This window comes from Lissotriton helveticus, chromosome 6 (genome assembly GCF_964261635.1).
Source record: "Lissotriton helveticus chromosome 6, aLisHel1.1, whole genome shotgun sequence".
Lineage (NCBI taxonomy): Eukaryota > Metazoa > Chordata > Amphibia > Caudata > Salamandridae > Lissotriton > Lissotriton helveticus.
Window position 1 is genome coordinate 282,073,646 of NC_136067.1, and position 288,358 is coordinate 282,362,003.

General features: G+C 43.8%; 1 long non-coding RNA gene across 1 annotated transcript; it reads right to left on the reverse strand.

Moving 5' to 3' along the window:
* Positions 1-30,774: 30,774 nt before the first annotated feature.
* Positions 30,775-216,875, reverse strand: LOC144761334 (uncharacterized). The gene is made up of 4 exons (XR_013595674.1): positions 216,835-216,875; positions 169,117-169,204; positions 66,964-67,151; positions 30,775-33,449 (listed from the first exon to the last, which is right to left on the reverse strand). It is a non-coding gene; the product is annotated as an uncharacterized LOC144761334 (long non-coding RNA).
* Positions 216,876-288,358: the final 71,483 nt, after the last annotated feature.

The window sequence follows — 288,358 nt, forward strand, 5'->3', positions numbered from 1 at the left end:
CAATGAGGTTGCTAGAAGTTTTTTTGTTTTTAAGGGTCACCCTAGGCCAGAGATAAAACTGTCCAAGGCCCTCCCCGTGTGGAGGGCGGGGCCGAACTGGGCAAGATGGCGGGCCAGCTGGTGATGCCTTTGTTGGTCCTGTCCCGTTTTCATTCCTTTTGGGTTATCTCTGACTCTTTCGCTTCCCTCTTCCACCCCTCATCCATCCATCCACCCCCTCCCCCTCCCTCCCATGACCACAGACTTCAGCCACCGGTGATACTGCAGCTTCAAGAAGCTGCTGCAGGTGGGGGATTTCTTTTTTCCTCACCCACCAATCTTAGGGTTTTGCAGAGTTTGAAGAGCAAATCGTTGGTCTTATTATGTTGGTTGTCACGTTTTTCTGTTGCAGGTGACAAATGCCACTCCATGTTTTATGCCCTTTGCCATGATTGGCAGTGACACCTTCGCCTCTCACAAAGAATAAAGCACAGAGAATAACAATTTCACGTGGTCCTAAAAAGGAGTATTTGCACAATTGTTAACCCTTTCCGTGCGCCCGTCAGGCAACGGCCGTTCCAAGCACTACCTCCGTAGTGCTGAGCACGTCCGTTGGCCGACGAGGCCCCGCCCACTCAATGGAACACACCGCGGCGGAATTTTCGCCGCGGCGGAATTTTCAAGGCGTTAAAGAATCTGCCTTATGCGAGGGTTTGGTCAGGCGCTTGGGCGGCTCTTACCCACTTTTCCACCTGAGCACTTTGCACTTTGCTTTTGGGTTGGTGGCCCTTTGCAGCAGCGGGACAAAGTTATGGCATGATAGCACAAAATACCTCTCTGGCGGGTAAGAGTTGAATAGAAGGTGGGTTTCTCTGGGGTGAGGGGCTCTTGGGTGAAGAGAGCATGGATATGCATAAGAGCAAAGTTCCTTTTTGATCTGTATGGGGCCCATAGTGGCCCCAAAAGGTCTGATGGAAGGGAAAATCACAAGCCCAATTCACAAAGGTAAACTGAGACTAAATTCTAACTTTGGGACTTTGGGTTTTCACAAAGGACATTCACGAATAGTAAAGTTGGACTTTTATCTCAGTTTATATTTAGTTTTGGTCTTAAGTTTAACTGAGACCAAAGCTTAAGTTAAATTGAGACAATAATTCTAACTTTGGTACTCGTAAATGCACTTTGTGATTAACAAAAGTCATGAAGTTAGACTTTCTCCTTGGTTTACCTTTGTGAAACGGGCCATGAGTTTAAAAAAATGCTTGATGCACAGGGAGGGATTGGGGGTGTAGACAACACGATGTCTAGTTGACTATGTATGTGGAAAAATAATTCTGTGCAACAACCTTGTAAATAGGTGTGCTCGCAGTGTTATAAATTGACTGGGTTATGATTATATGAATAATGATGGCCTGATATGGTGTTCTCTCCAACCGTATGAGAACCATGGGTCTTCAAGCTGTCGTTGAGGTGGTGGGTTTAAGTAGAACCAGAAAAAATGTTTTGAGACTGTGGTCATCAATATGTACCCTCAGTATGGTGGGGCCACAAGCAAAGGGCACTTGTAAAGAGTGGATCCATTGTCCTGTGTGTGTGTATATGTATCACTGTGGGGGCTGTTACTGTGTAGTAATCGTTAGGCCATAATTTCAATAGGAAAGGTATTTTTTGTTTCTTTATTAACTTTGGTTCATTTAGCAAAGGTTTTTTGCTGATCCATCAAGTGGGGAGGGGCCAAGAAAAAGTGCAATTTCTCACACCAGTTCCAATAGGAAAGTATAGTATCCAATACAGAGAAAAAACCAGCTAAATTAACTTCACTCATAAGGCATGCTTTTTGTTTTTTGGTGTAAATCCATTCAGCTTTTTTCGAGAAAACAGAATTTATAAAGGTGCTAGGGGAGGGCATGGAGGGGTTAACCCTGGCAAAAAGTTAGAGATATCTGGACTGTTGGCATCCAAATATAATCCAATTGGCCAATTCAAAGTGGATGTGCAGATGCTGATGACTGACCACAACATTGAGAATCTGTTGTGGTAGCCATTGGAGGATTCAGGGACTTGGGGGCAAAGGGGACTCTCTCTTAACCCCTTCGCTGTGGGGCGTTTTCACCTGCAGTGCGGGGGGGGGGGAGCTCGTGCACAGCGCAGCTGTGCATGTGACGAGCTCGGCTCGTCATGAGGCACAGTGGAGCTGCACTCATGACGAGCTCCCACACCCGTTTTGGAACATTCAGCACAGCGGGGAAATTATCCCCGCGTGTGAACGTTCCAACGGTCATGACGAGCTCAGGTAGTCATGAGCACAGCTCAACCGTGCCTCATGACGAGCTGAGCTTGTCATGAGCATAGAAAGTGTTAATTTAAAAAAATAACAATTGGGATGCAGGCACTATGGTACCAATGCCTGATATTGCGGTACTCGCAGTAGCATCCCTGTGGTTCTGCATTACTGTAGTCTGGCCAGAGACCAAGCTCAGTGGCAAACCCCCGCTCTACACAGCTAAAGTCATGTGCAGCTGTAACTAGGTGTCCCTGGGTGGATGAGTGAAGGTCATGGCTGAAGACTGGGCTCCAGTAGGGGATTACAGACCTGGAGGGGCTGTTGCACAAGACCTGGGAGGTTAGGATCCTGTGATCGAACCCTGCTACACACAGCCAAAGGCCAAACACAGCCAGGAGATTGGCCACAGTTTGCCCAAATGGGCTGGGCATAAGCTCAGCACTGAATATGATTAAAAAAACACAAACATGCACACACAAAAAAGTACAGGTAAAAATGACATTGTGGTTAAGTATGGTAATACGATCTTACCATACATAAAAAATGTCCCAGAAATGTTTTGGAAAAAAAACAAGGTTTAATGTGACATTAAAGTTAGGTGTTGAAATGAGATAAGAAATAACATTTAAACTGAAAAACTACTGAAATACACTTGTTAAAGTTTAGTAAATTAACTGTAACTTTCGCCCCAATCATGCATTGCTCATGACAATATTATGATATCACTCATGACATCTCAAATTACATCATTGATAAAATCACTGATGACTTCTTAATTGACATATTCATTGATACTGCTATTGACATTACTTTACAACACCATACATAATTTTAAAAAAGAAAGCTTTTAGTAGAGGACCTATACGCAGCTTAGGGTTACTCTGTTTAAATGTGTGAGCGCAAACAGTAGAATTATCATAAGCCCTGGAGGCAAGTGCAGTTGTATTAGTTGAACTTTACATGATGCACTATTTGAAAAACCATTACAATTTGGAGTGCACCTAGCACGCAATGGTAAACACGTTAAAGGCTGAGTGCATCTAATATGAGCTGTAGAAGCATGTTTCAAAGTAGGCTGTGGCTTAAAGCTAAAGTCTGTACCAAAACATCCGTGCGAAAAGCCAAAATTTCCATTCCTTGACAATAGATTATTTGGCAGTGTAAGTTTGGGAATGTGCCCACATTAAATAGTTGTAATACAGAGCTATACACACATTCTATATAACAAGGACGTTTATAAGGTGTGGATATTTATTTCCAAAACTGCGCTGGAGAAATGTAGGCATTTCAGAAAGTTGAATAATGTAGAATGCAGGAGTCACCCACTTAGAGGTGGTTAACTTACATTGGTATTGTAAGGATGGCTCTATGGTTGTATGCAATTGTGATCATTGCAGGAATGAGTGTGGTTTGTTTTATCAAACTACGGGTGATCGCCATTGGGCATGGTAGAATGTTTCTTAACTGCGGCAAATGCATACCTGTCAACCTCTTGATTTAAATCTGTAGGGTCATGCGAAGTCTCTAAGAAGGCAATTTTGTTAAGGTGAATAGGGTACAAACTCTTTTTTGGATAGTGTCCAAGGTTTAAAAAGGGTGTGACCCAATTAAAGTCTGTGGAGGCGTATTGTTTGTTTGGAGGGTGACTACTGGTAAACAGAGGGTAGCATTCACCAAATGTAGGTCACTTGTCAGATGCTCTTTCCAGTATTTGGTCAAAGGTTATGTCCATTGTCGCTTAATTAGTGTTCGAAACTTGGGCATAGGTGTAGCTTGTTGAATTACCTCAAGTCCACAAAGCCTTTAAGACACTGTCACAATGACTGGATAATGCCATCAATCAATCAAACAGGATTTGTAGAGCACCGCAAAAATTACCTGTGAGGGTATTCAGACACTTAGAACACTGCTTCCAGGGAGGGTCAGTTGAACAGCAAGGACTTGAATCGTTTCCTGAATTGTAGCAAAGAGAATAAGGTCAAGCGGTGAAGAGGGAGGTTGCTGCAGGACTTTGGTGGGAGGCAGGAGAAGGAGCATCCTCCACTGTTGTCTTGGCAGATGAAGCGGGTGTGGGTGAGGCAGAGAGAAGAGTAGCACAGTTGTCTGGAGGGAGGAGGGAAGGTGGAAGTTCAGGCAGTGGTTGATGTATGCTGGTACTTGGTTGTGTAGCACTTTGAAGTTGTGGATCAGAATCTTGGACTGACATGTCTTCTGAATGGGAAGCAAATGGAGCTTCTTGAGGTGGGGTGGTGCAGGTCCACTATGGGAGGTCCATATGTTATGTCCTGAGTCTGCCCCCTGAGCTCCGTATGGTCGGAAATTTTTTAAGGAGGTGCAAAGTGATTCTCACGTGGAGTGCATTGTCATAGACAAGTCGGCTGGTGACGAGGGCTTGGGTGATGGTCTGTTTGGTCTCGATGGGGAGTCAATGATGTCATCAATGATGTCACTTGAGATATCATTAGTGATGCTAATCATGATGTCATTTACCATATCATGAATGATGCAACATGTGAGGTCATCATTAATGCATGACTGGGGCGCAAGTTATAGTTAGTTCACTACACTATAAGGGGTGAATTTCAGAGTGTTTTTTTCTATTTTTAGATGTTAGTTGTCTTCTCATTTCATCACGTAACTATACCACCACTTTAACCCTTGTTTTTTTCAGTGTATATTAATTGACAAATGGATAGATAGATAGTTAGATCGATAGATAGATAGACAGACAGACAGACAGACAGACAGACAGATAGATAGATAGATAAAAGGAGACTGCAATCGCTGCACAAACACCCATCTCTAATTTCCTTATTAAAGGTGACTTGCAGTATGTCTAGTGGTCTGTAATCACGCCGTACAGTTGAGTTGTGACATCATAATGCTTCTTGCCAGAGTCAGCAGCCAGGGTGAAAGGCAGGTCATAGACCATATTTCCTGCTTCAGTTTACCCAATGCAATTGAAACAAAAACAGTTTTTTATTTTTGTGATCTGTGTTTTTTCAAGCAAACATTGATTACCAGAAATGAGATATTCATAGCAACATGATTATGTTTTGCACACAAAAGGTCATTACAGGAAAAATGTGATCTATCTGCCTTTTTCTGCACATTCTGAGGCGCAGACCTTTTTTTCTAATGTCTTTTTGCAACAAACTACTATCTGTTTTTTTTATCTGTTTATTTACACTAAATCCCATCTTTATTCTGCATATTTACAACCATACACTCTCTTTCATGTAAAAGAGCAAGATATCAAGAATTTAGGTGGCTTGTAGGACAGATGAGGGTGTGACCATGTATTTTTAAGGCATGATGGAGTTCCATGAGTTTCTATATATAAATATTCACTAGAAACACCAAAGGTTAAAGTAACATTATAAGTGGCTTGGGAATTTCAGTGACAACGTAACGTTTAAAACGTACAAACCCACTGGAATTCACCAGTCATAGTTAGCAGTAGTAACTATAAATTATTTCCTAAGATAACTATAATTCACACCCCCGTAATGCACAGTTTTCTTATCAATAATTTTATTGGAAGTGTTGCAGTGATATTATCAATGATATTATAGAAGATGTCATGAGCGATGTAATATGTGCGGTAATTAGCAGTGCATGGCGATAACACAAGTTATAGTAAGCCCAGGGCATAAGTTATAGTGACCAGTGCTAACTATAACTGGTGAATTTCACTACTTTTATGCATTTAAAATGTTACGTTGTTCTGAAATTCTCACGTAACCTTAATTTTACTTTAACCTTTGGGTGTTTTCAGTGAACTACTAGTTTTCTTAAAATGTAAATTAATATTTTGTTACTGCATGTAAAGTAAACTCCCTACCACAAACAGCCTTCTGCTGTGTGTATGGAGTTTCACCAGAGGGTTTGGCCACTGGCACCCCCCCTGCAGGCTGGCAACCTCAGACCATTCACGGCATGGGATTGGCCACAGAGCCGGGTTTTTGCAGCTAGGCCCTGCTTCGAGCCCTAAAATGCCACCAACCAAATCTGTGCACACCATTTGGCAATGCCCAGTGTGGAGATGGCCATAAGGATTGGCCTGTGGCCAACCACCCACAGGCAGCCAACCCCACGCTGTACACAGCCTTCAGCCGTGCACAGTGGAGAGTTGGCCACAAGGCCTGACAGCCAACACTATGCTTCCCATGGCCATCAGCCATGCGCAGCAGAGGGTTGGCCGCAGGGTCTGCATCAAACCTGTGAGGCAACCAACCCCACAGTGCACACAGCCTTCAGCCGTCCGCATCAGGGAATTGTCAACAGGGCTAGGCCCTGTGGTCAACCACCCCCATAGACAGCCAACCTTCATCAAACCAATAGTGGCGCTGAGGGCATCATTCCCCAGGACCACTTTACAGTAAAATGGGGACGGGGCAGCGCAGCACCCCCTACATGAGCCGTATAAGGCCCCGGGGATCCCATCCCCCAAGGCCACATCTCATTATGAGGTGGAGTTGGGCCCATGGCACCCCTTCTTGAGCATTATTTGGTCCCAGGGACTGGGCCTCATTCCCTGGGGCAAAACCCCATAATAAAAGGGGAGGGGACCATGCTGCCCCCATCCCAAGCCTTATTAGGCCTTGAGGCCCCCTTTCCTGGGGGCTGCATGTCATTATAAAGGGGAGGGGTACAGCATGGCGCAAAGCCTTATTAGTCCCTGGGGACACCAGCCCTGGGGCCCCATGTCATTATAAAGCGGAGGGGGCTGCATGGCCCTCCTCAGCCCCCCTCCCTGAGTCTTATTAGGCCCAGGGCCATATGACACCAAAAATGGGATGGGAGCCACACGCCTTTGGCTTTGCTTTCTTCTTTCTCCTCTTTGACTCCTTCATCACCCCTGCTGCTTTGATCCCCCGCAGCCCCGCCGCCCTCCAGTGACTCTTCCCGCATTTTCCCACCTCGCAGCTGTCCAGCCCTACTTCATGGTGGCTGCTGTGTGGCTGTGTGCCTGGTGCATCTAAGGCATGCCACAGGCAACCCCATCTGCGCCCATTCATCCCTGGACTGCGCCCAGCACCAGGGACCCTGGTTCTCAGAACTTTCCCCGCTACGATGCCAGCACACCTCCTCGCCCTCAACTGAGAACCTAGGATCGCTGAAGGAGACTCATGGACTCTACGCCTGCCAGAACTGCAGCCACGCCATCACCCACGCCAACTCAACAGCTCCTTTTGATGACCAGCTGACCACGAATGCACCCGCCTGGCTGAAATGCATCCTCCTCAATGTGCAATCCCTCCACAAACATGCCACAGAAATATGGGACCTCCTTGACGCCACCTCTTCCCACAACAACTTCTACACCAAAACTTGGATCCACCCCAATTCTGGACCGGACATCGCTATCACGATCACCAGACCGACCAACCAGGTGGAGGCATTGCCATCATCCACAAGAATACACTCCAACTGACCAAGCCAAGCAGTCAAATGACTCAACGACAATCATGGAACACCTCCACTTCCAGACCCAGACCAACCACAAAACCTCCTTTCGTGTCACCCTTGTCTACAGGCATCCCGGCCCCTGCCTGCCCTTCACCGACTCCACCATAGACCTCATTGCACCCCAGGCTCTTGGATCCACGGAGTGCATTCTACTTGGAGACCTCAACTTCCACCTTAACAACCCCAGTGACTAGAACACCAGCTCCCTACTAGAGAACCCCACCAACATCGGACTCAAGCAGCTAGTGACCGTACCAACCCACACAGCTGGACACACGCTCAACCCGGTGTTCTCCACAAGTGGGAACATCACTTACTGCCACACCACCAAACTCCTCTGGACCAACCATCACTGCGTACATCTCACCTTTGCCACGCCCCGTAGACCACTGCCCTCATTGCCCCCCATTGCAGCTGGAACAAGGCCACATAGAACATCTTGTTGACTTCCTCAGCACAACCACTCCACCAACACCAACAGATGCCAATATCGCAGCTAGCAAACTTCACCAATGGATCTCCAGCTGTGCCGACACTCTGGCACCACTCAAACAGACACCAAGAAAGCAACACTCAAAGAAAGCCAGCAGGTTCACTTCCACCTTCCATAAGTCCAGATGCACCTACCGATGACTCGAGAAGAGATGGAGGAACAACAAAACCCCAGAAACCCCTGCACCCTTCAAATCCGCTGTCAATGCACACCACCTTCTCCTCAAAAGCACAAAGAAAATAGCCTTCCAGGACAGAAAAAACACCAACACACACAAACTCAAAGAACTCTTCGCCATTGTCAAGGAGTTCGCCAAACCCAACAGTGAGACCACAGACGTCACACACTCCAAAGACCTTTGCAATAAACTCAGCACCTTTTTCCACCACAAGATCAGGCAGATCTATGACCAGGGACGGACTGGAAACCAAAACGGGCCCTGGCAAAGTGGGTGCCGCCGAGCTCTTTGCCAGGGCCGGTTTTCGTCCGATTTTGTTACAGGGCCGTCCCTGTAACAAAAACAGCCCCCAGCAGCCCCAAACCAGCCCCCCACCTGTGCGGCGCACCGGGGGATTGCCCGGTGCCCGCTACGGCTGTCCGGCCCTGTCTATGACAGCTTCAATACCCAAGACTGCGCCACTACTCACACCACCCCCGCACACAACCACGCCATAGCCCAACCGATCATGCTCAACTGGACCCTGCTCACCACAAAGGACAAACTCAAGACCAGGAGCTCCATCAGATCCTCGCCCGTACCACATCTTCCATAGAGCAGCTACCTCCATCCCCCAGCTTAGCAGCCCCATCAACTGCTCCACCGAAGGGTGGGGTTGCCTGGAAGCTAACAATGGCGGACGTGTGAGCCTGCAGCTCCATGTCGCCCCAGCTATTATCCTGGCTTATCTAGCAGCAGCGTGGGTAATGAAACACGGATAACCTGTACGCCGCACCAAGGAGCCTTTTCCTGTGATCGGGAAAGACCAAACTAGAAGCTCTGTCGAGATCGGCACAATATACTGGAGAGGAGCGGGGAACCGTACCCGCTAAAATGGCGGACCTGGGCAGAAGACTCTCATTAGCCTAAAGTGCAGATAGGCTTGCTGACCCAACAAACCAGTGTGGTCGAGGAGAGGTGGCAAATAGGCAGTCCTGGGGGTCCTTAGAAACAGCAACCCTCAGTTCTGTAGCTGGGCCCCAAGGCCAGCCTGACGCCCACAACTGCCGGAGCCGCTGCAGCATATAGAGGATTGGTCATTACAGACTTAACTGAATGGCTGCCACAATACTCAAGCAGGCAAAACTGCAAGAGAGGCCGTGGTCTGCCTGCCACTTGCTGCTCCAGCCCTGAGATCAGCCAGCGGCCTGCAGCGATGTCCCTTCGGCAGCACCCATCTTCTCGAGTGGCCATGTTCCAGATTCATGCAGTGAGTACCGGTCTGGCTGCTGGGACTCGGGATGGTTGGGAGGTAGAAACTGGACCTCTGTCTCTTGGTTGAATGCCGAGAGGCCAGGGTGAAAAGGCATGGTGGTGAGTGCTTCCCCACCTCACCCACCACGCCTAACAGGATGCCCGCTCCGCTAGCTGCGATTGCACGGCTCCACCTTTGCGGCCCAAGGGAGCCAGATTGAAACTCACAGGACCCAGATTATCTGCTGCCACCCCGCTGCACCCTAATGGCCCACAGGAACTGGACCAACCCTCGTCGAGTCCCCTTGAGTGGAGGTGCATGAATACACCAGCCCTGGAGGAGACATATGACTGGGGATTATTCACCTCCTGTTAAAGCAGCCTGCAACGCGGCCTGAAGACTGCACAGGGGCCATGGCACAATGGGGCCTAGTCCGGGGCCCTGTTAGGACACTGCGGTTCAGTCCAGCAATCGGAGCGATCCGTTCTCCGAACTACAAATCCCGCGACGCCCTCCACAAGAACTACATTACCCAGGAGGGCACCGCGCGTGACGGAAGCTGACGCCGCCTTAAAACAAACAGCGGTGGCGGGACTCGGCATTGGATATTTCGAGTTTCCAGAGGCAGAACCCTTCCCCGAGACGTCCAGAGGGAGAGCACCAACGACGACCCAAGGATACTGACAGCAAGCCGCCAGTACGGGTAAGCCGTGAAGCATCCGCCGCTGTCCCTGGAGTCTCCCGTCCCAGCTCGAGAGAGCGTGAGCCACAAAACGCTCCACCTTCCTTGTTTCCTTGCCCCAGTCCCCGGTCGAGGGTTATCGAGCAGAAAGGAAGCCAAGTGCTTCTGAGACTCTTGTTACTGTCCCCGCTCGAGGGTTTATCGAGCGAGCGAGACGCCCAGGCTGCCCAGACATTTCCGCTGTTCCCGCTCGAGGGTGTATCGAGCGTGAGAGACGCTCAGGCAGCCAAGACATTTCCGCTGTCCCCGCTCGAGGGTGTATCGAGCGTGAGAGACGCTCAGGCAGCCAAGACATTTCCGCTGTCCCCGCTCGAGGGTTTATCGAGCGTGAGAGACGCTAAGGCTGCTAAAGACATTGACGCTGTCCCCGCTCGAGGGTTTATCGAGCGTGAGAGACGCTAAGGCTGCTAAGACATTGCCGCTGTCCCCGCTCAAGGGTTTTGAGCGTGAGGACAAGGGTACCTCAAGAAGCCCTTCACCCAAGTGTGCTTGCCCTCCATTGGGGAGTGTCGGGACCGACACTCATGCGGAGGACGATCTGTGGAAATATACCATCAGATTGAACTCGAGTGGCATTGTCGGCCACTGCTTAGCACTGGGTCCTCTGTTGGAGAATGTCGGGACCGGCATTCATGCAGAGGACGGTTGGAATCTAAGACCTTGCTAGGGCAGTGGTTTCGCCTTACTAGTTTGAGTATTCTTACGCGTGTGTAGCCACTTCTTGCTCAATAAAGCTACTTACGACAACATACCTATCTGTCTTCTGTTGTGGGCACAGAAAAGGGTGAAGCCTAAGAGCTGCCCCAATCCTGAGGAAACCAGGGGATTACATAATATCCGACCTGACATAACAATCATCCTCCCGGTTGGGTGAGGTGTCATGGCCTCAATGGAAGACGTGCTGGCCGCCTTGTTGGACGTACAGAACGAACTCGCCGCATCACGCCAAGAAACGGCTGACCTGCGTGCCAGGATGGATACCCAACAGAGGAATCTGTTTAACGCCGGAACATCACATACAGGACAACCAGCGGCCGTAGTCATGGAAATGCCTGTGGCTATTCCACTGGCCACACCAGAACGGTACAGTGGGGATCCCAATACCGTCCAGGTCTTCATAACCCAGGTAGCCCTACACTTCTCTTGCAAGCCAAAATCGTTTCCCACGAACCAGGCCAGAGTGGCATTCATGATATCATACTTAGCAGGGAACGCCGCTCAATGGGCTTTGCCTTTGGTTAGCAGGGACGATCCGCTGTTGTATGATTGGGACTCATTCCAAGAGGAATTCGTAAAGGTGTTTGACCGGAGAGCGGACTCATACACAGCCGATAGAGAACTACTCGCACTCAAACAAGGCAAAGCGGGGCTAGTCCACTACTTGAATGCTTTTCGGCGCCTTGTGGCGGAAACCAAGTGGCCCCCCGCGAAACAAACCGCGCTCTTCCACCAGGGATTGAGCGAAGAACTGAAGGACGTCATCGCACAGATCGACCCCCAGCCAGTCCAGTGTGAGGACTTGATCAGTCTGGCGCTTAGGTTGGATCATAGGTTGAGCGAACGTCGTGGGGGAGGACCTAAGAAAGACAAGGCACCACTCGCAGCCGGCCAACCGATTACACCAGACTCGACACCGGCGCATCGAGCTGAATCCATGGACATAGGAGCGGTTAGAGCCAGCCTTACCGCCACCGAAAAAGAGTCTCGAAGGAAGCAAGGGCTATGTTTATACTGCGGGAAGAAAGGGCATTACGTCCGAGAGTGCCCCGCGAAACCGAGATCCGGACGACCTCGCCCCAACCGCTTGTCCGCTGCTTCAGGGAGAAAGGGGTGGAAAACTAGAGGACTCCCGGAACAGGGAAGGGGATTCCCGGAGTCATGGTTCCATCCCTTCAGCACAGATACATGCCACATCCAGTCCCAAACACATGTTCATACCCCTGCACCTGAAAGTGCGAAACAAGTGGGTTTCGGTCTCTGCTATGATTGACTCAGGAGCCACGGGGGTGTTCATGGATGAGAAAGAGGCTCAACGACTTGGGGTGACACTACTGCGGTATGAAGTTCCAGAAGAAGTTTTCGCGGTGGACGGGCGACGTTTATTATCTGGTCCCATCAGTCAACATACCGGGGATTTGGAGGTGGTATACGAACAAAGACACCAGGAGGTATTAGACTTTAACGTCATCTGTGCGCCTCAGTATGGTGTCATCCTAGGACTGCCATGGCTTAAGAAACACAACCCCTCCATCGATTGGGAATCCCTTGTACTGAGTATGGACTCCTCGTATTGTGCCCGCTTCTGTGGTGGGTCCTCAGGCCCTCCGGCCAAGACCTTGAGACCAGGACAAGAGGTGGCCACAGCAGCAGAAAAGGAAGTGTGCCTCCCCAACGCGTACCAGGAATACAGGGACGTGTTTGATGACAAACAAGCAGAAACGCTTCCACCACATAGGATCTACGACTGTCAGATAGATCTGGTTCCTGGCGCTAGTATACCGGGTGGGAGGCTGTATGCCCTGTCTGAGCCCGAAAACATCCATCTGCGCTCCTATCTGGATACCATGTTACGTCTAGGGTTTATTCGGCCGTCCAAGTCACCGGCGGCCTCGCCACTGTTCTTTATCCCGAAAGCAAACGGAGAGCTCCGCGCTTGTGTGGACTTCAGGGCGCTCAATGCCATCACGATCAAAAACCGGTATCCGCTACCCCTTATCAACGTGCTCCTGGAACAAGTCAAGAAGGCACGCATATACACCAAGCTCGATCTGAAGGGAGCGTACCACCTTGTCCGCATGCGCTGCGGAGACGAGTGGAAAACCGCCTTCAAGACGAGGTTCGGACTATTCGAGTATAAAGTGATGCCGTTCGGGCTTTGCAACGCTCCTGCGGCGTTTCAGTTCTTCCTGAACGACGTGCTGCGTGACATCTTGGACGTCTACGTCGTCGTATACATAGACGACATCCTGGTCTAGTCGGACTGTTTGGAAGACCACGAGAGGCACGTGGCGACGGTGCTAAGAATCCTGCGGGAAAACTCGCTCTACTGCAAGCTCAGCAAATGTGACTTCCACGTATCAACGGTGGAATTCTTGGGGGTTATGCTGAGCCCAGAAGGACAGACAATGGCGGAAAGGAAGGTCAAGGCGGTGGTGGACTGGCCTGCCCCTAAGAGCATTAAGGAGGTAGAGAGCTTTCTTGGCTTTGCCAACTTTTATAGGAGGTTCATCGAGGGGTTTTCTGGACTGGTAGCCCCCATCACGCATCTCCTGAGGAAATCGTCCGTGTTTCTTTGGTCAACCGAGGCGGAGGGTGCGTTCGAGGCATTGAAGCTCGCCTTTGTGTCGGCGACTGTGCTTGCTCATCCAGACCCTGAGCAGCAGTACATCGTGGAGGCGGACGCATCAGACCTGGCGGTAGGGGCCATCCTCTCTCAGAGGAACGGGGTGTCTGGAATGCTTCACCCTGTGGCGTTTATGTCAAGGAAACTGAACCCTGCGGAAATCAACTACCACGTCGCCGAAAAGGAGTTGTTAGCCATAAAAGACGCTTTCACCGAATGGAGACACCTGCTGATGGGGGCCAGACAAGTGGTTCAGGTGTACACAGACCATAGGAACCTCCAGTTCATGACGGCTGCCAGGCAACTATCACCGCGTCAACTACGATGGATGCTGTTCTTTTCTGGCTTTCATTTTACCATCACCTTCAGGCCGGGCTCTGAAAACCGGAAAGCGGATGCTCTGTCGAGACAGTCCACGGACGATGGCCCTCCCTCACCGACCATCAAGTCCATCATAAACCCGAGGGTGGTGGTTGGAGCAATACAACCCGGGGCCTTCCTTCGTGGTATCCAAAGCGGCATCAACTCGTTCAAATGGAGGACCTGGCTTCAAAGACACGTGGAGTGGCAGGTCAAGGATGGTATCCCTGTGAAAGGCCACTGTGTTCTGGTACCAACAGAAAGACTGAGGAAACAGGCATACCGGTGGTGTCACGAATCGCCTTGTGCGGGTCATTTTGGACTGAGAAAGACGGTGGACTGCGTAGTACGGCAATTCTGGTGGCCATCAGTGAGGGCTGATATCCGTCGGTGGATCGCCTCATGTACAGTCTGCGCATCCATGAAGTCAGACCACGGCCGTCCTCAGGGACTCCTACAACCTCTTCCAACCCCCACGAGACCGTGGGATAACATCTCCTTGGATTTCATTGTGGGGCTGCCCAAGGACCGGGGTGTACCGCCATCCTCGTGGTCATCAACTACCTCACAAAGATGGGTAGGTTCATCGCCTGCAAAGGAGTGCCAACAGCAGGCCAATTGGCCATCACGCTTCTGAAAGAAGTGGTAAGGGTCCATGGTCTTCCCAGTGTGATCGTGTTGGACCGTGGATCGCAGTTCACGGTGCGATTTTGGAAAACCTGGTGTTCTTCTTTACATGTCACTTCCGCCTTGTCAACCAGCTATCACCCCCAGACGGACGGCCAAACCGAGCGCCTCAACCAGACGCTCAAACAATACCTTCGCTGTTTCGTCGATATGGGCACGGAAGAATGGGTTGACAAACTATGGCTAGCTGAAATCGCATACAACAATGCCACTCACAGTTCAACGAGAGTGTCGCCGTTTTACAGCAACTACGGACACCATCCCAGGTTCCTTCCTCTGGTGCACCCAGCCCCTACGGTGGGCATTCCCGAAACCAACAGACGGGTCGCCCACATCAAGGAAACGATCGGGGCGCTAAGAGGTGTTTGGAGAATGCCAAGAAAGCCTACAAGACCTCGGCGGACAGGCGTCGGAGGCCAGGCCCTCTGTACAAGGTGGGGGATTACGTTTGGGTGTCCTCAAAGAACCTAAGGTTTCGGAAACAGAGCGTGTTCCGCCCACGGTTCATCGGGCCGTATCGCATCAAGGAGTGTCTTAGCCCTGTGAACGTGCAAGTGGACCTGTCGGGCTGCATGCGAATCCACCCGGTGTTCCACGTTTCCCTCCTCAAACCCTCCGTCGTGGCAAGGGGAGCCAGGCCTGCGCCGGTGGCTGTAGATGCTGATCTCGACTACGAGGTGGAGTGCATCAGGGATTCCAAGTGGAGCAGGGGCCGTCTCTGGTACCTTGTTGCGTGGAAAGGTTATGGGCCGGAGGAACAGTCGTGGGAGCCTGTCTCAGGGATCAGTGCGCCTCGATTGGTCTCCGCCTTTCACAAGAAACATCCAGACAAGCCTGGTCCGGCGGTGGGGCCCTGAAGGAAGAGGGATGTGCTGTTAGGACACTGCGGTTCAGTCCAGCAATCGGAGCGATCCGTTCTCCGAACTACAAATCCCGCGACGCCCTCCACAAGAACTACATTACCCAGGAGGGCACCGCGCGCGACGGAAGCTGACGCCGCCTTAAAGCAAACAGCGGTGGCGGGACTCGGCGTCGGATATTTTGAGTTTCCAGAGGCAGAACCCTTCCCCGAGACGTCCAGAGGGAGAGCACCAACGACGACCCAAGGATACTGACAGCAAGCCGCCAGTACGGGTAAGCCGTGAAGCATCCGCCGCTGTCCCTGGAGTCTCCCGTCCCAGCTCGAGAGAGCGTGAGCCACAAAACGCTCTACCTTCCTTGTTTCCTTGCCCCAGTCCCCGCTCGAGGGTTATTGAGCAGAAAGGAAGCCGAGTGCTTCTGAGACTCTTGTTACTGTCCCCGCTCGAGGGTTTATCGAGCGAGCGAGACGCCCAGGCTGCCCAGACATTTCCGCTGTCCCCGCTCAAGGGTGTATCGAGCGTGAGAGACGCTCAGGCAGCCAAGACATTTCCGCTGTCCCCGCTCGAGGGTGTATCGAGCGTGAGAGACGCTCAGGCAGCCCAGACATTTCCGCTGTCCCCGCTTGAGGGTTTATCGAGCGTGAGAGATGCTAAGGCTGCTAAGACATTGCCGCTGTCCCCGCTCAAGGGTTTATCAAGCGTGAGAGACGCTAAGGCTGCTAAAGACATTGACGCTGTCCCCGCTCGAGGGTTTATCGAGCGTGAGAGACGCTAAGGCTGCTAAGACATTGCCGCTGTCCCCGCTCAAGGGTTTTGAGCGTGAGGACAAGGGTACCTCAAGAAGCCCTTCACCCAAGTGTGCTTGCCCTCCGTTGGGGAGTGTCGGGACCGACACTCATGCGGAGGACGATCTGTGGAAATACACCATCAGTTTGAACTCGAGTGGCATTGTCGGCCACTGCTTAGCACTGGGTCCTCTGTTGGAGAATGTCGAAGCCGGCATTCATGCAGAGGACGGTTGGAATCTAAGACCTTGCTAGGGCAGTGGTTTCGCCTTACTAGTTTGACTATTCTTACGCGTGTGTAGCCACTTCTTGCTCAATAAAGCTACTTACGACAACATACCTATCTGTCTTCTGTTGTGGGCACAGAAAAGGGTGAAGCCTAAGAGCTGCCCCAATCCTGAGGAAACCAGGGGATTACAGGCCCAGAGGGAATTGGTGAGCTGCCCCACAGATGGAGGGGACGGAGTGATCTCCCCCTTGGTGCTCTTTTTCTTCTTCTTTGGCTAGACTTGAGATCTCGGTTGGACCCGAGGACGGTTGAGACCTAAAGGGAGCTGAAAGCCGTGAATTTCTTCTGATGGACTGTACCCCAACACTCCTTGGTGTGACACGTCTTCACTCTCCCCCTGGAAACATTCTGCAGATCCGTCGGGGACTCTGGCTTGGACCCTCCTCATTGAGGCATAGTGAGGACCCTGGACTTGGATAGAACCCCTGGAACCGCTGAAACATATCTCCCTACCTGCACCTTTCCACAACCTAACGGCAGGGCCCACATCCTTGCTGACCAACAGGGTTGTACTGTTGTGCTATCACCTGAACTTGCAAGAGGAATCTAGAACCAATTGGCTTCTGAGCATACGCCTACAGGAACACACCACAATACCTATATACGTCACTTTGGTGAAAATGGGTAGACCCAGGGCAAGGACAGCTGGTGCCACAATGGACCATGGAGATGATGCAACTACCCATCAATCAGGGACCCCGGTGGAATTGGACCCGGTCCAACAGCAATTGGCCAAGATTTTAGATGCCATAGCAGACATAAAGTCTACCCTCCACCAGGACATTAGCAAGGTATCAGTTGGCCTTGGACTGCTGCGTGCAGGATACCGTAAACTTGTGAAGAGGGTGGGGACAGTAGAGACCTCCATTGCAAAACTTCATTCAGCTCAACAATCATGGACTACAACAGTGGAAGAACTTGTGGACAGTGTTCACACCCCAGATTTTAGGGCAGAAGATGCTGAAGGGCGCAGGCGTTTGAACAACATCTGTTTGGTTGGGCTACCAGAGGGAGCGGAAGGCACTGACATGATGCCATTCTTGGAACACTGGCTCCCCACATCAGTGGCCCGGAGGGTCTTTCTGCCTTCTGCACCCTTGAAAGAGCCCACAGGGTCCCTGCCTGTCCACCTACTCCAGGACGCCCGCCGCTGCCGGTAGTGACGCGACTCTTACACTTCAGGGACAGAGATACCTTCCTGCAGAAGGCACAATCTAACAGCCCCTTTGTGATAGATAACAGCAAGGTATCCATCTTCCTAGATTACACCCCAGACGTACAGCAGGCCTCATTCATGGAAGTAAAGAAGATGTTGTTTGAGAAGGGCCGGAAATAATACTTGTTGTTTCCTGCTAGACTTCGTGTAATACTTGATGGAAGACCCACTTTTGTGACGATCCTGGGAAACAGTGGGAGTGGTTAGAAACCTATAAGTTAGGAGGTCTGCCTCCGAAATCAAGCCAAGTGACCGGGAACCAAGTCTCCCTGCCCGGGAATAGGACTCGAAGGAGACTCAAAAGAAGAACGTCTACACCCTTGAACTCTTCTTAAACAGAGAAAGAGAGGGAAGCTGCTTTCCAGGCAGTAGCTGAAATTATGACTCCAGAAAGATAGACACTCACCTTCAGTAAAAGTGACAGGAGATTAGGACTCGATTCATCCTGTGCAGAAAGATGCCAGAAATCATTGATTGGCAGATGACCTTGGACCACGTTGCCCTGGTGACTGGTGTGTTGTACGCCTGTGAATTTAAATGCTTTGCTGTCAGCATGAGTAGTATGATCTGAACGCGTCACTCAGTGGCTGACGTGGGCTGTCACAGCAGCTGTGACACACAAAGAAGAGCCCATTCAGAAGTCCACTTCCGTGGCTGGCAGTGTCCTTCTTCCAAGACTGATGCACAGTTTGTAGTTTGGGCAGCTGGCTGTTGCCAGACTGCTCTGGGGAAATGGAGTTCGGCATTGCCAGGGGGTTTACTTGTTCATAGTTGGGGGAAGTAGCCATGGACTTGTTAACAAGATTTGAGCGAGTCTCGGACTACGGGTTAATAAGGGTTAGACATACCTGTTTAAGCTGATACCGGCCAGTCCCCACCCTGCTGACCTTCCCTTGGACATTAACTGGGCTGCCTCCACCTTTAAATTCCAGGGAATGCTCATCTTTCACTCACTAGATGATATGAGAGAGGAGAACCTTGGTCGCGCTTTGAGATCTCTCAGAACCTGCATCCCTTTCTGGTGCTCCCTGCTCCTTCCGATCATGGCAAGAATCTAACTGTTAAAAATGGTTATGCTACCACATCTGTTATACTTTTTTGTTATCCTGCCAATAGTAGTGCACCTGGTTCAGACTATTAGTCGCCCTACTTCGAGATCTTATATGGGACAAGGGCCACGGCAGGGTTTTCTTGACAATACTGCAATGTCCTGTGGCGGAAGGTGAGCTGGGAGTACTGAATTTTGAACGCTATTTCTTGGCCTCACAAATGCAGTGTTTGGCACAGTGGCTGGGGGGTTTAGGCCCTGAAGGTACAAATTTGAAACACTCAGGAGAACATACAATCCTATTATTGACTAAAATGTTAGACCCAGCTGTGGTGATCTCCCATCAGTCCATGTTACAAACCACAGCATTGCAGTGTTGGAAACGCTGTGTAGCCATACGAGCGGTGACCCCTTTGTATGCACTGGCCCTACCCCTTATAGGCCTACCACATGGTAACCGTAGGAGGATTTTCCCTCCCGACCAACTTACATACTGGACAGGGGTGGGGTTGGAGACAGCTGGAGACTGCTACCAACAGTCTGTCCTCGTCCCCCTGTCGGACATGGTGGTAAGCAATGGACTTCAAACAGGGCAATTACTTCAATATGAAGCTCTGACATGCACATTTAGAGTACTGTGGGACAGAGAGCAGGATAAACATGAGACACATGTAATGTTACAATCTATACTCACTTTAGGTGGGGCACAGCATCAGGTGAAGTGTTTTTACGCTGCACTGCTGCAACTATCTCACACACCTCTCCAAACACTATGCAATAGATGGGTGTCCGCACTGAACAGGGAAATCCCGGACAGGGACAGGAAAAGACTCGTAGCGTACCTAAAAATGGTCTCCCGGAACACCAGGATGAAATATATACAATTTAATTATATGCATATGACGTACATGACACCTCACAGAATCTGGGTTACATACGGCCAGGAGATAAGCAACTGCCAAAGGTGCAACCATAGTGATGCTGGCTTTATCCACATGATCTGGGGCTGTACCATTGTGAATCAATTTTGGGGTGAAGTTGTGGAACTGACCGGGGCAGCCGTGGGGCACGTGCTTGAATCTACAATAGAGACCTGTATACTTACTCCTAGATGTAGGTAATTCTATTTTACCGACTCATAAATACCGAATTTTACCGATTCGGTATTTATGAATCGGTAAAATAGAAGTACCGAGATTTAGGTAAATCCAGATGTTGATTTACCGAATCGGTAAAAGTCGGTATTTACCGATTCGGTAAATACCGACCGGTAATGCCCATTCATTCCTATGGGCTTTGAAGCCCATAGGAATGAATGGGCATTACCGAATCGGTATTTACCGAATCGGTAAATACCGATTTTCACAAGGGTGTGCATGCACACATGTGCATGCACACCGGAATCGGTATTTTACCATCAAATAGAATTTGATGGTAAAATACCGATTTTGTAATGCTTGTGGGACTCAGAAGAGTCCCACCTACATATCAATTTTACCGAATCGGTAAAAATACCGATTCGGTATTTTACAGAATCGGTAAATTTACCGATCGGTAAATTTACCGATTCTGTAAAATACAGGGCCCTACATCTCAAATTGCATTTACCGGTCGGTAACGGCCGATATCGGGCGTTACCGACCGGTAAATGCCTACCTACATCTGGCCCCTGGACTTTCCTCGTGATCCCCAAAGTGGAAAGTAGATACTAGGTTTGTAGATTTGGCCTTAGTTTTGACCAAAAGGAGAATAGCGTTAACATGGAAATCGACAAACGGACCAGCAATCACTGACTGGAAACGGGACGTGTCAAACTGGGCAGGGCAGAAGAAAGAGCCCTGACCAGGGAGGATGCCTGGGGGTACCGAGAAACCCCATGGCCGGCCCCTGGAGGGACATCTTAGAAAATTGGAATCACCCTGAAATATATCACTCTACAGCAGAGGAAGCCGACACTAACTCCCACTCTGACTGCACCAGCTACACAAACGCAAAGAGCAGTGGTGTAAACCTCACTTAACCCTCCCCCAACAGTAGCATTGCCCCCCTGCTTTGAATAACTTTGGAAACTACAACCCTCATGATGAGCTGTCGAGCTGCCATATATGTCCGAGAGTCTAGCCCCCCCGGCCTGATTTTCCCCCACTTACGACACTCCTGACATGAACATGTGCTGACACACCAGCCTGCATAGTTATTTAGTCTATACTTATCTTTCTTTTTTCCACTCTTACCATCCCTTTGAGCTACATCATGAGAAAATTACTCCTATTTGCAGCGACTCCCATTCTTCTACCAGACTGTATTCATCAACTGACGATAAGCAGCAAACGGGCCTAGGACACCCCCTAGCCTAGTGTATACAGATAATTCCACATGAAGGACCATACTCCTAAGGCGGTACTACTATTGAACTGAACGAGAAACTGATCTAGTAACAACTCAATGCTATATTTTGGGATTGATGCATGGTTGGGTTACTGGCAGGCGCTCACAGTTGTAATACATGTCAAAATATGAGCTACCAAATGTGATGATTTTGTGCTCAAATGTTAATAAAGATATGTTTGAAGAAAAAAACTGCACCATTGAAACCGCCACCTTCCCCCACGACTGGAAACACGCTGGGATCAACCCCCTGATGATGTAACCGTCCATCGACCCGACAGACCTCAAAAACTTCAGACCCATCTCCCTACTCCCCTTCCCAACCAAGGTCATCGAGAAGGCCATCAACATCCAACTATCCGAGTTCATCAAAGAGAACCATGTCCTGGATACTTTTCAATACGGCTTCCGAAGCAACCACAGCACCAAGACGCACTTCTTGTCGCCGCCAATGACACCTGCTCCCTCATTGACTGGGGCAAAACCGCAGCTCTCATCCTACTGCACTTCTCAGCCACCTTTGACACCATCTCCCATCGCACCCTAATCACGAAACTCCATGACGCCGGCATCCGCGACATGGCACTGGACTGGATCCACTCCTTGGTGACCGGCCAAACACAGCGAGTCCGATTACCCCGTTCCTCTCTGGACCTATTGAGATCAGCTGTTCAGTGCCCCAAAGCTCCTCCCTGAACCCCATCCTTTTTAACATCTACATGGCTCCTCTAGCAACCATCATCAGAAGCCATGGACTCAACATCGTCTCCTATGTCGACGACACCCAGCTGATCATCTTCCTCACGAATGAACCCACAGTCATCTGAATTATTTTTATAATGGAATGAAGGCAGTTGCTACCTTGATGTAAGACAGCTTCCTCAAGCTCAACTCGGACAAGACTGGAGTACTCATCCAGGGACCCACCCCCCAGCTTGGGATGACTCCTGGTGGCCCGCCACACTAGGAACCCCTCCTACCCCTATTGACCACACACACAACTTCGGCATCATACTGGACTCTTTACTCTCAATGAACTGCCAAATCAACGCAGTATCCTCATTCTGTTGCTACATGCTCCACCTGCTTCGAAAGACATTCAGATGACTCCCCAAAGAATCCAGAAAGACAGTCACCCACACATCCATCACCAGCACACTTGACTACGGCAACATACTGTATGCAGATCACCCAGAAACAGCTCAGGGAGCTACAAAACATCCAGAATGCCATAGCCAGACTGGTCCTCGACATACCCCACCACAGCCACATGACACATCACCTCTGACAACTCCACTGGCTCCCTATCAACAAGAAAATCACCTGAAGCTCCTTACTCATGCCACAAGGCCCTCCACGACACAGGACCAGAATATATGAACTACTGCCTTGCTTTTCACACATCCGCCAGGCAACTCAGCTACACCCACCTTGCCCTGGCATCCATCCCACAGATCCACAAGACCAGAACTGGAGGAAGATCCTTCACCTACCTTGCCGCCAAGACCTCAGGCAATCTGCGTCGTTGACCCAGTTCAGGAAGGACTTCAAGACCTGTCTCTTCGACTGAACCTCCACAACAGATGAATTAGCAACCCTCCCTCATTACCTTGAGACCCTCATGAGTGAGTAGATGTGCTTTACAAACCCCTGATTGATTGGTTGGTATATACAATTTTAAAGTTTTGAGGAAAGTATAGCGCCTAAAAGCACAAGCATAATTCACGGATATCTCGTCATGCAAGGCCTGGTGATAGTTCAGGACGATCGTGATGGACCACAGGCCGGATACTGAGACTAGTTACTGCAGCTGAAAACATTAGTTTCTAAAGTACAGGACAGGGAGTTCTTTTCCCAGTGGAGGAAGTTGCCAAGAGCAAGGAAAGCGTTGCAGTTGGCCGTTGCTGTAGTGCGAAGAGCAGGTCAGGCATCAGCCTGCTGTAGTATGATAATCTGAAGCAGATTTTTTTTTTTTGGAGCTTGCACAATTTACGGCTGCTAACCAGTGCTAAAGTGCTTGTGCTCTCTCTTTTAAACATGATAAAATTGGCTTACACCCAATTGACACATTTAATTTACATATGAGTCCCTAATACAGTGAAACTACAGGTGCCCAGGGCCTGTAAATTAAATGCTACTAGTAGGCTTGCAGCACTGATTGTGCCACCCATTTAAGTATTCCTTCAAAACATGTCAGCCTCCGAGTGCAGTTTTAAACTGCCATTTCACCTGGCTCAGTAAACCTTTTGCCAGTTCTAAACCTTCCTTTTTAATATATATATATATATATATATATATATATATATATATATATATATATATATATATATATATATATATATATATATATATATATATATATATATATATATGTGTAACCCTTACGGTAGGCCCTATTAGATTACTTTATTACATTTAATAAGTGATATGTTTTGATTAGGAGCAGATAGAAAGGTCATATTTGGTGTCTGAGGAATCATGATTTAAAGAAGTATTTTATATTAATAGTCACAATTCTGAAAATGTCACTTTTAGAAAGTTGCAGCATTTGTGAATTCATAGGTGTGAATGACTGAGTGAATTCGTGTGCATCTGTGGCCCACTTGCCACCCCTTTCCCTGCCAAAATTACCAGCCCCCACTGTGTAAATCCTCTGTGTCCGGGACAGTGAGCGAGTTGAGTGATTCTGAAAACAGAGACAAGCAGTGCAGTCATGGTTTCCATAGTTGGAGTTCTACCAAAGTGTCTTACACATTGCCAATGGGTTAGGCAGTATGTTCTCCCTTGTGGGGATTGCACTGCCCCCCAATGCCAGAACTTAGACTAAACATCTCTGAGGCTGTGGAAGCTAAGCTGCAAGCAGGTGACTCTAGGCCAGTGGTCTGCAACCTCTTCTGTAATAAGAGCTACTTATGTTCAATGTTGCAGTAGCAACTACTCAGACAAATTACATAAATTGTCACCATGTACAAGATTACCAGCAGTGTTCACCTCAATTCATCAGGCATAGTTTCCAGAGGTAATATAAAAAGGGCTTTGTCACTGTAGAATGCCTTTTCATGTGTGATAAATAACATCCATAGCTACAATGACTGGTATTAAAGTAATACTATTAATAATAAGTCTCCCCAGCGTTGCATGATTTATCATTCAATTAGTAGCTTTACATACATTTTGGAAACTCAACCATTTTCTTAAAATAGCAGCTTATGTGTTCTGAAAATGCACACATTTTCAAATTGAATACAGGATTTGTCAATGTTGGTATACATTTAATGATTCATCCAAGAAACAGCTTCTAATTTAGCAGGTTAAGCTGCACATACGAGAGCTAACTTAAGGTATTTGGAGAGCTACCAGTAGCTCAGAACTACTTGTTGGAGACCCCTGCTCTTGATCAATGCTGCAGGACAGCGAATGCATTTTGTAAGATCATTAAGAGCGGGACTGTATGTCAGACCAAGAATTAATCTTCCTGCACCTGGCTCAAAGTTGCACATTATGCTGTGATAAGGAACCAGGAGCGCAATGTAACACAGTCTTTTGAAATTGGAATTCCTGTGATTCACTAATCCATAGGCTTTGAGGCAGAAACAAAAAAAAGTGTGTTGCAATGACAGTAAGACTTTCCTAGTGTGTTTTATGACTCATCCCCAATCCCAAAGAGGCGCAGGCAAGAAAGGGGTGTGCCCCTCCTCACTACAAGGCTGAATGAGAGGTATCAATGCATTATATAGGAATTTGACTTCTCAGACCAATGGCAGGTGGCTGACACCCAACATGTGAGGGTGTTACATATTTGCCAAGTGGAAGGTATCCAGTTGGACTGCTTCCACCTTATTGGTGGTGGCATTCAGCCTTGGCAGAGCGGGCAGTGGTCAAGTGGACTACAGCATATTCCTTCCCACAAAATCAGCCTATTTGCCTTTAAGGGACTGAGTCTGCTTTTTAAAAAAAAATCATAGGCATTCAGGCCCTCTTCCTCATACCTAATATTAAAACAGGAGGCTTTGTATTACAAAATGAAGACGAGGTCGCAAATCTGTTGCAGTGTAAAAACCGCTGCTTTGCCATACCATCTTTGTACATCAGGCCCTAAGCATGGGGAGTAATCCGCAAATAGTACATTGTGGAACTAAATTCTAATTCCAACTGCAGGAATAATTCTTCCTCCCAACCCATCCCATCAACCAGTTCCCAATTAAAAAGATGATTAAGACACGCTCAGGTTAGATCGTATTTTGACTGAGAAAGATATTGGGCCCGATTCACAAAGGGCCTCTGCACTCCTGGTGGTGGCAATGCAGTGGTGTCAGAGGGCCCATACTCATGGCGGAACCAGAAGAGTAGCTTCGGGAGGATAGGGTATTTCGGGTGTCAGTCCTCCTAGTAAACCTGTTTTTGGTAAATAGTTGGGTACAGGTGCTTTCAGTCGGGTATGGTGATGAGTCTTTCAGATTTCACCAGAAAGTTTGACATGCACACAGACAAAAAAAAAAAGCACACACTCGCTCCCTGTTTTCAGAAATTTTGTTTATTTTACGAAATATGTTTTTTCCATCATTAGTACCCCTACCAATCTGCCTGACATAGTAGCCCTTTGGCCGCCCGTGGCGGTCTCTGCGTTTTCAGAGCGGGGCATGCTGGCGGGATTCTGCTGATTGCTGCCCACCCAATGGCCGCAGGGCGGGCGGGTTGATTGCTGCCCCAAGACAGGGGCGTAACACGGCCCCCGCAGCCCACGCCATGCGGGGGGGGGCCCAAAGCTCCAGGTGGCCCCCTCGGCACTGTACTCTGTCCGGAGAGCTCCTAATTGAGCCCGGAGGGGTCCCTCTACATACCTTGCAGGGAGGCCCCCTCAATTTTTGGAACGCCAGTGCCCCAAGACAGTAGGTAAGAGCATGGATCATTTGGGAATTCGTGGGCATTTTGAATAGTCCCCTGACAAAGTGCCCATTGAGCCTGAAATGCATTGGGACTGACCAATTGGGGCCCCAACTTTTATGTTAACCAATGCGAAGCTTTCTGTTTTGTGGAACTAACACGAAGTAAACTTGTCTAACATTGAAAAAAGAATTTATGAAGAGGAAATAATAAATTCCATTGACTGAACATATATGGTTTAAAGCGTTTTTTAATGGGATTATTCCACTCACCCGGAGAATAGAGCTATGCACTGAGGGGATGTCGCTTTCAAGATATATTAGGACCAGTGAGTGCTACCCGATCTGCACGCAGAACATTTTAATGGCTTTGAACTCAACCTTCACTTTTGGAACATTGGTGCGCATGTGCCACCCTTGATAGTTAAGAGAAGGAGGAGGCCACGCCGCCCTCAAACTCGTGCCACGTGGGGCAGACCGCCCCTACGCCCCCTTGCTGCGCCACTGGTAGTCACACGCATATACATTTATTTAGGTGGCTTTATAGTCTTCCTAAAGTACATGGTTCTTGGGTGAATAGCTGCGGCAGCCATCTGTAACTGACTGTGGTGGCGCCGTGAACGAAGCCACTTGTGGAATTCAGAGGACAGTAGGTTTGGGGCACAGGTAGAGCGGAAGGAATTACAAGGTAGGTGCAGTATGTTTTGTTGGAGGCAGTTTGCACCCTAAGAACTAAAGTGTTTTGTAGTTTCAGAGCGTGTGACTCATAAAATCCTAGGCTTTCCAACTCCCAAACACAAAGAGGTCACTTTGCTAACATGTGCACGGATGATTGTGTGGTGCAATGCTGTTTGGCACGGAGCGGAGTGGCCTTCAGAATGGATCAATGGTTTACAACCACAATTACGTTGCATACTATTAATCACTCCAGTCAGAGCAGGTGTTTGCCACATGCAAGGTAGCAGCTGTCCGTCACGGACATCTGAGGCTCTGTGAATACTAGCTCAGGAAATCCGGGAGAGAACAGAGAGGGCCCTGGAACAACTGGGCACTGTCCCCAATGCTCCCACGTGGCCTCCATCTCTGCATCCCCTGCTTTTGGTAGAATCTGCGTAACAGAATCCCACCTCGTGCAAATCTCATCAAAGACAAAGTTTGCGCTGCAACAGATTGCGCCAGATGGAGGTGGAATACTCAAAAAGCAATGAAAGCAAAAAACTCCTTCTTCTGAGTTTGGCAGTTGATAAATAGTGCTAAATGCCCAAGAGGGCATTTGCATCATTTGCTTTCATTATATTGTTGACCCAATCCTTTTCCTGTCAAAAGAGTAGCTCCCTCTCTAACATTAATACTCAAAAAGCAAACAGGGTATTGAGAGAATGTTCTCTGTCTGGCAATACTCGGTTGCTGTGCCCCTTGGTATTAGCCAGTGGTCAAGGGCTTCCATCAACATCTAGGTTTGGAACCATTTTAGGAAAAGCAGGTGGATTGGCTGTGTACTCAACGATGAACCTGGGGCTTTTCAGGGCATTCTATAAGCATGCTCTGGTGGGTTTCTTGTCACATGTACTTTGTTAACAGAGTGACTCAAAGTTGATGGGCAATTTTTTTTTAGCAAATTTATATACCGTGAATTCAACTCTAAGTTACTGGAGCGGCTTGCATGAGCACCAGTTACATAACACAAGGTGACACTGTCTTTTTTTTCTTTTTAGGATCACAGGATGATTTGACCGGAGACTTGAATTATGGGGCATATTATCAAGCATGGCGATAGGCAATTATCGCCGCATAAGCGGCCTTTTTCGGCCGCTAAGTGGCGATAAATTTATCACCCTATTAGAAAGCTGTCGCTAACTGATGTTAGCAACAGCTTTTAGGCGATAGCGAGCGATTTGGGGCCCGCTTTGCATGTCAGCGATGTTTATCGCTAATGACATGCAAAGTGGGCGTACCCAACCAGTTAGCGCCTATTAGCAAGGCAGGCGTAGCAATGGAAATATTTGCGCTAGGCGCGAATATCTCCAAATACTAACACCTGCCCAGACCAGTTCTTAGCCATGTTATCCAATGGGAGGTGGATAACATGGCTAAGAGCATTTCGTCGCTAATGCATGAATATCGCTGTATTCTCAGTGATATTCACGCATTTCGCCGCTATCGCTGGATATTTTAGCACAATGGAGAAAAACGTTGCTAATAGCATGTTTTCTCTGCTAACATTTCCAGCGATAGGTAGCGATTAAAAAAAATGCGATAAGCGCATTTTGCGATAAATATCGCTATTCCTTGGTAATATGCCCCCTGCTGGTTCCCCAGTTACGTAATTGCCACTCTGGATTTAACGTTACATCCTCTCCCACCTCTCTTCCTGGATGGTAGCTCTTTAGAGTTCCATCTTCTGCAGGTACCGTGGTGTTCAATCGTAGGGGCTTTGTTCACGATGCAGAATATTTGTAATATAAAGCCCATGTTTGCTCTCACCTTTTCGTGCTCATGGGTTGTTTGGGGGTATTTGTGAGACTGCCATTGATTTATGGGAGTTCCTAATTCTTGTATGAAAGCTGACGTTGTAAGATGCGCTATGAAACAATGTCTTTGTCTGGACTAGCACAAATGGGTCAAAATTGAAGATTTCGACCAGGGATTCAAACCCTCCAACAGGTTCGAACTCTCACAGAGTACAGAGGAAAATATTATGTCATTTACAGCTGTCGATTCAAATATTGCCTGATTTTGTATTAACTTCAGGCTGCTATATTCCGGTAGAATAATAGCACTGTGTATAACAGTTGTGTCTATTGCCTGTCTGACTGACGGCCATTTTATTGACCATGAATAGCACGCATAGATGTGAGGCAAATTTGGTCTTGCCAGGCTACTGCTATGTGACCCACAGATTGCATAATGATTTCAGCAGAGTATACCTTAAATCAGTAAATGGTTTAACCAGTAGCTGAATCTTCTACTTACATCCTTATTGAGAAGAACTGTAGCTAGCATATGCTGCCATGAGAGATGTCAGGTTGGTGCATTTCATCATACTGACTCCTATCCAATCCATTGGTTGAAAGGAGTGCCAAATAGATTTTTAACAGTCCAATAGGATAAAGGACTGAAAGGAAGGGGAACTCTAAATGGCATGCGACATATCACATAATATTAACATCACAGCCACTAAATCGGCCTGTCAATACATTGAAAAGTAAATAAATAGTTACTTTTCTTAATTCCACTTATTCTTAGATCTCAAGGTATGTATGAGTGGAGTTAAGACTAATACATTTGTTCTTACCTTACAATGAAGTAGTAGCTGGTCGATGCATTTATTGGACGTGATATCAATGGGCGCTATCAACAATCTAGATATAGCGCCATGAAACCGTTAGACAAAAGCACATCACCAAATCAAAGACAGCAGGCTTGATGTAGGAGGAATTAGAAAGTGTATGAATTCTTGTTAGCTGAAGTCCAGGGCTCAGCAATGCTTCACTGCCGGCCTCTAAGGACACAATCCAACATTGTACCTATATGTCTGGCTCGCAGATTGCAGCAGGCCCGAGGAGTGATCAAAGGCCGCGAGAAGAGCCGGGGGGAGAAGCCTTTTAACTGTGGGCATCGTCTGGCTGCCCTCTCTCCCAGGACACTCAGAGTCAACATGCTGGAATGCACTGTGGTGCACGCGGCAGCCATGGAGCTCCCCAGCCGTGGCGCGCGCTGCACGAACATCTGCCTGGCAGAGTGCTGACAGGTGTCTCAGGCTGCTCTTATGAGCCAGATGTGCAGGGCATCACCCAAAGACTCCTGCAGAGAGAGTGGGGAAGAAATAAATAAATGGAGGAAGATGGCGAGAGAGGCAGAAGCACAGACACGCCTGGAGAGCTTGGAGCTATGGTTGTGTTTGTTGAACTTTCATTAGGCAGGTGCTCTGTATAAAGACAGGCATGTCTTTCTCTAAAAACAAAGTTCTAGTCTATTTCGTTCTTACTCATACCACTTTCACGATGCTTAGCCGCCCTCGTACTAGTAAAGTTGTCTGCATGACCGAGGAGCACTTTCATTGGGGGTTTACTTTCTACATAATACTCCTAGAGTCTGTGGTGTGGCTTAGCTGTGCAGAGGATGCTGGAAAGACGCTAAGAAATTGTCCATATACTATTATTTATGATGATTATTATTGTTGTTGATGTTCTTTTTCTTCTTCTTCGATTTATTAATATTAATATAATTATTAGGATTGTTGTTATTATTATTGCAAGACATTTGGTTAGTGGTTGGGGGTAAAACCCTACTCAAGCAGCAAACACAATCCTTGTCATGGTGAGGCACAAGCAAACCCCAAATTAACCTGTGCTCAACTCTCTTGTAGCTTGGCACAGAGCAGTGGGGCGTAACTTAGAGGCAATGTGTAAAGTATGTATGCAACCCTTCAAACAGTAATAAAGTGAAAACACACCACAAGAAAAATCCCACACCAATTTAGAAAAATAGAAAAAAAAAACAAGACCAAAAAAAAAATCCATTCAGTAGAACTAGAGAGATGCAATTTTAATGATTTAAGAGGAACAAAGCACCAACTCTGGTTATCTGGTCACACCCGACGGGACAAAGTCACAAGTTTAGTCTGATCACGAACCGGCTACAAGGCCCCAGTTAGACTCAATGAAAAAAAGTTCCTTTTTAGAGGATTTGCGTCATATGGCGTCAGTTCCGATGAAGCTGTGCGGCAGCGCTTTGCAGGTCTTTTTTAGTTTTCATGTCGCTTTTCATCAGTTCTGGTGAGCTGAGTGGCATAGCTGGAGGGGCTTTGCATCAGTTCTGATATTGCTGGCAGCTGTCCAGGGAGGCTTTTGCACCACTCAGTGAGGCTGGTAGTGTGCAGCGAGGCTTTGCAGGGCTTCGCGTTGCTTTGCTTGGGTTCCAATGAGGACCACAGCTGAGCTTAGCAGAGCACCTTCTGGCCCACTTCCAAGAGTCCAGTAGTCAGGTGACACTACTTGGGAGGGCAGGACTCACATATGGCAGAGTCTAGGTGATAAATTCAAGGTTGTTGGTAGCCTCCTATTTTCCGTGAGGCTTCTGATCAGGAGGCCAGCCAACAAGCCCTTGGGGTCACTCTGGGGTCCTGGGTTCAGAGTTGCAAGTCCAGTCCTTCACACCCAGGCAAGAGGGCAGCTGTCTGCAGATCAGCATACAAGGCAGCAGTCCTTCAGAGCAGCAGTAGAGCAGTGTGGGAGTCCTTTCAGCATCACAGCAGTCCTTCTTCCCTGTGGAGTATCTGCAGGTCTACAAATGTACTGAAGAGTTGGTGTCTGAAGTCCAATATTTATACCTCGGCTTCCTTTGAAGTGGGAGTAGCTTTTAGGCCTTTCCCTTTGAAGTTCACAGGCATCATGCCTACCTTATCGAGAGTAAGTATAGAGGGTATGCAGCCCTTTGTTTGGAGGCAGGATCCAGCATATTTAAGTGTAAGTGTGGCTGTGCCCAGCTCCACCCTTCCATCCTGCCAGTGATGGCCCATCCAGGCACACCTCAGCTCCCTATTATGTATCGCTGTCTAGGAGGAATACACAAAGGCCAACTGTCAGCTGCACCCAATCATGTGACTCAGAGACAGGCTGCAAGTACTAAATAGCTAAGGCAGGAAAATTACAAGTTTTTAAATGTGGAATTTTCTAAATCGTAATTTAGAATCTGACTTTACCACGAGAGAGGATTTTTCATTACAATTCCAAAGACACCAACAATTAATTGATTACCTGCTCTCATTTGGAAATTACAGCTTATTAAATTAAAAAATAAGCTGTAATTTTCCCCTGCAAGTAGTGTATGTTTTTCTGAGACCTCTCTTATATCATTTATGTGCATGTTTTGTTACTTCAGTGTGTATTTTTTAATTAGGTGTTGAAAAACGCTTTTTAGTTTTATTTCACTTTAGTTCTTCTAAACCTACCTGCACTGCATCTCATCTTTCCGGCCCGCAGCAGTTTTCAGAAACTGTTTGATGCTGAGAAAGCCTACTTGACTCACTTCTGGCAGAGCCGTTAGTGCTTCAGTGCATTTGGCTATAAAAGCTGATGCTAGACCAGACATGCATGTGTATGTTTTTCTGAGACATCAATTCCCGCTAATATAGAATTTATGTGCATGTTTTGTTACTTCAGTGTGTAGTTTTTAATTAGGCTTTGGAAACCGTTTTTTAACTTTCCTTCTTCTAAACCAGAGGTCTTCAAATTTTTTGGTGCCTGGACCCTCTTGTCAAATTATTTTGGGCGTAAGGACCCCCTTCTGACAACATTTTCTAGAAAACAAACGCCCCAAATTCCCACAGAAAATAATTTTTACGGTGGGCAAATAATATTAAACAGTGTTTAGCAAACTAAAGGTCAGTGAGCGTGGGAATGTAGTCAAAGGTGTAGCTTAAAAACAAAGGACCTCATTTATGAGGAATTGACATAAGGCAGCACTGTAATTCTTCTTTCTGCGCTGCCCTATGTCAATGTGAAAGGGCCGGAATGCACCGTATTTATGAAATAAATACCCTTGCGCTGGCGCACAAATTGCTGCGTAGCACCACCATATGGAGGATTGTTTTTGTACGGGACCTTCCTTCACAAAAACAATTCCAACAGGCGTTTTCCTCTTGCTATGTGAGCTGCAGAATGCAGTACACATGGAAAGAGGAAAGAACAAGGAAAAATGAAAACATTTCTCCTTGTGACGCCTCCGCAGGGGAGGTGACCATTTTTAGATCTGCCCCAGGTTTACTTGATTTTGTAAATATGGGGCAGCATCAAAATCCATGGGTGTTGCGTGGGAAGCCCATGAAAAGATTAGTATCGCAGTGCACTCTTTTCCTCTGTGTTTTTCCTTTTACTTTTAAATATAATTTGATAGTGTGCTACTCCATTAATGGTGCTGGGTCTGTCAGCGTTGAGAAACTTGCAGTATCCAGCGTGCCAGGTTTAGGAAACCAATCCCTGGCTGATGGAAGCACTTAGCATTGATACTTTATTGTTTCTCTTCCAGTTAAATGTATATCTTCCAATTTCACAAAAGACTTAAATCTCATTCCATGTATTTAAATCTCGAATTTAACACATCTTTTTTATGTTGCATGTTTGCATCACACAGATTGTGTTATTAAATGAAATCTTTCATCGTGCCCAATGCATCTCGGGTCGAGTATGATCCTTCATCAGGCGTCTCTGAAAATGAAATAAAGAAAGACTTCAGTTCAGTCCTGACTATTTCATACAGTGTGCTGTAAAGTCAAAATCCTTCTATATTATTGAAAAGGTGGATCTCTTACCACAATGATGAATTGACTTACACGCCAGATCGTGAAAGCCAAAGTGCCACAACTCCTAAAGTCACCATACCTTTGCGTGTGAAACATTTGTGCACAAAACTCAAACCATCGTGCCGCAGCATGTGAAACATTCAGGGCTTAAAATTTATGCAAAGCGAGAACAGTGAACTTGCTCAATTATTCAAAAGCGACACAGACTCTAAGTGTTAAACTCATCTAATATAAAAGATACACGTGTCGATAACATAACCAGTGGTGGAAAAACCTCCTATCAAAACACCCCTCAATGTGTGCAATGTGCTGTTACACTAAATGTGCATACTTAAACGGCACCTGAAAGTGATACAAAACAAAACTTTAAAAAGCCGTCTGTTCACCTGTGGTACAATAGAACTCCGTGTTCTGTGAGCCGAAGTCTGTGAGTTACGTGAATCTGGCGTGCAAAGTTAACGTAAATGAACGCGACGACGTGATGCAAGTTTACCGCCTGCTTAAAGTGAAAGCTGCCACTTAAACTAATGTGAATAGCACACAGATGTAAAATAAAGTTACTAGATTTGAATTGAAAAGAATCACAGCAAAACAAGTATTACTCAGAGAGTTTACTATGCATTAAAAGGTTAAAACATTCTGTTAAAACGTAGAATGATGCGCAGGCATGTCTTGTAGGTAAAGGTAGAAGATTTGCCCCACCAGGAGCAGCCTCCTTGCTGCTCAGCCCTTCCACACCAACTGATTCTCCCTTCCATACAAACCCACTGAACATTCTATATGACCTCATCATAGGCAGAGCAGCAAGGCAGAGAGCCACAGTAGGGAGAGTACATTGGGTAATTAGTACATTACAACACATCTCCCCCTTATAATGATTGAAAACATTCAAAAGGACTGAAGGTGGTAAGATACACATGTCAGCAAAGGAGGATGCATTAACAACAAAACATTATAACACATCTTTCCCCCTGATAATGATCATAGATAACAAAGAATGCAAGATAAAAAGATACATTCTTAAAAAAAAACAGTGGATGCTATCCACCATAACTCACACTCCACACTGCGGGTACAAATCCAACTCACCACACGGAGTACCCATTGCGCCACAACTAAGGCACAAGACTGCAGCAAAACAGGGATCTACAACCCTCAACTGCACATACTAATGGCAGGACAGGTCTACCTCAAAGAAGAGGAATAAGACTCCACCCATACCAAGACAGGATCATTATAATCCCAAAACACTCTAAAAACTAATGTGGGTATCTATAAACCCAAAGTAAATCCAGGGTAACTTTAAACCCGAAACACACCCACTGAACATTCTCTATGACCTCATCATAGTCTGAGCAGCAAGGCAGAGAACCACTGTAGGGAGAGTGCATTGGGTAATTAGTACATTTCACATGCTTTGCTGTAAGTAACTCTACACATAATCTCAGAGAATTGAGCAAATGCATACAAATGACGAGGATGTCACACAGTAAACTCCTCGGTTACCTAACTGTTCTTCATGCCCTAAAACACCAATGTTAGCAGATCTGTCCCATTATAGAAAACATGTTAATTCTATTCGGTTATTCAATCCTTGCGGCTGCATCTTATTTAATTTTTTGATCCAGAAGAACTCAGATCTAAGCAATTGTTTCTGTGAATCCACATCACTTTGTTATCTCACTGCTTTCAAGATTGTAAAACGTAGTTGAGAGCTGTTGTGCCCTGTTTGTTGCCAGTGCATTGGTTCTGTGGACTTAACATTTTTTGTTCTGATATTGTTTTTATGTTCGGTGATCCGAATTGTCACCTTATGTTCTGTCCTGCCTACATATAATTTGCTGCATGAGTATTTCAAAGCATAAATCACTTTGGCCGTGTCACACATACTGGAATGTTGTAACATAGTCATTGTTCCATTTGTGGGGTGAGCAAACTGATTAACAGTCATTACGTTACAATGTGATCAATTTGCACATTTTTGCACGCCTTTAAATTGGTTGCTGTGAAAACTTTTCTTTTTGCTTGATAATAGTTCTTTGATATTTTTTGAACACTGGAATGCAAAGATGGGTGTGCGATTGAACAATTGTTGCAAGTCTGGTTCTGTTTGAATCATAGTCCAATGTTTTTTAATGATTACTTTAATTTGGTTGGCTTTTGTAGAATCCTTTAAAATGCAAACTTTAGGTTTCTCTTTCACCACTTTTTTTTTTTTAACAACCCTTGCCTATCAAGAGCTGTTACTTGCTTGAAAGATTCCTGAAGTATATTGTTGGGATAGCCTCATTGTTTGAATCTCATGGCATATTGATTGATTGTATAGGTTGCTTAAACTGGATCTGATGTGATTCTTTTTTGCCTTATAAACTGAAACGTCAAATAGCGTTTTAGTGACTCTTGTTGGAAACTCTTATAGTGTAAACAGTTATTCCGATCTGTGGGTAGAGACGGGTTTTAGTAATCAGGAAGTATTGGCGCTCAAGCAATAATGACGTAATATCTGTATTGACTTAAAACATTCGGAATGGTGCTGACAGGAAGGGGGGACCCTCACAAACCCCTTAATCTGTATAGGAAACCATACAATTGCAATTTAACAAGAATCCTGCGCACACACATATATAATCATAAATCCGATAGATGAATTTGTTGAGAAAAATAGGACAATCCAAGCGGTGGAATCTTTGTTCTTATCTTGTCTTTTTTAATCGTGTATTAGGTACAGTTTTACAGCCAGCCGACACGTGTTTCGTTGTAGAAAGCAGTATTCTACAACTCTTCAGGGCTGGGAAACAGAGAAAGATAATCTCAGAACAGGACACTAACACTCCATGTCCTCAAAAGAAACAATCACTTGTAGACTTCACAAAATATAAATGTAATCCCCGCATTTCGTGTCAAGTAAAAAATACCAACACCCAGCACGCGTGGAGACCAACAGAGAACTGCCATATTGTAGGATACCATAAGGGAAAATCAATCACGAATATACAACAGTGGTCCTCAATTTAATGCTACTAATATTATAACCGCATTGTGGGTCAATCTAAATGAAATACAAAGCCAGACGTTACTAAAAGTGAAATGAAAAAAGTTTAAAAATTAATAAGCACAAAAATATAGTGATAGTAAGTGGAAGACTAAACCACCTATACAAGAGACCTCATTGTCCCCATTTATAAAACATCTATTTCTTAGACGGATCCCTCAATGGCTGAATCCAAGATTGGAGAGCTAAAAGAGCGGAGAGAGAAAGGAAAGTAACAGAGAAAAAAGGTTATACTACAACCTCCTAGATAGGTAAGGCTAAGGGTTCAAAGTTAAGTGTAGTGTGTATCACCAAACATACACTTACCCCACATCAGTTTGTACCAGGACATCAAAAAACGCAATCTTTTTCTTTTCAACTTGATGTGTAAATTTAATATGTTCATGACACTAATTTAACTCCATGATGTTATCCAGTGGTTGTTTGAGTTCCCCTTTCCAAATGATGAAAATATCATCAATATATCTTTTGTGAGTCACCAAATGTTCACTCCAAGTTGCCTTTAGAAGAATGTGATCGCTTTCAAATTTAGCCATAAAAATATTAGCATACGATGGGGCTCATGCGAAGCCCATCAAAGTCCCATTACATTGTGAAAAAACTTTTTCTTACCACTGAAAAGAGCTGTGAAATAAATCACAATGGAGTAGCTCCAGTAAAAAAAAAAACCTTGTTTGCTCCTACTGATTCATTTTGCAACAGAGCCCACTCTACTGCTTCAATTCCTTCTCTGTGCGGAATGGAGGTGTATAAAGCGGTCACATCCACAGTACACAACCACCATGATTCAATCCCTTCTTGTTGCAATGATGATAACATGTTTAAGAATGCAGTTGTGTCTTTTATATGTGTGTTCCATTGTTGTCCGATTGACTGCAGGAAAAAATCCAAATATTGACCAATGGGTTTAGATATGGATCCACAAGCGGATACTATTGGTCTAAATGGTGGATTCATGAGATTTTTATGTACCTTAGGTAACATGTAAAATTGTGGTTGACTTGGGTATTCTGTTTACAAAAAGTTGTACATTTTTCCGTGATCCGTTCCATTTTTAATGCATTTTCCAAGATTTGTTTTAAGATCCTTTGAAATTCTTTGGTCGGATCATGTTTAAGCCGCAAGTAGATGTTGATATCTTTACGCTAGTAGTCACATTCGTTTCATAAAATTCTGTGTTCCTTACCACAAGTTCTCCTCCTTTGTCTGCTTTCTGGAACATCAACTGGTTGTTGTTGGGCAAGTTCGATAAAGTACTTCATTCCTTTGTTGAAAAATGTTGATTTTTCATGTCAGTTTCTTTGGCTCCTCCGGGTCTTTCGGTGTTTGGTTGATTGTTTGCTGCAGGACTGATGGACAAAAAAGGTTGCCTTTGATGGTTTAGGGCCTGCCACGCTTGTCCATGGCTGAACCGATGCTCCCATGGTGCTAGCTAGAGGCGGTCTATTTTGAGCTACATCAGAATCTGAAACTACCACTCTCTTGTGATGAACATATGTTAGACTTTTGTTGTCATTTACGTTGGTTGTATACTTCTGCCCAAGTACACACCTCATTCATCTTATCGTCTATTGTATCTCTACAGGTTTCTTAATTTTCCGATCATGAATTTCCTTCACTTATTTGTCTAATCTTTCATTGATGTCTTCCAGTAGATTGCTCAAATTCTCATCTGTATGTTTTACAAGTTCATTTTTAATCATTGTGATTCCTTCGTCCAGTGTCTTTAGGATGTTTGACAATTCCTTGATAATTAATAGGATTAAATCCAAGGAACACTTATTTAATATCTGATACCATCTTTCCATAAAAGTTTTATTTGTTCTGCATAACATTGGTTTTAGAGCAATTCGAAGACCTCGTGGAATCCTTTCCGCTTTATGATAGGGTATTGGGTTAGTGGCATTTAGCTGCTGGTTAATCTCTTTTTTGCTCACAAACTCCAATTGTTTTAATAGTTGTGTTACATCGAAATCCATGGGTGTTGTGAGGGAACCCCACAAAAAACCCATGTAACACCTCCTTGATGCAGAGTAAGGCAAAGCAGTGACTTGCGCTGCAGTGTCTTACTCCAAATCTATGAGGCCATGCAAAGCCATGCAGGGTGATTTTGCACAGCTTCATAGGTATGGTTGAGATGCTTGCACCGATGGAGCATCAAAAAAAGTTATGCTCTGGTGATACTAGCCTCTCATAACTAAGCCACAAAATATTCCTTACTTTTTTAGGTCTTTCACCATCAGGTATCTACATATAAAATAATGGGCAGTGTAATGAAAAATACATTTTAAAAGTTGTTACTCAGTGGGAAATGCGCTGCAGTACATTATGAAACATCTATTAGTTATTACAATGCAGAGGTCTATGTGTAACCAGAGAGCCTCATAATTAAATCTTGATTGGTACAGTGGAGAATAGTGACCTGTATTTTTAGTGCTAAGAGGTCACAGCCTATCATAGAAAGCACTGTGATTATGTAAGTCCTAATTGTATACTTGCATTACACACAGTGTAAGCTAGAGTGCTGCAAAATGTGCATATAGTTTTACAATAAAATAGTGCTTCCAAAATGTAGATTTTAACATAACTGCCTCTTAAACAGCACTTGAGGGGTACTACGGGCTGTGTAAATGCAGTTAAAATTAAAAGCAAGCACTTCACAGCCCAGTTGTTAACTCTTTGCACTACCACTCAAAATCCACATCTTTGTCATCAGAAAGCTTGGAGTGATTTGATCAATTAAAGCCAGAACCGGCTCTCAAGCACGCTTTACACTTGCAGATTAACTGATAGGCGCATTTGTGTTTCATTCAGGAATGCAGGCATCCTGGCATGAAAGCTTTTCACAGCACTAGAGACTCAATTGATAAAACCTCAACTGATTAGCCATACCAGGATGGCTGTCTTTTTCCAAAATGAAAGCAAATGTTTTGGATTACAGGCACACATGAAGCTGGGGAATGTGCAACCCCCTTTCCAGGACTCCACGCCCCCCCTAGGGTTGCACACCTCAGATTGAAGACCTCTGTTCTAAACCTACCTGCACTCTTTCTCAGATTCCTGGTCCATCGCAGTTTACAGAAACTGTTTGATGCAGAGAAAGCCTACCTGACTCACTTCCAGCAGAGCTGTTAGCGCTCCAGTGCATTTGGCTATAAAAACTGAAGCCGGATCAGACGTGCAGCCCCTGCAAGTATTGTACATTTTTGTGAGACCTCTATTCTGGCTTTTATATAATTTATGTGCATGTTTTGGTACTTCAGTGTGTACTTTTTATTTAGGCTCTGAAAACTGCTTTTCAACTTTTTAACTTTCCTTCTTCTAAACCTATCTGCACAGTATCTCAGCTTTCTGGTCCACCACAGTTTTCAGAAACTGTTTGATATGGAGAAAGCCTACCTGACTCTCTTCTGGCAGAGCCGTTAGCGCTACAGTGCGTTTGGCTATAGAAGCCAATGCCGGACCGGACACGCTCCGGATGTGCAAAGAGCACACTGCTAGCAAGCCCGTCTGAGCCCATCCGTGCCAGGATGCGCCAAGAGCCAGGACCTCTGGCTTGTCCTGTGAAAAAGGAAATAGACTCCCCTGTATTCACTACTTTCCAACTGGATCAATGACAATTATGTCCAACTAAATGCAGACGGGGATCGTTCTGTTCAGCAAGACCTCCTCTGTCTGGTCAGATGAGTGGTGGCCTTCCCAACTGGGGTCTATCCCTATTCCTAAACAATCTATTAAGAATCTTGAAATGAAAATTGACCAGGCTCTCACAATTAAAGATCACATTCTGACAACTTCTGGAAGATGTTATCAGAACATGCGTCTCCACCTCCCTACATCCACCAGAAGAGCGTTAGTTCAAGCCCTAGTAGTAGGCTGATTAGACTAAGGCAATGCTCTTTTGGCATAGTAACACACTACAGTAGGATATCCATAGACCCAGTTGAGACCTGGGTAGAATAGTATACAGCACAGAACAATGTCTCAACAGGTATTATTTAAATTGACAGTTTAAAAGAGGTTATGCACATGACATGTTGCTTGAAGAGAAGGGGGTGGAGGGAAGACAAGAAGACGAAAACATTAAATGCAAAAATTCTTTTACATATTATTGATCGGAGGCTCAAAGCAAAATGCACTTTTTTACATTAAATGTCATGTAACATGTAAAACCACACAAGTGCTTTTGGAAAGGTGAACATCACAAGTGACAAATGAAGGGATATATATAACGGGGAAAATGGCGCAAGGAAGCAAAATGATATACAGTGAACTCTAATGGTACCCATACAATACATCAATGGACAGAGATAGTTTGTGGGACCATGGGAGTGGCGGAGGATGCAAGGATTGCTGGGCTGTTCCTAATCGTTATTCAGGAAGGTACGTGTCACTGTAGTGTGTAGGATGTTGTAGGGTCTCAGAGAGTCCTACCGTTGGGCATCCATTTTGTTGGATGTAATGCCCTCACACACCCTTTCAGGTGTCATGCTTCATCATCTGGGCTGCTCCTCGTTGGGTCGGCGGTGCAATACCCAACGGGCGACACCTCAAAGAGGGGCTCTTTGGCGGAGATCTTCTATCCAACTGCCGTTAAGATGAAGTGTGGGTGTGGGGCCAGGAGAGCGTAGACGTGTAGGTGTGAGTTTAAAATAAAGCTAGTGGTGCCATGAAAGAATATATTCTGGGGGTCCCCTGCTCTAATTAAAATAAGCCTGAAAGGTACTCGCTGGAAAATTATGGTTCCAGAGGCGAATTCCATCCCAGTTGGTGTTTTTTACTCGGTCGACATGTTTCTCGCTTGTGTCAATATAACTAGCGATTCTTCAGGACCAAAAGTTTACATAAAGCAAATATCTAGAGTATTGACTGTCTACGTGAAAGTGTTCTCACTAGTGTCTATGTCAAATGTACAGACTGGTGAAATTTCTAACAGAAAAAAGTATTCCCTGTAATTATACCTGCATTGAGCTGCATCTACCTAATCAGTCTAGTCTACAGGCAACAACAGTATCCAGCGGGTGACGCATCAGGTTAAGTTATCCAACAATTGGTTGTGTCTTCCTGTGCTTCCTCCTATGGCACCTACCCCTCGCCGCCGGATCCGGCGGCGAGGGGTTGTAGGGTCTCTGAGACCCCACAACATCCTACACACTACAGTGACATGTACCTTCCTGAATAATAATTAAGAACAGCCCAGCAATCCTTGTATCGACTGTCTTGTTGAGGGCACCGCTGTGGCTGGACCTACTACTCAGTAGGAGTGGTGATTGCCCTTACCTTAATAACCCTCCCTTCTGTTGTAAAATATACCATGAGAGTGGTGCCTTGAATTGCGCTGCAAAGTCAATGGCGTTTCAGCCTATATAGACTTTAGGCCATTATCAGGACCAAGTTACAATATTTACACAATTGCTGCATAGAAAAAGGGGATAATTCAAGTCAAGATTGCACCTTCAACTATTTTCATTATAAAGGTACATTCTACTTGCAGATCAAGGAAGTTTCTATGGGAGCATGTTTCGCCCTTAACTTTGCCATCCTGTATGTATACAAACTAGAAAAAAAAATCCTGACTCCTGAAAATCCTTTTATGGAAAAAATGACTTTCTGGCGTCACTTCATCGATGACATCTTGTAATACTGGAAGGGTAACTCTGAAACCTCACAATACTTTCTGGAATGACTGCATACCCGTTAATCACATCTCAAATACACAACAGACCCCAAGGAAAACAATCTCCCTTTTCAGGACCTGACACTTCAGGTGAGGATAACAAATTAGGTACCTCTCTCTTCCTTAAACCCACTAAGCGCAATGCACTCTTACTATAATTGTCTTCCCCCCCACCCATTCTCTTCAAGCAACATGTCATGTGCATACCATCTTTTAAATTGTAAATTTAAATAATACCTTTTGAGACATTGTTGTCTGCTGTATGATGCTCTTTTGGCAGCAGCAAAGGAGACACTGGTAGCCAAATTACAGGTAGTCCAAAACACGACTGCCAGGTTAATCTTTACCTCCCTCCCGGTACCTCCTTCGCCCCATTGTTAAAGGAGCTGCACTGGCTGACAGTGAAAAAAAAGGTGCATTTTAAAGCTCTGCTCTCTTACTTATAACGTGTCAAGAGGCAAAGGACCCAGATATCTTCAACCACAAATCAAATCGTACATACTTAGCAGAAGCTGGCGATCATGTGATAAGGCTCTGTTGTGTGACCCTGGCACTCGCTAAGCGAGATGTGGGGATAGAGATTTTTCTTTTCTTGCACGGTTTTATTGGAATAAGCTTCCGATACACATTCGCACTTGTGCTAACTACTGCAAGTTTAGGAAATTGTTGAAAGCTTACCTATTCAAACTCCTATTCCCTTCTTCCTACTGATACCTGTTCAAGTGCCCACAGCTCCGAGATGCCCAATGCTTGAGTCATGCGCTATATTAAATTTAAATAACATAACATACAGTAACTCAAATGTGTTCCTATGGGAGAGGTAGGCTTTGCAGTAGTGAAAAACAAGATTTTTTTCACTACTCGGGCATATAAAACTTGAAAGTACACGTCCCAATTAAATGTCCTGCACACTACCCTCTGGACTGTCTGGGCCTAAACTAGGAGTGATTTATATGTATTAAAAAGGAACGTTTTTGGCCTGACTAAATGTTTGTTTTCCCATGTCGACGTGGCAGTTTGAACTGCACACACAGGTTCTGCAGTGGAAGGCCTGAACATGTTTAAAGGGCTACTTAAGTAGGTGGCGTGACCCAATCAGTGCTGCAGTCCCACTAGTAGCATTTAGGTATAAGCCAATCCTACCAAGTACTTTAGCACTGGTTAACAGTGGTAAAGTGTGAAGACTCCTAAAAGTCAACAATAATGGGTTCAGAAAACAGGAAGGTGAAGGCAAAAAGTTTCGGGATGTCCCTGCAGAAAGGGACAAGTCCAACAATGATAATAATAATAAGTACTACTACTATCATTTTTATTAATATTATTATTGTTGTTAGTGCGTTGGTGAAGGGTTTAGATTTATATACAGGAATTAATGGTGCTCTGGCTTGTGCGTAAATGGGATGTACTTGTGATAGAAGGGTGTATGGTGCAAACAGGTCAGGGGAAAACAAACTCAAGTGAAACTACCCCTGCAAATGTGTGGATTTGGGTCCACATGTACAATAGAAACAAAAACTCCTGTGCACACGTTCCTATGTAATAGGTTCTGATGTCGTTGCTAGTTCCGTTGTATCCGTATACAACGGAACGAGCAACGAGACGTGCTGCAGTCAGCACAGCTTGAGTACAGTGAGGGACGGACCCGTCTTTCATTATTTTCGCCTTACCAAACACGCTTGCGATGGCCATCTATACAACGCCAGACTTATTTTAGACCTCCACCATTCGACATACTTACGCTTTCCGATATTTTCGCTATACACTACATACAGCCCTGAAGAGTCACAATTGTAACACGTTGTGACGAAACACGAGTCGGGTGGTAGAATGTACTCTGTACTGATCTGGATTGATTTATAAATCCATTCTGTTGAAACTTCCAAGTTCTCAACCTTCATTATTTGTACTATTTTATGTTGTTAGAAAATTGATTTTGACATCAGAACCTATTACATAGAAATGTGTGCACAGGACTTTTTGTTTCTATTATTATTATTGTTGTTGTTGTTGTTGTTATTATTATTAATATTATCACTACCACTACTGATACTACTACTACTAATTAGAATAATAATACTACTACTAGTGAGAATATTATTATTGTTGTAATAATAATAATCATAGTAATAATAATAAAAGTGTACTAACAAGGGTATTGTTATGATTATTTTCTTAAGAACTCATGCATCTTCAAGGACTACTTCGTAGCACATGCAAAAGAAATCCATTCAAATTCCTGCTCAGTACTTCAGGGAGCTGGCAGCATGCTTGTAATCTGCAGTAAACTGGGCTGCTTGCAAACGCCCCACTTTTCGGCCCATTTGAACTGCTAAATTCTGTGGTATTTGATATGAGAATATGCTGGGTCCTGCTAGCCAGGCATAGCACCAGTGCTCTTTCCCCTAAACTGTAAATGTGAATTGGTACACCAAATTGGCAAGTACTTTTACACCCTTGTAAGGCCCTAGAATATGGTACCAGTGATACCCAAGGCAGGGATGTAAACTGGGTACCAGGACTGCAGCATTTATTGTGTTTCCCTGAGTGACCCGAGTAGAAACAAAGTCTGCAGGCCTGCCATATCAGCCCTGCACCAGCAGCTTGCCTGCTTGAGGTCGACCCTGCACACACGATGTGTGACAGGGTCAGCTCACTGCATTTAATATATGTCAGTTACCTCCAAGGTAGGCCTCCTATTGCCCAGGAGGCAGGGTGCATATGTGTGGAAATATATGTGCAAGCATATGTTGCCCTATGGTGGCATTCCAAACGTAATTCTACTGCAAGTGATTAACGGGCCATCGGATAACATGGGTTGGAATATGGACATTCCCTATATGCCCAACTATCTGATGGCCCAGCCAAATTCTTTCATCTTTGGTGTCAAACACAGTGCTCTTTAACCTCCGACATGATGGTGGTGTCGAGATTTAACCAGCATCTACCTAGGTGGCACTTTAGACAGTGTCCCACAAGATAGCACAGTGTTCTTGTGCCTTGGTGGGCTTTTTCAAAGGTTTGCCAGCAAGACAAAAGTCTGACCTAATGCTGAGGAGTGAGAAACCAGAGGTCAGAAAGAAAAGACCTGTGTGAGCAGGAGATGACACCTGCTCCCACACAGGATGGATAGTGATTACACTGGTGTCCCGGTGAGTCTCAAAGGCTTCTGTAACGGAGGGGGGCCGCACTCCCCACAGAACAAGGGTTTCAAGGCCCTGCCGGGGAACTTACAAACCCCCACCCTCTTTTCTGCCTTTCACAGAACGAGCTACCATCAGCGGAATACAGTATCAAGACATCGGACGAGGATGATAACCCCTGGCCCTTTAACTCACAGTCTCAAGAGGAGTGGGCGGGACTACTGGAAGACCCTCCGACGTCAAATACGGAAGCAGAGAGAGACACGGTGTGCTTGTTTACCCGGGGTGTTAGGAGAGGCGAGGTTGAAGAGGAGCGGAGCACAGGAAGGAGAACCCGATCGGAGAAAGAGGAGAGTGGAAGAGGACCGGAGGAAGTGGAGTCGAGAAGAGAAGCGGCACCTGTGACGGAGAATACGCCAGGAGGCCAACGTCCCCACGAGCCGCCCCGCCACACACCCGGGGGAGGTGTGTGGCTTACACAGGTATGGGGCAGAATTGCGGGTTGGGTTGGGAGAAAGGGCGGGTCGACAGCGTGATCTGGTTCCCCTCGTCCCGGTGTACCCTTATCCCCAAGCACATACACCCTTCACCGTACGAAAGCCCCGAGTGTAGCCCACGGGTTACTTCCTCACTCCCTTCCCCTAACACCTGTAAATATCCTGGACAACACCCCTGACACTTCTCCCTGTTTGTTTTCCCCACCGAGAGGAACCACGCACCTGGACGAGACCCCGTCCCGGAGGAGCCCCGACAGGAGTAGGAGGAGCAAGGCCACCAAGACAAAGACCCGTAGGACCAGCCGAAGCAGATCCCCACGCCCGGCAACCCATTTACAAAAGACCTGTACTGACTTTCTGTTCGCCTCAATAAAGCCCTCTCTAACTAAGAATACTGCCTATTCATCACACGCCCATTACAGCTTCACTAGTGACACTGGATAAAGGAACTTTCTCCCACTCAAGGACAAGGGCTCCCCAGGCACTGTTTTTCATGGGCAGGCAGGAAATTGGATATACAGGACACTTTCACCTCCCCACGGCTGAACACTCCTCTAGGGGCTGGCAGCTGAGGTGTACGACCAAGGATGGTTTTGGCCATTTTGAATTTAGCCTCAAAATCAGGTTCTGACTTGTTTTAGACATACAACCACAGAATGCTGTCAGTAATGGGGTAGATTAGCCACAGGACTAGATGCCCATTGTATACTAGTCCTCACACCCACTAACATCCCCAGGATTTAAGGGGCAAAACAGACACAGAACCTCAGATTCGACATGATATCAAGAAGTGACCCATGACCACGACAAGGCAGGACTCCAAGGAGATAGGCACTAAGCTCTGAACCTGTGGTAGCCACCGTGCACTCACTTGATTGCAACTCGACTAAGGCAAAAGACTGGTTCCAAAAGGAAGGCAAACCCCCATGCAAACTCCAGACTTCACAAAAACTCCCTTGGGCTAGAGGAACTACTCTCCAGCAGTTGACAGGAACAAACTGCAAAATCCACGACCTCGAAGTCCTGGTCCCCAAGCCGTCCGGCATGGTCGTTCAAAGTACTTGGGCAGCTGGCTTCTGGAAACTGCAGACCTGACCCTCCGTGAGGCTCAACTTGCTATATTGTTCCCCTTGTCCTCTGGATAAAGATTTCTTCCACCGGAATAGTTGCAGGTACCAAGGCTTGTTGGTGGTCAGTCCGACTACAAACTGCTTTACTGCTTCAAGAGAAGAGAATCATTTTCACAAATGACCAACCACTTCCGTGGCTCTATCATGAAGATTTTGCAGCTGTTTTCACCCCCTCTTAGCACACTTGCCAGCTCCACTGGCCGAGGAACCAGATCAGCACCATGGATAGCCAAGAGCACCTCAGCCCACGAGTCCCCCCTGAGCCAGGTAGATTGGATCTACCTGGGGACCCCTGGTCAGGGCCAGCTCTTTGTTTTCTTTCCAAAGCATTTACTCAACTCACCCTGCAAGTACCTTTTTGCTAAGGTAACTTTTCCAACACACTGAGTCTGATTGACAGCTCTGTTTCTCAGCAAAAGTGCACCTCTGCACCGCGCTCCCCACAGTCTGACTAAATTGTGCTAGCTGTCGTGAACTGGTATAGGGACTCACAAAACCTTAACTCTAAGTGAGGTCCATTGAACTCACTCTCTAATTAACCGATTGCATATATGTTTTTTTCCCATAGACGCAACGTTAATATTTTCACCTTTTAAGGTACTGATTTACTTAATGCTTTAAAATTCATAACTTATACTTTATGCATTGATTTTGTGTTGGTGTCTAAAAATATAGAAAATTCAGAGCTTTTTTTATAAATTGGTGTCAGATATCTCTTGCACCGTGTCAATTATTTATCTTCCATTTTGGTGATGTGACATGCTTAAAACATGTTCCTATAATTATCCTGTCTGCTCTTTGCCACTCTACCAGGACTGAAAGAAGGTGTAGTGAGAGAATACATGTGTCCATCTTTGTGTACTGTGCTAGTATTACATAGTAGGAATAGATAATAGTACCACCCTGGATGATGTAAAGGTATGCCGAGGGAACGCTGACAGAGCGACAATGTTCTTGCTTTCCAGATCGGAGGTTTTGAATACTCTTACCATGCATTGCAGCCTCGCACCGCTTGGGCGTAGCACTAATCTTCATATCAAGACTATTGAGTCAGGACTTTAGGGGGTTCATAGTCCTTACCGTCCCGGTTGTGGTTCAAACCCCAAATTGATCTTTATGTTACAACGGAGGTAACCGTATTTGAAGCACACTGTGTCATCATCACAGTTGCTGCGCTTTTAGTCTTTCCATTGTCCTGATGAGGCCCAAAGGAGAAAAGGGACAAAACGGGTTGACACCGCCAGTAGAAGAGTCTTCTGGAAATTGAAAAGTATCTATAAATAAAGTTTGTGTCAAATCAAAAAATGCAGGGACTCACTGGTCCTCAATGAATGTTGACTTAAGAAAGACTACCTCCTAATCATGGATTGTAGCCAAATCCTTTTTAATACAGAAACACAATCTCCAATTAAATGGACTAAAGTTCAATGGTTATTGCCTATTCACAAACGCACAATAAAAATACTTTTTTGTATTTCTATATGTGTTATTGTTATTTATGTGTCACTGTGTATGGATGTGAATGTGTTTATATATGTAAGTATTCTCAGGTATGCGTACTGGAAGTACCAGTTATTCAGTGTGCCTTTGCCAATACATTGTTTCTTCATTGGGTAGAACTGTGATGCTATTATCTGTTCCTACTCTATACCATTTTTCGTCTTAATATGGGTTCATTTGCCCGAGTACAGTAGGATCATTTGAGTACACACACCTTTTTTCTCTATTTTATTTATTTATTATTTTTTGACGGTTTTGTATAGCACGAACAAGACTCTTGCAGGTATCAGAGTGCTTTACAGTGTTCATACAGGTGAATGACATACACATATAAATACAAAGAGTTATGCAAATACATTACTGGTAACTAATAGAGACTAGCACATATCTACATGAGTGTATAGATAGTTCAGGTGAATTTGGGCAAGAGAATCGATTTCACTTCTTTTTTGAAGAAAGCAGCGGACGGATGAAGTCTCGTTTCTGGGGGCAAGGTATTCCAAATCCTCGGGGACCATTCCTGAGAATGTCCGATTGTATGTTTTTTTCTTGGAGAAACATTGTGGTTTCAGTAGAAGATTATCAGTACTCCTAGTAGATCTGTTACCACCCTATAGTATACACAAGGTATCTTGGGGTTTTGTGGTGCAATGCCTTATGTGCGTTAAAGGCAATTTTCAAATGGATTCTGGCTTCAAAAGGTAAGCAGTTGAGGGAACAAAGGTCAGGGGAAATGTGGCAGTGTCTTGTGGAACCTGTGCTGAGTCTAGCTGCTGTATTGATTGAGGCTCTTAGTGGAGCGGTTGTTGATCTGGGAAGGCCACAGAGAGCGACACTCCCATAGTCCACACTGAGAATTACTAGAGTTTGAACTGCCTGTTTAAAGTCCTTTGCGGGGGTGAAGGGTTTCAGTTTTCTCAGGGTGTTCATCTGAAAATGTGCTCCTTTGGTTGCAGCTCTGATGTGTTTCTGCATATTTAGCTTATTGTCCAGGGTTATTCCGAGAGACTTAGCGGAATCAATGATGAGAGGTTGACAGTCGATTGCAGTTAGGTGCTTCATCCACTCGCGGATGATGGTTGTTTGGTTGGGGGGAGCGATTAAGAGGAATTCTTTTTTTACTGTGTTTAGTTTTAAATGGTTCTTTGCCAGCAGGTCTGTGTTTTTTGGAGCGTTGAGTTAAGGTACTTAATGTCTTCAAAAGAGTGGACCTTCATGTAGAGTTGTGTGTCGTCGGCGTACATGTGATATTGGATGTTTGAGGAGTTGAGAAGCTCAATGAGTGGTTCCATAAACAGATTGAAGAGTGTTGGGGAGAGGGAAGATCCCTGGGGTACTTCCAAGGTGACTGGGGTGGGGTTAGATAAAGATTGGTTGATCTTGAATCATTGTGTTCTGTTTTGGAGGAAGGAAGTGAACCAGTTTAACACTGTTCCCAATAAACCCATTCTATGTTTCAAGAGGTCTATTAGGTTGTCGTGTTTGACTCTGTCGAAGGCGGAGGATTAGTCCAGTAGGATTAACAAACAGGCTTGGTTTTGATCCAGTTTTTGTAGTGCGTCATCTATTATGTTGGTTATGGCTGATTCGGTACTGTGCCTTAATCGATAGCCAGATTCGAATTGATCGAGCTGGATGAAGTGGTCAATGTGGTTACTAAGCTGCATGTGGACACATTTTTTGAGTAGTTTGGCCAGGGTCAAGATTTTGGATATTGGGCAATAGTTATTCAGGTCTGACAGGTCTGCTTATACTTTCTTTAGGATGGGTGATACCTGACCAGCTTTAAGGATGTCTGAGATGGTTCCTTGCAGAAGAGAGGTACTTATAATCCTGGTCAATAGGGGCACTAGCAGTGGAATGAAGGTCTTTAAGTGGGTTGCTGGGAGAGGGTCAGTGAAATGATTGGAGGTGTTGTTCTTGCAGAGCAGTTAAGCGGGGTCGCTGGTGTGGTCAGTGAGGAGTTCATGTGTGGGTAGGTATGGGGTAATAGGTTGTTAAGTAGGTCTGTCTTTAAGTTTTCAGTCTTTGTTGTGAAAAAGGAGGTAGTTCCTCGCAATTGGGGAGTGTTTCCAGATTAGCGTGGGGGGAGTGGGAGACAAACAAAGATTGAGCTTTGATTATTTTGAATAGTTTTTTGGGGCGATTCTTAGCTTCGTCTAATCTCTCTGTAACAGGAGTTTCTGGTGCTTCTTAGTAATTTGAGGTGGGCAGCGTATGGAGCGGCTCTCCATTGTCTTTCAATTGCTCTCAGTGATCTTCTTTCTCCATTTAGCCTACCATCATACCAGGGGTTTGAGTCTTTTGTGGTGACTCTTTTCAATTGTAGGGGAGTTAGGCTGTCAAGTACCCTGTTCATAGAGTGGAAGTAGTGATTGGTCAGATCATGTACATCCTTTAATCCATCCTGTGGGGGCGTGAGGATGTGGCTAGCAGTTGCGAGTGCGGCAGGATTTAGGTTTTCTAGGTTCCTCTTCCAGATCTTCGTTCTTTTAGGTTGGACAGAAAGTAGTTTAACTACTTGCTTGATATGGTAAGTGATTATGTGACGGTCAGACCAGTCGCAAGGGAGAATCGATTCCAGCTGGGTAGAGTCTGCTTTGGAAATTACTATATCAAGGGTTGAGCCTTTTTCGTGGGTGGGGCTAACATCAGATTTGGGACTAGTTGAGGTCGGACAGGAAAGCTTTGAGGCTATTGACCTCTGGGTCGTCGAGATCAGTCCAGTGGAGGTTGAAGCTCCCCAGGAAGATCTGAGTATTCTGTTGTCCAACATTTTTGGCTAGAATATCCATTATGTGTTCGATGAAGGTAACATTGTTACTAGGAGGATGGTAGAATGGTAGAATGCATGAAGTGAGCATATTGGCTTGTTATTGCTGGTGATGTCTATAGTATTACATAGTAAGGCACCCTTGCCATACCACATAATACTTCCACATTGCAACACACTTTCTTAGACTTGGTCTGTGCATGTAGGACAGTGACTACTCATCTCAACCTCTGACTGCCTGATGTGCAAGTAACATCTCTCTGATGTATATGGAGTCAACATGCATGAGTGATCTGTAAGCCTTTGCAAGTATCTTATCTTTGCTGCCACTGGGATTCAGTGATAGCAGGTGATTTCCTAAGTGACATGCTCCTGGGAACCAATGTTACATATCGTAAGCACTAATTTCAGAGCAGGTGTGTAATACCCAAAGCAGAACAGTAAGCCTATAGAACATTTTTGTAGTTGATCCTTGATAAATCTACTGCACTATTTAGAGCTAAACGCTTTCCAAAAAACAGAAAAAGAATAATGTTTTTGGTAAATGAACAATTTACACACTTTCACCACTTATCAAATGTGCTTTTTATAAGAGAGGTTGTAGTTTAGTCTAAAGTCTAGATTTGGCACACTCAAAGACAGGTTGGGTTGAATTCCGGCAATAGAGGCCACAGGAAAGGTAAAACCATCTACACCATTCCCAATGAACATAATTCTTATATGCAAGTATGTGTTGATATTTGTACAGAGTGAACCTAGGTAAGGAGTCATACAGCACTAAAGTGAGCACAGCCTCTGAGAAGATACTGTTAGTGGGGGAAGTTCTAGGGCAGATTGTCGGGGTCAGGGGTCGTGCTCCTTGAAGAGATATGTATTTAGTTTTTTTCTGAATTGTAGTAGAGTTGATGCAGATCCGGATTCGGTATGTATACTGTTTCGGATCATGGGAGCATGAAGAGAGAAGACTTGTCTTCGACACATTCAGGGCCAGTATGGTGTGCTACATTCTGTGTCTAGCACTGTTCCTTAACAAAGAAATCTTAAATTGCACATGAGGACTTCCTCTCAATCATACCCAAGCCATTGACTTAGAAGACAGATGCTACAGAATGTTGTGAAAAAGGTTGAACCCTAGGAAATGTCATGCTTCACATTCTTGAGGGTCACAGAATGTTTGATCAAGTGGACCAGCTCCTTTGTACCTCTCAGAAAGAATTCAATCTGGCCAGTGGCTTTGCTTGCTTCAATTCCATTATCTCCAGTATTTCAGTCAACAGCAAGTGGTACACCTTAACTAAGGCAGCCAACAGGTACAGTAAAAGGACCACTGCAACTGTCGCCCATCCTAAGACCAGTGGAGTTGGAAAGTTATGTTCACCAATGCTGACACAGTACCAGATGCTGACTTAAAGATATACTGGCTTGTATTCTAAAGCTGGTGAGCTTCACGCTTCCCTTGAAGTTGCTTATAAGCTCCTGCTTCCATACTTTATCCTAAATGTGCGGTTTAAGATAGGCCAGTAAGTATAGGGCTTGAAAGGCAAAAGATTAACCCCTTGCAAACAATGGCCCACTTCAGCCAGTTGAAGAATAGCCAGGACTTCTCATGACTCAAAGAAGTGAATGACCAAAAACACAACCACATCTGTCAATAAATGTATAACGGATGCTGTTCAAGGGTACAGTAAGAGCATTAGAAATTCTTAAGTAGGCATGCCACCATTTTGCTGGCCATTACCCCTTAGGCTATAAGGCTATTGAGAAGATGACCTGGGTTAAGTTTCCACTCAAGGTTCACTCTTCTTGGCCACCATAGATTCTTTGATGCTGTTGATTATGTCCTCAAAAACATTGTTAGTCTGACCTCTAATGAGACACTGGCTAAAATGTCAGATCATTGAAGAGCTTATAATGGGTAGGGTGAATATTATCTGCTTCAGTGACAACCCTACCATAAGTACTCTTGTCTTGATTCAAAAATAATATCACCCAAGTTGTGGTACATAAATGCTTGTCTGACAAATACCCAGACTTATCCACTTGCTCTCAAACAATCTCTGAATCTCCTATGGTTCTTCCATGATCCAGCTCGCCCTCTTCTGACTGAATAATCTTGCGCTGTACCCGGGAGCTAAACATTAATAGTTGGAGATAATGATGTAATAAATCTGTGGAGCAAAAAAGGAATGGATCACCCACTACAAATTGATGCCAGACTTGGGTGAATTTAATAGAGGCAACCTTTAGACACTTGCAGAAGACACCATTTTCTCTACTAACATTTGGAGGATTTGGAGTGCAAGTGGTGCTTGATGAAAGGATGTCATAATCTGAGTGTATTAAACCTAAATGAGATGGGCTTGATGTGCTACGAAGACAGGTGTGCAAGTGTGCACCAGGTTTAAAAATAAACTGTAAATGCTGGCAGTAGCAGCAAAGGAATTGCTCATGGAGCAACAATGTCTGCACTTCTTGAAGTCAAGTATTGTCCACTTGTAACTTGGTTACGCTGTACACAGGTGAACTGTATTCTGCTCCCAACTTGGCTAAAGTAGCTCATCTCCCGAGTGCCTGTTTCCATAGTGCTGAAACTTTTCCATGGGATAACATCAATACGAAGAATGTGTGTAGAGTTTTTACCTTGGTGTTGTTGAAGTGACTAAGTTCTCTAAATGATGTGTAGAGTCACTGCACATTTCTTTGTTACACTATATATATATTGCCTACCTTGGTGGAAACACTAAAGGGTGAAAGAAAAAATATCACTAGCAAGGTCCAAACCTGTAACTATCAGGTTGACTAGGCCCACAAAAAACAACACACTAGGAAACCTACTAAAATGAACAGCTTTTGAAGAGAACATATTTTAATTTTTAAAAGCATATGGGTGTCGTAAACCGTATTGAATTATATCCTGCCCTCATAGGCATGGATTATTAATGCTCAGCTTAGAGCATGAAAGGCCTGATTACAAAAAAAAATACAAGTGCATATTTATTCACATGTATATTTACTACTACATCTAACCTATTCACTATTTCCGAATCTAGATTTACACCTAGGTGTAGACTTACATGTTTCCACCCCCTAGTGAAGTATATATTCCCAATCAATTGACGACTTGCTGGCTCTTAAACATTTTATGAATCATTGGCAATTGTAGGGTATTCTTTGAAATGATAAGAAATTGTGTTTTGGGATTGTTTGTCTGTGTTACGCTCGCTTGGTGTGCTCAACTCTATTTGAATTAAAATTGTCGGACTTGTAGTCAGCTTTTTGATAGTTGAATGCTTTCCCAAAAGGTGCGGTTTTCAGCTCTGTCTCAAATCTGTTTTTCATTTGATTTGAGAGAATTCCCTCATGAGCTATATAATATAATTCCTTAGGTTCCCAGTGTTCTCTCACCATCGTTTGCCTCACAGAGTGGGAAATTAGCGAAGATTTGCTACACCATAGAGCTCTGATTGAGACATTGTGGGGTAACACATTCTGTAGGTGGCTGGGCCCATTTGCCCTAGTTGGTCTTGTGTAAATGCATTTGTTTAACACATTTCCACTAGAATATAATTCCTCATCAATCATCCTTTGTAAGATTATAAAGCTGAGTCTTGTTGGCTCACCATGTATTTTCTAGTGTGTTTTTAGGTTTCGCCTCGCCGAAAGCTACGCAGCAGACTTTCGCGCAGGGCGAAAACTTTTGAGAATAATATGTGGCTTGTGTCCCGCCTCTGTCTTCCATTGGCTAGCTCCATAAATGGAGGCTATCCATTGGAAAACAGAGGCGTCCGTCATTCTGCGAGGCGACTCGTGGGCGTTCCTGCAATGTTTTTCTCCTGCCTCTTTTAGGACGTCAGTGCGGCGGTGGGCGGGGTTTATTTTTTTGGTCGTCCATGTTTCTTTTGATCATTCCGCGGCCGACCGTCGCCGGAGGAAGTCCAGGTCCAGGTGAGTGCTTTTGATTGTGGCCGTTCCCGCCGCCCCCCCCTCCCGCTGTCCGTGTGCTCGTTCCCGCCGCCCCCTCCCGCTGTCCGTGTGCCCGTTCCGCCGCCCCCCCTCCCGCTGTCCGTGCCTTTCTCGCCTCCCTCCCGCTGTCCGTGCCTTTCCTGCCCTCCCTCCCGCTGTCCGTGCCTTTCCTTGTTTCATAGTTCTATTCCAGTTTAGCTCTTTGGACCATACGTACTTCTCGTCAAGGAACTCTCCTTTACCATCCATGTGATCCCTCGACCCCTTTCTTGAACCACCTCATTTATTTCCCTTCTTCAAATGGCATGTGGTGATTGCCTCCTTACCACCATATGCCATGCGTCCACCCAGATTAAATGTCGGGCACACGTTCCTTCATTTTCTTTGCCTCGGTGCCCCTCATGCATGCCACCCTCCGTTCACGTGAGCGGCGTCATCGCTTGAGCCCTCCTCCTCTTCCTCGTGTGTGTGATCGGCCTCTGGACCGAGCAGGCCTTGAATGGAGCTGTAAGGTGCAGGCGCCCGCTATCCCCGTGGACCCGTTGTATTGAAAAGTGCTGGGTCCCTCCTGTCAAAATTAGCGCACGCACCCCATTGAGAGGTGCAGCTACTTTCCCTTTTAGATGAAAGTACCTGGCCACTTACAGCGCCGTGACCCACCCAAAGCCCGTGAAGCGCCTCGCTTCCTACCGCCCTTGCCTCCTCTACACCCTGTGTCTTCTGACGCGTTGTCTGGGTGGTTACCCCTGCTTTGTTCCTGCACCCAGTGTCTGTCTGCTTCTGCGAGGGAGTGTCTGCACCCGCAGTCCCTGCCTGTAGGCTTTGCCGGGCTTAGCACTGCCAGTCTGCTTCTGTGACTCCCTCTTTGCTGCGAACCCCAATACTGCCAGTCTGCTCCTGTGACTCCCTCATTGCTGCCCATCCCAATACTGCCTGTCTGCTCCTGTGACTCCCTCGTTGCTGCGCACCCCGGTACTGTCTGCAGGCTGTGCCGGGGTGTCATACCGCCTGTCTGCTCCAGTGGCTCCCTCCATGCTGCGCACCCCAATACTGCCTGTCTGCTCCTGTGACTCCCTCGTTGCTGTGCACCCCTGGTCCCTGTCTGCAGGCTGTGCCGGGCGTCACTCTGCCTGCTCCAGTGGCTCCCTCCATGCTGCGCACCTAGTACTGCCTGTCTGCTTCAGTGACTCCCTCGTTGCTGTGCACCCCTGGTCCCTGTCTGCAGGCTGGGCCGGGTGTCACACTGCCTGCCTGCTCCAGTGGCTCCTTCAGTGCTGCGCACCATGGTACTGCCTGCCTGCTCCAGTGACTGCATGTCTCCTCCTGTGATTACCTCGTTGCTCCTCAGCTGCAGATCCCCTATACCAGGAGACTGAAGCGGTGTAGAATTAAATGCCGTTTGACAGGCCCCATTGGGCGTACGTTTCAGTGATTTGTGCAGGACACACACACACAGTACTATTAATTGCAACTCCGGATTCGGTGATGAAGCCGAAGGCTGACGCTGTCCCGATGCCAGCTGGGAAGTCACATCCGCCGCTTGAGGCACTGTGACTGCACACTGCCGGCTTAGGACGCGTCGCTGTGCCACTCGTGAATGCCGTCTGCAAAGCAGTGCCTTGTGTCTGCTTCGGTGTCTAGTGACACGTTGCTGTCGCTCATGCCCCCTCCTCCTCCGATGGATTAAAATGCATGTTATACCTGGGTCCCCTGGTTAATGGAGTCACCCAAGGGAGTCTGTGAACTTTTTATTACACCAGGGAGCTGCCGATGATTAGACTTCACTTGCCTGGAGCTTTCCCCAGTCTTTGACCCTATATATTTTAGCTCTGCTCCCACCAATTTGGCGTTTTGACTCACTAACTTTTTGTACACAGGTGCACATCTTATCTTCTTGGCTGAATTTACAATCGTGAGGTATACATACATTAAAGTACATTTATCAGTGGGTGGACTCCTAGAATATATACTTGTTCAAGGAGGCGAGGGCACCCCGTTTGGTGCCAAGGACCGACATGACATATTACTGCATCCATCTCATTATTTCAGAGCTCTATTAATCAAACTCATTAATAGTTATAATTCGGTAGGAAGTCGTAATTTCAGGTTTGGAAAGCAACGCGAGCCTCTGCATACCTAGAAACGCTCTCCGTCTCCCCCCCTGACCGCCCCTCCCCCTATCTGTCCCCCCCCACCCGCTGTCCGTGTCTCTGTTTAGGCATACCCAGGCGCTCCTGGCTGTTCCCATCCCATTTTACAAGAGCCCAGCCCCATTAGCCCATTGCTAATGGCAATGTAAATGACAATGCCATTTATTTATCTGTTTTCAAACCAACACATAAATACAAATTTTGTCATTTACAATGCCAATAGCTCTAACTTTTCCAAAGGCGAAACCATTGCATTGTAAATGCTTGTTAATGTCTGCTGACAGTGAGAGTATGACAGGGGCTCAGGGCACGGAGCACGGCTGATGTTTTAGGCAGTCATTTCATAGTCAATAAGACTTGAAATGCAATCCTTTTAGGGCTCAGGGGGTCGTTTGGTAGTGGCTTGTTTGTAAAATCAGTGTCAGATCAGATATGGAATTCTTGCTAACAAATACTTATTGTTTAATAGAAGATCATGCAACCAGAAATCATTGCATTATTCTGTGTAGCCATCCCCTTGCATCCTTCTCTTTCTAACTAACCACCCATCTACTCACCTACCATCATATGTAGGCCTGGGCAGGATTGTTATACATTTTTCACAAGATCGTTTTGCTCAAGGGAAAGTATGTCGAGCAGAAAATGTCTTGCAGGCAGCAGATTTTTCTCAAGGAGGTCTACTGCCAGAATCTTACATGACTTCAGGATGCAAGGTATGCCCTCGGATTAAACTTTCTAGAGAGAGGCTGACAAGAAAAGTTTGCAACATTTGCATAATTGTAAGGACATTTTGTATAATTGGCAATTTTGCACACCACTATTCACCCTGCCCTCCACCACCCATGTAGTCACAGCTGTACATTCATTCACTCATCTGGTCATCCGACCATTCACAAACCGGTATCCGACCCTCCACACAAATCTAGCCATATTTATGCATCCTCTGCAATCTCACCCATGCATTTATTCATCAATTCATAACCAAGTATTCAGCCTTGCACCCACACTTGTATCCATCCAGCTGTGCAACAACAGCCATCGAAACATTAGACAATATAGTAAAAAAAACACAAAGTCATCAATCCATCCAAGCATTTAACCAATATCGACCTGTGCTTTTATACATCCTTATAAGTAGCGTCTTACCAAATGTGTGGTGTGTGTGTGCGCGCACGTGCGCGCACGTAGCGGGTAATGACTGTACATTTGGGTTGCCTGTACATGCGCTTTCTGATTTGACATCCAAACATGATGCCACGGCATGCAGTAACATACAGCCACTACAAACAAAGCAAGCCTGAATTATTGGTTGTGCCAATTCTTCTTTAAAAAGTATCAATGTTACTGCTTAGACGCAAACGACCCACATTATTCACTACTTAGATTAACATGGAAGTCTATCCCACCAACGTTAGGCCCTCACTCTGACTCAGACAATGGACGCATGCACGAAGATATACAGAATGGAATTACCATACCATACCATTTTCAAGCCCAGGGATCGGCTGTCTTCTTATTCGTTAAGTGAAGTACGTGTATTGTCTAGAAAGGATTCACAAAATCAAGTCGTGCCTTAATTAGAAAAAAGAAACTCCTTTAAAGTATGCCTTAAAATGTAGGATTTTCATTAAACATTTAATTTCCGGAGCTCGTAAAAAACTTTCCAATAGCTGTGGTTATGGTTGCCCATAAAAAAGGAGGTAAACACTTCTGCTAAGAAGACACAATTATGCCAGTATAAATATATTGAAATTCAAAACTTAAAACAAAAAGCACTTTCTGTGAGCTATAAATCTCTCTGAAATACAAAGGGCTTATGAGAATCTTAGACAACATTGTATTTTACTTAATTTACACAAGCATTTTTGGGGGGTTCTCGAATTTAGTGCATTTTGCCTGCTTGTTAAACCTCTGTTTTGTACGGGGCTTTTAAATTGACAACCTCAAGTCTACAGTGTGTGTGAGATGGCTAACCTTCCCCTCCTGCAGAGCCCTCTGTTACCATGGGTGAGGCCTGGCACTTGAGATGTCAGTAGACCTACGGCTGGGAGGTTAATTTCTCTTAATCGTGTTTTTGTCTTCATGTACACAGAGAGAGTATAGCTCTCCTTTTACCAAAACGCAAACATCTTACTGTTGATGCGTATTCCTATCCCTAATTAAGAGACCCTGTGTGGGCCTTTTTTAATAAAATTTGGTGCCAAATAGAAGTGGTACCCAGCCGGCAGCGGCCTTACATAGATTCACGAAAGAGTCTTCCTGTAAACTTTAACAGCCGTGGCGGCCGCCGCCCTCCGCCACCACCAGCAAATAAAAATAATAATAAGACAACAGGTTTTAAACCCATTTTATTATTGTTTTATTTTAATCCCCTGGACCCGCTCATCAGACTCTGATGAGTCTTGGGGGCGGGTCCAGGGGATGATACTGCTGGTGGAGGCGTGGTGGGAACTCCCTTCACTGTGCATGAGGTCTTTGGTCGGTCGTATCAGGCCGGCCAAACCCTGATGTGCAGTGAAGCTCTGTCCAGCCCCAGCTGCGTAGCTGGGGCTGGAGAGAGCAGGCACAGGCTCCAAGTCTGCCTTGGAGCACACGTTGCCGGCACTAAGGCTAACCCTGAAGCTGCTCTCATGCAAGAGCAGCTTCAGGATTGGCCACAGGGCAGTGGGAGACGGCGGTGGCAGTGTTAAGGTAAGGATTTTTTTTGTATTTATTTTTTTTGCCCCCGAACTCTGACCCCTCCTATTCTGACTCCTCCGGCCGGTCCACCCCCTCCCCCCACTTTGCCAGGGGACAGGCCACTACTGAACACTACTACATAAAGTGTGAAACATTTCTCATCAGGCCCTGCCTGGTGTCTTTTCAAGCATGTGCTCTAAATTATCCACCTGCCATTTACCCAGAAAGATATATAAAATAAATAAAATAACATCTTATCATATAGAAATTGTATGCAGTTCCAAGAGTAACATTCGGATTCCTGCGTGAAATCGCCAAATCTGAAAACAGATTTTGAATAACGGATTTGTTAATATCGTTTTTGAGAGTCGCATGATTTTATAGGTTTTAACCAGTTACTGGATTACATAATCTAGTGGAATTTGTAGCTAGAATCCTCTTATTAAGGTAGATTTTCCAGACTGCGAGCACTCTGCCCTGTCCTTCATTTGACCAAAGGGATGAATCAGCTGTTGACCTCTTTGGTGGGATTGTACATTACACTTGGGTTCTGCTCAGCTCCCTGTAATCATGGCCAGTGAGAGGCACTGTCTGTTTTCTTCTACTGTGGTGTCAACATTCTTTAAAGTGGAAGGATAGGGGTGATGATGCGTTTGCTGGGGTTATAATTTGCATTCAATAGACCTTTGTGGCTGACTGAGCAGTGAAGGGAGTTAGCATTCAACCAATCACAATTATAACAGCGTAACCCATTTGTTCACACAATAAGGACCAGGATTTAGTGATCAAAGATAAGGTGGATTATGAAACATGAAGGGGGTCATTATGATATCGGAGACTGTCTCGGTCATGGGACCGATCCACACCCGGTCGGTGGTCCTGACTGCCTCATTAGGATGCGACGGAACACTATTCGGTCGCATTTCTATATTTCACTATGGGAGCAAGCATTATGGCTGTTAACCAGCCATAATACATGCTCCCATATTGAAATTGAAAGTGCAATTTATCCCTGCACCCCATGGCAGGCACCTCAAGGTGCCTGCCACAAGGTGCAGAGATAAACAGGGGGCCCTCCAATCAGAGGTCGTGCACCAAAGGGGGCCATGCTGGGGGCCCCTAAACACGCTCTCCGACATGGTTTCCATGTTGGTCAGACCGGCATAGAAACCATGTTGGAAACAGTGATCGGAAGCTCAAGTGTGGAAAGACCCACCCTGTAGTGTAGTTCCTATATTCCCAATAGGCTCTGCGCATTGGAATAATATATCCTATAGATGTGACGTAGGACTTAAGTCTACTATGTCTCTATCGAATATATTAGACTTAATTGTGAGTACCAGCTAGCTCAGAGGTCACTAGAAACTTTCTCGAATACACAAGAAGGGATTAGTTTCTGACAACCGCATAAACATGACAACTTTGTTTCCCCAAGATAAAAACGTATCTTCAGAGTCGTGGAATCAATAGATAGGTATTTTACTCAGTCATTCGTGCATGCTTCGTTTCACCTGAGGTGCAGAGAAATAGAGAGACAAGCGTTTTCAATAAAGTATTTATTGAACAGTCTTCTTTCTCATGCAGAAGAAATGAACTGCTATAATCGTAATACTGGCTGTAAAGTATAATGCATACAGCAAGCAGAGTATTATAAAATAATACTGTAAACGCATGGTATGGTTTCTAAGCCATAAAATACATACATAAATAAATAAAACTAAAAGTACTCAACTGGTGCTTCTAAAATACACCTACCCCGAAGTACCTAACCTAAGTCTAGTTCGAGGGAAGAAGTAAGTGTGGTGTAGCATAAGTTTAGTAATCTTTTGCCAAGAATCTATCCAAGATTTCTCTTAGGGTCTAATCAGCTCCGTACCTTGGTTTAGAATGAAGGAGGTCTGGTATCTCTTTGTCTCCGGACTCGATTTCCCAACACCCCGCAAGGGGAGCTTGGAAACACTGGAGCTGAATTTCTCGGCAAGAGAAAAGACAGCGTCTCTCTCAGTGCGTCAGCTGGAGGGTCGGCTTCCTTCTGCACTTGCTGCAGCGAGATGCGTCGGGCAAGTAGATAGTCGAACTGCTCAAAACCACCGTGTGTTTGCTAGGGCAAGTGTGGGCATATTTATACCTTGAAGGTGCCGAGTTTGACGTAAAGGTGGACATAATAACGTCATCAAAGAGTCGCAGTTCTTTGAAAACTCCATGAGTTCTTGGACAAATCAATTTTCAAGCAAGGGGAAGTCCCTAACTGCTGAAGCTGAGTTTTCCAAGAATTCGTTGTGGCTTGTCGGAACTAGTGGAAGTATCCATGCGTGTATTTGGACTGCATGGGCTAGTCTAAATATGGTTATGATTTCTATGCCTATATAAGGACAAAGTGATTTATACCTATATAAGGGCATGAAACTGGAAAATTACACTAGGGCCCTAAAATGCTATACAATAACCCTTGAGATTAGTTGCCGGCTTCCAACTGGCGGCCAGGCTCTCTGAGCCTGTCGAAAGCCAGCCGGAATGACGGTCAGGTTTACTTTCTGAGCAATTCCAACATAATGAGGCAGTCGGAAAGTAAACCGACCAGCCCATTACGATGTGGCCCTTAAGGCTCAGACTTTACGGGTCGTATCGTCATCGGCCCCTAAGAATCAAACCACCACCAAGCAAGCAAAACAGAAAAGTGTTATGTACATGAAGGATTACAATAAATATATTAAGACATCAGATATGAGTTCAGGCTTAAAAGCACAAGTCTAATTCATATTGAAAGTCAGAATAATCCAAGTACAAAAGAAAATAATTTGGTGCCACTCTAAGAAGCTCTATTTCTCCTCTCTAAACATGAATAATTCAATAGTAATTTAACTTAAATTTGTATCTACCTATAGAGGAGTTATGTAAGGATGGGCAGTGGGAAATTTAAGAATGCAGGAAGGTGTAAGCATTTCAAGGATTTCAATAGAAAACCTCTAAAGGAATAAGTGTTTAGCAAATAGCCATACACTTGCAAGCAATGGGGCAAGCAGAGAGGTCTGTACCTCTTTAAGTCCGAGAAGATTTAGCCTACTGTCTAACAGCATGCACATTAATCAAAGCATTCCGATAATGTCTAATCGCCACACCACCTTTCGTTGGACCAATGGTTGCAAATCGTTCATTATTTTAGCAACATATGCGTTTTCTCCCATCTCACGAAACCTAGGCACTCCCACGTCCTTGAGCACCTCAGCTGTTACAACAAATAAGCAGCTTCTTCACAGCATTAGCTTCTCCACACTTTCTGCCGAGATTTACTTCTCAGGCCTCTCTATCTCAAATACATAGCACTCTTTTCTCTAAGTAGACGAGAGTACATGCAAAGCAAGCAAGGAAATGCAATTCAAAGTTCAGGACTGCTACAGTCAAGCTGAACAAGCCTCAGAGTGCACTTCAGTTACATGAGTATAGCTGCACATACTATTTAAAAATAAATGTTAGATGAATACTAAAATCACTGTTACACGTGTGATGCACTTTTAATTTGCGTGCAACATAACTTGAAACATATGTGTAAAACATACAAAACTATATTTCTTCACCATTAGGCTAAAACATGAATATGCACACGTTTATGAATCTCTAATTTCTACAGTGTATGCACTTCAGTTTTACATTCAAGTGCACCACTTTACATTATTAACATTAGAACACATACATTATATGGTGCTAAGAGCACATATATATTGCATAGTTGTGACGTGTAAGGATGGAGCTAAAATTGTGCTGCTCCAAAGGACACATGGGAAGGCGGAAAACGCTCGCACGTAGCTGTCAACCCTTGCCATTTAGGTATTAGTAAAAGGGATTAGTAAAAAAAAAAAAATAGATGTCCCCAGTAATACCCATGGGGCCATTAACTGGATAAGGAGATACAATATCTCACCTGAAACTTTGATAATGTGGAGAAACGCAACTTCCAAATATTATTCCAAAGATTATAATCAGGTGTTGCCTGGGCAGAGCACATACCCGGCAGAAATCCACCCAACTCAGAAGAGAGTTCTACGTGACTCAAACATCAGAAAAGCTAATTTGACACGGTTCTATAACATCATGCTGTACAACAACAGTATAGATCAGTTTAACACTTATTAAGTGGAAGGCTTTAGGCTTAGATGTTGCACCAATACAATTTGAGTTTTTCCATAAACATGTGTGAGGTACTCCTTGATGCTGTCATTGGGCAAGGCAGGTACCTGATTCACCAGCCAAGAAGACAAGATCTATTCCCCCTTACTGGTGCTCTTGCTGCATTGATGCCAAAGTTTAAACAGCTGGATCTTTACAAACATGCTGTTGAGAACCAAGGTGCAAGGAGTCTTTTGTACCTATCTGGTAGATGTTGTGGTCTTGTAAACACAAGACAGTGGCTGCAATAGCTCCTTGAAATATTGTGTTCACTCAGTTCGATACCTGCACTCTGTAAAAAGTGTCTTTGGAGCTAACTTTGACTGTGATTACTGCTCAGAACCTATGTTCGTGAAATCCTGAAAATCTTAGAGACATTATTTGAGTTATACTGCTCTTGCTAACCAAGTTATACTAATTGGTAATGTTTCAAAAGAGGTACAATTTGATGACATTTTGAGAACAATTAGAGAACTAGAGTAATATGCAAGCACAACCTCCTTGGACTAAAGAAGGACTTTGTACCACTCAGAGTTAATTCAAGTTTTTACAGCACAATCTCTAGGAACCACAAATTGATTCCTTAAAGTGTTGTTTGACTTCGTCCGATTGGCATCCACATGTGCCAGGTCGATCCACGAGAATTACCCAGAGAAGGAATAACTGAAAGAAGTTTCAATCTTCATCTGCCTTCTTAATCAAAAGGACAAAATTAAATCCTCTACAAATTCATCAAGAGAGACCTTTCAAATAATGAAAAAACTTTTAAAAGTCCCCGACCCCCCCTGTCCGATAGCCCCCTCGGTCAATCGTTGCAATGAGCTTGCCGCGTTCTTCGATCAGAAGATCCAAAAAATCTTGAAGCATCTCCCCGCTGATAACCCGACTGATTTATTGGAGCTTTCCTCATCAGTAACACAGCAAGTTGAGCATAGATTAGATAGGTTTGGTCCCATCACAACCGAAACCCTTTCTCCTATCTTTCAGTCAATCAAAAGCGGCTCCCCGCTTGACCCTGCCCCACTACATATTCTAAAATCAGTTGCACCTTATATTTTGGCCCCCATAGCAAACTTGATTAACATCTCTCTGTCACAGGGGATCGTACCCCTGAGTTGGAAGATGGCAGTAGTCAAGGCCCTCCCAAAAAAAACCAATCTCGACCCTACGGAGATGAATAATTTTCGGCCTATCTTTCTTCTGCCAGGTATTAGCAAAATGGCTGAGAAAATTCATCAATCGCCAACTATCGGGCTACCTAGAAGCAAGCGACCTACTTAAACCTTCACAAACGGGATTCCGACCTGGACACAGTATGGAGACGGCGATGATGGCGGTGGTTGAAGAGGCTAGGAAGATCATTGACGCAGGGGGGTCAGTGGCAGTGATCCTCCTGGACCTGAGCGCAGCCTTCGACACCGTGAATCACCTTACGCTGCTTCAGCGATTGAGAGACCTGGGCATTTCAGGACTTGCTTTATCTTGGCTTAAGTCCTTTCTGTATAATCGGTCATTCCAGGTAGCTGAGGGCAATTTTAGCTCCAACACAACCCCACTTCTTTGTGGTGTCCCCCAGGGCTCCTCCCTGAGCCCTACACTTTTTAATGTGTACATGTCCCCACTTGAAAAAATCGTCACCCCCTACGGTATTAAGCTCCTGACATATGCTGATGATACCCAGCTTGTGGTATCACTAAGCCAACAAGAACATCCCCCCCATCGATCTGCACTCCTGTCTGAAGGATATAACCAGCTGGATGGGCAGGTCCAATCTTAAGCTCAAAAGCGATAAGACGGAGATCCTGGTTATGGGCAACCAGTCACATTTCCGTCCTGAGACACTGTGGCCGCCATGTATGGGCCCATCCCCAACCCCAAAGTCCGACATCAAAAGCCTTGGGATCTGGCTGGATCAAGGCCTAACACTTAACACTCAAGCCAGGAAGACAGCCGGGGCCTGCTTCGGCCTCCTTCGCACCGCGCGAAAAATTCTCCCACTGCTGCCTTCACAGTCCAGAAAGCTCCTAATTCAGGGCCTTATACTGTCCAGACTGGACAACGGAAATGCACTTTATCTTGGCGCCCCAAAGAAAGTGACAGCCAAACTGCAGGTTGTACAAAATACTGCCGCGCGGATTCTTACGGGCACCAACAACCGCTGCTCAGCGAAGCCGGCTCTCAGGTCACTGCACTGGTTGCCAATCCTCGAAAGGATACACTTCAAGGCCTTGTGTATCACCCATAAAATCTTGCATGGCAAAGCCCCTCCTATCCTAAAAGACTTCATCACCCCACATAAAACTAGTAGAACCCTTCGCTCAACACATCTTCACTTGACGACAACACCCAGGATCAAGAAGTCCCGATCAGGAGGACGCCTGTTTTCGTACAACGCCTCCAGACTTTGGAATGCACTTCCACTGGACATTCGGTCCCAGCCCAATCTTCTTTCCTTTCGCAGGCTCCTGAAGACCTGGCTGTTCCCTTAAATCCACTCATCTGTTTCCACCTACTCTATCATTAGCGCTGGGACGCTCACGGGCAGCCATGCGCTCTAGAAATCCGCAAATACAATACAATACGCAATATTAACAGTATAGTGTCCTATCTGTATTTATTTATCTTTAACTATTCATCTTCACTGCACTATGGAGCACTGTAAGACAATAAACCAAAGTAACTTAAAAAGCCTACCACATTTGATTGTCATGCTACGCGGCCGGCCCTGCTTGGGTTGTAGGCGACTTGCTGTGTAATCCAATTTCCATGCATAGCCTCACAATGCCACACCCTTGCTCACTGCTTGTTTACCTCATCACGCGGCCGGCCCGCCAAAGGGTTGTAGGCGAGATGCTGTGTACATGTTGATTCTTCTTCTTTTCCTTAATAAAACAGATTTATATCAAAAAGCCTTTATATATGTGTAGATATAACAATGATGCCACAGATAGATCACACAAATAGTTCATATTCTTTTGTAGAATGAGTTGCCATTTAGTTTATACACAAGCCTCTATTTCCATGTTCAGGAGTATAAACCCTCCTACATCACTGTACAGGTTCACTATCAGGTATACACCCGTTAGTACATGACTTTTAGTTCGTATTCCAAGCCACATTTCCCATTTCTTAAAATGTTTGTAAATACATTAGAGGAGCATTGCTTGTACTGGATCAGATGATATACACTTTTGGTTGGCATAGACCTTTTAGCCTTTTCTTGTTCCTAAAGAGCCATTATTCTTGTTTCCAGTTCACCCAGGTTCCAGTCGCAGCTGCCACAATAAAGAGGTGTTGGGGTGGGTGGAGGGTGCGCGGGAGGGGGCGCTCAGGGTGTTATAATGAAAAATGTATGTAAAGTGAAAACCTACCTGGAGCTGCCTATCATGTCGCGCTCGGTCTCTTTCATTCCTGGTCCCAGCAAGCACAAGGGCCGAGTCATAGACTCCCTGCAATTCCCGTGCTGCTCTCACGTAAGAGCAGCATGGGGATTGGTCTGAGCAGGCAGGAAAGATGCCCTGCTCAAACCACGGACTCTGTGGGGTTTCTCCAGCCCAGCTGCTCAAATGAGCTGGGCTGCAGAATACCTAAGTGCACATGTGTGTTTTGGTCGGACTAAGATGGCCGGCAAAAACACATATGTCCACTTTGGGAGTGGAGTGCACGTCGCACTCCTCATGCCAATGCCCTTTCCCTCCCATCGCAAGCTGGCTAAGAGGCGCAACATGAAAAATAAAATGAGGATAGCTCTCTTTAAACATAGAGTGAACATGATTAAGGACACACATGGATATCAAACTAGAGATATTCACAAACAAGGAAGTTGATAGTAAGAAAAGACACACTGAATAAATGTAATCCTGTAAAAACTTAAAAATACCTATATCGGGCTTAAAACAAATAAAAGCATTCCAATGTTAAGAAAAAGCAGGCAGTCCATTACATGAGGAAAGTAAGGACTGAAGAACGTAAACAAATGGTAAAAACGGAACCTGTGTTTTGGTTGGTGAATTGCGATAAATTCACCCTGTTGATGAGCGTAGTGAGTGGCAGTAAAACCAAGCTTACAGTAAAAGAGTAATGTCCATAAGCAGTGGAAATAGGAATACTAAAGGTCTAAAGCAGAGATGGAGTGCAAATACCGCAGCAAAAAAATCCACCGCAGAATCAATTTGTCTCATGCACCAATAGAGAATGATTACGAGCAGGAAGCAGGCATAGGATAAAAAATAAATATAGCAGAAATATTTACACAAACCAAAACCATGCGTTCAAACCTTACTTGCATATAAAGAAATAACTTCTGTCATAAGTGATGAAATGTAGGCTTGAAATAGAGATTTTCATAGTTAGCACAAAGAAAATCAATGAAAACAAGCAAGAAACAAATGAATTATAAAGGAAGAACATGACTCCGCAATAGAAGGATCATCTAGATGAAGCGCAGTAGGATTCCAGCAAACAAAGGTCCAGCAAATCAGGCGAACACATGTCAATGAAGCTGGAGAGTGGGAGAGAGGATGGAGGTTAAAGAATAGTGCCAGCAGAGTCTCAGGAAGTCAGAAGAAATGTTTGTTAGAGGAAGCAAACTACAAACATTAAAAAGTGAATTGCCAACCCAAATTTCCCTTGAAAAAGGCATGTACTTGTCATGGACAATGATGTCTGGTATGATATCCACCTCCCTATCTGTATTAAAATCTTGATTTCGTCTGCCCAAGCAGGGAAAATGTCTATTCTACTGTAAGACGTAGAAATCCCCAACAACAGGCTCAGGTGTTTAATTCTACAGCAAACTATCTTACTTATGAGCTTTGCTCCTGACACAGAAGTTAACACCTTTTTATGACCATCCCTCTCCTTCATCACCACACCGTCTAGACCACATCCACTTTGCTGTCATAAACAATAATTCTAATTGGGTGTTAAATGCTGTTAGAACTATCAGCCTTAGGTTGGTCTTTCCCCAGCTTTTGACTTAACCAGTCTATTTGTCTGAATTTGCTTTTGCTAGCATTAGGACTCTGTACACTTTACCACTGCTAAACAAGTGCTTGTGCTCTCTCCCTAAAACATGATGAAATTGGCTTGCATCTGATTGGCATATTTAATTTACAAGTGCCTAGTAAGGCAGCACACCATATACCCAGCACCTATAAATTAAATGCTACTAGTGGGCCAGTAGCACTTAATGTGCCACCCACTTGAAAAGACTCTTAAAGCATGTCCCAGGTCTGCCATTCCAGCCTGAATGCATTTTTATACTGCCAATTTGACTTGCCAAAATTGAACTCCCTAGTCAATCCTTAAACCTACCTTTTATTGTATATAAAAATAAGGTAGGCCCTAGGTAGCCCATAATGCAGGGTGCATTGTAATTAAAAAAGTTGGACACATACTTTAAGGTTTTACATGCCCTAGTTGCAAAATATTCCTACATTTGTTTTTCACTACAGTGAGGCATACCTCTCCCGTAGGATAACATTGGTTTGCCTTATTTCATTTAATTAGTGCTAATGTTGAATTGGGATCAGATAGAGATTTCATGTTTGGTATCTAAGACATTGTAATTTAAAATCCACTTTAATGGCAAAGTTTGATTTTAAGTTACTATTTTGAAAACATCACTTTTAGAAAGTTGACACTTTTCTAGCTAATTTGTGCCTGCAGCCTGTCCCTGTGCCACATGACTGGGTATAGTTGGCAGTTGGACTTTGTGCAATCCTCCCAGACAGAAACACAATAGAGGTATTAGGTGTGCTTGGATGAACCATCACTAGCAGGATGGGGGACAGAACTGAGAACAGCCCCACTTGCAAATTAATAGGTTCGTTTTACAAGTAACGCACATCAGAGTCATAGCCCCTGGCCTTGCCCCCGCTTGTATCTTGAGCAATCTTGAAGGGACCTTTTACCCATTGTATGCATCAGAACACAATCGTACCATGCTGTCTAATTTTATATCTTACTACTGATGTTTTTAGTCTCAATAATTCAAAGGGGGTACTGCTATTTTTATAATACTTGTAGTGATACATTTTGCTACTACTTTTCACACACTCCTAAATACGTTCTTATGATGAAAATTTGTACTATGTGCTCTTATGATTTATTTTAAATCGAATAAAGCTTGTTTTCACAATTTTAAAATTGAATAGGTTGTGCTCTGACTTCACACTACTTCATTGTTCAGGCAGCCAGGCTGGAGCTAGGGCAGAAAAGTCAGGAACCTCCAAGCATTTCATAGGGAATTCCCTAGAAACTTCTCTTACGTCATAGAAGACACCACATAGGACCATCAGACCCACTCTTCAGTTCACTTTCTGGGCCTGTCGAAGCTCTCAGAGCACTGCCTGCTGCTGTGGCCTGCTGTGTATTTCAGAAGAATGCTGTGATGCATCTGGAAGGACCGATCTGCTGCATAATGCCTGCCTTGAACCCTTAGAGGCTTGCACTCCTGACTGTGCCCTGTTCGACTGCTTGAGCCCAGATTTTCCAGGGTGGCTCCAAGGCTGGTGAGATGGCCTCCTGATCAGAGCCTCAGGGACAGATTAGGCTCCAACTATCTGCAACTCGCATCTGGACCCAGCCTGAGGGAGTTCCCAACCTTCCAAGTGGTGCCTCTCCAGTCCTCAAATCTTGGAAGTGGTGCTGAAAGTGCCCAGATAGCCAATATCCAAAACTAGGCACTTATCACATTTTTGGCTGAAAACTGCTCTGAGAACCGAGAAGAGACCGGGACAACCTACTCGTGTATTCGCACAAGGTGGATCGCCGGTTGACCTGACTTTGTGTCAGATCCTGCTACGTTCTCTGCAGCAGCAAATCTTGTTCAGTGGTCCTTGGCAGGAAGGGGTATCTGCCCTCATTGAGCCCTTGTCAGCTATGCCCTTGTACCACTGGAGATTTTTGACTTCCCACAAAGAGGCTAAGTCCGAAAGTGGATATCTTTACCCTAAATTCATCCAGTGGCTCCCCAATGACAATATCTCCTCCTCAGACACTGCCTGCAGCATGGCTCGGCTGAACTTTTACCTTCTCAGAACACTTATGTTGAAATTTCTTCTAAGTCTGAAAATGATTGCCGACCAGGCCTGTTCCACTTCTTATTTATCGACTTTGACCCAGTCTAGCGCAACTAGATGTTTGTAATTGGTGCTTTTCTCTTTTAGGCTCTAGTATTTACCTTAAACTTAAAAAAATCATATATACGGTTCTTCTTATTGGATGTTTGTTGCTTTGGCTTCAAATATTTTATTGAAATGAACTCTATTTTTTTCTAACTTGGTGTTGGACTTTTCTTGTGTTGTGTTTTCACGTTATTACTTTTCGTGTGATGCATAAATACTTTACACTCTAAGTTAAGCCTAACTGCTTTTGTGCCAAGCTACCAGAGGGTTAAGCACAGGTTAAATTAGTGACTTTTGTGGTTTACCCTGACACGGATTGTGGCTGTTGCTTGAGCAGGGTTCACACCCCTTTCAACCAACAACCTAATTTCTCATGAATGCCTTAATAGCTCTCTCCTCCACCATATCATTTTGCACTCCTGTAACTGCCCCTTCTACTCCCTTGCCCTACACAAATCCATCAATTTATTGTCAAGGATACATTACACAAGTGAATTTTTTTCAGCTAAGCACAAATTTAGCATAAAGTTCTGCAACCCCTAAAAATAATCTTGCTTGATCTGTATAAACAGGACTGGTGCCTCTTTAATTGCACAAGTCAAACTTTCTTTGAGTTTAATACCTTGTCCATAGACACAATGTTTTATGTAGTCCACTCCTTCCATGCAGATTTTCAATTTTTCTCTTTTGAGGATGACACCATTATCTCTCAAAATATGCAATATCCTTTCAAGTATTCTATCAGGTTCATGTACATTCAGTCCAAAGACCAAATCATATTGAAACTATGTTACATATTTTTCTTCCCTGAATAAAATATGTGTGGTCTTTTGAAATGGCAGCTGGTCATGTTAAAGCCATGGACTTCTTTTTACAATGAAAAGGGCCCTCAAGAGCCTCTAAAGTGATGTAATTTCATGGCCTCCTTTGTAGTTGTCTCTGGTGATATGTGAAAAACATATCTTATGTCACAAACACATGGTCCCCTTCAGTGATGTTAACATCTCATAATTATCAGGATGTGGGCGAAGATCCATCCAGATGCTACATTTAATATCACACAAGTTCATCTACATTCTCAATTTGCCATTAGACTTGCATGCCAGAAGATCCAGTACCAACCACTCTGAGTCTGTCATTTTCCTTAATTTGTTTGCAGCTTTTTTCTTCAGCCTATTTTCACGTGGCTACTTTATATACACTTGGTTAAGCCCTATGTCTAAGCCTAATTCTGTGATAGGAGACCATAAGTTTCCACTATTTTCTTGCTAAATACTTCAAGAAAAGTATCCCCAACCTCTCCTCAATGATCCCCCCAAATTTTGATTGAAAACAAAACTTGCTCGTGGTGATTTGGGTTTGATTTGGATTTGTTATATTTAAATTGCTGTATTCAATCATCCCAATAGACAAGTATAATCCTTAGGTACGTATAGAGTAGCATGAGCCCAGTTGCTATTAATAGTTGATCTGGTGTAAAAATGACCCCACTACCACTACTTATCTTCTGGCATATAGTTACATCTTATTGTTTTTCTTCTGAAGTTCTACCCTCTTAAACTGGGTGAACTCCTCTTCCAGTGCTGAGCATATTGCAATCCAGAGTTTGCCATCATGCATACATTTATTCAGTCATCACATTGCCCCACGTGGTATTTATGTTCTTCCAATTCTTCACTAAAATATTCTCTCTTCTTATCTCTCATTCTCTCCCTTTTTAGTTGAAATATTTTTATTTGCAATTGCTGCTGTGCATTCTCTGGAAAAAGGCCTCTTCCAGTTTCATTTAAAACAAATCTTCAACCATGCAGGACATGTATTGGTGCTTCCCATATGAAATTTACTTTCACACATTGACCATCATTCACTCCTTCCTTTGCTCACAGTTTTCAATGTTATCACTGCTGGAGCTAGCCGGTTTTGTAGGGTTATCCCCAAACCTTTTGTCTTCCTTTTTTTGTTGATTCAAGACTCCAGGCACTTTACTTCTGCTAATCAGTGCTAAAGTGTATGTGCTCTCACCTCTAAACATGGTATGATTGGTTTATACTTGTTTGACATATTTAATTTACTTGTAAGTCATTTGTAAAGTGATATACAATTTACCCAGGGCCTGTAAATTAAATACTACTAGTGGGCCTGTAGCAGTGCTTGTGCCACCCAATGATGTAGCCTGTCAAACGTGTCCTAGGCCTGCCACTGCAGGGCCTGCGTGCGCAGTTTATTGCCACTTTTCCTTGCCATTTAAAACTACTTGGCAAGCCTCAAAATCCCCTTTATTACAGATACACCCTTAAAGTAGACCCTAGGTAACCCTATGGGCAGGGAGCTGTGTAAGTAAAAGGTGGGACATGTGCGTTTAGTTCGTGGCATGTCCTGGGGATGACAAACAGCTTATTCTGTTTCTCACTGCTGTGATGCCTCCTCCTCTCATTGGCTAGCATTGGGAAATCCCTTATATATGTTTAGGTGGTAATTTCTAATCTGAAAGGAGTAGCGTTGCCATGTTTGATATGTTTGGTGTTTGGAATGGTGGTGATGAATCCTGCTTACTGATGTTGTTGGATTTTACATTTCTATTTTTGAAATGCCACTTTTAGAAAGTGAACAAAGAGCCTGGTCTCGAGATTATACCTTGCTGCTTTTTATTTTAAGCAGACTGGGGCTCCGATTAATTAATTCTGAAGCGCCTATGTTACATTCACATATTGTCATGCATTTTCATTTTCAATATCTGCTTGTAAGCATGCCCGAGTCTCAACACAGCCAAACACAAGAACATAAACAATAAATCACAATTAATTCATATATATCACACAAAGAATAAATAAATCAAAATCCAATTGACCATTCCATAATACATTGGGGGTGAGCCAGGCCAAAACAGACTTAAGCACCCTCTGGAAACTAAAACCTGTAGAAGGGCACCACCGTTGTGGTACTTGCGTTTCATGTTACAACACAATAGAAGGGGTTACATTTGAGTTCAACTCAACAAAATGGACACACAAAGAATTTACCAACTGTAAAAGCCACAATGTGGTATATGCGATAATGTGCATATGTCCAACACTATATATCGGGAAAACCAATCAGCAAATAAACCAACAGTTGGCGCAACATCGAATCTAGGATTAAACAAAAAGTGCTAACCACCCCAATGGTTCAACACTTCTTACAGAGCAACCATGTAGTGTAGTTCCTATTATCCCAATAGGCTCTGCGCATTGGAATAATATCTTCAATAGTATAGACCTAGGGCAGAGGTTAACTAGGTCTTCTACCGACGATATTAGACTTAAAGTTTTGTGTTTGCCAGCTAGCTCAGAGTTCACTAGAAACTTTCTCGAATAGGCAAGGAGGATTTTAACCTCCCTGGATAGACAAGAAGGGATTTAGTTTCTGACAACCATAGAATATGACAACTTTGCTCTCCCCTAATCAAGAGTGTATCTCTAGAGTCGTGTGAAAACAAAAGACAACTTATTTTACTCAGTCAGTTCAGTGCATTCTTAGTTTCACCAGATTGTAGAGAAAAGGAAGAGACGGGCGTGTTCAATAAAAGATGTTATTTATTGATCAGTCTCCTTTCTCATACAAGAGAAATGAATCGCTATTATTGTAATACTTATAGTTAAGTAAAGTGCATACAGTAAAGACAGAATTATAAAATAATACTGTAAAAGCATTGATATGGTTTCTGAGCCATATGATACTTTAAAATGGTTAAAATAGATACATACATATATACATTTGACTAATCATACTCAACTGGTGCTTCTAACCACGCCTACCCCAGTGTACCTGACCTAAGCCTAATACGTGGGCGGGAGTAGATAAGTAGCAGTTTAAGTTAAGTTTGTTTGCCAAGGGACTGATTCGAGAATTCTCTGCAAGGGGTTATTCAGTTCTGTACCTGAGATCTAGAATGATGGAGGGCTGGTATCTCTTATCCCAGGTCTTGATATTCCAGCTGCCTGCGAGGGCGGCTTGGAAGCGCCGGAGCTGGATTTCTCAGCAGGAGAAAGGCAGCGTCTCGTTCTCAGCGCGTCAGGAAGGCGGGGCAGCGCCTGTGGGCTTCGCTCTCTGCTGGGCTCCTCGGCACGTCTCGCTGCTCCGATCTCGTCACCACCGCATGTGTTTGCTTAAGGCAATGTCGGTAATATTTATACCTGAAAGGTGCCGAGATTGACGTAAGGATGGACATATATACGTCAATAAGGATGTCATATGAACGGGCTCGTTCGCACATTCTTTTGCTGAAGTTCTCGGTGAAATCAAAACAATGGTTATGGGAATTTCCCAGGTCGCTGTAGGTTTGATTTGTTTTGAGAACTCCGTATGCCTTATCAGGGGCTGGAGGAATATCGCTTGTCTAATTAGATGGCATGCGTTATGACCTAATCAGATAACGCGCTTCTGTGCCGTGGTGTGGCTTAATCAGATAACGGTTTTTGCACCGTTAGATGGCTGCTAGTTAATTATTAACCAAACCAGGGTCAGGAATAGGGGAATCGATACAGTACCTATAGGAATACATCACACCCACTCCACGTAGACTATGTCCATATTTACAAATCTAGGCATAGTGAACCCAGTAGCGTTTGTGTATACCGTACCACCCCAAAATACATTCATATGTATCCTGAAAATTTTGAAACATAATCACATGTACTATCACATGTACTATATGCACAGTCAGTCTAATAATGCTAAACATATAACGCATATTTCTAAATTCAGCATGAATAAATGCGAAAACCACACATGAAATGGCTCTTAATACAGAAAAAAAAGTGCGAGACCATTTCATCACAATCATAAAGTTATGTATAATAGTGCTAGAGGATAGCGAATGTCTCGTGACTACCTAAAATAGAAATTTAGTTCTCTAAGAATAATGTCTACTTTAAGCAGAAGATAAGTGTCCCAAAAATCGTAAATATTTTTGAATGTGGGGAAAAAGGTTCTTGCAGTCTGAACAAACTGATGAAAAAAAATTTCATATCGCTTTTTGAGAAGTTAAAGGCCAAATTCAGCATGTAGGGAACTGCAAGTGCTATTTTGCTCAAAGTTATTCCTGCTGCTCTGGTGAAAATATCATATCATTTAGACTGTTGAAAAAACTGTCAACAGCTTCTTGCGTAAGTTCCACTAATTCGGAAAAGGTTGTTACCATGCATTCATGAGCCTGAGCATGATTGCCTCCATTGATGTTTTGATCAGCATAGCTGACTGAAGGTCGTACCTGATCGATGCTGCTTTCATCTTGTACTTCACTACCCCTTAATCGTAGTGGTGAAGTCTCCACGAATGCCGTCATCAGGATTGGTAGCCGCTGGGGACAGCACAATGCATGAGCCGTTACCGGACCCAACAAGGTATCTGCGTCCATTGGCACATCCGATTGTAGTGCCAGACAGGTGTCCAACACGCATTCTTCGCCGCATAGCAAGCACCTTAATACAGGCATAACACAACTTTGTCACATTGGTCTAAATGAAAGAGACCAAGTCATGTTCAGGTCCCGAAGCCGTGCTAGTCCAAGGACTTTAGTTATGCGGTCTCGGTAGCCAATGGCTAGGATCATTTCTTCCCTTGTCGCAGGTGTTTTGTCTGTGACATGGTTTGCCATAGCGAAATAACAGGATGAAAAATAGAATACCCGCTATTAGTCCCAAAAGGAGTGGAAGTCCGCCAAAAATGGAATGGACAAAGTCTGGAAAAATACCCAGGATGGCTTTGAATGGAGTTAAAGCACCCGAAAACACTGCTTTAAATACACTGGAGACACCAGTGGTATCAGAAATATTTAAGATTTCGTTCAGTATTTCTGCGAAATGTATGGGGGAATTAGTTGATAATAATGAATGAATCTCTTCTGTTGTCCTTGCAACTTGGAGATCATACGTTTCTTTTGATGACGTGAGCCTGGTCGGCGTCTGTAGGAGCACAGTCTTCATTCTGCTTAAAGTATCTATTCGAATAGAAGCAATTTTCAAATCTGGCCATAACCTTGCCTCCCTGTCTGGAGAATCGTTAGGGAACAATACTCGTTCACAGCACATGACCTTCCTAGTCACGGTTATGAGATAAGGTTTTCCGGGCAGCAAACTACAACATCTGCGATCTACTATTAGAATGTAACTCCCGTTCGAGAGTCTCCTAAAGAATGGTTCTATTCGTGTTGCAGGTGTGCCTAGCTGGTAACATGAAAGGTTATTTGAAGTCCCTTCACAGGCTCCATGCAAACTAATACCCTGACACAGAAGTGTACCGCTTAGTGATCTTGCACAATTATCGCCACTGAGAAACACTTTCTGGCCTTTATTACTGACATATTCGTGTGTATAGGGCAAGTTCCATATTGACTTAATGTATCCTTTACCCAACCTTTCATACTGGCCTGCCTGTATATATTTTTGGCAGAATTGAAACTGGAAAGTAGTTATCGGAATATTTATTATTCCATGTATTATCCATTCAATGACAGGTCGTTCTGACATTGTCAATGGTAATCTCTCAAGTTTTTCAATGCTCAGAATTGTATAGTCAGCACCCTTCTGTGCCACACTGATTTGTTTATCAGTAAGGTTAAAGATATTAAATAATGACGTTGTGTTGATTAAACGCCAAGGCACATAGCCAGAACGCAAATTTTGTAACATCCAGCCAAGCTGTACAATAGAACGCAATTGGGGCTGACCGTGTTGTAACATCAGTAAGTCTTGCGATATTATATCGATTGCTGAAGACACAATGCTGTCCAGAGAATATATTCTGGAGGACAGAGTCATTAACCCATTGTCCACCACAGAAAGTGATTTTTCCAAATTAATACGGTCAATTTCCCGTATTTTTTCTGCTGTCTCAATTTGAGTTACTTTCCAAACTTCGTTATAAGCTGCATATATAGAGGCCGCTATGAAACGTTTTTGACGCTGTTTGCGTGGTCCCAATATGAAATCACGCAAGTCAGCACCTTCTGTAAGTAAAGTTAGGTGTTGCTTAATTTCAGCCAGTGTGGACGTTCGTAGCCATTGAAGGCAGAGCTTGCCCACGCTGTAGGTGGTTACTATCCCTGGATGTTGTCTTTGGGAATATCTAGGGTCTGGCCTAGTCAATGTGAACCCCTGTTTTTTGTTCAGGAATCTGTCTTGACAGTTATTTGTATCTGTGGGCCAGATCAACCATTTTTTCCATTCAGGATGTGTTCTGTTTTGGTTTAATATATGGTTTACGTCTATCTCAACATCTATAGAGCTATTACTGTTCATTGTTGGCTTTGGAATAGACGGTTTGTTCAAATCTTTGATTTTGGCTAAGCCAAGACAGGTAGTTTGTTGAATAGTGTCATTCAAGAATATAATTTGTTCTGGGATCATGCATGCTCTAAACAATGATTCTATACCTTGTACTTGCCAATCTCTTGTACCCCAAACAGTTTTTGCTTCAATATTATTGTTCCAGAAATCAAACCCAAATGTATTCATTTGTTCAAAGAATGAATCGGAATATATCAATGTTGTGTTTGTAAGCATGGTCTTCATACCTGTCTTATTTGACAATTTGAAATAAAATGTTTCTGCATTACTTGTGTTAAACCCTGAAAAGTATGAATATTTATCATAAAATGTTTTAGAGCTGTCTTTTGGAGGAGTAGCACAATGTTCCCATTGGTTATAATTTAAAACATTTCTAGGTTGTGCAGATTTATGGAGATAATGGTTACCATAGTGGTTGTAGCAGAACATCTGATCATAATTAGACGAACCCTGCAAAAAATCATGTTCTGTAAATTTAGCAGACATCACAAGATCAGACATCATATCATTAATACTTTCAAAGTCCCAATCATCAGCAAATGAGCTCGGTTTTACAAAGTCACTCAATGAGATCTTGAATTGGTGTGGATACTTCAGGATTACAACCGGACCATAGATTTCATAATCAGTTTTGTCCCATGCTACACCGCCTGGTATAGGATTGGCTGTGAAGTTCACTGAAGAAAGTTCTCTTTTCTCGATGTGTGAAGATGTGTGTGGTTTAAGGACCAAGTTGATTTTCTGGCTTGCTGTGTCCATTTTAGCATATTTTCCTTCAATGAAATGTCCCAAGCATAGTACCATGATGAGCCAAAGAATGAGGATAAATGCACCGAAGGCCACCCAAAATTCAATCCATGGAGAAATCAGATAGGTTTCTTTCAGCTGTTGAAAAAGTTCCTTAGCTTTGTCTTTAAAAGTTTTTGTTGATGGCTGTTTCTTTGCTTCACTCAGGTCTTCAGATGAATCATCGAAGTTGATGAAGTAGCCGGATGCTGTTCTGTCAATTGTTCCAATTGTTTTTGCATTTTGCTTTGTTTCATTAGCAAAGTCTGCAGTTACATCATCATAGGTTGTTGTTTCTTGATGAAAAGTTTTAATTTGGGTTTTAAGAGGTTCAAGTTCCATTGCTTTGTTGCATAGTCCTTGTTGATTCACTGTAGATTTTCCAAATGTGATCAGTCTTCCAGTTTGAGGCTCTGTATTCGTAGCAAACATTGGTGTTCTGCTACTTCTTGGGAGTCCACTTGGCCTACTGTTTGTTATCGGCCACATGATTGTGGTTTAACCAGGTCGATGGATACAACTCGGTTCTCCTTTTTACCAGCAAGGGGCGGTAGTACTACTGATCTTGTCCCATTGACAGACAAGACAGGAACTGCTTTTCTGTAAGAAGGCCCAAATTCCTTCTTTACCGCGATCTTCTCTCTGACTAGATCCCCGACTTTTGGAATCCAGACAGGCCTTGCTGGGACAGGTGGTTTCTCTTCAGTGGTTGTTGGCTGTTGTTTCAACTTTATGTTGCTCAGGTCTTTTCTTGTTTCATTTAAGTCCTGTAAAATAGCCAAACGATCTTTGATATCAAAGCTTTTGTCTTTAACCACTGAAGTCTGACTATCAAGATCTTGGATCATCATTCTAGTCCCGAACAATAGTTCGTACGGACTGAACCCTTTCAGAGAATTCCTTGGCAGGTTATTTAGACTACGTTGGACACTTATTAAATGTTTGACCCACCCAGCTCCCGAACCTAATACCTTTGCTGTTATAGATTGCTTTATGTCACGTTTTTTTCTTTCTACGATTCCGTTACCCTCAGGATGAAATGGACAAGAAAACCGCAATGCAATGCCCATGCTGGTCATGGCCTCCTTATAAGCTCGAGAGCTAAATGCAGGACCCTGATCAGAATGTAGCATGCCAATTGCGTATGTGCCGATAAAGACTCGCAAATCTTTTATAACAGTTCTGGCGTCAGCCGATCGCTGGGGCCACAACCATATGAATCTCGTGCATGAATCCACTGCGACCAAGATATATTTATAGTTTCCATCCCTTTGTAAGGGACCACAGTGGTCTAGGTAAACACAGGCTAATGGTTTATCTGAGATTAGAAGGTGCGTCTGTGCTGGTCGTTTCACTGTTGATACTTGCATTCTTTGACATATTTCACATTCTAGAACATAGTTCCTTGTTTGTCGTCGCATTTGTGGCCACCAGTATCTCTGTTTTAATAATGATACTGTGGCTAAAACGCCAGCATGTACAGAAGCAAGCCCTTCGTGTGCCGCTATGATGAGTCCTAACCTATGTTCCATGTTTGGAATTGCCCTATCCCCCACTCCAGGGATTCGAGCAAACGGAACATTATTTGCATCAGTTATGTATGAGTACTTTACTGGAAAGCCTTTCGGGAGTGTTTCTATTGCATCTTTTACTGTAGCGCTGACAGCCTGTAATATTTCGCTGTCTATTTTTGTTTTTGACCGGGTGATAGCAGCTACGGAAGCCGTTTGCACTGCTGCCTTCGCTGCTTCGTCAGCCAATGAATTCCCTGCAACGCGAACGCCATCACGTTGATGACTCAGTGTATGTATCACGTGAGTCTTTTGTAGTTCCTTTTGCAAAAGAACTACTTGTTCCCAAAGCATTTTATGTTTGATTGTGCCACCTTTTGCATCTTTAAAACCATTCTGAACCCAGATCTGCAAGTATTCATTGTAAGATTGGACGCAGTAATACGAATCGCACACAATAAGTGTGGGGAATTCTCGATCGGTATTTTCAAGTGCCATCTTGAATGCCAGTAGTTCTGCTCTTTGAGCTGTACAGTCTCCTAGAGATTGCGTTTTAGTGACCACAGGTTTAAATTTTCCTTCGTGCCAGCGACCTTTAACAATCGCGCACGCAGCACTGTAAGCTTGCTTACCCCCCACTGCGGGTTGTGCTGATCCGTCTGTATATATTATACAGCCGTAGTGTTCTAGAGGCAGAATTTCGGTCGGCGGAGGACATTCGAATTCATATTGGAGAAATTCTTGTGTTTTTAAATTGGGATCAAATTCGTATACCACGTCTGTTGCAGCAAGAGAGTTAGCCCACTGTATCCACCTCGGATGGAGTGCTTTAGCATTCGGAATGCTCGCCTTTGTTACCGCCTCTAGGGCTGGTATAGGTGTCACGATTATTATTCGTTTACCCTGTGCTAGGGCCCGCTCCTTTGCTACAGCAGTCTGTACCGCGGTCAGAATTTTTTCCGTTGGGCTAAATTTCATTTCAGCTTTTGTGTACAAGTGTGATTTGTATGCTATTGGTACCTTCTCTCCCTCATTAGAGGTCAGGTATGTGAATCCGCATCTTCCTGGGATGACTCAAATCACAAGGTTGCGTGTGTTGTCACGTGTTTGTAATTTTGTTTTAACTAACATATCTGTTTGTAAAGATCTCAAAATTTCTGTGTGTTTTTGAGTCCAGTTGATTCTTTTAAAATCTGGTTTTATTAGATCATAGAGTGGTTTAATTCTCTCTGCATAATTTATGATGTAAGTTCTTCCGAAATTTAGGAAGCCTAGAATTGATTGTAAGTTTTTCAGTGTTCTAGGTGCTTGGATTACAGCACATTTCTCTAGGAAATTGTCGGCCAGGCTTTTGCCTTCACTTGATAGTTCATATCCTAAAAACAGGACTGTTAGATGGGCAATCCTTGACTTTTTAAAGTTGAATTTGTAACCCTCTGCTGCGAACCCAAGTATTATGGTGTTCACTCTCTTCAAGTGAGTATCCAAGTCATCATCTGTTAGATAGATGTCGTCAACATAAGATAATGCCTCGTCATCATATGTTTGTAGTAATTCAGTTACTCTCGCTGAGAATAATCCTGGGCTGTTCTTGAACCCCTGGGGCAAACAACAGAAATTTTTTTGCGTGCCATTTATTGAGAACGCCGTCAAACATCTGCTCTCTGGTGCTATATTTTGACAAAAGAATCCATTAGAAATGTCTAATGTGGTTTTGTATTTTTTGCGCACTATGTTATTCATTAGTGCAGCACTATGCGAGTTTTGTACTGCAAATGTTTTGCAACATGAGTTAAGGTGTCTGTAGTCCAAAACTAGACGATATGAATTGTCTGGTTTGGAGACAGGAAACAAAGGGTTGTTCATTTGTGAGGTACAAGTTTCAATCACCCCCTGGTATTCAAGTTGATCTAGGATCTCTTTTACCTGTTTTTTAGCTTCTTGCTTAATCGGGTACTGCCTCTGTGCAGTAGGTTGTGATTTTAACTGGATTTTGTGAGGAGAGTCCTCATCCCATCCCACATGATTTTTATATAAGGCAGGGGCTTGAGCTACTGCCCACTTTCTTGCAAGTGTATATTTTTTATGAATTGGAATATGGTTTGAGAAGGCAGGCATAATTATTTCTTCGCCATGTGGGCACTCCCTGACAAACTCTGGAGGCCAGTCTCGTTCAGCTAGAAGGATGTCATAGCCCTTGGAGAGATTATCCCAAAATAGATCCCTTATTTTTCTAGTCCTATCCCCCTCTATACGCAATGTTATTTCATATATTTTATGAGGTTTGCTAACTCTGGTATCTGCAGTTTCCACCTGAATGTATTCATTCGTGTCCACTGTCTCCAGATGATTCATAAGGACTTTGCGAGCTATGCTCACTTCTGCTGCGCTGTCTAGCATTGTCTGAGCCCATTCTCCGTTTTTCAGCTGTGTCCTCAGTATTCTCGGCATTGTTGATTACTTTAATACTGGCTACCTTCTTTTTTGGAAATTGTAATTTTTTATTCAGATGAGCAGGTTCTTTGACTTTGGACTTGACGTGCTCTTCCCTGTGTTCTGATCGTCCTCTTCTTTCCGATTTCTGCGAGGAAGTCTGAAAAGATTGAGAGGGACGTGTATCAATATCTTGATATCTATCAGGTTTTTTTATATTTTCCCTATTTCTAAGGTTGTATTTTTTTACAGAGGGCTCCCTTTGGGGAGACTTGCATCCTTGATCAGGAGATCTTTCTCTCCGCCGAGGAGACCTTCCTCTGGACTGGAATCTTTTTTCTTTAGGATTGGATTGTTTATTTCCATCCCAGCTCTTTTTTTGATTGTTTAAATTATTTTTTATAAATACCTTTTCAGGACTTTCACTGGTATTCCACCCAAACTATCTCTTCCTAGTTCTTCATAGGATTTTTCTATGATTCTGGCAATTTCAGATGGTTGGTCTGCTATATTTGTCTCTTTTAACCTCTGGCGAATCGCCACATTTGCTGCTTCTCCCTTTATGTTGGCTAATAATATTGCAGAGACCTGCTTGAAATCTTTCAGTAGTTTCATACCGAGAGTTAAGGCGGGTTCTGGACCGTATTCATCTTGAATTTGTTTTAGCACATCTGGTATTACTGACATGGATGGAACACCATGTGTTTTTGTGTAAATGGAAGCAAAGACTGTTCCCCAAGTGTCACAGTCCTCCACATGTGGTGCGATTCCCATTGGGAGACAGATAGTCAGAATCCTATGTTTCTCAACAGGGGTGGTATCTGGAAACACCGCCTCTATTTGAGTAATTTTTTGTGCTAGCCAGAAAGGAATTTGTTCCCGTTTTGCGGGTACTTTACCTAGACAGGACTGTATGTTCTGAGGTGTAATTTTATTTGTGTTCCCCTGGTGAGGGATCAGCTGTGGAATTTTAATAGCTGGTTGGACTGTTGAAGTCCGCATTACATATTGGACTAATTGTCTATGTATTTTTATTAATTGTTTTAGCTGTGCTAAAAGCTCTGGTGCAGGCATTTCTTCAGTGTCTGGATGTGGTGTATATCCGGCTAGGACCGGCCACGTTGCTCCTGGTCTACCTAGTGGACCGAGCCTGGTGATGTGATTATTATGTTTTAGGGCGCCATGAAACAAGAGCAGGTGCTCTTGGAATTTGAGTGGTATTTCCACTTCCTCGAAAGGAGTGTACTCACTAGGAGGTTCCTCTATTTTGTAATAGTGGAAGTCCTTTGTTACAGCGTTTGCTGCTGGAAAGTTTATCCATGAATAGAATACCTCTGTCTGCCGATATTTGTGTGCCTCAATTACGAATATGACTGTACCACCTCTTGGTGTCAGTCCATTTTCTATAAGTTTTAGGGTTATAGATTTCCTTATGTTGACCGGGATGAGTATTGCATCTGGGTCATTTTCCAGCAGAGTATTGTCTGCTATTAGGAGTTCAGCTGCTAGTCTCACTGTCTCCCTTTCTTCTTCAGTTTCTGACATTCTACTGTCAAGAAGGTTATTTTGTTTATTTGCAGATCAGGTTTCTATGGAAACAAAGATTAGATGCACAATATTTTGGAACAGTGTATCCTTCAACGTTGAATAAACCAAGAACCATACATAGGAGTCTCCTCCTGCGAGGTTTGGCGGATACGACCTTTCACCCACTCCAGACGTCTTTGGAGTATTATGGGAAGAAAGGGGTCTGTGTGAAAAAGCACGACTGAGTTACTCTAATGTCTTGCGTTAGTTTTATCGCCTATCCAAACGGTTGGGCGCCATGTAGTGTAGTTCCTATTATCCCAATAGGCTCTGCGCATTGGAATAATATCTTCAATAGTATAGACCTAGGGCAGAGGTTAACTAGGTCTTCTACCGACGATATTAGACTTAAAGTTTTGTGTTTGCCAGCTAGCTCAGAGTTCACTAGAAACTTTCTCGAATAGGCAAGGAGGATTTTAACCTCCCTGGATAGACAAGAAGGGATTTAGTTTCTGACAACCATAGAACATGACAACTTTGCTCTCCCCTAATCAAGAGTGTATCTCTAGAGTCGTGTGAAAACAAAAGACAACTTATTTTACTCAGTCAGTTCAGTGCATTCTTAGTTTCACCAGATTGTAGAGAAAAGGAAGAGACGGGCGTGTTCAATAAAAGATGTTATTTATTGATCAGTCTCCTTTCTCATACAAGAGAAATGAATCGCTATTATTGTAATACTTATAGTTAAGTAAAGTGCATACAGTAAAGACAGAATTATAAAATAATACTGTAAAAGCATTGATATGGTTTCTGAGCCATATGATACTTTAAAATGGATAAAATAGATACATACATATATACATTTGACTAATCATACTCAACTGGTGCTTCTAACCACGCCTACCCCAGTGTACCTGACCTAAGCCTAATACGTGGGCGGGAGTAGATAAGTAGCAGTTTAAGTTAAGTTTGTTTGCCAAGGGACTGATTCGAGAATTCTCTGCAAGGGGTTATTCAGTTCTGTACCTGAGATCTAGAATGATGGAGGGCTGGTATCTCTTATCCCAGGTCTTGATATTCCAGCTGCCTGCGAGGGCGGCTTGGAAGCGCCGGAGCTGGATTTCTCAGCAGGAGAAAGGCAGCGTCTTGTTCTCAGCGCGTCAGGAAGGCGGGGCAGCGCCTGTGGGCTTCGCTCTCTGCTGGGCTCCTCGGCACGTCTCGCTGCTCCGATCTCGTCACCACCGCATGTGTTTGCTTAAGGCAATGTCGGTAATATTTATACCTGAAAGGTGCCGAGATTGACGTAAGGATGGACATATATACGTCAATAAGGATGTCATATGAACGGGCTCGTTCGCACATTCTTTTGCTGAAGTTCTCGGTGAAATCAAAACAATGGTTATGGGAATTTCCCAGGTCGCTGTAGGTTTGATTTGTTTTGAGAACTCCGTATGCCTTATCAGGGGCTGGAGGAATATCGCTTGTCTAATTAGATGGCATGCGTTATGACCTAATCAGATAACGCGCTTCTGTGCCGTGGTGTGGCTTAATCAGATAACGGTTTTTGCACCGTTAGATGGCTGCTAGTTAATTATTAACCAAACCAGGGTCAGGAATAGGGGAATCGATACAGTACCTATAGGAATACATCACAACCACACTGAGAAAGATTTTAAATGGACTGTATTGTCGGGTATGGGAACTCCGCCACGCGGAGGCAACTTAGATACCATGCTGCTGAAAAAAGAAGCGTATTCAATTTTGAGGTTCAACTGTGTGGTGGATGGAATGAATTAAATGTCTGAACTTCAGAGAACAATCAACTGAATCCTCTACTTTAGACCACTGGCTAGACTCATTATTTCCCAAATATGGCAATAAATTGAAGCTCCACTTTTGTTTAATGTTACCAAAAGTTTCAGCAATACCCTTACGCATTGTCAATTAGAGCACCGACAATTTAGCATAGTGAATGCATTGTTCACTACAAATCCCATAATTCATAGCGATGAAAATAATCACGTGATCAATCTGGCCACTTCCGGGAAGCCGCGTATGTAATCAGAGGCACAGCGGCCCGTAGAATGCTAAGAAGCACGATCGAAAGAGCGTGATTGAATCACTGAACCCACTGTGAATCTGAGAGCTAAGAACCGTGCACCGAAATTAGTAAATGAGGGGCAGAACTGTGTTAGGACCTAGAGTGCAACCTGTTATCCTTTGTTGCAGAACAAAAAGCGCCGAGCGGATTTTAAACAAAGACGCCCCCACGCAAAGGCGAAGCACAGAAAAAAAACTGAATCAGGCGAATAACCGGCCCTTTAACAAGTAAGGCTCAGTTTAAAACTTAGACCTACTAACCCAAAGTTTAGTTAAATTATCAGACTAAAACCGCTTCCGTAAATTATCTCCGAATAGATGAAACGGTGAACACCTCAGATACAAACTGCAATAGACGAAACCACGATCATTAGCGAGCTCAGAAATCCAGTGTCAAATTAAGTGTATTGCTTTAACATAAAAACCAGATACCCTGCAGTGATTCGAGAAACCATGAGACAATAGTCAGTCTCTGTCTTTTTTCCCAGAGAGTACAAAAAACAAGTGGTCTGAGTTGGATCATGTAGTTGACTTAAACACACCACAAAAGTAATACATTTGGTTGACTCAAATAAAGGTGAATTGTTTAGAAACTGAGTTGTATTTATTTCATACACAGATGCAGTTGTTGCACTTATTACTGCTTGTCTTTGTTTTTAATTATCCGTAATTCACTGATACAATTATACAATCATTGCTCAATTGGTGCTCTCAGTGAGGATAGGAAGAGGGAGTGGTGGGTGTGCGGGACGTGGTAAAGGTGGTGTGACAGTGTTGCATCACATTCAAATAATTACGCCTTTACAGTTAAGTTGCTAATAGTGTTCCCAAACTACATCACACATAGGTAAGAGTAAATCATTCGTTTGTTCCTATGGTGTGTCGGGTTTGGCGCGGTCTACGTTTCGACCCCCAGTATATAAAGGGTTATTCTTCCCTCATGTTGGGGTCTTCATCAGGACATAGTGGAGAGCCTAGAAAACAGGACATTGCCTCATTTTAGTAATCGGATGTGGTGGAGTGGCTTTAAGAGTTAAAACTATTTTCAAAAATACCTACATAGTAGCTGGCGTAGAAAAAATCATACGTCGCATCTTGGGCATTGGTGTGCTCCAATATGTTTCAAAATCTGAAATATATTATGAAAGGAAAAGATGGGGGAGGAGTGGGGACGGGAACGCTCATCATTGCATTTGTCTACCAAAGAGTGGAAGAACCATCAGTGTGTTCCACTTACTGTTATACGGCATCTTTAACACAGTACAAGATGTCTTCCTGGAGTGGGCTTCAGAAATATGCTGCACATCCTTATGAAGTAAGCATGAAACAGAGATACAGATAAGGTTCCTGTTCAAGCGTTAGTCCGTATTGTAAATATACTGTCACTACATTCATTTACACATCTTCTAAAAAGGGCCCATATCGCCCGCAGTGTGGCTATAACGTAGGACAGAATAACGCACTGGGTGCTTAACCTTTACTATATACAAGTTGTCCAGGTCTGATTCGTTAAAAAGGGCTCGGTCGGGGACTATTGCATACCTATTTGTCTGCGCGTCTTCAGCGAACTGCACCCGTCGGCTCCACTCCGAATGTGGCTGCTCACGGTGCAGCCGTTAGCTGCTAATGTTAGACTGGAGGCTCGGCTCCGGTAGCCAATGGGCGGCCTCCGGAGGGACGTGCTAAGACGCCTTACTATTTCCTACGGGGGACCGTCAGTAAATTATCTGATGTTAGAGTGATTAAGGGGCCAATAGGTCGCGGTGTAAAACTCAAAACAATACTGCTAATGTTCAGCATTTGTACGGAAAGGGATTGGAACTCGGATTCATCTTTTTAGTGTTCAGCATTAACCTCAAAGATTGTTTCGGTATATTATAACACGTTTGTACATATTCCCAGTAGAATATCAACAGTATTGGAAATCGCTCTTCAGTTCATGGCCTCATACCCTAAAACCGATTCAAAATCCAAATGTATACATATTCCCAGTATACTATCTACAGTATTGGAAATCACTCTTCTGTTCATGCCCTCATATTCTAAACCGAATCTAAATCAGCATGTGTACATTTATTATCTAGAGTTGGTATGAAAATTATAAAAAATATATTGCACATTATCATAAAATTCAGAAAAGTCAAGGCCCTCATATCCTGAGCCGAATCAAAATCAACATGGTTATATTCATTGCATGCAGTCCAAGTTGGTATACATATTCCCAGTATAATATCTACAGTATTGGAAATCACTCTTCTGTTCATGGCCTCATATTCTCAACCGAATCTAAATCAGCATGTGTACAGTCATTATCTAGAGTTGGTATAAAAAATATTGCACATTCTCATGTAATTCAGAAAAGTCAAGGCCCTCATATCCTGAGGCGAATCAAAATCAACATGGTTATGTTCATTGCATACAGTCATTGTCTTGAGTTGGTATAAAATACATTCTGCACATTCTCATAAAATTCTGAAAGTATTGTTAGGTTATTAAACAAGGTGTGAACAATCATATGGACAACCTCATTATGGTTGTGTGTCAGAAACAGAGGTTAAGACTTTAGGCTGAAATAGTATATTACTATGGGTCTATTCGATGAATTATCAGTTATTCTGGATCTAGACCTGCCATTTGTGCATAATTAGCGTCCAGTTCATTCAGGCCATTGTGTATTGTGTTGAGTTTATGCATCCATTTGCATTCTCTGATGTTCAGGATATTGTTGAGATTCCCCCCTCGGGGTCCCAAGGTGATCTTTTCCAGTACAATCCATTTAATGGAATCTGGAGAATGAGTTTTTTCAATGAAATGTTCGACAAGAGGTGCCCCTAGTGTCTGGCATCTAATTCTGCTACAGTGTTGAAAAATCCTGTTTTTGACCTTCTGCTTTGTTTGTCCTATATACATAAGGTCGCAGGGGCAGACGATGGCATATATAACTCCGCTTGAGTTACAATTGGTGAGAGATTTCAGGTCTATTGTTATATTATTGCTCGTAATTTGTTTCGTCTCCCAACATGTCAAGCAGGCTTTGCAAGTTGTACATCTGTAGTGGCCTACCACTGCTGGTAAGTTCCAAAGTCCTTGTATGGTTGGTGCCTGTGGCGTGCTCAGCAAAGACCGGACAACGTGGTCTCTTATACTTCTGGCCTTTTTGAAGGCATGCATCGGTGGTTCTGGGCTTTCTATGGTGTCTGCTACCAAGCCCCAATGTTTGTTTATTACTTTTTTGATCTCATTGCTTTTGTTGCAGTATGTGGTGACACAGATCATTCTTTCTTGAGACTGCTGACGTTCCTTGGGTGTCAACAAGGTGCTCCTGTCCTGAAACCAAGCTCTTTTCCGAGATCTTTTCACCAATCTTTGGGGGTATCCTCTTTCAATCAGGCGAAGGATTAGATCGTCAGATTCTTTACAATAATCCTCCTTGAGCGAACAGTTTCTCCTGATGCGGAGGAATTGCCCGAAGGGCAAGTTGTCGCGGAGTCCTCTTGTGTGATGGCTCGTGTATCTCAGCAAGGTGTTCCTTTCTGACGGTTTTCTGTAGAGAGTGGTGTACAGTTTACCTTCATTGGCTTTGATGCTGATATCGAGAAAGTCAATTGAATCTTTGCTCTTGTGTATTGTAAATTTTATATCATCTGATTGGTTGTTGAGCCATTCAAAGAAGTCCTGCAACTCGACATCATCGCCATTCCAGATCATAAAAACATCGTCTATGTACCTGACCCATTTGGAGATTTTCGTCTGGTACGGATTATGTTGGGATAAAATACAGTGTTGTTCGAATTCAGACATGAACAGGATGGCCAAGTCAGGAGCGAATGCTGCGCCCATGGGCACTCCTTTACTCTGAATATAAAACTTATTTTGGGACGGAAAGAAGTTTTTCGTCATGGCGACTTCTAGTAGGTCAATGATAAACTCCGTGGGGACCCAAGCTGGTTGTTCCCTCTTTTGTAGAGCCCTTCTCATCGATTCCAACGCTGGTCCTTGCGGTATGCTTGTATAAAGGGAGACGATGTCCATTGTGACCAAGATTTGGCTCTCTTTGTTGAAGTTTGTCTGGTCAACCAGGTTAATAACTTGCATTGTGTCCCTAAGGTATGTAGGTGTTATTTCCGCCAGGGGTTTCAGGAATGTATCCACATACTTGCATATCGGTTCGAGCAGGGACCCACATCCCGATATGATCGGTCTTCCTGGAGGCTTGGATAGGTTCTTATGTACTTTGGGTAGTACGTATATCGTTGGTACTCTAGGCTGTTCCACATTCAAATACTCAAATTCCTTCTTTGTGAGGAAACCCACTTCCAATGCTTTTTTCGTGATGGTTACAATTTCTTTTCTGATTTCCTTTGTAGGGTCCGATGTCAAGGGCCTGTAGCTCACTCCATCCAAGAGTTGGGAAAGGATCTCAGCCTTGTAATCTTCTACGTCCAGCAGCACGATGGATCCCCCTTTATCGGCTGGTTTGATCACTATCGACTTGTTGTTCTTTAGAGTGTCCAGCGCTTTTCTTTCTCCTGCTGTGATATTATGCTTCACGTATGATCTTTTTTTACATATCTGAAGGACATCTCTCATTACCACACTCTCATAGGTTATGATCCTATGCGATACTGATGCCATGCTTGGCATAAATGTAGACGGGGGTCGTAGATTTGTAAAAGATGTGGCAGTAGTCGCTGGGCGATTCTTGAAGAAGTTCCTTAAACGTAATTTACGGAAAAATCTGGTTAGTTCAGTTTGGATATTGAATCTATTAACCTGTGATGTGGGTACAAATGATAGTCATTTTGAGAGCACACTGGTTTCTTCACTTGTAGGCATATATTTTGATAGATTGATGATAGGGCTTATGGTCGTCGTAGTTGTGGTGGTATTTACGGGGGGCCCCCCTGTTACCATCTGTAGGTTTTCCTCCTGGTACTCCTCTCGCCGTGATCCTCTTTGTTGGAAGTGTACCTGTTTGGTATTCTGACCTTGTTGTCTTCCTCCATCCCATGGCTGTTGGTTTTGGCCCCTGGTTGGGCGGTTGCTCCAAGATCCTCCTCTGCCACTGCCTCTCGGTGGTCTCCATTGGATGTCTCCTAAAAAAGAGGTTTGAGGACCACTCATGTGTCCCTGTTGCGGCTGGTACCATTGATCTTGTGGCTGGTAATTAGCTCCTGATTGTTCGTTTTCGCTTTCCCCACTATATGAGGAGTCTGAGAAGTTAGTGAATCTCCGTGTACCCCTATAGCCGCCTCTTCCCCTGTAGAAAAAACAGCCCTGGGTGTCTTGCCTGTAATAATCCGCTTGAAAATATGGATAGGTCTTCTTTTTGTCGTAGTACTGGATGTCTATGGATAGTTTGTCTAGTTTCTTTGTTTGAGTCTCTATATCGAAATCTTTCAAGGTTTTTTTTAATCTTTCCAAGGTCTCTTTAGCATCACCAAAGGCAGCGTGGCAACTGATTTCAGCTTTTAGATCTTCTATCTCTTTGGCTAGTTGTTCAACCTGTTCTTTCGCGGTTTCCACTCCCAGCACCATCCAGTGCCGGGAGCAGTTATTTGCCACAAAGCTGAAACCCTCCTTGAACTTCGGGCTGTCCACGAATATAGCAGGTTCGTTGCGGACTTGTTGTCCAGTTGGGATGATATTAGCTCTCAAATATCCGGTAAGTAGATGTCCATGCAATTTTGTTCTCACTAGTTTCTTTTCCAGACGTTCAAGTCTATTGATTTTCTCGTTGAGAGAGTAGTCTATGTTGGTGCTATTGGACACCAATGCCCAAGACGCGACGTATGATTTTTTCTACGCCAGCTACTATGTAGGTATTTTTGAAAATAGTTTTAACTCTTAAAGCCAATCCACCACATCCGATTACTAAAATGAGGCAATGTCCTGTTTTCTAGGCTCTCCACTATGTCCTGATGAAGACCCCAACATGAGGGAAGAATAACCCTTTATATACTGGGGGTGGAAACGTAGACCGCAACAGGGACACATGAGTGGTCCTCAAACCTCTTTTTTAGGAGACACCCAATGGAGACCACCGAGAGGCAGGGGCAGAGGAGGATCTTGGAGCAACCGCCCAACCAGGGGCCAAAACCAACAGCCATGGGATGGAGGAAGACAACAAGGTCAGAATACCAAACAGGTACACTTCCAACAAGAGGATCACGGCAAGAGGAGTACCAGGAGGAAACCCTACAGATGATAACAGGGGGGCCCCCCGTAAATACCACCACAACTACGACGACCATAAGCCCTATCATCAATCTATCAAAATATATGCCTACAAGTGAAGAAACGAGTGTGCTCCCAAAAGGACTATCATTTGTACCCACATCACAGGTTAATAGATTCAATATCCAAACTGAACTAACCAGATTTTTCCGTAAATTACGTTTAAGGAACTTCTTCAAGAATCGCCCAGCGACTACTGCCACATCTTTTACAAATCTACGACCCCGTCTACATTTATGCCAAGCATGGCATCAGTATCGCATAGGATCATAACCTATGAGAGTGTGGTAATGAGAGATGTCCTTCAGATATGTAAAAAAAGATCATACGTGAAGCATAATATCACAGCAGGAGAAAGAAAAGCGCTGGACACTCTAAAGAACAACAAGTCGATAGTGATCAAACCAGCCGATAAAGGGGGATCCATCGTGCTGCTGGACGTAGAAGATTACAAGGCTGAGATCCTTTCCCAACTCTCGGATGGAGTTAGCTACAGGCCCTTGACATCGGACCCTACAAAGGAAATCAGAAAATAAATTGTAACCATCACGAAAAAAGCATTGGAAGTGGGTTTCCTCACAAAGAAGGAATTTGAGTATTTGAATGTGGAACAGCCTAGAGTACCAACGATATACGTACTACCCAAAGTACATAAGAACCTATCCAAGCCTCCAGGAAGACCGATCATATCGGGATGTGGGTCCCTGCTCGAACCGATATGCAAGTATGTGGATACATTCCTGAAACCCCTGGCGGAAATAACACCTACATACCTTAGGGACACAATGCAAGTTATTAACCTGGTTGACCAGACAAACATCAACAAAGAGAGCCAAATCTTGGTCACAATGGACATCGTCTTCCTTTATACAAGCATACCGCAAGGACCAGCGTTGGAATCGATGAGAAAGGCTCTACAAAAGAGGGAACAACCAGCTGGGGTCCCCACGGAGTTTATCATTGACCTACTAGAAGTTGCCATGACGAAAAACTTCTTTCTGTTCCAAAATAAGTTTTATATTCAGAGTAAAGGAGTGGCCATGGGCGCAGCATTCGCTCCTGACTTGGCCATCCTGTTCATGTCTGATTTCGAACAACACTGTATTTTATCCCAACATAATCCGTACCAGACGAAAATCTCCAAATTGGTCAGGTACATAGACGATGTTTTTATGATCTGGAATGGCGATGATGTCGAGTTGCAGGACTTCTTTGAATGGCTCAACAACCAATCAGATTATATAAAATTTACAATACACAAGAGCAAAGATTCAATTGACTTTCTCAATATCAGCATCAAAGCCAATGAAGGTAAACTGTACACCACTCTCTACAGAAAACCGTCAGAAAGGAACACCTTGCTGAGATACACGAGCCATCACACAAGAGGACTCCGCGACAACTTGCCCTTCGGGCAATTCCTCCGCATCAGGAGAAACTGTTCGCTCAAGGAGGATTATTTTAAAGAATCTGACGATCTAATCCTTCGCCTGACTGAAAGAGGATACCCCCAAAGATTGGTGAAAAGATCTCGGAAAAGAGCTTGGTTTCAGGACAGGAGTACCTTGTTGACACCCAAGGAACGTCAGCAGTCTCAAGAAAGAATGATCTGTGTCACCACATACTGCAACAAAAGCAATGAGATCAAAAAAGTAATAAACAAACATTGGGGCTTGGTAGCAGACACCATAGAAAGCCCAGAACCACCGATGCATGCCTTCAAAAGGGCCAGAAGTATAAGAGACCACGTTGTCCGGTCCTTGCTGAGCACGCCACAGGCACCAACCATACAAGGAGATAGTGTAAGCAAACGATTTGCATTTACATCCCCTCATGGAGGCACTCCGGGTTGTTCATAGAAATGAATCAATATGTCGAATTCAAAATAGGTTTATTTGATGTTTTTGAAGTTTTTCAATTCAAAAAGTTCAAAGAGTTCATTGATATTGTCAACATATCATTACAGCGAAACCATAAGACTCCAATGCATTTCGGGCTACGCGCCCTTTGTCAAGGAGAAGCTGAAAAAAGAAAGAAACAGAGCCCGTGTCAGGGTTGGGAAGGTTAAAGAAGGTTTGAAAACCAGGATCGATGATGGCCGTTTAAATAGTTAATGGGTGCCGATCAATATAGTGAGATGATGTGCCGATTAAGATATGTGCAAAGGAAGTTTAAAGCTGGAGTACAAGATGGGTAAAATAAAGCACAGGGTGAATCAACAGATGAAAACGCGTGATAAATGCACCTAGGTGCGGGTAAAAAATGTAGCGAGTGTGTGATACTGAATAAAAAAGGTGGGTGATATATAGAATATCCATAACGTCCCCTGGAGAGGACTGTATAAGGCCCAGTACTTACTACATGGTACGCGCTGTGGCGGTCAAAATAGATAACGCGACGGTCTGGAAAACTCCGTGTTGTGAGGGAGGTGGATTAAATTAAACGTGACATAGAGGAAGGACTCAGAATCTGGGGATGGTGGCCATGTTTGAATGGGGAGGGAAGAAACAGATGAAGGACAAAGTCTCTAAAGTGGGCTATCAGGATAACGTAAAGACTGAGGATTAATAGTAAATGATAAATATTAGAATTAATAAAGATTAGAATTAATAAAGAGCAATACGGATAATAAACAGTTATAGATTATAGATAACAACTATATTCTACGCGATCATTTAATCCATGGGGCTTAAGGGTTTGCAAACGGAAAGTCCATTCAAGTTCTTTCTGTAGTAGCAGTTTGCGGTTGTCAATCCCTTCGGTGCGAGAGACACATTCTAGCACGATGAATTGCAGTTGTGCTAGGGTGTGGTGGAATTCCTGGAAATGTGTGGCAATGTTAGATTTTTCCTGTTTCGTACGTATGTTGGACTTGTGTTCGTTAATACGAACCTTGATCTTTCTTTCAGTTTTGCCAACGTATAGTTTGCCGCATGGGCATTTTAGGGCATAGATGAGGTTCATGGAATCACATGTTGCGTTCACATGTAATTTAATAGAGTTGCCTTTCATGGGATGTTTAATTTGATTTCCTCTGATTATGCAATTGCAGTTATTACAGTTCTGGCATGGTTGGGTTCCTTTGAAATTTTGTTGAATGGTGGGTTGCGAGGAGAGAATCTCTTTGATGTTTTTACCACGCGTGTGAGCGAACAGTGGAGGGCTGTTGAAAATGTTCCGAAAGTCTGGTTCTATTTGGAGAATAGACCAATGATTAAGAATGATTTTCTTGAACTTATTGGTGGCAGTGGAGAATTTTGAGACAAGAACCATGCGTGGAGTTGGAGGTTTAATGTGTTTGACTAGACTTTGTTGTTTAGTGATGTTGGCAACACGTATTTCTGCTTCATTGAGGATTTGCCTGGGGTAACCTCTATCTAAAAAACGTTGGTGCATTTCTTTGATGCGATTGTTATAAGTGTCTTGTTCGGAAACAATGCGTTTGATACGCAACATTTGTGAGAAAGGCAGATGTTTTTTAAGAGACCCTTGATAGAAACTGTGATAATGTAATGTGTTGTTGCGGTCGGTGGCTTTACGATGTAAGTCGGTGACTATTTTCTGGTTGTGGATTTTTACCAGCACATCAAGAAAGGAGATTTCTGTGTCACTTATCTGCCAAGTGAGGTAGATACGTGAGTCCTTGGTGTTGAGGTCTGTGAGGGCTGCGATGAGCTCTTCTTGTGAGTCTGCCCATAGGAAAAAAAGATCGTCTATGTATCTTACATACATTTTGATTTTGCCATGGAATTTCGGGTTTTCATAGATGTGGGTTTTCTCAAAATTTTCCATGTATATATTGGCGTAGGTAGGAGCCGCACAGTTTCCCATCGCCATTCCTGTAAGCTGAAGGTACCATTTGTCATTTTCCTGGAAATAGCTATGATACAGTGTGTAGATCATAAGTTCCATGAGAAATGTCTGCATTTTTGGGTCAATGTTGCTCTCGAGTAAGGCTTGTTCAACTGCCTTAAATGCCTCCCTGATGAGGTATAGAGGTATATAGTGAACTGACGTCGGCTGTGCATAGGATCAATGGTTCATCATTAGTAATTTCAACTGAAGCAAGTTTATTGAGAAATTCGGTAGCGTCTTTTATGTAGCTTGAAGATTTGATAACCAAAGGTTGAAGATACCTGTCTAGATATTTGCCAGTGGGCTCATGGATAGATCCTTTTGTAGATACAATAGGCCGAAAAGGTGGGTCAAGGAGATTTTTATGAATTTTCGGGCTCATGAAAATTTTGGGGCTTCTGGGATATTCTTTAAACAAATACTTTTTTGTACGATCTTCAATTATCCCTGATTGGTGAGCTTTGTCAATGATGTTCAGTAGAGTGTTTTGAAACTCTTTAGTGGGATTGTTATTAAGCTCCATGTAGGTGTCGGGGTCTTGGATATGTTCAAGTAGACGTTGTGTGTACATGGTTGTATTTATAATTACAAGAGCTCCACCTTTGTCGGCTTTGGCACATCGAATATTCGGATTGTTAGCCAAGGATTTCAATGTATCACGGTCTTTTTGTGAAGTGTTACGATGTTTGCTGAGATTTTTGAAATTCATTTTGGACAAGTCGTTTTTTACTAGGTTCTCAAATAGATCGATGCTTTTGTGGCTCTGGGGGGCCAGATAATTACTGGGCGGGCGTAAACCCACGAGTTGATCACTTTTAGCGTCAGTAGTTGGAGGTACAATGTTTTCAAAGAAGTGTCGTAGCCTAAGTTTCCTAGTGAGCTTAAAAGTGCTCACTTCCAACTCGAGGAGGTTGGTGTGGGTTACAGGAACAAATGAAGTGCCCTTTTCAAGGAGGTTCATTTGATATTTGGAGATGTCTGTATCAGAAATATTGATGACTAAGTTGGTTTTTTGGTCTTCAAATCCTTCTTGGTTACAGTGCTTCGTGTATTCGGAGGACTTTTTTCCAGTTCTTTTCTTCTTGCTCCTCCGGGGTCTACGATTGTGTCTGGGCCTGATTCTAAAAAATGAACTGTGGGAGATTGGTCTGATCCGATGGTAGAAGAAGATGCCTGATCATTAGTGGGTGGGCGATTTGCAGAGGAAGTAGTAGATGTTTTTTGTGAGGGACGATAAGACGAATCACTACCTGAAGAAGAAGTGTCAGTATGGGTGTTATAAGGTTTGTTTCGTCGGCGTTGGGCGTATACGTCAGCCCAAGTGTACACTTCGTCGAGCTTGTAGTCAAGCGTGTCCCTTCGATATTTGCGAATCTTACGTTCGTTGATTTCTCGTTGATGTTTGTCGAGAATGGTTTTCACGTCTTCAAGTGTGGAAGTCAGTTCTTCTGGTGTAAGTAGATCTTTAAGTTGACGATCAGTTTCCTTGATTTCTTGTTCGAGGTCTTTTAGAATGCTGGCCAATTCTTCAACAATGAGTAAAATAAGGTCAAGGCTACATTTGTTGAGTATACCGTTCCATTTGTCTTTAAAGTCTTACCAACCATACAAGGACTTTGGAACTTACCAGCAGTGGTAGGCCACTACAGATGTACAACTTGCAAAGCCTGCTTGACATGTTGGGAGACGAAACAAATTACGAGCAATAATATAACAATAGACCTGAAATCTCTCACCAATTGTAACTCAAGCGGAGTTATATATGCCATCGTCTGCCCCTGCGACCTTATGTATATAGGACAAACAAAGCAGAAGGTCAAAAACAGGATTTTTCAACACTGTAGCAGAATTAGATACCAGACACTAGGGGCACCTCTTGTCGAACATTTCATTGAAAAAACTCATTCTCCAGATTCCATGAAATGGATTGTACTGGAAAAGATCACCTTGGGACCCCGAGGGGGGAATCTCAACAATATCCTGAACATCAGAGAATGCAAATGGATGCATAAACTCAACACGATACACAATGGCCTGAATGAACTGGACGCTAATTATGCACAAATGGCAGGTCTAGATCCAGAATAACTGATAATTCATCGAATAGACCCATAGTAATATACTATTTCAGCCTAAAGTCTTAACCTCTGTTTCTGACACACAACCATAATGAGGTCATCCATATGATTGTTCACACCTTGTTTAATAACCTAACAATACTTTCAGAATTTTATGAGAATGTGCAGAATGTATTTTATACCAACTCAAGACAATGACTGTATGCAATGAACATAACCATGTTGATTTTGATTCGCCTCAGGATATGAGGGCCTTGACTTTTCTGAATTACATGAGAATGTGCAATATTTTTTATACCAACTCTAGATAATGACTGTACACATGCTGATTTAGATTCGGTTGAGAATATGAGGCCATGAACAGAAGAGTGATTTCCAATACTGTAGATATTATACTGGGAATATGTATACCAACTTGGACTGTATGCAATGAATATAACCATGTTGATTTTGATTCAGCTCAGGATATGAGGGCCTTGACTTTTCTGAATTTTATGATAATGTGCAATATATTTTTTATAATTTTCATACCAACTCTAGATAATAAATGTACACATGCTGATTTAGATTCGGTTTAGAATATGAGGCCATGAACAGAAGAGTGATTTCCAATACTGTAGATAGTATACTGGGAATATGTATACATTTGGATTTTGAATCGGTTTTAGGGTATGAGGCCATGAACTGAAGAGCAATTTCCAATACTGTTGATATTCTACTGGGAATATGTACAAACGTGTTATAATATACCGAAACGATCTTCGAGGTTAATGCTGAACACTAAAATGATGAATCCGAGTTCCAATCCCTTTCCGTACAAATGCTGAACATTAGCAGTATTGTTTTGAGTTTTACACCGCGACCTATTGGCCCCTTAATCACTCTAACATCAGATAATTTACTGACGGTCCCCCGTAGGAAATAGTAAGGCGTCTTAGCACGTCCCTCCGGAGGCCGCCCATTGGCTACCGGAGCCGAGCCTCCAGTCTTACATTAGCAGCTAGCGGCTGCACCGCGAGCAGCCACATTCGGAGTGGAGCCGACGGGTGCAGTTCCCTGAAGACGCGCAGACAAATAGGTATGCAATAGTCCCTGACCGAGCCCTTTTTAACGAATCAGACCTGGACAACTTGTATATAGTAAAGGTTAAGCACCCAGTGCGTTATTCTGTCCTACGTTATAGCCACACTGCTGTCGATATAGGCCCTTTTTAGAAGATGTGTAAATCAATGTAGTGACAGTATATTTACAATACGGACTAACGCTTGAACAGGAACCTTATCTGTATCTCTGTTTCATGCTTACTTCAGAAGGATGTGCAGCACATTTCTGAAGCCCACTCCAGGAAGACATCTTGTACTGTGTTAAAGACGCTGTATAACAGTAAGTGGAACACACTGATGGTTCTTCCACTCTTTGGTAGACAAATGCAATGATGAGCGTTCCCGTCCCCACTCCTCCCCCATCTTTTCCTTTTATAATTTATTTCAGATTTTGAAACATATTGGAGCACACCAATGCCCAAGACTCGACGTAGGATTTTTTCTACGCCAGCTACTAAATAGGTATTTTTGAAAATAGTTTTAACTCTTAAAGCCACTCCACCACATCCGATTACTAAAATGAGGCAATGTCCTGTTTTCTAGGCTCTCCACTATGTCCTGATGAAGACCCCAACATGAGGGAAGAATAACCCTTTATATACTGGGGGTCGAAACGTAGACCGCGCCAAACCCGACACACCATAGGAACAAACAAATGATTTACTCTTACCTATGTGTGATGTAGTTTGGGAACACTATTAGCAACTTAACTGTAAAGGCGTAATTATTTGAATGTGATGCAACACTGTCACACCACCTTTACCACGTCCCGCACACCCACCACTCCCTCTTCCTATCCTCACTGAGAGCACCAATTGAGCAATGATTGTATAATTGTATCAGTGAATTACGGATGATTAAAAACAAAGACATGCAGTAATAACTGCAACAACTGCATCTGTGTATGAAATAAATACAACTCAGTTTCTACACAATTCACCTTTATTTGAGTCAACCAAATGTATTACTTTTGTGGTGTGTTTAAGTCAACTACATGATCCAACTCAGACCACTTGTTTTTTGTACTCACTTTATGACCCAGGTCCATGAGCTACGAGGGCACACCCATTTATTACTCATGTCTTTTTTCCCAGGCACAATGCAGATGGTGAAAAAGAAACAGTTTAAAAGTACAGATGCCTTGAAGCGGAAAGGTAACTCTTTGCCTCTTCCAGCCGAAATGTGTAAAACAAACTGATCAGGAATCAGGAGAAACCATTATAAAACAATGTTTTTAATTGGCAGGTACCCAGCTATGCCCTGAAGAAGAACCCGAGAATCTCTGAACGGGTTTGGAAACGCGTCGGCTTTCCTTAAGAGACTTAGACTTCTCCACTCACTAAGGGCAATGAATCAAGTGGCGCCCACACTGTTGGACACTATATAAGTATATGAATACAAGTCCCTAGTGAGATCAATCCAAAAATCCAAAAGGAAACATACGAATAGGACTGTATGAATTGTAAAATTTTTCTGGTGTACCAATGTATTATGGAATGATCAATTGGATATTGATTTATTTATTCTTTGTGTAATATATATGAATTCATTGTGATTTATTGTTTATGATCTTGTGTTTGGCTGTGTTGAGACTCGGACATGCTTACAAGCAGATAATGAAAATGAAAATGAAAATGCATGACAATATGTGAATGTAAAATAGGCGCTTCAGAATTAATTAATCGGAGCCCCAGTCTGCTTAAAATAAAAAGCAGGATGGTATAATCTCGAGACCAGGCTCGTTGTTTGTTTATTGAGTATAGTGTCCTGCCTGGTCCCGTACGACAACACCCCTCCTGTATTTAAACTTTTAGAAAGTGGGCATTTCTCTGTGCTTATGACTCTATGTGCTTTGCAACCTAACTCATTCCACGTCTCGGTCAGGTGACAGCTACACTCTGCATACTTGAGAGACAGCCATCACACAGGAAATGTTGGGTGTGACAGGGTTGCATCTGTATTCATCTGCATACTGATGATCTTCTTGAGCTGGGAGAGGGCGTTCACACTTTATAATTGTATAGGCTGTGTCCTCCCCTCACACAAAGGACTGATATACCCACCACTATTGTCTGGAGCCAGGGCTGGTCTGAAAAGCCTTGTTGTGCACTTCTTGGATTTCTTGTGAAGTCACCCTCAATATCAAAGACATTTATGAGTATAAGTACAGGGTCTCTGACCCCATGGTTTTAAACACTGTGTGGACTTGCAACTAGGCGCTGCTGGCTCTAAATGCTTCACATTATCAGGGGACTGATGTGTTGCCAGGAGAAACAGCCATTGGGACTGCTTGTTTTGCTGTGTTTGGCCTTCTGCCTACTGATTTGCTGGGCTGCAGAAAGGACTGGCACTTTGCATCTGGCCGGATTGTGCTAGCTGCCTGCCTGCCTGCCTACCTTGCTTTGCACCCCACTGCTTTACATGGGCTTGTGGGCTGCCCATCACATCTTGTCCTTGTGGGGCTGCGAGTATTTCACGAATCTGCCTAGCAAGTGGCCGTGGGACTTGTAAGTCTGGCACTCAGGTTCTTCTTAAACAGCACATGTGGGGCACTTGTTTGGGAGCTGAGCACTTCGCTCTCTCCCTGCACTGAGCACTTCTCCTGCCCCCACTCTGACTCAGTCATTTGAGACCATTCTCCCATAGTTGTAAAGCGTTCGAGATTACGGCACAGCTGTGGCCCCTGCCACAAGAGTGTGCCCTGTCCCAGCCTTTCTGATTGCCTCCGACATTTGGACATCTAGACCTGCATTCTACTGGCCGGGAAGGAGATTGCCGTACTCTCTCCCTGAACTCACCAATGTGCAGCCGGGGTCAGCGTTGACAAGGGAGGAACCAGTCTGGCCATCCCACAAGGCTGTGGAAGCTGCACATTGGGATTGTGCTGCCTGGAGTGAGTTTCCCACAGAGCCCCCTGATTAGAGGCATATTGTCTGCATTACTAGGGGCAGAGCAAACCAGGCTTCAGAGGCTCATTCAACTGGCCCCACCCTCATGTATATGCCGGCATTCCCTGAGAAGCATATGGGTGAGTGATCCCACAGGACTGTCTCACCACCGCTGTGTACTATCTTTGCGGGCAGCACTATATATTTTTTTTAACTGAGAGGGCGTGACTTTGTGGCCATGGAGGGCTCCAGGTACGCCTATATAGCAGAGGCATGATTCTGGCCACAACCAGAAGGAGATTGTGCTTTGGCGGGCCGTACCTAGGGGTATTGGTTCCCCGATTATGACAGGGTGAGTCCTTGACGGAGGCACCCAATCTGGAACTGTATACCTTGGGGAAACTGTAACTTACCATATAACAGGTAATAGGCATGCAGGTGCCTCTGGCCCGTACGCTTGCTGCCTCCTTACTGTATGAAGCTGAATAGAAGCACAGGTAAACCGTGACCTATGGTTTCATTTTGATTAATGTGTTTTTCCCCATAATGGATGTTGTTTCGATTTTTGCATTGTCAGGATAGCGAGCAATATCTCAGGATTTGCATTGTATGCACAGTATGCATGAATCATGTATTTTTATTTTCTAATCTGTTGCATTTCATTACCTGATGTTATAATGTATGTCATTTAGATTCTTGCATTGTCAGGATAATGAATTCTGACTCGAGATTCGCATAGTATGCACAGTATTTATGATTCATGTAGTTTTTGTCTATTTTTATGTACAATATATACTATATGCTCATATAATTCTGTGTGGAGTCCCTTTTGGGATGCATTCATTGTGCTTCTTTGTGAGTGTGTTGTATAAATACTTTACACATTGTCTTTGATGGAAAGCCTGACTGCTCTGCGCCAATTTACCATAGGGTGAGCACAGGATATCTTTGGTGTGTAACTTACTTGCCCTGACCAGAGTGGTGGGTTCTGCCTAGCTTAGGTGTGTACCCTAGCCAACCAGAAACCCCATTTCTAACAATCGCATTCCTTATTCTTTGCGGTCTCAAGTGCCATACTCTATACCTCACTTTTTCCACTTCCCTTAGTAGTAAAGGCCATTTCCTTCTTAAAAACTGCTGCATTTTCAGTCTTGTTTTAGCCTGAGATCTTCCTTTGATACCACTTTTTTCTGCACCTTCCTGCTGCTGCCTTTTTTACCTCCAGTCTCTGCACCGCTCCCCCTGCCTGCCTCCTTGAGACTGGGACCCAGTATCCTAGTCCCACAGCCACCTCTTAGAGCCTGCAGTCCACCCCTGCCTTCCTCTTTTCATTTACTTGGTAATTTTGGGTTATCTTTTCTCATTTATTTTGTATTTTAATTGCTCTTGTGCTGGTATTTCGTTTGTTTGTGTTCCAGTTGCCCCGTTGTTTTTTGGCTGATCTCCCGCTTAGCCCCTCCCACCCCAGAACTTCTTATGGAGGGCGCTGAGCAGTGGACGCGTGCAGCAAACACGCAAACATTAAGCCTGTCTGCACCCATCTGACCAGGACCGCGCCCAGAGCCAGAACCCCTGGACCCCCACCATCCACTTCTACACCGCCAGGGACCTTCTGGCCCAAGACCCTGGACACCGCAACAACTGCTTCAAGGCCTCCTCACGATCAAGCAAAGGACCCTTCACCTGCCACAACTACTGCTGCTCATGCTGCACAGGAGCATCAAGCCGCACCGGACCCCACATGCATGAGGCTGCCCACAACCCAGCACAGATGCAATGCATCCTACTCAATGCCTGCTCCCTCTGTCATAGAACATTTTTGTCATAGAAATTTGGGACACCATCACCACCCTCTCCTCTGATGTGGCCTTTATCACCGAAACGTTGCTCAAGCATGGAGACCATGCAAACAGACACGTGGAGGCATCGCCATAATCTTCAAAGAAACCATCCGTGCAGCATCACCAATGATGACCCCACCCCTCTCATGGAACACCTCAACTTCCACATACAATTAGACACCATGACTGTGATAAAAGGCAGCTTCACTTACAGACCACGGGGAGCCTGAACAGCCTTCTGCAACACCATCTCCAACCTCAATGCCCCCCTGGCCTTCGACTCCCAGCACTACGTCCTGTTCGGCAATCTTAATTTCCTCATCAACAACCCCAACGACACACTCAATGCTATCTTCACCTTCAGTGACAAACTCAAATTCACCCACAGCACAGAGCTCACCTAGACTGACCACACCATCCTCCACTTTTCCATCTCTGGCAGAGCTCAACATACAACCTCTGAGCACCACAGTGCCAACCACCGCAGATGAAATGGATCCAATCCCTCAGCACCACACAACTTGAAACCACAGCAGATCTCAACCAGGCCATCTAGGACTTCGCCACCTGGATTACCAAATGTGCCAATGAAGTTGCCCCGCTGAAACGAGCTGAAACCAGCTGAAACCAACAAAGCTTCAAAACAAGCTAGCTGGTGCACCCCAGAGTTCAGAACCACCAATCGCAACTGCTACCAACTTGAGAAGTGATGCCTAGCTTCCAAGGACCCCTCAGACAGAGCTGCCCACAAAGCAGCTCTCAGCGACTACCACCGGTACATCAAGGAAGCCAAAAGAGCAGCCATCACCAACTGCATCGACAGAGCGGCCAACCACAAGCAGGAACTATTCAAGATTGTCAAGGAATTTGACAAGCCTTCAGCAACACAGAACGCTATTCACCCATCCCAAGAACTCTGTGACTCCCTCTTGGACTACTTCCACAGCAAGATAGCCACGATCTATAACAACTTCAACACACAACCCACCACCCCCATCCTCAACAACCTCAAGCAAATAGCATTCACCATCCGAACGCTAACCACCTTATCACTGCACAGACCACCTCTACCATCATGTTGTCCATCCACTCGAGGGTGCCCACCAATCCCTGCCCCCACCATCTCTTCAAACTCAGAGCCAACTTTATCAGGACAGTGCTCATCAGCATCCTCAACACCTCCATCTCCACCACAACCTTTCAGGTGAGTGGAAACTCATAGAGATCAAACCCCTCCTGAAAAACCATTGGCCGACCCCAGCGACCTCACAAACTACCGACTGATCTCCATGCTCCCCTTCCCGGCCAACGTACTTGAGAAAGCCATCAACCAACAGCTCACCAAACATCTGGAACTCAACCAATTACTCAATGCCTCACAATCTGGATTCCGTGCCAACCACAGCACTGAGACTCCGCTGATCTACACCACAGATGACATCAGATCTCTCCCCGACTGAGGAAGATACAGTGGTCATGATCCTTCTCGACCTCTCTGCTGCATTTGACACTGTCTCCCACCATACCCTCATTGATAGACTCTACTTCCCCGGCACACAGCAAAACACCCTCAAATGGACCACCTCTTTCCTTTCAGAATACACACAGAGCATCCAACGATCTCCCTTCTCTGCACCAAAGGAAACCACCTGCAGCATACCCCAAGGATCATCCCTCAGCCTCACCCTATTCAACATTTACATGACCTACTCTCACCGACATCATCACATCCCATGGCCTCAACATAGTCTTCTATGCCGACAACACTCAACTCATCCTCTCACTCACCGGGGTCCCTACTGATGCCAAAACCAACTTCCACAGTGCCATGACAGACATAACCGAAATGATGAGAGACAGCTGGCTCAATACCGGCAAAACTGAAGTACTGATCTGCGGGAAGGACACCTCTGTATGGGACCACAGCTGGTGGGCAGCAGAACTCGAACCAACGCCCACACCAACAGACCATGCGCTTTCTACACTGGAATCTCCACCCAACTCCTCAAGAGCCTCCGGACCGCACAGAACACCGTAGCCAGACTGTGAGAGGCTGGCTTGGTAAATGATGCACACCTATTTAAGTGGGCACCCTGCACCAATCCAGACAACCCTTATGGTGATTTTAGTTGTCTTAGAAAACCTTTGAAAGCTTCCTAAGTGGTAACTGTGGAGAGCAGCCTTCAGGCTTACTCCAGAAGGAGTGTAAAGCAGCTTGTTTTACAGAACATAATTTTATAGCTATAGATTAAGTGAAAAAGAACAACACAGTGTATTTATAAAAATAGGTAATTCTCACTAGCAGGAGATATGCACAATGCACGCAATAATTTTCAGTAGAATTAGGTAAGTGGCACGGAATAGACAGTGGTCACCAGGGGGAGACCAGATCATATACTAAAATAGTGGTATGCAAAACACGAGTCGAGTCAAGACTATACCCAGAAGACATAGAAAAGCCGGGGACCCAAGCAACCACCTGCGGTAAGTAACCAGGAGCCCCACGGAGGTCGTGTGCAGAGTGGGAGCAATACAATTCAATGGGTTAGTTGTGGTTGCAATTTTAAAGAAGAAGGGCCCTTCCCAATAGACCCTGAAGAAACCCAGTGGAAGACAGACAGTTCAAGAGCCACTCAACACATGGATACCCTAGTAACCAGGATACCCACACCAGGAAAGCTGGGAGCATAGGTGTGAAGTGGCATCAGAAACCCCCGTCGAACTCAATGGGAGACTTCAGTAAGATGCCGCTGCTGGAGAAGGTGAAAGTGTCCGGTGGAACCCAAAGGTGGATTCAAGGTGAGGAGTACCTGCAAGCAGAGGGGACAGGGTTTATGCCACTCAGGAGTGACCATTAGGCACAGAAGATGAATGCCCACCGAAGTCAGGTGCTGCAGGAAAGATAACAGTGACCTTGGAGCTGCATCTGTGAGGACCAGGCGATGCTGTGGAAGACCAGAAGCCATTCATGAGCTGTCCCATGTCGGATGTCGAGAGTTGAGGGGTTGGTGTCTGTTGGGAGCACCAGTAAACCTTGGCAACTGCAAACAACGTGGAAAGCGAAGAAGGTGCAGTGTCGGGACCAGCAAGGTCTAGGTGACTCACCACAAGTAGGGGAGTCAGGGCAGGCCCCGAGCAATCAGGGGAGCCCACAGAAATCAAAGAAGAACCCCAACAGGACTCACAGGCCGAAGGCACTGGAGTCGCAAGAGGACCTCGAGCAGCTCACCAACGATGCAGGCTCAAGGTGCAAGTGATGTGGTAAGGACAAATATCTTGGTCACAGAAGATGCTTGAGAAGGGGGCCACTTGGAGCCTCAAGATATTGATGGAAGGAAGCCAACAAGCCTTTGCAACAGCAAGTCGATGCAGTGCACAGGGGTTTGGGTTTGTGCGGCTCCAATGAGGGATACTGGCATCAAACTTGGTGAGCGGATGTGAAGAACTCCCACCTGTGTTGCTGAGCCTTTTGGAGTCCATGGGAGCCAAGGATGCAGGGAAGTGACTTTTTTACTGCGAAGGAGATTCCTTCAGATGTCTTGGATGCCCATAAGCTTTGGAAGGTTCCTGTATGGAGCACATGCATGGACGTTGCAGCTGGCGAGCAGGGTGACAAGATCAGGAGCAGCAGGAGTCTTCCCGGTTACAGCCTCAATGCCCAGAGCGATGTCCAGCAAAGTCCAGAGTGCCCAAACGGTAGAAGTAGAAGTGGTAACCTTGAAATGAATCTTGTCCCACAATGAATCTAGGGACACACCCTCATGTAAGCCTTTAGGTACACAAAGGAAAGGGTTGGGACAATTCAGGGTTACCACCCAGGGGAGGGGTCGGACAGTGGGAAGGATACTCCCATGCCCTTTGTCCAGTTTCATGCCAGAGCAGGAGTCAATAGTTTCCTGAGCTGGTTTGAACTGGATTAAGCAAGCAGGGCACCAATTATGCCCTTCAAGCAGACTAAGTGGCGCTGGCAAGCACTCCCACCCGGCCCAAATACACTGAACTCTGTCTGGGAGGTGGTCACACCTCCCTGTGACAGGATACTAGTTATTCTGCCTTCCCCTGCTCGAGCTTGGCTCAGCAGCAGGAGGGCGGAATCATGTCTCGGGTAGGCAGAATCCATGTTGTGCTGTCCGGGTCTAGAAGACTGGTACCGGGAGCACCGAGGGCCTCCTGGAGGAGCTTTACAGTGCATGGAATCATACCTCCCACACCATGATAGGGTTCATTCTTGCCAGTTTCGAGATGGTCATCGCATAATGACGCAATACCACTCTATCTGTTATATGGCTGTCGCACTTACAACCCAGGAGAATGGACTCCGTAGGCTCTAGGGGTGTCTTGCTCATTCAGGGGCACCCTCACACCTAGAACCGAGCACTCTGCCTTCAGGATTGACAGGCTTACTTTAGTGGGGACGTATAGGTTTTACGTGCAGTGACCTTAGATATAGGAAAAGCTATATCATTTCTAAGTGGTGCTCACACCAACTTACACAGGCTGCAATGGCAGGCCTTTAGTTACAGTTTGAGTGGCCCCTCATGGGTGGTATAATACATGCTCCAGCCGACGGGGGAACCCATGCCCTGGGTACCTTAGTACTACATACTAGGGACTGATAAGGGCACACCAGTGTCCAATCTGGGGTACTCACCATACTAATTTAGGAGCGAAGGCACAGAGACTGGAGACCTGGTTTGCAGGATCCAAGTCAGACTAGTCAGAAACAGCATAGCACCAGGCAAAAAGTGGGGGTAACCATAAAAGCAGATCCTACTTTCCTACACCGACTCATCCTAAACTGACCCAAACTGACCCACATCACCGATCACCTCAGAGACCTCCACTGGCTCCTCATCAAGAAGAGATGTCAATTCTAGATCCTCATGCATGCCTACAAGATGCCATATAACCAGGGACTATCCTACATCAACCATCGACTAGACTTCCACCTGCCCGTTGGTCACCTGTGCTCCATCTCACTTGCCTTCGCTCACACTCGCTGCATCCATCGCAGCCGCAGTGGAGGCAGCTCCTACTCCTACATTGCAGCTAAGACCTGGAATGCCCTACTCCTCTAACTCTATACATCTCCCTCCTTGGGGGAGTTCAGAAAGAAACTCAAAATCTGGCTTTTCAACTGAGGCATGGCACCTCAGCACCCAGATGCCCCCAGGAGTGACAGTGTGTGTTCTACAAATACTGACTAATTGATTGTAATCAGGTGGTCTCATTAGCTCTTCGGTGTATTCTTTACAATTGAACATGACATCAAATGTTTTAATACCACATATGCTTCAATTGACTCTCCTCATAGCTGTTTCTTTGGATAATCGTATGCCTTTGCAATACTGCATTCTTCTTGGGATTGTATGTTTTATACAGACTCTACAATGCAGCAGCATTTTCATCAACCACCAGTCAGCGACTGCCACTCATGAAACTTCTTACTAATGACGTTCTCCCCATGAGGATTCCATGCACATCATCCTGGATCACTCGGTCTGAACACTCTGCCGAAGGTAAGTCCAGAAACTCACATTAGATGGCATGTTAAACATTTACCTGGCACTACGGAGGCAGCAATCTTAATGGGATTGAAATGGCCAGACCTGAAGGAGGAAGCATTGACGCAATTAACCATTTTAAGGATGTTGTTCAGATAGAAATCCAGAACTATCCCCCAGATGCATCAAAGTTATGTTTTGCGAGTCCTTAATAGCGAATTTTAAGGATTCGCTATTAAAGACTCGCAAAACGGGATGCATGTAGGAATCGCAATGTTATTTGCGATTCCTACTGATTCCTTATTTGCGATTCGCTAATTGCTAATCGCAAATAAGGAATGTCTTTCCCATTCATTCCTATGGGCCTAAAGGCCCATAGGAATGAATGGGGAGTCATTCCTTATTTGCGATTAGCAATTAGCGAATCGCAAATGTGCCGCAATTTCAAGGGTGCTCTGTTGCACCCCTGAAATGGTAATGTTCACTGGTGTTGTGCACACACTTGTCCCAAGGACATGTGTGTGTGTAATATACAACTTAGAAAAATGCACTCAAGTGCATATTTCTAAGTTTTTGCTATTTACCACGTAGTTTGACTGTGCAGTAAATAGCGGCCCCAGATTGCGAATTTGCAATCTTGGAATGGTTCATGCATTGCATTTAAAGAATCGCAAATTGCGATTCTTTAAATGCAAAAGCAATTTGAGAACTCGCAATTATTTGCGAATTCTTAAATTGCGATTGCATGAACCCTTGATGCATCTCAAATGCCATTTTTGCGGGCTCAAACAACCGAATTATGCGATTCGCACCGTTTGCGCTCGCAAAAATGCTTGATGCATCTACCTGTAAGTGAATTCCAAATTGGATTTGTCAGTCTCATTAATGATTGATGGAAAGAGACATGACCACTCAATGAGGATTTCTGAGAATGTCAAGGTCTAAGAAACAGGCGAGGAACAAAAAAAGCTGTTCGCATTTACATTCTTGAGTTAACTAGCCACACATAATTTAGAAAGATCTGGGAAATAGAAGTAGATAAAAGAACAACCAGTCTTGGTTTTCTCTGGATTATGTTAGAACATGCCCTCAGAAGACTTTTCCTGTTGCTAAAAGATAAATTAAATATCTGAACGTTGAACATTAATGATGTGAAAAGAAAATGTCCTGCCCTGTAGGTATTCTACTAGAGAGGAAGTGTACTTAAATGAATATAGACCCCATTCCATCACTAGTCCACCCCACTTACACATGTTCTATTACAGTCTCTTTTAGTGCCAGGGGCACAGGGCTCATGTAAGAGTCTCGATCCTACTACTGGAAGGATTGGCACTCTGTTCAAATTCTTGAGAAAATCACTTAACCTCTATTTCTTTTGCCTTTGCCTAATATCACAAGATCTATGACACATGACATAATACAGATACACAATGGTTAAGTAGGTCAATCTTCCTTAGACCAATGACCTACCACACTGATGGTACTAGGTGCTCTATGGGTATGAGAGAGTGTTAATAAATGAAACTGTAGGCCCAGAGTACCATGTCAATGTGATATACTATTTCATAACGTCATTGTGACAAATTGGGTTGTTGGTTGAGTGGGGTGTGAGCCTTAGTCAAGAAACAGCCATAATCCCTTGCAGGGTGTACCACAAAAAGTCAATAAATCAACCTGTGTGTAACCCTGGGTATCTGGGCACAAAAAGCACTCAGGATTAACTTAGAGGCTATGTGTAAATTATTTATGCAGTACACAAACAGTAATAAAGTGAAAAAAGCAAGCAAAATCTCACACCAATTTAGTGGAGTAGAGTGAATACTAATAAATCTTTGGACAACAAAATTACAAAAATCCAATCAGTACCACCAGCGACTGAAAGATCAAAGCGCCAAACAAGGACATCTAGTCACACAAGACCGGGTCGAGGTAGAACAAAAATGACCAACCCTGATGGAGCGCATTTCGGATACAAGAAGTGGATTGCACCCAGGCAGAACTTACCTTTGGACTTATGAGAAATATTGCGAAAAATGTTCCTAAAAGGTCAAATTCAGTGGGCAAGGCTGCAGGAGGTGTCTGAGGAGGAAGCATCATCGTTCGGGAGCCTTGGGTCGAAGCCACGGTGAAGGTTTCTATGTTCGGACTTAGTAGTTTTTATGGAAGTCGAAAATCTGCAGCACGATGAGTCAGGAGGCTGTATCCAAAGTCAGTTCCAGGGGCTTGCAAATCTCTTTGTTGAACGAATGCTGAAAATAATTTTCTGCTGTGAAGAAGAACATTTTTCAAGAGCAACATGGGAGCCCTACTCTCTAAGGAACCAGGGTAATAGTTATATAGGAAAAACAGTGGTTCCTGTGGAATGATATACTATAAGTTTATGAAGCATGAGCACAATCGTAATATAGAGGGTTAGATAATGGCAAAGCGCGAAGGAACTACTAACACACCGATTCCAGTATAGTATATTTTATGGATTTTTTGAACAATAAAGTTAGGAGTAAACATTATACATCAAAACAACGTTCGCGCATAGTGTCCCAAGTGGCACAGGGAACCTAACCTAAGTGACAATGTGAATATTATATACAAGGTTTCCACTGTTTGTATAAGTCAACCATTCTCAAAATAATTCCATGTGAACAGCAGCTATGTACAATGATATGTGCTAGGAAAATGGTTTGCTTCTTCTGTTTGTCAGAAGAACATAGCAGGAGAAACTGAAAAGTCAATCCGAACGGGGATGCACCTCGGGCAGATAGAAGAGCAGGTTGGTCTCTGTCTCCTCATGGTTCTCAGAGCAGTTTTTGACCAAATATTTGCGTTTTGGCTCTCTGAGCTCCTTTAGCAACACAACCAAGGGTCCAGGAGTGATGCAACATCAGAAGTTCAAGATTAACTCTGGCGTAGGTTCAAGATGGTAGGACGCTTTAGTGTCCCTGCAGCTCTGATCAGGAGGCCAGGAAACTAGCCAGTCAAGTCACTCCGGTACTCTTGGGTTCAGTTGAAGATGCAGGGCTCAACAGCAGGGCTAGCCTCTGAGGGTTCATGGCAGGAAAGCAGTCCTTCTGGCAGTTTTGCATAGTGTAAATCAGCAGGCCACAGAAGCGGGCAGTCCTCTGAGAGTCCTTCTGCCAATCCAAAATTGAACAGAGCAGTAGGTCTGATTTTCACATGGGTACACTAGGACTGATAAATAAAATGCCCTGTTACATTCTCATGGTTTTAAATTGCCCTCCATCCCTAAATATGATGACATTTGACACACATTCATTTTCGTACACATGCAGGATAATATTCTTCGAACTCAGTTTTGCCTACACTACCACTTTGTAGGCACTCTATCAAAACACCTTGAACATTCTGTACAAGGGCTAAGTTCATCGCGCAAGAAGTTTTGTGTTGGCCGCTCAGCAACAGAGCTATCACAATAGAATAAACTATAGATGTCTAACTGGGTCTTCGGTATTGCAATATGGCTGATGGTATTATATATACTCAGGTTGTGTATGCAGGAACTGCAGATACATCCCCTTCAAAATGGCACACCAATTGGGGTCACAGAAGTGATTGAATGTTCTATTATTTTATTTTCATTTTCATAAAGTTCATTTTCAATCCTTTAGGTATCTTTAACTGATATTAACAACATATCAGAAAACAGCGTCAATGGATGAATTTTACAGAACTCATTCCCCAATGCATTTCGGGCAGTGAAGCCCTTGATCACGGAGAGTTCAGGTTAAATGCATTTCGGGCAGTGAAGCCCTTGATCACGGAGAGCTGCAGAGGAAGATAAACAGGGCGGGAGTCAGTGGGAGGTCAAAGGCAGTCTGGAGAGGGGATAAATTACCAGTGCTACACGTGCAGGGGTTGCAAACTATTGTTACAGAAAGTGCTCGGTATAATGTGACGGTATGGGACCCGTGATACTAACCATTACCGCAAGTGTTCAAACAAAGTGCAAAAAAAAGTTAAACTAACCGTAAGACGCAGTATTGGTAACTTACTTCAGGTTAACGCGTAGCACACAAGACGCGCTGTCAATCGACTCACAGGTCTGTTTGTTAGTGCGCCGGCATGCGTGATAAGTAAGTGAATCACTCGATGAAGAGCGACGTGGGACTCATGCGTTAAGTGGCTAAGGTGCGAGAATCGGTGTGGGCGCCATGTTGGAATGGTTTAAAAAGTGTAGATAGGCGATGTGAAAAGGTAACATGAAAAAAGATAAACTAATTATATATACAACATCAAGCCTTTATTTAGACAGAGGAGCTTTTCACTGGCACTGAGAGGTAAAGCCAGGTTGAAATTCTGGCTCAGCTGATTCCTATTTACCTCATGCGAGGGATGCTGCCCAGCTCTACATAAAGACAGGCATCTTGATGATACTAACCCACAGTGTAATGTGTTTTTATTTAATGTTTGGTTTGGAATGTCATAACTTTATGTTCTGTTTGCCACGTGCTTAGAGTGTGCGTCCTTGGGGATTCGATCAACTGCTGTCAGTTCTAATCGAGATCCTGAGGGTTGCGCTGCTCCTTGCCGTGGCTGAGGTTTCATACAATAAAGAAGACATTTGGTATAAAAAATCTTCTACATTGCAGTGACTTTATTAACTTACCACAAACAGATAACGGGAAGTTAGCTAACCCTACATGGATTTGGCAGATTCACTAGATAGGAGTACACTATAATACAGTGCTTGTATGCAAGCATATATTCTCTGTAATAGGCAAAATGATTGAACTGTTTTTCTTTTTCACCATTCTCATAATGCTAATCACGTTATTCTCTTTCCTTCTATTGATTATTTCAGTGCAAGTATTTTATTCAAGAATCACAATGCTTCATTAACTATTAAATGCTATTCTGTATATTTCTTATGTATCTCTTTGAGTATGCATAAGTAACTAAGCGGAAGAGTTTTAGATCTATTGCCACAATTTCCTTGGGGAGTCAGGGTTGTCATGTTCTGAGGTTGCACAATCCATTTGTTACCCTGTCAGGTTAGGGGTAAAAATGGTGCACTGTATGCTAGCAGGACTTCGGCCAACATATCCGGATGGTGTGCAAGGAATCAGTCTCGCACAGTTCTGATGGTTATATTGTCCAACAAATGCACAGTTTTACCTGGGAAAGTATAAGCAGCATAACATGAGAGTCCTGTTATTCTACCCTGGTGCCTCTTCTCTGGAAGGTGGGAAAAGCATCTAGGAACGTTCTCTGAAGTGCATGAAATTCCCTGACTCCCCTGCCCTGGCTCCAAGCCAGCTGCAGTGTCAATGTGGAGGTGATATGTACTTGATGGGAAGACACAACACATCTTGCCTGTGGGGCTGTGCTCAGCTCTCTTCCCTTACACCTAATCAGTCCATTGTGTGACTGTCTGTGAGGAATTCACAAAGTCTAACTATAAGTTATACCCAGTCATGTGAACCAAGACAAGTTACAGCCACAAAAGGGATAAGGGCAGAAAAATAAAAAACTTTCTAAAAGTGGCATTTTCAAAATTGCAGTTAAAAATGCAATTTCATAGATATTAAAAATGAACTGGATACCCAGTCACAACTAAAAATTAAATGTAATGAAGCAACCCAATGTTATCCTATGGGAAAGGCAGGCCTCAAAGTAGTGAAAAACTAGTTTAGGAGGTTTTCACTACTAGGACATCATAAACTTAACAGTACATGTCCAACCTTTTAACTACAATGTACCCAGCTCTATGGGCCACCCAGAACCTATGTTAGGGGTGACATATGCAATAAAAGTGGAGTTTAAGGTGTGTCAAGGTGGTTATATAGCTAAGTCGAATTGGCAGTTTAAAACTGCATTCAGGCTGCAATGGCAGTTCTGGGACATGTTTTTAAAGCGGTACTAATGTGGGTGGCACAATAAGTGCTCCATGCCCACTAGTAGAATTTAATTTACAGGCCCTTGGGTGTATGGTATACCACTCTACAAGGGACTTACAAGTAAGATAAATAATTAATTCAGGCATAAGCCAAGTAAAGCATGTTTAAGGGAGTGAGCACAAGCACTTTAGCACTGGTTACCAGTGTTAAAGTCCATAGAGTCTTAAGATCAACAAAAACAAATTTCAGCACAAAAATGGTAGTATGTAGACAACATTTTGGGGGAAGACCACCCAAGGGCTGACAGATCCTACTGTCTTGACATAAAAGTTTGTACAATCATGGCAGGCGGTGCAAGGTGCAAAAAGGTGCTCAGTGAAAAAAAACATATTTACATATATACATATATACATCAGAATAACACAAGATATCCACTGTAAGTCACAACTTCTACGCGTTGCAGCGGGGGTGTCTGGCCACAGTGACAGCTCGCAAGGCGGTGCACAGCCCCGGTTCAGGCTCTTACCTTTCGTAGCTGGGTAGAGGGAGGCTGTCAGTGGGAGTGAGGCCCCAGGTCAGGATGTAGCGAGTCCTCGTGGCTTGTGCCTGCCCTCTTTAGTGCAGCCAGAGGGTGCGGTAGGGCCGTTGGCCTGTGAGGGGCCCGGGCTGCATTACGTGACAGGGGGCGGGGCATCCTCAGCACAGGGCCTGCCGCTGGAACTCTCGAGTCCGCATAGGCAGGCCCTGGCTAGGCAGAGTCAGGTGCCTGTCTCCCCCGTGTACGGCCTGTCCTCCCTGGCCCGAAGATAGGGTATGTGTCTTTACGGTAAAGGTAAAACATGTCCCTTGGATAAGAAGATTCAACACACATATAACCAAAATTCACTCAAACCAAAGGCCCCACAGAGCAGGGGTGCACATACACTGGACCTGTACCTTCAAACCGAAGTACCAGAAATAGCATCAATATTATTATTCATATAAAAAGTCATATATTAAAAACAATCAAGATTTACATTAAAAATAAGTATTTTCTAATTCATAATAGTACAATTCATACAGAATAGGTTAAAAAACAATTAAACTAAGTTGATTGTGCCAATCATGCAATCAGTGAGGCCTATCTGTAAATACAAGAGAGGTACCAGGAGTCTGTACACGGGAGCCTAAATAGTACTCACTCTGTAAAACAAAACCAACAGGTTAATGTACAAGTCATCAGAAATTGACGTGTAATAGCAGGAGAAGAGAAAGGAACCAGAAAAAAGCCCCAAAGGTGCTAGAGAAAATCCCCATCAGCCCGCTCAGTAGCGGAATATCGTCATCTGGGTAGAATGGTTGACAAAAGTAATGTCCAGAGTGCCCTTCCTTAGGAACAACCCAAGGCTAGCATGACTTGGACCATTACGTTGACCCTCAACCAACAGAGATGCAGACTGAAAAGGGTTAAGTTGCAGTGCTCATAAAAAATGTGAGAAAAGGAAAAGAAACAAAATTCATAATCCAGGTGTTCTAAAAATACCTACCTTGATGTCATGAAAAAACTTTATTGGGTCTGACCATCAAGGTGGTATGGTTAAAAGCAGAGTGAAAAAATAGCATGCAAGGAATTGCTATTCATCATAAATCTTATTTGGTCGACATGTTTCAGCCTTCACAGGCTTTCTTCAGGACCTATGATGTACTACTGCAACAAAGAATAATTGTGAAAAAGAAACTTACTGGGTGAAAACATCTCAATAAGTGGTTCAGTACTCCAAAAGTAAGGAGTCAAAAGTCTTCTCCTGCATGTGAAGCAATCAAACACAAATTGACAAACATTATTGTTATTGTGAAAAAGGAACCTCCAGGTGTCCAGTACACTATAGATTCCTATGTTAATCAACTCACCCAAATTTAAGGGAGGAAAAACCTCACCTCACCTGGCACTTGCTCACAGTGAAGGAGGCCACGCACTAAAAAAGGAAAGAAGAAAGTGAAAGAACATACGTTTCATTTTACAGTTTTAGACTTTGAAGGTCAACAGCAAATGGCAATGGTAGGGAGTACATGGATAGTGATAACACACCCTGACAAAGAGGCATCCCATGGGTAAGAAATGCATTGCAAAGTGCCACACACTCCGTTTATGTAGGCACAACCTCCCATCAGGACAAAATCTCCACAGATCTGGAGCAGAGTCTCAACATTGTTTGCATTGTAAGAATGTAAAACAGGACACACCAATAATCTCGTGGTGTCCTGCATGCAGGCGAGCAAAAGAGAGAGGTACTAAACTGTCCCAGTTGCTACGCCTAGTCCAACCCTTCGAAATACTACAAAAACGTCAGAAAACGCGAGAGCCCCGTGTCCTCACCTCTCCGTCGTTGCCTCGCTCAAAAAATGTGAGCCGAGGGGGAGGTGAGGACATCGTGTCTACAGCAGGAAGAAATAGCGAGGCTGCGGACGTGAGAGAGAGCGCTACCCTCTCCCCTCGCGCCCAATCAGAGATTAAGCCAGCTAAACGGACTCTGCATTCCAAGCACTGAGCCCTGAATGGCTGTTCAACTCAGAGATGCCCCGCTAGTGGCTCATTCTGGGCCAATCAAATTGCCGCGTGTATTATCTATAAGTCCTCGCACAAGACCGCATCTGATAGTAACACACGCGGTGCCTACAGCATAAAACCTAGATGTTCGGCTAAAAGCTGTCCCGCTATTGGCTCGTTCTGGGCCAATCGGATTGCCATGTGTGTTTCCTTTAAGTCTTCGTCAAGGTCCGCATCCGATGATAGCAAACGCGGTATCTACAGCATGAAAACTGGATGGTTATCTACCAACTGCACTAACGGTGTAGTTGATTCTCTATTGTATTCATGTGTATGTGTTGTGTTAAACGCCCTTCAGCCCAGTATAAATAAATAAACAAACAAACTGCGTTCCGTGGCCACACCAACCAGCTGTCCACTGATTGGGTGCCACAGTCCGTGTAATACAGACATTGGACCGCTGTGGGCCAATCGCAAAGGGCCGTGTGTCTTGTTTACACGCAGTATACAAAGAACTCGAAAATCTGACACCTCCGAACAATTTCTCCTCACTCTCAAAAACTGTCCAAAGGGGAGGTTCTCCCTTAGTGAGCGGGGATGATGACTGTCAAACCTTAAAAGTGAGTTCCGCGCCATAGGTTTCCTGTAAAGCGAGCTGGCCAGATGACCATCAAGTGGAAAGATCACTAAATCCAAAAATGGTAGTTGGTCTTTACTATGTTCCAGGGTGAACCTCAAGAATGGATTGAGGCCATTGAGCCAGACGTGGAAGGCTAATAAAGAATGTTCATCGCCACGCCACACCACCAAGATTTTTGACTGTTTGAGCAAACTTTTTTTACCATATTGTTTACCATCTCCTGTATTTCCAGAGAGCGACCAACCAACCAACCAACCGTGTACCGTACATCTTGGACGGTGTTACGGTAGTTTGCATGATTTATTGGATATGAGTCCGTTTAGCTATCTTGGTTGATTTTTGTTAACCTTTGTTGTGCCTTTTGTTGTGTATTGCAGCATGTATATTACGCGCCTATACATGTACATCTGATGGGGCGTTAAGGAGAGAGATCATGATAATGGATTTCTCAGTAATTGTATAAAATGGGATTAGCCTCGAGGTAACTGGAACACTGACGACGCTTTGTATACTGCGTGTAAACAAGACACACGGCCCTTTGCGATTGGCCCACAGCGGTCCAATGTCTGTATTACACGGACTGTGGCACCCAATCAGTGGACAGCTGGTTGGTGTGGCCACGGAACGCAGTTTGTTTGTTTATTTATTTATACTGGGCTGAAGGGCGTTTAACACAACACATACACATGAATACAATAGAGAATCAACTACACCGTTAGTGCAGTTGGTAGATAACCATCCAGTTTTCATGCTGTAGATACCGCGTTTGCTATCATCGGATGCGGACCTTGACGAAGACTTAAAGGAAACACACATGGCAATCCGATTGGCCCAGAACGAGCCAATAGCGGGACAGCTTTTAGCCGAACATCTAGGTTTTATGCTGTAGGCACCGCGTGTGTTACTATCAGATGCGGTCTTGTGCGAGGACTTATAGATAATACACGCGGCAATTTGATTGGCCCAGAATGAGCCACTAGCGGGGCATCTCTGAGTTGAACAGCCATTCAGGGCTCAGTGCTTGGAATGCAGAGTCCGTTTAGCTGGCTTAATCTCTGATTGGGCGCGAGGGGAGAGGGTAGCGCTCTCTCTCACGTCCGCAGCCTCGCTATTTCTTCCTGCTGTAGACACGATGTCCTCACCTCCCCCTCGGCTCACATTTTTTGAGCGAGGCAACGACGGAGAGGTGAGGACACGGGGCTCTCGCGTTTTCTGACGTTTTTGTAGTATTTCAAAGGGTTGGACTAGGCGTAGCAACTGGGACAGTTTAGTACCTCTCTCTTTTGCTCGCCTGCATGCAGGACACCACGAGATTATTGGTGTGTCCTGTTTTACATTCTTACAATGCAAACAATGTTGAGACTCTGCTCCAGATCTGTGGAGATTTTGTCCTGATGGGAGGTTGTGCCTACATAAACGGAGTGTGTGGCACTTTGCAATGCATTTCATACCCATGGGATGCCTCTTTGTCAGGGTGTGTTATCACTATCCATGTACTCCCTACCATTGCCATTTGCTGTTGACCTTCAAAGTCTAAAACTGTAAAATGAAACGTATGTTCTTTCACTTTCTTCTTTCCTTTTTTAGTGCGTGGCCTCCTTCACTGTGAGCAAGTGCCAGGTGAGGTGAGGTTTTTCCTCCCTTAAATTTGGGTGAGTTGATTAACATAGGAATCTATAGTGTACTGGACACCTGGAGGTTCCTTTTTGACAATAACAATAATGTTTGTCAATTTGTGTTTGATTGCTTCACATGCAGGAGAAGACTTTTGACTCCTTACTTTTGGAGTACTGAACCACTTATTGAGATTTTTTCACCCAGTAAGTTTCTTTTTCACAATTATTCTTTGTTGCAGTAGTACATCATAGGTCCTGAAGAAAGCCTGTGAAGGCTGAAACATGTCGACCAAATAAGATTTATGATGAATAGCAATTCCTTGCATGCTATTTTTTCACTCTGCTTTTAACCATACCACCTTGATGGTCAGACCCAATAAAGTTTTTTCATGACATCAAGGTAGGTATTTTTAGAACACCTGGATTATGAATTTTGTTTCTTTTCCTTTTCTCACATTTTTTATGAGCACTGCAACTTAACCCTTTTCAGTCTGCATCTCTGTTGGTTGAGGGTCAACGTAATGGTCCAAGTCATGCTAGCCTTGGGTTGTTCCTAAGGAAGGGCACTCTGGACATTACTTTTGTCAACCATTCTACCCAGATGACGATATTCCGCTACTGAGCGGGCTGATGGGGATTTTCTCTAGCACCTTTGGGGCTTTTTTCTGGTTCCTTTCTCTTCTCCTGCTATTACACGTCAATTTCTGATGACTTGTACATTAACCTGTTGGTTTTGTTTTACAGAGTGAGTACTATTTAGGCTCCCGTGTACAGACTCCTGGTACCTCTCTTGTTGTTTATTGCTTAGTTGGGGGACAAGGTACCAAAAAAGTCTTTAAATACTTCTCCCCTCAGGCCCTCCCCTACCTAGTTTGGTTTGTTCTATCTGTAAATACCCCAATAAAAATCTCTTCACAAAAACAGTTTTAGGGGAAGGAGAGCAGGAAATAACTAGCGAGGGAGACCCTATTGCACAGTAAAAAAAAGCTGTTACAGAACCTGATCCAACTTATTACATTGAGTGTATGTATTTATTACTGTCTATATTTTTTCAATTTATTTCAGTATTCTTTGCTCATGGTTGGATTCAGTGGCCTTTTGCGTCAACGAGTTTCGGTGGCAGAAAAACGATATATCCCACCTGCCAGGGAAAGAGGATTCTGTTCTCTGTTCTGAGCAGCAGGTCTCTAAATCTCATTCATTTTTAATGTGAAACTTGATTGTTTTTAATATATGATTTTTTATGTGAATACAAATCTTGATGCTATTTCTCAAATTTGGTGGTATTTTGGTTTGAAGGTACACGTCCGGTGTATGTGCACCCCTTTGGTTTGAATACATTTTGGTTATTTGTGTGTTGAGTCATCTAATCCAAGGGACATGTTTTACCTTTACTGTTCAGTAGTGCCGTGGTCTCTTTGGGTGGTGGGGCTACCTCTCTCCTGCAATTGCTTATGTGTCTACACGGCTAGCCCTGGGGCGGCAGGGGATCTAAGTCAAGTGAGCCAAGGCCAGGATGGTGCATCTGCCTGGCGAGAATATGACCCTTCACAGGACTTGTTTCAGAAGCAATCTGGAGATGGGGCAATAGGCGATGAGGAAGTGCTGGGCCCGAGTGCGCGGAGCCGGGATGTTGGGGTAGGGGACAGGGACCTGCACTATGATGAAGAAGAGTTGGTGGAGGGTGAGATTGTGGATGATGGTGAGTTGTTGGAAGGGGATGACTGTGAGAATGAGTGGTGGGCGGCACCTCGGACAGGTAGGGGATGGGGTGTGCCTAATAAGAGGGGTAGTCTTGGTATCTTGAAGGTTATGACTTCAAGCAGAGCGTCTACTCAAGAGGAGAAACCGGACGCGTCAGGACAGAGGGCTTCGGAGCGGGCCTTGATCTTGAAGCCAGGTAAAGTGAGGGGGGACCCACAAAGGGAGAACAGGTGGGGTTGCAGAAGTGGGGGTTCAGGTTGCAGAATAAGAGGAGCAGGCTCAAAGGTAGGGTAATCCATGGCTGTGAAGGGGGAAGTATGTGTAGGACCAGGGTAGGGACAAAGCAGGGGTCGCGGGGAGGATACAGCAGATTTCCTTAAGAGGTCGCAAGCCACAGAGAACACCAAAAGTGGGGGAGGGAGACAGCGAAAAAAAGGAGAGCAAAGAGGTGAGAAGGAAGAAGATGCCATACATGGGGTTTACTAAACCTTTGGGGCAAATTTGATGGCTGCTACTAAGAAGCAGATTTGGAAAGGGGAATTTGTTGAGTTATTTAAGTTGCTATATCGGGAGATATGGGTGAAAGAAGGATCAGAGAAAGAGGAGTATGAGCTGTCATGTAGGGCCAGGCTACCAGTTAATATTGAACATTTGATGGCAGCTTTTCTCATATACGCAAGCGTGTATTCCGAAAAGCATCCAGAGAGGTGCGTTGCCGTGTTTAAATATCTGAATGTAGTGCAGAAGGTGCAGGATACTTTTGGAGGTCAATGTGGGTATGTTGCGATGACGAATTTTAGGCTTGAATTGCGTAGTAGGAGGAGGACAGGTTGTGGGGGGCAGTTAGATTATGAGTTGTTCTTGCAAAATATGACACAGGATAGGCCAGCTCCATCAACTTATACAGCAAGTTTCCGACCAGTTACCTACAGGTCCTTTCGAGGGCGTTCCACCCAGCCAAGGGGGGGTACAGCAGGTCGGGGTCAGCCCGCAATGGCAGGAGCATGTTGGTCATTCAATCGGGACAGTGTTTTTGGGATTACTGCAAATACTGCCAAAAGTGCTCCAAATGTGGCAGCAAGCACATGCTTGCCCAGTGTGGTGTCCAGGGAAGGGTTGCTGGGCAACAGGGGGGTTGCCTAATGACAGAGGACAGGGTAGTGGAGTTCAGAATTCCATGGCAAAGGCATGTATGCCTGTTAAGTTGGTCTGTATGAGAAAGTGGCTGGTCATTCTGGGGTCCAACAGGAAGAGGGAGTTGGTGTTGCCAAGTTTTCAGTTTGGTTTTTGTTTGTGTTACGAGAGTCCCAGGGTTCAACAGTGGGTGGAAAACTTGAGATCAGTCAGAGGGCATGGGGATTTGGTTTGGAGAAAATTGATGAAGGAGGTGTCGGTGGAAAGAATGGAGGGGCCTTTTCCAGACTGGCCACTAGGGAATTTGAGGATTTTGCCCATTGGAGTGGGGCCCAAAAAGGAGATGTGTACGTTTTGCCTCCTTCATCGTCTTTCCTGGCATGCTGGGCTGTCAGTCAATGATTAAATTGCTAAAGGGTGCAGGAAGGTGCAATACGCCACCGGTGACACTGCAGTCCGGTTTGTCAGCATAGTGGGAAGGGGTGCCCTTTTGGCGAAGTGTGACATCAAATCAGTGTTTCGGTTGCTTCCTGTTCAACCTGCGGACCATGAGTTGTTGGGCTTTCAATTTGGGGGATAGTTTTTTGTGGATAAGGCTTTGCAGATGAGATGTTCAGTTTCTTGTTCCTTGTTTGAGGCTTTTAGCTCCTTATGACCAGAAAGGACATGATGACTCATTATTTGGATGACTTTTTCATTGTTGGAACTCCATGTTCCGGAGATTGTCAGGTGAGTTTGCTGTTGTTCCAGGGCTTAATGCAGTATTTGGGGGTCCCCTTAGCGCCAGAAAATACGGTGGGGCCCATTCAGGTGATTACCTTTTTGAGAATAGAACTGGATTCGGGCTAGATAGAGATTCTTCTGCCTGATAAGAAAAAGAGGCGTTGCTTGGAGCTCTTGGATGCAGTTTTAACCAGGTCAAAAGTACAAGTGAAGGATATGCAGATTCTGTTAGGGCACCTGAACTTTGAATGTGAGGCGGTTAATGCTGGTAGGACATTTTCTAGAAGACTGGCCTGGGCAGAGTCTGAGACCTCAATGCTGCATCACAGGGTACAAATGACAGCTGTGTCTGGGAGGATTTAATGCTTTGGCTTACTTTTCTGGATGGGTGCAATGGCATTCCAATGTTGAGGCTTGGGGAGCAGATGGAGTGGTTTGTGTAGAGGTTTTCAGATACCGCTGGAGGGCATAATTTTGGCCTTTTTTGGCGGGGCCGGTGGTGTGTAGAGGAATGGCCAGATGCATGGAAGCGTGGAAGGCACAGCATTGCTTTCCTTGAATGTTTACCTCTTGTGGTGGCAGTTTGCTTGCGGGGGCTCTACTTTGCAAACAGGACAGTCTGTTTTAATGTGGATAACATGGTAGTAGGTGACATGGTCTACCCGCAGTCGGCAAATGAGCCAACAGTGTTACAGTTGGTCAGAGTATTTGGGTTGAAATGTTTGTGTCACAATTGTACTTACAGGGTGCTACACATTCCAGGAATACAGAATGAAATTGGTGATGCTCTCTCTCAATTTAAGTGGGCGAGGTTCCGCCGGTTGGCCCTATGGGCAGACAAGAGGCAGACTGCAATACCAGATAGCTTGTGGGCAGTAGGCTTAAGCGCTTGATGCAGCTGATCCTGGGTTCACTATCGGATTTGACGTGGAAAATTTATGGGCTGGCATTGGAGGAGTTTCTACATTCAGGGGTGGTCTCCCAGGGACGTTTTTGTGGTACATTTTATAATGTCCTTCATTGACAAGGGTTTGTCGGTGGTCACCATAGCTGGTAATTTCGCAGGCATAGCATTTTGTGGAAAACTGAGGTGGGGATACAATCCATCGACGAGCGACATGGGGAAGCCCCGCCTTGAGGGGTGGTCACAGGAGGGAGGGGGTGACAGGTTGAGACATTCCATTACACTGCACATTCTGAAGCAAGTGATTGCAACTCTGCCAAGGGTGTATCGGGATGCATGGGATATGCTGTGGTTTTCGGTCATTTGGTGTGGCAGTTTTTGGGGGCTTTTCAGGTTACAGAACTGCTAGGGTCTGCAGCTTGAGGGGGGATGCATTGGAGTGAGTTCCATATGCTGGGGGCAGTGCAGGTTTCGATACCAAAGTCCAAGACAGATCAGTCGGACAAGTGCCTTTGTGTGACACTGCGGGCAGACCCTGATGTGACAGTTTGCCCATGCGCTTAGTTGGTGAGGTTGAGAAAAAAAGGGGGCTGTCAGGAGATTTTTCCACTTGAAAATGGAGAGCCTTTATCGGCTTTGCAGGTGTTGGGGTTCTGCAAAAAGCTTTGGGTATGTTACGCGATAAGGCAAAGGATTTTAGGACTCATTCATTTTGAACTGGGATGACGACGGAGGCTGAGGGCTGGGGTTGGACGGCGGGGGAGATTCAACAGTTGAGGCTTTGGCGATCTGGCTGCTATTGGCGCTATGTGCGTTTGGGGTGGATGTTACATGATGATAAATAAAATGAGCTTGTTTTCTCCTAGGTTGTATTGCAGGCCCACAAAGAGGTCATGTAGAGGTTTGGATCTGCAAGCACTCTTTTGTGATGTGGACAGAGAGGCATGCTGAGTCAAGGCGAGGAGGAAGATAGCTGGGTCTGCCTGATAAGGTAGTAGAGTTGAAATAGTTTGGAAAAGGAGGCATGCAATGGCATGAGCTGTTGCCCAAATTGAGGGATTTGGTCAAGGGATCCCTGGCACGGACATTTTATTGGTGCACCTAGGAGAAAATGATTTAGTTAAGATGAGAGGTTTGGCTCTAGTGATGGAACGAGTTGGCAAACACAAAATTTTGTGTACCCCTCATAAAGTTAATGTCCCATAACATTAACGTTTATTAATTGCATGTTTTCAAAATTAACCAACCATAGAATAAAGTGCACACATTATGTTTTTATTACACATGGGGAGAACTAACTTTGCTTGCATGTCGCAAATAAAACTGAGCTAATATGTATTGTTATTGTGTAATGAATTAATGCACAGCTTAGAAAATAATCAAAATGCAATTTAAATGTGCTTATTGTATTCATTTATGTGGTGGAGAGGTCGAAATGTAAGTATAACATGCATTTATGTGGCTTATTTGCTAGGTAACAACTAACTGGGAAACACTAGTTAGGTGGGAGCTAAACAGAATGGGTTCAAATTCAATAACTAATGAAAATCTGTGTTTGTTTTCATGATAGTTCCAAAAGTGGCCTCTGAGGCCTAGTCAGAAAATGGACGGTTGGGTAAACTGTGAGCAAGAGTTGAACTGCGCAGGCGCGCCAAAACCTACAAGTCAGAGTGAACTGCCTGTGCTCAAGGAGGTTCAAGGCTGAAGTGGCCCGGAACCTAGGATGTGTGCCAAGCATTGATGATGTCATGCTCAGAGCCTGGGAGAGTTTATGGATGTTGCCACTCAAGAAAATGCCTAGGCCAAAGACTGTCCTAAAACAAAGCCCCTTTCTCTCCTCGCTGACACATTGTGAAATTAATGCTGTAATGGTGAGATGATGCTCACCCACCCCAAAACTGTCCAATGAAATTTTGAATAAGGAATGTTAGTTACATTTTAGATGGATTAAGTTAGGGATTTAGGGTATAAAAACCCCTGGTTTTGTCTAGTTGGGGTTGCTTTTCCAATTTCTAATGGAGATGCTGCCCGATTGCTGACCGATTCCTGGATGTAAGATCTCTAACTTTCCTTTACTTGTTTGCTTTGCAGGATTGAAGGATAAGATGAGGGTGTTAGTTAGGGATGTTAGGAGAAAATTGAATTTGGAACTATCTGTTCTTTGCTAATTTTGACTGTCTTCTAAAATAAAGCGATTCTTTCTTTGAGCTCTAATAAAATGATCATTTTGAAATAAAGTTTAAGATTTTACTGAATAGCTATTCAAATTAGGTCAAATGATCTTCAAGCCGTCTCTGCAGTGCCAGGACAAAGGCACAGTGGAGTTGAGGAACATGGCGACAGGCTGACGCCTGTTGCGAGAGCTCCGTGTCCAGGAAGGTTTCTCTCGAGACACAGGCGGAAATGATGGTGCCAAACGGTGAGAAGAGAATGTGAGACTGTGCTCTTTTTAGCGGCGCAGTGCTAACGCACACTTTCTTTTCCCCTACTTTGTTTTTCTTTCTCTTCTGAGGAGGGGGTGTTTCGCCTACCGAGGCGGGTGTGCCTGTCCTTGCATCCGACCCGCACTAGGACCCTGCAGTTAACACCGGCAATGGTTAGGATCTGCGAGCAAGCTTGCTCGTTTGGAGACGCTGTTGCTGACGCTGTCTTCGTGGCTTCAACGCGGATCAACGCTGTGGATGGGCTGGAGGTCGAGCAGGGAGAGGCATACAGTGCCGGTTGCAATCGAGCACGACTGCCAGGAGCTGGAAGAGACCGAGGAGACCGGACCTGTATGTGGCAAAGGTCGAGGCGGTTCCTAGCCCGAGTCTGCCTTAGTGCTCCCTTATGTTGGGACTCCAACAACAGCAAACGGTCAGTGAAGGGAGCATGGGGGTATAAGCTGGGGTCTGAGCCCTTAACTCAAGGAGGTGGCGCTTACCTAGTAAAGGTCAATTCCCCCTGGGTGGTATCTGGGGCACCTGGGAGTGTTGAACAAGTGGGTACTGCGGACACTGCCATAGCTACTTGGTACTCGGTGCAGTACGAGGGGATGGACCTGGGTGCAATTTCTTTCTCTACACAATCATACCTCCCTTGCCCTCGTCCACAAGCTGAAACAGCTGGCAATACAGTGGGAGAGAAGGGCGAAACTCGACTATATACACTCCCTGCACCGGCAGCCCAGGTGGTACCTGCTAGGAATAGATACCAGCTTAGGTCCTATCTAGAGCAACAAAAGTCCGAGGGTGGGTACCAGAGTGCGTCTAAGGCAGCGGCAACACCACTTACCCCAAAGAAAAAAGGGAGGAAAGAGAAAGAGAAAAGGGACCGACCCGGGAGAACAGGCGAGCCCAAGAAAACAAAATTGCCTGGCACGTTCCTGTCAAAACCCGCACCCTCTCTCAAGTCATATTTCAAAATTATGGAGCAAGTTGTTGACCCTAAGGGGAAAAAATCTCCTCTTACACCCTCCGCCTCCATGTCCAACAACATGGTCAGTACCTCAAACATCAAACCCACTACTCAGCTCAATGGGTCCCAGCCAGGCAGTAGGTACACCGTATTAGCAGACATGGAGGATATAGTGGATATAGCTGATCAGATGGAAACCGCACAAGAAATTCAAACAACAACTACGGCGGTGCCGGTCTCAGCTATCATCCAGGGAGAGACGCCTGCAGTGGGAACGGTGGAAGTGGTGAAAGCCTATGGTTCAGCAGAAGAGGCAACTGGGGTTAAGATCCCGGATGGAGGCCTCTCACAGCTTGAGGCACTCCTTTTCAACCTTAGAGGCGATCTACTGTCCAAGTTTGACACCTCAGAAGCAAATCAAAAGAGCATACAAGATCAGTGTTCTAATTTGGAGACTAAGCTAGACGATGTCTGTAAACGGACCGTTGTGTTGGAAGAAGATGTCTCTCTGCTCACAGGGGCCTCCAAGAGGCATGAAAGGGACATCGAGACCCTTAGAACTCAGAATAAGGCACTCCAGATGGACGTAGAAAGGCTAGAAATCCATTCTAGGAGGAACAACCTGAAGTTTTTAAAGATTCCGGAAGGTGTGGAAAATGGGGACGTAAAGGGCTTAGTGTGTAAACTCCTCAGGGAGGGAGTGCTCAAAGACGGCCCTGAGATAGACTTAGAGTCAGAAATACAGAGGGCGCATAGAGACCCTTTTAGGCGCCACGCTGACTGGGCCGCCCGAGGAAAATCTTAGTCAATTTCCACACATTTACTGTAAAGGAGCTGATTCTGAGCAAGGCATTGTCAGACAAAACCCTTCTAATAGGCTCAGCTCACTACCTCATCCGCTCTGATGTTGGGAGGGTTACGGCCCAACGACAATGGGAACTGGGTAATCGGATGCCAGATTTAAGAAGTATGGGCGCACAGGTGCAAATGAAATTTCCGGCCTTCCTGAGGGTGGTATGGAGAAACAAAACGCACAACTTCACTTCTCCCCAAGAAGTGGACACCTTCCTAACTCTAATGCGAGATAGTTCCCATTAAGCTCACAAAGGTTATCCAAGGGCAGTTTAAAGCTGGCAATAATGCAATGTGCCCCCACAATGCTAGAATATAAGTATAGGGAAATAGCGGGAGTGGATCAAATGTCACAAGGATCTTAGGGCTCTAAGTATTATGGCTTATTATTATGGCTTTGCCTCTATTATCCTTTCTGGAATAGTTAAAAAAAAAAATATATCACACATACTTAAAACCTCAAATACATTAGGAGTTGGGGATATAACAAAACAAAAAAAAAAAAAAAGGAGCAGGGGGAAAAAATAAATAAATAAATAAATATATATTTTTGCACAAAAAAGGGTAAGCCTTGCTTATCCATATATGTACATACATTTAAATTAGAACTCACATTTTGGTGCCTACCTCTCGCTTTATTGGAGGGAGTATCCGACTGGATATGGAGAGCTCTCATACGGCGACATGATCGCCAAAACAGGTATGGGGGGGTTCCTCAGGGGAGGTGGGTGGGAGGCTGGGAGGTGGTAAGGTTAAAAAATGGAAAAAATAATCCTCATGTACACAAAAGATACACCATACTTACTGGGTGCTGGGCACGCGCCTTTCTTTCTAGAAATCGTTCCTTATGGCCAATATGACACATAAGTTAAAATTTATCAGTTGGAATGTAAATGGATTGAGGGATAGGAGAAAGGTACACAGGGTAACAGATTATTTATACAATTCAGGGGCACACATTTGTCTATTGGAGGAGACACACCTAGAGAAAGCAGAATGTAAGACGGTATTTAAAAAATGTAGGTGGATCCAGGATATTCTCTGCTCTGAACAAAGTGGTAGTACGAGAGGGGTGGCCATATTAATTAGAGTTAATGCAGGGATCAGGGTATGGAAGTGTGAAACGGACCATTCTGGGAGATGGCTGGTGGCTTCTTTAAGAGTAGAACAAACTCCCCTCACTTGTGCAGTTTATTATGGTCCTAATCAGGACGCGCCAGGGGCCCTTACGAAACTTAAAAACAGCCTAGTAGAGACTGACGGAACTGTAATTATAGGGGGCGATTTTAATCTGATATTTGATAAAGATCTAGATCGTACCTCTAAAGTTAGATTCACTCCTCCCCAAAAGTCCAGATTGGAACTCAAGAACATTATGAGGGACTTTAACCTCATAGATATTTGGAGACTCAAAAATATAGGGAAAAGGGATTATTCTTTTTATAGCAGAAGGCATGGACACCACTCAAGAATATATTTTTTTTTTACTCGATAAAACCCTCTTCTCAGCAGTAGACACCATATCCTACACCCCGGCTATCCTGTCTGATCATTCTGTTGTCAAGATGGTAATTCGACTTAAACAGCAGATCCAGCAGAGAAGGTGGACTCTAGACAGAACACTCCTTCTGGAAGAGGCTGTTAAGCAAGACTTGGCAACCCAGTCAGAAGAGTTCTTCAGGATTAATGTTGGGTCTGCAAGCAAACAGATAGTTTGGGAAACATATAAAGTCTTCATAAGAGGCTGGCTGAGTACCCTGACGATTAGGAGGAATAAGCTATCAAGAGAGAAGAAGGAAGACCGACTTCTGAGAATTAAATTAAAGGAACAGGAACTCCAGAAGGCTTGCTTAGGCCAGCTAGAGACTAGACCCACTCTACAAAAAGAACTTGATATCCTGCGGGCGGAATATCAAGCAGAGCTAGACAAAATCCTGAAGCACAGGTGGAATGTGAGTAAACTTCAATCCTTCTCATACGGGGAGAAATGTGGTCGCCTCCTGGCGTGGAAAGCCCGAGTAGATAAAACTAGGAATCAGATCGACAGTTTATCCCTGGCTAGTACAGGGGAAACCACATACGATGATGATCTCATTAGAGAGGAAGTCAAAATCCATATGCAATCCCTGTATAGAACTACTCTGCCCCAGAGTGGACGGCAGGCTGGAAATTGGCTAAGTAAAGTCCAGCTCCCCGAATTATCAGAGGCAGAAAGATCTTTCCTCAGCTCCGAGATAAGGGAAGGAGAGGTGAGGACTCAGATCTCAAAGATAGTTAATGGCAAAGCGGCAGGTCCCGACGGGCTCCCGGTAGAGCTATATAGGACCGTTATGGACCAAATTGTTGTAATCTTAACAATATTATTCAATGAAATCCTGCTACGGGGGGAGCTGGCTCCTAAGTCATGGGCAGAGGCCACAGTTACACTAATATTGAAACAGAACAAAGATCCTCGTAAGGTAGATTCGTATAGACCTATTTCTCTACTAAATGTAGATTATAAGATCTTTGCGGGAGTATTAGCTACAAGACTGGCCAAGGTAATTAAATCAATTGTCCATTGCGACCAAAGGGGGTTTATCCCTGAGCGGCAACTCAACTAATTTACTTTCCAAGTCATTGCTGCAATAGATGTCGCTATTGAGAAAAAGCTGCCCCTGACTATTGTAGCTGTCGATGCTGCTAAAGCATTCGACCAGGTGGAGTGGGAATATCTATGGTTGGCTCTGGCAAAATTCGGCTTTCCTATTAATTTTATAACCGCGATTAAATCCCTATATCATGCACCGCTAGCTAACATTTTAGTCAATGGCTCTCTCACAGATCAGATATCTATGGCCCGAGGAACCAGACAGGGCTGCCCCTTATCCCCCCTTTTATTTGATTTGTACATTGAGCCTTTTGTTTGCTTACTCAGGTCGGACCCCCTTTTTAAATCATTTAAGATTGCCGACCTAGAATTAAAATTTGCACTTTACGCTGACGACCTGTTGATGTACACCTCAAACCCGGGAGTAGCCATACCTAGATTAATACAACTAGCAGAAAGCTTCGGTGAGATCTCTGGGTATACAATCAACAAGGATAAAACTGAGATCATGGAATGGAATCAGGGGGTAGCTACGGCAGGTTGTAGGACAAAAATGAGATATCTGGGAGTACAATGAGTTAACAAAATAGAGGACATTCCAAAAATCAATCTGGATAGGGTTATAAAAGATACTACAGCCCTACTCCATCGCTGGTCATCTCTCCCATTAAATATCTTTGGGCGGGTGAACCTACTCAAGATGATTATCCTCCCCAAGATCACCTTTTTATTTAATTCAATACCCTTATCCTTTCCCTTGATAACAATCCTGGAATGCCGCTAGAGCCTGGAACTCCCTGCCTGACACCCTTCGTGGCGAGCCTAACTTGCTGAAGTTCCGGAAAGAACTGAAAACGCTTCTTTTCACCTAACTTGGCTCTCTGACTTTCTCATGACTCAAACAATATAGCGCTACGAGGCCTCCGGGTAGCATGCGCTTAACAAAACACCATTAATAATAATAATAATAAGTTACAAGGGAAATTGGGATCCTTTATCTGGAACACGAAAGCCCCACGAATAACTTGGAAAAAGCTTAGAAGAAGTTTAAAGACTGGAGGATTAGCCTTCCCTGACTTATATATCTATTGCCACGCCTTCCACTTTAAACAATTCAGACTAATGGCCGGCAAAATTGACCAAACTTCCATGGGTGTACTATTTCTAGCACTACTGCAGGATATCCCCCAGGGACAGGATTCTTTCTTGTTTAAGTTTGGGGACCCAAAATTCTTCAAGAAGGTCAGGCTTAAGATTCTCGGGACTGCGGTTAGAAACTGGGTATTTGTCAGGAAGAGGCTTAACATTCCCTACTATGCAGTACAGGCCCCGATATGGGATTCCCCTGGGACACCAGCTTGTCTTGACGACCAACTGTCTCGACCATTGAAGGTAGCAGGACTAGAACACTGGGGGGACCTACAGGAAGGAACCCAGCTCCTGACATGGGACGCTCTTTCTAACTTGACAGAGGGATCACTCACCAGGTTCAAATACTACCAGCTGTCTGGTTGGTGGTCAACCAGAAGGGAGGGCAATAAAACCCCAAACCCAAAATTTGACGCAGTAACTAGAAGAGGAAGGTGGAAGAGTCAAATTGCATACTGGTATACATTGTTGCTCGAGGAGGATGATGTAACTGAACCCGAACTGAAAAAACTCTGGATGAATAAGTTAACCACGGACATTATCAACCTTAGAGACTGGTGGCTCGACTCCTTTGCTATCCTACATTCAGAAGTTAAACCCGCGACGTTAAAAAGAAATCACCTGTATACTATGTATCGGGTTTATATAACTCCAAAGAAATTAGCAAAGATCACCAAGCTAGAGCATTGTTGCCCGAGATGTAGCCATCCTGAAGCTGACGATGTTCACATGTTTGCTGACTGTCCCGAATTGAAAGGCTACTGGGAGAAAATCACCGACTTCCTGGGAGAGGTTCTAGGTGTCCCTATTGCAATAACTATAACCACCATCCTGACGGGGCTAAGTATGGGCTATAACATCAATGACCCCTCTACAAAACTTGTCTTTTATGTCATCCTTCTTGCAAGGCGAGAAATATGTAGAGCCTGGAAGGACACAGCCCCCCCCATCTTCCCATGCTGCTTACGACAAATCATCCTTACCAGTAAGTCCGATTTGGCATGCGATCCTACAAGTTTGGTTAAAGTTTGGGCGGCCCTCGAGGCATGGCAACACGGTTGATTGGTTTTCCAATGATTTATCTGGAGCCTTGCCGGTTTCCTTGACTCCAAAGTAGCACGGGGCACCAGTAAAACTGCGAAACGGAGTATGGATGGGAAAGCAGTGGCTACTTGAGGGATCAGGTTTACCTATCCCGCTTCTAGTCAAGCATAACAACAAGGGCCGGATCAGGACGACCAAACAGCGCGAAGGTTACCAGTTTCCCATCAAGACTTCCAATAATGATATATGAGGATTACCAAAAAAAAAAAAAAAAAAAAAAAGATTTTACTGAATAAAGATTTACTAATGCCTAAATGTCAGACATGTTAAAGTTTTGGCTTTGAATAAAAATTAGAGAAATGAAGAAGTAAGAGCTGGTCTTTGAATTCTTCCTATTCATTCTAGCAGATCCATTGCCATTATGGTGGTGTGTCTGAATAATTTAAGTCTGAATAAAACCATGGTAAAATGTCTTTAAATCTGTAGGTGTAAATAATAGTTAAATCGGTTTAGACGCTCCACCTAAATGTTACAGCGTTTCTCCATTGCGATTCACCAGAGCCTTGAAGCCGAGTGAAGTGAACCGGGTAAATGCGCAGTGTTATGGGCCCCACTGATGCATGATTTGTGTGTTTTAAGGTGTCAGGGTAATGGTGAGTGTTAATTAGAAATTATTTCTGGAGCCGCGCTGTAGCAGTTATAAACTTGGTAGCAGAGGATGGTTGCTAAAGAAATTAGCTAGAGTTATGGTAAAGTACTATATAGAGTTTGATGTACAGAATTATGACTAACATCTGTTGAGTTTGTATTACGTTATATGTAGTCCTGGAAAGGCTTCATAGAGTAGGGTGAAGCCAGTGCCTCCGTCTGCAGGTGGAGGAAGTGTGGCAAGGTAGTCGCACAGTGAATTAGTCTGTTTCAAAAAAGGAGTATTGCCAAATACTGCGGTGGTATCGGCGTATATCACTGTTTAGGGACCTTAGGTGTGAAAGGATAAATGTATAGTGAGGACAGTCTATGAAATTTCAGCCTTCAAGTATAGGGATCATTCCGTGCTTCCCGACTAAAACTTACTGCTGGGAGAGTAATGGGTCTTAACCCGAGCTTGATTGAAGGGTAAAGGGAGTGGCGTCTCTCTTTTGCTGACAAAAGAGGAATTCTGTGGTGGGTTAGTGGACGCGCTGCCTACTAGTAACACGGAGTTCATGTAATATATGAATAGGGTTTCCGTATGAACGTGTGTAAATGATATTGCAATATGCGTTCAAGCGAAACTCCGGGATTGACACTATTGTATGTGCTTTCCTAGAGAAGCGAGATCGTTATTGCCTGATAGAAGGGTAAAGCCAGTAGTGTTGCTTTATCAACGAGTCTAAAATTCTGAGGAGATAAGCGTCGTCTACTCCGGTTACAGAATACTTGTGCAATTGAAAATTCTATCACTTTATTAGCGAAACAGATTAGTGGATTTGTATTGTGTAAGTTACTAACTGATTTTGTAAAATATCTTGTAAATACGGCTTCTTGAAAAAACCCTGTAAGGGAGGGGTCAATCGGCGCTGCAGAAGCCGGAGCGCTGGTGACGTCAAAAGTGTCGTGCTGGGATTGGTCCACGTGACCGAGACAGAGTAGGAGTTGATTGGTTCATCACAGAAAGCAACACAGGCTATAAGTGACGTATCGTGTTCTAACTGATGCATTAGTGCGAACCGCGCTGTGATAGGTTGGTGTTACGGAATCAACAACAGATTAGTACGCGATCTTTTGAAAGCAGGAAAAGTTTACCGAAAATGTCATACTACTATTTTGATGATAACAGGAAGAAATCTTTATGGTTTAAAAAGCTGAAAAACGTGTTTGTAAAATACAAAGAGGTAGTTACGAGAGAGGGAAAAATACTTCCTTCACCGAAAACGCCTGCTTCCTAAATGTTGACGAAATATGGTTACCATACGGTGCACAGTCAAAATATCGAGTCAACAATGTCGATTTGCACTAATATCGAGTCAGAAAAATCGAAGGTAAGAAATATCGATGTTCTAAATATCGTTGTCTAAAATATCGATTTGAATGTATATTCATTAATATCGAGATAAGTAATGTCGATGATAGAAATATCGACATATATAATGTCGAAATGTCAAAATATCGACATTTTTAAATATATGTTTCTAATATATTAATAATAAAAAATGTTATATAAATGTGCTATAATATTTAATTATAATATAAATTATTTATATAAAGTATTATAAATTTTAGGAGCGGGATGTTGGGTTTATAGGGGATAAGGGTGGGGTGTGTATTAAAAATATAAATATTAAAAATATAAATGTTAAAAAATATGTTAGAGAAATTAGAATGCGAAATTAAATATTAGAAATTCGAAATATGAAAATAGAAAATATATAAAAAATTTAGCAGCGGGATGTTGGGTTTATAGGGGATAAGGGTGGGGAGTGTATGAAAAATATAAATAAAAATAAATAATTTATAAAATAAATTTTTATAAAATAGATTTCGAAATTTAAAATTTGAAATCTGAAAATTTAATTTTTAAATCTGAAATTTGAAATTAGAAAATTATTTTAAAATTCTGCAGCGGGATGTTGGGTTTATAGGGGATAAGGGTGGAGAGTGTATGAAAAATATAAAATAAAATATTTTTTTAGGAAATAAATTTATATAAAATAGATTTCGAAATTTTAATTTTGAAATATGAAATTTTAAATTTTAAATCTGAAATTTGAAATTAGAAAACTTTAAAATATTTTAGCAGCGGGATGTTGGGTTTTTAGGGGATAAGGGTGGGGAGTGTATGAAAAATATAAATAAAAATAAATAATTTATCAAATACATTTTTATAAAATAGATTTCTAAAATTTAAATTAGAAATTTGAAATATTAATTTTTAAATCTGAAATTTGAAATTAGAAAATAATTTAAAAATTCTGCAGCGGGATGTTGGATTTATAGGGGATAAGGGTGGGGAGTGTATGAAAAATATAAAATAAAATATTTTTTTAGGAAATAAATTTATATAAAATAGATTTCGAAATTTTAAATTTGAAATATGAAATTTTACATTTTAAATATGAAATGTTAAATTAAAAAATTGAAAAAAAAGTAAGACATTTATTTAATTTGGGTTTTGGGGTACAGGAGTATTTTTAGATTTCAGGGCTAGGTTTGGGTTTTGGGGTAGAGGGGTATTTTTAGTTTTCAGGGCTAGGTTTGGGTTTTGGGGTAGAGGGGTATTTTTAGGTTTCAGGGCTAGGTTTGGGTTTTGGGGTAGAGGGGTATTGTTAGTTTTCAGGGCTAGGTTTGGGTTTTGGGGTAGAGGGGTTTCTTTAGGTTTCAGGGCTATGTTTGGGTTTTGGGGTAGAGGGGTATTTTTAGTTTTCAGGGCTAGGTTTGGGTTTTGGGGTAGAGGGGTATTTTTAGGTTTCAGGGCTAGGTTTGAGTTTTGGGGTAGAGGGGTATCTTTAGGTTTCAGGGCTAGGTTTGGGTTTTAGGGTACAGGGGTATTTTTAGGTTTCAGGGCTAGGTTTGAGTTTTGGGGTAGAGGGGTATTTTTAGTTTTCAGGGCTAGGTTTGGGTTTTGGGGTAGAGGGGTATCTTTAGGTTTCAGGGCTAGGTTTGGGTTTTGGGATACAGGGGTCTTTTTAGGTTTCAGGGCTAAGTTTGGATTTTGGGTTAGAGGGGTATTTTTAGGTTTCAGGGCTATGTTTGGGTTTTGGGGTAGAGGGGTATTTTTAGATTTCAGGGCTAGGTTTGGGTTTTGGGGTCGAGGGGTATTTTTAGTTTTCAGGCGTAGGTTTGGGTTTTGGGGTACAGGGGTATTTTTAGGTGTTAGACATAGGTTGAGTGTCCAGCATATATCCTAATTAAATGTAGATAGCAGTTGGCATAGTAAATTAAATAGGTTCTGTGTACAGCAACTACCCTAATTAAATGTATATTTGAGTTACAATTGTTAATTTGATAGTTTAAGTGTTTATTATTAATAATAAAAAAAATATTTTGGATTTGGAAAAGTAAATGTTTAATGTTAAGTGTCCAGTATCGATTTTAATAAATTGCATATTTATGTGTGAATAGTAAATTGATAGTAATAGTTTATTATATATGTAAAATAATTATAAAAATAATTATATATTGTAAACATTTTTACAAATTTATATATTGGTATTAATTATTTAATAATGGGTAGTAGATAAAAATGACACAGTTTTAAACACATTTTTTCTTTATTTGTTCATATAGTAATTAAAGCAAATAATACATGTATAAAAAATTATTTTATACCATTTAAACACAATAATATATCTAATTTAGCGCCAATTTCTTTTTTATTTCGATATCTTTGCAGTAATTTACATTTGTGGTATATGTAAATTATACAGTAAAACATAAAACATTGAACATTATACTATATAGAGTATATACATTTTAAGAGAAATTACAATACATCACAATTGTTAATAAATGATATAGTAATATTTTTGTTACATATACATGTGAACTTCAATATATGTTATATATGTAGATATATTTGGAATTAACAACATTGATAATATTTATAGTTCATATCATACAATGTATATTTTACAAACATGTTAAATTATAATATCTGTTATATATTTTTAATTTATTAATATAAATTTTATAATATTAATATTAATATATTAAACATATTAGTCACAATTTGTATATAAGTAATGACAAATAACACTTTTTATTTTCTATAATTTAAAGTAAATATTGTTTGTTTTATTATAACATTAAATATTAATATATATTAATAATTAATGTAATAATAAAAAAATTAAATCAAATTAATATTTTTGTAGAAAAATTAATAATACATGGGATAAATACAGCCAAAATAATTATACAGTTTTAACAAATTTCTATTACTAAAACAAATTAAGTTGACATTTATTTAACTGTTATTTGGATAATAGTATCATTTGGGAGTTTCATTTTGTAACCGCTCTTAGGGCCCCATTAGGATGGCGGGCGGACTTTGCCCGCCCGCCATCCTCACGGTACTAGGGACCGGCCGCCATGAGGGCGGGGGTCCCGTTGGCAGCATTAGGATGCGCCCGCCACAGTGGCGGGCGCATCCTGTATTCCCATCATTGTGGCGGGCGGTGCACTCTGCACCGCCCGCCACAATGCTGAAAATGCTTTGCAGCATTTGCATGACGAAAGCGGCAGGCACCGCGCGGTGCCTGCCGCTTTCATTATGCAAATGCAGGGGGGTACCATAGGTACCCCCCTGTGTGCACCCCCCTACTGTGCTTCACTCTGGGGGCCCGCAGGGGGCCCCCAGAGTGAAGTCCGCCTGCCTTTCCGTGGCGGCATTGCCGCCACGGAAAGGCATTGTCAGATGCCTATTCTAATATGGCTGGCGGTGTCTGATAGACACCGCCACCATGTTATCACTTATCCGCCCCGGCCGCCAGGCGACCGGGGCGGAAAACAGGCGGGCGGTGTTTCCCACCGCTGCGGTCCCCTCCGCCATCGTAATATGGCGGGGGGGGAATGCAGGGAAGGATGTCGGGCGGATTGCCTCCGCCAGGGTGGCGGTGGCCACCGCCACCCTGGCGGAGGCAATCCGCCCGACATCCTAATGGGGCCCTTAGTCTTTTTGGGTAATTTTGGAAGATTCAAGCTCGCGGTTGGAAGCTACTTCACGTCTGAGAAGGTAAGAGTGCTATTTGTTATATTTTAACTAATTTAAGGTAATTTTGAAGGTAGTACTTTGTTATTTGTTGTTTGTGGAATACTATGTTAGGGTTAACTTCTTATGTAGTTCGTTATTAATGTTTTTACATTTTCTTAGCGTATTCTCAGTAACGGCCTTGGAGTTATTGTGTTTGTGGCTTTTTATGATTTTTTCGTTACATGTATGTATGTTCTAGTTATTAATAATGTGTTATTCTAAGTTTTATGTAGGTGGGTATTATTTTTTTTCTCTTGTACGTTTTTGGAAACACCCATTTCCGTTTCCGAGTTGTTACGTTTTTTTAAAAAAATAAGTGCATTTCAGTTGTTGTAACTGCTATGTGTTTTAGACTTCGTTGATTTATTTGTGTTTCTGGAGCGTTTCATACATTCTAGAGCCTTTTTCGGGAATCAGATGTTATCTAATAATTGGGATTTCAGATGTATTTCGAACAGTAGTATTTTTGCATTGTATTGGGCCCCTTTTTTTTATATGCTGTGGATTTATTACAGCATGGATTGTAATGGATCATTGGATTTGCTAATTACGTTGTTGTCAAAAGGTAAATGCATTTATGTTATTAAATGTTGTGTGTTGGGAAATGTTCAATTTAAAAAAAAAAAGGTTGAGTTACATATTTTATTTGTCTAAAAATTATTATATATTTATAATTTTTAGAAAATAATAATATCTTATAATTTGTGAATAAGATGGTTTCGTTACATTTAAGGCTTTTTTAAATGTTCAGATTTTTTGTGACTCATTATTTTTAGATGAGTGTTTTGGCTATCATTTTTAAGTATTCTAGTCCTCTTGTTGTGGGGTAAAGTTGTACTTGTTGTTGTAAATATTGGTACATTTGGGCTGTTTGTCTTGATAGTTTGGGTTTTAATTGTAGAACGGATTGCTCCATTCTTAACTCTTGGAAACTTTGTTCTTTTTGTATTGCTGTTAGTAGCTTGTGTAGTGTAGGAGTTGTTCGCCCAGTTGAAGATAGAAAGGCATTATGCCAACCCTCCACTGCGTTGTTTGTTTTGGCCTCTTGATTTAGGGTTGGTAGATATACATTCCACCAAGGAATTAGGAATTTAGGCTGTCGTCTGTGGCCTGACCGGTGTAGTCTCCCAACCCAGGTATCCTCAAAATAATCCAAAAGTGGAGACAATTTTTGTTCATTTTGTGTATAGAAAGGACTTTCTATTAAAAGATTATAGTGTTCAGCCACATCGGTTATTGGCACGTATGCTAGGGCAATGAGGTGTTTTATTTGGTATGCGAAGGTAATATTGGTTGCATATTCAACACTAAGTGTTAATTTTTGCAAATTTTTCCATATACATTGGTTAAAATGGAAGTAACATCCTTGTATGGATGTGTGTGGATATATTTTAAGGATGGAATTTATCATACCTTGTTCAAAGTCAATTATAATTTTTAGGGGAAAGAAGTCTCTTGTTTCTTCTTTGATTTTGTTTAATATTTCAGTGTATGTAGAAGTTTGTTTGTTTGGTAACAAACAATAAATGAATGGTATGCAGGTATTGTGGAATTGGCCATGTATAGTATATAATTGATAGAATGGTTTAGGGCATATGCTAAAAGTGCCATCCATCATCCATGTTTGACTATCAGTTAATTTTTTGAGGTTGGTGTTTGTTGCAAACATTATTATCCTTTTATCTTTGTTGTTGTTGTCGTAGAAGATAAAAGGTTCATCATTATGAGTTATGCTAAGCTCAGGTGGAATTATGACCTCTTCAAAAGTTTTTGGTGTTGCTATTGTTGGTCTACTAGATTTTTTGGTTCTAGCAATAGTTCTTTTTATAGCAGCTATCGTTGGTAACTGACCTCTTGCCTCTCTAGGCACTCTAGGTATTAATTCCTTAAGTATTACACTAGTCGGTAAGTCAGAGGTTTTGCTTAATTCCTTAATATTGTCTAGGGTAGATCTAACCTCTATTTCTGAGATATTAGGTGGATGGTTATGTTCAGTAGTATTAATCACACTTGTTTCTCTAGTTGTTGCACGACCATAACATTTGTTGGAATAATACTTAGTACATTTCCAGTTAACTTTAAGGTCTTTTTGTTTTTCCTGAGTATAAGTATACCCCCATATAGCATAACAAATATTTCCCTTTCTGAGATGAGATAAATCTTGCATCTTCTGTCATTGTTGGTTTCTTAAATCTAGAAAAGGTGTATTAAATATTATTAGAAATAGTCATTTTATTAGAAGAGGAAAAAAAATACATATGTAACATTTGTGGGTAATTACCTATTCCAAAGTAGTATATTTTCAAAGGAGATCTTTTTGTTGATTGATGCTTTAATAGATTGTAGTGGTCTGTTGAAAGAAAATGAAGAATATTTTAGTGAATGTTTATATGTGTATTTTTATAACACTTTTGCTAAGGTACAATGTTTTATTATGAAAACGTTAGCAACATTTATTCAGATGTATATATCATTTAAAGAAAAAACAGTTTTAAATATACAAACAGTTAAATCTAAACATTGTGAGTGTTTAAAATACAAATATTAGTACTTGGGCATGTTTTCGATGCTTACCTATTTTTTATTTTTAGTTGTTGATGGTAGAATGTTTGTTGTTATGTTGCAGCTTTAATTAGTAAAGGTATCTGTGGAAAAAAGTAATAGTATGATGAAACTTTAGTTTAGTTTTTATAATAGAAGTAACAAGTTTTTTAAACAAGCATTTCACATTGTAAGTCTTTGAAAACTGTGTTTAATAAAAAACAAAAATTAGACATTTAAGTAGAAATGTATGAGTTAGTTATAACATGTTTTACTATTGATTTGGTATTTATTTAGTGTTTAAAAAGGTAATTTAATAAACTTACTTATCAAATTTGTTGTTGTACTTTTCTTGAAAATGTTCATCTGTTTGTTAACCTTGAATCTGTTTAGGATATATGTAGAGATAGATATAAAAGCAGTTTTAGATATTTAGAATGAACGGCAGGTTGCAAATAATGTAACTTTTTATACTGAAACATAAAATTACTTACTTTTTGTTGATTTGTAGTATATTTGTATGAGAGCAATATTTAGAGTAGTAGAAATAAGTGCATTTCTCCTTGAAGCTGAATAATTTCTGCTGGTTTTTGAGTCTTAATTGTAGCTGTTTTTATAGGGTATGTTTAATTAGTGTTAGTTTGTGATTGGTTAGAAGCATAGAAAACAGTTCCTATTGGTTAGTTTGAATTTTTTTATTTTTAAGAGTTTAATTTGCTGAATTCGAAATGTTTGTTTAGAGAGTTTGTGTATTAGTAAGTATTTTAAATATAATATAATTAAATAGTATAGCTTTAAAACATTTATAATATAAAATAAATATGTGTATATATAAGAAATGTAATATGTGATTGTTACCATAGATTTCGTAATTTAATAATATTTTTTTAGAGATATATAGTTATTTAATAGTATAATTTTAATATATTTAATGTGTATAATGTTTATATAAACTGTAAGAATGATTTTGAAAAGTCGATATTTAGGTAATGTCGATATTATTGATGTCTATATTTTGGTAATCGATGTTTTTGTATAGTGGTATGTATTAGTGTACTCGAGATTTTTGTATATCGATATAGTGAGATCGATGTTTTAGTAAATTTATAAATAAGTATAGGATGTCGATGTAATTGTAATCTATATTTAAGACACGATATTTGTGTAGGTCGATTTTAGTGAAATCGAACTTTTGTCAGAGATTCGTTACCATACGTGTGTTTGGTTGGAAAATTGGGTACGGTATACTAAGGATGATGGTGTGTTAGCTTTCCCGGAAGGAGGATCATTTGATTTGGCTGTTTTGAGAAATTTGAGAGACAAAATGATGAAACTTGAACCGAGACCCAGACCAACTCAATTTGAGGCATTGGTTGAGTGGGAAGATGAGATGCATCAAATGGAAAGTGAGAGGTTGAGGAGGCATCTTAGACCGAGAGGTAGAGGTAGAGATTTGTGAGGAGAAACACATGAGACTAGGATGCGAAGATATAGGGATGTAATTATGTGCAATGGCATGTATCCCGTTAGATTAGTTGAAGAATATGAGGGACGAAAGAGTACGGAAAAGAAAAAGAATACAGAAGTGGGAAATCAAAGCTATGGTGAAAGTGAATCAGAGGATGCTGTTTTAAAAGAAATATTAAATAGAAGACCACCCCATATCAGCCAAGTTCTTTATGGACTACCCCAAAAGCCCCGATGTCAGAAGAAAGGGTAAATGAATCACCAAGACAACCATCAAATTTTAGAGATTTTCCTGAAAGAGTAGAAACAAGATATGTCCCGAGTACACCGATAGGAGAAGCTAGAATTACAGGAACTCCTGTACAAAATAATGATTCACACAGAATTGTGCAAAGTGCAGAAAGACAAAGTAATGAACAGCCGAATATGTCTGATTATGAGCGTTCTGCACATGAATTGATTCAAAACCTTACTAGAAATATGGAAGCTGTAACTGTACCAGTAACAATAGGACCTGTAATACCAGTATTCGAAGACCAAAAAATAAGAGAGCCAAGATTGACCCTTCCGTTACAGCAACGTTTACAAAGAGCAAGAGAGAATACTTGTCCTGATCTATCAGAAATAAGGCAGAATATAAGTGTAAACCCACCAGAGTTAACTCTTAATCAAAATTTGTCATGTGGATACCCGACAGGAGCAGAATCTGACTCTGCTACTACAGAGAGAAGTACAGATAAAATAGATTTAACGCAAACGTCTATGGGACCATCAGAAAAGGAGTTGAGTGAATTAAAAGAGCAGGAATTAAAAGTGTTGGATGTGGCTAAATTAAAAATAGATATGGAAGAATTAATAATTGGAACAATTGGGACAGACAGATTGAAAACTTAACAAGATGATGAGCTCATGTTTTTATGTAAAAGTATAACATGGAGAGCAAAGACAATGTATGATCAATTAGAAGAAGTGGCAAGTGAATATGGAATAGATTTTCCCAAAATAAAGTCATTGCAGAAATCTTATCGAGTAGATTTTGCAGAAAGAGACATTGAAAACATGAACACTGCAGGAAGACAAGTAAAAAATAAAAGATTTGATTGTGTTGTTACGCAAATGGGGTGATGTTGGAAAATGGAGAGTCAAATGGGCAAAGAAGAAAGAAGAAAATAGTGACAAGTCTACTTTAGCTTTCCCCATTAGAGAGAAGGAAACAGTGGCAACTGAATTCCCTATGAGAGAAATTCCTGGAGGAGGATATGTGCATGTGCCTTGGAGCAGACAAGATATATTGTCATTTACAAATGATTTCCCCAGATTGAGAGAGAAGCCAGTAGAATGGTATCGACAAGTGGACAGATTTGTAAAAGGTGTCAAAAGTATTGTGGATTGATTTAGATGGATTATTTGACTTAGTGGTGCCAACAGATTTATGGACAGAATGTAAAATATCTGTGGATTGGCCTAGGGAGGAGTATCCCAGAGATGAGAAAACAGGAGCTCCTTCACCAGATGTGATGAGGAAATATGAGAAAGTGATAGTATGGTTGAAAAACAAAATACCTCCAAAAGAAACTGATTGGGTAAAGATAGACAGAACAACACAAGAGCCGAAAGAAACTGTGCATTCATTTTATGAAAGGTTGTTGTTAGTTTTCAAACAGTACAGTGGTTATGAGGAGTTAAATGAGAAGAACATGAGCCATTTTGTCTATAGATTCGTACATGGATTAAGACCAGAAATCTCAGACATGATTAGACATAGCATGATGGATTGGCAGTCGAGTTCAGTAGATAAGGTCCTGAGACAAGCAAAATATTGTAGTGAGGAGATTGATTCAAAGCAAAAGAAGCTGAAAGAGAAAGCCATGTGGGCACAAGTAAAAGTAGCGGAGCAACAAGTAGCACAAATGGAGAATAAGAATGTAGGGAATCAAGGTGGGATCAAAGGTAAACCAAAATTGGTAGGAAATATTGATGAATTGAAAAAGAAAATGCCATGTTTCAACTACGGCCAGATAGGGCATTGGAAAAAAGAGTGTAAATGTCCACCTAGAGTTAATGGGGAACATACATCATTGAATCCGCAGGTGCAGTTGAGGTAAATCAGCAGCAATCGCAACAAAAGCAGATAGCAAATCAGCAAAGTCAGGTGCCGCAACCGCCATTGCCATACAGTGGGAATCAGCAGAGATACAGTGCAGAGACAGGATTCAGCAGTGGTGAGCAGGTAAAAAGACCGCAAAGAGTAAATGCGTGTCCTCAATATTGGTTGCAAGAAGAGAATGGCAGTGGCCCGGATGAAAGTTTCTGACGGTGCCTGAGGGAGGAAGAAGAGTGTGTGCTTGGAGCCTTTTGTGAGTGGAAAAGTGAATGATGTGGAAATAACTTTCCTAGTGGACACTGGTGCTACCCGTTCTACTGTTAGATCAGTGGAAATTCAAAATCTTCCTCTCTCGAGTGAAACAATCCAGGTTGTAGGTGTAGCTAACAGACAGATGAATACTCCCTTGACAAAACCAGTTGAAATAGAGATTGGAAAGTATTAAGATATGCATCGGTTTGTGGTATGTGACAGCAGTCCTGTTAATTTGTTAGGCATAGATATATTGAGTAAAATTAACTGTGCCATATACTGTTCACCAGATGGCATAGAATTGCAGACTCCAGACGAAGATAGTTTGTATAAACTGACAATGCTCATGATTGAGGGAGAACAAGACAAACTGTTTCCTGTTTTTGATAAAGAGAAAATTCCAGTTGAACTGAAAGAAGCAGTGAAAGAGAGTGTGTGGGACTTCACTGGAAAGGATATAGGTTTGATGAGAGGAGTTGATCCTGTGAAAGTGTCCATAAAAGAAGGTGCAAGTTATCCAAATATACCGCAGTATAAAATTACTGCCGAAGTAATTGAAGGAACTACTCCAGTGATCGACAAGATGATTGAGCAGGAAATTCTAAGAGAAATTGAGAGTAGTCCTTGTAATTCGCCAATTATGGGATTGAAGAAGCCAAACGGAACATTTAGAATTGTGCAGGACCTGAGAAAAGTTAATCAAATTGTTGTCCCATGTTGTCCAATTGTCCCGAATCCAGCAGTGATTTTATACCAAATACCACATGATGCAGAGTGGTATACAGTGATCGATCTATGCAATACGTTCTTTACTGTTCCATTGCATCCAGAAAGCCCAATTTTTGCGCTTCGTTTCCAAAATCACATCTTAGCATGGTGTAGAAATCCACAAGGGTACACTGAGAGTCCATTGATTTTTAATCAGCTGCTAAAGAAATCATTGGAAAATTTGAGCATGCCTGGAGAATCTGGGTTAGTACAGTATATTGACGATCTTTTGGTTGCATCGAAAACAAAGGATGCCTGTGTGATTGACACAGTGGCATTGTTGAATCATTTGGCAGAGGAGGGACATAAAGTGTCTCCATCAAAATTACAGTTTTGCCAAAAAGAAGTACAGTATTTAGGCCACAAGATTGCAAAAGGAATCAGACAGGTCACAATTGAGAGAATTAAAATGATACAAGGAATGCAACCCCCTAAAACTCAAAGACAGGTGAGAATGTTCCTAGGGATGGTGGGTTACTGCAGGCAGTGGATAAGTGGAATTTCATTGATTGCAAAACCATTGCAGAGATTGACAAAGGCAGACATTAGAGACCCTATTGTTTTGACCAAAACAGAGATGGAAGCATTTGAACAGCTCAAAACTAAATTGTGTGAAGCACCAGCTTTGGGAATGCCTGATTATGAAAAAGAATTTGAACTGTACTGTAGTGAGCGAGAAGGATGTGCTCTGTCAGTATTAATTCAGAGACATGGAAGAATGAGAAAGCCAATTGCGTATTTCTCAGCTGTTTTAGACCCTTGTGCAAAGGCTTTGCCAGGTTGTCTGAAAGCAGTAGCAGCAACCAGTATAAGTCTGGAGCAAAGTGAAGGAATTGTGATGGGATTTCCGGTGAGAGTCTATGTACCTCATTCAGTGGAGATTCTCCTTACAAGAGCAAAGACACAGTACATGACTAACAGCAGAATGACACGTTATGAGAAAATAATTATGGGAGCTGAGAATGTGACGATTGCCAGATGTGTGAATGTCAACCCATCAACACTGTTACCTGATACAGTTGAAGCAGAAGTAAAAGGTGAGCTTGATCACAAATGTTTGGATGTTCTGGAATATTGCACAAAGCCTCGTCCAGACATTAATTATTATAGTTTACATTATAGTTAAATAGGTTTAGACGCTCCACCTAAATGTTACAGCGTTTCTCCATTGCGATTCACCAGAGCCTTGAAGCCGAGTGTAAGGGCCCCACTGATGCATGATTTGTGTTTTTAAGGTTTCAGGGTAATGGTGAGTGTTAATTAGAAATGATTTCTGGAGCCGCGCTGTAGCACTAGTAAAAGCTATAAAACAGGACTTGATAGAGATTAAGACAGCATAGTCAGCCCGACAATGATATTCACTGAGCTGATGCCACAGAGAGTATGGAGGGGAGCTTACAGGCCAGGGGTCATCGACAGAGCAAGGCATAAAGGGAAAAGGGTGATTAAGTTTTGCAAGGCACAGGGGTTTTTGCTTTTTTAGACACTGTGGTGACATTACATATGAGGACCCTGAGATTTTTTACAGATGATGGGGTGCATTCATCTGTTTACGGGGTGGAGTTGTACATGATGCAGGTCAAGAGTATGTTTGGGGGGATGCTGCATTTGCCACTAGGAATGTACATTTTTTGTTTCTCCCTAGTTGGGGGGTACAGAAAAACTCTGGTGGGGTTTTCTGGTGGCTGTTTTCTACAAACGGTAAAAAGGTTAATAAAAGATCGCACAGGTCAATGTTCAGATCCAGTTGAATTCTGGGGGAGGGGAAGGGACTTATGGAATGACAGGACAACAGTGGTGGATGCAAGATGGATGGATGCAGGGATTTATGAGTGATGAGGTGTGATTTGATTTTGATTGGTTTGGTTTTAAAGGGGGGGTTGAATAGGGGAGGGGTAGAGGGGGTTTGTTAGTTAATTAAAAGTATAGTGAGGCCAATGCTATGAGTAGTATGTATGGCGTAGAGCCAGGTATATTTGGATTTTATTGCCGTTTTCTGCACTTGTTTCATTAAAGCGGCCTTTTACACAGTACAAGGTAGTCTATAGTTATTGGAGGCGCCATCCCACCCAAAAGAACAGGTGCATCATTATTATGTCCTGTGTTGGGGCGGGGTCTATAGCGCTCTGTGGTCAGTCACACAATCTTGTGCAATTCAGGGGCCTGTCCCTTCAAACACTAACTATTAAACTTCTCCACAGGAACCGCATTGATGAATGCCTGGCTACTTACTGGTAATCTTCATTAAACCGAGTCCAGGTCTTCTGTTCTATTTCTGAGCCTGCTCCTCCCTCCTGGGGTTTTGTTTATTGTAATTGTTTTCTTTCATATGAGTTTCTTGGTATTCTCAGGCTGTCTTGGTGACTAGCTTTCCGCTTTATGCATGCTGGGTAGGTGGCGCCATATCGGGGGAAGTATTTTGACCTCAGCTAGGTGATGTGTTCTGTGGAACAGGTGAACTGCTCATGTGTAACAAATGGGACGGAAGACGGGCAAGGAAGTAATGTTGTACAGTGGTACTCAACCTGTGGACGGTCTGTCTACACTGACTATATATAGCCACTTATCTTTCTCCGGTCCATCCTCAACCAAACTACTAAAAACCTACGGTCATAGGAGCACCTCAACTATATCTGCTGGGCTTTCAGTGCCCCCTGGCGGTAACAGTGAAGCCAGTTCTTTTATATTAACCAGGGTATAATGCGCATAGGCTCCCGAATAAGATTGTTCTATTTCAAAACATAGCCTTTGCTGCATAACTCTGAAATAAATAGATAATTAGATATACAAATGAAGACACATGTTTACAATCAGATCTTAAAACGTTTATTTTTCTTTCAGATGTACTTTGGTACATCTCGTAATGTGAAGTTAGTTCTAACATTTTGCTCAGGGCTTTTGAACACAAACATGCAGGTCTTGTCCATTCCAAATCTTAGGCAAGTTGACAATTAGTTTGATGACATTTTCTTTTCATTGCATTCGGCCATACCACTCAATATACATAATCATAATGAAAAGAATTCTGGCTTATTCAAGATATCCCGTTTTGCAGACTTATAAACAGAGCTCTACCTAACAACAATGGCAACTAACTAGTTATTAGTGCTGCAGCGCCTCACTTAAAACTGCCGAGTCTCATATAAAAAGAACTAGCATAAGCAAAAGGACACTGACGAGGTATTGTATTTGCCAATTCTTGGTCTCTATCGCATCCATGCACTTTATTTTTAGTTTTTATTTACAGTTCCAAAATAGATGCAAATCATGTTGGAACTGGAAATTAATGGCCAAAATGGCAGCTGGTACGCCATGATGCAAGTGCGCACGTGAGTAAGGGGCTAAACTAAAGCCCACTCTGTGTATTGACTTGTAGACACAATAGACGGCTAAAAATTGTGTTATGTGTAGAATGTGTTAATATTACGCTGGCATAACAGGTAGAGGGGGTTCAATATGAATCAATCTGTAAAGCAGTAGAGCATTGAAAATATCTAGTAAACTAATTACTGGTCAGTTTTCCTCTTCTGTCGCATTACAGTGAAGTAATTATCAGGTCAGTAATAATGAACATATCGTCAATGGTCTGCACCAACTGAAGTCTCTTGAGTTGGTACAGAGGGAGACCTCAGCATAATGCATTACCATATTTAAGCCGGGATGTTATGAGGGCATGGACTAGCATCTTGTGACAGGAACGAAAGCAGGAACAAAAACTTTCTCAGGAACCGAAGAAGACCGAAACAAGTCCCACCACACTCTTCATCTGTGGTTTGAAGGACAGGTTATCATCAAACTTCACTCTAAGATTACAACCACTGTGGCCGGAGTCGGAGGAGATGGGGCGGAACTAGGCCAAACTTCACTACTCCACGAAGGGGGGTCCATAAACCAGCACTTCTGTCTTACTCGTGTTGCACTGAAGATTATTCCAGCACCTTATATCAGAATCTCAATGCTAAAAACAATAGTGGCACCTGACATAGAGGGGGCATACCTTAATAACAAACTTACACATGCCATTCTGACAGATTGGAAGAACTTGGATTGGGTTCCTCCAACTTAGTTGAAAGAACCCATGACCAAGGAAATGGTATCAGTGCCATTAGCAAGCTTAAGGTAGGGAAATCCCCTGTTCCCATTGTGTTACTGCACAGTGTTACAACATATACTGCACTAAGCTGTCCCTAGTCCTTACCAGATTGTTTACCGACTTTGGGGAGGCAGGGGAATTAGCAGACTCCATGCAAGAATAGGGCTTTACAGAAATTAAGAGGTTCAATGTACTAATTCAATCCCAAGCTACCATCTGCACCTATTTTAGTTAAGAGTGTCTTGATTTGCGTGTGCAAGAGGAATGTTCAGGTGCAGTGCTATCTGGAGCACGAGCCTCCCAGTATCAGGTATGGGAAGCCGTTAATGTCAAAATTGCAAACTGCAACAAAAGACATATCACATATTTCAAAACCAATTTTGTACATGAAAGACTCAATTTACCATGTATCAAAACCAATAAGATACACAGCAGCGTGATTTCATCATACATCATAAAACTAACACATATTGAATAAAACATATACTAAAATATATGTGAACTATCATGAAAATAATATCACCTTCACTGAAAAGACTATAGCAAGCACTGAAATGAATATGAATTGCATTAAAAGGAATAAGATATATGTCCACCACATTCGAATTTATTGTGTCTGAGATACAGCTTGTGAAGCAAGTGCCCTGGCTCATGGGCCATTTTCTCCAAAAGTCCATGGCCCAGGTGAGAGGGAAGATTCAGCATTAGATAATCCAGGTAGTCAATGTAGTCTCCTCTCCCACCCTGCCTGTGGTAGATTCCAAAAAGAGGTTTTAAGACTTTGAATTTCATATCCGGAACCTACTCTCAAAATGCAGACTTGAGAATCTAGCAACCTTGGGAGGAGCTGCAGCTGAGTTACACTTGACTCTCTTGGAGGAGCAGATTCACAGCTTAATAAACCTGCGCAATATTAAGAGCATACTGGGTGGGCTGAGGCAAAAGAAAATGAAGGGCTATGTGAGTGCCTGGCATAATGGCACTTTGCCTGCTCTTCTGCCAACAGTAGACTCCAGGTAATAAAAGCAATTGCTTTAGGGAACACTAAAGTTATGGGATACATGTTACTTGTGATAGCTTAGTGTGCAAGAGACGTAATTGTGCCTAGTGCAAGACACTTAATTGGATCCAGCAATCCACAAATATGATAACCACATGAGGGACAAATGCTATGCCTCTTGGGAGGCACCATATGAAATGTTCCCTTGAGTTATAAGGGATGGGAACATAAGCTTGCTAGGACGATATCACCTATGACAAATAGGGGAGGCAGGGCCTGTAGGTGACAGTCCACTAAAATGTTGGACATTGCAATTTTAAGGTACATGAATTGGTAGCCATAGAGGTCTGAAGCTCATGTGCAGTTTTTTTTAGTAGGTGCAAAATTGAAAGTTTGTGTGGCACATGAATTTAAATGTTGATATTGATGTCTGTATGTCATGATTAGGTAATGTCAGAATTCTTAGGGGAATGCAGTGTTCCCATTATGTTTTGCAAAGGTTACCACCTGTGCTGAGCAGGAGGAATGCTTAGGAGGGATGTACTAAAGTCCTTCTGATTTCACGAACGGCAGTGCTTTCTGGGGCTGGTTAAACTCCGGCAAGACGTCCATTCTCTCCTTAGGTTGTTTAAAAGTTGGGATTGGTATGGCAGTTAAAAAGAGGTAGCTGTGGGTATATATTATGCACTTATAAATGTATTTCCTTGATTTGTTCGGGGCATAGGTGGTGGTAGTATGGTGTGGTCTTGTGACGGAATTATTAGGGCTAGATTGGGAGGTAGATTGAGCCTGTGAGGTGTCTAGCTATTGTACTTATTTGCTTTGTTTCTGGGGATGATTGTAGTGATTTGTTTCTTAACTTTAATACTAACTGTTCAAACATTTCTTAAGACTATAGCTTACACCTAGACTATATTGTTTGAGGTCTGGGTTTATGATGGAGATGTGTTCTTTGGTGTTGTTTTTTTCATGTCAGAGTAGAGGTGTGTGCGTGAAATTGTATACTTTTAGCTTGGAAATTCTATTTATGCTCTCATATTTCTCATTTGCCATGACATACCACCAACGCTGAGGAAGTCACATTTCAGTGGTATTCTCACCTTTCCGGTAGCTTCATTAACAACTTGTAATAAGACTTTAAAATTGGACCCAGTGTTACTTGTGAGTGGGCGAATTGGACCCAGTGTTACTTGTGAGTGGGCTGAGAGATATCACCACACAAAACCATGTGGTAATACTGTTCCACACAACTTGTAATTAGGTCAACAGTCTGTCTCTGTATTGGTGCCCAAAACTTCTCATGCTGCGTGTCCTTGTACCGCCACCTACTCATGCTGCATGTCAATGTGCTGCATTTTAAAATTATTTATTCTATTTCCAGTGCATGTTATATTCATTTTAGACAATCTCATATCTAATTTAGTGCATTTAAAACAATGTCAACATGTCACATTCATTTCAAAGCATGTTATCACCATTTCAACACATACTATAATATTTAAAACATGAGCCATATTTATTTCAGCATATGGCTAATTCTTTTATTGAAAGCCTCATTTATTTCACAAGGCTTTGTATTATGTTCAGGGCCTGTCATATTAATTTTAACAGGTGCCATATTCATTTCAACATGTGTCATATTTCTGTCAATATTTAACAGATTAATTTCAAGGTTTGTTAGAATCTTTTTTCAAAATGTGTCATAATCTTTTCACTCCATGCTGTATTTGTTTCAGCAAATGTTATATTCATTTTTGTATAAGTAACATTAATTTTAGGACAGTTCAAATTATTTTTATTGGAGGTCCTATAACTTTCAATGCATGCTATATTCATTTCACTGCATGCCATATTAATATCAGCATATGGCATATTTATTTGAATGCATGTCACATTCCTTTGACGAAGAGTCATACTTATCTCAATATATATCATAATCAATTCAATACATGTCATGTTTATTTCAACGTGGGTCATTTTAAGTTCAATGCATTTCATTTACTTTTAAGCATAAAACATGTGGATTCTAGCAATATTCATAACTATTATATAAGCGTTTTATGTTATGTTATGTTATGTTAAAAGCACTTTTATAGCGCAACGGCTGCCCCAGCCAAGGGGCGTCCCGGCGCTTACAAGAGTAACAAACACAACACCGCAGCTACGGAAAAAATGAACTACCAGAAGGCTAAGCTAAACGAGAAAAAAGATGGGTTTTAATGGCCCTCCTGAACTGCAGGAGCTCATCCAGTTCACGGATATGGAGCGGAAGGGAATTCCACAATTTTGCAGCCAGTACCCTAAAGGACCGACCGCCGGCTCTACATAGCCTGAACCGAGGGACAATTAGCAGATTCTGTCCCGGAGCTTGCGGCCCAGAGTTGGAGATTTCAGCATGGCAAAAATCCCCACCTCCGAGCCGGAATCTCCGCCTCCGGCCCGCAAGCTCCGCCTCCGGGCCGTAAGCTCCGCCCCCAAGCCGGAAGCTCCGCCTCCGGGCCGGAATTTACTCCCCGATTTCGGACTTAGAGTTAGTAGTCTTAAATCTATTCTGTGAATACCGAAAGTAGTAAGGTTATTCTGTGAATCCCGAAAGTAGTAAGTTCACTCTGTGAATTCCGAAAGTAGTAAGTGCATTCTGTGAATACCAAATAGTAGTACGTTTAGGATTTAGTCTTAAGTTCATTCTGTGAATCGGGCCCTCCATGTTTAGTGCAGACTACCTTGTTTAAAAATCCAAATCATGGGCCAGTATCTTCAAACTCAAAACTCAATTAGTCTTTTCCTGAAGGCACAACAATGATAAATGTAGCACAGCAGTACTCACACAGTGGGAGGTCTATATTTACTATAGTCAGCTGTCTTTCACTGGTCCACCCTTAGCCACAATACTAAAAACCTAAGGCCACAGCAGAACCTCAACTATATCTGCAGGCAGAGCCTATTTTGTAAAAACCTAAGTGCCAGGGCACTAGTCAGGAGACCATTATAGCTTGCACTGCCCACTGTCCCTGCCAGCATCAACAATGACAAAAGCAACACAATTACTAACCATCATACCCTACAATTGTGACAATTCAAACAACTCCAGGCCCTCAAAGCTACAAGAATGGCTTGGGCAGCAGTCATTAGGAATTTTTGATGTATACTGGATTGCTAAACAACTGTTATTGTGTTCATCTGTAATTTAGACAAACATCATTACCACGTGGCAGACTGCCATAAGTGCTGGTGTTGACCATTAAGTGTCAGTGCTCAGCACCCGAAACCACCGCCTCAAATTAAGGACTGTCTGCTGGGCTTACAGTGCCCACTGACAGTAAAACCAGTTAATTTAAATTAACCGGGATATAGCCTGCATAGCTATCAGATCATCGTTTTGCTATTTCAAAACACAGACCATTGGCCCCTTGCTGCACAATTCTGAAATAAAGAGTTATTAGATATACAAATGAGGACATATGTTTAGAATCTGGAAATCCTGTGTTTATTTGTCTTTCATATGTACTTTGGTACATCTTGTTATGTGAAGTTCTAAAATTGTGCTCAGGGCTTTTGAACACGGACATGTAATTCTTGTCTATTCCAAGTATTTTGCTCAATCACAATTACTTTAAAGAGATTTTGTTTTCATTACCTTATGCCAAGACACTTAACATGAATAAATGAGCAGGCTTCTGTGCCTGTTCCATGATATTCCATGCTGCTGTTACATTAGGATGCCTTTCCATAATGACAATGTCAATTAAAAATGTATTGAGATTAGTACTGCAGTACTCCACTTAGAGTCTCATATAAGAAGTGCTGGGAAAGCCAATAGGCCTCGCATTTAAAAAGTAGAGTGCCAGAGTATTAGCTTTGGCAATTCCCAATTTCAATGGCACGCTATACACTTTGGAGCATATTTAGAAAGAAAGTGGCAAGGCGTGTCATTAAGCCTAAAAGGTTAACAACACGCTCCGTCACTTTAAAAACGCAGGGCTGCATCATATTCACAAGAATATTGTGCATCTCTGCATTTCCCCCTGTGCTGGCACTAAATTTAGCTGTCTAGCGCAAATGCAGGCACCCTGGTAGCATAGTGCAAGGGTGCCTGCATTGAGGGGAGTGATTGTTTATGTGCAGGAAGGTGTCCCTCCTGCACATAAACAATCTTACAATGGCGTTTTATAACTTCTGTGTGTGCTGCTTAATGAATATATAGAAGTTGCAAAACTTCATTTTTTTCAATGATTGTTTATGTGGAGAAAAGGACACCTTCCTGACATAAACAATCATTGGTGTTTTGCTGTTTCCATGTGTGCTCCACAATGAAGCACACATGAAAACAGCAAAAACTAGGAGAAACTAAACATTTCTCATCCTTGCACCAGGGTAAGACCAGGTTTTCCCTGACCTTAATGTTGCTGCTGCCTCATATTTATGCCATCCTTGTAAATATGGGGCAGCATCAAAATCAATGGGTGTTGCGGTGGAATGCCCACCGCAACAACCAGTGCCCTACCCTTTCACGCTAAGTATAGCGTGAAAGGGGGCTTTATTTACAAGGCAGCGTTAAGCCACATTAAGTGGCTTAACACTACCTTGTAAATAAGGCGAAGCCCCTATCGCCACCACAACGTTGTGGATAGAGTAAATATGCCTCTTTATTTTTAATTTTTACTTTAGAAGTCATGTTGGAACAGTAAATTAATAACCAAATTTCTGTATGGCACTTCTGGATGCATGCGAGCAAGGGGCTAACTTAACGCCCACTCTCTGTATTGAATTGTACACCCTATATTATAATTACAATATTGGCAGAAATCCTTTGATATATTCACAATTTAGGAGGTCATGGAATTTCTCAAGAGTGCTCAAATGAAGGATAATAGCTGGTATGTATACTACAAGCAATATCTGGGTGGCATGGCCAGCAGGGCCGTGGAGAGGACATGAAGATGAGAGCTCAGCTCTTTCCCCCTCGACATTGGTGGACATCATCTCACAGTGAAGAACGGCAGTCCCTTGTGCTGAGCTGTGCAACTGCGCTACTCCCTTGGACCTATACCAGCAGAGGTAGAACACCAAGCAGAGAAGCAAGGGATGCCGCTCATGGACCGGCCCCTGTGCGGAGCCGAGGAGCAGGCCTGAGCCACTCTGTGTATTCTTGCATCCTACACATAATTGCCCACACTTAATATCCCGAAAATGAAGAGAGCAAACAGGACCAAGGCAGCCCTGGCTTTAAACTTGAAACAAAAAGCTTTGAATTGCACTGTCTTTCCAATAGGCAGTCAATGCAACTCATGGATGATAGGAGGGGCCGGAACATGTCTCAGGAGACGGGCAAGAAGTCTAGCAGCGGAAGTCTGCACAACCTGAAGGTGGTGAATACAGGCCTTATCTGCTCCCAAATGGGGAATAATCTAGATAATTTTCCTCACCCATTTCATTACGGCAAAACAGGTGGATCCGAATTTAGCATCTTGTGGATGCTTAAATAGAGCTTCATCTAACCAGATATCTAAGCTTTTAACTTTGGGGTATAGAGTTGGAAGGGTCCCCAAAGATGTAAGCCAGTGCTTAGTGCCCCACAGCTGTAGGTCCCTGCCCAGAACCATATCCTCATTTTTTTAACCCTTAAGTTTGAGCGAGTTGCCTTCCATCCAGGAGGTAATCCATCTGAGAACGAGGTTGGGAGACACAGGATTATGCCTCTGTGAAGATAACAGGGAAAAAATAATTTGAGTGTCGTCAGAATAGGAAAAAAGTGTCAGAAAACAGCTCTCCACCACTACGGAAGACCTGCATTTATAGAGAGCCACGTGCTGGCGGGTTGGTTTGCACTCACAAGGTCAGGTTAAGACTGTGATTCAGCCATGAAGCAGCTTACTGCACCTATCTGTGGGGAGGCCCCTATCAGATGAGCTTGTTTACTCCCAAAGTCATCTCTAAAACCAAGCAGACAGGACTAAGGGCCAGATGTAGGTCAGGGACATTTACCGACTCATAAATACCAAATTTTACTGATTCGGTAGCCCATAGGAATCAATGGGAAATACCGATTCGGAATCGGTAAATACCGAATGTTGCAAGGGTGCAGGGGGTGTCACTTTGACACCCTCTAGCACCCGAAGTAAAGGCATGTGTGACATGTGGCACACATACATGCCCTAAGGGCATGTATGTGTGTCACATTGCACAGTGTGCATGCACAGATGTGCATGCACACCTGGATTCGGTATTTTACCACACAATAGGATTGTGTGGTAAAATACCGACTCTTAAGGGCCTGTGACACTCTCAGGAGTGTCACCTACATTTGGATTTACCGAAACGGTAAAATTACCGATTCGGTATTTTACATTATCGGTAAATTTACCGAATCTGTAAAATAATGGCCCCTACATGCCAATTCCTAAACACCGGTCGGTAACGGCCGAAATCGGCCGTTACTGACCGGTATTTGGGCTCCTACATCTGCCCCTAAGTGATTGATAGGGCCTTCCGCAGGAAGATAGAGTGTTTAAGTCACTGATCACAGGATAGCGACTAACTAAAGTCAGAGAGACCCTTCTATAAAGGACATGCTGGTGAATAAAGGAAGGAGAATCGATTCACAAGAGAAGTCTTCAATAGGTTATTTCCGGAAAAGACTACAGAGCTACCAATGGAAGTAAGTATCTGCCAGGAATTCACGCAAAATGTTCTGAGAGCGATAAAAGAGGTGGGTGAGCAATAGCAGAGGGTATCTACAAGAATATGTCAAGGAAAAGCAGCAGAACATTAACAAATTGGGTACAAAAGAAAATGATCTTGAACACAAGGAAAAAAGATCCAAAGAGATCCATCACATCAGGAGCAGAGATCTCACCCTAGAAGAGCGGTATCACGACCTGGCCATCGAGCATGAAGACATTGCACACAGGTCGATGAGTAACAACATTAAAATTTGGGCCATGGAAGGAGAGCTGACGGCCGCAACATCCAAGCTTTCAAGCAGAATCTTCTACACCACATACCAAATCTCTAAGATGATCCTCTTATACGTCTATTCATATACACAGTGTAGTTGCTGGTCCTCAGCTGAGGAGACAACACCAGACATGTTGGCCAAGGTGTACTTCTTTGATGATAACAAATAGTAATATTTTCTAGTTCCTTCGCCAATACCACAAACATGAGACCTAAACTTACGCTGTACAATTATCTAGCTGCTTTCACCTTGCAAAGCAGAAGTGAAATGAGGCTTATCACTGACTTCCTTCATAAGCACAACAGTACATATCATCGGCCCACCTTTTAGGCACATCTTCATCTGTAGTGATCAGAAACATCATATTAATAATGTAAAGGAGGCACATTGAAATAAATTCATGGGCAGGGAGTGGGAATATGTGGGGAGAAGAGGCCAGCAGTAACTCTTATTGCAAGGATAGTGAACAACAATAGAGAGTAGTGAGGAGAAAAGGCAAAAGGGACTCTCTCTGCCATTGATTGAACTGAAAATGCCAGGAAATACGCACTTATGGAGGCAGAGAAACGCTTAGAGGCAGCCCCATCACAGTAAATAGATTATTTGGCAGAGCTGAGAACCTCCTCTGAAGAGACGAGTCCAGAATATGCCACTTAAAAACTAAACAGATACTCTTTTGTGAATGTAAGGGCGGGCTCATGAACGGGGCTCGCAAACTATTTAACTGAAAAAAGATGACCAAAGCCACTTCAGGGGTACTGGCAGGCTTTAGCTATGAAAATGGCTTCCACAGCTAAACTTGATAGGAAACTCCTGGTGAGGGAAGGACTAACACTTATCTCAGGAGAAAGTATCTCGACACAGGATCCAGCGTAAGTTTCTCAGGCAAAATGTACAGAGAGGATGCATTTTGTGCTAAGAAAATAGTGCTAAATGCAACAGATTATGAACAACAGCTCAAGCAGCCACTCGTGTTTGATAAATGTGCTCTTGCTGGGGGGGTTTATTTTCCACATAATTGCATAATTATAAGTAATTCTGCATCAAATAGTAAGGCAAAATTACTGAAATTACTCCGATTACTCTGGTGTAATTGAAATTTCTCCCAGGTCTAGGTTTTAGCCTGCTGTAAAGCACTGGTGTCAACAAATGCCTACTGTAAGAGAACCAACTGGTCAAAAAAGATTGGTCTATAAGGAAGTCAGTTTTGTTCCCCACCATACTTCACATGCACTCACACAAAGAAAGTGGGAGTAGCCATCCTGTGAATTTGCATTTGAGTAGCTTATGAACAAAGGTGGGAGGATGATACCCCTGGTAATACAGCTCAGTTCTAGTTTATATAACATAGTGAAGCTATACGGCCTGAATTCAGAGGAAGAGGCCTTTCATAAGAAGGTAATATTTACAGACCTAAAAAACTGTGGGAAAGTGGCCCTAAACCTGGTTACATCTTGAAGGATCGATGCACCGAAAGGTTGATGGCTATGGTTCGGCGTCTGCTTGATATTGCAATGATTGAGAGATGTGAGTTTGTTCGTTGCCTGAAGGTTTTTCCTACTAGTAGTTGGAGGGAGAGCACAAAGGAATGGCCTCGAGTAAACTATGGCACATTATTTCCATGCTCAGAGCCCAGATTAGGGTATTGGTCTAGGACACATCAGAGTAATCAACCCTCAGCATATAGCAGAAATACTATTCCTCAGGAAACAATGCAGGGAGGCAACTGACTGTGCAACTCAAAGTAAGGTTCAATATAATTGGGCAAAGAAGTGAAGAACCACTCTGGAACATATGTACCCAAGGACTGTGCTGTATAGGAAGTCTTCTGCACCTTCTATTATTATCTCAGTGCTACGGAAACAATGGCACCCAATGTAGTGGAGGTATCTATACTACTATTATAAAGAGAAAACAGAAACCTTTTGGCAAGGTAAACTCGGGAACCACAGCGCCAATCCACACACCCAATACATTGTTGTAATCCTCAGGGTGTGTAGATGGACACAGGCTGCATAAAATAAAAAAAACGTAAATTAAAAAATTTAACTTTAAAAAAAAAGTAGTCCCCTAAAAGTAGCGCCGCCTGCGACGTAGCGCTGGCCGTGACCTAGCGATGTCCGCAACGTGCGTGATGACGACAGGCGGGGAGGAGCGGTGACGAGCAGCGAGGAGTGGTGGTGAAGTCCGGAGCGCGGGAAAGAGTGGCGGCTCAGGTAAGGCAAAGGCGAGGTGGGAGGCGGAGGCGGGAGGCGGAGGCAGAGGCGGGAGGCGGGAGGCGGTCTGGGCAATGTCGGGGCGGGCGGGGGCCAGGGCGGGAGTGCACCCAAGCCTGAAATGTTGCCACCAGCCCCCTTCTGCCCCAGGCAACGCTGGGGCGGGCTGCTAGTAAATAAATAAAAACATGCATTGTGCCTTTCCAACAGATTTGAAAAAACATCTCAGAAGAACACAAAACAAGGAGGAGGTTATCAGTGTCATTACCAAACAGAAGGGAGGGAAATCCTCAGGCCTGATGGTTTTATTGCACACTTTTGCAAAATATATTGCATCAAGCAGTCTCCAGTTCTTACGAGATTGTCTAATTAATTTGAGAGAACAGAGGAATTAGTAGACTCCATGTGAGAAACGGCAATGGTTGTAATACCCAAGCTCAACGACAGCCCTACCCTGTGTACCTCTTACAGGCCTATCTCTCTTCTCAATGTTGATGTAAAGTACTTGATTAGTATCTGGGTGGCTTGGCCCGCTCTTCCCAGAAATGATACATGCTGCCCAAACGGTATTTATCCTGGGAATTCATTATGGCGACAACACATAAAGCAGTACGTCTTTCACTATTTGTTAAACACTGAGAAAGCATTTGACAGAGTAAACTGGTCTAATATAGCACAGGTGATATAGAAGCTAGGTTTTGATCAGCACTTTCCTAGATGAGCTCTTTCTAGCTACCAAGTGCTTAGAGCTTCCATAAGAGTATATAGTATGACTTATGCAACCATACATATAGAATGTGGAACTAGACAAGGGTGTCCACTCTCACCTCTCATATGAGCCTGGCGTTAGAACTTATAGCAAACACCATTAGGAAAAGAGTAGAATTTAAAAGAGTACATATAGGACAGACCAAGTTCAATCTTACTTTGTTCACAGCGGACTCCAAACTCATAGTGCCACTACTGCTTGAATAGTGGCATAAGTAGCATATTTATTTATTTATTTATAAAGTTTTAAATAGCGCAAACTTGACCCACGAGGGTATCAGAGCGCTTTACATTAGGAACGTTGCGTTAAAGTTACATCAGAAACAAGAGCATAGTAAGGTACAGTACACAAAAAGTTTCAGGAATTCGTAGGGGGGAGGAGTAATAGTGGGGAGACGAGGAACTGTGCCCAATGTCCGGCTGGGTAGGTGACGGTCAAGGGTGAAACCAGGGCAAATCTCCTCATTAGCTGTCTAGCAGCTCCACCGGTCATCAGCCATGATGCTCAGGTCTCAGCGTTCAGGAAACCAGTTTTAGTTAATTGAATATCATTTCTAACTTTAAAATCAACATTACGAAATTGAAAGTTCTCCTACCACATCCATTGCCTAGCTAACTGGAGGCTGTCCACATGCTTATATTCATCCAATGAAACTCTGACTCGATAACATAACTTGGTATCATGGGTAAACAACCTTTACAACGCAACTTTTACATCGCAGAGCCTGTACAACGCAACCATTACAACGCAAACTATTACAACGCATTGCTCTGGGGGGGCGCTCTAGTATAGGGAATAGGTTAATTTACTATCCAATAACCTTCCCTAGTGTCCACGGGGACTGGAGTTGGAATAGTAAATTAAACTATTCACTATCCAGCACCCCAAAGCACTATGCGTTGTAATGGACTGCGTTGTAATACTTGCGTTGTAAAGGCATGCGATGTAAAAGCATGCGTTGTAATGTCATACATCCCTTTTCGTTACGATAATGGTCTTTCATCTAGGGTTCTGATGGACCCTCCCTCACTGTAGACGGTAGGACCCAGTTCTTATTCTGTGGACAGCCATACTTCTTTGGCTCTGGAAGGTTTGTATTGTTTTTTGAGGTCCTCAAAAGATTTTATCTGAACATTACTAAATAGGGTGCCCATCATAACACATCTATTTTGTCTCTAAGCCTGAAAGTGCTTTTTGTCCACCACAGGAGAGAAATCATTGTTAAAATTAATTGAAGTGAAAGATGAACAAATTGTGCCAGAGGTAGTTGATGGATAATTGTGTCCCATATTGCTGATTGAACCATCATGACAGAATAGAGACCTCAGTTTCTCTACTAAATCATCTGTGGCACCAGGATTTGCCGGATAGGGGTATCAGCAATGAGGTTATCAATAAAGCATCACTGTTTCGATGTTTCTAGTTTTACCCATTCCATCACAAATATAAGCTGTGTTGTGTAAATATGATTGGAGATTTTGTAACTGCCAAGCCCCGTGTTTTATGGCTCCCTAGAGAAACTTGTCCACATTTCTTGGGATAGTTTGAAATAAAACAATATTTGCAGCAGGGCCTTCATCTTTATTAGGACAATCCTACCCATCCCTTTGAAATGTTTTGTATAAAACTTCTTAAATGCCTGCTTGGTATCTTATCAATCCGGAAATAGTTAAGTAAGACAATTTGTGTTGTGATATGGCCGAGCATGATACCGGATGTATGACATTACAACACATGCTTTTACATCGCATGCCTTTACAACGCAAGTATTACAACGCAGTCCATTACAACGCATAGTGCTTTGGGGTGCTGGATAGTGAATAGTTTAATTTACTATTCCAACTCCAGTCCCCTGGACACTAGGGAAGGTTATTGGATAGCAAATTAACCTATTCCCTATCCTAGAGCGCCCCCCAGAACAATGCGTTGTAATAGTTTGCGTTGTAATGGTTGCGTTGAAAAGGCTCTGCGATGTAAAAGTTGCGTTGTAAAGGTTGTTTACCAACAAAAAGTTGAGATTGATAATGGACATACCCTTGACTGAACATACCATGGAGGACAAAACTCTGGGCCTTAAGTAATGAGAGGTTGTGTTTAGGAGATCCTGCTCCCTAAGGAAATGGGGAAAACTGTATGACAAAGATCAATTACTTACCCAAAGTGCTAAGATGAAGGAGACCTAGACAAAATCCTTACACACTGATGTACATCTTCAGACAAAATTGCTAAATGAGATAACCTTTGGTGGAGAAGCTGTGGTTCTATAAGCACTATTCTGGTCTTGCTGTGCCACTGTCCCAAAATGGGTCGACAGTGGGAGTAGACTTTACTTGAAATAGATAAAGCAGATGTAGTACAACTACTGAAAGAAACTGAGGTGGTTCTCTTGGCCTGTCTTTTCCTAAAGGTAGATACTACTGGCCCAATTCACAAAAGTAATCTGAGAAAAAATCCTAACTTTCCAACTTTCTGTATTCACAAAGGGCATTTAGGAGTAGTAAAGTTAGGGTATTGTCTCAGTAAAACATAAGCTTTGGTCTAACTTAAGACCAAACTTAAGTTTAACTGAGAAAAAATCCTAACTTTATTACTCCTAAAGCCCTTTGTGAATACCGAAAGTCAGAAAGTTAGGATTTTGTCTCAGATTACTTTTGTGAATCGGGCCCTACAAATCTAAGAGAGGTCATCACTTGGCAGTCCCTTTAGTCACTGCTCCACAAACACTATTAGTGGAGTGGGGCAACAAACCACACTGACATTAAACTCATGGTTAAACAAACTTTGGAAGAAACAATGGAGAAGAGCAGATTGTCAAATCTCAAATGTTATGAAACTAAATTGGCGCTAATTAGTACGCTACTATCTCGGGAGGTATCATGAACTGACATATCTATGATATCTCAGGTCTCATGCTTCATAACGTAAAAAATATCGAAAACATGACCTTGTGCTAGAACTGATCCTTCTCTTACACCTGTACTTACTATAGGCAACTGTTAACTCTCCTTTGGGTTTCTCCTTCACTCTAAGCATATATCATCAGCGAGTGGTAGGGGACGCAGATGTTGGGATGTATTCAAAGATATGTGTAGTTTGAAAATAATTTTAAAACAAAGTTTAGCCTAAAAGTAATATGACTGAATTTTTATTTTATTAGATTTTATAATATTAATAACAGCTCTTAAAAATAACACACAAAGAGCTTTATTACTGATAGCAGACAATTGCACAAATAATGACGCACTTCTTATTATAAGCCATTGCTAACAAGAAGCCATAGCCTGGAGTTGGGAGGAGGGACCCTTATAGGATTAAGTTGTATTAGGGATGTTTGCAAATATTTGGGTTGGTGGAGGCCAAGTGTTATAAACACATTTTCCATTTTCGTGTGAATTTTGAAAAGATTTGTTAATAATGTTACTGTGTTCTTGTTTTAGTGTTTGGGCCCAAGTTCGCACTGCAGTAGTACTTGAGTGTTTTTTGCACAGCTGCTGTTCTTTATGTTTTTAATCATTTGATGAGCTTGTGAATGGCCTTGGATTAAATGCAAAATGTAAATTATTTGTTATCTACATGTTGGTGGTTAGTCTCACAGTGGCTCCCGTAGTCCAGTCCCATGTAGCAAGGCTTGTTCCTTTGTTATTAGCTGCCTTCTTCTCCATGTGCTTACCCTTCATTTTATTGTGAACTTGTGTATGTGTGACATTGTTAATGTTGCACTGGGTTGTTTGTGGTTGAGAAATTTTAAAATTGTATTTATTTTTCTTTTCTGATATTGTAATTTACTGGTGTTGAGTAAAGGGAGGCCCATGTCTGGACCCAGAAACATTTTGGGTATGTCTCTGCTATACTTTACCCACAATGCTAAAGGTTTTTTGGAGGGGGAACAGGGAAGGTTTTACAGGAAGTATAGCTCAACTCACCCTATCTTTTCTGACATGTGCCAGTTGCCATTTTGTATAGCTAATGTACGTGTGTGTCATAGGCTACCATTGTTTCTTTGTTTTCCATGCCTCCTTCTTTGCTGACCATTTTGTGTAGCCAATGAGTGTGTGTGCGTGTGTGCATGTGTGGTGTCCATTTTGTATCTGTTTTGCATACCTTCTCCTTCGCTTGACGTGCGACCAATGAGCTAGCTGCCACCATTGTGTGCAACCAGTGTGTGTTTCAATCCTTTTATTCCACTTTTAAAAACTCTTTCCCAGGAACAGTCAGAGAAGCTGCTGCGGACATCTTTGTTATTTTTTTTGTTTTTTCCTGATATATTTATTTGTGTTTGGTGCTGACTGTAGGACAGTGTTTTCTATTACTTTATTCTATTTTTCCCTGACCTCACCTCCCAGAGAGTCACCATGGGCATTGGAAGGGTACCAGCAATTATATAATTAATGTATTCAATTGTGTCCTCCTCCTCTGCCTCCCAAAGGGTCCCCATGTGATCTGGAGGGGCACCACAGGCCCCCAGCAATACTTTTGTACATTAGTCTTTTCAATCTCCCCTCCCATTGGGTCCCCATAGGCACTGGAAGGGGACTTATATCAATGTTATTCGTTAATTTATTTTTACATGCTCTGGCCTTTTACTAGGACCTCCAGGGGCCTATAGGGCATTTAGCAATTATTTATTCATTTATTCGAATTTTTACCTGCATCCCATGGAGGGACAACAGCAATTATTTTAATTATTATTCTATTATTTGAACTATTATTTACCTTCCTCCAGCCTCCAATAAGCCCTGGAGGGGAGCAAGCAAATATTTAATTTATTTATTTGATTTCTGCCTGCATCCTCAGGCACCATGGAGGGGCAGACAGCTAGCTTTTCCTGTGTAATAGCTATCTAAAAATAGTTGGTTTATGCATGGGTACACTACTGTTATGCTTTGATAATGATAATGACCTGTATTTCATTGGCTAGGCTGCCCAAGTCTCACTAACTTTCTGCTTCATTTTTATTGCCTGCACAATATGTCAACTTACGCATAATACTGAGATGGAGAGAAATACGAGAATTAGCTGACAGTGACATCTAAGTCCTCTGCTAAATGCTTCTGCTTTTGCTAAGTGCTGCTAACTGCTAACCCATAACAAATATGATCTTAATCTGCCAAGAAAGTGTCTAGTGAGGAGAAGAAGAAATCAGTTTCCAGTGCCACCACTGGGATCAATCCTTATTTTTTTTTAAATGCAGCATACCTGTTGTGTACAGCCCTAGGCAGGAAGAGGCTAGGAGGCAGACCACCTCTGGATTAACATTGACACCACCAAAACCTAAGCCTTTGTCTTTCAGCACTGCAGTGACTACACTCGTGGAGAGCAGTGAGTCTGAAATACAAGTGTCCCAGCACCCAACTAAATATCCACAGGAAAATCAATAAGAGGAACGACAGCCTGCAATATCTGATCTTTGGAAGTAGGAGCAGAGCAGGAAGTTGGGCTTGCTGAAAAGGAGGATGTTGTGACTGCTTTTCCACTGGACACATCAGGTTCACGATTTCTGACAAGGAAAGGAAAGACTACCCCCATTTTCTCCAAGCCCTCTTCCAAAGATCTGGATATGAATTGGACCCCAACTGTAAGTGAGGTAGGATGCACGGGTTGGACGGACATCATAACGAGGGCCTTAATGTGTTATTAAAAAAGAACTGAGCTTCAAAATATATATTGCCATTTAATTATATGGTGCATTACATTTGTTTGGCACAATTTATTTGACTATATTTATGTATATCATGCAGCATTGATGAAGCTAGCCTCGTAGTGAAGCATGAGGTTTTTGGGGACATCTTATGGCATGTCATTAATTCCAATGACCCTAATCTTAGGACCTTTCTTCCTTCTGAGTGCTGCCCTGAGCCTAGACTAAGGGCCTGATTATGACTTCATCTGTTGGTGGCGGTCCGACCGCAGATAATCCATCGATCAAACGCCGTATAACGAGTATGGGGGTCAGATGGACAACAGCCCAACGACACACTAACACCACCACCAGGACCTTTGATCCTGACGGTGCAGGGGTTAGTGATAGGGCATGGAATGACGCTGTGCCTAGGCAGGACAGGATGTTGGAAAGGCAAAGAGGTGGCCCCACACGACAAAGCTTAGGCCTGGTTTAGGTTTGGCTATGAACAGGTTGAGTGATCTGAACAACCATGTAGTAAGCTTAGTCATATGGGTAATGGACGGTAGAAAATGGACAGCAATGGAAGCCATGAAAGTAGACATTTAGGAAAAATTTACAGGAGAAATATGGCAAATGCAGGGATGAGATGGTAATTGGTGGGTGGGCAGGAACAATATGGAGGACGTGGTAGGTATGATTGGGAACTGGGCAGCACACCTTTTCTTCTACTGATTCATTTCAATGGTACAGAGACTGAGACAGAAATACAGGAGGCTGGATAATGTAAAAAAGAATAGGTATCTGTGTTTGGAAGAAAGGATGGAATACCTTAACAAAGGCAGCTGTTATCATTGAGAAAGGAAAGTGATTTACCATTTGTCAAGGAGATGCTTCTGCTCCTCCCTCAGCAGATGAACCATGCTCTCACTAGAAGCAGCATCGTACCAGAATCTTTCAGTACCTAGTGAAAAACATATGACACATCTTTAGAATATCAGTATCAACAACACTATTTTACACAAGTTTAAACTAGGTCTGTGATAAATCTTAATTACGTCAAAGTAATTGGTGTACTTTTTGGTAATTTTATATAACACAATGTATGCAAAATTAATAAGATTGTGCCAATATGCCACATAGCATAATTTTGGGGAAAAATGTTAACGCTAAGTAACTAAACTAATGTGGAAGTAATGGCTATTCAAAGTATCCTTTTGAAATGTTTACTTGACATTGACAAAATCAAGTAGTTAATATTTCAACTTTATAGAAAATCTGAATGTAAGTTACTACAAAAAAAACACTGTCGTAAGCCCAGCACCACACATGTCCAACCATTAATATTGCAACACACTCTCAGAGATAATTTTGGAGATGGGGATTCAAAATAAAACCCATTAGGAAATAATGTTTAATTAAATTAAATTATTTAGAATAGTTTAAAAAGAGAAATAAATATATGTAATGTTAGACACATACATAAAAGGTACAGATTTAATATTTAAATATAAAATATGTATTACTTTATATTGAATTAAAAACATTTATGTCATAATGATTTTTGTTAAAATGTAGCCACCCAGTTATTCATATATTTTAAGGCAAAACATATAGCAAATAATATATGTAGGAGAGTAGGGTCTGCTATCCTATGGTCACCCCAAATTGCTGCTTTTTGCTTCACTGGTTTATGACTTAATGGGGCTGTGGGCCTGCCAATCAGACCCACAGCCTGCTGTTCTCTCTCTAAATTAATGCCAATGCACTCTAGGTGCATCACGAATTGGAACTGGTTCACCTTATAGGCCCCTGTAACAGTGTATCCAAGGTACCCAGGGCATAGGTGGTTCCAAGGCCTACCAGGGGCTGCAGCACGTATTGTGCCACCCCTGGCCTGGCCTCCATATTTGACACAACTGGCTGATAACTCAGCTGGGGTAAGTCGGTGTAATCACCCCTTACTTAGGTATAGTATGCCTATACCTAACCTAAAATGGACACATATGTTCCTATCAGCCACTCCTATGGAAGGCCTCATCAATCCTGGAGGCAGAGTGCTTGGAAATATGTGAGATGGTGCTCTAGCATGAGCTGAGCATGTCTGCAGCTTTCGGAACCACTTCCTGTAGCTGTTCCATGATACTGCCATACCATATACTCTTAAGTGCATTATAATCCTCGCGGTTATTTGCTAACTTTGGTTTGGCTTTATCAAAACATGTCGAGTAAGGTGTCATACGAATTGGAATACTACCCCCTCTCCAGTTTTGGCAACAGGGTAGCATTCCACCCTTCTAGAGGGACACGACATGTACATAACCTGAACCCCGGTTAAAGTTAAACTAGAGCCTCAGCATCTCAAAATGGATGCTGCCACCACAGACACAAGTCTGACCTCCTGCTGCTGGGAGTCCTTCCAGCGAGGGAGGCTTGGACAAAGGGTTTCCTGCCTTGGGAGGTGCTAGCACCACCCCAGACAGGATTTTGTGTATTGGGTAGGACAGGGCTGAATAGAATGAGACATGCCTGGGGCACACAAGATGTCCCTGTGCATAAGCCAGTCCAAACCGGTGCTGGCGCTTCACAGCCCCAGTCTTGGCGCGGAGATGGACAAAGGAAAGGGGGTGTAGCCACCCCCCTTCCTGGTCCCACCCAGAGGAGGGACCTAGCAGGTAATCCGGCCCCTAGATTTGGAATAAGAGTAGGAGCTGTGTCCCAAGACTTCAGATCATCCTGAACTCGACTTGAAACTAAGAAAAAAACTGGACTTCGACATTCTGCTGCACAGAAGACTGAAGAGAATCTCCCTTGTGGCCAAGGAGTGACCACCCTGTGAATACAGGCACCAACCAGCAACTCGACATCTGCTTTGCCGCCGCCTCCCGCCAGAGCCCGAGCCCAGAGCCCGACAAGACCTGGATTCCCAGACATCTCACAGCCCGATCCACAGTCCTTGAAAAGAAGAGACCCATGGAGGCATCGAGAAACATGGGACCGGCCATCTTGAAAGACCCCCGAGAAGCTGCCTGCGCAGCAACCAAGGCACCCTCGATGCTGTGCTTTGGGGTTTGAGAAGCCCCACTACCGAGCAGCATCTGCACCAAAGATCAGCCCCCCAGCATCTCCACGATCTGTGTGGGGCCCTTTTGCACTTTGCCACTTGATGCGTCATCCTGGTCACTTGCCACACGGCTAATGGCCATCTTGGCGACAAAATCTGCAATCTAAACCACTGGTCTGGTTGATCCAGACTGGCCCTCACTCCTTTAAAACGGAGCAGCACCTCTGACCTTGCTGGTCCGAGAACTAAGCTTTCTTCACTTCCTGCGTGGCTTGCATTAGCCAAGGCCTGTTTGCTCCAATCAAGTTGCCGACACAGCCATCAGCTAGAGCCTTTGTGGGACAGCTCGTGATCGACTCCTCGACATCCTAGACCTCTTCATGTCCACGTGGCTGCGGAGACAAGCTGCACCTCATCGCCTGTTTGCACCCGACATCGCCTGGTTCCATCCTGGTTCCTCGCCAGTCACTGGCTAGTGACTTCTGAACATTGTCCCCTCTGCTTTCAGGTCTTCACATCTTTGATCCACCCTTGGATCACACCGGACACTTCTCTCCTGGACGCCTGCAGCATCTTCATCCTCAGGCACTATCAGACTGCGTGACGAAACCCGACACACTTTGGCACCTGTGCACCCGCTTTCTGTGGGTGAGGTAACTTACTAACGCCGGTGTTCTTACACTGGTACACCCCTCTAGTGCCTAACTCTAAAGTTTGGTAGTCCTAGTCCAGTCGGAAGACTCCTTTTGCAGTAACTTTGTAACTTTTACGCACCATTGACTTTGCATTGGTGCATGCGTGTGCTTTAAGCGCTGCACCCGAGTCCCGCGGGCCTTTCCCGACTTCTTCACTGTTAGTCCCGAACAACTCCAGCGATTCCCCAGGCCCTAGGCCTATTTCCTTTCCAATTGGTGGTTCTTATACCACTATTTTAGTATATGGTTTAAGTGGCCCCTAGGGCTCATCCATAGTGTGCAACTTTTGTATATTTAAACTGTGTTTTGTTTTAACGCATTTGCTTCTGTGCTCATAAAGAGTATAGGGGATATTTGTTGTAAATAAATATATATATTTTCAATATATATCTGTGTGGTGTCCTTTCATTTGGTATTCAAGGGGATTGTGTATGGTAAAACAGCTTGCTTCACATGCCTTTACAGAGTTTAGCCTAAGACTGCTTTGTCCACGCTACTAGGATAGCTGGTCTATACGGTTGACTTACAACCAATCATCATAAGGGTTGCTTGGCATGGTACAAGGTGATCACTAGAACTAGTGAGCATCATATACCAGGCCACCTTCTCACATTGGTGAGCAGCGGTTGGGATTTGAGCTTGCTGTTGTTTTACCATTACAATCTTTGAGAGTATCATTTGAAAGATCATACAGGTACCTGTTAGGTACATATAAAACAAGACTAGTATACTTAAGTTCTACTGATCTTAGTTGTTGTAGAGGATAGGGAATAGCACACCCTGACTACAACTACTAGATAGGTTTAGTAGGTGAACACCAGTGTAGGTAGATTGCAACATATCCACCCACACTAGAGCAACGTCTGGAGCAGAGGGGTCCACTGGACCAGTCCCTGTTGAGAGTGACCCTCCAAGGGCACCATCCAAATTTGCTATGTTAAACTTTAAAGAAATGAGGAAGCTGTGTACCTTAAGAGGTCTCAAGACGGGTCCAGCCCCTACCACAGCACACCTCAGAGAGCTTTTAGACCAGTCTGAAGCTCTAAAGACCTCTAAAGCAGACCCCACAGGGAATGTTGAAGGAGGCTCTCCCGCTGAAGATGATAATACTGACACCCCTGTCCCTGTTGTCCAGATGGATGAGGAAGACCAAAACACTGGAGATACTCAGCCTGAGAATGGGGAGGATGAAGAGGAGGAAGAAGAAAGTGGTTCTGATGATGAGAGACTTAGTCAGGTGCCAGTCAGGAGACTTAGCCAGGCTAACTTAAGCCAATTTGGGACTGAGTCGGGGTCCAACCCACTCAGACCCCCAAGTGGACTTAACCAGGAGTCTATGAGGAGAAGGAATTACTCAGGTGAATCCAATGCTTCCCATGCTTCTAGAGGTTCTCATGGTCACTCCAGAAGGGGGATGACTAGCCCTCAGAGAAGGGAACATGAGGCCAGAATGAGAGAGGCTGAGCTTAGGATCCAGAAGCAAGAATTAGAAGTTGCCCTGGCCCAAGAGAAGCTTGCTAAGGCAAGACAGCCTAGAGAGAGTGGATTAGGATCCACTGGTGGCAGCATTATCCCAAAGGATAACGACAGGTCCTATGACAATAGAAACCTGAGTAAGATTGTGCCCCCCTACAAAGCTGGGGATGATATCCACAAATGGATGACTGCACTTGAGAGGGCCTGCAGAGTACAGCAGATCCCTCAGGAGCAGTGGGCAGCAATCGTGTGGCTCTCCTTTGAAGGTAGAGGCCGAGACAGACTCCTCACAGTTAGGGATGGGGATTCTAGAAACTACCTGGTCCTGAAGAGTGCTCTGATTGATGGGTTATGCTTAACCACTGAACAGTACAGGTTAATGTTCAGAGAAACCCAGAAGACACAGACTCAGGAATGGTCTGAATTTGTTGAATGTGCCACTAAGGCTCTGGAGGGATGGTTGCTGGGAAGTAAGGTTACAGAATATGAAGGATTGTACAATTTGCTTATGAGAGAACAAATTTTAAATAATTGTCAGAACCAGCAGTTGCATCAACATTTGGTTGACTCAGATCTGACCTCTCCCCAAGAATTGGGAAAGAGGGCAGACAAATGGGTTAGAACCAGAGTTAAGCAAAAGAACCAGAACCAGGGTGGTGACCAAAAGAAAACAGACCAGAAGGGTGGGGAGCAGAAAGCTAAAGACCAGAAGTCTTCAACAGGGCCCCAAACTAATACTGAGGGTGGGTCCCAAACTTCCAAGAAGAAGAAGAAAGAAGGTCAAAGAAAACCCTGGTGTAGTACATGTAAAAACACCTCTCACTGGACCAGTGAGTGTAAAAAGGGTGGAGCCCCCAACACTGCAGCCCCTAAGGCACCTGCACCCAATAGTACAGTCAGCAGTGTTGGTCCACAAACTAAGGGGGTAGTAGGTATCACCTTGGGAACTGAGGGAGAGTCTGGCCTAGTCAGAACCCCTACACAGGCTGTTCTGATGGATCACTGAAAGAATATCGACTACCAAAATATCGACTACCCAAAATATCGAGGAAAAAATATCTACAGCAAAAATATCGAGTTTGTATGTACAAACAGGTAAGTACAAAAATATCGAGTACAAAATATCGTTTACAAAAATATAGTTGTAAAAAATATCGTATTTACTAAAAACAGTGTTAAATTAAATTAATATTAATAATTAATTACTAAAATATACTTAAAATTACTTAAATTAACTTATAATAATTAAATAATTAATGAAAGTTAAATAAATATTTTTTTATTTCATATTTATTAAACATATATATATATATAGTAATAAAATATAATAAAATAATACCCAAAAACTGAAAACTGACCCTGAACCCTAAAAATACCCCTTTACCCAAAAACTGAAAACTGACTCTGAACCCTAAAAATACCCCTTTACCCAAAAACTGAAAACTGACCCTGAACCCTAAAAATACCCCTTTACCCAAAAACTGAAAACTGACCCTGAACCCTAAAAATACCCCTTTACCCAAAAACTGAAAACTGACCCTGAACCCTAAAAATACCCCTTTACCCAAAAACTGAAAACTGACCCTGAACCCTAAAAATACCCCTTTACCCAAAAACTGAAAACTGACCCTGAACCCTAAAAATACCCCTTTACCCAAAAACCCAAAACTGACTCTGAACCCTAAAAATACCCCTTTACCCAAAAACCCAAAACTGACCCTGAACCCTAAAAATAAAAACAATGTATTTTACTATCTATAGTATATACTTACATATTTTCACTTTCTATATTATTTACAGTCGATATTACTGCACTTACCTTAAAAACGATATTTTGGCTGTCGATATTCTGTCCAGTCGATATTTTGTCCAAACGATATTTTTTCCTCGATATTCTGTCCAAACGATATTTTGGAGTCGATATTATGTCTGTGCACCTGTTCTGATCTGTGATGTGGACATAGATTTGTCCACTACTGTCAGCCCCAGTAATCTGGGCAAGTACAGGCAGACGCCTTTGATTAATGAAAAAGTGGCTCAAGCATACAGGGACACATGTGCCAGTGTCAATATGGTGACACCTAGCTTTGTGGACCCTGGACAATACATACCAGGTGACAATTACCTGGTGACCAATGCCAGCAATGTCACTACTACACATAGTGTGGCACTTGTTAATTTTTCCTGGGGAGGGGTAACTGGCCTAACAAGAGTTGTGGTTAGTGCTGATCTCCCAGTAGAATGTTTGTTGGGCAATGACCTGGAGAGCTCTCTATGGTCAGAAGTTGAGTACAGGACTCATGCAGAGATGTTTGGGATATCAACACATGTCCTTGCTGTGACCAGGTCAAAGGCCAAAAAGTGCCTCTCTGAACCTCAGGTCTTGGATCCTGGAACAATGGACCAAGCACCTTCCAAGAAGAAGAACAGGAGGGTAAAGGCTGCGCCTTCCCAACTGCCTACAAGTGAATATCAGCCTTCACAGGAAGATGATCTTGAGACCCCTGAAGGAACTGTCCCTGAAGAGCTTGAACCTGATCAGGTTGAGTTTCTGGGGACAGGGGGACCTTCTAGGGCAGACTTGGGGCAGGCTCAGTTAACCTGTCCTTCTCTTGAACCCCTCAGACAGCAGGCTGCTGCTGAGGCTGCTGGGAATGCTCAAGGTACCCATAAAGTGTATTGGGATGATGGGCTCCTTTATTCAGAGGGTAGAGACCCCAAGCCTGGTACAACCAGGAGGTTGGTTATACCTCTGCAATTTAGGGGCATCCTTCTAACCTTGGCCCATGATATTCCCTTAGCAGGACACCTAGGCCAGAACAAGACTTGGGACAGGCTTGTCCCTCACTTTCACTGGCCTCACATGTCTGAAGATACAAAGGAGTTTTGTCGCTCCTGTGTAACCTGCCAAGCCAGTGGCAAAGCAGGTGGAACAACAAAGGCCCCCCTGATACCACTACCTGTGGTGGGGGTCCCCTTTGAAAGAGTAGGGATTGATATTGTAGGTCCAATGGATCCCCCTACAGCATCTGGGCACATATTCATACTGGTGGTGGTGGACCATGCCACCAGGTACCCAGAGGCAATTCCCCTTAGGACCACAACAGCTCCTGTTGTGGCCAGGGCCTTACTTGGAGTTTTCTCCAGAGTGGGGTTTCCTAAGGAGGTAGTATCTGATAGAGGTGCCAACTTCATGTCAGGATACTTAACAGCTATGTGGAAGGAATGTGGTGTCAACTACAAGTTCACCACTCCCTATCATCCACAATGCAATGGGCTTGTTGAAAGGTTCAACAAGACCCTAAAGGGTATGATCAAAGGATTACCAGAAAAGCTCAGGCGCAGATGGGACATCCTTCTACCCTGCCTTCTGTTTGCTTACAGTTTAGTCCCACAAAAGGGTGTTGGCTTCAGCCCCTTTGAATTGTTGTTTGGGCACCCTGTAAGAGGACCCCTGTGTTTAGTGAGGGAAGGATGGGAGTTATCTCTCAGAAAACCCAAGCAAGACATAGTGGACTATGTACTTGGTCTCCGCTCCAGGATGGCTGAGTATATGGAGAAGGCATCCAAAAACCTTGAGGCCAGCCAAGAATTACAGAAAGCTTGGCATGACCAAAAGGCTGTCTTGACTGAGTACCAGCCTGGACAGAAAGTATGGGTGTTGGAGCCAGTGGCCCCAGCAGCACTCCAAGACAAATGGTCTGGGCCCCACACTATCATTGAAAAGAAGGGAGAGGTTACCTACTTGGTGGACCTAGGAACTCCCAGGAGCCCCCACAGGGTGCTCCATGTTAACCGACTGCAGGCATATGTTGACAGGGCAGACATGGGCTTGCTCATGGCTACAGATGAGGGGCAGGAGGAAGAGAGTGACCCTCTTCCAGACCTGCTGACTCAGAACCCTGAAGATGGCTCAGTTGATGGTGTGGCCTTAGATGGCAGCCTCACTGAACATCAGCAGAATGACTGTAGATAGGTTTTGCAGTCATATAGACATATGTTCTCATTGACACCCAGTCAGACTAACTGGTGTACCCATGTGGTGGACACTGGTGACAGTCTTCCTGTGAAAAACAAGATTTACAGGCAACCTGACCATGTCAGGGACTGTATAAAGACTGAGGTGCAAAAGATGCTGGCATTAGGTGTTATTGAGCCTTCAGAGAGCCCCTGGGCTAGCCCAGTGGCTCTGGTCCCCAAACCTCACACCAAAGATGGCAAGAGAGAGATGAGGTTCTGTGTGGATTACAGATGACTCAATGCTGTCACCAGGACAGATGCACACCCTATTGCAAGTGCAGATGAGCTTATAGACAAATTGGCTTCTGCTAAGTATTTGAGCACATTTGACTTGACAGCTGGCTATTGGCAAATCAGGTTAGCTGAGGAGTCTAAAGCCAAAACTGCGTTTTCTACCCCAGGTGGGCATTACCAATTTGTGGTGATGCCCTTTGGTATGAAAAATGCACCTGCCACCTTCCAAAGGTTGGTGAATCAAGTCCTTACTGGGTTGGATGAATTTTGCGCAGCATATCTGGATGATATTGCTGTCTTCAGCTCCACCTGGGAGGATCACCTGGTCCACCTGAAGGAAGTGCTAGAGGCTCTGCAAAGGCAGGCCTCACTATCAAGGCCACAAAGTGCCAGATAGGGCAGAGTAAAGTTGTATACTTGGGCCACCTTGTAGGTGGAGGCCAAGTTCAACCACTGGAGAGTAAGATCCAGACCATAAAGGACTAGTCCCCTCCAACCACCCAGACTCAGGTCAGAGCTTTCTTGGGCCTGACTGGGTACTACAGGAAGTTTGTTAAGAACTATGGGTCCATTGTGACTCCTCTTAATGTTCTGACATCCAAGAAGATGCCCAAAAAGATTCAGTGGACAGTAAACTGTCAAAAGGCATTTGATGACCTGAAGAAGGCCATGTGCTCTGCACCTATCCTGAAGAGTCCTGACTACTCAAGAGAGTTCATTGTCCAAACAGATGCTTCTGAGTTGGGAGTGGGAGCTGTGCTTTCACAACTTAATGTAGATGGTCAAGACCAGCCCATTGCTTTTATTAGCAGAAGGCTGACCCCCAGAGAGAAACGTTGGTCAGCCATTGAGAGGGAGGCCTTTGCTGTGGTGTGGGCCCTGAAGAAGTTGAGACCATACTTGTTTGGCACTCACTTCAAGATTCAGACCGATTATGGCTTAATCAGATGAAGGGTGAAAACCCCAAACTGCTCAGGTGGTCCATTTCCCTACAGGGGATGGACTTTACAGTGGAGCACCGCCCAGGGACTGACCATGGTAATGCAGATGGTCTCTCCAGGTACTTCCACTTCGAACATGAAGACACAACTGATCAAGGTTAGTCTAATGTCCCTGCGTTTGGGGGGGGGGGTTGTGTAGGAGAGTAGGGTCTGCTATCCTATGGTCACCCCAAATTTTTGCTTTTTGCTTCACTGGTTTATGACTTAATGGGGCTGTGGGCCTGCCAATCAGACCCACAGCCTGCTGTTCTCTCTCTAAATTAATGCCAATGCACTCTAGGTGCATCACGAATTGGAACTGGTTCACCTTATAGGCCCCTGTAACAGTGTACCCAAGGTACCCAGGGCATAGGTGGTTCCAAGGCCTACCAGGGGCTACAGCACGTATTGTGCCACCCCTGGCCTGGCCTCCATATTTGAAACAACTGGCTGATCACTCAGCTGGGGTAAGTCGGTGTAATCCCCCCTTACTTAGGTATAGTGTGCCTATACCTAACCTAAAATGGACAGATATGTTCCTATCAGCCACTCCTATGGAAGGCCTCATCAATCCTGGAGGCAGAGTGCTTGGAAATATGTGAGATGGTGCTCTAGCATGAGCTGAGCCTGTCTGCAGCTTTCGGAACCACTTCCTGTAGCTGTTCCATGATACTGCCATACCATATACTCTTAAGTGCATTATAATCCTCACGGTTATTTGCTTACTTTGGTTTGGCTTTATCAAAACATGTCGAGTAAGGTGTCCTACGAATTGGAATACTACCCCCTCGCCAGTTCTGGCGACGGGGGTAGAATTCCACCCTTCTAGAGGGACACGACATGTACATAACCTGAACCCCGGTTAAAGTTAAACTAGAGCCTCAGCATCACAAAATGGATGCTGCCACCACAGACACAAGTCTGACCTCCTGCTGCTGGGAGTCCTTCCAGCGAGGGAGGCTTGGACAAAGGGTTTCCTGCTTTGGGAGGTGCTAGCACCACCCCAGACAGGATTTTGTGTATTGGGTAGGACAGGGCTGAATAGAATGAGACATGCCTGGGGCACACAAGGTGTCCCTGTGCATAAGCCAGTCCAACCCGGTGCTGGGGCTTTACAGCCCCAGTCTTGGCGTGGAGATGGACAAAGGAAAGGGGGTGTAGCCACCCCCCTTCCTGGTCCCACCCAGAGGAGGGACCTAGCAGGTAATCCGGCCCCTAGATTTGTAATAAGAGTAGGAGCTGTGTCCCAAGACTTCAGATCATCCTGAACTCGACTTGAAACTAAGAAGAAAACTGGACTTCGACATTCTGCTGCACAGAAGACTGAAGAGAATCTCCCTTGTGGCCAAGGAGTGACCACCCTGTGAATACAGGCACCAACCAGCAACTCGACATCTGCTTTGCCGCCGCCTCCTGCCAGAGCCCGAGCCCAGAGCCCGACAAGACCTAGATTCCCAGACATCTCACAGCCCGATCCACAGTCCCTAAAAAGAAGAGACCCGTGGAGGCATCGAGAGACGTGGGACCGGCCATCTTGAAAGACCCCAGAGAAGCTGACTGCGCAGCACCCAAGGCACCCTCGATGCTGTGCTTTGGGGTTTTAGAAGCCTCACCACCGAAGATCAGCCCCCCAGCATCTCCACGATCTGCGTGGGGCCCTTTTGCACTTTGCCACACGACGCGTCATCCCGGTCAGTTGCCACACGGCTATTGGCCATCTTGGCGACGAAATCTACAATCTAAACTGCTGGTCTGGTTGCTCCAGACGGGCCCTCGCTCCTGTAAAAAGGAGCAGCACCTCTGACCATGCTGGTCCGAGAACTAAGCTTTCTTCACTTCCTATGTGGCTTGCATTAGCCAAGGCCTGTTTGCTCCAATCAAGTTGCCGACACCGCCATCAGCTAGACCCTTTGTGGGACAGCTCGTGATCGACTCCTCGATGTCCTAGACCTCTTCGTGTCCACGTGGCTGCGGAGACAAGCTGCACCTCATCGCCTGTTTGTACCCGACATCGTCTGGTTCCATCCTGGTTCCTCGCCAGTCACTGGCTAGTGACTTCTGAACATTGTCCCCTCTGCTTTCAGGTCTTCACATCTTCGATCCACCCTTGGATCACACCGGACACTTCTCTCCTGGACGCCTGCAGCATCATCATCCTCAGGCACCATCAGACTGCGTGACGAAACCCGACACACTTTGGCACCTGTGCACCCGCTTCCTCTGGGTGAGGTAACTTACTAACGCTGGTGTTCTTACACTGGTACACCCCTCTAGTGCCTAACTCAAAAGTTTGGTAGTCCTAGTCCAGTGGGAAGACTCCTTTTGCAGTAACTTTGTAACTTTTACGCACCATTGACTTTGCATTGGTGCATGTGTGTGCTTTAAGCGCTGCACCCGAGTCCCGCGGGCCTTTCCCGACTTCTTCACTGTTAGTCCCGAACAGCTCCAGCGATTCCCCAGGCCCTAGGCCTATTTCCTTTCCAATTGGTGGTTCTTATACCACTATTTTAGTATATGGTTTAAGTGGCCCCATCCATATTGTGCAACTTTTGTATATTTAAACTGTTTTGTTTTTAACACATTTTCTTCTGTGCTCATAAAGAGAATAGGGGATATTTGTAGTAAATAAATATATATATTTTTTCAATATATATCTGTGTGGTGTCCTTTCATTTGGTATTCAAGGGGATTGTGTATGGTAAAACAGCTTGCTTCACATGCCTTTACAGAGTTTAGCCTAAGACTGCTTTGTCCACGCTACTAGGATAGCTGGTCTATAAGGTTGACTTACAACCAATCATCATAAGGGTTGCTTGGTATGGTACAAGGTGATCACTAGAACTAGTGAGCATCATATACCAGGCCAACTTCTCACAATATATAACATATATAAATTAAATACATATTTATAATTTAATGATACATTATTTAATATCCTATTATGAATTTAAAAACTTCAGTAACAATAATTTTTATAAAAGTCAAATTCCCTAAAGTCTGTCTGTGCAGTACATTGAGAACAACTCTTCACTGAAATACCGCACAAATGTGGGATAGTCCAGCACAGTTGACAATGTGTAAATTATACCTAACCCCATAAAACATGAACACACATAACTTGAAATATCAGTCTGAAGATGTGGGATAGCAGTGGCATTGACTCTAAATGTTTGGTTGGTCTTTTCTATTATGAAGGGGTTTTGAATGAAGAAAATATTAAGAAGAACTTAGCTTTGTTGATAACCAAGACACCAAAGGTGATTCTGTTGGAGTTTTCGAACTTACAAGCTAAAACTAGGTCAAAGACAGTTAGCACCTTCTGAAACCACCTGCCTATAGTAGTGAAACAACTGATATCTACATTGTGGTAACAAGCAGAATCTCATTCAGATTCAGATTCAAAGACTTTTATTCGATTAACAGTAAGTTAAATCATAAAAAGTACATTTAAACAAATCGAATAAGTATTATACGTACACGTTTAAAATACATACAGGTTAAAACATAAGTAAGAAAAAAGAAAGAAAAGCAATTTACATAGAAGTAGTCTAAATAAAGATAACAGCGGTTCATGGTGTGGGAGGCCTAATTCTTATACAAGATTTCAAGAAAAGTGCTATACATTCAGCAACGTGGGGTGTATCTAGCATCTGGAGTGCCAGAAGAGCTGGCCGACACGTTCTCAACCCCATGCTTCGTAAAAGAGGAATGATCCATCATTTACGGGGTTGAACGAAGAAGTGACAGAACAAAATAGTGTGAATGTTCGATTGTAAGGATACACCGTCGCACGGGCAGAGAGCCAATTCGTGCGACCAGTTTTGCACTTTGGGAAAGTAACAAGACGAAAGAAAAGGTTGAAGCGAAATCTTGTTAAAACAAATTTTTCAAAACTGGATAAAAAGAAAGATAAATAGGGCTGGATACCAGGGGAGGATTGTAATGACAAAATATGCACGTTACTTGGCTTCAATACCTCTGTGGAGAGGCGGAGATCTCTCAGACGGTTCAAACAGAGAGCTTTCAACGCCTTTCTGCTGATGTCACACAGAGACGATGGTTCTGAAAAATAGGGGGCACAGTTCAGATCCATTAAAAAGTTAGAAACATAAACTAACCAGGGAATTCTTTGCCAATTTGCCAGGGAGAGGCAGTCTTGAAGAAGGGAGCGGGTAAGGTGGCATTGAGGTTTTGTCCAAATACGGTGCCATAAAAGAATCGGCTGGCATCTGATGGTATCAATTATATAATCGATGCCCAGCTCAACATGGGAACCGTATATTGGAGCGCTCTGAGGGAGAGCCAGGATGTATTTTATGAACCCGTTTTGGACTATTTGTAAGCTGTCTACCTGCGCATGTCCCCAAACGGGGGCACCATAGGTGGCTACACTGTGGCATTTTGCTTGATAGATTTTAAGCAGCTCTTTTGGGGCAGGTTTGCCTAATTTTCGCGAGAAGGAAACCAGAGCTGAGGTTGCTCTTTGAAAGAGCATTTTTCTACATGCCACGGCCTGTTTCCAGGCTAACTGATCATCCATTAGGATACCTAAATATGGGTATTCCCTGGCGCGCTTCAGTCTAACCTGTTCTAAATAGATGGATTTAGGATGCTTCGCCTTGGGACCAAAGTGCATGACGTAGGTCTTGCTCTTGTTCACTTTTAGTCCCAAAGAGGACATGAACTGGTTATATTTATCCAGTTGCTTCTGCAGCTGTATTAAAGTCCTGGCTAAAATAACGGAGTTGTCCGCATACAGTAGCGCAGGGATTGGACGGCGATTAATAGAGGGAAGGTCCTGGCTACCCTTCAGCATGGCCTTCTCAACCCCGTTGGTATATAGGTTGAACAAGAAGGGGGCCAGGACACAACCCTGCCTTACTCCTCTCGTGATGGAAAATGAAGATGTTAATTCGCCAGCCAACCCGTACCTCACACACGCGGTAGCATCGGAATATAGCTCGCGCAAGAAGTTAAGGAGGGGAGGGTCCACACCAAGGTCACTCAGGATGGACCAAAGCTTAGAGTGGATCACACAATCGAAAGCGGAGCTAAGGTCGACATAGACTATATATAAATTACCACGCTTTGCTCCGACATATTTACCTATCAATAACGATAGATTTAAAGCCTGTTCGATGGTACCAAGTCCGTCCTGGAACCCATACTGGAGATCGGTCAGAATGTTATTTTCAGACGCCCAGTCATGAAGTCGTTCCAGGAACAGGCGCCCAGCGACTTTCCCCAGAGAGTCCAGGAGGGAAATTGGTCTGTAACAGGCAGGGTCGTTACGATCCCCCTTCTTGAAGATTGGTAATAGTATGGAGGAGGACCAGGAATCTAACAAACCAGTGGTCGAGACTGCCGTCAACACCTGGGTAACGACTGGAGCCCACAGTTCAATGTTGTTAGTGAAGATGTCCAAGGGGACACCGTCGGGCCAGGTGCTTTTCCAGTTTTAGAGCGTGTTAGCGCGTGCAAAACCTCGCCTAAACTAAAATGCAGATCGATGGGGTAAATAGGAACCCCTTCGAGATCGTCAGCTGGGGTGGTTACTAGCAAAGGCGGGGTCAGGAGGCCGCCCGAATATTTTTGAAAAGTGGGACACCCAAACCTCGGCGGGGACTGCCACATCTAAGTGCTGGGGGCTTTTGACGTCAGACAAAAATGGTGATTTGATGACGCGCCAGAACAGAGAGCTGTCTTTGGATAGACAGCTATCGTGTAATTGGGCCCATAGGTTTTTTTTAGAGCTTTTTTGCATTTCTGTTGGGCCACCTTATTGTCCTTTCTAAGTTTAGCTATCTCAGTAGGGTTTCTACTGGAACTATTTGTAGCCTTTTTTAGGGCTGATAGAGCTTTACGACAGGCAGTGTCAAACCATCCCAGAGAACCTTGGGTGCCAGGTTTATGGTTACGAAGTAACGCAGAGCGTATTACGGATAAAATCTCTAGAAAACTGGATAGAATCAGCTGAGGTGGAGAATCCTCGGCGAGACAGTTGTTTATCCACAAGAGAGATTTAGAAACAACTTTGGCACTGGTAGCTAAGGGATCTATTTTAGACCATTTTACCGAGAAACCATTCAGTCTGTCCATGGCAAATGACTGCTGGGTTAAATGGCTGATCTTAATGGATTGCGAAGCGCCATTTAGTATGGACAGAGTGATACTGTTAGGGTAATGATCACTTGAGATATCAGTGCCCGTAATGAACCGTTGGAGATTACCCTTCAACACTGATGAGCATAAAATAAAATCAATGGTGCTCAGCATGCCCCTACCGTGAAAGGTGGGCTTAAAATCAATTGGAGGGTCAACCAGATCGTTGGCAAAATCAAGTTCCAATATGGACAGGATGTCATTCAAAGCGTTACCTACACAGGAGTGCATGAAATGTGTTAAAGGGCAATCGTTTTCATCCTGCAAACCACAAATACCTTTCTGATAATTAGGGCACAATGAAGCGTTAAAATCCCCCCCCCCCCAGATTGTATGACATACAAATGTTGGGTGATTGCTGCGGTATTCGTTAACAACAAAGGAAATTTCTTTCACACACTTGATACAGTCCGAAGGGCTGAGGTTGTTATAAAAGTTGATAAAAAGATATACGGTGCATTTACTAAATTCAGCCAAAATAATTTGAAAGTTTGAGGTAAAATATAAAACACGTGATTTCAATAGGGGTAGGGTGTTACACATACAAACCGCTAAACCCCCCTTAGATCTACCATGGGTAGTGGGACTAGCAGGGGAGTGATATGTAATGAAGCCCTGAAAGTGAATCGGGTCTAAGGCCCATGTTTCCTGCAAACAAAATATTTGATAGGAAGATACAAGGGCCATCCATGATTTAATTTTCAATTTTGAACGGAGGCCCGCCACCTTCCAGAATAAAACGGGAAGTTGGAAAACTGGGACAGATCTCTTAGTTGTCGTCAGTTTATGAACAGTTGTAAATGTGGGTGGACTATGAGGCAGATGAGGATGAGAAGCAGATGAATTAGTAATTTGGTGATCAGGGGAGGTAGTTACGAGTTTCATAGAAACTGGAGATCGAGGGAGAGTGGACGGATTAAGTATCACTTCTGAGATTAATACCTCTAGGTTTGTTGCCACAGGGGAAGAAGTAACACTAGACAACAAGACCGGGGTCTGCACAAAATCATATTGTACAAGATTACCTGTTGGGGAGGGTGAAGAAGGCATTACATCAGGACTGGTAAGTAGTGGTCAGTCTACCATTTCCAAACAATCATATCTGTTGGACAGTGACACGCCGGACCAACCGAAAGGTGGAACTACGTCACTGCCCCCATACCTCGGCCTGTTGTTCCAGTCACATCTATTGTTCCAGGTTCCAACTTGGGTCCAGTTCCACTCTGACCCGGTATTGTAATGTTGGGCTGGAGGATAGAAGAAAGAGAGTCTTCTAGTGCTAATACCATCGGATGTGTATTGTGGACCCCAGGAGCAAATATGCTCTACTGTATAGGGATCTTCAAAGTTAACAATAACACAATCACCCGGAAGAGTTTTGTGTACTTTTCCTAACCAGGGGACTCTCCGAACTGACGTAACTCTATTGTTGGAATAAGGGGGAAGGGGCCTGTTACTGGATAACCAGTGAAGTACCTTGTTCCTAAGGGACCAGCTAGGTTCTTCCGAGCTTGGGGTCAGCTCGGGAACCCCCGTCATAATGACGACGAAGGGAGTTGCTTCGGGGGGAAGATGGATGGGGGGGGCTCCCTTCCTCCTGATCCTGTGGATGGCGTTTTGTTGGCCGAGGGTGGTTGAATTTTTAATGGGCCGGACAGTAGGCTGAACCGGCAGAAGGACAGGGGTGGGAACAGTGGAAGCTGCTGGGGTAAGAACGTTTAACGTCTTTGGTGGTGGAAGTTTGGGTGGTGGAAGTTTGGATTTAGTTGCTGCTACCGTGGTAGCGCTGTTTGCTAGTGTAGAAGTACGAATAGTTACCGGCACCCCATCGCTGGGGTTTTTGGGAATGGGTTTGAGAACCGGGATTTGAGCTTTTGTGGGCCCTGTAGTAGATTTAAGTGATGAGGATAAGACGTCTAGCTGTTTCGCTATGTTGGTAAGGATAAGCTCAAGAGGTTGAAGGTAGGATTTAAGTAGTGCCCCTATGCTATCAAGAAGATCGTTATTTAGCTCAGAGGGACAGCTGCTGCAATCAACGTTAGAGCTGGGACTGAGATGGGGGCTGAAATTGACTGATGTAGAAGAAAGATTTTGAGTATCAGTAGGAATAGTAATCCCTACAGGCGACGGAGGAGCTGGTGGGTTAACAGAGTGAATTGCAGGAAGTGATTGAGAATTGAGATGCAATATTTTTGGAGATATTGTGTGAGAGTTATTAGTGAGCTGGGGACTCCTAATGTGACAGAGGTTCTTCTTTGACTTTTTATTGTTCTTGGGGATTGCACCCTCCCTAATTCCCCGTATTGTGGTTGAGATGGGGTCAGCCCGGCTCGGGCTAGTAAAAAGAGCCGGGGTTTGCTCCAGGGACGAAGATAGTTGTGCTTGATGAAGGACTGATAGTTCAAGTGAAACTGATAGGTCCACTGTGGCTGGAACTGAGTGAGGGTCAACATGATCTACCAGAAGTGTGACAGGTGCTGGAGGGTTAACCGGGGATCTGGCTGCCGCCAGTAAGCCCAACGAGGAGCGCTTAGCGGCGTTTAAATCCTGCGAAACCCTCCGTTCTAGGAGAGACACGCCTTGATTGATGGCGTCATTTGCTTTAGCAATAAACTGGTCGATTGGGCCGATGGTTTGGGCTGTGCGAAGAGCCTTGTTGCTCCTAGTGCCTCTTGGCGACATGGTACGGGGGTGCGAAACAGAATGGAAATAAAACCAATAAGAACACAAGACACAGTATGCAAATGACAAATAGAGTGGCCCAGTCCAGTCTTATCCAGGCTTAAACGGGCCCGCCCTTTGCCCGGGCTTCGCCCCAAGCTCCGTCCCGCACGCGTCCCGCGTCGCGGAGTAGGTCCCGTCACTAATGACCGTGAAGGCAGTGGGCGTGGCCGCCGGGGGAAGAGGCACCAGCTGCGCTAGCTAAGGAATGCTGGTCCTCGCAGTCCCCCGGGCGGTGCCGTTCAGCTTTGGAGCCCCTCTAGCCTCGACCCACGCAGCTCTCAGCTGGGAGCAGTGACTACTTCTGCCGATTGCAGAAGGCGCTCCCACCAGCGAGTGCAGGCAAGTGGGGAGGCGTGCTGATCCTCGAAGCGGCAGGGAAAAGTGCTGATTGCAGATCCTGGGTTCAAGGCAAGAATCAGGTTGTGAGCGGCACCCGCGAAGCGGGTTGTCGTGAAAGGTAAAGGGCTGGAGGCTGTGGGCGTGGCCGCCGGGGGAAGAGGCACCAGCTGCGCTAGCTAAAGAATGCTGGTCCTCGCAGTCCCCCGGGCAGTGTCGTTCAGCTTTGGAGCCCCTCTAGCCTCGACCCATGCAGCTCTCAGCTGGGAGCAGTGACTACTTCTGCCGATTGCAGAAGGCGCTCCCACCAGCGAGTGCAGGCAAGTGGGCAGGCGTGCTGATCCTCGAAGCGGCGGGGAAAAGTGCTGATTGCAGATCCTGGGTTCAAGGCAAGAATCAGGTTGTGAGCGGACAATCAGGTTGTGAGATGTTAGACAAGCTATGGGACACTATTGCTATGGAACAGGTATCATATGGCTTAGCCAGGTGCCACAAGAACTTTTTCATCGTGTGGCATACCCTGATAGATCATGTCAGTGAATTAAATATTGTAAAATCAATGACTTCAAGTCTTGCACTTACATAACACCTGCCAGATTACTAGGTGGATATAGAGAGGAGCAGTGGTAGTTGGTGAAGGATTTACTCTTCCAGTTTTTTTATTGCTCAGTGGCATGGCTGTTTGCTACCTGTTTGATGATACTTTCTTCTATGGGAGACAGGAATCTAGTGCCAAAATTGGTATTCATGTTAAATTATGTACAATTGTAACAATTTATAGTGTCATCTTGTTGTATGTTGACTTAGACTTCTATAAAATATTATAAACATAAAAAACACGATCTGTCGCCTGCTTACAACTCTAAAATTATAAAAGTAGAATTGTTTGAATGCCATTGGTGCGATTACGAGAAAGGAATACTTTTATCCAACATCGATCAATTGAAGAATTGTCTTCAAGCTTGGTCTCTATTTAACAGTCTCACACTTAGATCCTAGTTTTTCCCTCCCTTAAAAATGTAACCCATTTTGGTTGCCCGTTCAAACGTCTATAATCATTCTCTTGCCACTGCTCTGGATTCCTCCTGATTTAGGCAGGCAGTGTTCTCCCTCTGCCAAGAAGCTAATGTGCACCGTCTGAAATCAAGAATCATAGACCTGGTTCTCTTCATTATCCAAGATAGTTAAAAATTGCTCCATTATCCTTAAACCACTAATGAACTCAAGCAGTTCTTCCTCCCTGCCAATCTGACCTTAGACATGGAGTTTCTCATGGTTCTTTACTCAGCCCTACACTATTCAAAAGTTGTGTTGCACCTTCAATAGGGCATGTGGTGTGTCAGTATAAGCATATTATTGCTTGGCAAACCTAGTTTTCCTTAAGCCATCAATGCTAATATATTCTAGTTGTGTCTTGTTGTTACTAGAGAATGGATAGCTGCCAGTATTCCTAGGCTTAAATACGATAAAGCTGTGGTACTGGTGGTTGGCATCTGTCTTAGGTTTGTTCTCCTGCTTGGTGGCCTGATCAGCATAGGCCTCTTTTTACAGCCATTGCATTAGTCTGTAAGACAGTATTATATTTGACTCTGCTTTGACTATTATTCCTCAGATCAACAGAGTCATTTCTACATGCTTTTTGTCTCTATTTTGTGGGCTGGTGATTGGGTACACAGCTAGTGATATCATGATGGTCTAATTCTCGGAATGCCTTATTTTAAGACCTCCCAAAATAATCATGGAATAGACTAAAAGTTAGAAATGAACTTCCAAGCCTCCACTATGTAACTCATCCCAAGCATTTCAGCAGACAATAATGGGCTGCCAAACATACTTTCCAAACTGTTCTCTATGCCTGCTCATCTAACTAACAGGCACACATGGTCACTGTTCCCAGTACCATATTACATACTGCCTTTACTAATCAACTTCAAATAATCTATCCCTATTCAAAACACTAGAGTAAATGCATGAGATCTCAAGAGTACAAAATTAATCACATATCACTAATCTTTTACTTATTTACCTCTAATCTTGAGTTCTGGTGGAGCATGCTACTCACTTCAAAGAATTTCAACATTTGGTCAGGGATATTAAGTGCTATATAAATATAACTGCAAATTACAATTACATCTGACCTGGTCCAATAAACCACATACAGAGTGAAAAAAAACAAATCAGCAGAGCATTTAAGCTTCCTGGTTTTTTGTTTAAGTGGGCCATCCAGTCCACAATATTTTCTTTGCTGTGTTTTTCATTTTCAAACTTTTCCAAAGATTTTGGAATTAAAATCACCGAACAATTACTCTACACAACTCATTTCATTCTCACTGAAGAAAGCAGGACCCAGATGTAAGTAAGTAGAAATTATATGCATTCTTTTGGTGGTATGGCTGCGCTACAACAGATGGCGAGCAGAGATTATCTGTCTTTTGATCATCCAGAGTTTCTCTATAGACTTTAAGCTTAACTGGCATGTGCTCAAGTACACTGTGTGCCTGAATTTTCGTTTTGAAAATTCAAATAATTTAAATATTCAGAATGTTTGCATGCACTCATAAATAGCCAAACAGCATTCTTTCTTTCTCCCATTCTCTGTTTATATTTTAAAAATACATTTTTATTAGGTTTTGCTTGTGATGACAACATACACAGTGAACAATGGAAGAGCTGCACCCCCAACTCCTCATCTCCTCACTTTCCCAGACCATTCCCTGCTGATTTATATAACAGTCCCATAAGCCCCAGTCCCATGTACGTCTGAATTTCAATTGTCAAGACACTTGCTATTGGAATGTCTGCTTGTAAGAACGATACACATGTAAGCCACCCATGCTCCCCATATTCTCCCATGTTTCTGAGGGCACCCCCGGCCTCATAAAACAACTATTCTCTGACCATGCACCAGTCCATGCCACTCTTCCACTCTGCGACCAACGCTGAGGTCTCTGCCTTCCATAGACGTGCAATATCCCTTTTAGCTATTGTGAGACCTACCAAAAGGAGTGCTAATTTGTACAGGTTCATCTCAATGCCATCCGGGAAATGCAAAACAATAGGTTTGGGTTCCGTGGAGTCAATTGCCCTAGAATATACTCCAAGCAGGTCAGGACACTCTCCCAGAATGTGGAGAGTTGTGAACACCCCCACGTAGTAAGGAGTAAATCTCCCATGTTCATCCAACACCTCAGGCATTGAGACGAGGCAATCACTCCCATCTGATAGAGTCTGTGCTGTGTGAGATAGGTCCGATGTAAATAATATAAACTGAATGAGGTGCAAGCAAGTGGTAATTGCAAGCCCCTTGGAGATACCCATGCTTCCACCCAGTTTTCCCCAGACTGGGCTCCCAGGCCATTATCCCAAGTGGAGTGCAACACCATAAATAAATCTGTAATATTCCAAATCCAAGGAGCGATAGGCCTGCGATACTTTGTGATCACCTATGTCATCTTTCAGAAATTTGGCCTCTAAAGGATTTTATCCTGAGAGATCTTCCAAATTTGCAATACAGGGCATGAGGGTTTGTCACAACTAAAGGTAGCGAAACAATTGACTATGGGTGGGGGAATATTCATCCTACAGGGTACAAGTTTTGAGCATCACACCCTCCAACAAATCTCCCAGTGTGGAGATCCCAATGGTGGTCCATCCATGAAACCCTTGTAACACAGCCACCTGGGAAAGCATGGTGCCCGCCCACAGAGATCCCAGACCCATTGGATGCTTGTTCCAGGCCAGAGCCCTCAGAATCATCTTCCATGGCGGGATTTTCCCTTCACAGAGGGTATAAATCTACTGATGAGGGCTGAATTCTCTGTGGCATAAGCTGGGTCTCCCTGAGCATCGGACCAACACTCATTATTGACTATAAGCTCAGAGACCCTGTAGTAGATTTCAATGCTTTTTCAGAAACTATTCTCCCATCATAGGTTGCTTTAAAACATTTAGGGCCAGATGTAGGTAGGGTTTTACCGGTCGGTAACGGCCGAATTCGGCCGTTACCGACCGGTATTTGGCATTTGATATGTAGGGGCAGGTAAACAGGGAAAATCGGTAATTTTACCGATTCGGTAAATATACCGGTCGGTAAATTTACCGACAGGTATATTTACCGAATCGGTAAAATTGATATGTAGGTGGGACTCTTCTGAGTCCCACAAGGCCTACAAAATCGGTATTTTACCATCAAATTGTATTTGATGTTAAAATACCGATTCAGGTGTGCATGCACATGTGTGCATGCACACCTGTGCCATATGACAGGCAGACCTGCCCTTAGGGCAGGTATGCCTGCCATATGGCCCCCGAACCTTTTGTGGGGGTGCTAGAGGGTGTCAAAGTGACACCCCCTGCACCCTTGTCAAAATCGGTATTTACCGAATCGGTAAATACCGACCGGTAATGCCCCATTCATTCCTATGGGCTTCAAAGCCCATAGGAATGAATGGAGCATTACCGGTCGGTATTTGCCGAATCGGTAAATACCGATTCTTAACGATTCGGTAAATGGAACATCTGGATGTTCCTACATACCCCCACTTCTTATTTACCGATTCTTAATTACCGAATCGGTAAAATTCGGTAATTAAGAATCGGTAAATACGTTTTACCTACATCTGGCCCTTAGTGAGTCCTACGTGGGGTGTTGCTTCCATAGGAAACTGCTAAGTAAGGAGTAAATGTTTGAGAAAAAGGATTTAGGTAGAGTGTAGAGGTAGTTTTACAGCATATATAAGAGGCAAGGGAGCAATACCATTTTAAAGATGGCAGACCACCCCAGAAGAGACAATGAAAGTGAGGACCAGGTCTTTATATTCACTAGTAACGTATCTAGCCCTGGGTGGATATTCATTGTACAGGAAAGCACAGTATCTGTTGTAACAAACACCCCAGATATTTAAACCCCCGGGAGGCGACAGATATATTGGCCGTCCATTGCAAATCGGGTGGCTGAGTCATGACCAGAATGATAGTGTATTTGCTTGAATTGGGCACTGGACCAGACATTTCCCCAACTATGCACAGGATTTGTACTATTAGTGGGCCTGATATCTCGGACTGTGTTAGAAAGATGGCCAAATCATCTGCATTGAAGTCAAATCTATCCTAAAGCCCCGGACTCCATCCAAACTCTGAGTGTGGATGCATAAACTTTCCACAAGAGGCCTTTGCTGTGTACCCTATCCTATAGGGAATGGACCAGACACTGCTGTGCCCTCCCAGATTTTCACCGGTAGGTCAGTATAGAGGAGTTCAACATAAACTAAGAACTTAGGGCCAAAATTAAACCATTTTAGAAGGGCAAATAAATAAGCCCAGCTCCTGAAGTCAAACACTCTCTCTATGTCCATCAAAAGTAGAGCTGCGGGACGGTTGAGATGGCCCACCATGGCTATAGCGTTATGGACTCATCAAATATTATGGCATGTAGCCCGCGTAGACATAAAACTCGCTTGGTCATGGTGCACCAAGGACAGGGTTGTTGTGTAGTGTCCACTATTCAGGAGGAATTTACAAGTTTGCGGATGACATAAACCTTGGAATGGTACATGAGTGATTCCATGCACCCCCACAGTAGATGCAGCCACAGTGCCACCATAAGCCCTCCTAACCTAGGCGGAGAGCGAACAGTTCTAGCAACAACTGAGCATCCCAAAATCAGAATGTGGAGAAAGAAGCAGTGATTCATTCAGCCTCCATGTATACTAGTATTTAATCAAAGGGGAATGAACCACGTGTCTTGGACTGCCAGGGTCCAAAGGTGTTGTACAAAGGCCCTCATACACTCTAACTACATAGATAGCGGTATATCTTGATTCTCCACTTCGCAAAGTTAGGTGAGTATTTTGATCATAGAGTCCTTTTCCACCTGAGTTTCCTGTTCTCCAGGCAGTCAACTTTCCTCCACCTCGAGAGAGACCATCTGGTTCTTTGGTTGTGTTTAATATGTGAAAATTAGCGAAAAAAGTGTGGGGTTAAAAATACCTCCTATCCTGTAAAGAGTATTTTATTGATCAGGAAGGGGAAAGATTAAAAACTGTGCAGATGCTGTGGTGGATGTGTAAGTGGTCCACGTCACCTATATAGTATTGGTATCAGTGGTTGACATGTTTCGGTCCTTAGGTGTCCCTTAGGATCGGCAGACTCATCAGGACCGAGGAAGGAGCGGTGTGAAATTAGGCCGCTCTATAGTAATTTTGAATCGCTCACCTGTCTTCGTCACTAAGATCATTGACTCGGCTTGTTATGTTGTTATAGGGTACTACCTATAACTTGGGTAATGGTAAACATAAAGGGGAAAGACAAAATTGTAACTGTGCATGCATTTCAAGTAATTATATCCTAACAGATACATTGATCAATGTGATTATCATCCAGTGATTGTTTACTTTGTTACACAGAGGCGTTCATCTATTACATAGTGCAGTATACAGATGGTTCAAGTCTACTTTCAGTGTTCTATGTTCCCGTGAAGGATATCTGTTTATCATAACATTTCGAGATGGTGTCTCGTAGTTGTAGAGCACGAAGAGGTATTGGAGGATTGAGCAAGGGTGACGTTTATCAGTGGATAATAGTAGTGTTCATCTCCATTGCTTAGTGCATTTTATGCTTTATGAATTGGTATTCTCATTGTGTCATTTAAAAAACATTGCAAAAAAGATTTACTGTTATGTGAAACAGCACATTCAGTTGAAAAAAGGGGAAGAAACAGCACTTTAGTGGCATGTGATTAGTAGCGAAAAAGTTATTGTTTTTATGCTTGTTTCCTGTCCAGGGAAGATTTGGCTTGACAGTTCAGGCTGAACTGTACCCATGAGGCACAGAGTCAAGACTCATTTGTATATACCTGGGTATGAACTAGGGTGGCAAAGTGAGCTAAAGAACGATGATGGATTCAACCCAGATCTGTGACTGGGGGTGAGTGTCTGAAAAGTTTCAGCACTCCGTCCATCATCTCATTGTGTTTGTATGAAAAGTGCTGCAGTACTGTTTTTCCCCAGCGATGGCCCTCTTTTAATAAATGAGGCCCTGATTCTGCATTTCCTCTTCCCCTGGGACACAGACTGGTCATCCTGGCTGTTGGGAGGTTTGGGGACTTGTTGGCCCATGCTGAACTTGGCCCTGGCTGCTCCAATCAGCATTCGATTGTTTTTATTTTATTTTTTTCATTAGAGGTGGATTTATAGGCTATTTTAGTCTGAAAAGTGTAGTTGGGCTTACTAACATAAATTTGTTTGCTGCAAATTGGCCTTTTGTCACTTTTCTCTCACTAACATCACATGTTTTATTACTTTGACACTAGTGTTAGTGGCAGTTTTTGCCACAGCTAGCTGATACTATCGCCATGTAGCGACATATTCTAAATACATCGCAAACAACATCACTAACAAGGCGATAGTTTTCGGGGATATGCAGCATTAGGACAATTACCACTAGCTAACGCAAAATCTGGTTAGCAGCAATTCTTGTAAATATACCCCATTCTTTGTTGATGTTTAGTGTTGTCTCTTGTTGAGGAGAGCAGCTTTCATTTGTAAATAAAGCTTCCATCTGAACTTCCTGTGTGGTAGCAAGAAAAGACTAGTAGCTACCCAGGATCCCCTGCAGCTTACTGTTGAGAATCGACCACATAGTATGGTTTGATCAGATCAAACACCGTTTGTCTGGACGACTGGCAAGGGGTGGAAGATGTACAGTTTGTGTACCTTCAACAGCCTCTACAGGCACATGTGCTGTATATGATCGTCCAAACTCTTTCTTGTCCATAATCATTTCTCTGACCAGGTCCCTAACCTTCGGGATACAGCCAGGGCTTACAAGAACTACCTTGACGTTGCTGTGTTTCTCCTAGAAGTCATTCAGCTCCTGTAAAACAGCCAAACGTTCATTGATGTCAAATGTTGTTTCTGCCACCTATGTGCTGGCATTATTGAGATCGGGGACCCACATCTTAACCCCACACAGAATCTCATAGGGAGTCCGACCACCCAGAGACTTTTTTGGCATGTTATTTAAAGCCCTCTGGACCCATTTCGATGATGAATCCAACTCAGAACAGGATACTGTGCCTTTAAGAGAACTTTCCAGAACTTCACAGTATCCCAGAATGCACTGCAGGTCCCTTTTACTTTCAGTTCTTTTTGAAGGCGTAACACGCCAGACCTGTAGCATTCCTGACATGAATATCTCTCTCCACCGGGGAGGAGGGCTGGCGCTTATGACTATAACAGAGATACCCCCTACTACAGAACTGGAGTTACAGGACAGAAACTACTCCTTCTGTAGTAGGGGATCTCTGTGTATAGTCATAATCTAGTGAATAGAATGGCAAGCCCATCCCCACACCAAAGCGGCGGTGGAGAAACGAGAAATAACACCACTATTGTGCGAACAGATTTTGCAGCGAAGCCTGCCCAACCTGAGCGTCTGCTCTGGCATCAGAGTCCAGGCAGTAATGCTTAGCAAACGTATGTACCGACTTCCAAGTGGCCGCCTTGCAGATTTCTGCAATTGGAACATTACGGAGCAAAGCAGTCGTGGCAGCTTTGCCCCTGGTGGAATGAGCCTTAGGTTTACCCCCTAAGGTCTTATTAGCTTTTAGGTAACACAATTGTATGCAGGACACAATCCACCTCGAGATGGACTGCTTAGAGGTCTGCAAGACCTGTCCTGACTGATCCATAATTGATAAACGATTGGTCCGACCTACGAATATCTTTAGTTTTATCCAGATAAAATTTCAACACCCTCCGAACATCCAGGGAATGTAAAGACCTTTCCGCTGGAGATGAAGGATTCTGAAAAAACGTAGGCAAAGTTATAGTCTGGTTGACATGAAAATCAGAAATAACCTTGGGAAGAAACTTAGCGTGAGTACGCATAACAACCTTAGCAGCATGAAATACAGTATAAGGTTCTCGGCAACACAACGCCTGAATTTCACTCACCCTGCGGGCCGATGTAATGGCCACGAGGAACGCCGCCTTCCAGGACAGGTGCTGCAACGAAGCCTTATGAATAGGTTCAAAAGGCTCCTTCATCAACCTGGACAGCACCACATTCAGTTCCCATGAAGGCGAAGGAAGCCTGACAGGAGGAAACACTTTCTTCAAGCCTTCCAAAAAGTCTTTGATCACAGGGATCTGGAAGAAGGAAGTCTGTGAAGGGCATTTCCTGTAGGCAGTCAATGCAGCCAGATGGACCTTAATGGAATGGACATTAAGGCCACACTGCGCCAGATGTAGAAGGTATGGAAGGATGACATCTTCCTTACATGTCGTGGGGTCATAGTTCTTGGACTTGCACCAGATACAAAACCTCTTCCACTTGTAAGCATAAGAAGTCCTAGTGGAAGGTCGCTTAGCCTCCTTCAGTATGTTCATGCAATCTTCTGGGAGATTAAGATGGCCATATTGCACTATCTCAGGAGCCATGCCGCCAAACTCAAAGACGAGAGGTTGGGGTGCAACATCAGCCCCCCGAACTTCGTGAGAAGGTCCGGCCTGCACGGCAACTTCATGTGAGGAAGGAGAGACCGGTGAAGCAGGTCCATGAACCACCACTGCCTGGGCCATTCCGGGGCAATCAGTATCATCCGCGCCCTGGACTGGGACAGCTTGATGAGAAATGTCGGAATCAGGGGAATGGGTGGAAAAGCGTACAGAAAGCTGTTCGACCACTTGATCCATAACGCATTCCCCAGCGTCCCCGGCTGGTAGTACCTGGAGGCGAAGTCTCGGCATTTGCTGTTTTCTGCGGTGGCGAACAGATCTACGTCTGGAGTTCCCCACCTTGCGAAGACTCTCCTAGTACTTCGTTGTTTATGACCCATTTGTGGTTTTCCTGAATCAGTCTGCTCAGTGCGTCTGCCTGAACATTCTGCACACCTGGCAGATGGGTGGCCGTTATCGTCAGTCCTCGGGCCAGAAGCCAGTGCCAGATCGCCTGCGCCTCCTGTGACAGGGTGCGCGATCTCGAACCCCCCTGCTTGTTGAGGTAATACATCGTGGTCGTATTGTCCGTCTGTACAAGCAAAGAGTTGGTCTGGAAGGACGGGTGAAAGGCCTTCAGTGCCAAGTGAACAGCTCTGAGTTCCAGGAAATTGATGTGGTACGTGGACTCCGTCGGGGACCACGTCCCTTGAATCTGTAAGTCTCCGGAGTGCGCTCCCCAGCCCTGGAGAGAAGCATCCGTCACGATAGTCTGAGTGGGAATGTCCTTGTGGAAGGAAACCCCTCTGAGGAGATTCTCCGCTGAACACCACCACTTCAGAGACTGAAGAGCATGCAGAGACAGTCGTATCTTGTCATCTCAAGATCCTCTCCTCTGGTCCCACTGATCCTCCAAGCACTCCTGCAGCGGTCTCATGTGCAGCCGCGCATGTGGCGTCAGGCAGATACAAGAGGCCATCGATCCCAGTAGAGAAGACACCGTCCTCACTGTTGTAGAAGGAGTGGTTATAAGAGCCTGAGCCTTCCGAAGAAGTGATAATCGTCGCTCCTCCGAAGGAGACACGCTTGCTGACCTCGTATCGATGATGGCCCCCAAGTACTGAATGCACTGGACCGGAGTCGGGACAGACTTGGATATGTTGATGTGCAACCCCAGCTTGTTCAAAAGAACGCACATCTTCTGGAAGTGCGCTTGAGCTTCCAAGAAGGAGGAGGCCTTGATCAACCAATCGTCCAGGTACGGGTAGACAAACACCTTGTTCTTCCTCAGGTGTGCCGCTACCACTGCCATGCACTTCGAGAAAGTCCTGGGCGCAGACTTCAGCCCGAACGGAAGTACTGTGTACTGATAGTGATTGGTGCCGACTTGAATTCGCAGGAACTTCCTGTATTTGTGTGCAATGGGCACATGGAAGTACGCATCCTGTAGGTCTATTGCACATAGCCAGTCTCCCTGTTGCAACTGAGGATAAATCTGATGCAACGACAGCATGCGAAACTTCTCTCTGCGAATCCATTTGTTCACCTGTCGCAAGTCCAGAATGGGCCTGAACTCGTTCTTGTCCTTCTTGCGGACCAGAAAGAACCGGGAGTACAGACCTCTTCCTCTTTGAGACAGAGGTACGTCTTCTATCGCCCTTTTCCTTAACAGGATATCGGCCTCCGCCTGGAGCTCGGGCAGTTGATACTGCAAGCTGACCGGAGGAATCGATGGAGGAGGGCTGGTGAACCGAAGACTGTATCCATTGCAAACAATCTTCAGCACCCACTTGTCCTGAGTAATTTTTCTCAACTCTGCCAGAAAAAATTGAACGCTTCCCCCCACCGGAGCGGGTAACGGATGAAGGGGAAGTAACTGCTCAGGGTCGAGACCCGGCCGGGCCTTTGTTAGCTGTAGAGGACTGCTGTCCACCTCTACCCTTCTGGCGCTTCTGGAAGGGTCTCCAGAACTGCTGCTGTTGTTGCTGCTGCTGTCCCGAAGACTGTCCTCGTCCTTTCCCCTGTGCACCGAACCGTCTCTGGAACGGGCGGTAGGACTTCTTTTCTTTGGGCTTTTCCAAGCCCACAGCCGTCAGGGTCTCCGCCTCCGCCTTCATGCGGGCCATCTCATCATCAGCATGTTTTCGAACAGTGTTTTTCCGGAAAAGGGCATATTGGCCACCCGCTGCTGGGCCTCCGGCTTGAGTGACGTGAGCCTGAGCCAAGCATGACGGCGCTGGTTGATCCGAGATATCCGCAGCCGCGCTGATGACCTGGTTTGAAACCAGCATCCCTTCCTTAAGTATTTCTAGAAAGTCCTCCTTCTTGTCACGTGGCAGAAGGTCCATGAACTGTTCCAGGGAGTCCCACAGGGCACGGCTGTACCGCCCCAGCAAAGCCGAATCGCTGGAGGCTTTCATGGTCGTGGAAGAAGTTCCACAAGCCTTCCTTCCAGCCGAATCAATCCATCTGCTTTCCTTATCAGGCGGCACGGTGGAGGACGGGGGGTAGAGTGTAACTTCCTGGCCGCCGTCACTATAACGGAGTCGGGCACTGGGTCCATCCGCGGGAAGGCCGGGTCCGAATCCGGTGCTCTGTACTTCTTCAGAAGTCGGGAGGGAGCGGCCTTCACCACCGCAGGCGTAAGAAACAGCTCCTCCGTGGGTTCGACCAGCCCTGGCACCAACGGCAGCAGAGGGCGAGACAGATGCTTCTTGTGAAGTGTCTCGAATATCACGGACGTCGTAGGTGTAGGAGCCGTCACCGTGATGCCCAATTTCGTAGCCCCCCTCAGGAGAACCTCCTGGAACGTGCTGATGTCGTCCACTGGAGACACCCTTGTCCCCGGGGAATCCGACAAGGTCGGCGAATAGGATCGTGTCCTGGAGGAGTCCGTGCGGGACCTGGACCCTCGCCTCCTATGGCGGCGCCTAGATCTAGTGGAGGATCTGCGCCGACTCCTAGATTTTCCTCTCCGTCCGGAGCACGATCTTGACTTCCTAGGCCTCGGACGATCTGCCGGTTCCACCGGCGCGGGCGTCTTAGGCTTGGCCGGGGCCTGCGGCTTAGGAGTCCCCTTGCGAGGTGTCGGAAACCTGGGCAACAAAAACGACCTCGGAGGAACCGGAGGAGGCTTCAGTGGCACCTGAGGTTGAGGTACAGTTTGCGGAAGCGGAGGCAAAGGCGGAGGGGTAGGAACCCTCGGAGGGGGACCCCTCGGCAATGGCGGCAGAGGTGTAACCTGCGAAGGCGTATACACCTCAGAATACACCGAGCCCGGTGATCCACCACCAACCTGGGGCTTCGGAGAGCCTCCCATGGCATCAGGCCTCCTCTCCCGCTTCTTCGACGTCGAAGAACGGTGACCAGACGGCGAGCGTCAGCCCCTCGACGTCGAGCGTCTCTTCCTCGGCGTCGACCGTCGTCCATGCCTCGACGTCGACTTCGTACGCCTCGACGTCGATCTCTCGTGTCTCGACGGCGACCTCTTGTGCCTCGACGGCGACCTCTTGTGCCTCGACAGCGACCTCTTGCGCCTCGACGGCGACCTCTTGCGCCTCGACGGCGACCTCAACCGCCTCGACGGCAACCTCTTCCGCCTCGACGGCGACCTCTTCCGTCTCGAGGGCGGACCACTCCTCGATGACGGGGAACCCCTTGACGACGATGTTCTCCTCCTCTTCGCCGACGGCGAACGGCGGTGTCGCTTCGGCGGCGAGCGCCGACGCCGGGCCCTTCGACGTCGATCACTCGACGTCGAGACCGACGAGGATGACGACGAAATCGTCACCGGAGACTTCGACGGCGGTCTGTGCACATCCCTCGACGTCGAGCGCCGACGGCGCTTCGCCCCAGAGCCCTGGGGGGACGGGGAACTGACCGCAATCATTCCTCTCGACGTCGTGGTCGCTGCAATCGACCCAGACGGAGAGTGGGCATGTTTGCTGGTCTTCCTGCCCCTGGGGAGCCCCCCAGAGGCCTCAGCATGGGCAGAAGGAGCCCCTCCAGACCCACCTTGTGCCTTCAGCCTTCTTTCTTTGAGTCCCTGAAGCCTGATCTTCTTTCTTTCCTTCAGGGTCCTGCCAGAGAAGCCCTGACAAATCTCACACTCCTCTGAGACATGGGAAGAGGGAAGGCAGAGGATAAACACCTCATGGGAATCCGATTTGGCCTTCTTCCTGGAGCACTCCGGGCATTTGTCAAATAATGCAGGCATATTTGACATCAACAAGGAGCACAACCCCAGAAGAACAGCACTAAAGTACTAGACTGGTAAAGGAAGGTGGAGTCCCTTAATAATTTTTCTTGCCCTTGATTAATTGAAATTGTTCTTAAGGTTGATTTTAACCATCAATGTATTTTAGAATAACGACATGTTTATCCTTTTTTTCTTTTCTTTTTTTTTGTATTTGGGTTTTAAACAATGTGAGATAATTTGTACATCTTTTATGATCAATCGATCGAAATTAAAGATTTGAAACTGGAACTTTAGAAGCACTCAAAACGAAATATTAGTGAAAAAATCACCAATAAACCCTTGAAAAGGGAGAGCTCAATGCTCCAGGGTCCTGCTTGCAGGAGCCGGAAAAAAGAACTGAAAGTAAAAGGGACCTGCAGTGCATTATGGGATACTGTGAAGTTCTGGAAAGTTCTCTTAAAGGCACAGTATCCTGTTCTGAGCCACATAATGGCAGCCTATGGGGCTTGTCTGTCCAGATCCTCCTCTCCATCATTCCAGAGGGTTTTTGCTGCTGAAGCAAGGGAAATCTGTTCAGGCTTTGCTGTTTTGTGGATTTTTTGGGTGGAATTTCTAGTTGAAGTACTGGACAGTGTAGCCTGTGTTATAGGCTGCATTATCTGTCTTTAATTCTCTCTTAAGTGTCTGTGCAGGTCTGCATTTTTCGACACTTAAAGAGATTATTTTTGATTGCTCCGGGGTCCACGCACATGGGCGGGACTATTCACTAGATTATGACTATACACAGAGATCCCCTACTACAGAACATACAATTTTCATGTGTTCCTGTGTCCAGTGTGTGCTTGAAAAGCCGTAGAATGGTTTTACTCATTCTGTGTAATCTGGAATGTATGTCATGCCAAAATTTCGAAATCTTAATATGGATTGTAATCTTTTTAGAGTCTTTTGAGGTTGAAGTAATGCACATTTTCCTAATAAATGGGTCACCAGGCTAGTGCCCACACTTGACAACTCATATTCCCAAAATAGGATGCTGGGGTGTGCCATTTTAGATTTTCTGAAATTCAGTGTATAGCCCATGTGAGCAAACCCCAGGACTATGCTATCCACTTTGGACAAGTGTCTTATAAGTTCATCGTCTGTCAAATATGTGTCATCGACATAGGACAATGCCTCCTCAAAAAGTTTAGGTAGTTCTGTAACTCCATCTCAGAACAGCCTAGAGCTATTGTTATACTCCATGGCAAAACTGCAGCCATTTTCTGAGAGCCTAATGAACTGAATGCTGTCAAATACCTGCTTCCAGGTGATATACTGTGGCAGAAAAATCCATAGATAACTTGTGTTGTTGTATTTTTTCAGCACAATCTTATTAATTAGTGCATCACTGTGTGCGCTTTGTAATGCACTGTGTGCGCTTTGTAATGCAAATGTGAAAGTAGTTGTGTTTAAATGTCTGTAATTTAATCCTAGATGATATGAATGATCTGGTTTCGTGAACGGAAACAAAGAATTATTCATTGAAGAGATGCAACATTCGATTAAACCTTGATATTCAAGTTGTTCTAGGATTTCCCTAACTTGTTGTTTAGCTTCTCATTTCATTAGATATTGTCTTTGAGGTTGTGGGGTCATCCTCAATGGAATGTCATAGTAATGTGACCCATCCTCCCACCCCAAATGGTTGCAGTATAATGCAGAAGCTAGCGCTAGAGCTCACTCCCACTCCTGGGCGTATGAATGTTTAACTGATTCTGTAGCTAGGTCGGAGAAAGGCTGGTAAAATCGCTGTTTCCAAGTTTAGGCAATCCATTAGGAAATCAGATCAATCTTTTTTGGCTGGAGGAATATTGCATTCTTGAGTGAGCTTCTCCAAAAAGAGGATATTAATAATCCTGAGTATGTTCCCCTCCAACCGTAGTAGGACTTCTCATGAGTGCTGTGGAACGCTTACTCTGAAACCTGGGGGCATATTAACAAGGAACAGGGAAAATTAACGCTAAGGGCGCTTAGCGTTAATTATTTTAACGCTCAGTATCGCTGGATAATATTGCCTGGTTATCGCGTTATTAACAACACTAACCGCCTAGGCGATAAAAAAATCCACCGATAGTGGCATTTTGGGAAGTTATCGCTGGTAATGCAGCGATAAAACTACAAGAATAGAGATATCCTTGTTGGTAACCCATGGTGGACTTAGCCATGTAAACCACCTCCCATTGGATTACATGGCTAAGTCTGAAAATTAGCAGCGTTAACCGTGGTTAGCGCTGCTTTTTTTGTCTCTAACACGGTTAGCGTGAAGCTTGATAATAGGAGACATTTCGCCTAGCGCCCATGCAAAGGGAAGCGTAGTGTTGATAGGGCGATATTTTGATCTCTGCTTCTTTGGCTTTTAAAGCCAAAAAAGCAGAGATAAAGCCCTTGTTAATATGCCCCCTAGTTTTTCCACCGTGATGAACTACTCCCACCAGACAATACAGTAGGTTCTGGTAAACTATTGTGACTTCTGCCACACTGTCCAGCATTGTCACTGCCCATTGCCCATTCAGAACCGAGTCCTCAATAGCAAACACAACAAGATGATGGACGGAGCGCTGAAACTTTTCAGACACTCACCCCCAGAATCCATCATCATTCTTTAGCTCATTTCGCCACCTCAATTCAGACTCAGCTATGTGCAAATCAGTCTTGACCCTGTGCCTCATGGCAACAGTCCAGCCCAAACTGCCAAGCCAGGTCTTCCCTGAAATGGGAGCAAGCATCCTGGGACTGGATTCTGGGTAACACCCTTCATCAGCCAGGCTAGCTTGAATCCAGTGGCAGAGTGAGCAAGGGACCCAAGTCTGGGCATACCCTGCCAAATTAGGGCGAACAAAGCAAACACAAGGAGATGATGGATGGAGCGCTGAGTTCCCCGAATGCCCAACTGTATTGTTTCCTGGATCCCTAATGCTGATTTTTTCTGTCATAGGCGAACATCGATCATGCATTAGTGCCATGGAAAAGGTCTGTCTCATGGTATTGCAGTCTTGTTGGGCCGTTAGGGGCACCCACAGCAATACCCTGATAGTGATGGAAGGCCTTCACCAGCAGTTAAACCTCATCAATGTGGTGGTGGGAGCATAATGTGTGATGATTATAGTGACCAGGTCCTCTTTGCCCCCAGTCATTGTAATGAGGCCTACAGGCACAATCACCTTTATAAAGGTTCCTTCGCTGTGTTTTTAACTCACCACGGCCTACATCAGGTTGATGTAGAATTGCGTGAATAGGGAAAACCTGTGCCAATGAGCAAGGCATACACTACATAGAGTGTGCACATGGTAAATGTATGTGCATTGGCAAAGGGTGTTTAAAATAACATTCTCTGCTGCACTACAGAGAGACTGTAGAATTGAGCAGTGTGCACAGACTGAGTTTGTGTGCTACATGTGGTAGCAGGAATACTAGACAGTAGAGTGTGCTGTGAATGTATGCTCAGCGCAGGAAGGCCTGCACTGGTACATTACAAGGAAGATGTTGGGTTCTATTTTGGGAAGGCTAGGCCTGCTTGATGAAAGCATGAGGAGCAGAGGAATCTCCTTGAGACAGAATTATTTATTGCTTAATTCCTGTAAGCTGGGTGGGACAAGCACTGGGTGATGGGGAGCCAGGCTTACCCTTTCCAAAGGGCTCTTTGATTTAGTGACACATCACATGGAAATGGCCATGTCGGCAAGGAAAAAATGGGATGATAAGGAAATCTTAAAGGGTAGGGATGAGGGCCTGGTATCAACCTTTGATGAACAGACCACTGTGGCTGAAATGAAGGTGTGAACTCTGGGTTAACCAGCATCAGAGTCCTGCCTGCTATGATGGACATCTTTCCAAAGGAAATATGAGAGGGAGGGATGTCCATTTCATAGAACCAGAACCTCAACACAAAACATCCAAGGTACAGACCCTGAATCACATTTTGTGTCTTGGAAATAAATATGTACGGCAGTCTGAGACACCATACTTTGTTATCTGCTGAGCAGTCAACCAGGCTGCATAAGGAGGTGAAGCTCTGCAAGATTTCTAGGGGCCAAGAATGCTAGCCTCCTTTCTGGGTATGAGGGGACATCACCTTGAGTCAGGAGCACCAGTACCTGCCAGCTTGCCAAGACAAATGTGCCTGTGAGGGAGAGGGGTACAAAAGGGGGTGGTGATGGACGGAGCATCTGAACCAATCAAACACTCACACGCAGTCAAAAGATCTGGGTTTGATCCATCACCGTTCTTTAGCCCACTATGCCACCCCAGTTCAGACATGGTTATATGCAAATCAGTCTGACCCTGTGCCTCATGGGAACAGTCCAGCCCGAACTGCCAAGCCATGCCTTCTCTGGACCGGAAACAAGCTTCCGAGGACCGGTTTCTGGCATTCCAGCCGTCTTCAGCCCGGCTTGCTTGAATCCAGTGGCAAAGTGAGCAAGGGACTCACGTCTGAGCATACCCTGCCACACATATGGCGGCAAAAGTGGTACAAAAGGGGGTGGTGATGGACGGAGCATCTGAACCAATCAAACACTCACACCCAGTCAAAAGATCTGGGTTTGATCCATCATCGTTCTTTAGCCCACTATGCCACCTCAGTTCAGACATGGCTATGTGCAAATCAGTCTAACCCTGTGCCTCATGGGAACAGTCCAGCCCGAATTGCCAAGCCATGCCTGCCCTGGACCGGAAACAAGCTTCCGAGAACCGGTTTCTGGCATTCCAGCATTCTTCAGCCCGGCTTGCTTGAATCCAGCGGCAAAGTGAGCAAGGGACTCACGTCTGAGCATACCCTGCCACACTTATGGCGGCCAAAGCGGTACAAAAGGGGGTGGTGATGGACGGAGCATCTGAACCAATCAAACACTCACACCCAGTCAAAAGATCTGGGTTTGATCCATCACCGTTCTTTAGCCCACTATGCCACCCCAGTTCAGACATGGCTATATGCAAATCAGTCTGACCCTGTGCCTCATGGGAACAGTCCAGCCCGAATTGCCAAGCCATGCCTTCCCTGGACCGGAAACAAGCTTCCGAGGACCGGTTTCTGGCATTCCAGCCGTCTTCAGCCCGGCTTGCTTGAATCCAGTGGCAAAGTGAGCAAGGGACTTACGTCTGAGCATACCCTGCCACACTTATGGCGGCCAAAGCGGTACAAAAGGGGGTGGTGATGGACGGAGCATCTGAACCAATCAAACACTCACACCCAGTGAAATGATCTGGGTTTGATCCATCACCGTTCTTTAGCCCACTATGCCACACTAATTCAGACATGGCTTTATGCAAATCAGTCTGACCCTGTGCCTCATGGGAACAGTCCAGCCCGAACTGCTAAGCCATGCCTTCCCTGGACCGGAAACAAGCTACCGAGGACCGGTTTGTGGCATTCCAGCCGTCTTCAGCCCAGCTTGCTTGAATCCAGTGGCAAAGTGAGCAAGGGACTCACATCTGAGCATACCCTGCCACACTTATGGCGGCCGAAGTGGTACAAAAGGGGGTGGTGATGGACGGAGCATCTGAACCAATCAAACACTCACACCCAGTCAAAAGATCTGGGTTTGATCCATCACCGTTCTTTAGCCCACTATGCCACCCCAGTTCAGACATGGCAATATGCAAATCAGTCTGACCCTGTGCCTCATGGGAACAGTCCAGCCCGAACTGCCAAGGCATGCCTTCCCTGGACCGGAAACAAGCTTCCGAGGACCGGTATCTGGCATTCCAGCCGTCTTCAGCCCGGCTTGCTTGAATCCAGTGGCAAAGTGAGCAAGGGACTCACGTCTGAGCATACCCTGCCACACTTATGGCGGCCAAATCGGTACAAAAGGGGGTGGTGATGGACGGAGCATCTGAACCAATCAAACACTCACACACAGTAAAAAGATCTGGGTTTGATCCATCTCCGTTCTTTAGCCCACTATGCCACCCCAGTTCAGACATGGCTATATGCAAATCAGTCTGACCCTGTGCCTCATGCGAACAGTCCAGCCCGAACTGCCAAGCCATGCCTTCCCTGGACCGGAAACAAGCTTCCGAGAACCGGTTTCTGGCAATCCAGCATTCTTCAGCCCGGCTTGCTTGAATCCAGCGGCAAAGTGAGCAAGGGACTCACGTCTGAGCATACCCTGCCACACTTATGGTGGCCAAAGCAGTACAAAAGGGGGTGGTGATGGACAGAGCATCTTAACCAATCAAACACTTACACCCAGTCAAAAGATGTGGGTTTGATTCATCACCGTTCTTTATCCCACTATGCCACCCCAGTTCAGACATGGCTATATGCAAATCAGTCTGACCCTGTGCCTCATGGGAACAGTCCAGCCCGAACTGCCAAGCCATGCCTTCCCTGGACCAGAAACAAGCTTCCGAGGACCGGTTTCTGGCATTCCAGCCATCTTCAACTCGGCTTGCTTGAATCCAGTGGCAAAGTGAGCAAGGGACTCACGTCTGAGCATACCCTGCCACACTTATGACGGCCAAAGCGGTACAAAAGCGGGTGGTGATGGACGGAGCATCTGAACCAATCAAACACTCACACCCAGTCAAAAGATCTGGGTTTGATCCATCACCGTTCTTTAGCCCACTATTCCACCCCAGTTCAGACATGGCTATATGCAAATCAGTCTGACCCTGTGCTTCATGGGAACAGTCCAGCCCGAACTGCCAAGCCATGCCTTCCCTGGACCGGAAACAAGCTTCTGAGGACTGGTTTCTTGCATTCCAGCCGTCTTCAGCCCGGCTTGCTTGAATCCAGTGGCAAAGTGAGCAAGGGACTCACTTCTGAGCATACCCTGCTACACTTATGGCGGCCAAAGCGGTACAAAAGTGGGTGGTGATGGACGGAGCATCTGAACTAATCAAACACTCACACCCAGTCAAAAGATCTTGGTTTGATCCATCACCGTTCTTTAGCCCGCTATGCCACCCCAGTTCAGACATGGCTATATGCAAACCAGTCTGACCCTGTGCTTCATGGGAACAGTCCAGCCTGAACTGCCAAGCCATGCCTTCCCTGGACCGGAAACAAGCTTCCGAGGACCGGTTTCTGGCATTCCAGCCGTCTTCAGCCCGGCTTGCTTGAATCCAGTGGCAAAGTGAGCAAGGGACTAACGTCTGAGCATACCCTGCCACACTTATGGCGGCCAAAGCGGTACAAAAGGGGGTGGTGATGGACAGAGCATCTGAACCAATCAAACACTCACACCCAGTCAAAAGATCTGGGTTTGATCCATCACCGTTCTTTAGCCCACTATGCCACCCCAGTTCAGACATGGCTATATGCATATCAGTCTGACCCTGTGCCTCATGGGAACAGTCCAGCCCGAACTGCCAAGCCATGCCTTCCCTGAACCGGAAACAAGCTTCCGAGGACCGGTTTCTGGCATTCCAGCCGTCTTCAGCCCGGCTTGCTTGAATCCAGTGGCAAAGTGAGCAAGGGACTCACGTCTGAGCATACCCTGCCACACTTATGGCGGCCAAAGCGGTACAAAAGGGAGAGGAGCATGTTGGAGGAAGTGGGATCCACAGGGGAGCTTGGGTGTGTGGGTCCAGAGTGAGGTGTGAGGAGCGTGTGCCGTGTTGCAAAGTTTTGTGACCCCTTATTTCAGGAGGGGCCAATGTGCACCAAGGACAGTGCCACACTGATAGGGCCGTTGCCCGTCTGCAGTGTGTGGAAGTTCAGAACTCTGTATGCCAAGTAGGTACTGCGGTGTGCCAAGAAGATGTGCTGCATGAATCGAGCTGTTCCCATGTTTGGGAAGTTGCCACAACCCGGTGTGCTGGAAAGGGCCACAGAGGAGGCAACCTGAGGCCAGCGTAATTAGACAGTGAGGTTCATTGGAGCGACCCCGCATGCAAGGAGGGGCCACTTGCAGCATTAAGGCCGGAGGTCGGGGTGGTTGCCCGCAACCCAAATTACTGTTACAACAAAGACGAGGAAGGCTTTGTATTCGAGGAGGCCAGAGGACAAAGGTAATGCCATCGGAGCCCTGCTGAGCCAAGAGTCTTCATTCATCCCTGTGAGAGAGAAAACAAGACCTACTGCATGTGGGTGGAGCCGGAGCAACTGCGATCATCAGGACACTGTTAAGCATGGCTCAGGGGAGAGAGCAGGCGCCAGTCAGGAGCTGCACATGTGACAGTGTGAAGCCTGACTCTGTTGCTCTAGAACAGGACCGCACTGCACCGCTGCCAGGTTTCATACCGCCAGAACAGCTAACCTGAGAACTGGGCGTATCAGGCCCCAGGGGATATACCACCTTTTTAATTTTGGAACCATACTTCAACTCTAAGTGGCTGCACCTTATTGACTTAGTCCAACAGGGCCTAGTAGTTTACATTCCCTGGATGTTGTCGCATGTGAGTGGGGAATAACAATACACTCATTGGATGGGAGCATGGTAGCTAGTAGGGTGCCTGGTATTCAGACAAAGTATCGATACTAAAATATTGTCCGTCCAAATTATTGTGTACAAAATATCATGACAATGAAATATCGGCTGCAAGAATATCGTTGTCAACAATATTGATTTTACGGTAAGTAATATTGATTTAGAAAATATCTAAGTAATTAATATCCTTTACTAAAATATAGGCCTTTATTCTGTTATCAGTGGGCCCACCACCGACAGGCTGTCAGTGGCTGGCCCACCGACATCCATTGAAGCAGTCTGGTGGATTCCATCCTGCTATGGTGTCGGTCTGATAGTTGTTCATAATATAATTTTTAAATTATTGTTATGTATTTTAGTATATATTTTAAATGCATATGATGTCATTTTCTTTAACAAATAATGTGTTTATGTTTTTTAGTATATTTGTTAAATTTTTAGTAGTTATTAAATTGAATTTATTTACTTTTTGTTATTTTTAGTACCATACTGGGTTGTGGGTTTAAAGGGGCACCGGATGAGAAGTAATTTAATTATAATTATTTAATAATTTGTTTTTGATTAATATTAATTATTTAGAGGGGCATGGCCTGCAACATGGCGGAGTAGTCGCTGTTGCCAGTGCTTCGGCAGCCCATACCGAATGCTACCAATTTTCATGCTTTTTCAAGTGCCATCCGATTATGTGAAACGACATTCCTAATGACACAAACCTTGTAGAGGAGTAGGGAAACTGTGGCATGCCCAATCCCATTGCCAAATGCCTAAACAAGTGTGGACGTAGCGAGGCGAGCCAGCCCAAGATGTTGGGGACCCGGCCCGGGATGGCCTGACAGGCACTGGGGTCCAAGAGATATGGGTGAGCGTGGCAGCCCCTAGCGCAGAGGATCACCTGGAGGGAGTGGCACACTCAATCGGTGCAAGCGTGTGCTAGTGGCGACAGCTGAACCTGTGGCTCTGGGCTCCCACCGTGACATCACATCGGGGCCTTTGCTGTGGCTGCCTGAGACAACCTGCTGGTAGAAGTGCGGCTGTGGAGATCCCTCCATGGCTGAATTGAGAGGGGGAATCCCTTCAGTGTGCACTCACCGAGAGGCACTGCGGCTACTTCACAGGCTCCCACCACTGCCGTACCCAATACTCCCTGGAGATCCGGCTCCCGGGGAGGCTTGGAGAGGGAGTGGAGACCTCAGCAGGCTGGCTGGCCCACCGGCAATGGAGGCCCAATGAGAGCAGATGCGCCGGCGAAAGGTAACTGGTCAGTACCCCTTCGCTGTGGAAACCAGGAGAGGCGAGTCTCTGTACTGAGAGCTCGCCCAGAGTGACAGCATTGGTTGAACTCTTCGGAGGACGGAGGTGGAGAGGAGATCTGGGTGAGTGATTTACATAACATAGGGGCTCCAGGACGCGAAATTTGGAGGAGCGATTTTCTATTGGCCCCAGTGTGCTCCTATAGAACATGAAACCAAACTCTCCACCGCAGGACTGGCCCCACAGTTGCTCCACCCGGGACTACTTTGGAAGATCACGTTGAAAATAGTAGTGGAGGCTGGCTGTGGGGGCAAGTACATGTAGAGGCTACACCTACCCAATGCACCTACAGGGGACCCCAGTGACTAGAGACACACTGGGCTGGGACACCCGGGGAGCATTTGCAGCAAGACCCTGAAGGCGGACACCTCTTGGGGGAGATACTGAGCTATTGCACCCTTCCAGAAAAAAAGGAAGAGACGGATAGACCAAGGCCTAGGAACCAACCCGGTGTCTTTTGCCTTGTGGCCTGGCCTGTGGCAGGCTGTCTTGGCGTGCAATGGGGTGATGCTGGAGGTCACATTTCCCCTCCCGAAGAGGCAAGGGGGAGCGTTAGTGATATGTTTTTCCATTGATACCGGGAGGAACACCGGTGGCGTTTACCCTGTGGCACATCAGAGATAAGTGGAGATGAGAGGACCAAACTCACGGGGGCATGATTAACTTAACAACGCAAACAAAAAATGGTGACATATGAAGACAGTCATGCCACGTATCACCTTGTGACTGCCGCCTCCCTGTTAAAACTTCTGTTTGCTGCTACGGGCTCACACCCCAGTACAGGTCAGAAGGGCGATACTCCAAAACCGAATATCAGAGTAAAAGAAATCCACGACTAACTTGCCTGCTTGGACCTAATATGGCCAGAGACAAAGACCCCAAGGTAACCAGGCAGGGCTAGATGGATAAATATACTAAAGTAATTCCTCCACCTGCTGAAACTGATGGCGAAAGCAAGTGTGCCACCGGACAACGTAACCCTTATCCAGGTTATCCATTCATCAAGAGATGTGTTGGAGGGGAGGATGGCAGATCTGCGCTCTGACATGACACTCCTGCACCAGGACATTCGTAATGTTGCTGAGAGGGTGACACAAGCAGAGCATTGTATCTCAGAAGTGGAGGACATGTCACACACCCTGCGCAAGGAGGTCTGTCACTTTGCAGGGGCTCTAAAAGAAGTCTCCTGGAGAGTGGATGACAGTGAAAACAGGGCTCACAGCAATACTCTGTGCTTTATTGGATTTCCGGAGGGCACGGATGGACCGGACCCAGGAACCCTCCTGACCACATGGCTTAAAGATTCTCTACCGGTAGCCCTATTTACAACTTGCTTCATAATTGAAAGAGCCCACAGGATCCCCAGTGTGTGACCACCACCGGAGGCACCTCCGCAGCCTCAGATTGCACAATTCCTCAATTTCCAGGACTGTGACCTAATACTTGGAGAGTGGAGGGAATTTAAGCACTCCAATACTAAGATAATGGCAATCTTAAGCACTCCAATACTAAGATAATGGCAATCTCAGACTACTTCCGGGAAGTAAAAAAAACTCTGACGCACGTATGACTCGGTCAAGTGAAAACTGAGAAATCTCTGTATCCAATACATTCTGCTCTTCCTGGTGAAGCTGAAGGGTCTCTTCCAGGGCAAGTACTACTCTTTCCAGACACTGGAAGAGGCCTGGGCCTGGATAGAGAAGCGCCCTCCATCAAGACGGAGCCAGTGGGTAAGTAGCTCCCCACTTGTAGGCACTCACAGAGGAGCGGGCCTCATCCGGTGAAGGGAAAAAAGGAGACGCCTCACAGATGAGACTCGAGGGGCGTGGGCGGTAACTCCCTTTCGTACACCATCCCAGGACAAAGACAGAGCCCAAATCTCGAACTCAGATGTTGAATCCACATACGTGAAGTCCCGAAAAAGCAATATGATGAGCTGGAGCGCAGTGCCTCTGGCCAGTCGGATAGAGGAAACTTGGCAGATGAAGATAGCGACCACCCGCTCCTCTGTAACATCATTCTCATGGAAGAATCGACTGCACAAACCACCGGCCAAGAGACAAGACAGCAGCAATCCTTTTCAGGTCCCGAAGAAGGATAGAATCTGGGGCTGTCTGGTGATTGTTTCAACCCAGAACGGCCCGGGGGTACGACCTGGACAGTAGCGACATCTTGCTACAATGGACACAGAGACTGGTTCTGAATTCTGATCCTTTTTTCTTGTTTATGATAGATTGATTATAGAGGAGGGAGGGGATACAGACCTCTCAGGCTTTACCTAACCAGTGTTGTTATGTTGACCTTTGGAATGCTAGGCGTGGGGAGAGGGAGAGAGTCGGGGGGGGGATTAAGTTAGGGAATGAGGTATATATAGAAGTGTTTCAGAAATCATTGTCCATGCCTTCGCCATGGCAGCAGGACCCCTACGTTTCACAAGAATTAGGTAAAACACGTATGTGCCAAAGGATGCACCCAAGTGGTAGTCGGGATATAGTACAAGACAGTAAATGGGTGAAAAGACCTTCTCTGTGTTGATATGGAATGTCAACGGAATGGGGAATCGGTCACTAAATATCTCAAAAGGCTAAGGACTAACATTGTTCTCTTCCAAGACACACACCTAATTGGAACGTGATTTGCCTTTATGGGGAAGTCCCAAAATTGGCTGGTGCAGCGTACCGCCCCAGACACAAGCCGCGACAGCCATACTCAATGAAGTTGCAATAAATCAAACAGTTTGCTCTGATTTGTCCTTTGTATACCTTTTTATTCTAATGTTTAACATGGTTACCAAGTTATTCACAGAGACTGCATGCTTCCACACTTTCACTGCTGCAAAAATGCCAATCCAACCCTTCGGCTGCAGCCCGTCAGAATGCAGGTTATTCCTGAATATTGACCCAATACATTTCGGGCTACACAAGCCCTTCGTCAGGGGTCTGTAATGTAAAGGAGGCCCATCAATAACTCCCCAAGTCAAAAAGATATTAAATAATCTAACCTACAAACCATGAGGTATGTGACCTACAAAACCAGTTCCTATCTACTAGTGCTCTACTTATTTGTTGTGCCTGAGTTTTAGTGTTCTCTAAAAAAAGGATATTCTAAACAGAAACATGCCCCATATTTATGGGGAAGAGGCAATATACCTTACTGACACACGCAGGCTTTTCCTGAGGGTCCAGGGGAGTTGCTATTTTGATCAGGAAAACCACCCCCTTCCACATCACCAGAACATGGACGGACCCTTACGGCACATATGCTGCAGTGCAAGGAATATAGAGTCGGAGGGTACTCCCCCCGATTAGTGCATATGCCTCACCACGACTCCACAGCCAAACACTCAACAAAATAACTAAAATACTACTGGGGTCCAGTCCCTCCTCACAAATAGTTGGGGGCAACTTTAACGACATACAGGACACACACACAGGTGGATTCAGCATATGTGGGGGTAAACACGTACCCACCCAGCTAGCTGAATTCGAATGTTCCCTTGGGCTCACTGACCTCTGTCACAGACACAACCCTACGACATGCTGCTATTCATACTTCTCTGGGGCCCACAGAGTCTTCTCCAGACTGTATCACCTCTTTGCACCAATAGGGGAGATAGGAAAAGTAGAGAGAGTAGAGTATTCAGGCAGGGGCATGTCTGAACACTTACCTCTCTGGCTGATGGTGGGGGAGGTCCTTTAAAGCCACAGCAAGAATGGAGGCTGGCCTCCTGGGACTTACGTTATCCCTCAATAGCCAAAGAGATCTGGACAGCCACAGAACTATATTTTCGTGAAAATTAGGGTTCTGTACCCTCTGCAGTTACTCTGTGGAAAGCATACAAGGTGGTACAGCGAGATAGAGCACAAAATATAATAGCTCACAAACGGAAAGAAGAGACTCACCAGGTCAAGGCTCTTGAATACAAGCTCATAGACCTAGAAAGACACATCAACCCCAGCTCAGACACACATTTGTCTGCCAGATCGCAGTGACACGGAGGGAATATCAGGTGCTAGTGGAACGTGAAGTGCGAACTCAGCTTCTGGCCACACAACACTGACTCTACGAATCTGGCCACAGAGCCGGAAAACTATTGGCCTGGCTAGGCAACAGCTAGAGAGAGGCCAGATGGGTGGCAGGGATTAATGCAACAGATAAGGCATATACAATAGTGCAGGACGTGGCCAATGCATTTGCCTGTTACTACAGGGCCCTCTATGAGGACAGGTCCCTGGCAGACGCAGCCCAAATAAATAGTTACCGTAGCACCGTAGACGTCCCCACTCTTGCACAGGAGGATCGGTTAACCCTTGACAGTGACCTAACGCTATAGGAAGTGACTGAAGCGATCACTAGACAGAAACCAGGGAAAGCCCTAGGTCCAAACGGGCTATCACCCAAATTCTTTAAACAGAATGCCAACCTACTGGCCCGCACATCTTAAATATGTTCCAAGCGGCGTTGGAAGAAAGGGCACTACCACCTGACGTATGTCAGGTGACCGTAGTGGTGACCCACAAACCTGGAAAGCCTCCCACAGAATGCTGATCTTAGCTCCCGATATTACTACTTAATGTAGAAACCAAAATGTTGGCTTCTATCCTAGCGGCCTGCTTATTACTGGTGATTACTGACCCTGGGTGTAGTTCCCAAAGTAGCGCTACGCTTAGCTTAGCGAAATGCACTTTGCAGTACGCGAGCTACACACAGCACTACGCAAACTGCGTAGTACCCTGTTTGTGATGTTTGCACAGTGCCGGATGCTTGTTCGCACTGTGCAATCATTGAAAACATTACTAGGTCCGTTGGTGGACTCTTTAGTTATCTACTTTAGTGTCTTTACTTCATCCGTTTTAATTTCTGTGCAACTCCTCCTGAAGTGTTTTGTCTAGGAAAGGTGGAGGGTTCCACCTTTAATGGGTGTGTGCACAATTATACTTCGACCATGTGGTCTTCCACGATTACTCAATATCCAAAGAGTTCACAACTTTTTCTTTTTCTTTACAGATATCTTTTATTTTCTTATTTGATCATATTCGATTTTTCATGTATTTCATACTGTTTACTGCGATTTACTTCATCACTCCACATATACCCAATGCATTTTGGGTCATAAGGGACCCTTCATCAGGGGTCTGTATACAGAAGAAACAAGGAAATATTGAGCCAGCCTCATACATAAATCATGAAACAATGAATAAGCTTTATGAACCAAAACAACACTTAATTTGTCAAACATCATGTCTCAGTCATGCATCTGAGTCAAGGATACTGACGATACCAGCACATATCATTATTGTCAAAAACGAGCCTGAAATCTAAAATTATCGATGAACATACCTAAATCATGAAACAATGAGTTAAAGATACTGACGATACCAGCACATATCATTATTGTCAAAAACGAGCCTGAAATCTAAAATTATCAATAAACAAAATCAAGAAAAACTACTGCGTGGTGAAACAATGTATCCTACCAAAAAAAACGTAAAAAATATATATGCCATGTAATCAAACAAAGCGAGAATCACTTTGTTTGGACTTACGGAAGTATAACTGAAGTCGGTCATGAATCCGCAACCAATCCAGATCGCGCTAAGAACCTACAGCTAATGCTCACTTTTAACTAGTCTGATGATTGGACCAAGTTGGGTCACGTGATCGCGACTAAGCACGAAAGCCGGACAGGGCAGATTAGAAGAAAATAACGATATTAAACATAATGCAGTGTCCACATACCTATATTATTAAGTCATACATGTTATGTGTGTATAGAGGCTCAAAACAACGGCAAATATGGTAAAAACGTAAAAAATGTGAATTCATTCACTGAATGTATACGTACTTCGTGACTAACATGAACAACAGAATTAAAGTTGTCTAAGGTAGTTTACACTCACTGGCAATCAAAAACAAAGTAAAACCACAATTATTTTAGGTAGGATACATTGTTTCAACACGCAGTAGTTTTCCTTGATTTTGTTTATTGATAATTTTAGATTTCAGGCTCGTTTTTTACAATAATGATATGCGCTGGTATCGTCAGTATCTTTAACTCATTGTTCCATGATTTAGGTATGTTCATCGAAAATTTTAGATTTCAGGCTCGTTTTTGACAATAATGATATGTGCTGGTATTGTCAGTATCCTTGACTCAGATGCATGACTGGGACATGATGTTTGACAAATTAAGTGTTGTTTTGGTTCGTAAAGCTTATTCATTGTTTCATGATTTATGTATGAGGCTGGCTCAATATTTCCTTGTTTCTTCTGTACACAGACCCCTGATGAAGGGTGCCTTATGACCCGAAATGCATTGGGTATTTGTGGAGTGATGAAGTAAATCGCAGTAAACAGTATGAAAAACATGAAAAATCGAAAATGATCAAATCAGAAAATAAAAGATATCTGTAAAGAAAAAGAAAAAGTTGTGAACTCATTGGATATTGAGTAATCGTGGAAGACCACATGGTCGAAGTATAATTGTGCACACACCCATTAAAGGTGGAACCCTCCACCTTTCCTAGCAAAACAATCATTGAAAACGGCATCTTGCACAGTGCGAGCTGTCTTTTACTGCCGCTCGAGTAGATTTTTACTCGAGCGGCAGCTTTCTCAATGCGGGCTGGTAGTTTCTCATCGCGAGCGGTTGCGAGCATACGTGACCACTCGCAATGAGAAATCCGACCTCCCTGCGTTGAGAATCTCGCCGGGAGGTTTATTTTCCATGCTCACGATCGGCAACTTGATGTTGCTGATTGCGAATGAGGAATAAGTCTCACCGGGATGTCATTTTGCTGGCTCACAGTCGCCAACTTGACGTTGAGGACCGCGAGCAAGCAAAAAATGACTGCAGCACTGTGCTATGCTACGCGTGTTTGCACTGTGCTACGTGCAGTTCGCGTAGTGCGAAGTAGTGCAAACTACGCAAACGTAGCATAGTGCTTTGCCCAGGATTAGTGATTACATCATTGATTCACTGTGACCAATCCAGCTTCTTGCCTAAGCATACCACACACTTCAACCCCCGCCTCTTTGCCAATAAGTTAGACGTAGTAAAAAACAGGCTGACCACTCACTCTCTGCTTTCCCTGGATGCCAAAAAGGCATTTGAAACAGTGCACTGGCGGTACATGCGCTAGGCCTTGTTAAGGTTCGGATTTGGCCCTACCTTCATGGCATAGATAGACTTGTTATACACCAGCCCTAGGGCCAGGGTACGCGTTAATGGAGTGATGTTGGCAGAGTTTCCGGAGCAGAGAGGCACCAGGCAGGGTTGTCCACTATCCCCGCTATTATTCGTGCTAGTGCTAGAACCACTTGCATGCATGGTTAGGGCACATCCCAACTTGGGTGGCTTTAGAAACAACATCGGGCTCCTCAGAAATGAACGGATATGATTATATGCGGACGACAGTTTATTATACGTCAGTGACCCGGACAAAGCACTCCAGTTGATCCTACAGCTATTTAGAAAATATGGGAACCATTCTGGCTATAACATTAATTGGAATAAGTCTAGCCTCTATGTGGTGGGGGCTCGCTAGATACTTATAATATACCTGGACAGCTTGAGGTGGTGAGGGATGTATTCCAGTACCTGCGGCTCTACATCTCCATGGATGACACAATATGCATTAATCACAACATCAAACGAATCCTGGCAGAATTCCATGAAGTTGTAGCGAGAAGGAGAAGACTTCCTCCCACGCTACTGGGGAGGGCCGCACTGTACAAAATGATAACACTCCCAAAGTTACTATGCATTCTACAGAACACATACTGCTGAATACCAGAGGCAATTTTTATCGCCATGAATGAGGAACTACCTACACTAGTATGGGACAGACACCAACCTCGAATAGCCCTACAGGCACGCCAGTGCAGTTCGTATAATGGAGGAATAGCCTTACCTGACATGCAAGCTTACTGTAGAGCAGCCCACCTGACAGTTGTAAACGAATGGGGACACCTGCCCAGGGACCACCCCACCTACGTCGTAGAATGGCTCCAATTTTGAGAAAACACACACCCCTACACTTCATATACGGGGGTAAGAGGACTAGAAGGCTGCTGCCAGCCACCCAGAGGGCTATAGAAGCCACCAGTGACAGGTAAGTTTAAAAGGTGGTGGGGCGGACGGCACACACATGCACATGCACACATACGCAGCCATTCACAACACTCATTGCCAAACATTCACACATGCACACACGCAATCATTAAAAAAAACACACACACACTTACCTGCAGCTCTGCCTTGAAGGTCCGAGGGAGCTTGGGACTGCTGCCTTCCCTAGGCCTAAGGTCAGCCAATGAGGGAAGGTAGCTGTCCCAACATAATCAAAGAGTGGGATGTGGTCAGGGAGACTGCTGACCCCACCCTACTCTGTGAAGGGCACTTCATGGCTTAAAACTGAAGCTCCCACGAGCAGTGATGCAGCCCCTTGTCACTAGGGGAGGGCCTCAGAGATGTTTGCAAAAGCTGAGGAGGGCACGCCCACAAGAGCTGTGACTTCCTCAGCCCAGCAAAGATCAGCTTAGGCAGCCAGGAGCCTGCACAGTTAGCACATGTGTAGCTTCTGGCTGCCTGACCTGAAAATAAAGAGTGTTTGCTCAGCCTGACAGACGCTGTTCATGAGGAGCAAAAGGTGGGGGAGCGAAGCTTCTGCCACTGACTTTTCATGCCTTGACATCCAGGTGAGGCACGGTAGTGCCATGTCAGAAAGGATAAAAAAACTTCCAATGCCTTGAGAGAAAATTCACTTATCCGGTTTGTTCAGAAAACTAAGAAATCAGACAGGGTATGCTAAAACTTCCTGGTGACATGCTCATCATTCAGTTGTGCCAAAAGAGCTTCTAGAGAACAGGTAGATTCACTTTTGACAATTTCCTTAACTTGCACCTGATTGTGAAATACGACTTTGCTTGGTTTGCTTTGTTTGTCACTTGATATATCCTTCCTTCTACGAGGATTGCTTTTAACCTCAAGCTCAGCATCTCCCGTACTGTTTCCTCCAGTAGGCTTGGGTACACCCTGGCCTGCCTTTCTGAATGCAGCAAAGATAATAACAAAAATCACCTTTGTTATTACATTGCTTTGAGCTGTGTGCCATGGCAAATCTTAGCCTAATCCTCACCACTATCATAAACACTTGCTAACCTGCAAAAACACTATTGTGAATCTCCTGAAGTCTGAGAGACACACACTGGATGAGACTGTGGTGCTCCAGCTGCCTCTTTTCTCTCTTACTCCCATATCCCCTACCCTCCATACTTTGTTCCTGCTATCTGTGCTTAATCGCCTGCATGTAAGACTACCTTCCTTGGGACTGAGGCTGATTGTCAACCGACTCTGCCATTCAAGATCTGAAAATCTTGATGGGACCAATTTGCAAAAGCCATTTTGGATTATGTACATTAGAACTCCAGTAGCGCTACTTCTCATACTTCAAAATACAACTGACAAACCTATGGCCAGATATCTGTACCTCTGCCCCTACTATTGTTTCTGTGGAGAGACCTCCACTTACAAAAGTACACATTTTAATAGTACATATGGGGGGGGACCTAGAGGAGTGGTAGGAAAATAGGGAATAATAACCACACAATGGGTGGGTTAAGGGAAAATTAAGGAGGGGCTTAAGTAGAAACATACTAGTACAAAGCAGACATCCACAAAAGAATAAGACCACTGCAATTCACAAAATACACTCAACCAGGGTGTAAGGCAAGCGTAACCCATGGCCCACCGCTGGTCCCATAGAAAACAGTGGAGATTGGGAATTAAACTGACGTGGTAGAGGAAGTAATGTTAAATTCATTAAATAATGCTTACATTTAAATTATATATTTATTTAATTTTTAGTGTTAACAATAAAGCATAATTATTTTTTCCTTTTTATAATTGTATATATATTTAATAATACACTTAATTTAAAGAATTACCTTTAAAATTATAATTTATTTACATGAATAGAACATTTTTACAATTAATTAAAAATGTGTCATTTAAACAACTTTAGAACAAATTAAACAAAAATATGTGTGAGGCTGGGTGAGTGTTTTCTTTTATTGATCCAAAAATGAATATTTATCTTAAACTAATATATGTAAATTATTTTAAAGTATAATATAAATTTCATTTTAGGAGGAAATGTTTTTTATTAATGTACATTGATATTTTACATCAGAATAATGTTATTGTATTTTTTTTTAAATAATAACATTTAATAATATGCCCTATAGTTTCCTATCCATAGGTCCACGCCTCTATTGCAGAAATCTCCACCTACAACCAGAAAATTAATTATAATAACTTTACGGTCATAAAATTGGTACAAGGCTCTCCCCCCTCATTCAAAGGCCAGGAGATGATTTACACCTAAGTGTAAATATTCACTCTGTATTGGTGAATAGCAAAAAAGTACAGAATTACACCTCTTTAAATGTACTTTTGTGAATGGGTCCCTATCTATTCATGGGAGCAGGGCACATTTTCCACAGTAATAGGATGAGTGTGGAATGGACAATTCCTCTAAGTGGTATTTTGAGAATCAAATAATTTAGGAATCAAAATCCATCTTTTTGTTTTTAATTTAGGTATGTAAATAGTTTGCGAATCATGCTTTAGAGTTACAGCTTTGGGTTTATCCATTACGGTGATGTCACTTTTTCAAACGTTAATGGGCAAAATCTTTAACATTGACCAAGCACATTTTCTCTAAGTAAAGCATTTGTGATTATATCATATTCTTTGTCGATAAGGATAGCGCCAAGCGTCACAATTGTCCACAGTTATCAACCACTAATTGTGACTGTCAATTTTAAATTACGGAAACATTTATCAAGCGTGTAAGCTCTGAACTCAGTGATTGCGTAATGTTTGAAACACCAATTAGAGATCTTGCAAACACAGGAAAATACCTCACTAGCTTTTTATGCACAGATGATAAGGGTCTGTTGTATTTCAAGCAGGTCTGCCATCATTAAAACACACTAGGAGCATGAGAGCTTGAGGTGCACGCATGCTCCCAGAACAATTAGATAACGCAAACTGTTTAATCAAAGGCCACCCACCGACTGGGCCTTTCTTAGCTCAGCCTCACAGCCCGGCCACAGTCTCATCATTTCTCTAGTTTCCTCACCTACAATACAGAAACAGGGGAGCTTGCAGTGGCCCCCTGCCTGCCCATGCTCACCCGGAGGTGGCCCAACTTGAACCCCAAAGAGGAAGAGGCCCCCTCCTCTGTGCGAGCCGCAGGGGTACCTACGTGTATTTACACCACCTCCTATTTGCTAGTTGTAGCTGGAGACAGACGTCATGTTGTGAGTCAGAAAGACTTTTTCCACTTGCATGAATGCTTTTGCACAACAGGTATTTTTTGAGGCAGCAAACCCTGTGATTTTGTGACTCTCAGGATTTGCAACTGCAAAATAACTTTGTCCATCGGGACTTTGATCATATTCCTTTTCTCTATTTGTTCGCCTGATCATCTGGTCATCTTGCTATTCCCAAGATGTGAAAAACTTTAAGACCTTTCCGTTTTGGAGGTAAAATACAGAAATCCCTCCATCTTGCACTCAGAAGATCTATGATATTTTCTGTAAAGTACTCAAAACTTCAGCTAAAATTCCCAGGTTATCATTTCAGGTCAGATTGCGCTCCAGGGCGCTCTGTTCGGGAAACTCTTGTGCTCTACTAATGTCATTCGGTATTTCTGCTGCCACGGTGGCTCAGCGAGTTGAACGATCACCAAAGACAAATAGGTTCTATGGAGGTCATGAGTTCAGAGCTCAGAAAAAAAGACTCAGCCTTTCATCCTTCTAAATTTATCAAAATGCGGACCTTAAATTGTACTATAAAAACATCTGTAATGTGTAGCACTGAGAAAAAACAGTTTAATGAAATAGAGCACTATATAAAATAAATTCTTGATTTATGATTCATTGCCATCTGTAGTCCATAAGAAATGGTAAATAATGGTATGCCTTGTGTGGTGCCACTAGCTCTATGTTCAGGAGCACCTGGTGGTATCATCTCCATATTGAAGTAGAAGTGCTGCATATGGCAAACAGATTCCTCTAGTTGACCTACCTTGCACATCAAGGGAGGTGTTCCATGTGTGTTGCGGTGGGTGTTTACGTGCATACTCCTGTGGTTTTTGATACATTCCTAGATTTACGAGCACCTGTAAACCTGAGAATATGCCAAAATCTACTTCCTCCCCAGTATTTGGTACACTGTTTCGTAATACAATAACTGTGTGTAGGGAATGTTGGAAAACAATTCACACAATGCGTATAAAGAACTGAAAAGCAAAAAACATAATTTTCATTTTGAAAGTTTCTACACTAGCATTTCATCGTCTTGGAAATCAAAGTTGTTTTTAATTTCCCCATTCACTCCTTATCAGTCCATTGGGTTAGCCAAGACTCTGTCCAATATGGCACGCTAGTGGGCATACATGCCCCAAGAAAAGAAAACACATGTTTTACATTGCCAGAAAGCCCATGACCAAATTGGGTTCTCTGGGCCTTATTTAGATTTAGGCGATAATACTGTTGTCCTCTGCTCTAGTAGTTCCAAGTACCCTGTCGAGCTGATGGCTGTCCGCCTGCCGTATTTGGATGTTGTGGCAATAAACTGTGTCCCACCACAGTGGAAGTCTTCTCTGCTGGCTAACAGTACTCTGTAACCGAGCTAGATGTTCCCATTGTGCTGGCGGTGTAGTCCTGATGGAGTAAGGCCATGGTGGTGTGGAGACGGGTAAGAACCTCTTATCAACTTATCATCACCTTAATACAAAGATATTTTATTACTCTTTCAATATGTATATTTGATAATGTGTACTGCCCATATTTTTATAAATAGAAGTGCACAGCAACAACATACACACACTATTTAATGTACGTCCACACCCACCACAAAAGCCTACCTTAGATTCTGGCAGGACAGATAGAAAGAGGAAAAAGCCTCTCAGGATTGGTTTTGTGCAGGAAGGTGCTCCTTCCTGAACAAAAGCAATCCTGCATGCAACTGAGGCACCCTTGCACAACAGTGCAAGGGTGCTTGCACTGTCGCTAGGCTGCCAAACGGCTCAAGTGCAATGGGAAAGGATAGGAATGCACCGTTTTTTAGCCCGACTGTGCATTCCTGCCCTTCCCCAGTGACGCAGTGCAGCAAGGTGACTTGCTGCACAGCCCTGCACCACTAATTGCATAAATATGCCCCTTAGGAACTGGTTTAGGGTTTGGCTGATGGAGTAAAGGTAGTCTGGGTGGTGGAGGGCTTTATGTCCATCACCATGGCTTTAAGCTACCAACCAATTTTAGGGATGTCCACCAGCCCGTAGACATCTCTATAAATTGGCAGGGAATGCTGCCTTGGTGGTTCCTGTCAATGTCAGAAAGCTTTGACAGACAGCTCCATCAAACATGATGACAAGCTGGCAAACTTTTCCAAAGAATTGTTTATTCTTACATACAAGCACCAAAAACAGGAGTTTTGATTTTGAAAAAAGAAAAAAACAACAGTGCCAACCCCATTGGAGATCTTTCCCACGTTGTGAGAATATGCATGTCAGTAAGGGACAGAAAAAAAATAATCAGACTGCTCAATCTACACAGGGCAGATTGCTGGATAGCTTGCCTTCAATGGCAACGTATTAACAATAGAGCCCTTGAGTATAGTCACACTGTAATCTCAATTCTTAAGACAAGCCTATACCAATTGAATTGTTGTAGTAGGGAAGGGTCCAGTTCCAATAACTTGTGGAGACTACCGCAATGCCTGCGTGGGATGCCTTTGTCAGATCAGGTGACAAAGGATATTCACATCAATCCCATTTACTAAGATTGTGTGAAAAATTGTGTGAAAATATAGGAAGCACCTCAAGTAAGCAACCACAATGAGCTACATGGGCGTTACTCACCAACATGCTCACTTTCTCATCATTGGCAGCTTTCCGCCAAAAATTGGAGAATGGGCACCCAGAATCAAAACATGCTGCTTGTGTGTGCCCCTGTGCTATGTAAACTCCAACACATTTAGCAGCCTCCAATAGGTCTTCATAAAGGAAGAGAGCTCATACTCTCCTCCTAGCAAAAATGTTAGAAATGAGTTAAAAGTGGCATTTAGCCCATGTCTTTGATCCATACCCATACTTATGATTAAAACCAAATCACATGTTTAGACCATTTTAATGTGAACAGCCAACCTCTAATATCCCCTACTGTTTTGGGCCATAAAAGGTAGGCTTATACCAAGGGACTAAATATTACCCCTGAATCGTAAACCCTTTTCTGGGAGTAGTTGAGCAGGGCTAACGTGTGACTTTTTCACCTCTGAGTGTGACATGCTCACCCATACACCTGTGTGATGATTCAAAAATATTTGTTTCTATGAGTAAGCATGCCAAAGTCTTAGTAATTAATGAGAAAGTCACTGTGAAGCCTGGAATATTACACCGTTGCGTAAAGAAAAAGCTTTGTAAATTAGACCTAAAAATTCTGAAATAATTCACCTCTAAGACAGATGTATAACACAATTGTATAAATAAAAAGAATGCATCATAAGACGTTTCTTGCCTAAAACAATCAGAAGGTATAGCATTGTAACACACAGTTTTTGGGAGGCTCGCGCACAAGAACCCCGTAGCATGTTGACACCGCAGCCTGTTTGCCAAAGCGCAGCTCAAGGGGGGATAGTTTTGTTTTTTATGGGACTGTTAATGAACACATACTAGAGAATGTCAATGGCACCTTATCTATGCTGGATTCGAGCCTCCAAATGAATGTGTATGTCGATTAATTGCCAATAAAATATGGTTTTAAAAAAAAATCATGAGAAGTTTCTTTTAGAAAATTAAAGCAGTAATATCAAGAGACTTATAAAAAAAATGCCCACATGGATGGCTGAAATTCATTAATAAGGGTTTATTAAACCAATTTTCTTGGTGAACACTGAAGTCACTGGCCGGTGGAAAGGGCTAGGTAATTAGCTAGGAGTCTTACTGTGGCAAAGCTCAGTAGTTAAGGTGAGCATGGTTGGCTAATGCTGGAAGGTGGCATGACTGAACAAAGTCATATTAGAATTTAGTTGTTGAAAATAAATTACTTGAAGAGTTAGAGATCCTGCCTCTGGGTTTTTTCTCTAGGTCACACATAAAAGATCATCACAACAGCTGGAAAAGGGGGCCAAATGATAGGCCATTTACCCATAGGGGACACCGGGGTTGGGGTACTTTATTGATGAGCCTGCCAACGGTATCGACATGGGGTGGGCAGGGGGACTATTTGCCTTTAGAGGTAACTAATCGATACGCAGCCCTTTCTGGCCTAAATGATTGTGACTGACTGGTTGAGGATGACACTCTCGATGTCCATCCCGATAGCTCAGCTGGAGTCATTTCCCCTAACTTGACAGCAGTGGGTAGCCCGGAGGGTAAGCCTGTAGGTAAGGTGAGGAATACTGATAAAGAGCCATTTCCAATGGACAATGAAACTAGTATCAAGGGTTATACGGGGGAACAGATGGTAAATGGCGAGGTGTTCTGTACCACTACAGAAGTGGGGCTTATTCCCCCTAACCTAGTTCCAAAATCAGGAAAGGTATCTTTAAGAGTGGATGGATTAAAACCATTTAATTTAGATACCAAAGGGTTAACGCAAGAACATAGTGGGGAGGGAGGGAAGATAACATCCTGGAATATTGCGGGGCTATGTTCTAGACTACAATCGCCAGAATGGCTTACCTTTGTAAATGGTTTTGACGTTTTTCTATTTCAAGAGACTTGGGCATGTGATCCCCAGTTCCTCCAAAATTCCTTATATTTTTTGGTGCCCGCAACTAAGGGTCCCAAGGGTCGGCCGAAAGGGGGGTTAATGGTATGGGTACGACAAGAGCTCTTTGATAGAGTTATTGAGCTACCCACCAAGAACAGGGATATTCAACTGATTAGGCTATCATTGGGCTCCTTGGGCGTCCTGGACATTTACGATCTATATATTAGAGGGTTAGGAGGAATTAAATCTCAGGTTTTGGCGGCTCTGGATTCACTGATAGGCTCACAGCCGAGCGAGAATAACATAATCATCGCCTGTGATTTAAATATGACTTATGAGCCACTTGCAATTGATGATTGGCGCGCAGGAGATGAAGAAGAACCGCAGTGGGGGATCCCCAAACTAGAGTTAAAACCCATTGATTGATGAACAGATAACATAATCCAAATGAATGGGATATGCTGTTAGAGAGGGCTCAGAGCATTGAATGGCAGAACCCAGAGTGACGGACAAGGTGAAAGCACTTTTGATAATGGTCGCTCAAGAAGTAGGATTGATTATGTTATCTGTAACCTGGCAATCTGGCACCTTATGAAGGACATGAAGGTGGTGGCAAGGCAGGAGAGCGACCATAACCCCCTATGCACTACCCATAGCTTGTGGGAGAGAGAGGAAGGAGGGCCGAATAGGGTGCAACAGGCTTTATTTGAGATTGTCCCGACAAACGATATGAGGCGGGTAAGGTGGGGACTAGTTATGATGCAAGATAGGGCTCTGGAAAATATTAATGAGGAATTGGATAAAACCATTACTGCCATGGCTAGTATCCAGGGGGTAGAGGATGATCTGTGTCAAATAACCAACCTCCACGATAGATTCTTTAGAACTATAAGGGGTCACTTCAACAAGGAAGTACCAAAATCATCAGGCAAAGAAACACATCCATTGAGAGTGGGGTGGTACAATAACGCTTGTAGAGTAGCAAGAAATTCCCTAGGTGTAGCCTTAAAAAGAAGAGATCCTAACACAGTGAGACTAGCTAGGCAGAATTATAAGAAAACTGGCTATCTGGCAAAGAAACTATGGGATGAACACCATTGGCAGGCCCTCAAATCAGTCAGTACCTCTAAGGACTCTAAACTCTTCTGGAATATTGTTAAATGGGGGAAAGGAGGCCGTCCTGAACCGCCCGTTAACTATGTCACACAGAAAAGCTGGGTAGATCACTTTGGCCCACAATATGCATGCAGTCAAGAAGATAGGCTTAGGGAATCCATAAATAATATCTCCTGCTTAGAACCACCCTTTACTATTAGTGACGTAAAAATGGCACTGAAAGCTGTTTCAAGGGGAAAAGCACCGGGACCAGATGGGGTCCCAGCGGATGTCTTCCTCCACGATAAAATGCACCGGGACCGGTATATCATGAGGCTGGCCAACGCCGTGGCCCTGGGAGCTTCAGTACCAAGGTCATGGCAAGGGGCCGTAATAATCCCTATCTACAAGAAAGGTGATAAAACGCAGGCTGGGAACTACAGGCCTATCAGCCTGATTGATACGGTACAAAAGGTATTTGGGAAAATTATTTTAGAGGAAGAAAATATCCTGTCCCCTTTTCAGGCCGGCTTCCGCAAACTAACGAATACCATTGATCAGATCTTCCGTTTTATTTTATTGCATTGGAAGACTGTAGTATTAGGGAAAGGTAGCATTTATGCCGCTTTTATTGATTTCCGAGCAGCTTTTGATTTGGTGCCACGAGTCAAGTTGTGGAATTTTTTGAATAAGTTAGGCATGCCACCAGATATTCTTACGCTAGTTATGAGGTTACATGAGTCGATTCGCGCAAAAATCCAATGAGGGGGTATGGGCAAGTTACTCCTGAATTCCCTGTAGAGCGGGGGGTCCGCCAGGGTTGTGCCATGGCCCCCACGCTCTTTTCACTATATATTAACGGGGTAGTTGGACGTATGTTGTCAGAATCAGTAGATGCCCCCACTTTGTCTGGAATGAAAACCCCGGTCTTATTAATTGCGGACGACACCCTTATTATATCAAAAACACCTAGTGGCCTCCAGCGAGCGTTGAAGATTTTTGAGGATTTCTGCACTGATCACGGGCTGGAAGTAAATGTGGCAAAAACTAAACTCATGCCGTTCAACCCACATAGTAGTTTTAAAGGGAATTTTTTCATGAATGGGCTAAAAGTGGAAATGGTGTCGGATTTTGTCTATTTGGGCATCCACTTGGCCAAGGGCATTAAGTGGTGGAAACATGTTGAAATGGCGGCCTTGAAACTCCGTCAAAATGCTGGAGCAGTACTGGTAGAGCACAAGAAATCTCTGACTAAGCCAATACAGCCAGCTCTCCAAGTGTATGAGGCAAAAGCCCTAAGCTCGGCACTATATGGTGCTGAGATATGGGGATACAATAACCTGACACCTTTAACACTTGCTGAGAACAAATTTTTGCGTAACCTTGTTAATCTACCCAAGAGCTCACCAATGAAACCACTGCGTTATGATCTAGGCAGGAAAGCTCTGGTAGATTTGGGTAGATTGCGCCCAATATTATACTGGCGACGGATTTGGGTAACCCCAGAACTTGCCCACTATGCCCAGGGTTTTTTGGATGTAATAAAAAATTATCATTTCCACAAGATTACCTGGTTAAAGGATCTTTCTAAAAATTTAGCAGAAATGGGTATGAAGGGGCTGTGGGAGAACCCCGAGGTAGTCCCATTCCCATCAACGGTTATACTAAAATAAAAATATTGGGAAATGATTGCGTACCGCAACTGGAATACTGCCGATCCCTCTACTATGGAGGGCGTTTTCTGGAGTGTAAAACTGTCCCTAATTTAGAGCTATATTGGGATGGTATTACAAAACCGGGAGATAGAAAGCTCTATTTCCAACTTAGAGCGGGGTCCCTTCCGATAAGATCATTACCAGGAAGGTGGTCTTCTGGCAGTTCCAATATGTGCCCGGTTTGCAAGACTGATAAAGAGACCATCGCCCATCTTCTTTTTGTATGCAGAGCTTATAGCACCCCGAGACGAGTCTGGTTAAAAGCTGTTTGCAGGCTCTGGGGCACAAGGGACAGTGCGGTGGCACTAAGACTAATTTGCACTAGCACTTTACCCGTTATTTCATATGCAGTTGCAAAATATCTCGGATGGGTTTGGGCCATTAGGAAACATTTTTTGTCATGATTGATTTGATCCCTTTTAGTATGTATACGATTTTAGACATTTTAAAATGTATTGAACTCATGTGTAATATAAATGAAAGAGCTTATATGACTTTTAGAAACACATACATTCTGAGATTGTTTTAAAAGTGTAATATTGTTAAATTGTTTTTTACTGTATTTTTATCCATATGTGTTACCTAGCTATTTTTAATTGAAATGAATTTGTATCAGCAAATGGAGGTTTTAATAATCATGCTTTTATGAGTTTTTTATCTCGAATAAAGCTAACTTGAATTGAATTGAACTTGAATATGAGCTATCGTGAGTCAATCCAACAAAGATATTGTGCCCATAAAAATGGCAGTATGGCTGTTCATGATCGGTTTTTGCACTTGGAATTAGACCCAGAAACATATTTTTCATATGATGATTTCAAAACCCTAACCTACAACATGCAATTTTTACTCTTTGCAATTGATTATTTTTCTCACAACATCATCAGTGAATTAGTTGTATGAAATTGTATACACATAATTTTTTTTTAATGTAGTTTGACTTCCACAAGATTTGTAAAAATCCACCTGCCTATATTGGTCCCAAGATTTTCTAGGAGGAAGTATAAGACAAAGAGTCATCTGAAACCTAAAAGCGAGATATTTGCTGCCTGTTGTCAAAGTCTAGACTTAGAGCTGGTCAGAGGGGGCTGGAATCCAAAGCAATGCCTTTTTGCTTTCTCTTAACGCAATGACATTTGTAGAAATACAAATTAACTGAAAATAAAGACCTGACAAAACAGCCTCGAGTTTAAAGGGGCTATTGAAAATAATCTGTGACAAGTTGGTTTATAATGTAATATTTACCTTTAAAAAGCCTGTTGAGGAGGCAGATGGGGACCAAGTAAGAGATTTGAATACTTAAAGGGATATAAGGAACTTTTGGCTCAACAGGCAGTCTTTATTTTAAAGCAAAGCATTATTCACGCCTACTGCGATTGGGAGTTATCCAATTGGGCCATGATGCACTCATAGCGGGTTATAGAGGAATAAAACATACCCTGAAGTTAATTCTTTGTTCTCTCTGGTGGTCATTGGTTCATAAGGACACTAAGCAGTACTTGATTTCCTGTCGAGTTGTGCCCAAGAAAAGTCATCTCATTCAAGGTCATCTCGATTACTACAGCCCTCACCATTTACTCCTGAGCCTTTGAACACTATTTCCACTTACTTTATTGGTGCTCTATCACCATCAGAAGGAAACTGTGTGATCATGGAAAACGGGGATTCATTTTCCCAGGTGGCTTATTTTTCTACTTTAAAGAACTTAGCATCTATATGCTTTTACGACAATCTTTTTTCTGATTCAATCAATCAATCAATCAATCAGGTCATTTGTAGAGCGCACTACTCACCCGTAGGGTCTCAAGGCGCTGGGAGGGGGGGGGGGTGCCGCTACTGCTCGAACAGCCAGGTCTTGAGCTTCTTCCTGAAGGAGAGGTGGTCTTGGGTCAGGCGCAGATTGGTCGGAAGTGAGTTCCAGGTCTTGGCTGCCAGGTAGGAGAAGGATCTTCCTCCTGTTGTCGTTCTTCGGATGCGGGGGACGGCGGCGAGGGCGTGGTTGGTTGATCTGAGGAGGCGCTTGGGAGTGTAGAAGCTGATCCGGTTGTTGAGGTAGCTCGGGCCTTGGTCGTGTAGGGCTTTGTGCGCGTGGGTGAGGAGCCGGAAGGTGATTCTCTTGTTGACCGGGAGCCAGTGCAGATCTCTCAGGTGTCCGGTGATGTGGCTACGTCGGGGGATGTCGAGGATGAGTCTCGCCGAGGCGTTCTGGATCCGCTGGAGTCTCTTCTGGAGTTTGGCCGTGGTTCCGGCGTAGAGGGCGTTGCCGTAGTCCAGTCGGCTGGTGACGAGGGCTTGGGTGACCGTCTTCCTCGTCTCGGTGGGGATCCACCGGAAGATCTTGCGTAGCATGCGCAGGATGTTGAAGCATGACGAGGAGACGGCGTTGACTTGTCTAGTCATGGAGAGGGAGGAGTCCAGGATGAAGCCCAGGTTGCGTGCGTGGTCTGTCGGTTTGGGTGCGGTGCCCAGGGCGGGGGGCCACCAGGAGTCGTCCCAGGCGGAGGGCGTGGAGCCCAGGATGAGGACCTCCGTCTTGTCTGAGTTCAGTTTCAGGCGGCTGGTCGTCATCCATTCGGCTACGTCTCTCATCCCTTCGTGCAGGTTGGCTCTGGCGGTGGCGGGGTCGTTGGTCAGGGAGAGGATCAGCTGGGTGTCGTCGGCGTAGGAGATGATGTTCAGGTTGTGTTGGCGTGCGATGGCCGCGAGGGGGCTCATGTAGACGTTGAAGAGGGTTGGGCTCAGCGAGGATCCTTGGGGTACGCCGCAGATGACTTTGGTGGCCTCTGACTTGTACGGTGGTAGGCGGACTCTTTGTGTTCTTCCGTCGAGGAAGGAGGTGATCCATTCCAGTGCCTTCTCCTGGATTCCGATGTTGCTGAGGCGCTGTACTAGGGTGCGGTGGCAGACAGTGTCGAAAGCCGCGGAGAGGTCCAGGAGGATGAGGGCCGCTGTTTCTCCGTTGTCCATCAGAGTTCGAAGGTCGTCGGTGGCGGCGATGAGGGCGGTCTCCGTGCTGTGGTTCGCTCGGAAGCCGGACTGTGAGGGGTCGAGGGATCCATTCGTCTCGAGGAAGGCGGCCAGCTGTTTGTTGACGGTCTTCTCGATGACTTTGGCCGGGAACGGGAGGAGCGAGATGGGACGGTAGTTCTTGAGGTCGGTGGGGTCTGCTGTGGGTTTCTTGAGGAGAGCGCTGATTTCGGCGTGCTTCCAGCTCTCAGGGAAGGTGGCGGAGTCGAAGGAGGTGTTGATGATGTCCCGCAGGTGGGGTGCGAGGACAGCGTCGGCCTTGTTGAAGACGTGGTGAGGGCAGGGGTCAGTCGGAGATCCGGAATGGATGGAGTTCATGGTGCGGATGGTGTCTTCGGTGCTGATCGGGGTCCAGGTGCGGAGGGTGGTGGATGGTGGCGTCGTTGCGGTTGTGGCTTGCGTTGGTTGGTTGTTGAAGCTGTTGTGTATGTCCGTGATCTTGTTGTGGAAGTAGGACGCGAGGGAGTTGCAGAGGTCTTGCGACGGGGTGATGTCGTTGTTTCCGGCGTTGGGGTTGGAGAGCTCTTTCACGATGTTGAAGAGTTCCTTGCAGTTGTGTGCGTTGTTGTCCAGCCGGTGCTTGTATGCATTTTTCTTGGTGGCGCGGATCAGCTGGTGGTGTTTCCGGGTGGCGAGTTTGAGGGTGGCCATGTTGTCCGTCGTAGGTTCCCTTCTCCAGGCTTTCTCGAGGGCTCGACAGTTCTTCTTGGAGCACTTGAGTTCGTCGGTGAACCATGGTGTTTTTCTGCTGCAGGATCTGCTGGGCGGGGTCCTCAGAGGGGCGAGTTCGTCCGCGCAGTTGCTGATCCACTTCGTGAGGTTGTCGGCGGCCTGGCTGGGGTTCGCTGAGTTGTCGGGAGGGTGCTGGCTCAGGGAGGCGGTGAGCTGGTCGGCTGTGATCTTGTTCCAGCTTCTTCGAGCGACCTGTTGCTGGAGGTGGTGGATCGTCGTTCTTCTGAAGGTGAAGTGGACGCAGCTGTGGTCCGTCCAGTGGAGTCCTGTTGCGTGGCTGAAGGTGACGTCTTTGCTGGAAGAGAAGACGGCGTCGAGTGTGTGTCCGGCGAGGTGGGTGGGGGTGGTCACCAGTTGCTTGAGTCCGAGGTTGTCGAGGTTGTCGAGCAGGGTGGTGGTGTTGCGGTCGTTGTTGTTCTCCAGGTGGAAGTTGAGGTCCCCCAGGAGGATGTAGTCGGCGGAGGGGAGAGCGTGCGGGCTGACGAAGTCGGCGATGTCCTCGCTGAATCGTGTGCGCGGTCCCGGGGGTCGGTAGATCAGGGTGCCTCTGAGGGTGGTCTTTGGGTTGGTGTGGATCTGGAAGTGCAGGTGTTCAGCGGTGGTGAGGGTGTCGTCGGTGTTGGTCGTGATGCGGATGGTGTCTCTGTGGATGATGGCGATGCCTCCTCCGGTCTGGTTGTCGCGGTCCCTCCGGGTGATCTTGTAGCCCTCTGGGATGGCGATGGCGATGTCTGGGGCTGAGGAGGCGTTCATCCAGGTCTCGGTGATGAAGGCAACGTCGGGGGCGGTGGTGTCGAGCAGGTTCCAGAGTTCTACGGCGTGTCTGTGGACGGAGCGGGTGTTGAGCAGGATGCACTTGAGGTGGGTGCTGCTGGAGTTCGGCTTGGCGGGTGCAGGGAAGGTCCGGATGCAGGTGAACTTGCAGGCGAGGCAGCTGAAGGGTCCGTGGGTGTGCTTCGGGGCGGCTCGGTGACATCCTGGGATGTGGCCGGTGTTGAGTGCGACGAGGTCGGAGGCGCTGTAGGTTCGTCGGGTCGGCTTCCGTCGGTGGGGGCCAGGGGTCCTGGCACTGGGCGAGGCCCCAATATATTTCATACTTCTGGAAGATATTTTGCAAGATCCTTCCAAATGATGTAGCTTTATCTTCAAGTTATCATCCACAAGCCAGCCGTCAAATTGAGCATGTCTACCAATGCTTGGAACAGTATCTACTTTGAATGTGTAACTCCACTTTAGTAACTATTCTTCATTACTAGCCGTAGCTGTATATTTTTTATAACAACAAGTTTCACAGTTCTATTGATTCCAAAGTCTCCACTCTGGAATCTTTCTAACCTATTACCAAAGACCTCATCTGGTACCTGCTGCTGCTGATATTATTAAACATTTCTAAAACTTAAGCCCTAAGATACAAGAAATAATCATAATTCTAAGAAAAAGATATAGTGGTATACCATTAACAAATGTGATCCAGTTCCTCACGATAACATTTTAATAGAAGGAATAAAAGGGCCTCTGTTCCTGATTCGGCTGCCGCGCACACTCAGCACCTTCAGCCCACAGCGTATCGCGCCCAGTAAGTCGCACCCGGATATCGTACGAGCAGACGTCGGACGTACGGACCCTATGCGCAGGCGCGCTTAGCCGTTTACAGAGGATTCCGCCGTAGTGGTAGCTGCGGGGGGAAAACGCCGTCTAAAACACGGAGCCGGGCCTGCGAAGCCCGGTGGAATGGGAATTTTGGAAAGTTTGGGAAGTTTAAGTGTTATAGACACTGTTAGGAAAAAAACGCCGAGCCGGGCAGAGGACCCGTAGGGTGGTGCGTAGAGGATCCGAGCAGCCTGGCGGAAGCAGCCCAGTGGAAAGAGGGCTCTGGAAAGTCTGTGGCTCTAGGCTCTGCCGAGGTCGTATAGCGAAGGATAAGTGCAAAGCACCTGACATCAGCTCTTTACTTGTCGATCTTTAAACGCTGGGAGAACTCAAGTCAGTACCCGAATAATGAATTTGCCGATGGTGGCAGGAGGCTGAATGTATGCAACGGCAGACAGCGGAACAGAGGTAAGTAGGGAGTAGTGTGTCCTATTTTTAACTCAAATGTGGAAAGGCTGTAATTGTTTCACCAATTGAGGCTATTATTTTTATCCATAAATATCAGCAGTAATTTTAGTTTTCAAATTATAAATTCAAGATTGGTAAAAAGGAGCTGTTCTCCCCAGTAATTATGGGAGTCGGAGAAGTACCACTCAACCAGGCCTTACCGTTGTTGCTCTGTGCCCCGAGAGGATCCAAAGAAGAAGAGAAGCTAATAAAAATGGCACCGGCCAAAGTAAAGGACCGTAAAAACTTAAAAACTGGGAAAAAGTCAGAGAAGAACTCTTCAGAGACCTGAGAAGGCAGTGGAACAGGCAATCCAAAATTGGAGTTAAGTGAGCCAGCTAGAAGGAAGAAACAAGCTACAAGAAATACTCAATCCTTGTTACTAACACCCAAAACTGCGAAGCCAAAAGTAACAAGGGGTGGCTCATCAGTATCGAACTTGATTAAAGACTTTTTGGGAAGACACTTTAAGGGGAAGGATGTAACTAGTAAGGAGGCAAGTGCCATGGCAGATACAAACTCTGAGGTTAGGAGTGATGATGTCTTAACCTCTTTGAATCAGTCTATATTTAATTTATCTGGGGTTCCGCTGAATCCACGACTGTCTTCTTCGCCAAGAATGTTCCAGCGGTCACTTGTTTGTGAAATTGAGGACGAAGGTGAAGATGTATCCACAAGTAGTAAAGAAATAAACCTAAAACACCTACATGGAATTATGACGCAATCTAAGGAGAATGTGGGTGTGGACTGCTCTTTTGGTTTAGGAAATGAACAATTGCACTCACCATTGCATGGGCTTGAGGTTACAGGAACCTCGAGTACCTCCATGCTTGAGGTTATGTGGATCCTTCAAAAAACCCTGCAAGGCTTGCTAGAGGTCTCTGTATTAAATAATGATCTTTTAAAAACCCAAGGGGAGCAGTCCTAAGCAATTTTGGGTGAGCTGACCCAAATTAGAGGTTTAATGCCGGCTCTAGTTAGACCGATTGGTGGAAATCAGGAGGGGGTATGTAGTAAAGAGGAGGAGGAAGATGCGTTAAGGGTCCCAACTTCAAAGAAAGAGGAACCATCAGTATATATATCCAGGCAGCCAATTATTGTGAAAAAATGGGGTGAAATGAGATATTATACGAGTAGATTCCAGAGAAGGGAGGTTGCTCGCACAAAAATATGTCTATTAAAATATCCTGTCAGGAAGTTGAGAAGAGGGGAAGGAGAAAAGATGGAACTAGTAGGTAAAGAGAGGGAGGGAAAAATGCAAAGACCAAAGGAGAATAAGGTAAAGACCCCGATGAAACAGGAAGAACATTGGAAAAGTTTAGAGAGACTAAAGATCAATAAAAGTGGTCTGGTACCTACAATAAGGGAGATGGAGGGTAAAGAGGGGAAAAGTACAAAAAGTAGGCCATCGAGACAAGTAAGTTCAGGAGTTTTAGGAAATCCTAGGTGCAGCAAGCCCCCGATTGAAAATGATAAGGGAGATCATTTGTTAATGAGAAGGGAAGCCAGTTTAAAGGGGGATACCTATGGGTCTAGGCAAGCAGGTATTCAAGATCTATGGGTTTTCCTATAACCTGATAATGATGGTAAAGGCGGGAAAAAAGTTAGAAAACTAAACCCATTAAATCGATCTCAACTCTTATTCACTATGGCAAAATGTGCAAGTCTTAGGAGTATTGACACAAAGGACCTTAAAGAAGTAGGGTTTGTTACAAGCAGTACAGGGGGTGATGTGACTAAGGTCCTTTTTTATTCTGCTTGGGTGAAAGATGCGGTGGAAAAAGCTAAAAATGAGTTACAAAAGGAGGGGATGAGACTGGTAAGAAAGGAGGAAATACAGGGACAGTATTTCCTGACAAACCATTCTGGTCTAGGGTTACGGCAGATAAGGCTAATTAACTCGAATTGGAATAATAAGGAGGATATTGCAATTACTGTACCTGACTGTGAATTTGCAGGGTATGAAGAAGATGTATTTGCCGGAAATAAGTATAAAGCCCTAGCATCCCCAGAATTTAGGGAGTACAATGAGGAGGGATTTCTCAGTGAAATCGACTAGGAGCATGGGGAATATCGGCACAGATCGAGTTCGATAACACTATAAAGAGTAATGATATTGTCTGCCTACAGGAGACGTGGCTGTGGGATGATACCCTAGAATCCTTAGTTACAGAAGGATTCACCCAACACTCCAAAGCAGCAAAGAAAAATAATCTGGGGAGGCCATCAGGGGGTCAACTATCGCTGATCGCCTCACAGATAGTTAGGAAGATTAAAAGGTTAAAATTACTTTGTGAGTGGGCACTAGGCTGCAGAATTCTACTGCAGAAGGTAGACCCCCGCTATGAGGGAATATGCATCATAAATGTATATATACAGAAGGGTAAGGATCATGAATATAAGGAGAATTTGGGAAAATTGAAAGAAGACTTAGAGTCCATTAGTGTTAAGCAACAGAAGGACATAGTATTGGTGGTAGGTGATTTCAATCATAGATTAGATGCCCATAGGTTGGATAGTTGGTATAAAGAATTTTTAGAATACCACAATATTGAAGTAGCAATCTTTCCAAGGGGGGAGATATCACAGCAGGACGAGACGTTCACTCAGCTAATGTGGTCTCTGGGCATGGTATGCGCAAATGAGAGACTTCAGCTAGACCAGCCAGCGGGACAGACGTTTGTGAGAGGCCAGCAACTTTGTCCAATAGACTACTTGTTTTGCCAGGCCTGGTGTTTTGATTTAATAAAACATTTTGAGGTGATGAAAATGACAGGTAGTGACCACTTCCCCTTGAGGGTAGAATTACACATACCGAGAAGTAAAAATAGAAATGGGGGCTATACAGGTCCATGTGGACTATCCAAAACGGTTAAAAACCTGTATATCGGATGAACATATAGAAAAGTTAAACTTAATCCAGCAGTCGATCCCAACTGAAGAAATTCAACTTAAAGTAGGAATTCCTTGGTTCGAATTTACCATAGGTAAGCTGGCGGATTCCCTAAAGAAGGAATTTAAGACAAAAAAGATAGGACTGGGTAGCCATGCTGTTAATAAAAACAGGAAGCCCTGGTTTAACGAAGAGTGCAGAGTAGCTAATGCACAGATAAGACAGAGGGAGAGAAGACTAAGGGCCATGTTTAAGGTGGACCTATACCAGGCACTTCAGCAACTAAGGTTAAAGTATAAAATATGAATTCGGAATAACAAAAGAATGTATAAAGATAAGTGTTGGGCAAATATGTTGGAGGTAATTGCAACTAAAGATGTGAGAGGGTTCTGGAAATTAGTCCAAGAAAGTGTGGGCAGGAAAACAGGTTCCTTGGATTGTATGGTCCCCGAAGATGACTGGGTAGGCTACCTGGGAGAAATCTATGAAAAATGGCATACACAAGAAATGCCAAGAACCCAAGATTGGCCACAGGTGAGGGATGATATAAAGGAACACTTAACACCAAGATATATAAATGAAATTATAGCTAGTTTGAATCTTACCCGGGCCGCAGGCCCAGATAACCTCCCAGCAGTGGTAATTAAAACGAGACCAGAATGGTGGGCGGAGCTCTTTACAAAGATGTTCCTAGTAATCTTGGAAACTTGAATTGTACCAGAAAGTTGGAAGGGTGCAATTATAAGGCCAATACATAAAAAGGGTGATTACAAAATACCTAAAAATTATAGGCTGATAAACCTCCTAGATATAGGGGAAAAAGTATTTGCAAAAGCTATACTGAATGTGTTAAAAGACTGGGCAGAGGAAAACCAGATTATCCCCCCCGGAGCAGGGAGGGTTTAGAGCTGGCCATGCCACAATTGACCATTGCTTTGCTCTTTGGGCCATAGCACGGAAGTCGATGGAAACACAGGGAAGGTTATTTTGTTGTTTTGTAGACTTCTGTGCAGCCTGGTGGATCGAGAGCTGTTGTGGAAGGCCCTAATTAGATATGGAATTCCAAATGATCTACTACGGCTGATCCAAATGCTCCACACTAAAAACTGGGCCCAGATAATTTTAGACATAGATGGTAGCTTATCTGGGAGAATAGAAATTGGAAATGGGCTGCGGCAGGGATGTGTATTGGCTCCCCTGCTGTTTTCCTTGTTCTTCGCAGACTTGCCACTGATCTTGGGGAATGCCATTGGGGCAAGCCCAAAATTAAACGACAAGCAAATTGCATGTTTACTTTATGCCGACGATCTGGTGATCATGGACCAGACCGAGGTTGGCCTGCAAAGGAAAATGAATTTATTGAATGAATATTGTTCCAGGAAAAAACTTGTGATAAATATGGATAAGAGAAAAACCTTGAGCTTTGGCCAGAGGAAAACTGGGTTTGCATGGTGGATAGGGTCAGAGAAAGTGGAATCGGTTACTGAGTACAGATACTTGGGGCTATGGTTCGAGAAAAGTTTGAAATGGAATACCCACTTAGAAGCGTCAAAATTAAGAACCTCTGCATCGATCAGCGGCCTGAAATTGTTTAATAAAGCCTATGGTGCAATGACCGATAGACCAGTGCTAAAAGCATATTAGGCTATTGTACCCCCGCAATTTTTGTATGGTGCAGTACTGTTATTTTTAAGTGGCAAGGAAAACTGGGATGTTGAGGAAGGTAAACACTTTAAAAAGTTATTTACACTTCCCCTGTCAGCAATGGTTCAGGCCGTAAGATTGGAACTAGGATTGACTTCATGGGGTATTCAAGTCGCTATGGCCCTACTACGCTTCTGGCAACGTCTAGAAGTAGGCGTAAACACCAAAATATCTCAATGGTGTAAAAATGAAATACAGAACAGCGAACTAAAATGGGCAAGAGAGATTAGGGGCATTATAACAAAGCTATGCAATAAAATGGGAGTTAATATGCGCCCCACTATCTCTGTGGCTAATATTGATAAGAAGACACTTAGGTTGATTAGGAAGGAAATATCGCATGCACAGGACCAAAACTATCTCTCAAATAAAACCTCGATTCGTTTTATGGCTGTTGCATGGAAAAATGATCAATGCTTCTCTTATATTGATATCGACCACTGTCACTGCAATGATCTCTACTGAAACAAATGGACCAAGGCATAGGAGAAATAGCGCACAGAAAATACAGCAGGAAATAATGAAGGGGGAACCTAAACAATCAGACGAAAATGGACTGGTACCTAGCAGACGAACATCAAAATCAACTGACACAAGAGCAATCCATAGAAATGACACTAAGACACATGTGAGGGGAGCAGGAATTGAATCAGTATTCCATGACCAGGGAGGCGGGAAACCAAAGTCAACCATAGGAGGTCAAACTCTTCGCCATGGAGGGTGGAATGACGAAACACCCCTTTCAGATCAAGCATTAGTGAGAACACCGCAAGGATATGAATTTGTACAAGGACGAAATGATGAGAACAAAAAAAAGAGCAGCATGGAAACAATAAAAAATGCAACAAATATTGTATGGTTCAACCCGGATTACATCTCAAAAGGAAAGCACGATATATTGAATCGAGGCAACATCTTACGGTTGCTAGCTCACATTCCATCTCTAGCAGGTGTGACAACTCAGGACTTGGATTCTATTGAATTTATAACAGAAGCTGGAATGAAAGCTGAGAAAACAAAAGCAACATGGATAACACCTTTAGTCGCACAAAACATACTGGCAGAAACTACAACCTTTAAAAATTGGGGAATAACAATTGCCCCATACGTAAAGCCAAATAAGCCGGATCTACTAATTCCAGCAGCAAAAGATAGGGACCAGAACTCCTCTAATAGGACTGGATCAACAGTACTTAGAGGAGCCAAAGGGACAGAAGGAGTAAGAAGCCTGGAAGATCTTAATGCCAGGGGCTGCACCTCTGACGGCGCACCATTAGGTTCACTTGACCTAAGATGGATCGCGAGAACAATAAATATTCAGCTAAATTGACAAACGAACAACCTTCCGAAAATAAGCAGGCAAAACCAACTGAAAATATGCTCATGGAATATCAACGGTCTTGCCTCTAAAATATCTGATCCAGAATTTGTTAGCTATCTACGATCCTTTGATATTATATCCATGCAAGAAAAATGGCAACTAGAGCCTCCGCACTTGCATGGATTTCTTCGCTTCTTCACCAGTGCGGAGAGAACAGCAAAATATGGCCATCTACAAGGGGGCCTAGTAACCTACGTCTCAACTGCATGTGTTTATGATATCAAGGAACTAGGATTTATCACTCCAGATCTAAAGATAGTACAATTATCTACCTCTAAACTAGGCAAGAAGGCCACAAATCTCACACTGATCAACGTCTATATACACCCAAAAAGGAAAGGAAATGTTCCAAAAGATCTATGTAAGAGCCTGGAGGAAATTATAAACGATACCCTGACAACAGACGTTATGATCACTGGGGACTTCAATCTTAATCTGATGGGAATCTCAACAAGTGACGACAATCACTATCAAAACATAGCCTGGAACATACCATATCAAGAGTCTCCACAAACATCCAAATGTTCAATGTTAGGAGAGGAGGTATTAGAGAACCTTGAGTGCTACAATCTCAGAGCATTAGTGTGTACATTCCATACAAGATTTAGCAAAATATTGGATTACACTTTTATGTCACTATCCTTATTCCGTCACATTGCCTCATTCCGAATAGGGGAAAAAGCTGACAGTGATCACTGTCCCCAGTAAATCATACTTAACATCAGTAAACCAAAATTTGAGCAATCACTGGTACCGAATGATTTAATTTATACCATCAACTACAAAAGGATTAAGTACTCGTTAGTCAAGGACGGAGACATACAAGAAATGGCAAAGCGTCACTTCCACGGGAGAATTGGAGCAAGTGAGGTTAAGAAATGGAGAATTTTACAACCAACATGGCAGGTTACACTACAACTCCAGAGCTCCAATATGCAGAGAAGGATAACAACATGACTTCTTTCACAAAAGATCACAGATTAAAGATAAAAAGTATAAAAAAAGGCATCGCTCAAACTATGTGCCAACTTAGGCATCTCCCAAGAAATAAGCCAAGACACAAGCATCTGCAAGAATTAAAGGTATCCCTGAAAAAAATAAAATGGGAAGCAAATAGAGCAATGGAGGACAACCTGTGGGCAAAATTATATTCATGTAAGAGGAAACAGGAGTGTGACCCATAAACCAATCGGGATTAGGGTTCAAAGGTATAAAGACAATACAGTATCCCAAAAGATAGAATTCACTCATTTAGATGATTTTCATGTAGAAATTATTTTAGTATTGTAAAGTTTAGAAGAGGGTAAGGTCATATTCAAACAAGTTATACAGCACAAAATTAGAAAATTCATATGACAACCGACAAGACTTGGGGCCATATGTATCAACATTCCGTTTTGCGATTCCTAAATAGCGATTTTTAAGGAATCGCTATTTAGAAATCGCAAAATGGTATGTATGTAGGAAATTGCTTATTTTTAGCGATTCCTTAAAAGTCCTTAAATGCGATTAGCAAATTGCGAATCGCAATTGAGGAATAATTTCCCATTCATTTCTATGGGCCAGGAGGCCCATAGGAATGAAGGGGAAATTTGCGATTCGCAATTTGCTAATCGCAAATTGTGAATATTTTCAAGGGTGCAGGGGTGTCCAAAGGACACCCTGTTGCACCCCTGAAATCTGCATGGGTGCACATGTGGCGCACATACATGCCCTAAGGGCATGTATGTGCGTCACATGGCACTTTGAAAAATGAAAAAATATGCATTTTGAAAGGAAATCGCAACTTACCAACAACTAGAAGTTGGTGGTAATTTGCAAATCCTTAAGGCCAATTTGTGATTTTTTTTGACTTCTTACATTGCATGTAAGGAATCGCAAAATTTGCGATTCATTAAATGCAATCGCAAGATAAGGAATCGCAAATTTTGCGATTCCTTGATACATACCATAAGTCCAAATCGCATTCGCAAACGCCGAAATTCTGCGAATTTCGGCATTTGCGAAGTCAATTTGGCTTGATACATATGGCCCTTGGTGCTCAATATGTACAAGTGGTATGTGGCGACGCAAGTGAAAAGGTGGACAGCGAGAACGGCGCAAGGTGAGCAAGGTTAGATATTTATACAGTGAGTGGCTCGGTGTGTGACAAAATTATAGTGACTTTTCTTCACAATTCACAATTTCAAAGGAGCCACAAAGCAAAATGCGCCTATAGTTGCGCTGTGGAGTCGACGGCGTTTCGGTCCTTGATCAATGTGGACCATCTTCAGGACATGGTTATCTCGTTTTCAGTGCTGTGGGGGGAAAAGGATATATGAGGAGAGCGTAGGAAAAAGGATACGCACTGGGCAGCGGGGCTGGGGGGAGGAGAACTAGGTCTGTGGTAAAAAGCCTATAGGTAGTGGGCCAGCAAGTGAGATGTGACACCTAACGCACAGGACAGGGTGGTACGGAAGAGCTAGCAGAGCCTCGGATGGCGTGACTAAAGATAGATGGGTACGACTAGTAAATCAAAAACCAAAGGAAAGGTTGGTCTCGGGGGAGGCTGAGTGTCTGATGATTGTATGGAAGCATGCAGCACCCAATGAATAATTACGAATAGTGGTGGCAGTAGTAGAGACAATAATAAATAACCGGACCATATGAATGGGGGGGGGTGAGCAAGTTAAATCACGAGCGGGTATCAGTGAAGCCCATACTCATGTCCACAGTAGCGGCAATGCTAGAGACACTAGTGATTATCAAGCCCGCGTAGAAATGGAGGGTGAGCAAGTAAAAACAAGTACGGGTATCAATGTTGCCCGTACGTGTGTCCACTATAGCGGGAAAGGGAAGGAGGGGTGGGGAGGAAAAACAGGGAAGAGGAAATGGCCGGATGTGAGGAGGGACGCAGGTGAAAAGGTGGACAGCGAGAACGGCGCAAGGTGAGCAAGTTTAGATATTTATACAGTGAGTGGCTCGGTGTGTGACAAAATTATAGTGACCTTTCTTCACAATTCACAATTCCAATGGAGCCACAAAGCAAGATGCGCCTATAGTTGCATTTTTCGCCCCACTGCACTGAAAACGAGATAACCATGTCCTGAAGATGGTCCACATTGATCAAGGACCGAAACGCCGTTGACTCCACAGCGCAACTATAGGCGCATCTTGCTTTGTGGCTCCTTTGAAATTGTGAATTGTGAAGAAAAGTCACTATAATTTTGTCACACACCGAGCCACTCACTGTATAAATATCTAACCTTGCTCACCTTGCGCCGTTCTCGCTGTCCACCTTTTCACTTGCGTCGCCACTTTCCACTTGTACATATTGAGCACCAAGTCTTGTCGGTTGTCATATGAACGTTCTAATTTTGTGCTGTATAAATTGTTTGAATATGACCTTACCCTCTTCTAAACTTTACAATACTAAAATAATTTCTACATGAAAATCATCTAAATGAATGTCTCCTTTTCTCTTGTTCGTGTAATGCTTCGTGCATGCAACAAAAATTGTCTTTTGAATTCTACCTTTTGGGATACTGTATTGTCTTTATACAAAATTATATTCAGACACCAAGCAGAATGACGGGGCAAAATTTTGGAAAACAATCAATTCCTTTATAAATGCTAGGCACAATAGAGTCTCGTCTAAGATCTCCGAACAAACATGGGTAAACCATCTTAAAAACCATTTCATACAACATACAATCGACGATTCGGCGACAGAAAATTATGACAACGAACTAATATCACTGTGCGATACTCAATACAAACAAATATGCCGAATTACGAGCACAGGCGCGACAAAACTACAAAAGATAATCGGGCGGCAAATCAAAAAAGGTAGGAGAGAGGGGGCGCCAGGCCCGAATGGAATCCCTCCCATCCTCTACAAACGGAACGAAAAGGAATAGGCTGAAGCCCTCGAGCCACTGTTTTTGGAAATAAAACATCCTAACGTTTTACCTGTCTCCTGGAAGGGCTCTATTATTTCCCCAATCTTCAAGGCAGGGGATAAATCTCTACCATGCAACTACAGATTGGTTGCCCTTATGGATAACGAAGCAAAGTATTTTGCTGGTATCCTTTTGGAGGAACTACAGGCCTGGGCCACAGAAAACTCTAATTCCTGCAAATCAGACTGGTTTTGCTAAATCTGTCGGGGCATCAACAAATATTTTGGCTATGGGTCTGCTAATTGACAAAGCAAAAACAACTAAAATGCCAATCCATTTGTGCTTCATAGATTACAAGGCGGCTTTCGACCATATCAATCGGAATCTTCTATGGTCAAAACTGAAGAAATGGGGAATACCAAAGCCTTTGTTAGACCCGTTGATTAACTTACACAGCGAAACATGGGTACAGGTGAAGCTGGGTGACGGCTCCCATTTGTCAAGACGCATCCAAACAAACAAGGGCCTTAAACAAGGATGTGTCTTGGCTCCAACGCTTTTTAACCTGTTCTTAGGAGATCTCATTCTGGTGCTCAATAATTGCAATTCTCATGCACCAAAACTAGAAGGTCAAATATTGCCCAAGCTACTATATGCAGACGACTTGGTTTTAATCAGTCATACAAAAATAGGGATGCAAAATCTTGTGGATGCAACAAAAAGATACTCCGATGAGAATCACCTGACAGTAAACTTGGAGAAGACCAAAACATTGTCAATCAACAAAAAAGGAAAAACATCATACAGTTGGTTTTGGAACAACACCGGTATAGAGGATACAACAATGTACAAGTACCTAGGGGTCAAAATTGATAGCAGTGGCCAGTTTATCATCCAAAAAGAAAGCATAAGAGGAAAAGGCATGGCTATAACAGTCTCACTAAAAAAACGAAATGGCAAACTCACCAGCCCATCTCTTCTGCCTTTGGCACAAGTTATACGAGCCAAACTTTTGCCCACAATTACCTACGGTAGCGAAGTACAAAGAGGAAAAGATGCAGCAAATCTGGATAAGGCTGTGACATCAGCATACAGGATCATCTTTGGCCTGCCAAAATATACTTCCCCGGCTCAACTCAGGCTAGAGTTTGGTGGTCAGAAGCAGTCCCTTGCAAGGCAGGGGGCGTACATAACCACGTGGGACAAAATCAGGAAAGCAAAACAGGGGACCTTAAATAGCTTACTATGGTCGGAATTACAGCGAAACCCAGTCTCGCAAGCTGCCAAGTACTTGGAAAAAATCCTGGCGAACCTAGGCATACAGGAGCTGTGGAACACTTCTACCAATCATACCACAGTCAATAGATTGGTAAAGAAAACAACAAAATATCTTTCATGGATTGAAGATAAGGCGACAGTTGCCAAGAGGTCACACGGATGGTTTGTTTTAAACTCCTACTCTAAACAAGGTCAACAGAGTTACTTCGACCTGGGGTGCTCAAGGACCACAAAATTTAAGTTTTTAAAATTCAGATTGGGCCTTCTACCTTGCAGAATCCACCTCCCACATTGGCAGAGGGATAAAGGGGGATTCCTCTGTCGTTTATGTGGCAAGGCAAATGAGGACATGCCACATCTGTTGTGCTCCTTCGAGAAATTGCTAGAAGAAAGAAAACGCATGCTGAAATTTCTGTTCAACCAACGAGGAATATGTACTCGAAGGCATGCAGTTCTTGCCTGCTTCACACCCGACGACCCACAGTTAAATTGCAGCTTGGTGAAGTTTTTGAAGGAGGTGGAGAAAAAGATGCAGAAACTTGACTCTCAACTTAGCTTGCAGTCACTTTACTAGGCTGAACTATATTTAAAATGTTTGTTTAATATTATCAGATCTATGAAGGTGGTGGAAAGAAGATACTGGAACTCGACCTTCTTTTTTAAGCTCACAAAGAAAATTGAAGCCAAGATGAACCTTACTGTTAATTTGTATTTAATTCGGAAGATTTTAATAAGGATATATATCGTCTTATATGTAATATTAAGTTATGGTGAAAATGTACAGTACGTATATGTATTTTTAAAATGGAGAAATTGCAATGGTTTTAATTAACTATGCAAACAAATGTACTTACTTACCCTTATATTGATAAGTTACCGGATTGCCAATTACGAAATGAGGTTTTGAGGGTAAGAATTGGGGTAAACCCTTGTTATATGAACAATCTGGTAAGGCGTGCTATGATCAACAAGACGGGAAGCTGCACTTGCTCCTTGGGCACCCAATGTGATCTGCCGCATATTTTATTTGATTGCCTGAAGTTCCTGGACTTATGTATTATGTTCTTAAAACCAATATTTATGAAATATGAGATTAAAACAAGGACCCAGGCTGTCACACTGATGACTGAAAGGGCCCATTTAGATATTGCCGTGGCTATGGGGAAATTTATGCAAAAAGTGAAGGCATTTTTCTATCTTTTTAATGAGTTTTAGAAAATAGTTTACCCGCAATTTAGGTAATAGTGGGTTTTTAGATTGAACATGTTTTCAGGATGTATTTATGCGTGTTAATGAAATGTTCTTTTAGACTAATTTTTACTAAAGATATGTATTGTTTGTGGACCAATGGTCCGAATAAACGTGAAATAAACTGAACTGAAATAGAAGGTACGGTCTTACCCACCATACCCCTGTAGACCACCACTGATGGGAGGTCCTTATCAACACTGGGCACAGGAATATGACTCACAAAGATCAGAAAGAGGTATTTGCACAGCTGTAGGTGATCTGTGATTTCAACAGGTAACGATGTGTAGCGTGCAGCCAGGGAAAAACGCTGTCTGTACCGGTCAGCGTATATTCAAAGACTATTACAAAGCTACCCCTGATGAGAGGTAGGCTCCCCAGTGCACAGCTTGAACATGACACGTGGTCTAAAGTTTTGAAACACGCTTCACATAAAGTTCAATCCACAAGATTCATTGATTCTTCATTCTTTAATGAATATACATTCTACTCCATGTATAATTCATCATGTTCCAAATATTGATAATATATATCGTCCACAAAGGTAGTTCTCAATATTCAATGATCCCAATGCATTTCGGGCTAAACCGTAGCCCTTCCTCAGGGGATAGCTCTACAAACAAAGGAAATGTCATCATCAGGTCTAATTCGATTTGACATAAATAATACTGCAAGTATGAAAGTACTGAATTATCCAGACTGTGTATAGAAATCATAAAACCAAGGGTAAAATAACGTGAAAGAACCCAACTTGCCAAAGATGCATGTGTCACCACAAGCAGAAAGCCAAAGTACCAAAAATGTAAGAGTTACTACGTGCCTCAAGATCTTAAACTCGCAAAAGGAGCCACAAACAGCCCCAACTTCCTATATCCAGTTCCACCCAGGGCGTGTACAGAGCATGTAAATAAATGCGTGATACTAAAACTTAAAGAGAAGCTCAAAATGCACCTCGGTGTAATTAACGCGCAGTTCGTGAGCACAGTGCCTGCAATTCTCACCCGCATGTTAACCAAGCGTCCCCCCCAGGAGGTACTTACAGCAGAACGCGGTCAGCGTCAGACCGTGTTTGACATCGGGTTGACTAATGTGAACGCGCGAGTATACCGCTAGATAAGAACAACGTTACATGAACATAAAAGATGGACAATGAAACGTCCAAGATGGGCGCCATCTTGGACTGGTAAACAAACTCCCAGATCAATGTATATATCTTCTAAGTAAAAACACAAACGGTGGAATAGGAATGTAAAACAAAAACGTTAAGATGAGAAAGTAAAGCAACATAAAACAAGGGATGAAAAGAGCAGAGAAAAATAAGTAAACAAGAAAACAGCAAGTATACAGATGAAAGGTAGATAACACAGGGATAATTCACAGATAACACAAAAACTCCATGCGATCATTGAGCCCGTGCGGCTGCATGGTCGCCATGTACCGGATCCAAAAGTTCTCTCTTTTCAACAGAGTTTTTTTGTTGTCGTGGGTCAATGGTATTTGTTCAAGAATTTGATATTTCAACTGGGCAACAGTATGCTTATGATCCAAGAAATGTGCTGCAACAGTGGATTTTAAGTTGCCAGTCCTAATGTTGCTCTTGTGTTCCAACAAGCGTGTCCTGATTTTCCGTTCTGTGTGTCCAATATAGCATTTGCCACAAGGACACTTTAGTAGATAAATGACATTTGCAGAGTTGCACGTGGCGTTGACACGCAGTTTAATCGGGTGACCTTTCATGGGATGATTCACAATGTTCCCTTGAATACAATTATGACAATTGCTACAGTTGTAACAAGGACGTAGGCCCTTGTAATTCACAGGTAAACATTCCAATTTGGGTTTGCATAGTATCTCCTTTAAGTTTCTTCCCCTGGTGTATGCAAACAACGGTTGTTGTGAGAAGGCTCCCTGAAAATCCGATTCCAGGCTTAGTAGTGTCCAATGTTTAGAGATGATGTCCTTGAACCGTTTGCTCAACACTGTGTACTTGGATACTACAACCATCCTGGTATTTTCAGTTTTGGTGCGAGTCTGTAATAGTTCATCACGGGTCATATTCCCACACCGGGTGACAGCCTTTTGAAGAGTTTGTGCTGGGTAGCCACGAGCCTTGAACCTCTCAACCATATTGTTCATTTCAAGTTGGCAAGTTTCATCTGATGTAACGATGCGTTTGACGCGCATCAGTTGGGATAGTGGTAAGTTCTGCTTTAACCCCAATCGATGAAAGCTTTGGTAGTGCAACATTGAGTTGCGATCAGTGGGTTTCCGAAAAATATTGGTGGTCACTGTGCCTGCATGTCTCTCAACCTTCACATCGAGGAAGTGAATGCTAGATCTATCGAAACACCATGTAAACTGTATGCGGTCGTTGACTTGATTCCATGTATTCAGAAAATCCAAGAGGGCTTGTTCAGAGCCAGACCATAACATGAAAATGTCATCAATGAATCTTAAGTACAGTTTCCCACAATTAATCCAAGCAGTTTGGTTCAGTATGTGGGATTCCTCGAAAGATTTCATAAAGGTATTCGCGTACGACGGCGCCGTACAATTGCCCATGGCAGTCCCGCAGAGCTGGTGAAACCATTTATCAGATACGGTGAAGTAACTATGGTACAAGGTGAAGACCAATAGTTCCATCAACAGCACCTGCAAATCCGAATCAAGATTGGAATGGGAAAGTTCATGTTCAACTGCCGTTAAGCCTAGGTCATGAGGTATAGATGTGTACAATGAACAAACGTCCACTGTGCACAATATCAAATCCTGATCTTCTAGCTCAGTAACAGCCTGTTGAAGCTTGATCAAAAAGTCAGTTGTATCCTTAACGTGAGATCTGGAGTTCAACACGAAAGGCTGCAGATATTTGTCCAAAAACTTCCCAGTGTTCTCATGAATGCTCCCTCTAGTTGAGACGATGGGTCTCATGGGTGGTTTGGTGGGGTGCTTGTGCACCTTGGGTAACATGTATAGTACAGGTGGCTTCGGATTAATGGGTGTCAAGTACCGTCTTGTTCTGTCATCGATGGTGCCATTGTCAAATGCCTGACCTATGATTTTCACTAGAATTGTGGCGAACTCATTGGTTGGATCAGCAGGTAAAGTAGCATAAGTGTTCAGGTCTGACGTGTGTTTTTCAATTTGTTCTGTGTAGTATGTTGCATCCATGATCACCAGGGCACCGCCCTTGTCAGCAGTTTGACAGACAATCGAAGAATTGTTGGCAATCTTCTGAATGATGTTCTTCTCAGTTTTTGTTAGATTCTCACGTTTCACCTTGGATTGGAATGGAAGTTTAGCAATGTCACTTTTTACTAAATTCTCAAATGTATCAATTATTTTATGACTCACAGGAGCCATAAAAGTACTGTGGGGACGTAGTCCTCTCAACATGTCATCATCACGTGACGGAATGGTAATCACGTTCTGAAAATAGTGTCTCAAGCGTACATTGCGTAGAAGTTTGAAAACGCTCACTTCGAGCTCCAAGGTGTTGGTTCCAGTAGTAGGAACGAAAGATTGTCCTTTTTGTAGCACTCACATTTCTTCCTCATTCAGTTGGGTGGAAGAAATGTTGATTACCAGGTTCTCATGGTCAATTACTTGCGTCGATTGACCCTCTTTGTTTTTGCCTGTTCTTTGGAATATGACCACAACTACTACGGACCACCGCCTTTTTCAGGGTCATGTCCAGGACTCCCGAGAGGCAGAAACCGGAGATGCAGCAATGTCCATTGGACAACAGAAGAGGAAGAGAATCGACGGGTCTCAACGAGTGGTATGACGGGCTCATCGAGCAACCAACCATCCACCAGCAAAAGGGGTAACTAGTAGTAAACCTGATGGAGTGCAAACTTACAGAGGTACAAACACGAGTCCTGGAGAAAGGTCTGGGCTTTGTACCCACTAAAAGGATCGATAAATTCAAGGTACATATTGTGATGGCGGCCGGCCCTAAGGGTTGTAGGCCTACAGCTGTGTAAACTTAAAGGTGCAATAAAGGTTTTGGACAAAAAAAAAAATCAAGGTACATGCGGAAATGAAGGAATTCATTTGCAAATTGAAACTACGGGCGTTCTTCAAAAAGAAAGATGCAACCACAGAGGATACCTCTGATACAGGACTACGAAAAAAGTCTACCTTTGTTACTCCAGACTCCACATAACCAGTAGAATTACTGGCTTTTGAAATAGTGGTCATGGAAGAACTAGGGCATATATCCCCACAGGGCAAAACCACCTTCCAGAACACATCAAGGGTTGAGAAGGAAACTATACAACAGCTGTCCTCTAACAGCAGAATGGTAATTAAGCCAGACAGCGGATAAAGGGGGAGCAATAGTTATCCAGACAGCAATTGCCTAAGACAATGAATGTAGAAAGCTTCTGGGAGGCAGAAGAAACTATGAAATCCTACACGATGACCCGACAGAACCTCTACGGATCCGGATAACGGGGATGGTGGAAGAAGCAATGGCACATAAATGGGTGTAAAAAAAAGAGGTAGAATTCCTGACCCAAAAAACACCTAGGACACCATACTTTTACACCATCCGCAAGATTCACAAAAACCTGCAGCAACCACCAGGCCGTCCAATAGTTTTGGGCATAGGCTAAATTCTGGAGCCACTGTCTAAATTTGCCAATGCTTTCCTCCGTCCCCTAATCCAACAACCCAGAACCTATTTAAACGACACAAAAGTTGTCCTCCAACTACGCCAAGACATCACCTTTGCTCCTGACAAACAACTTCTATTTGGGCTCGACATGGAGAGCGTCTATACGAGTCTGCCCCACGATGAAATATTAAACATAATCGAGGAGATCCTTTTTTCCACCACGTTGGACTACCAGACACCTCATAACCTAGTAATGGAGTGCGTCTCTCTGGCTCTCACTAAAAATGTCTCCTTATATGAGGGCATATTCTATCTAGCGAAGCATGGGACAAGCATGGGGAGCACCTTCTTGATACTAATAAGATCCTACATCCAGACAACCCCTTTGTGCACAACATCAAAACCTGAAAAAGGTATATTGATAACGTGCTTGTGATCTGGGAAGGGGACGTCTCCTCTACCGAAGCTTTCATGGGTTGGCTTAACCAGCAGAACGCCTTCCTCAGGTTTACCAACACCACTACATGTGACAACCTAGTTTTCCTGGATCTGAACATATACCCAGACAGTGGCACCCTAAAGACCACCACACATTTCAAGCCATCGGCTAAGAACTGTTTGTTACTATACAACGATTTCCACCCATGCCACCTCCGTGATAACCTCCCCAATGGACAGTTTCTCCTCTTGTGGAAGAATTGTACGGAACTGAGGGACTACAAAACACAAGTCTCTGATCTGAAAACCAAACTTACAAATCAGAATTACCCTACAAAGATCATCGACAAAGCCATTAAAAAGGCCCGAAATATCAACAGGGAGGCCTTCCTGGAAGAGAAGGTACAAAAAGAGCAAGAGGAAAGGCCAATATGGGTAACCACATTTAACACCCACTCCAACCAGATATCAAAAACTGTAAACAAGCATTGGAGGATCCTGAACTGTGGGAATCTGAATCTACAAAGACCAACGTTTGCACATAAGAGGGGAAGAATTATGAAAGACATGCTTGTCTACACAAGACCACGCACAGGACTACCGGCAACCACAAGGAGCCCACTGCTCCCTCCAGTACAGGGGCACCACCCGTTCGGAAATTGTAGCACTTGCCACCTCACTAAGAGAAGCAGACACATCCGATTCAGGAACGGAGCGAATGGGAACAGAGAAAGTTCACAAATTGCAATAGTAGGAATGTAGTTTATATGATTACATGCCTATTTGGGTTGGAGTACATTGGCATGACTTCACGACCAATTAAAATCCGGATTGGTGAACATAAGAGCAATGTCCGGTGTAAGAGGAGTACCACCAAGAGGACCACACACTATCTAACGACAGTTCACACAGTGGATGACCTACTATGGACAGTCATTGAACAAGTACAAGCCGAGAGTGGCCTACTGGAGAAGGAACAGCGATGGGTGTTCCGTCTGGGCACCAACAAAGAGGGTCTAAACGATGATATACCCTGGAGTCAATTCACTTGAACCTTTCAGTTGTAAAACACATGCTTCCAAGGCACACTCTGAGCCAGTCATAACCCCCAAAGGACCTTTGTTCCAACTTCCTGGATAATGTTTCTCTAAGACAGCCATATGTAAATAACCCCACTAATCTGAACGCCATAACGAAGCCACACCCCATTAGGCCATTATGTAGTTTAACCAAATGCCAACTGCTAATCAAAAATGTTGCTTCATAAAAACTACGGAAAGAGAACACCCCAGTGGGCCACCCTGTAGTCTAACCAGGACGCATATATATTTTTATTTTTTTGCATTTTTTTTACTATTAAGTTCCCTATTTTTGAGTGCACTTACCATTTATGAATAAATGGTAGTGCATACTACTGTAGGGTTGGCTAACTGATGAATGAATATATGATTTCACCAATCGACTAAAGACCTGAATCTGCCAACTCACATCCAACCTGCAGCCTTTGAGAAGTGCCTACCTGAGGGTATGTCACACGTACTATGAGCCAGTTTCTTACCACGCTCACAGCCAAAGAAAACCTTTCTGAGAAATGACGGCTTACTGAATAAAGGGTACAACACCCAATCAGTGTAATATCCTGTGAAACAGGCAACAAACAGTCTGGCCATAAATAGTGATCGGCACAATGTACAGGCTTTATTTATTTTTATTTTTATTTTCCACGTTTTAATTTTTTTTGCTGTAATCTGATAGGATCCCCCGGGACTAGAGGTCCCTACCAGGGTTTTTAGTGTAATCTTCCGACTGTCTCTAACAGGTTAGCGGTCCAGTAGCAGAGCGGAACCACCGGAAGCTTTCACCAGTATTTTCACCTCCGGGTCAGTATGAGCAGTACAGTCACTGCGGTCTGACTACCCCTTTTTTGGCGGCACCATATATAGAAGCCTCCTCGCGGTCTCAGTGTATCGACAACGCCGCGGGTAGGAGACATTCGGGTGAGGCAGTGTCCTGGTTCATGTAAGTATGGCACAGCCGATATAGAGATGTCAAAGGCCATGGATTTGGTGAGGATCAGGACTTAATCCCACTTTTTTCATCCACAAAGTGTGATTACAGGCACTTGTCCCCCCGTTCTAAGGCTCATGGGGCATTGTCCTTTCAGACAACAAGTATGTATCTAAGCCCGTTTCTCCCCCATTTCTTCTAAATCTGATGTGTTTTTAAACGTCTAACGGATCTTTAACCTTACAGAGTCACCACTGGAACCCTCCATATAGCGTGGGTGCTTTTTGTTATGTGTCTGTGTGTCTTGTATTGTTCATTCATTTGCAGATCACGACACAAGTGTAATACCTCACTTTTAGAATTTAGAAGATCAATACGCACTATAGATGTCCTTTTTCACAGGTCACCACTATTGAACTTGGCATGCATCGCATACCTTACGTTTTTAAATGTTGTGTTTCTCTTTCAGATTAACGTTCAGGAAAATCCATTTGGTATTGTATATTGAGTGAGACAAGTCCGTCATTTATTCACAGAGTATTCACTACCTGTACATATACCACTTTCGTAACCATCAACATTGTCAGGATAGTAATGTGAGAGCAGAAGGGATCTGTAACCTGTCCTGAAGAAGAAGCAGCACGCTTCAAAGCATGTTGACACACACAGGAGGGTTTGCTCATTAAAGCAATATACCTCCGACCCACTTTTTTAGCAACCCTACCCCGTCCACCTTCCCAGAACCTATACTCAACTCTCCATCTATTGTCTCTAAAGATTATTACATTTTCTAGTCCACTGGAGCTAGGTATTTTTTAAACTCACCTTTCACTCATCCCTGACCCTTCCACTCACTCATTCCTACACCACACATAGTATGTAATACCAGTGCTCCCGCATATGCGTAGGTCATAGAATGCCCTGTCCCGCAGCGGGGCGGGAAGACCCCTATGATGAAGCATGACACTTAGGGCCCTTTTGGTGTGTGAGGGGTATTTATAGAAACACTATGTGCTTCCAACCATTGTAGGTAACGCACATGACCTTTGAGTAAAGTAATTTCCATTGAAAATATTGTTATTGGTTGCTCCAAGATGGCCACCGAGTAGGAGCTCAGCTTAGGAACTCCTGGGTTTGAGAATCACCAATTCAGTGTAAATCCTCAGCTAAACCTGCCATCCACCCCACATCAACAGTTATTCTACAAGAACTACTACGACTACATCTTTGTAACTTTGGAAACACTTACCTGCAGTGGTGACCACTGGATGACCTGCGATATTGGAATCCACCCCCAATCCTCCTGTCGTCCACAGATGGCTGTAGCTGTGCCTCGAGGTTGATCGCAGGGCGCCTTTGCGTGGGGATGTCCGTTTTGGCCTCAACGAGGCATATCTGCAGCGATGACCGTGTGAAGACCGTTGTTGCTCGCCACCAGCTGCGAATGCCTCAGTGAATGCCGGTGGAGCAGCTGATTGCAGCGGCGCTGTGCTGGGAGCCCGGTCCTCTTCCCTCTGCCCCCCCATAGTGTCAGACCATGTCCCACGCCAACTTCCCCCTTACTCCCTCTGATCCTGCACTCTCTAAAATTGTCCCCAACTCATGGAACATCTTAAACCCACCCAATCTCTCTAAAAATGCTAAGAAGAATTTCAAACATAGACTACTGATTTGTCACCCTGAAATTTTAATAGTTGACGCCTAATACAGCTTGACCTCTCCAATTAAAACAAACCTAATTTTTTCTCCAAACGCCCTTCTAAATGGAAATGCATGTTCCTTCTCCCCCTTACAATCTCTAAATCAGGTAATATTCCTTATGGTTTCAAACTGCCAACTGCGCCATCCCCCTCCTTCCAAGGTGAAATTGACATTTCCATATTTAAATCCGGTAAGATTCTCATACACGCGTCCGAATTCCACCTCAATATTTTTGAGAATCACTTCAGCTACTTATCCTACCAACTCTTCAAACCTTCTTTTAGACCCACATCACCCACACTACCGGACACTCCACATCTAGACACACTAGTTCAGACCCTGCCCCCATAACCCACCGTGACCATTAATACCTCCCCTCCTACCCTGTCCACCTTCCCAGAACCTATACTCAACTCTCCATCTATTGTCTCACCACCTAAGATGTCGTCGCTCGCACGCCCCGTTGTATCCTACACCCCGCCCTCCCTTATCTCACCGTACGATCCTCCCTGACCTGTCCTCAAGTCCCAAATCTCCCAAAATCACCCCGACGTTTCCTCAAGCCCCAAATCCCCCACCATCATCTTGCCCACCCTCTCACTTCTCACCTCTCCCTGATACTCCGACTGCTGGACTGCTTAATTCGCCCTCTAACACCTCCCTGACTCACTTATCTACTACTGGACCACCTGCAGTTAGATCAACTCCCACAGCTAACACTAAACTTTCCTTATCCCCTTCGCACATCTCTTCTGATCTCCCAACCAATCTTATTACAAAGTCTCTTCTCAAAATTGAATCTAAACTCGCAGCCATGACTATCGGATTAACTCATCTTAGAGAGGCTTTCAACTCCCTCAATACCTTGACCCCCCACCCTCACTGTATCCCCCTGCTCTCTCTCCCATAACTGCCCCCAACATACCGTATGGTTGACCAAACCTCTTCACAGTCGAACGCATAGACCACTCTGCGCGGTAAGCCATCTCGCCACGCATGACCTAATCAGCCTCTGTAGCTCCTACCTTCCTAAACCTCTTAACACTAACCAACCCCTCCCTTACTCTTACATCCAAGTTATTTTGGCAAAAATAGAATCCCTGACGCACCCAGTTCCCCCAGACCCCTTTCACAACTCACCACCTTACATTCCCTTAAACTCGCCAATGACACCCCAAATCTCCTTCCCTGCATGCTTTTCAACTGCAGGTCTGTGGTCAGACATGCAACTGAATTATCAGAAACCATCCTCAGCGAGGGTATTGACATCGCCTTTCTCACTGAAACTTGGCTTAATGATCACTCGACGCCTATTCTGGACCTACTCGCCCCCCCCGGCTACTCCATGACTAGACTAGACAGACCAGACAGAAAAGGAGATGGACTTGCAATAATTTATAAGTCTGATTTTCAACTCTCCCTCTAGAGAAAAGGGATCACCAAACTTTTAAATACCTTGGCGTTGAACTCATGGCCAAGGGCTCCGCCTCGATTAGACTTCATAACATCTACCACCCTCCGGGTGAACCTCTCCTTTTCGCTGATGAACTATCCAACCTTCTCACTTACTCCTCCCTTTCAGGCGCAAAAAACTTTTTGTAAGAGATTTCAAAATCCACTGGAATAAAGAAACTGATCCCACGGTCATATGCCTCATCCACCTTCTTGAGTTGAACAACCTCAAGCAATTATGCCACAAGCCTACCCACATCAAAGGTGCCACACTCAATGCGTTCATCTCCAACACTGACTTGGCCTCCCTCACCAATATCATCCCTATTGACTGGTCTGATCATCACCTGATCCTGTTTAAGATAGCTACCAGAGCCCTTCCGCCCACTATAATAAATACCAAGTCTACGAAATGGATCAAAAACCTTAAACAAATCCCACCAGTTGTACTTGAGGATAAACTACAAGCTCAACTTCATCTCACCCCACACTCTCAAAATGCTGCCGAACTCACTAACCATATCAATATGACTGTAAGTGAGGTCCTAGACCAAGTTGCCCCCCTTAAACTTAAACAACAAAGGAAAATCCAATCCAAATCAGAGTTCAATCCCGAACTGAATGACAAAAGACTTCAGCTTAGACTGGCAGAAAGAACTTGGAGACAACACCCTTCTCCATCTCACCTTGCCCTCCTCAGAACTGCAAGATCCACTTATAGGAAACACATTTTTAATGAAAAGGCAGCCTTTTAATGTGCTCAACTTGATAGGGCCAAAAAAGGCCTCAAAAACTTTTTAACATTGTTAGAAAACAAACATCTTCGGACCCCCTAGAGATGAAGGCGTTAATCTCGAGATGTGAGGAAATTGCCAGCTCCTTCTCGGAAAACATTGCTAAAATTGATCAATCCTTCCTTCAAATCCAGGACCCACCCAACCCCTAATTTACCTGCAACACTGCCTTCTACACTGCCTTCTGGCCTGCAACACCCCTTCCACCTCCTATCCTACAACTAAAAAATAATGCCTCCTGGTACAACGTCCGCCCCATGACCGAGCTCAAAGTCTCTACTATTATAGCCAAACTTAAACCATCTTCACATACCAAAGATCCTCTCCCTTCGTCCCTAGTTCGTAACCTTAACCATATCATCACCCCTTATTGGATCAAGACCATTAATACCTCCCTTGCTCTGGATGCATCCCCGACTTCCTCCAACTCGCACAAATCACGCTCATTCCAAAAAACCTCACTGTGGACCCCAACGATCCTAAAAACCTCAGACCAATCTCTAACCTCTCACTTCTTGCTAAAGCCCTGAAAAAATGTGCTTTGTTCCAAATGAACAATCACATAAGTAATTTTAACCTACTTGACTCCCTTCAACATGGCTTCAGGAAAGGCTGCAGCACGGAAACTGCAATGCTGTACATTGTTGACGACATCCACAAATCCCTTGACAATGGCGAAACGTGTTTTCTCATTCTCCTTGACCTCTCGGCGGCATTTGACACAGTCAATCATGCCTCCTTACTTAACTTGCTTCAATCTTACTTTGGCCTTAACAGTGTTGTCCTCAAATGGTTCACCTCTTTCCTCCAACACAGAACACAACGAATGAAAATCAAATCCTGCCCCTCTAACCCAACAACTGTCTCCTTGGGCGTACCTCAAGGCTCTATCCTTTCCCCCTCCCTCTTCAACCTCTTTATGGAACCCCTCACCCTCATCCTGAAACAGGTGGGAATCAACTATCACCTTTATGCTGATGACACCCAAATCTATTACAAAATTAAATCACACTCTGATATTCTCCACTTACACAATACCTTGAATAAGATCCAATCCTAGTTCTATGCCAATCATCTTAAACTAAACCCTAAAAAAACTGAAATTATTCTCTTGTCACCTAAAAACAATCGGCTCCCCATCCAAGCTGGTTCACTGACCTGAATGCCCTCAATTTCACACTCTCCCTATCTGATTCGGCGAAATTCCTAGGTTTCACGCTTGATAAAAAGCTTGACCTTAAAGACCAGATAAAAAACTCGGCCAAAGGAGCACTCTGCACTTTCCGTCACCTCAAGAAAAAATCAAGCCCTTCATTCCCTCTGACGACTTCAAATCAGTTGTCCAATCTTTAGTCCTCTCTAGATTAGACTATGGCAACACTATCCTCACAGGAACCTTCAAAGTTCACCTGGCCCCACTTAGAGCTGTTCTCAACCTAGCGGGCAGACTCATCATGGATTGTTACAAATTTGACCACGTCTCCCCAGCCCTGATACCCTTAAATGGCTCCCTACTGAAGGAAGATGCTTCTACAAGACCGGTTGCATGACGCACAAGGCCCTTCAGCAATGAACACTGCTATACTTAACAAACAAACTCAAAAAGGCGGGCTGCACCAGACTGATGAGATGCTCCGATTCGCTCCCCCTATTCCCCCCACTTCTAAAAAAGAAATCCACCCAATCTTGCTCGCTCACCAGGAACGCTCCAAGCATCTGAAATTTCCCTCCACTGGACTTGCACTGCAACCTCACCTACTTCAACTTTAAAAAAAGACCCCAAACTCCACCTTCTCAACTTATATTGGGGTCCTTACTCCCCACCCAGACTGATTTTGTCAGTTTATTTCCTTACCATCTTTGCACTCACCCACTACTCTTAACATTCCTCCCTTCTCAGACACTGACTTATACCCCATGTATATTATGTTTATGTTTCCTTTCCTCTACATTGTTTGAAATAGCATTTTTTTTACCCTAATTCCTCACCTCACTTATCTTTATCATGTGATGTATTTGCTTGCTTCATTTGGATCCTGTTCAACTGTCTGTTTTTCTCTGTTTGCCTATGTTCATGTAAAGCGCTCTGATACCCCCGGATCTAGCCAGCACTATATAAAAACTTTCAAATAAATGAACCTTTCAAATAAATGAACCTCCTTAGGGTGGAACCTGTTGTTTATGATACATTTCAAGAGGAGGACGTATCCACATCCAGTGTTCGTTTTGGACATTAACTCTTCACTCCCCCCTTTTGTTTGATATAAAGGTTTGGCTGTCTTCATTATTTTAACCATCTCACCCTCCTTCCAATAAATTACAACCTCAATTCTATTGATAATTCAAGGTCACAGTAGTACAATATATCAAGCCAGTAGCTTTTAAACAGATCACTGACATAATACCGAGTCAAAAAATGTTGAAATATCTAAAAAAGCAGAAAATAAATAGTGATAACAAAAATATTGACTCTGTATACTAAATTATAAAAAACACAAATATCGAAAACACAAATATTTCTGTTAAAAATAGCGATTTTTACATATATCACAAGCCAAAATATCTGGAACAAAAATATTGTTACCTTTAAATAAACATAGAATATGTCACAAATATTTATCCACATAAGATCAAGTACAATATTATCGTTAAATAATTAAATAATCATTTATAAAACATAAAAAAGTCACATAAAACAATGACTTTCTGTAAACACAAAAACTTTTTTACACATATGTGCTTTAACTTGTTAACGGGCATTCTATTGCGCGGGCCAGGCCGCGTCGGTCAACGGACGTGCACAGCCCTACGGAGGTAGTGCTCGTAACGGCCGTTGGCTGATGCGCGCAGAGAACGGGTTGAATAAAAATCTATAATATCAACAAAATATTTATCATTTATCTCAAATGTTTGCAAATCGAAAATACATACAATAACCTCCCCCCCAAAAACCCATTCCCTGTTAACAAGTAAACACCAATTAATCAAGAAGGGATACGAGGGGAAAAAAGGCTATCTAGGGCAGTCCCCCACTCAACAAATCTACAACAAGAAGCCCTCTTAGCCTGCATGTAGTGAATCTCAGACTCAGTAACTTACGGGGTCATACCGCCCGTTCACACACCAAGTGGCCAAATCAGGTCAGTGCTGCGTTACAGGTCCTGACATGCATTCAAACATACCAACAACACTGTGCACACGGTACAACACATAAAGAAAATATGTGTGAAAGCAAGGAAAGCACCTCACGGACGTGACACCCGAGGGGGTTCCCGGTCTATGAATGGCCGGTTTACCCACTTCTCATCATCGGTTACTTTCCTTGCAGGGAGGATGAAAATGTGCAAAAGAAGATGTGCACAAAACAGGATAGAGAAACAGAAAGGGAGTGTACAAATACACTACCTAGTAGGATAGAGACATGTGTTCAGAACTAACAAGTACCTACACCCAACACCAACAAAACATAAAAATATATAAAATAGTGAGGTTTGGCTGGCTGAATCAATTTTATTCTGGTGCTGCCAAACTGCACTGTTTTTAAAAAAGGGTTAAATTGATACCATTTGATGTTGTAATTGGACCAACATGTTTCATTGCCTTGTCATTGGCAATTTCATCAGGGCAAATGGTTGGGTCTCTTATTCTTAATCCTCCATTTGGAAACCTTATGCTCGCAAATACTGGGTATACCGGCGAGCATCAAATAGGACGGCGTGTCAGCTGATCACGAATCCGTCTTGGAGACTCCTCAAGGTGAGTCACCACTGCCGAGTCCCTGCGAGACGACGGAAGAGCCGGAGGGACTCGGCAGTGGTGACTCACCTTGCGAGCATAAGGTTTCCAAATGGAGGATTAAGAATAAGAGACCCAACCATTTGCCCTGATGAAATTGCCAATGACAAGGCAATGAAACATGTTGGTCCAATTACAACATCAAATGGTATCAATTTAACCCTTTTTTAAAAACAGTGCAGTTTGGCAGCACCAGAATAAAATTGATTCAGCCAGCCAAACCTCACTATTTTATATATTTTTATGTTTTGTTGGTGTTGGGTGTAGGTACTTGTTAGTTCTGAACACATGTCTCTATCCTACTAGGTAGTGTATTTGTACACTCCCTTTCTGTTTCTCTATCCTGTTTTGTGCACATCTTCTTTTGCACATTTTCATCCTCCCTGCAAGGAAAGTAACCGATGATGAGAAGTGGGTAAACCGGCCATTCATAGACCGGGAACCCCCTCGGGTGTCACGTCCGTGAGGTGCTTTCCTTGCTTTCACACATATTTTCTTTATGTGTTGTACCGTGTGCACAGTGTTGTTGGTATGTTTGAATGCATGTCAGGACCTGTAACGCAGCACTGACCTGATTTGGCCACTTGGTGTGTGAACGGGAGGTATGACCCCGTAAGTTACTGAGTCTGAGATTCACTACATGCAGGCTAAGAGGGCTTCTTGTTGTAAACAAGTAAACACCAACCTAAATATTAAAAAAAAATATGTAGAAAAATTTAAGCAATGTTAAAAAAAATCAAAAATGTATGAACATATACAACTGATTGTTAAATGTTATAAAAAATTATGAACAAATTGTAAACTATAAATTAAATAATAGTACATAATATATACAATTATCTAGTATATACTAATAAAACATATTTGAAAATAATGTTGCAAATATATATGTGGAATCGGTGAATGTAATGTCAAAGAATGTCATGATATGTGCAGGCTCGAGAACGTCAATATCAGTAAATGTAATGTGAACGTATGCCATAGCCTGTGCCCACATAACGCCAATGCAATGTCTCAATGTAGACCATAACGTCTGCCCGCACAGCAGCATTGAATTCAGCAATAATGATACCAATGTATGTCATAATCAGCACACGTGTACGATAATGTTATTGTTGCCAATGAGAACAATGTCGATGTACGTTCAGACCAAAGCAAATATAACTTTGTCAATACCAGGAAGAACAACGTCAATGTACAAAGTGACAACTGTATGCGCAATGTTAATAATGCTAATAAAAATTATACCAGTGATTGCCATCTTATTCTTAGAAGTTCCAATCACAAAATTGCGATCGGATTCACCAAAGGTGACCATCTGATCAACCCCGAGTCAGAGATTTGTAGTCCGGCAGGTCCTGCGATCCACGCCCATCAAGGAACAGGTTACAAGTGGAGTCCCCCATAAACTAAAGGCAAACAGTACCCAAGGAAAATCCTGATTGATTCTATTGATAGATAGCTGCACCCCAAAAAAGTCTGAGGTAATTGCCCCAATAAAAAACAGGTTTGGACAAAGGCTTGTGTTCCCCAGAAATACTACATGTATATAGGTACACTAAACCAATAAGGACATGAAATGCACACCACACCTAGTGATTACACGCTCCTTATGCGGACATCTTGATACGTACACACTGGTCCCGCATTAGCGCTTCCCGAGGTTGGGAGCCATCTGCGTCCTTATCAGATGCACACATTTGATTGATTTATGACTAAGAAGTAGAGATCCTTTTATTTTACCTCATGAACTGTATAAATTGAAGCCCTTGACCTCCTTGGTCCAGATTGCAGCTTCCCCCACTGCAGGTCATGAAGAGTAGAGGCACAGTCCCAGTCCTCCAGCTACCTTTTCATCCATTTTGAGCCGCGGTCCCCCTGGTATGCACAGATACGTATCGCCACATTTTCCCACTGTTTTAATTGTACCACTGAATGATACATTTTAATATTAATAGTTCGAGCACCGAAATTCATTGTGACTCTGTTGTCTCATTTTAAGTGTGCATTGCGTCTTTTGCCACTTATTGTAAAAGCTTTTGTTAGAACTGCTGTACTGTTACTTTGCTCACTTTCTTTGCCAGTACTAAGTTCACACCGGTTCTCACACCTCCATGTAGTATTTTCCCCCTGCCCCGCCTCCCAGACAGCGCCTCCCAGGGCTACTTAATAGAGACCACAGCGTGGTTCCATTGGGAAGCCCTCGACCCCCATGGTCCAGACCGCTACCTTTCCCACCACAGGTCACGTAGTATAGAGGCACTCCCACAGGTACAATACCACAGAACTCCATTCCCTGGACCTTGCATGCAACTACAACTGCTGCCTCACATCAATGCGGTCCGCAGTGGGACCCTTCAACCGCATCCGCTACAGATTCACCACCACCTTATCAAACATCGCTACCACAACCCCAGATGCCGAACTGCCACCGGATGAACTCATCTGCCTCCTAATCAATACCAGAGCACTCCTCAAACACGCCACTGAACTCTGGGGCACCATCTCCACCATCGCTCCTGATGTGAACGTCATAACAGAGACCTGGCTCACCCCCACATCGGCCCAAGTCATTGCCATGGCAACCCCCAGCGCCTATAAAATGAAACACCGAAGCTGCACAACAGACACGGTGGAAGCATCGCCATACAATCAATGACCTACACCATCACCAATGACAACACCACAGCAACCATTGTACACATGAAATTCCAGCTCCATGCTGATGCCAAAACCACCATCAGAGGCCCCTCCCATACAGACCACCATGACCACGAACTAGTGCCAGCGATGCCATCGCCAAATTCATCACCACTCTCACTGTTGAAAACGAGCACTACATCTTCATGGAAGTCCTGGACTTCCACCTGGATGACTGAACTGACACCAACACCACTGACCTCTTAGATAGACTAGACAAACCTCAAGCAGATCATCACAGCCCTGACACACAGAGCAGACCACACGCTAGACCCCATTTTCAAGTATAGTAACAGAATCAGATACAGCCACACATTGGAACTCACGTGGACGGACCACCACATCATACATTTCACCCTCACAGGCCCACCGTGCACCACCCATGACACACACACTACACCGTACCGCAGCTGGACCAAGGTAACCAGCAGCAATGGACATACACCCTCTACACTGCTCAACCCGACATCACCACTGACCTGAAACAGGCAGAAGAGAACTTCAACACTTTGTTCACCACCACTGCCTACCAAGTTGCCCCCACCAAACCAGCCAAAACTCGAAGATCCACCAAACCAGCCAGCTGGAATCCACCAGAGCTCAGCGCAGCAAAACGCAAGAGTAAACAACTAGAAGGAAGATGGTGAACCAACAAGAGCAACGCCGACCCAGCTGCCTACAAATCAACCCTCAACAACTGCCAAAGCCAGATCAAGTCTGCAAACAAAAAAAGGTCCTGACATGTCATATTGAAGCGGTACAAAAGGGGGTGGTGATGGACGGAGCATCAGAACCAATCAAACACTTACACCCAGTCAAAAGATCTGGGTTTGATCCATCACCGTTCTTTAGCCCACTCTGCCACCCCAGTTCAGACATGGCTATATGCAAATCAGTCTGACCCTGTGCCTCATGGGAACAGTCCAGCCCGAACTGCCAAGCCATGCCTTCCCTGGACCGGAAACAGCTTTCTTCAGCCCGGCTTGCTTGAATCCAGTGGCAAAGTGAGCAAGGGACTCACGTCACGTCTGAGCATACCCTGCCACACTTATGGCGGCCAAAATATCAGCATCGACCCAACCAAGGAAGTCTTCACTATCACCTGAGAATTCTCCTGCCCGTCAGCCACAGAAAATGCAATCTCTCCTCACATGAACTCTGCCACTCCCTCGCCAATCACTTCCACAACCAAACAGCAACCATCTATAGATACTTCTACCCTTAACCCTACTACCTCCTTGCCACCCATCAACCACCACCACCCAATGCTTAGAAACAACTTAACACATCAACAACTGCCACCATGATCAATTTCATCCACTCAGGAGAACCCAGCAACCCATGCCCCTACCAACTCTTCAACCTCAGAGGCAACAAGATCAAGATCAACCACCAGCTCACTACCTTCCTCAATGCCTCCATTACTACAACCACTTTTCCTGATACATGGAAACACAGATAGACTAGACCCCTCTTCAAAAAACCATCGGCAGACCCCAGAGTGACACAGGACTACAGTCCCTACTCCCCCGTCCCATTCCCCACCAAGGTCCTGGAGAAGGCCATCAACTTTCAACTAACTGATCATCTGGAAAGAAACAAACTGCTGGACCCATCCCATTCGGGTTTCAGAGCCAATCACAGCACCAGGACAGCCCTGATCACAGTAACAGATGACATCCAAGCCCTACTTTACAGAGTAGGTTCAGCTGCCCTTATCCTCCTGGATCTCTCTGCAGCTTTCAACACCATCTCCCACCACACATTTATCAGTTGACTACACCAGACAGGAATCACAGACAGTGCTGTTAGATGGGTGTCATGCTTCCTCACAGGATGCACCCAGAGAGCCCACCTCCCACCCTTCACTTTGCAACCCAAGCACACCATTTGCTGAGTACCCCAAGGCTCAGCCCTATCCTCTTCAACATCTACGTGACATCACTCACAGACATCATCAGATTGCACAAAATTAACATAATCTCTTAGACCAGTGGCACTCAGCTCGTCCTCTCACTCTCAGCAAACTCCACCTAGACCAAACCAAGTTCCATAACTGCATGGAGAACATCACAAAATGGATGAAAGACAACTGCCTGAAACTCAACACTGACAAAATGGAAGTTCTGACCTTTGGCAGACACACTGCCCTTTGTAGCGACTCCTGGTGGCCAGCGAGTTCGGACCTAACCCCACACTGAAAGAACATGCATCCAACCTCAGAATCATACTGGGCAGCAAACTCTCCATGAAACATCAGGTCAATGCCAGCCTCTCAGCCTGCTTCCACCATCTGCACGCTCTGCTAAATCTTCAACTAAATCCAAATCAGCACAAGAAAGACTGTGACGCAGACCCTTGCCACCACACGGCTCGACCACGGCAACACATCCTCCAAACTCATGCAAAGACAAAAGAGAATCTAGAATGCAGCAGCCAGACTGATCCTCAACCTGATCAAGAGGACACATCACCAAACACCTGAAAGACCTCTACTGGCTCCCCATACCAGAAGAGATGCCAGTTCAAACTCCTGACCCACGCCTACAAAGCCCTCTACAATCAAGGATCAGACTACATGAACCACCACATGACCTTCCACCAACCCACCAGAAAAATCTGCTCCACACACCTAGTCCTCGCTCAGACACAAACGCATCTGCCATAGCCACTCCAAAGGACAATCATTCTCCCACCTCGCTTCCAAAGCCTCAAACTCTCTCCCCCTCCACCTCCGCAGGTCTCCCTCCGTGAACCACTTCGGGAAGGGACTCAAGACCTGGCTTTTCAACTGATACCTGCAAAGCAGCACCTGGATACTCCCCAGGGTGATTTGTCACGCTATATAAATACTTCTGAAATTTGTTTCTGAACATCTGTTAACTGGACATGTTACATGCATGAGGAAGTCCTTTGCGATCTGCCCCAGATTTAGGGAGTGCTACATATTGTTTTTTTCATTTTCTTTCTCTTTCCTTGATTACCTGGACCGACCTGAAGTGCTCATTTAATTTATCATAATTTGGGTCCACAGCTCTTTTGCTGGGTATAAAAAATAGAGATTAACACTCAAGATGGTGCGTGCCCAGTGTCATAGATTAACACTCAAAATGTTGCTGGCTAGTGGCAAAAATCTAATACTCAATATGGTGCCTGCCAGTTAGCAGAGGCTAACACTCAATATTTTGCTGGCTCATGGCCAAAGGTTAATAATCAAGATTTTATAGGCTTTTGACAAGAGGATACGACTCAATAAGTTGAGAACTAGCAGCAAGAGGTTAACACTTAACATGTTTCTGCATAGTGGTCAGAGGTTAACACTCAAGGGGGGAGATTTACTAAGATGTTGCTCCATTTGTGCATCACCAAAGTGACACAAATCGGGGCAAAATCTTTTATTCCATTTATGCCCAAAAAAGTTCCTGCATGGCATGGACTTTCATGGCTGTGCAGAAACTGGGTTGCATGAACACAGGGGAACACATGTTCTACCCCCTGCATGGATCCCCATGTAAATGGGCAACAGGGGGCCCTGTAGTGCCACCTTTGTTTCAGGCCCACCAGCCTGTTTAAAGGGGGAAAGACCTCCATGACACCACTGGCAGGCCTGAAACTCATAATATGAATGATGGTGCCACAGCAGCACCACCAGCATATTACTGAGGCCCTGACCACCACGGCACAGTCAGGGAATGGTGGCTCCCTGGTTGCTGCAGCAGTGCAATGGCGGTCTGACTGCCCAAGTTGTAATAGGATGGTTGAACCACCAGAGTGCCTGTGGTTGGACTGCAACCACTGCCCCGCGAGTCTGGCAGTCCTCAGACCACCATACTTGTAATTAGGCCCTAAGTCTAGTGTATATGTCTTGTTATCAACTTGAAAACTCTTTGAATCTGTATTGGTCAGCACCTGCTGCTCTGCAAGGTTCAGACAGACAAGAATATTCGAGTTCTGAGCACAGGCGGGTCATCAGAGGACGTCATCCATTAACAAGGCTAAACATTAATTCTTTCCAAATCGGTACCAAATATACCCCCTTCCTACAACAAAGCAAACGTCATGGTTTTATAGGTTGCATGATTTAGTTGGGACATTGTATTTGATTAAACATGTAAATAATGCTTTCTACTGTATAACATGACAAAGTATTTGAGTAATGGAGAAAAGCAATGAGAAGCACATGTTTATTTCTTGCTGTGGTGTCCTGATGAATACTGACCTCATTTCTTAGCTATCCCAAAAGTTGATTATTTTGTTAAGGACACTAAGAAAAAAATATTCTCTGGCCATTCTCAGGACCATACATTTTTTTCCTATTTTGGGCTAATCGAATAAAAGTTGGTTTAATAGCTAAAAGACCTTAGTCACTTTTAATCTGAAATGTATGCCTCTCTTAATGTGCTTAGCTCCTACAATAAACATTGTTATATTAATTGTGCATGCTAGTGATACACGAAAAAAATGATTTACTTAGGGCTTCATCTAAAAAGATTTCAATGACCACTATGTAAACAGGAAAGTCAATTCGATTTATAACATTTCTAGTTTACTTCTACTAATGGGCCATTGTTTGCAGAATAAAACAAATAACTCATTGTAAGTTTTATTGTGTCACATGTAAAATGACACTTCCGCACATGAAACTGCTATTGTAAAAATTAAGTGCTTAATTATGATGGCAGTCGCCGTGGGCAGGTGACCTGCCTACAATTAGTAAGCGGTCCCACCTGCCCTATCATGATAGGACTGCCGTGCAGGCTGGTAGAAAGCGCCTTATTCTACTGCAGCTTGCTCTGCAGCCCAGAAAAAAGAGGCACTTAGAGCACATCCATGCACTGTGTGCCAGCCACTATGTGGTGCCTGGCTCACGGTGCATGGATGTGTGGGAGGGCACTAAATGTACTCCCCAGGCACTCATCGGTGGCCCACAGCAGCCGAGGGCCCTGCTAGGAGCCCCCAAAGTCCCTCTGCGGCTGTCCTTCCATGGTGGCGGGACCGTCATGAAAAAGCAGTCGCAAAGGCACATCCTAGTCCTTTTGGCACCACCCTCATGGTAGGGATAGGAGTCCAACCACTGCCCAACGGGATCCCTGATCTCGTAGGAGGCAGAGGTCTATCCCCAGACCTCTGCAGTCCGATAAGTCCTTATCTTAATGCGGCTGTCAGACCTATGGCCTGGATGTCGGTGGGACTGCCACCGAACGGCTGACAGTGGTGGCCTCACCGACATCATAATGAGGCCCAAAGTTCCTTACATTTTTTGTAAATCATCACAATTTCACAGCGAAATAGGTCACAGAACTTGAGGTAGTAGACATTGTTAGATTAACTAAAGAAAAATTATAAGTAGTCCCATGCCTACTGCATGGGACTGAAGGTTGTTTGGACTCTGAGTTACCTTAGAGAATTAATGTAAAGGTAACAATATTAAGAAGCTTAAAGTTTATATTTTGACTTAGACCTGCTGCAATAGTGTTAGTCCCAACACCCCTGGGTGGTAATCCCCCAACATTTTACTTTCACCCCTCCTGTTTTGCTGAATTTGTTTTTTTTAGTTTAAGACTGCACAATTTACCCCGTTAACAATCGCTAAAGTTATTCTGCTCTCTCCCTAAAACATAGTACAATAGCCTATTCCTAATTCCCATATTTAATTTAGTTGTAAGCCCCTAGTAAATGGTACTACATGCACCTAGGGCCTGTAATCTAAATTCTACTAATGGGTACGCTGTACTCATTGTGCCACGTGTCAGGTCTGCCACTGAAGCCTGTAGAGCAGTTTTAAATTTCCATTTTAACCTGCCAAAATGAACCTTCTGCCAGGCCTAAATCTTTCTTTTTAATAGTATTGTATTGTAATAGCATATATATATATATATTCACTGAAAAAACCATAGGTTATAGACCATATATAGTTAGGAATTAGCATTTACAAAACCTTGAAAATTCACTGAAAAAACCATAGGTTATACACCATATATAGTTAGGAATTAGCATTTAAAAAACCTTATTTTACTCACACAAAACCAATGAAATTCCATATATAGTTAGTTGTACTAACTATATATCACGCACCCGCAATCCACTGCTGATGATGTCACATATTACATCATTCATGACATGGTCAGTGACATCACTGATGACATCACTGATGACATCTCAAATGACATCACTGATGACATCACTGATGACATCTCAAATGACATCACTGATGACATCACTGATGACAACATCCAGTGACTGTATTTTTCTGTAAAGTTAAAATATGTCTTACATATTTAAGAATGAGTGGATGTATAAGTGTCTGGATGAAGGATTTAGTAGGTGCATGACTGACTGTATGAGTGAGTGGTTAAATGTGTCTCACTGAGTGCATGGGTTAGTGACTAAACTGTCTTAATTTGTGCATCATTATGTCTGTTGTTCTGTAAACTGCTGCATGTGTTGATCAGTAGCTATATGAGTAACTATATGGGTTATTGATTGGTTGCCCAAGCATTTGTATGGGAGACTGAGTGTGTGTGTGGGTGGCTGGGAGGTGTATGACTCTGTGCATAGATGTATGGGTTCAAAAGTGCATGTGGAAACAGCTGTATGGGCGGTTGACTGTGTGCATGACTGTATTGGTGAGTGAATAGATATCTCAGTGCTACATGTCAAAGTAAGTACATATGTAAAATACAGTACATGTGAGAGTTGACATATATAAATAACTGTGCATAAGAGCCAGTGAATGTGTGAGTGGCTGTATGGATCATTGTGCTCTTGTATCCAGGATTGTATAAGTGAGTAAATATGTTTTAGTATATGTTTGAATAAGTAAGGTGTGTATAACTGTATAGTTGTGAAAATGGAGCTGTGATTGATTCTTTGCATGACTGACTAGGTGTGTAAGTAACTCCATGGATGAGTGACAGTCTGTGAGTGTCTGTTTACACTGAGTGTATCTAAGGTTATATTAGAGTCTGAAGAGGTTCATCGTATTATCACATGAATGATGTCATCAGTGATGTGATCAGTAATGTCAAATGAGATTTTATCAGTGATGTTAACAGTGATGTCATTTGAGATGTCATCAGTGATGTCATCAGTGATGTCATTTGAGATGTCATCAGTGATGTCATCAGTGATGTCACTGACCATGTCATGAATGATGTAATATGTGACATCATCAGCAGTGGATTGCGGGTGCGTGATATATAGTTAGTACAACTAACTATATATGGAATTTCATTGGTTTTGTGTGAGTAAAATAAGGTTTTTTAAATGCTAATTCCTAACTATATATGGTGTATAACCTATGGTTTTTTCAGTGAATTTTCAAGGTTTTGTAAATGCTAATTCCTAACTATATATGGTCTATAACCTATGGTTTTTTCAGTGAATTTCATTGGTTTTTTAACAGCTAATATCAAAACCTTTACAATGTATTCTTCTTTAAATAGAAAAATATTTTTTACATGTTTTTAATACAATTTTTTTTAAATTATTTTTTTTGTTTCGCTCCCGGTACGCGTACCGGTTAGCTTCCCGTTAGCTCAATCCGGAGGCGCGACCCGGTCCGCGAACCGGTAAACGTTCCGTTTGCGCACCTCTCGCGTTAGAAAACAACATTGTGACGCGTCGCGTCAGCATGACGTTTCGCGTTCTCGCGTAATACGTGATATTACGTGCTACGTTAGCGTACCCGGAAGCGCACCGGTACGCGAACCGGAAGCGATCCGCGGCGCGGCGCCGACCGCGTAACGTAAACACAGCAGGTCATGTGACTCGGTAATAACACTTTTCATTGGTTCATTTCACTTTTGGTTTCCTAATGATGTAATACTAGGTCATGTGATCTAAAATGAACACTTTTCATTGGTTTACAACTTTTGCTTTTCCCAAATGATGAAAACCCCTCCTTCTTTCCTCACTCTGACTTTCATCTTGGTGAGAGAAAGACCCTTTATTTACACTTTGACATGGCTTCATTAGTAGCTTCAGCTGGTTCTAACCCACCACCTCCACCAAATCCAAGAAAGAGAGGACCACCTGCTGAAGTAATTTTGCAAGAAGAGGAAGAACAGGAAGAGGAGGAAGAGGAGGAAGAGCCAAGGTTTTTGCCAGAGGAGCCCAGGAGGTACAATCGAAAGGAGAATTACATTTGGCAATTCTATAGAATTCCTGAGGGGCAAAAAAAAGTGAATGCACGCTACGTGTTTTGCCGTATATGCGGTGATAGATTGTCAAGGGGAACTGAAAAAAAATACAGTTACGGCAATCACACTATGCATCGGCATATGAGTAGGTGGCACCCAAATAATTATAGTGCTGCCCAGCTACGTGATGAGCAACAAAATCCCCTCCCAATGGCAAGAAGATCAGTTGTTCCAGAGGTGTCGGGACCAGAGGCGAGGGAGATGATCCCAAACATCCAAATGTTGTTTGGGCACGTGAAGCAAGTGTGCGTGCACTGCGGCGATTTCATCTGCTACAGGGAAAGTAGCATCATTTTGATTATGAGAGCTATTCAGAATCATGTTAATGTTTGTCCGAGACGCCCCAAAGAATAAATTCTTTTTTTTTTGTTGCTCCTGTTGAGCCCTTTACAATGGATCGTTTTTGTTTCCCCCCCCCCAAAAAAAACAAAAAAAAATATAAAAACGTTCAGAAAATACAAAAAAAGTAAAAAATGTTTAAAAAATACTAAAAAAAATATAAAACAACAAAAACATAAAAAAAGTTCTTTTTAGAACTACCTCCCCATTATAAAAAAATTGGTAGAATATTTGGAACTCTGCCAACCTCTATTTCTCTTAGTTCGCTCCCCGGAGCGCTACCCGGTACGCGTACCGGAAGCTAACCAAAAAAAATATTTTTTAAAAAAAAGAACAGTAAGTATAAGGTAAGCAAACAGACAGTTATGTGAAAAGAAAGACAGCTCTAGGGAGTAAACAAGAGATACTGTTACCTACAATCCACTGCTGATGATGTCACATATTACATCATTCATGACATGGTCAGTAACATCAACAGCAGTGGATTGCGGGTAACAGTATCCTTAGTTTACTCCCTATAGCTGTCTTTCTTTTAACATAACTGTCTGTTTCCTTCCCTTATAGTTACTGTTCTTTTTAAAAAAAAAAAATCAGTCATAAACAGTGACATTAATAGAAACAGAGAGAGTGAACAAGAGTGAAGAACTATGGTCCTCCTCAGCTACCCTCAGAAAACCAAGGGGGTCAAGATACATCTACCGTGGCCCCTTCTACCCATTCTGAACATTATTTGCCCTCCATCTTGTATCTTGATTCGACCGAAACACAAAATGGTGGACTCCCGTAACGCTGCTGGTTTGCGAACCGGGCCACTTCCCGGGAAGCGGTCCAAAAAAAGGTGGGAAAGTAATTCACAGACACTAAGAGTAATAGAGACGGAGTGAGTGAACAAGACTGAGGAACTATGAGAACAGAGGGACTGAGAAAAAGAGTGGAAGGAGTTGAGTAAGTAGGTAATAGAGAAAGGAATGAGGAAAGTAGCAAAGGCAGGAAACTGAGGGTTAAAGAAGTGAAGCAGTGGATCTAATAGTAGGTGAATGTGATAGAAATGTAAAGAAAAAATACAACAATTTACCTTATAATTGCCGTTAAATTAATCACTTTTTATTTTTATACTTTCAATCTGTGAAAGAGAGAACCAACATTTGAAAAATATTAAAACATGTATTTAAAAATTACAAAAGACAAGGGAAAAGATTGAAGGACAAATAGTTTTTCAACAACTTTGACACTGACAGAAGCTTCTGCTTCTCCAGGTCCCCTACACAGTCCTAAAGATATACATTTTAAACTAACAGTATCTTGATGCAGATGAAGTGAGGCCTATCTTAAAACATGGTGCATCTTTTGCATTGCTCTTGTTTCAGAAAAGTGTCGCTTCAGGATGCCAATAACATGTCTCCTATCCAGAGATTTGTTTGAGGTGAGGCCTACTCAGAGTTCAAGATGAGATTTACACTTGTTGAAGTGTACAGAGGAGATAATATCTGTGAAAGTCTACCAATGAAGTGAGTCATGTCCACTGCACTCTTCAACAAAGTAGAAACCTCCTATGTTTCCCTGGACAGACCTAAACTTGATCTGCACAATGTGATTCATAATGATAGGAAACACAGGTGATGTAATTGAAATATGTGCAATTTATTTTGTTCATTTCACAATCACATCACTTGTGTTTCCTTTGCTTAGGTATCTCATTGTGCAGATGTAGTCCAGCATATGAAAGAATACGTAGAAGTGCAGCACTGCATGCAACAACTTTCACACTTACAGAAGCCTCACCTTCTCCATGCCTCCTACACAGTTCTACATATACATCATAAATGCAAACAGTACAGAATTAATTATACATGTTAAATGGTTATTTTTTGATGTTCTCAGAATGTATCAAAATTCACTAAAAACAGTGACTTGAAGGTATTCATCATGTAACAGCGGGGAAAAAAACCACAATCAAAATGATTGTGTTTAAAAAACCCATACAACATCAGAAATCAAAATTCAGAACTCCTTAAAGTTAACTTACTTTCCATGACGTCCAAGGATGTCCTATGAACAGCTTACACTCTTTTGTGCTGTTATTACTTTCAGCCCGCCACTTTTTGAAAGAAAACCTCCATCGTTTTTAAAAACACGTTACATGCAATAAATGACTTCTTGCTCTCTACCACTATTTTCCACAAGGCCAAATCTAGTCAGAGCCATTTATAACTCTTGGATTTCTTGTAAGTCAATCCCATCATTTGGCATTTCCGTAACTTTCAGAATTAAAATGTTGAAGATCATTTTCACAATCCTGGAATAGTAATATCTTCCCCTTCTTGCTCAGTCATGTTCTACATTTCCTATGACACTGATACTGCTTAATATGAAGCAGACTTACACTACCTCTATGACTACTACAATTATTTAATTCTCTACATCACTTTTAATCACAAAGCAATTTAAAACAGTAGACAGCATTGCAGACTTACATTCCCTCTACTCCATGTTTTGATTGGCTGCTTCAATTAGCTTATAAAAAGAAACAGTTTTTCTGAACTCATTCAAAGTGCACATATATCTCCATGATGTCCAGTCCTATGATTAGAAGTTATGTCTCTGAACTACACTTATCCTCAAGGCCAAATTGTGTAGGAGCCATTAGAACTTCTTCAAATTCCACAGAGCACATCCCGAGATTATTTCCCTAAAATTTTGGTTTTAAAAACACCAGGTAAGAGTTTTTAAGGTCATACGGCAATTTTTTTTTGAAAATTAAAACAGAATCATTGCAGAATGACCAGCCATTTCTAGACTTTAAATAAGCTGTGTAATGTCCTGATGTTATTGAAGGGCCGTCATGATATATAATTGCTGTAGTTACAAAAGTCCTTCCTGATATTGACAACTGCGAAGCTACAAATTTTTTTATTAAAGTTGTCAATTTTGTTCCATCAGGCCTACATCGTTGGAACATTAAAATGACGTACTGGCCATATGTTCGTATAAATAATGTGGACATCATTTCAGATTTACATTGGCTACACTCCATGTTGTGATTAGCAGCTTTTACTAGCTTATTAAAGGAGACTGATTTACTGTCTGGCAAAGTTAAATATATAAATCTTTCTGAGTCTACACTAGTAGTACTTGATACCATACAGTTCTCGCAGTCATGCTGCCATTGATAAGAAAGCCCAAACAGCTGATCTACATCTACACCTTCAGCATGTAATACATCAAGCATATACATTAAAAACTCCTGACAATCTTGCTGAATATTTTGAGAGAATTGTGTTTGGCCTGAACATCTGTCTAACAGATTTCGAATTTCAGACACACTTTCTATGTTTCTTCTATCAGTGGTACATTTCTCTAACACAGAATTTAACAAACTGCAAAATCTTTGATCAGAATTGACCACAATCTCTTATTTTACATTTTTTAGAGAAAACAAAACATTAATTACTACATTAGCATAGCAGTTGACACCAGAACTGTTTTCAAACTGAAAACCAACAACATCTTCAACAGAATCCTTTTTGTTTCTGCTTGTAATTTTAGGTTCATTGACTTTTTGTCTTTTTGCTACAACCTCCCCAGTATTGTTCTCATTTCTTCGTTTCCGGCCTACCACACGTTTCTCAAACAAAGGAAACTGAGGCAAATGTGGCGCATACTCTCTTCTTAACCTATTGTATTCCTTAACACAATCTAGATCTGCACAAATGTTTGTGACATCACACTCAATAAAGTACAATCCCGATAAAGTTCTAACTCGTGACAATGCCACATATGCCATACCCTCCTTGAACACAGAACTGCCAATATTCACCAATGCACTGTCTACACTTAAACCTTGCGATTTATGGATTGTCACCGCATATGCCAAGCAAACAGGAAACTGCTTACGGCGAACATATAAGTCTTTTACAAGCAAAAATCTAGCAGAACAGCGAGCAATTAGCTGTACTTCCTCAATGCCATCAAATTTAATTTTTAAAAATTCAATTCCATCTCTATTTCTGTATTTCACAAAATCAACAACATTACCCATTGATCCATTTACCAGACCTCTTTCAACATGTAAATTCCTTCTTAAAATTATACGGCAGTTCAAGCACACATTCAGAGTCTTTTCAAAACCTGCAGTTTTAGATATACTCTTCTCTAATGAATCCAATTTTGTTTTCAGATTCTCAGACAAAATAATTGTTGATCCCATATGCTCTACTCTATCAATAGCTTCCATTTTCACAATCTCTTGCTTTTCTAAATGCAACATTTTGTTGTTAAATTTGGCACATTCTGCAAGAGTTGGCATCAAACATATTCCAGATTTCTTTTCAGTAATTTTCTGAAAAATATTCTCAGGCACAACATCTTGTTCTGGATATAAATTTGACAGTAATCGTGCATGTAAAACTTCTTTCCCATGCTCAGTCACTTTTCCAATTCTAACATCTTGTAGAATAGTCTTGTAAACTTCATCCTTCGCCTGACGCATATTTTCATGCAGTTCAGCATAATTGAAGTTTAACCATATATTGACGTTGCCAATGCTGCCTAGGCACTTCCTGGTATCTTCATGCGTGAGCATTTTGAACACAGGTTCCCCTTTCACTGGTGTCAGCTGCAGAAGATCTCCGAAAACAATGATGTGTTTGCCACCAAATAACACATCATACTCTGTTTTGAGAACTTCTTGCATCCTCAAATGCACAAAGGCAAGCATGACATTGGAAACCATGCTTACTTCGTCAATGATAAGAAGTTTCATTTTCCTCAAGATTCTTGAAACTTCAAAACAAGCATCTCCAGATAGCTTGTGATATTCTAATTTGTTGTCATGCGCCACTGGCAGCATCAGTAAACGATGTAAAGTAATCCCTTTAATATTATGTGCTGCCAGTCCAGTTGGAGCAGTGACAACACAAGACAGCGATGACTCTGTCCTTTCCTGCAAATAGCATGAAATTGCTTTAATGAGGAAACTTTTTCCAGTTCCCGCTTCTCCACTCACGTACAGTCGGACAGGCTTCAACGACGTACATGAGCACTCTTTCTTATCATGACTTAATCCATGATCAATTTGCATGGTAACTTCGTCATATATTTTCCTCTGCTCAACGTTGAGTTGCCTTTCCAACTCTTCTAAGTTAACCGCATCCTCTTGAGCATGTGCCATGGCTCTTTCCACTTCATTCATAGCAGTGGCAGCTTCATTTTCGATAAGAGGTCCTCCTAGTGGATCCTGACTCAATGAAGCAGAACTCTGACTGTCCTGAGAACTGTCTCTGGCAATCTCGGCTGCAATCGTTGCTTCCTGCTCAATTTCCGCATTCAACATTTCTACATATTTGGGAAAAGCAGGACATTCTATGGTCTCCTTGGCGGCATTGAAAGAGTCTTCGTAACAGAGAAAATCTCCAAGCAGTTCCTCTTCTGCACGCCAAGGCTTGAAAAGTTGCAAAAGTGCTAAATAGAAAAACTCCTTTTTTTCAGGAGATTCGCCACTCAATTTTCGATGGTTTACCAAGTGGCATTTTCTTTGCTTGACCAGACATCCCTCACTTCCTATTACAGCATACACTCCTTTCTCAGTATCTTCTTTGATGTTCCTCTTGAATATGTAATTTTGCAGAACCTCATACAGACAAACATTCTCGAGATGACTGCTTCGATTTGGATAATATGTATCCAACATGTTTGTCTTCAAAATGTCGGTACTGTTTGGCTCCTTTTCCGCCAAATACTCAATTTCCCGCACAGGTTTGAGAACTCGATTACGCGTTGCAGCAAGACCAAGACTCGCCCAAACGATACTCCTGGACTTGGCATAGAGACTTGCTGAAGACAACCGGTCAGAACATTCGTACGCTCCGATTTCTCGATGCGACAACATCTTCAGACTGAAACTGTACAACTTCTTGCTGAGGCTCTTTTCATGGGAAATGTCCTCCCACATATCCTTCAATTCTGTCTTCTCTTTTTTGGTGATGTAAGACGTCACATACCGAGCCACAGCCATACAGTTATCAGCCACAAACTGTATATCCATGTTAGCATTCCACATCGACAAAATCACCGGGTTGTAGTCGTTGATGTACTTGGACTCTTCGTTCCTCTTCAAATTGTAAGTGTTTTTAGGTGATTTCTTCATGACATTGTGTCGCAACGAAGACATCAAACTGTTTACTCTTCCTTTAGAAATCACCGGTCGTGGAAAGCCGAAACGACATTTAGTGTAGAACTTGTCTTTGTTTCGGAATTTACGACGGCAGTACTTTCCACATCGATGGCTTTGGAAACGCAGAACTTTTTCTCTTAGGCTTTTCTTCTCCTTTGCGTTTGGAACAGCACACGTAGAATACTGTTGGATGAAACTCATCACTGAGTCTTCTGGATCCGTTCCAAATTTAGGTGCATCCTTGATCCACAGCAACATATGTATATGAGGAGCACCTCTTGCTTGGTACTCCTTTCTCCAGAAGAAATCCAACACCTCTCCAAGAGGTGGATTCTTCTTATTCATGATGAAAGACATCATAGCTTCAAATCTATGATTGAAGTACCTACATACATTGACTGGATCCAAAGAGCACAGTTCTCCAGGTGTCTTGAATTCGATGTTATCTACGTTAGCATTTGCCTCTCGTAGAAATTCAAGTAAGTCTTCCCAGCCATACTCGGCACAGCTCAGAGTGAGGAACCATGTGGGAGTACCTAAGTTCCTCAGCATACATTTAAAATCACCATGACGACGGTACCAGTACTCATTAGTACCACGCTGACACGCCATGAGATTAATCAGGTGAGAATCCAAAATACTATCTTGGACATTGACTTTATCCATAAAATCACTTGCCGAGATGTTTTGCATGTGTATACCACTTTTCAAGATGTGGTTCACTGCATATGACAGTCCAGACAGATCGCTTTCAAACAGGAGATGAAACAAATAAGGAATGCATTGTCGAAACCTAGCATCTCCTGCATACAATCGCAAAGTCCGGTATTCAGAAGCAGGAATTTGATGAGGTCGCTCATCATATCTTCCTCCCTGACCTGTTGGAAAAAGCTGTGGGAAACACCGAGCTTCCAAACTTTCCTCCCAAACACTAATGGGACTCCCTTTGGCTTGTTTCATTTGAAACAACTCAATAGCATTCCCCATGACTTCCTTGGAATGCAAAGGATGAACACTATAATGTTCATATATTTCTTCACTAGTAGAGGGTTCTACTTTCTCAATTTGACCAGCACACAAATCGCTATCCTCTTCCTCACTTACTTCCTCTCCTGCAACATATACATTCTTATAGTATTTATTATTTTTTTTCAAATACAATGTTGCCTTTTTAACTTTCCTAACATCTACTAAATCTTGCCATATTTTCTTATTCTTTGTCGGAACCCCATTAACTAAGATAACCAGAGGTTCCTCTTCCACTTTTTCTACTCCAATTGTGTTAATGTTTTTCTTGAAATCTAGAGGCAAATAAACAACTCTTCCCTTTAATCCTCTCTGTAAATCTGATGGAGGCAATTTCCCTGTCTTTGGCTCCATTCTTACAATAGCCTGAAAGGGGTGGATACTTTGAATCAAAATAGATTCATAAGTATTTAAGTCCTTCAATTCAGAAGGAATCTCAACCAATTCCAGATTATTATGAACTGCTCTAGTAGGCATCTGGTTTTGTTTTAATTTGTTACAACAATAAGTACACACACGTTGATCCAATCCCAAATCAAAACAATTTTCTACCATCAAGTATGTTGCAAAATCCTTCCATTCACTATTATTTTCCCTTTCACTTTTTGCATATAAATCCACTAACTTAGGGGTCGATTAGGATCGCGGACGGACTTGAGTCCGTCCGCGACCCCTGAGGAGGAGGGAACGTCCGCATGGGCTGCGGCGTTCCCTCCGATCAAATTAGGATGTGACCGCCAGTGTGGCGGTCACATCCTCCATCTCTAACATTGCGGCGGGTGCAGCTTCAAGCTGCATCCGCCGCAATGTAAAAAATCCATGCACAGCATTTGCGTGCACAAAGCGGCAGGCACCGCGCGGTGCCTGCTGCATTGTGCACGCAAATGCAGGGGGGTACCATAGGTACCCCCCATGTGCACCCCCCACCCCACCTTCACCCAGGGGGCCCGCAACGGGCCCCCGAAGTGAAGGTCCGTATGCTTTTCCACGGCGGTAAAGTCGCCGCGGAAAAGCATATATTTTCAGACATCCTAATATGCCTGGCGGTGTCTGATAGACACCGCCAGACATGTTAGTGCTTTTCCGCCGCGGTCGCCTTCCGACCGCGGCGGAAAAGCGGCGGACAGATTATCAGACCCACCAGCCATCCTAATTTGGCGGTGGGTCTTTGGAGTCTCCGCCGCGGTTTTTCCGCATCCTCCAGGCCGGCGGACACTTCCGCCGGCCCGGAGGATGCGGAAAAACCGCCATCCTAATCGACCCCTTAGTCTGATTCTTATAATAAGTGCGTCGACAACACACACAAGTGAAATTAGGCCTCTCACTTGATTTCACGTCAAACGTCGCAATTTCCCTCTGGAAATTATCTGTACTGGAAACCTGTACACTATCTTCCACATGACCCTCTACTTCTTGCTCAATTTCAACATTCTCCTCTTTACTTCCAAAGTAACAAAACTCAATTTCTTCACATATATTCTTCACATCTATTTCAGAACCATGCAAAAGAGCAGCGCATAATTGTTTCAGCATAATTGCTGGACTCTTAGCATAATACAACATTCTAACTAATTTCCTCACTTTGTTATGATGCACTGCTAGCATCCTGAAATGATGAAAAACACTCTGGCATACTCTCCTGGAAAGACAAGCCAGTGAATGACCATGCAAACCTGTCACTTCTCTTACTCTGCAAGGATCTAATTCTTGCAACAACATCATTTTCTGCTTCAAACTTTTTTTGTTAAATGACCGTACAAAATCACAAAGCAAATTGATGGAATCCTGTCGCACACTGCAAATACTACTACACTTCCAGGTGTACACAAGACCCTTAGCACGTCTTCCTAAAACCTCATTACCTAACACCTCTTCTGCCTCTGTTGTCACAAGTTTTTCTTTTTCAACTGGACAACCATCTTTCACTTCATAAGCACGACCACTAGTGTCAACTGCATGCACCAAATCATTATCCTGGAAATAACTCTCCTCATTAAAAAATGCCTCAGAGCTTGAACTATGCATCCATTCTCCAGAAAAAACTTCACAAAAATTACTACGATTAACTATTCTCTTCCATCTACTATTTCTTTTGAAATCAAAAATTGCCTTGTTTAGCTTCCTAATTCTATTGATTATCAAAATAAATAACTTACGTTTAATTTCAAATGCCTGATCAATAACTTTCTCAACTTTTTTTTTTCTCTTATAAAAAACTAGTTTCTGTTGACCTTTCTTAATATTTTTTAACAAATTGCCAATTATCCTGTTGCGGAACATTCGTTTACGAATCTCCCTAAACTGTTGTTTCCTTCTACTATCATGCACAGATTTATCTCTTGCTCTAGCAGTAACATTTTTCATTGTCCTTTGCTTTCCATTTGATTTCCTTCTCGTTTTATGGACTGAAACATTTTCTGTAGTAATATTTTTTTTACTACAAATATTTCTTATGAAATATTTAGAGCTCTTACCCGGTGCTTTCTTCGTGGCTTGAGAAATCTTTTTGTTAGAGGACTGCTGCGTTTTTTTTTTCACCTGCTGTCTTTGACGTTTTGCAGCCTTTATCTGTCTTTGTATTGTAGGCATGGTGAAATCTTGAAATGATCTGCAGTTGAATCTGTGGAAAAATATAATAAAAAATGTTATTAAACATTATTACCAAACAGTAAATCAGTAACAGTGATCAAAAACTTAACACACTACTTGACATTTTAATTTGAAGATTTTTTAGTCATTGGCAATTTTACAATACAGAAATACCAGAAAAGAAATGACATTTATATTTATGTTACCTATGCTATTTTATATGTGAATCTGATCTAATTTTATGAGCATATTTTAATATTTTATTGAAGACACTACACATAACCTGTTTTTGAAGGTGTCTTTATTTTTAAATTAAACGGTTTACCTTTTTACTTTTTATTGATTATAAATTTTAAAAATAAATGTTTATATTTCCAAAGGCTCAAGCAGGTCAGCTTCCCATCCTATATCATATAATTCGGACAAATCTGCATCCTCATCACGCTCTTCTTCATCCTCAGGATTTAAATCATCCAAAGGATCAACATCCACTGATGTTTCAATTACAAGTTCAATGATGAGGTCAAAATCAACTGATTGCAGATTGTCGCTCATGTTGAGGTTGTCTTTATCTTTAAGGAAAGATAACAACAATGAGATGTTGCAGAGTAAGAAACAAATCTCAGAGATTATAATAGTAAAATTGTTTAACAAGATTAACATTTTGCAGCTATTATTTAGCCATGTCCAGCAATGCTGAGCAGGTGAAGCCTATGTCTAATTTTTCACTGAACAGGACTCATCTCTTCTTAACCTTGGATAAGCCTCACCGACTCTGTGTCCCCTGCACATACTTAAATGTTAAAGGGCAGATTTATATTAAATGGCACATCCCCAGGCATGCACCAGTTAATGTGCACCACTGCTCTACCACCCATGGTGTGCCGCATTTACAATCAGATAGGAGAAAGCTGCGTCAAAACCCTGCGCCTGCTTGAAGCTGGCATAGGTCTTGACGCAGCATTGTGGAGATGGGGCACCCCTGAGCCTTGCTGGAGCTGCATCGCACTTGCGATACAACTCCAGCAATGCGCCACCTTTGCGGCACAGATGCGTCACGCATCTGTGCCGTTTTTGCCCCATGCTGCGCCGCATTGTAAATGCAGCACACCATGGGTGGCGGAACAGCGGCGCAGGATGACTGTCACATCCCTGGTGATGCGCCAGTCATCATAAATCTATCCCTAAGCTTCTTATCTTGTTACAGATGAACTGCCATATGTATCATCAAAATATTTTACATTTTCTAAATAGCGAATTTTAAGGAATAAATAGCGATTCTTTACCATTCCTAATTTGCGATGAGCAAATTGATAATTGCAAGTTACCCATTCATTTCCATGGCCTAGGAGGCTCATATGAATGAAGGTTTAATTTGCGATTAGCAATTAGCTCATCACAAATTAGGAATTTTTCCAAGGGTGCAGGGGTGTCTCAAGAACACCCTGCTGCACCCCTGAAAAACAAATTTGGGGGCATATGGCACACATACATGCCCTAAGGGCATGTGTTGGCGTCATATGGCACCTTTTGTTTTTTTGAAAAAAAGCTTTTTGAAAAGAATTCACAAATTACCACCAATTTACCACAATAGTTTCCAAATCCTTAATGTCATTTTTTTTACATAGTTTTTGTTTGATACATTGCATTTAAGTAGTCACAAAATTTGCAAATCCTTCAGTGCAATTGCAAAATAAGGAATAGCAAATTTTGCTACTCCTTATTTTGCATCAAACTTGTTTGATACATACCATTTGTCTAATTAACATTCGCAAAGGCCGAAATTCGTAGAATTTTGATCTTTGCAAATGCTAATTAGCTTGATACATATGGCCCCAAGTGAGGCCTGTCTTGCGACATGGTGCATCTTTTGCATCACTGCTGCTTGGGTTTTATGTGGTACGTTTTTTTTACACCATGCCATATCTGCCTAAATGCATCAATTTGTAATGTTGTCGCCTCATAGCAAATCTTTTGCACCACCGCTGCATCATAAAAGTGATGCACAGTGGCACAAAAGAGGCATACACCTATCATAAATCTGTCCCTAGCATTTTAAATGATTAATCCAGGATGACAATAAAGTGTGTCCTATCCAGAGGTTTGTTTAAGGTGAGGCCTACTCAGGATTGCAGATTAAAGTTACGCTTGATGAAGAATACAGAGGAGATAATACATATAAAGGCCTACCAATGAAGTAAGTAATGTGCACTTTATTGCGCCAGTCATCATAAATGTATCCCTAAGCTTCTTATCTTGTTACAGATGAACCACCATATGTACCATCAAACCACCCTTACGGCACACCTCCATGCCAACAATATCTTGGACGCCTCCCAGCATGGTTTCCGTGCAGACCACAGCACGGAGACGGCACTTCTTAGTGTCACAGAACATCTCAGATCCATCAGAGATTCCGGTCAAACGGCAGCGCTGATCCTGCTCGATCTCAGCGCTGCCTTTGATACGGTCTCTCATGAGGTGCTTCTGTACAGACTGGAGGCAGCAGGAGTGAAGAACACAGCTCTGGCTTGCTTTAAAGCATTTCTATCAGACAGATCTTTCCAGGTAGCTACTCCTCCTTTTGTCTCTAAAAAGTGCAACATAAGGCAGGGAGTACCTCAGGGTTCAGCGCTCAGCCCAACACTCTTTAATCTATATGTTCAACCACTAGCTGAGGTCGCCAAAAGGTGGGACCTTTCCATCGTATCATACGCTGACGACACTCAGCTAGTGGTAACATTGAGTGATGACAACGGATCAGGAGCACTGAATTTTAAACATGGCCTCACTGCAGTAACTGAGTGGCTGACGGCCAATTACCTACAACTCAACGCCGGTAAAACGGAGGTGTTAATAGTAGGAAAAAATACCGAAACCTGGGGAAAAGACTGGTGGCCAGACAATCTTGGCCCCCCCCCAACCCCAATACAGAGGTAAAAAACCTGGGGGTGTGGTTCGACTCAACTTTGAGTTTTACTAGCCACACAAAAAAAGTAGCTGCCACAAGCTTCGGTATCCTGCGCAATTTACGACCGATACTAAAATTCTTCGACCCCTCCACACGTCAGGTAATCATCCAAGCCACAATTCTTTCCCGCTTAGATTATGCTAACTCCTTACTCCTGGGAGCCAATCAAGCGGAAAAAAAACGTTTTCAGCGCGTCCAAAACGCGGCAGCGCGGGCCCTAACAGGGCTACCCCGATTCGAGTCTGCAACCAAGACCCTGGTAAAACTGCACTGGTTGCCGGTGGAAAAGAGAATCGCTTTTAAGGCCCTGTGCTTGGCCTTTAAGATTCAAAAAAAATCTCTACCTCCCATGCTATGTCATCTTATGACGCAGTATACTCCCAATAGAGCGCTCAGATCCGAAGGAAAAAACCTGGTCACAATCCCCCGTGTTAGGCTAGCCCGCACAGGAGGGCGTTCCTTTCAATACATGGCTGCCAAACTATGGAACGCACTACCTCTGCGGATTCGGAGTATAAATGACCTTCTTACCTTCAGAAAGGCATTAAAAACCCACCTGTTCTGCTAAACTGACCTGATAACCTGTCTGTATGTTGTGTACTCTCCTGTCTAGTCAAGCGCCGGGACGCCCCTTCGCTGGGGCAGCCGCCGCGCTATATAAGCAGATGTAACATAACATAACATAACATAAATAGCAAATTTTAAGGAATATATAGCAATTCTTTACTATTCCTAATTTGCAATGAGCAAATTCCTAATTGCAAATTACCCATTCATTTCCATGGGCTAGGAGGCTCATAGGAATGAAGGTTGCAATTTGTGATTAGCAATTAGCTCATCACAAAATAGGATTTTTTTCAAGCGTGCAGGGGTATCTCAAGAACACCCTGCTGCACCCCTGAAAAAGAAATTTGGGAGCATATGGCACACCTACATGCCCTAAGGGCATGTATGGGCGTCATATGGGACCTTTTTTTTTTTGTTGAAAAAAATGCTTTTTGAAAAGAATTCGCAAATTACCACAAACTAGAAGTTGGTGGTAGTTTCCAAATCCTTAATATCATTTTTTACATATTTTTTGTTTGATACATTGCATTTAAGGAATCGCAAATTTTGAATTATTGAAATTTTAAGTCATTTCCACATGTGCAGTGTTTTCAAAATATGATTTGAAAATCGTTTTTGGGGAAAAGTAATTGTTTTTAAATTCATGACAAGGACATAATGGTGTATGCTTCTCTATAAGCCATTTCAGTGTCTCTGATGTCATTTTTCCCATATTACATTATAAGACCTTTCCCCATGGAGCACATTCCTTCTAAATATGCTCCCACCTGTGCATTGCGAATTTAGATTTTGACTGTTTGAGTCACAGAGCCATGTTAAAAGTGACCCAAAAAAATTGCAAACGTTTTAAAATAACACAT